The sequence below is a fragment of the Mustela putorius genome, unplaced genomic scaffold (genome assembly GCF_011764305.1).
Source record: "Mustela putorius furo isolate JIRA1106 unplaced genomic scaffold, ASM1176430v1.1 tig00537248_pilon_pilon_pilon, whole genome shotgun sequence".
Taxonomy (NCBI): domain Eukaryota; kingdom Metazoa; phylum Chordata; class Mammalia; order Carnivora; family Mustelidae; genus Mustela; species Mustela putorius.
In genome coordinates, this window is record NW_025422387.1 from 13,909,088 (window position 1) to 14,128,877 (window position 219,790).

At 46.0% G+C, this 219,790-nt stretch overlaps 10 protein-coding genes, 1 long non-coding RNA gene and 1 pseudogene across 19 annotated transcripts; 7 read left to right on the plus strand and 5 right to left on the minus strand.

Moving 5' to 3' along the window:
• The first annotated feature begins 3,191 nt into the window (after window positions 1–3,191).
• Window positions 3,192–5,262, plus strand: LOC101679257 (cytochrome c oxidase subunit 6A1, mitochondrial). The gene is made up of 3 exons (XM_045073672.1): window positions 3,192–3,350; window positions 3,500–3,642; window positions 4,988–5,262. Exons 1-3 carry the CDS (start codon window positions 3,242–3,244, stop codon window positions 5,069–5,071), a joined length of 336 nt encoding a protein of 111 aa, XP_044929607.1. The 5' UTR covers window positions 3,192–3,241; the 3' UTR covers window positions 5,072–5,262.
• Window positions 5,263–7,077: 1,815 nt separating this feature from the next.
• On the minus strand, window positions 7,078–9,187 carry TRIAP1 (TP53 regulated inhibitor of apoptosis 1). The gene is made up of 2 exons (XM_004753364.3): window positions 9,015–9,187; window positions 7,078–8,048 (listed from the first exon to the last, which is right to left on the minus strand). Exons 1-2 carry the CDS (start codon window positions 9,159–9,161, stop codon window positions 7,965–7,967), a joined length of 231 nt encoding a protein of 76 aa, XP_004753421.1. The 5' UTR covers window positions 9,162–9,187; the 3' UTR covers window positions 7,078–7,964.
• A 53-nt stretch (window positions 9,188–9,240) lies between these two features.
• On the plus strand, window positions 9,241–17,600 carry GATC (glutamyl-tRNA amidotransferase subunit C). Its single transcript, XM_004753369.3, has 4 exons — window positions 9,241–9,338; window positions 9,415–9,587; window positions 15,499–15,602; window positions 17,200–17,600. The coding sequence occupies exons 1-4, from the start codon at window positions 9,258–9,260 to the stop codon at window positions 17,250–17,252; spliced, it is 411 nt and encodes a 136-aa protein (XP_004753426.1). The 5' UTR covers window positions 9,241–9,257; the 3' UTR covers window positions 17,253–17,600.
• A 1,046-nt stretch (window positions 17,601–18,646) lies between these two features.
• On the minus strand, window positions 18,647–25,730 carry SRSF9 (serine and arginine rich splicing factor 9). Its single transcript, XM_004753368.3, has 4 exons — window positions 25,408–25,730; window positions 22,720–22,880; window positions 21,060–21,232; window positions 18,647–19,136 (listed from the first exon to the last, which is right to left on the minus strand). Exons 1-4 carry the CDS (start codon window positions 25,593–25,595, stop codon window positions 18,993–18,995), a joined length of 666 nt encoding a protein of 221 aa, XP_004753425.1. The 5' UTR covers window positions 25,596–25,730; the 3' UTR covers window positions 18,647–18,992.
• A 306-nt stretch (window positions 25,731–26,036) lies between these two features.
• DYNLL1 (dynein light chain LC8-type 1) lies at window positions 26,037–58,835 on the plus strand. Of its 2 annotated transcripts, XM_004753366.3 has the most exons (4): window positions 26,037–26,184; window positions 38,312–38,405; window positions 56,720–56,857; window positions 58,412–58,835. In XM_004753366.3, the coding sequence occupies exons 3-4, from the start codon at window positions 56,726–56,728 to the stop codon at window positions 58,547–58,549; spliced, it is 270 nt and encodes an 89-aa protein (XP_004753423.1). In that variant the 5' UTR covers window positions 26,037–26,184; window positions 38,312–38,405; window positions 56,720–56,725; the 3' UTR covers window positions 58,550–58,835. The 2 variants fall into 2 exon arrangements, with proteins under 2 accessions (XP_004753423.1, XP_004753422.1); XM_004753365.3 differs by lacking the exons at window positions 26,037–26,184; window positions 38,312–38,405 and adding an exon at window positions 56,362–56,519.
• A 2,946-nt stretch (window positions 58,836–61,781) lies between these two features.
• On the minus strand, window positions 61,782–78,505 carry COQ5 (coenzyme Q5, methyltransferase). Of its 2 annotated transcripts, XM_004753370.3 has the most exons (7): window positions 78,281–78,505; window positions 73,217–73,366; window positions 70,675–70,896; window positions 65,886–65,992; window positions 63,497–63,585; window positions 62,635–62,746; window positions 61,782–62,556 (listed from the first exon to the last, which is right to left on the minus strand). In XM_004753370.3, the coding sequence occupies exons 1-7, from the start codon at window positions 78,480–78,482 to the stop codon at window positions 62,455–62,457; spliced, it is 984 nt and encodes a 327-aa protein (XP_004753427.1). In that variant the 5' UTR covers window positions 78,483–78,505; the 3' UTR covers window positions 61,782–62,454. The 2 variants fall into 2 exon arrangements, with proteins under 2 accessions (XP_004753427.1, XP_044929584.1); XM_045073649.1 differs by lacking the exon at window positions 73,217–73,366.
• Window positions 78,506–81,280: 2,775 nt separating this feature from the next.
• Window positions 81,281–82,021, minus strand: LOC101671113 (annotated as a pseudogene).
• Window positions 82,022–83,709: 1,688 nt separating this feature from the next.
• RNF10 (ring finger protein 10) lies at window positions 83,710–124,871 on the plus strand. Of its 3 annotated transcripts, none has more exons than XR_006604798.1 (17): window positions 83,710–83,867; window positions 96,835–97,031; window positions 104,827–105,026; window positions 106,193–106,283; window positions 108,775–108,959; window positions 109,040–109,176; window positions 112,449–112,609; window positions 114,246–114,371; window positions 114,589–114,865; window positions 115,075–115,208; window positions 116,636–116,753; window positions 116,990–117,091; window positions 118,537–118,692; window positions 120,646–120,746; window positions 123,280–123,357; window positions 123,639–123,696; window positions 123,793–123,951. XR_006604798.1 is itself a non-coding variant. In XM_004753371.2 (17 exons), exons 1-17 carry the CDS (start codon window positions 83,711–83,713, stop codon window positions 124,660–124,662), a joined length of 2,436 nt encoding a protein of 811 aa, XP_004753428.1. In that variant the 5' UTR covers window position 83,710; the 3' UTR covers window positions 124,663–124,871. The 3 variants fall into 3 exon arrangements, 2 of the variants coding, with proteins under 2 accessions (XP_004753428.1, XP_004753429.1); XM_004753371.2 differs by lacking the exon at window positions 123,280–123,357 and adding an exon at window positions 124,586–124,871; XM_004753372.2 differs by lacking the exon at window positions 123,280–123,357 and adding an exon at window positions 124,586–124,871 and having other exon boundaries at window positions 114,604–114,865.
• A 1,880-nt stretch (window positions 124,872–126,751) lies between these two features.
• Window positions 126,752–129,470, minus strand: POP5 (POP5 homolog, ribonuclease P/MRP subunit). 3 transcript variants are annotated; one of them, XM_045073752.1, is made up of 6 exons: window positions 129,365–129,470; window positions 129,132–129,274; window positions 128,884–129,003; window positions 127,535–127,684; window positions 127,269–127,352; window positions 126,752–127,167 (listed from the first exon to the last, which is right to left on the minus strand). In XM_045073752.1, the coding sequence occupies exons 1-6, from the start codon at window positions 129,382–129,384 to the stop codon at window positions 127,055–127,057; spliced, it is 630 nt and encodes a 209-aa protein (XP_044929687.1). In that variant the 5' UTR covers window positions 129,385–129,470; the 3' UTR covers window positions 126,752–127,054. The 3 variants fall into 3 exon arrangements, with proteins under 3 accessions (XP_044929687.1, XP_004753430.1, XP_044929688.1); XM_004753373.3 differs by lacking the exon at window positions 128,884–129,003; XM_045073753.1 differs by lacking the exons at window positions 127,535–127,684; window positions 128,884–129,003.
• Window positions 129,471–167,765: 38,295 nt separating this feature from the next.
• On the plus strand, window positions 167,766–188,937 carry CABP1 (calcium binding protein 1). 2 transcript variants are annotated; one of them, XM_004753375.3, is made up of 7 exons: window positions 168,571–175,813; window positions 180,623–180,802; window positions 183,528–183,558; window positions 183,846–183,989; window positions 184,999–185,108; window positions 185,345–185,492; window positions 188,481–188,937. In XM_004753375.3, the coding sequence occupies exons 1-7, from the start codon at window positions 175,769–175,771 to the stop codon at window positions 188,504–188,506; spliced, it is 684 nt and encodes a 227-aa protein (XP_004753432.1). In that variant the 5' UTR covers window positions 168,571–175,768; the 3' UTR covers window positions 188,507–188,937. The 2 variants fall into 2 exon arrangements, with proteins under 2 accessions (XP_044929585.1, XP_004753432.1); XM_045073650.1 differs by lacking the exons at window positions 168,571–175,813; window positions 180,623–180,802 and adding an exon at window positions 167,766–168,528.
• Window positions 188,938–191,783: 2,846 nt separating this feature from the next.
• Window positions 191,784–195,004, plus strand: LOC123390153. Its single transcript, XR_006604778.1, has 4 exons — window positions 191,784–192,085; window positions 192,537–192,616; window positions 193,948–194,029; window positions 194,633–195,004. It is a non-coding gene; the product is annotated as an uncharacterized LOC123390153 (long non-coding RNA).
• Window positions 195,005–202,404: 7,400 nt separating this feature from the next.
• MLEC (malectin) lies at window positions 202,405–216,885 on the plus strand. Of its 2 annotated transcripts, XM_004753377.3 has the most exons (5): window positions 202,415–202,814; window positions 208,701–208,879; window positions 209,642–209,818; window positions 209,924–209,981; window positions 211,326–211,745. In XM_004753377.3, the coding sequence occupies exons 1-5, from the start codon at window positions 202,589–202,591 to the stop codon at window positions 211,553–211,555; spliced, it is 870 nt and encodes a 289-aa protein (XP_004753434.1). In that variant the 5' UTR covers window positions 202,415–202,588; the 3' UTR covers window positions 211,556–211,745. The 2 variants fall into 2 exon arrangements, with proteins under 2 accessions (XP_012912083.1, XP_004753434.1); XM_013056629.2 differs by lacking the exons at window positions 209,642–209,818; window positions 209,924–209,981 and having other exon boundaries at window positions 202,405–202,814; window positions 211,326–216,885.
• Window positions 216,886–219,790: the final 2,905 nt, after the last annotated feature.

Genomic DNA, 219,790 nt, shown 5'->3' on the forward strand with positions numbered 1-219,790 from the left:
TGGGGCCATCCGGAGAAAACTCTTCCAGGTAGAGAAATGAGCAAGTGCAACAGTCCTGAGGCAGGAACATGGGTGGAACGTCCAAGGAAAGTCAAGAAGGCCAATGTAGCTGGAGTGAAATGGGCAAGGGGGCAGGGAGAAAGGATGATGTGAGAGAGGTGACTGGGGGCACCTCCTAGGTAACTAGGGACTCTCCTAGGGTGACTAGGGACTGAGTGGACAACTCAGTACCCTACTCTAAGAACTTTGATATTTACTCTGAGTGAGATGGGAACCATAGGAGGATTTTGAGCCAAAATAGATGATCTGACAGATTTTATTTACTTAAGATTTACTTATTTATTTACTTGACACAGAGAGAGACAATGAGAGAGGGGATACAAGTAGGGGGAGTGGGAGAGGGAGAAGCAGGTTTCCTGTCAAGCAGGGATCCCGATGCGGGACTTGATCCCAGGACCCTGGGACCATGACCTGAGCTGAAGGCAGACACTCAATGACTGAGCCACCCAGGCGCCCCAATCTGACAGATTTTAAAGGATCCTTCTGACTGGCATGTAGAAAATGGACTGGAGGGGAACCAGGTAGCAGGAAGACCAGTCAGAAGGCTGTTATTGTTGTCCAGGAGAGAGATGAGAACACCTTTGATCAAAATGGTAGCACCAGGCAGTAGAAAATGGTCAGATTCTGGATGTGCCTGAAGGAAGAGCTGGCAGGATTTGGCTGATGGATTGGATATAAAGTGTATGTGTATGTGTGTTTGTGTGTGTGTGTGTACATGAGAGAGAGAGAGTGAGTGTTGAGTCAAAGATGACTCCAAAGTGTTTAACTTGAGGAATGAAATAGTCACTTAGTGAGGTGGGGAAGACAGTTTGTATGAAGTGCTCACCATGGATGTGGGCACAAAATAAATAAATGCCCAATAAATATTAGATATTCTTTGTGTTTTTGATTTTGGTGTCCCGAGCTATCCAAACTCAGTCACCTGAGGTTCTGGGAATGATGAACATACCCGAGAAAAACACCATAAGCATCATGCTTAATATGTTTGCTGTGAGCCAAGCACATGATAGAATGTTTACTTAGCAGTACCACCCTACAAAGTGTACGAAAGGCCTATGAGAAAATGAGTATCTGTAGAGTTTTTAATATATTTCAGACATTTTTCATTGATTCCTTTCCCCACCACTAGAATGTGAGTTACATGAGAGACATCTTACACCTACTGTGTACTACCACACATGCCTGGAACATAGCAGGCACCTTGGTTAATATTTATGGAATGAAATCTCATGATTATAGATGGAGGCTGAGTAACATCCGAAGGTGGAGCTGGGTTCTGATAAATATTTATTTGATAGAGGGATGAATAAATGGGTATTAGATTCTCATTTTGGAGAAGAGGAACTAGGTGGTGGCAGACCAAAGAACTGAACCCAGGATATCCTGATCCTGGAGTGTGGACCCTTTCCATGGCCACACTGTGGAGCTTCATAATGTGGCCCTTTGGCTGTGTTTGAGGACGCCTAGGAATTTGATGATCCTGATGATCCTGACAGCATACTATGTAAAAAAGCCCTGGCTATTAAGAGAAAGAGCGAGCTAATGCGAGATCAGATTGTGATGCTCTAGTAACATGATCCTAAATTTTTTTTTAAAGATTTTATTTATTTATTTGACAGAGAGAGATCACAGGTAGGTAGAGAGGCTGGCAGAGAGAGAGAGAGAGGGAAGCAGGCTCCCCGCTGAGCAGAGAGCCCGATGTGGGACTCGATCCCAGGACCCTGAGATCATGACCTGAGCCGAAGGCGGCGGCTTAACCCACTGAGCCACTCAGGCGCCCCCTCTCTTATGAATTTTTTGGGGGCTTCAAAAAACCCTCAAATTTATTCTCTCAGAGTTCTGGAGGCTAGAAGTCCAAAATCAAGGTGTTAGCAGGACCATGTTCCCTCTGAATGGCCTCTTGGGAAAACCCATACCGTGTCTCTTCTAGCTTGTCTTGTGGCCACATCACTCCAATCTCTACCTCAGTCATAACATTGCCTTCTCCTCTATTATTATTATTATTTTAATTTTAAAAATTTTTAAAGATTTTATTTATTTGAGAGACAGCACAAGCAAGGGGGAGGGGTTGAAGGAGAAGGAGAAGCAGACTCCCTGCTGAGCTGGGAGCCAGGTGCGGAACTCAATCCCAGGAAGCTGGGATCATGACCTGAGCCAGAGGCAGAGGCTTAAACGACTAAGCCACCCAAGCGCCCCCATATTTTATTATTAAAACTATTTTTAGATGAGAAGAAAGACAAAAGAACTGGGGGAAGAGGACTGAAGAGACAAAACATGCTAATTTTTGTTTCCAGAATTTCAAGAGAAGGCTAACGTGACGAAAAAAGCCGAAAGGTAAAGATGTTGAGGCAGGGGCGCCTGGGTGGCTCAGTGGGTTAAGCCTCTGCCTTCGGCTCAGGCCATGATCGAGCCCCGCGTCGGGCTCTCTGCTCAGCGGGGAGCTTGCTTCTCCTTTTCTGTCTGCTTCTCTGCCTAGTTGTGATCTCTGTTTGTCAAATAAAATCTTTAAAAAATAATAAAAAAAAAAGATGTTGAGGCAGGATTAATATCCAGATCTTCTGGTACCAATTCCAGGGCTCCTTCTGGTTCCCGTTGTTTTCATTCATTCATTCACTCACTCATTCATTTGTATCGAGTACCTGCTCCGTGCCAGGTACAATTCCAGACTCCGGGAATGGCGCTGTCGGAAACTCCAGCATCAAAGATTTTATATTCTAGTAGGGGAGGCAGACATAATAATGATGACGATTATTACGTCAAGTGCAAAGAAAAACAGCGTCACAGAACGGGGAGGAATGGCATTTTAGATGGGGTGTTCTGAGCTCAGAACTTCCAGTTAGTTGCTGTCCGCGGACTCCAACGGAGACAGCACTTCCGAAGGCCAGCTTGCCCCGCCCCAATAAACCTCTCTTTCGCGCTTAGCCTCGCCTAGCCGCACCGGGGTGGGGACTGTGCGGAGAGGGGCGTGCACACGGTGGGTGGAGAGAGCATGCTCCCTCGAGATGCGTGGCTCTGGGGATTTTAACTAGAACTCCGACCGTCTGGAGGAGAGTACGCACGCTCCTCGCCTTAAGGCGAGTGGGAAGGATCCGCCCAGTAGGAGTTTGCTTTTGAGGTTGTGGTCCCGCCCCCAGCCCAATTTCTACTTCCGCTTCCGGCGCTGAGGCTGTCCAGCTTGAAAATGGCGGCGGCGACATCTCCTCTGTTGCGGTTGTCTGGGCTGCTAGGTCGGTCCGGGGCACAGCTGGGGCGGCCCATGTCCAGTGGCGCCCACGGCGAGGAGGGCTCAGGTACTGGAGCTGCGGTTCGCGGGGCGGGCCTCAGTCCCACTCGAGCGAGGCGGGGCAGGACTGTGACCTTGGCTTGAGGTCTTGGGGGAGGCGGGGTGAGACCCGGACGGGGTCCCCATCAGGCCTGAGCGGTTGTGCCTCCTTTGCAGCACGCATGTGGAAGGCTCTCACCTACTTCGTAGCGCTCCCCGGCGTGGCTGTGAGCATGCTGAATGTCTTCCTGAAGTCGCAACATGGAGAGCATGAGAGACCCGAGTTCGTCGCCTACCCTCATCTCCGCATCAGGTCCAAGGTAGGCCTTTGTAGCCTCTTCCAGCATCAATTCCCGTTTTATTACAAATGCCTAGTCTAAGTTCTTCATTCTCTAAAATCGTGCGAAATTTTTCATTTAATTTTTACAAATTTTTATTTTCTCCGGTTTTATGGAAATGTAACAGACTTGGGGGGAGTCACATCTGTTTTCTTTTTCAAGGTCATACAGTAAGTGCCCTTCAGATTTCTTTTTTTATTTTTCCTGACCCATCCGCCCTCTGCCTTCTCCTACTCTTCTGAAAAGGTTGTCCCTTGTATGAGACTTAGGAGATTTGGGAATCTCCCTTAGAGCGGCAAAATCTGAAGGTGATTCACCCTTCTATGACCTGGGCATCTGACAGGTACTAGCTGCATGATGAAGAGACTAAAAGCTTCTCCTGTTCCTACTTCTGCTAGTTATTTTCACAACTGTTTTATCCTTTGCTATTGGTGTAGATGTAATCATTTGTTTTTCATTGCTTTTTGTAAGTATTCTTAACAAGATGCCCTGCTGGCTCTTTAATAACTATAACATCATTTAGCCAAGATAGGACTGGCCTTAACAGAAACTTAAGCTAGATTCTTAGATTCAGAAAGAATTTTTGAGTCTGAGCCCCACTCCCACCCTTGTACAAAGATGCAGAAGCCACTTAATCATAGTTTTTAACCTCAGTACTATTGACATTTGGGTCTGCATAATTCTTGTTGTGGCAAGGGGCTATCCTAGGAGTCCTAGGATATTTAACAGCATCCTTGACCTTTACCCACTGGATGCCCTCTCCCAGATGTCTCTAAATATTGCCCCATGTCCTTGGAGGGGCAAAATCATCCGGGTTTGGAAACCACTGCCCTAGAGCAATGTTTTTTCAAAGGCAGCATACAAAAAATTGAGGGTAGGTTGCAGTTTCCAATCCAGAGGTTTGTTTTAGATCTGGAACGAAGCCCAAATCTACATTTAAATAAGCATCTTCTCTTGTTTACCTCTACCATACAGATAGGATGATGTGAAGATTACACTTCCACAAACACTGCAGTGCCAGAGAGAGGCTTATGAATAATGAACTTGAGTTTGCCTTTCCTGTTGTCTACTTTAAAAGCTCTCCTGAAAGTTAAAAGAGCTCCCATAAATTATGGGAAGGCTGAAATACCCCACTAGTTAAAGGACTAATTATCATTTTTGTTTTTGACAGAGATCACAAGTAGGCAGAGAAGCAGGCAGAGAGAGAGGAGGAGTATCATTTTGTTTTTATGTATAGTCTGTCACTTACCGATATCTGAAGCAGTTCATGGCAGTGCTGTTCTGAATTCTTTTCTGGAATTGCCTAATTGACATCTTCACTCCACAGCCCTTTCCCTGGGGAGATGGTAATCATACTCTATTCCATAACTCTCACGTGAATCCACTTCCAACCGGCTATGAAGATGAATAGAACCTGGACCACCACCCAATGGGGACCACAGCACTGGTTTGGACCATGGCTCTCCACACGGACCAGAAAAGTCTATGGGACCATAAGCTCACCTTCCTTACTTGTATCAAATGATGACCAGTATACTGATCTTCCATCCCTTTGTTTGTGGCAGGAGATGGCTTAAATAAATAACTTAGATTGGTCAATGATCTGAGAGTTGCATTTTTTGGTGTTTTTCCTCCGAAATCAGCATTATTTTTGTTTCTGTAATGAAGGTTTAGGGCTCCTGTGTACAGGCCTCTGGATCACAGTGTTTGTAACAGTCTTGTCCTTGGTTTCTTATACCTGGGGTAGGTAAAGCAAAGCAACCGTAAGTGGAACTAATTTAAGTATCAAGATTGGGTCCTGACAGACTTTGGGTGGCAAAGATACTGAGTGGCCAGTAGAATGAGTGGCAGTTTACATCTCAAAGAGGTATCTTTTAATTCTCCAGAGGAAATGCTTAGTCTTTGTCCTGGCTTTCTCTTATTCCATTCCACCAGCATTTGCTGAAGAATATTCCCTGTAGTCAGATAATTGTCTCCACAAGTGTCAAGTTCTCATCTTGGGGTCATCTCTTAGCACCTTGAAGACTGGAAGGGTCAGAAACTTTTGGAGAAATAAAGGCAGTATGGGGAGTCCTGGGTGGTTCAGTCGATGAAAGGTCTGCTTTCGGCTCAGGTCATGATACCAGAGTCCAGCATCAGTCTCCCTGCTCAGCTGGGAGTGCTTCTCCCTCTGCCTGCTCTTCTCCCTGCTTGTGTGTTCTCTCTGACAAATAAACAAAATCTTGAAAAAAATAAAATAAAGGCAGTTTTACACATTTTTGCATATAGCATTAGCTTTATTTGTTTCTAGAATTAAAACCTCTCCATAGCATTAAGAATTAGGGAGAAATAATAATAACAGTAACAAAGTCACCCTTACAGAGCATTTAACTTCTCAAAATTGAAAGTCCTTGAAGTAGCTGAGATAGATGAAGTCACTATAAAGTCAAAATAGAATGAAGAACAATTGGGCGCCTGGGTGGCTTAGTTGGTTAAGTGTCTGACTTTTGATTGTGGCTGAGGTCATGATTGCAAGGTGGTGAGATTGAGACCTGCATCAGGCCCCATGCTGTGTGGAGCCTCCCTAGATTCTCTGTCTTCTCTCCCTCTTTATTATTCCCTCAGTAGCAGTTACAATGAAAGAACATGGTTGGCTTGGCTCAACCAGACAGTTTTTGTAATAAGATTCAAGAAGCTACCAGGTTTTGGCATTGCATAGTACTTAAAGTATACTGGTACTGCAAAGGTGAGGCATATGGAAACACAGGGTGTGAAAGCCTTTTATAGTAAGGGAGAAAAGGATCCCTGCTATCTTTTCCATTTTGTGATCTAACCACAGCCTGTGCTTGTGCTTCCAAGTCTCCATAGAACCGTTTTACTTTGCTGAGTCTGAGTTCAGGACTTGACTTTGGCTTGCTGCCTGGCCTCCCTCAGCTGGACTTCAAGTAACTTTTATAATTCTTGTATAATAGACCATAACCAGTCAAAACATAAATGCAGAATGTATTGAAATGACATTCAGGACTAGTCATGTTAAATATGAAGCAGTCACATAAACTGGAGCGAGGCTAATACAATTTCTACTTTCTGTAAGTTGTTTCATACTATATTGGGTATATATAATTGAACCAGATTACTCAAGACCGGCAATTTTGGTGACTACTTGACATTTCAAAGTGTGTTAAGTGCTCACCTGATCCTGACATTTTGTGTGCAGGTACAGAAGCATATTAAGTTGTGTAACTTACTGTGGAAATAAATTTTAGAAATCAGTGAGGTTTCTCATTGTTTTAGCACACTATTGACCTTAGATAAATTTTCACTTTTTCTTCACCTTTAAATTATAAAACAAAACTCTCCAGTGTACATATGGGATATGTGAGGTTGAAGTATAATACTTGTTCTGTAAAGTGCACTGAGTTCTCCAGGGGCAAATAATGAAACTAAGTATTACAATTTATTCCATCTTCATGATTACAGACATTATAGGGCAGGGTGGGTACACAAAGCAAATAGGACAAATTTCTCCCATTTAACGAGATGCAGCATTTTGGCAGTTTTATGATAATACAGGATGGCTTAATTAATTGACTTGGGCTAAAAGCTGGCAAAAGCAAATCTTGGCAATTTAAGATCTTCCTTCATTGTTATTCCAACAATCTTCATTCCTAAACTACACTAGGAGTTCCGAAATGGTGTGTACTGTAACATTCTTCAAGCTTTCACATCTTAATCAGAAATCTGACATCTCTTAAGGCAGGGAACTCTTAAAGCTGTCTTCCTTTTGGCTAACTCAGTCCATGAGCAATCTTAAAAGTTATTATAAAAGTAAAATCGTGCTCCCAAGCATTGATTAAAACCGTTGTGCTGGGATCCCTTTTCAGAGCCTTAGCTCCCTGAGAGGAAAGAGAGATCCTAACAAATTGCTTCCATGAATAATAACCCTAGTACAATGTACCTAATGTCCTTCCCAGCAAAACTCAAGAAGTCAGGCAACCCTGATCATCCTGACAAGTTTATCAGTATTTACATAAAAAAAGGATATTTAAAGCTGATCCCAGACCAAGTATCGCAACCATAGTCCTAAGCAATCATTCAGTTTAAGCACATGGAGTTCATGTACGATGCCAGAGCAAGTGAGAAATCTCAAAGCAAAGAGTGATGGTTCATCATCTTTTACAAGTGAGGAAATCAATGAGGAAAGAAGACTACTGCCTCCTAAACTCCTCATCAAATCCGTGGCTATTTTCACAACCTTAATTGACGAAATCCAGTGTCCTCAATTTCCTGATTGGAGGAGTCTATTTTCAAGGGGACTGTCAAGGTCAAGAAGAGCTTTCAGGCTTTTCTTTGCTATGGCCCATAAATTCCAGTCCTTCAATGGGAATCTCCTTCTCCTTTATTGCTTTCTGATGGAGGAGAAAACACATGACACAGGTCTGTAAGAAGCTTGAGGACCAAACTTTGTAAATATGATGGTGCAAAAGTAAATCACATGGGACCAAGAGAACACCCAACCATGATTAAAGACCTGTACTTTTTTTTTTAACCCGAGTGCGATTATGGAGAAATTAGATGTAAGACCAGAGAGCGACTGGAAAGGAGTTGTGAGGAACCATCAACGTTTCAGATGTGGAATTTAAAAAGTATCTCCACTCCGTTATGACAGACAACAAAATTCAAATCTGAGTTCCAGGACAGCGGCTATGTGACTTTGGGCAAGCCTCACTTTCCTGTCTATAAATGGGATAAAGATAGCAACTTGCAACTACCCTGAGGATCATTTAAGTTGACTAACTGGGAATGTTGTGCCCACTGAGGTTCTTAAAATCCAAAGCAGTTTCACATTCACTGAACTAGAATGAAAATTTCCTAGCGGGTTGAGAGATTTAACAGGCCAAAGAAGGAATTACAACAACAAAATGAGATCCTCATGTCTAACAGGCCAGATTCTAACACCCCTCTTCAACCCCCAACACTAATAGTGAAATAGCGCACCACCGCAAAAATCAAGGAAACGATTCTGGAGAACATGAACTAATAATCACTTCGTATTTGGGGAACATTCCATGTATAAAATACGAACAACTAAGCGCACTTTGCGAGTTTAGGACGAGCACCAAATGAACCAAAGAATATCCCTGTGCTCTGTAATGTAACACACATTGTAAAAATATTTAACTTTGTCATTCAGAGAGATACCGGGCGGCCTTGGTGGTGATAATGGGGAGAGAGCTCCTGCTACTGTTCTTACTGAAGCTTTTCTTCACCGTTCCCATCCCAACCTCCGCGAATTACTACCCGTGTGGCCGGGGACACCGCAGAGATAATCAGGGGGGTAGACACGAAAGGGCTCTGGCCACCTAAGGGCTCACCTGAACACACTGCTGATAGCGCTTGAAGAGGTCGGTGCACGGGTCTCCGGAGCCGTCCCCCTTGAGGAACTTCTCGGCAAACCAGCGATTGAAGCACTGGTCGTACTCGCGCTTCATGTCGGTGCAGGCCTCCCCTACGCTATTCATGGCGGCGGCGGCAGTAGCGGCGCGCTCTGATGTCGTCACTCTTGAGTGCGTCGCTCGGCTTTACGTGAAGACGCACTACGGCGGCTGAAGAGAGAAATGTGGCCCCTGGCGACGAGGCTGGGCCTTCGGTCCTGGTTGGGCTGGCGCCGGGGCTTCACCTCCAAGGCGGATCCTCAGGTAAAGGCCGGGGGCGTCAAGCGGGTGGCGGAGCAGGCCCCACCCGTGACCCCTGTTCTCCGCCTCATCCCTCCAGGGTAGTGGCCGGGTTACGGCCGAGGTGATCGAACACCTGGAGCGTCTAGCGCTTGTGGACTTCGGCAGCCAAGAGGCCGTGGCACGGTTGGAGAAAGCCATCGCCTTTGCCGACCGGCTCCGCGCGGTGGACACCGACGGGGTGGAGCCCATGGAATCAGTACTGGAGGACAGGTAAACACTCGCGGCTGCGCATCCTGAAGCCTTGCCTGTGGCGCCTTCGCAGACATTTGAGGTGGCGATCATTAGTGTGTCCTTTCACAGAAGGGAAAAGAGCTTTAGCGAGATGGAAGAACTTGTCCACGGTCACCCCGTGGTAAGTTTTATGGTTTCCTTTGTTCATTATGGGTCCTATCACTGGCGTTTAAAGTCCTCGAGGCCTCCCAGTGTAGCTCGGAACCATGACCGAACTGCTAATCATCGCCTTTGAGGCCCTACTTCTCAGACTCCTTGCCTGCGGTAGCTCGGGCGTACTGCTCTTTTTATTGCATCTGCATTAGCTTTCTTACTATTTCTCCAACATGGCAAATTTGTTTCTTGTCTAGAATCTTTGCATTTGCTATTCCCCTTTCCTTGGCAGGTCGTAAGGCCTCTCCAAATATCCTCTCCCTTAACAATCACCGAACCCCTGATCCTGTTGGATTTTCTCCAATTTATTGATTACCTTATTTTTGTTGATCTGTCTCTTGTTAATAGAATGTGAGCTCCTGTTTGACTTGCTTACTTGTTAGATTCCTGTCCCAAAATATGGCCTTGTACATATCCTCTGACCTAGTGGTTCCTGTGGAAACATCTGTAAAAATGCAGCAAGATGTGTATGCACCAGTGTTCAGGGCTTTCAGATCTGTTTATAGTACAAAACAAAAAACAACAAAAAGTTCCCAACAGGGGGCACCTGGCCAGCTCTGTCTGCAGAGCATGCTCTGATTTCCAGGTCATGAGTTTGAGCCCCAGTTGGGGGTAGAGTTTACTTAATTTAAAACATTTTTTGAACCCTGAGCAACAAACAACAGAAACAGCCTAAGTGCCTTCCCGGCTAAATACATCATCATGGAATGGAATATTGACAGTTGTTTAAAAATAATGCAACGGGGGGCGCCTGGGTGGCTCAGTGGGTTAAAGCCTCTGCCTTCGGCTCAGGTCATGATCCCAGGGTCCTGGGATCGAGCCCCACCTTGGGCTCTCTGCTCCGCGGGGAGCCTGCTTTTCCCTCTCTCTGCCTGCTTCTCTGCCTATTTGTGATCTCTGTCAAATAAATAAAATCTTTAAAAAAATAATGCAATAATGCAACTATACTGATATGAAAAGATATATTTAGTGAAAAAGGTAAAGTTCAGAACATTGTGTGTGGGATTATCAGTACTTTAATGTGTCCTTTATTTGACATATTCTGGTATATCCATTAACTTTTGTTTTGTTCTCTCAGAGCATGCAAGGAACTGTAATAATAGTTTTAAAGAAAGTGGAAATGCAGAGGAAAATTCTAACTTTTCATCTTATAGTGAGGTCCAAAACACAAATGCCTAAAGGAGCAGAGTAATAACACAAGAAGTGATATAGTATAGTGTAATAGGGAGGGACAGGTCTTTGACAAAGCATTTTGTGAATATTATACTAAAAGGATGCAGTCTCTCCACACTTCTACCAAATTTTGCTATATCTTAATACATTTTTAAAGAAAATGCTCTTTTCTGAAAAGCAGACTTGTTTGCTGGTTGGGACTGCAGTTTCTTGGGTGAATGGGTATGTAGCTCATAAAGACAGAGGCAGTCTACAACTCTGTCCTACCCTTTTCTTGATGGGATTTTTTAAAAAAGATTTATTTATTTTAGAGTGCAGTGTGGTGTGTGGGGGAAGGATCAGAGAGGGAGGGAAATCAGTAGGTTCCTCGCTGAGCAGGGAACCTGATTCTCTGCTCCATCCCAGGACCCTGAGATCATGATCTGAGCTGAAACCAAGAGCAGACACCCAACTGAGCCACCCAGGCTCCCCCTTGATGTTTTTTTGTTTTGTTTTGTTTTGTTTTTTTAAGATTTTATTTATTTATTTGACAGACAGAGATCACAAGTAGGCAGAGAGGCAGGCAGAGAGAAAGGAGGAAGCCAAAGGCAGAGGCTTTATCCCACTGAGCCACCCAGGCGCCCCTGTTGAATGTTCTTTAAAGATTTTGAGAGACAGAAGCAGTCCAGAGCAAGAGGGAGCAACTGTCTCAAGCAGACTCCGCACTGAGCATAGAGCCCAGTGGGGGCCTGTATCTCATGACACTCAGATTGCGACCTGAGCTGAAACCAAAAGTCAGAAAATTAGCCAACTGTGCCACCGAGGTCCCCGTTGTCTGTTCTTTATTAGTATCTTTGGGAAAGGAGGGCATAGAAGCACAAAGAGGAGACAGAATTTCCCAGACCATGTAGAGGGAAACTATAAAGAAATGCAACTATTACTCAAGGAAGAGTTTGTGAAAAAGATGAAGAGAGATTTGTATCTGGTAGCTGGAATAGTGACTTCATATTCAGTGATCTGCAGTCTTGCCATCAACCTGGAAACCAGTTTGAGTTAATTATTCCATTTTAGAGATGTAGCACTTATAGGACTTTTTTGTTTTTAAAGATTTTATTTTTATTTATTTGACAGAGACAGCAAGAGAGGGAACACAAGCAGGGGGAGTGGAGAGGGAGAAGCAGGCTTCTCGCTGAGCAGGGAGCCTGATGTGGGGCTCGATCCCAGGACCTGTTTTTTTGAACATATTGCCTAATGTTTGAAATGGAACCCAATGAAGACAAGTGTTCAACTGTTCTAGGCCACACTAGGTGTAAAAGCACTGACTGGCTATAAGAAATCTCTTGGCATATTAATACCTAACCTTTGGTTTTAGTTAAAAAGCATTTAGTGTCCTTACGTGCCAGGCGCTAAGATTTTATATGCATTGTCTCAATTATCACATACAACTCTGGAAGGTAAACCCTAGTATCTCCTTTATAGATGAAGAAACTGAGGCACAGAAAGCTAATGTAATATGCCCCAGGGTTTCGCAGTGTAGTAAGAGAATCCAGAACTTGAAATTCAGAGCTTCAGCTCTCAAATACTATTCTAGATATGCCATCTAAAAAGTCAACCCCTAGGTGCCTGGGTGGCTCAGTGGGTTAAGCCTCTGTCTTCAGCTCAGGTCATGATCTCAGGGTCCTGGGATGGAGTCCCACATTGGGCTGTCTGCTCAGCAGGGAGCCCACTTCCCCTCTCTCTGCCTGCCTCTCTGCCTACTGGTGATCTCTCTCTGTGTGTCAAATAAATAAATAAAAATCTTTTTTAAAAAATAAAAAGTCAACCCCTAGAACTTTTATTTTCTCCCATCTCGAGAGACTGACTCAGATGATGACATCTCTGACTGCAGCCAAATACTTCAGTGCTTCAGATGTCCCTCAGGATCTTATCTGAACCAAAAATTCTTAGCCAAATTGATTAACTCTCATTCCAGTCTAAATCAAACTAGAAATTAATTAGGAAGGAGGGAAAAGGATTGTAGGTGATGGAAACAGAATTGTGCCCAGAAAAAAATGACTCCTGGCAGCCTGACACCAGCAGCAGAGCACTCCTGTCTGGTCAGTCCATTGGCCAATAAAGGCATTTCTTCTCCAGTGCTGCTGTAGTGCTTTCCATTAAATTACTTTTTATTAGCATTTCCCACAGTTACTGGTTAAAGTGCTTTGTCTGTGAGCCTTTCTCAACCAGGATTTCATCTGAACCAGAACACGTAAGATTCAAGTAATTCTTTTTTAGTGCTTCCCAGGATAGTATATAATTAATTTTAGCCCACAGTTGATTTATTATCAAAATGGGTGTCCTATAGTATTTGGGCTACAGTTCTCTTATAGAACCCTGAGAAAGAGAAGTGAGATAGACATTTAGTCAATCAGTAATTGATAGGCACCTGGCCCTGTTTGGGAGTTTTATGCATGGTTATGAGATCAAGAAAAGTTAAGCAGGACATCTTTGTGGCTCAGTTGGTTAAATGTCTGCCTTTGGATCATGTCATGACCCCACGGTCCTGGGATCAAGTCCTGCATTGGGCTCTCTGCGCAGCTGGGACCCTGCTTCTCCCTCTCTTTCTGCCTGCCATTTCCCCTGCCTGTGCTCTTTCTCCGACAAATAGATAAATCTTTTAAAAAAAAAAAAAAAAAAGGGAAAGAAAAAGTTAAGCAGCTTGCCAAATGAACAATTGATGTGCCACCCTCAGAGACCCTGAGTTCAGCAGCCTATGATTATGAAAATAGGAAGGTGTTGATTTCTTCTGGAAACAACTCCATCATAAACAGTAATTAGATGAAAATGTGTGGTATTTTAAGGAGTGAATTTTTTCTGGAAACATTAAACAGGAAACCGACTGTCCAATGAGTGAATAAATCAATTGCTATTACATCTACTGTGGAGAAGCAATAGCTTCTAACCACCTATTGGTGGTAGTAGAGTCTCACTTCATCAAACTCCAAGTGCCCAGGAACAGTTAGCAGCCTCTGCTAGGGGCTAGGCAGGTAATGTGTGATCCCAGCAGGTTAAGGGCAGAGGTATACTCTGAATGAGGCCTGGGGACTGAGGTGTGCCCAGGTACGCTCACCCTGAGAGGAGGAGGGGCTGATCAGCACACCCACCTCTTACTGCATTGAGAACACAGGCCCCAATTATCAGATCTTTAACATTTTATCTTCCCAGCAGTTCTGTGAAGCATTCCACAAATAAGGGAACAGGTACATGGAGAGGATAAGTAGCTTGTACATGTGCTGTGTATGGTCCTAAGATTTGAATTTATCTGTGACTCAGGAGCCCAAGGTCTTAGCCATTCTGTTTTATCACCCAGCAGAAATGCAAACTCCAGAAGGTCCAATGTTCACCTTTACAAAGGATTTTTATTTTGTTCTCCCAAGTTTTCATAAGCCTCTATATGGTTAGGGGAAAAAAATTAAATGCAACCTTTGCTTTTTTGGCAAGAAAGTTAAGGTCTGGAAAGATCCATACTTGTCCAAGGCCACAGAGTCTATCCTGGAATAAACTGCAGCTCTCTACAGTCCGTATCATGAGTGCTTATTGTGTCTGGCCCTAGGGTGGGTGCCACAGAAGAAACAGAAAAATGTCCTTTCCTAAGAGAATCTTAACCATGACAACTTCACCCTCTACAGCCATTGCCTCGATGTTCATCCTTGCCCTTTTGTCCCATTAGGTTTAGCCCTCAGTCTATGTCTGGCTCAAAGCAGAAAGAGCTTGGCTACTCTATATCAGTGACTGAGGATACTGCTCATTTTTCAGCTCAAATATCTGAAAGCAGGCTCAGCCTTTTTTTTTTTTTTTTTTTTTTTTTTTTTTTTTTGCACCTTTAAGCCTTGAAACAGCAGTGAAGCCCCATTGATATGTTCAACTCCTGTTTGGTTTCACTGGTTTGCCATCTGGACACTTTAATGAAGCCAGTAGGCCCAGAGAACAGTGAAATATTCTTCAGCTGTGCAAGGGCAGGCACCTCCATGTCCACGAAGGTGGCTGCAGTGAAAAACAGCTCATCTTTGGGGTACAAGAACTGTGCTCATTCCAGTCCTGTCACTTGGGACCTAATATCTAAGTCACTTATAGCCACTCTTGAGCAAGTTTCTTCACCTGCCTGGAAGTCCACTTCCCATGCAGCAGTTTCTTACCCATCCTTTAGCAGTGACATCACCTATTCTGAGTACCTGTTCCTTATCCAGGCTGGTTTAGGTGCCCCCTTTCTACTCCCTTGGCAAGCTTTGCTTACCTATTAGACTTAAAACCTTGTAATTGCCTTACCAGTATCCACCAAATGCAGCTTACCCATAGTAATGATACAGGAATATTTATTGAATGTATCAGTCCTGAGGAATGATTACCACTTACCTCACTGAGTGGTTGAGAATCTATAAACTGCCGATAGTTATTTGGTCAACTACTAACCATGCGCTCCTCCATCTTTGAGTAGTGACCATACCTTAAGAATATGCTGCTGTTTCCTCCCATTCTCAACCCTCTTCAACCCATGCCATAGAAGCCTATTCTCTGAGAAGGTAACCTTGAGCTTCTGGTTTTGTAGATGTCTGTACTTGAGATCTGACAGTGTGGTAGAAGGTAACTGTGCCGAAGAATTACTACAAAATGCCCATCAAGTTGTGGAGGAGTATTTTGTGGCCCCCCCAGGTATGTGTTCCCCAAAGTGGGTTAACAGATTGTCCCTCAGTGAACTAAGAATATAGAGGGAGCTGTGAGGTCCAAATTTGCTACATGAAAGTACTTTAAGAAGTATAGAGTGGGAATTAGGTGAAGGTGGTCAAAAGGTACAAACTTCAACATACAGTGGAATGATTATACTTAATAATACTGTATTCTGTACTTGAAAGTTGCTAAGAGAGTAGATCTTAAAAGTTCTTATCACAAGCACAAAACTAATGTGAGATGATAGGTATTAAATACTCTTGTTCTGGTAATCATCTTGATATATATATAATATATATGTATTATATCTATATATAAAATCATTGTGTTGTAGAACTTAGATAATGTTGTGTGTCGATTCTATCCCAATAAAATGGAATGAAAAACCCCACATATATTAACAGTGGGGAAAAAAAGTTAGGTGGCAGTAGAGTGTAGGGGTCACATTCACCCCTAAGGGCCAGTCTGTAATAGGAATGAGCAAAATGGGAACTGGGGCGGGGAGGTGTGTATGTACATGGTATCAAATCTGAAGCTCAAGCTCTGCATAAAGGCGCAACTAGCACTCACTGCTTCTCATTCCGTGCCAGACAGTACCGGGAGCCCATTTTCCCTGAGAACCTGGACATACGGCATTTTCATGTGTGTATGTTAGTTCCCAAATTTTAAGTATGGGAACTAATTCCAAGATTTTTTAAAAAAATAAAATACCATGTAAATAAAACATACCTGCAAGCCATATGCATCCTGTGAGCCATCAGTTTGCAACCTTGTTGTTGAAATTTGCATCTTTAAAATTTACTGTGACTATTTTAAATGAAAACTTAAAAATGACTCTGGGCTAATACTAAAATCCAGAATCTTGGTTGGGTTGGACTTTTTAATCTGCTCAGCAGACAGATGGGTCTTCTGAACTGCCGCACCTTTCTGAACGTTTGGGAATGGGACGAACTTAAGTGCTCAGGTAGATGGTTTTCCAAGTGCGGGTTACAGGTTCAGGAGATCATCTCAGAGAACCATTCTAACTAGCCTCAGAGACAAACATCAGTCCCCCAGCTCAGGGGTTCTCTCTTTGATCAAGACCAGCCAATTAAAGGAAAGCTTTGCTTGAAGCAAGAATGAGAAAGCAAGCTTAGAAAATTGTGGACTCGGCTCTTAATCATACCTTTGATTCACTAAACCACCTCAAATTAACTGAAGAGAAAAAAAGATTTTATAATCTCAGAATCTGATAGTTGTCACTATTTTAGCAGACCTCTCCATTCATCATATATGCTGTTTCTCCAAAAAGAATTCTGTGTCAGACTTCTTGAGACAAAGTGAATTCACAATCACTAGTCTTTCCTTCCACTCCCATATGCATATAACTGGCAACTGTCTCTGCTCCTTACTGCAAAGCATGCACTTATTAGGCTTCAGTTACAACTGTTGTTCTTTCAGACACTCAGAAAAACAGAACAGAAACTACACTTATCTGCATTGCTTATTCTTCATGACAAACCAAGTGATAAGTTAGCTCAGTACAACCAGTTTGGAAGCAGATTCAGCTTTAACATTCTTTCTTGTTACTGTTTTCAAACAGGTAATATCTCTTTGCCAAAGCAGGATGAACAAGAGCCTTTTTCAGACAACTGAGTAGCAATTCTGGGAAGGGGTACCCTGTGAACACGTGGAAGCCCAAAGACAGTATTTTGTTATGAACACTAATGGCCCCACTTCAGTCACCTGAAAAAAAACTGATGGTTAAGTATTTTTTAATAACTAACTCTCTGAAGACAGAATTGGGAAATAACCTACCCAAAACAAGGCAATGAATTCCTGCTGCTACTGGAAGTAAGAGATATTGTTAGTTTCTGAGGAAATGGATCAAGTATTTATTCACAGGCTGTTCAGTATATAAAGATGTTATCCTCCTTTATCTCCTCCAGAAAGACTGTCTACCAAAGGGCACTTGAGTAAATTTTTCTATTGATGTAACTATTAGACCATGCATCTGGTCACTCTGTGATAACCTGTGTTGTACTTTTTAGTTGCTGTTTCTATCAGCCCAAGAAACCTCGTATCTTTACCAAACTCCATTTTGTTCCTGGGTACCCACTTCATTCCCAGCAGAAGGCTTTCTCCTAAGGTCTGAAGAGTACTCAAAGTAGACTCTACAGCTTGTGAACGCTTAACTTGCAGTCATACACTATCCCACAAAGTGATTACATGCAAAAGGGATGCTAGCCACAGCTAGTTTTTCTGAAAAGAATCTATGACAAAAATAGCTAACAGTGCTGTACTGTACACTAAAAATTTGCCAACAGGGTAGATCTTATATGAAATGCTCTTACCACAAGTAAATCTTAAAGAAGTAGAGAAGAGACTTTGGGAGGTGATGGATATGTTTACAGTCTCGATGGTGGTGACGCTTTCATGGATAAACACTTAACCCCTAATTCAGTGAGTTGTATACATTAAGTACAACTTTTTACATATCTATCTTACTTCAATAAAGTGGCTTTTTAAAAAACAGCCCCAGGCCTGAAACAAAGTAACTTACCCACCCCCACCATGATTACTGAATCCAAGATAGTGGAGGTTTTTGGTTTGTTTTGTGTTTTAAGAAAGCTCAGATACCAAGAATAAATGAAACAGATTTAGGGGCAAAAGTGACAGAACCAAAATTTAAAGATTTTTTTCCTTCCCCTCCAAACTGCCACAGTTGGTTTTGTTTAAGAATCTTCAGTCATCTTTATGCTGCTGCCAAGTTTAAAAAGTCTGTTTTATTCTTTTCATTCCTTTGCCCTATCTTAAACACTCAGCTTCTTTTATAAGTTTGGCCTTGAATTGTAAGGTAATCCTGAAGAAACTCTTGGAATTGAAATTCTCAAACCACCAACATAGCAACTACCTTTGTCCCCAAATAAAGTTACCCACTTCTCCTTACCAGTTGGGTACAAGCTGCTGCTACAACTCAATGACTTTCTTTTTAATCAGTGAGCCTGTTTGGTGAAATCTATTAACTTAATCAAGGACAACCACACATGTCAATTACTAAACGTTTAAAATATATTTCTAAACAGAATGGGCCGACTCAGTCACAGTAACTGCTGATCTCCATAGTAGAGCAACCCACAAAGACACAGCACTGATTTTTTCCCATAATCAGGGGTGAAAAATATACAACTTATTTCTGAACCAAAACCACAATTTCTGCAGTTTAAAATGCTTCACTGCCAATATGGCCCTGGTAGAAATTATGTATTTTATTTCCTTAAAAAAAAAATTAAAAAAATTTCCTAAGACACTAAATCATCAATCTGGAATGTAGATTCTGAGCACAAAGCAGCTCAGTTCACCTAAAAAATAAAGAAAAATTTCCCATCACCTGTCTCAGTAGGGCCTGAAAGGAGAGAAGTAGTGTGGGGAACCCCTGCTTTGGTATGGAGAGTCACGGCCCCTTGAGCCAGACCGAGACCGTGAGTAGCCATAGCTGGTGCTTCTCTCTGGATAAACTCGGATGTAGGAAGTTTCACCCTGAAATTTAAACAAAAAGAATACAGGAAAAAATAAGACCCAGAAGAATACAGCACACTAATACCTAACATGGCTGCCTAACAATAGTTAAGTATTGAACACTTACTGTTTGTCTGGCATGATGTTATCTCATTAAGCCCTCACAATAATGCTATGAGGTAGGTATGCTTAACAGCTCATTTCAAGAATGAGGAAAACAATGTTCTTATCTGTTCCAGGGTGACACAAATAATAAACAGCAGCTTCACATGTGGTAAATGCTCAAATACTAGCTACTACTGTTAATACAACTGAATTACTGCCACTGACCCCTAAATCTAAGAACTAGAAAGGATCTCAGAGGTCATACAATTCAGTCCCCTGCCACCTCATATATGCATCTTTGGATAGATGCCTATGGCAGAAGTTAACCTGTATTCAACACCTCTCACGTGCCAGGACCTGGGTTAGATGCAGTTATCCTCATAAGTTAGCTTCCTGGCAACTCTTATGAGAAAGTGCTATTATTGTTCCTGAAACCAGGGTTCCGAGCATAGCTCAGCTAAGAAATTACTAAGTGAGGGGTGCCTGAGTGGCTCAGTGGGTTAAGCCTCTGCCTTCAGCTCGGGTCTTGGTCTCAGGGTCCTGGGATTGAGCTCTGCACCGGGATTCTCTGCTCAGCAGGGAGCCTGCTTCCCCCTCTCTCTGCCTGCCTATCTGCCTACTTGTGATCTCTCTCTGTCAAATAAGTAAGTAAAATCTTAAACAAAAGCAAAAACCAAGAGAAATTATTAAGTGGCAGAGGAGTCATGTCCAGGCTAGCGTATGCCCTTTCCCCTCAGCCAACACTCTCAGAGAATCTAAAAATGCTAAGATGGAAGAAGCTGGATGCAGAATTCCCTAGGTAAAGTCAGTAATTGGATTTATCATTACTGAGGCCCTGTTTTGCAGTATAACTGAGGACCAGATACTGTTTTTTTTTTTAAATAAGATTTTATTTATTTATTTATTTATTTATTCGAGAGAGAGAGAGAGAGAGAATGAGTGTGCATGGGGGGTGGGGGTGGTCAGAGGAAGCAGACTCCCTGCTGTGCAAGGAGCCCTACGTGGGACTCCCTGAGCCACAGGCAGTCACTTAACTAACTGAGCCACCCAGGTGCCCCCAGGTCCTGTTTTGTTTCTGCTCCAAATTCAGTCTGAGCAAAAGCACTGTTAAGCCATGCATTTTCCAAGTCATAAAATCGGGGAACTATATGAATCCTTAGAAAAAGAAATGGACCCACAGTTAAGACAAGATAACTTAACTCCACAGTTAAGACAAGATAACCAGAAAAAGCAATGTCCACTTAGGTTTGCTGTTTTATCTCAGCGATATCAAAGGGATAGTCAACATATGAATCAAACTGAGAGATCCAAAGCAGCAGCAGCCTTCCTGTAAGACCAAGAACTAAGTCCTGAGAACTAAGGTTATTACAAGAAAATGCCAAGGTGACAATCTGCATGCATTACTCTTCAGAAGGGAAAAATAAGGTGAGAACCTTAGAAGAGCTGAGATGATGAAGTTGGCTTGCAGAGCACAGACTAGACCCAGAGGGACAACCATAATAATTAATTAGATTCACAGAGGTACACTGCAGATTAAGCCAGTTGTGAAAGGGATGGTATGACAGAATAGTTCACCACATGATGACAGACTGCACCAGTATTCTCTCCAGGTTAAAAATACTATGACTGCAAACTTCTTTGTTATGACCCCAAAGGGTTTGGGCATGATGAATTAATTCCCTGGCTTTAACCACTTTAGATCTTTAATGGTACTATGAGGTTATCAAATGGCAAGTGCATGGCCTGCTGCTACTTCTGCTAAGTCAGCTTCAGGTGGAGTGGCTTAGGAGCAAGCTCAAAGAAGTTGGGAACCAACAAAAAAAAAAGTTGAAAACCCACCTCATGAGAGCGGAATTTGGTGTCATCCAGTTTACGCAGGGCGTATTCCATATCTTCTTTTCTGAGATACTCAACCATCCCCATTCCATCCTTCTGCACATCTGCATAACAGACGTCCCCAGCTTCTCGCATATGATCCTTCAGGTCCTGCCAGCTACCTGATGGTGGAAGTCCTATGCGTGGACAACAGAAGAGAAAAGGCCATATCCTTCAGCCACATTAACTGACCTGTTAAGAGCCAGCAGTACCTAGGGTCCCTTTTTTGTCCATCGCTACTTTCAAATTCAAATTCAATGACAAGTCATAAAGGGCATAAAACCAGCAGTAAGTACTAAAGTATGTGTGGTAAATCACCATTAAAAGTTGGTTCTAGGCTAATCTTCCAGAGACCAAGCCCTTCCAACAGAGTAAGAACACCCCATACAGTTTAGTATCTCTGAGAATTCACAGCCTTTCTTTCTTTATCCTTCATATTTAAGAAAAATTCCCAAGACTTTGAGTTCTCATTTTCTCCATTATGAAACTTATCAGTACCAATTATCTCTTGCTTGACTTGGTTCTCAGGACATGGGAATTTTGAAAGTATCCAATGAAATAATAACCAAGGCATAGCTGAAGGTGACAACACAACAAAAATCTCAAGTTTGTTTTCCTGAAGGTGTGAATGACTAACAAACTAAACAAGGTACCTTTCAAAAGATCACCAACATTCTTCTATACAGGGGGGGAAAGGTAAGACTCAGACGCTATAACTAGTCGGGAATTATACAACCCTACCTGATATCATGAAAGGGAAATGTGCTCCTGCTCTCAAAGGCTGTGTTTACCGCTCACAGCTCAGGACTGCAGCCATTTCCTAATAGTTTTCTAAGCAGGATTTCAGAGCAGCATGGAGAGAAAAAAAAATATGTATGACATCCTGAAGGAGGGAATAGTTCTGGGGTTAAAAAATTACAAAGGGACACAAGATAGGCAGATACTGAGAGGATTGCTCTTAAGTCTGCTGTAACTGTGTGACATTTACATATAAGAAAAGTGCCAGGTTTCTCAATACATTCACTCCACCATGGTCCTAAAATGCCCCTGCAGTGTGCAGAAGGCCCAAGTCTTTACCAGGGCTTTAGTATTTTGAAAAGAATATGCCCCTGAACTTGGCATTTCATCACTTGTCAACACTAGACATTTCATTCTACGTTCTGCAATACGACCCCTAAAACTCCAAGTTCTTTTGTTTTCTTTTTTATATAATTCCAGAGCCACCACCAAAATCTGGCCTTTTTCAGCATCCAAAGCTGGGCAGTAGTTCAAATCTAGTTCCTGGAATGTCCAGCAAGTCTGATACCCAGTACATTACAAAAGAAAGCATCTCTACAGAATTCTAGCTCACAGGGTTTTGCTACTATCTTCCCTTTCAACACCAGAAAACTTCTTTATAAGAAGCAAGCTGATGTTCTACCAAGACTACACTACCAATGCAGTTTCATTTGCAAGGTACCTGCCTCAGCGGCAAGAGGCAGGGCTTCAGACTGTGCAAAGGCTATTGAAAAGAAAGCCCCATGTGTCCCATGCACTGAAGAGTAAAAGCTAACATTTCTTGGAGGCCAGACTGTGTGCTAAGAATTTTACATGCATCATCTCATTCAGTTTTAAAGGAACATACCTGAAACAAGAACTCGGAAATCAGATCTTCTTGTAGGAGGTCCATTCCTCCCACCACGGGGCCACCCACCCCGACTGCCGTAAGTCCTAGGGAACTCCACACGAAGCCGACACTGGCCATAATCATAACCATTCCTTCCATAAATTGCATCTTCAGCATCTCTGCAAAGAAAAGTTAGGAGTTAGTGCTGCTCAGGAGGCTGACTTACTTCCCAGTGAAGGGTTTGAGTAACAAGTATAAAAGGGAAATGAACCAGAAAAACCAAACGATCTTGATGTGATACTGCATTCGTGTGAAGACCTTTCATAATATTAAAATTAAACTTTACAACTGTCACGGGGTTTTCTAAGTATGGAATGATAATAATGGGACAAACAGGGGCACCTGGGTGGCTCAGTGGGTTAAGCCGCTGCCTTCGGCTCAGGTCATGATCTCAGGGTCCTGGGATCGAGTCCCGCATCGGGCTCTCTGCTTGGCAGGGAGCCTGCTTCCGCCTCTCTCTCTCTCTGCCTGCCTCTCTGCCTACTTGTGATCTCTCTCTGTCATATAAATAAATAAAATCTTTAAAAAAAAAAAAATAATGGGACAAACAGATGAATTATAAGAAGACTAATTCGGATCAGCTTGACAGATGATTTCAGTAGATTTCTCTAACCCTGTGAGCAGTTTCTCAGAATGCCCACCACACACTAGTCCTTTATTCTTCAACAAGGCCTAGTAAAATCAAGTCTATAGAAAGAAAAATTCATTTAAAAAGAAAGGAGGCTCAAATGACAGATGCTTTGTGTTTTGTAAGAAATATATAACTCTCATGTGTACCTTTTCAGTGTGGTTTGGAAAATTAAGTTGTAAAGACCAATGCTGGGTACAGCTTTGCCAAAAGAGGTAAATATTCAATGAAGTTACTTTCAGTCTTCCCTAGGTCTCTAGGGGAACCAAGTTGGTTCTCCAGTATTGGACTAGAGAAAGAATGGCCTCAGAGTTTGGATGGACAAGCAAAACCAAAGATACACTAATGAAGAAGTTATCATTCAGTTGTCACAGGCACGTAATTGCTCAAGATTCTAGTCACAAGGTTAAAAGCAATGATGACCATGACTAGTGCTGTATTTACAACAAAGTGAAGGAGAGGCAGAACTGCTAAGGTTGAAGAGCAGATTCTGAATACCGACTGACACGTTCAAATCATTCTTCTGCTACTTGCTAGTATCTCTCTTTGGATAAATGCCTATATCAAGTTTTCACGTCTCTTAAATGTAATATGCCTATCTCACAGGGTTATTGTAAGAATTAAATAAGATACTATGTGTGCAGTACTTTGCTAGAAACTTGGCATCTAGTGATATCAAAAGACAGCTTTTCTATTATGGAAGGAAGGAGAAAAGAGATGACAATGTAGCATATCATACAGTAAGTCTGTGTTTTAAAGAACAGCGTAACAGCATAGGGGGTTCAAATGCTACCCTGATCACTTACTAGCATTCTCTTTTATCAGCAACTCTAAATCCTCCGTGTTTTTTAACATTGTAAAATGTGCCTAACACTACCTCTTTTATAGGTTATTGAAAATGCTGAAGTGGTATTTGATACGTGGTAACTGTTCAAAAAACACACAAAGTGTTACAGAGGAGCAACCTTCTCCAGTTTAGGCGTAAAAATACCTACTTCCGTTTTCTGAGGCAAATGGCAAAGCGCTTAAGAATGAGCTCTGTCAGTCATCAAAACCTCAGGGTGCTTCCTACCTCCCTGTCCTCAGATAGCCTCCTTGCCCTATACCACCACACCAGGGATGCAAGACACCCTATGGACAGTCCTTGTAGTGAAGCCTGCCAGGTGCAGACTAGATGAAAGCACTGCCTGGGTCACTGCTGGGAAGCTGAGCGGGCTCTTGAGCGGGCTCTTATTTACCCCAAGTGCAGTGACCAGTCCATGCGGTGGCTCCTAAGAACCATCAGTTTTGAAAGTTCCCCGGTCTTTTTTGGCCAGGAGGCCGACAAAGTTTGCAAAATCACAAAGACCCCTTTGAGTCGGTTTAGGGATCAAGAACTTCCCAATGCTTGGGGTCCTAAGCATCCAGCAGTGCCTCCCTCATCAGAGAAGTGGAGTGAAATCAGAGTCCTCCTCTCTATTTTAGTTTTTCCCAAATCCCTGGAGCTTTTGTAAGGACTAGACCATGGCCCGCCGGGGCGCGCGAGGATGGAGATCTATTCTATCACAGACACCCCTTTACGACCTCCAAAGACGACCACATCCCCGCAGTCTGTTCCCCCGTAACGGCGAGTTCTGGCTGGGGGGAGGGGTGGACAGGGAGGGCGAGTGGCCACTTCTGTTCACGAAGTCCTCTCCCGGCTAGTTCCGGGCCGCTCCCCCTGAAGGGTGCCTCTCCAGCGGTGAGGGAGAGATTGGTCGTGTGTACCATCCCCGACGCCGGTCTGGGCGGGCCGGGGCCCTCCAAACGCCCAGCTTTTGTGTTTTTAAGTAAAGTTAAAAAAAAAAAATAATAATCCTAGAGGAAGTGACGACGAAGCAAAGGACGGCCGGAGCCTGCTGTGAGAGGAGGCCTCATCCTCCACCCGGGGGCGCCGTGAGGGGTCTGCGCGGAAGGGGGAGGGGAGGTCCCGGAGGGGAGGGGGAGGAAAGAAGGCAGGGGCCCGAGGCCTCAGGCGGGCGGGTGGAGCGGGGCCTCACCGGGGGTCCTCGAAGCGCACGAAGGCGAAGGGCACGAGGCCGTGCCGGTTCTTGAGCTCGATCTCGCGGATGCGGCCGTACTTGTAGAACAGGTCCTCCAGGTCCTTCTCGCGCACGTCGGTCGGAAGGTTCCCCACGTAGATGCGCCCGTCTCCCTCGCCGCCGCGCTCGTCCGCCCAGCCCGACATCCGCACCGCCCGACGCCGCGGGCCCGCCGCAGCCCACGTCGCCGCCGCCGCCGCCGCCGCCTCAGCCGGGGTTCCCCCGCAGCGTCCCCGCGGGCTCGGAGGCGCTCAGCCGCACTGCATTGTGGGAACGGCGGAGCGGAAGCGGAGGGGTCGGAGGAAGCAAAAGAAATCGTCTTAAAGGGGACGCGGCTGCGATAACTGCGCTTGCGCGCAGGCCGGCGCCCCCTGTAGGTGCTGGCGGGCCCGGGAGCAAAGTGAGGGAGATCTTGCAGTCTGGCGAATTGGGTTCGATTTTCCGAATTCTCTGAAGGCAACTCCCTCGCCGGATTCATGGACAAGTGGCCGGGACAGGGGCAAGTGCCTGGGCCTCAGTTTTCTGCCTCTGTAGCGCTACCTCACAGGCTTTTGTGAGAGCACTCCTTGAGGTGACGCGGGTAGCGGCCCGTGTGGGGCCCGCGCGCGGGCAGTCACTCTGTGTGCGGGGCGCCAGAGGGAGGGAGCCAGGCCCGGGCCGCAGGCTGACCCTGCTGCGGCCTGAAGGAGTCCCGGACGGTGGCCTGGGTGGGGCCTTCGCGGCCTTCAAACTCAGGTCAGTAGCCCGCTGGGCGAGCCTGCCCCCATTTTACAATCGCTTGGAACTGAGGGCCTCAAATGGACTAAAGATGAGTGTGAGGGGCTGGAGATGGACTCCAGAACTTGGCCTTGACATTCGGGGAGGCTAGCAGGGTGTGAAAGAGTCTCAGCTATCTCAGCTGTCGCTACAGAGTAACTCCCACTATTTGTGCTTTTAATCCTCCCCGAAGATGGTGGGATTCCGATGTTGACAGGTGAGAAAACTGAGGTCTCCTGGTAGAGCCGGGATTCGAACCCGAAGCCGAGCTCCCAGCCTGTGGGGCGAGACTCTCAGGAGCTCGGGTAGATTGCCATTTTGGCACTTTTTCACATTTACCACCCACTGTTCAGGGCACTGAACTTGGGGACGTTACAAAAATAGACATCTAAAAAGAACTTGTGTATTAAAAATGAAATCTCTGAACTGATGCATGGGCAGGTGCGCAAAAGCAAATGCAGCCGAATGATAACTGTAGAATCTAGACGGCGGGTGCGTTCAGTGTGTTCAGTGTGTTCAGTGTACCATTCTTTTCTTTTCTTTTAAGATTTTATTTATTTATTTGACAGCGAGAAATCACAAGTAGGCAGAGAGGCAGACAGAGAAAGAGAGAAAGGGAAGCAGACTCCCTGCTGAGCAGAGAGCCCGATGTGGAGCTCGATCCCAGGACCCTGAGACCATGACCCCAGCCGAAGGCGGAGGCTTTAACCCACTGAGCCACCCAGGCGCCCCTCACTGTGCCATTCTTTCAACCTTTTTTAATATCTGGAAATCTTTATAATAAATGTTGGGGGGCAGGTATGGAAGCTTTTTTTTTTTCTAAAATTTTATTTATTTTTAAAAAAATATTTACTTATTTATTTTTAAAGATTTTATTTATTTATTTGACAGAGAGAAATCACAAGTAGTCAGAGAGGCAGGCAGAGAGAAAGGGGGAAGCAGGCTCCCCACTGAGCAGAGAGTCCAATGTGGGGATCAATCCCAGGACCCTGAGATCATGACCTGAGCCTAAGGCAGAGGCTTTAACCCACTGAGCCACCCAGGCACTCCTGAAACTCTTTAAAAACATACTCTAGGGTCACCTGGCTGGCTCAGTCGTGGGTGACTCTTAGATCTCCCGGTTGTGAGTTTGGGCCCCACGTTGAGTGTTTAAAAAAAAAACAAGAACTCCATTAATACTAGCAATAGCAAGAGAATAAAACCACACATTTAATCTGAAGGTACAGTAGTTGATTTGCAGTTACACCACCTCTGAGGTTGTCGTTGTTTTCTTTTCTTTTCTTTTCTTTTTTTTTTTTTGAGTAGACTCAAGCCCAGCGTGGAATCCAAGGTGGGGCTTGAACTCAGGACCCTGGGGTCAAGACCTAAGCTGAGATCAAGTCTCAGACTCAACCGACTGAGCCACTCAGATGGCCCTGCCTCTGAGCCTTTTAAAATAAAAACAAAAATTAGGCACCCATGCATAACTACTGAGTGTATATCCTTTTTGGAAGGTAGAGCGATGGTATACATCAGATCCTGATAATATACATACATATAGCTTTTGGTCCAGTAATTTCAATTGTAGAATTTTATCATTAGGAAATAAGAAATCCTCACAATAAATTATGTATGTTCATTGCATTCTGTGCAATTATAAAAAAAAAATTGAACCCCTGATAAGAGTGGTTCAACATAATTTTGAATGTTACGATTATTAAATGATATTTTGGAGGATATTAAGGTCATGCTAATTTAGTTATAATTAAAATGATTTTTTAAAGATTTTTCTTTCAGGGGCACCTGGGTGGCTCAGTGGGTTAAGCTGCTGCCTTTGGCTCAGGTCATGATCTTGGGGTCCTGGGATCCAGTCCCACATCAGGCTCTGCTCAGCAGGGGGCCTGCTTCCTCCTCTCTCTCTGCCTGCCTCTCTGCCTACTTGTGATCTCGCTCTGTCAAATAAATAAATAAAATCTTTAAAAAATAAATAAATAAAGATTTTCTTTCTTTCTTTTTTTTTTTTTTAAGATTTTATTTATTTGTCAGAGAGAGAGGAGCAAGAGCGAGCACAGGCAGACAGAGTGGCAGGCAGAGGCAGAGGGAGAAGCAGGCTCCCCGCCAAGCAAGGAGCCTGATGTGAGACTCGATTCTAGGACGCTGCGATTATAAGCTGAGCTGAAGGCAGCTGTTTAACCAACTGAGCCACCCAGGCATCCCAGATTTTTCTTTCTTTATTCGACAGACAAAAGATCACAAGTAGGCCAAGAGGCAGGCAGAGAGAGGCGGGGAGGCAGCTCCCCGATGAGCAAAGAGCCCGATGCAGAGCTCGATGTGGGGTTTGACCCTGAGATCAGGCTTTAACCCACTGAACCACCCAGGCATCCCTAAAATGAATTTAAAATGTTATTTAAGGACCACCTGGATGGCTTCAGTTGGTTGAGCTGCTGACTCAATCTTGGCTCAGGTCTTGATCTCACAGTTGTGTTTGGGCCCATGTTGGATTCTGCGATGGGTGTGGAGTCTGCTTAAAAAGATATATTGTTTAATAAGTACATTATAGGGGCACCTGGGTGGCTCAGTGGGTTAAGCCTCTGCCTTCTCATGCTCAGGTCATGGTCTCAGGGTCCTGGGGTTGAGCCCCACATCGGGCCCTCTGCTCAGGGAGGCTGCTTCCCTTCCTCTCTCTCTGCCTGCCTCTCTGCCTACTTGTGATCTCTGTCTGTCAAATAAATAAATAAAATCTTTTAAAAAAATAAATACATTATACACATATAAGTATATGTTCTCAAGGAATCTATTAAATTGGTTGACACCAGTTGTCTCCAAAGAATGCAGTCGTGGGAACTTTCACTTTAGAACTCATATAGTTCTGTAAAGTTGAAAATAGTTACTGCAACTGTATGCAGTTTTTTTATATTCTGAAAAAAAAAAAATTTAAGCAGTACTATCCAGTTCTATTCAAGGGAACACACACACACATTGGAGGTTCCTTAAAAAAAAAATACACACACACACACACACATTCATTCCTTGTAACAGAGAAGCATAGAACAAAATACCTTTCCAAATGTTTGTGGAGATATCTCTTGTTGGAAGTGATTTCTATATTTTTATTTATGCTGTTCTGTATTTATCAAATTGTCTGTAGTTAGCATGTACTACTTTTATAATTGGAATAAAGCACAATAAATTATTTCTAAAATAAAACAGAACCATCTGTTGTATTCTGGATGATGTAAAGCTTCTATTTGTTCTTTGTTAGCCTTCAGAAATCAAGCAGGAAAGAGTCCTGGCCAAATATGATCTTGAATCAAAGTACAAAGACTTTTAGGAGCTTACGTATCCTAAAGGCATCCAGAAGCCCAGATGCCTCCCCATTTTGGGGGTGTGTTTAGGTGTGTTAATACCACTATCTGACTCCTACCACTTCTACATAATTGTTGCCTGGAAAGATCAGCCTCCCCACCCCCATAAAAAATGCTTGTTGGAGATAATTTGGTCATCTCCTAGTGTGAGAAGTAGTCAACCAAGTAGCCTACTAGGACTCAAGGTGGAAGATTGCTTATGAACAGTAACGATGCAGCTTATGTTGTGCTCTCACAGCATGCAATCACCAGAGGCGTTCATAGACATGAAAATGTGCCCCGATGTGGAGAGAGGGTCAAGTGTAGAATTGGAAGGAACACAGCTAACTTGCTAGGGGGCATTCATGGCCATCCATGGAACCCTAAAGGTGGATTTTTGTTTGTTTGTTTTCCTTTGAACCCAGGTACTAACCTTTGCAGGTCAGAACACAAATAAGGCCAGAATTATGGCTTAATGCTTTAGGGGCTCATGGGTTCCATTCGCTACTAAGACTCTAGGCAGGAACATGCTTTTGAGCTTTTGCTTATCTGTTCAGCATTATGGCTAAATTTTAGGCCATATAAGAGACCCATGGCATGTAGTAATACAATTTTGTTCTCAAAGTGTGTATTCAAGCTGCTATTCAAACAGCTATAGAGGGCACATTTATGATAAGGGTAAATCTCTAAGAGAACACCTAATACAATCTTAAGAGACTATAAGGAACGCTTCCAGGAGGAGATGTTGAGGTTGAGCCCTGAAAGACCAGTAGGAGTTAATCATAGAGAAAAAGAGGAGTATGACAGATCCCACATAGAAGAGAGCACACCAGACCAGGGACGATCCTTACTGCCCTACAGTATGGCTGGGGCAGAAGGTTCAAGTGGGGAAGATGGAGGAGGAGCTGGGTCTGGGGCTTGCAAAGCCTAGTAGACCACATTATGGAGTGTGGACTCCACTGAGAGCAGTGAGTAACCATGAAGGAAGGACTCTAAAGCGTTATGTTGGGATGAGATAGTTTCAGAAGGAAGTGGCAGCTGAAAGGATTAGAGATACGGAGTAAGAGATAGGGAGGAGGAGACCAAAAGCTAATTAGACTAGAGAGCCGCTGCTGAAGCAAGGAATGAGGGACGGGTGTGGCAATACCTGCCTTAATGAGGCGGGGGTGGTGGGTGGCAGGGGGAGACAAAGGGGTGGTGTAGGAATTGCTGTGTGCTGTGTATTGCCCTGTAAGCCCCTCCCTGGGACTTTGTAGAATCCTTTATTTAAAACTACATTATTCAGGGGCGCCTGGGTGGCTCAGTGGGTTGGGCCGCTGCCTTCGGCTCGGGTCATGATCTCAGGGTCCTGGGATCGAGTCCCACATCGGGTTCTCCGCTCAGTGGGGAGCCTGCTTCCCTCTCTCTCTCTCTCTACCTGCCTCTCTGCCTCCTTGTGATCTCTGCCTGTCAAATAAATAAATAAATAAAATCTTTAAAAAAAAAAAAAAACTACATTATTCAGGGCGCCTGGGTGGCTCAGTGCGTTAAGCCGCTGCCTTCGGCTCGGGTCATGATCTCAGGGTCCTGGGGTCGAGTCCCGCATCAGGCTCTCTGCTCAGCGGGGAGCCTGTTTCCCCCTCTCTCTCTGCCTGTCTCTCCATCTACTTGTGATTTCTCTCTGTCAAATAAATAAAAATCTTAAAAAAAAAAAAACTACATTATTCATTTGTGATTTTGCAATGGATTCTTACTGTTCTGGAAAGATATGATAGTGTAGTCAGATGGGCCTAAAAGTGCATATAGGTAAGAACAGGGGTTAGAGGTACCTGGAAGGCTCAGTTGGTTAAATGTCTGCCTTTGAATTGGGTCATGATCCTGGGTCCTGAAATCAAGTCCTATGTCGGGCTCTGTGCTCAGCGAGGAGTCTGCTTCTCCCTCTTCCTCTGCCTGCCACTCCCCCTGCTTGTGCACACGCTCTCTCTCTTTGTCAAATAAATAAATAAATAAATAAATAAATAGAACAGAGATAGCTCCAAATGGCCTGTTGACTAGTAGGTTACATGGGGAAGTAATATGGGGGCCAACGCAGGGAGACCCCAGCTGGTAGACACTGCACTCTTCCAATCAAGAGATGCCAGTGGCCTGACGTAAGGTAATAGAGATTGAAACTTAAGGAGGTGAGTTATCCCAAGGAGACGACATCATAGGACATGGGATAGACTGGGTGTGGGGGCTGAGTGAGGAGGAGCCCAGGTTGATTTCCAAGTTCTTGGCTTACGGAACTGGTTATGCATGGGTAGCATTCTGAGGTGGGGAGGAAAGCAGAAGAAAGTAATCTACAAGGAATGGACAATGATGATGAGTTCAGTTGTATGTGGAGAACATAAGGAAGGATAAGAAGTGTGAGCTGTCACATCTAGTGCCTTCACTAATTTCAGTTGCATGACTTGATGATGGTGGATGGGCATCAGAGTTCTCTGATACATGGGCTAGGACTGCCCTTTCTACAGGGATAAGCTTTCACCTAAAATACATGGGAGCTCCAGAACATTGATCATTTCTAATATGAAGATAAGAATGGCACTGTTGGGCTTATCTTCAGATTGAAAAGAAGCCTTTAACCTTGGCAGAGTGTTAAGAGTTAATGTATTTCCCATGGCAGGCAAGCCATTCACTAGGGAGTAGGGCAGTGCCCAATAAAAAGTAATAGTAAAACAATTAACACTGGGGATAAAACATTCTATGAACTGGCCCATCCGGTTTTCTCCCTTTCCCTATGACATCAGTTCCCTCTGGCATCCCAGCAAAATGTTCTCTTCTGGGTCAGGCTCAGTCATGAGTTTCTCCCAGACTCTGGTCCTTGGGAGCAGTGGACCGAAGAGGAAGTGATGTGGGAGGTAAACCACTGGTGGGAAAATGAGTCATCTCAAAGAAACTGGTCCAGGGTGCCAAGGAGAGATGTGGGGTTGGATCACTGGGGAGTGTGTGCCTGGTCACATCACCCTGGGAGCTTTCTCTTTGTAACTCTTTGCACTGTATTCGTGTGATGGAATAAAATAAAACATATTCTGCAGAGCTACATAACAGAGAACTTTGCTGTGCAGGGGAGGAAGGGGAGAAGCGGCAGCAGACTAGGTTTGGAGGGGGTTTGGATGCAGAGAGCTTTCAGGAAGCAAGTGCCATGTGTGGGAGGATGAGAAGAGGAAAAAGATAGGAGAGATAATTGAAGAAGATTTACAGTGTGTTGTGAATGTTAATCCTCTTTGGTGTCTCCTTCAGAGACTGCAGAAAATCCTTAACATTGTTTTTCAGTTATTTTTGGATAATCTGATATTGTTGTTGTTGCTATTGGGATGGGGTGTTGTTTTTTTTGTTTGTTTGTTTTTTAAAGATTTATTTATTTATTTGACAGACAGAGATCACAAGTAGGCAGAGAGGCAGGTAGAGAGAGAGGAGGAAGCAGGCTCCCTGCTGAGCAGAGAGCCCGATGTGGAGCTCCATCCCAGGACCCTGGGATCATGACCTGAGCCGAAAGCAGAGGCTTTAACCCACTGAGCCACCCAGGCGCCCCGGTTTTTGTTTTTTTAGATTTTATTTATTTATTTGACAGAGAGCACAAGCAGGGGGAGGAATACAGGGAGACAGTGAAGCAGGATCCCTGCTGAGGGAGGAGCCTGATGTGAGGACCCTGGGATCATGACCTGAGCAGAAGGCAGATGCTTAACCGACTGAGCCACCCAGGTGCCCCTGCCATTGTTGTTTTTAAGATTTTATTTATTTATTTGAGAGAGAGATAGAGTGGCAGAGAGAATGGGAGAAGTAGGCTCCCTTCTCAGCAGGAAGCACGGTGTGGGGCTGGATCCCTGGACCTTAGGATCATTATCTGAGCTGAAGGCAGACACTTAATGGCTGCCTCCCAGGGATCCCTAAGCTGATGTTTTTTTTTAATGTGGCCAGAAGGTAGGCACCTCCTCTTTTACGTGAGGAGGTAAAATTAAAGCAGTGACCTTACTGAATTTGTAGTAGCTTTGTTGCTTTATTTTTGTCAACTTGCTATATTCTTTTTTTTTAAAGATTTTATTTATTTAGGGGCATCTGTGGGTTATTTAGGTGGCTCAGTGGGTTAAGCCTCTGCCTTCGGCTCAGGTCATGGTCCCAGGGTCCTGGGATCAAGCCCTGCATCGGGCTCTCTGCTTGCCAGGGAGCCTGCTTCCCCTTCTCTCTCTGCCTGCCTCTGCCTACTTGTGGTATCTCTCTCTCTCTCTCTCTTTCTCTCTCTCTGTCAAATAAATAATAAATAAAATCTTTTTAAAAATTTAAAAAAATATATTTTACTTATTTAACAGAGATCACAAGTAGGCAGAGAGGCAGGCAGGGTGGGGGGGAGCAGGCTCCCCGCTGAGCAGAGAGCCCCATTCGGGGCTCAATCCCAGGACCCTGAGATCATGACCTGAGCCGAAGGCAGAGGCTTAACCCACTGAGCCACCCAGGCTCCCCAACTTGCTATATGCTGAGATGGAGTCCTCACATTGCTTGTCATATAAGGGCTTCTTTTTCTTGGATTCTGGGGCCTTAGGGACAAGTGAATAACCCCCACCCCAACCCTGCAAAATTGTGAAGGTTCTAAAGTTGGATGCAAAGTATTACATGTGAAGAGAAAAGTCTTTATTCTAGGGAGAATATATATGTAGTGCTGTCCAATAGAACTTCTTGTGATGCTGGAAACATTCTGTGGCTGAGTTCTATGTGATAGTCATTAGCACCATGTGAGTGTCGAGCTCTCAAAATGTGACTACTGCAACTGACTGCAACTGAGATACTGAACTTTTAATTGTATTTAATTGTAATTACTTCATATTACTTTATTACTTTATAAAGATTTAGTTCCTTAGAGAGAGAGAAGCACGAAGAGTTGGGGAAGGGGCAGAGGGAGAGAGAGAATCTCAAGCAGACTCCATGATGAGCATGGGGCCCCAAGACACGGGGCCACAACACAGGGCTTGATCTCACAGCCCATGAGATGATGACCTGAGCTGAAATCGAGAGTCAGATGCTTAACTGACTGAGCACCACACCCCCACCCCCTGCCCCACCGAGCCCGGTTAATATTATTTTAAATAGCGAGATGTGTGGGGCGCCTGGGTGGCTCAGTGAGTTAAGCCGCTGCCTTCGGCTCAGGTCATGATCTCAGGGTCCTGGGATCGAGTCCCGCGTCGGGCTCTCTGCTCAGCGGGGAACCTGCTTCCCTTCCTCTCTCTCTGCCTGCCTCTCTGCCTACTTGTGATCTCTCTCTGTCAAATAAATAAATAAAATCTTTTAAAAAAATAAATAGCCAGATGTGGCCAGTGGCTACCATATAGGGCAATGCTGTTCATCATTCACAATGATCTGTAAAACATCCCCCCCAGAAAAGATTAAGAAGCACTTCCCTTTACAGCCATGTTATGTTGGCACATAGTAGGTGCTATGAAATAAAAATAAAAAATTTAAATTTTAAAGATCTAATTGGCTTTTTTTTTTAAGTTTGTTTGTTTATTTATTTATTTATTTCTAGTAATCTCTACACCATTGTGGGTTGAACTCTCGACCCTGAGGTCAAGAGTCACATGCACCTCTGACTGAGCCAGTCAGTCAGACAATCTTTCTAATTGGCTTTATTAATTGATTTTTGAATCAGGAAGCATCCAGTCTAGCAAGCAAATAAGAGATCAAAAGGCTACAGAAAAGGAAAGGTTTTTAAAGGTAGAGAGGGAAGGATAAAAGCAAATGATTAGCAAAGAATCCATTGTTTTAGGCAAAGTCACCCTCCCGAGGGGAACTGAAGGGGCTTATCAGTAAATTTCCTAGTGTTAACCAGAAAATTCCCCTGTTGACTGGTTAAATATTACATTTCGGGGGGGGGGGGTTGTTGAAACTGCCGTTGGGTTAGAAGTCCTGCTTTACCGACTTGGGGTCTTAACCTCAGTGACACCATTTTGAGCCTGTGGGGTTTTTTTGTTCCTCCTTTCTTTTAAAAGATTTTATTTATTTATTTGACAGACAGAGATCACAAGTAGGCAGAGGCAGGCGGGGGTTGGGGGGGAGCAGGCTCCCTGTAGTTTTCTTTTTAACAGTGCTTAATGGGGCACCTGGGTGGCTCAGTGGGTTAAAGCCTCTGCCTTCAACTCAGGTCATGATCTCAGGGTCCTGGGATCGAGTCCCGCATCGGGCTCTCTGTTTGGTAGGGAGCCTGCATCCCCTCTCTCTCTGCCTGCCTCTCTGCCTACTTGTGATCTCTGTCTGTCAAATAAAAGTAAGAAAAAAAAAACTTAACAAACAAACAAAAAAACAGTGCTTAATCACCTGTTGACTTTATTAACTAGTACTTAAAAAAGAGTTATTCTAGCTCCAGAAAAGGTTAACTGAGGTACAAAATGGCAGATGGGCTCCTTGAGTTCACCATGTTTTATTTTCTCAGCCCCAAATTCCTTACCCTCAACCCAGAACTATTCCTTAAACATGTCCCCACCCTATCACATACCTTTGAAGCTCATTTTATGGCAGAGTAAACCAGAAACACAAGCAAAGGGTTGAAGCAGTGTGAATTGATTGATGACAGTGCTAATTATATATATATATATATATATACACACACACACACACACACATATATATACACACACACATATATATATATAGCTGCATAAAAAATATATATTTTATGCAGCAAGAAGATGCACTTATTTATTAGAATCCTAATGTTTTTGGATCAAATCAATTTTGTACTAAGCAGATATTTTTTTTTTTTAAAGATTTTATTTATTTATTTGACAGAGAGAGATCACAAGTAGGCAGAGAGGCAGGCAGAGAGAGAGAGAGGGAAGCAGGCTTCCTGCTGAGCAGAGAGACCCATGCGGGACTCGATCCCAGGACCCTGAGATCATGACCTGAGCCGAAGGCAGCGGCTTAACCCACTGAGCCACCCAGGTGCCCCAGCAGATATTTTTTTTAAAGATTTTATTTATTTATTTGACAGAGAGAGATCACAAGTAGGCAGAGAGGCAGGCGGAGAGAGAGAGAGAGGAGGAAGCAGGCTGAGCAGAGAGCCTGATGCGGGACTCGATCCCAGGACCCTGAGATCCTGACCTGAGCCGAAGGCAGCGGCTTAACCCACTGAGCCACCCAGGCACCCTGTACTAAGCAGATTTTTAATGAACTCTGTCAATATAATTTGGTAACAGCACCTGAAAAATAAAAACATTTCTTAAAGGCAAAAAAAATGTATATATAAATATTAAATATCTGGAGATTTTTTTAAGTTAAAAAAAGAAAATGAACGCAGAGCCAAGAAGTTTCTAAGCCACACGTTGCTCAGTGCTAACACATGCACAGTAGCTGAACTCCCTTCTGTCTGGCAGAGGCAGGCTCTCCCCCTCAGTCAGCCTAGTGCAGGGTTTCTGTGAATGTCACACTGACAAACATTCCCTGGAGCGAGGCAGCTGGAGACCAGTTTCTTTTGTTATTTCATCCTTTCCCTTGGGTTGCCAGTTGTCTTGTGACAGACTCCTCGAAGGTATCTGCAGGAAGCCAGGTTTTTGTTCCTTAGAGAATGCTTCTTCCCCAGCTGTAAGAGACCACGGTAGTGTATGTGGCATCTGGGACTCTAGTGGCTTCCCCCCTCCTTGTGCACTTCACATTTGTTCATTCATTCAACCGATATGTATTGAGCCACAGAACCGCCTGGCTCTGTGGTGGGCGCCAGGGACAAAACAGTGAACAAGACCCAAAGTCAGCCCTCACGCTATTCACAGAGAACTAAAAAAGAAGTGTATCAAAGTGGGATATGTGCTACAAGAAATAATGGGGTGCATCTGCGGCTCTTCACCCAGGCTGGAGTGGGTATTCAGGAAAGGCTTCCTGGAGGGGGTGGCTTGTGAGACCTGAAGAACCAGCTGGTGTTCACTAGGTCCTGAGGAGAGAAGGAAGACCTTATGCAAAGAAAGCTGGGAGGGCCAAAGAGAGCTTGGTGCTCTGGGGAAAGCTCGGTAGCTCAGCACAAGTTGGTCTGAGTTGGGGGTGAGGGATGTTCTTTCTCCCTCTAGAACCACAGGTGACTTATAGTGAGAAGCCCTAATGTAAATCAGAGCCCAGGTGGGTTAGGGTATATACACGTAAGACCTGAGTATTTCAGGGGCTCAGTAGAAATCAGCGTGAGTTGCCTTTACCATACAAATGTTTATTGTGTATCATCCCTGAGTAGGATGATTGTAAAGGGGAGTAGGCTGGGGGGAGGGGAAGGCCTGAGGGGATTATAGTCTCACAGTCTCTAAGGGGACTATGAATAGAAAAAGGGTGCTTGTTTGGGAACCAGGAGAGCAAAACTGGACCAAATAAAAATCCAAAGATCCCTCCTGGCCCTTGGGAAGAAGGGCCACAGAAGGAGCTGTATTGGAAAAGCTAGGATGTTTATTAATAATGACTGTGATTCCCTAATAATAACTGGAAGCAACCTCCAGGTCCATCTGGTGGGGACCTGTCACAGGGAAAATGTAGAGGCCTGAACACTACGCAGATGTGACAAAAACCAAGTCCATATTCACAGGTACGAAAAGATCTCCAAGATACAGAACATCTGTTGGGTGCTCTGGGCTAAAAACTAGGGACTCAGCAGTGGAGGAGAGACAAAGTGCCTCCTGGAGAGAGCCCCATCTCCACACCCTTATCTTGGCTCTTCATCATGTGCCTCCCCCAGATTCTCCTCATCTCTCACTACTCCTCAGCCAGCTTCTCTGTGTCTGAAAGCCTGTGCTTGATCCTCACAGGGGCTGCTCCTTCTTGGAACATTGATTTCTCCACCTCTGCCTCCCCAGTCTTTTGCTTGACGAAACTCTCCGTGGCCGCCAGATCCCTGACTTGGTGAGTTTTGGTATTCAGTGGTAGCAAGAACTGTATGAGCCCAGTCTAGAACTTTCCTCCTAATTTGTACCTCTGAAAGGCTTAGTTGTGTTGATTATTTGCAGACTTTTTTGTGGGGAGGGGGGCAGAGAGAGGGAAAGAAAGAGTATTAAACAGACTGCCCAATGAACGCAGAGCTCCATGCTGGGAGCCTGATGGTAACCTGAGCAAAAGTCATGAGTCAGATGCCTAACAAACTGAGCCACTTAGGCAACCCAGAAGAGAGAGAATCTTAAGCAGGCTCCATGCCCCACGCAAAGCCCGACCTGGGGCTCAGCCTCACAAACCTGAGATCATGACCTGAGCTGAAATCAAGAGTGGGATGCTTAGCCAACTGAGCCACCGAGGCACCCCATAATTTATCTAAGCATAATCTAACATCTTTCTGTCAAGTTCTGTACAATATCTTGTTAGTATCTTAATTAGAATGGTGTTAAATCTATAAATTTACATGTGGAAAATTTTTTCATTCTTGCTATATTTGGCTTTCCCATCCAGAACCTTGATGTTACTTTCCATTTATTCACATCTTTCCTTTTCTTCTGTTTGTGGCTTATAATTTTTATATCTATTGAAGTCTGTGTATCCAGCACTGTCCTAATACCCAGTGACTACCTCTGGTGTTTTTTGGTTTTTGTTTTTTGGACATTTAATGTGTCATTTTTCCATCTCAGTTCTCCAATTCTCCAACACCAACTCTGTGTTCAATAATTCAATTCCTTTTCTTTCTTTCTTTCTTTCTTTCTTTTTCTTTCTTTTTTAATATTTTATTTCTTGGAGTGCCTGGGTGGCTCAGTGGGTTAAAGCCTCTGCCTTCAGCTCAGGTCATGACCCCAGGGTCCTGGGATTGAGTCCCGCATGGAACTCTCTGCTTGGCAGGAAACCTGCTTCCCATCCTCTCTCTCTGCCTGCCTCTCTGCCTACTTGTGATCTCTGTCTGTCAAATAAATAAATAAAATCTTTTTTAAAAAAGTTTTTATTTCTTTATTTGAGAGGGAGAGAGAGAGCATGAGCCGGGTCAGGGGGACAATGAGAGGGGGAGAGGGACAAGCAGACTCCCTGCTGAGTGCAGAGCCCAATCCCAGGGCCCTGAGATAATGACCTGAGCCAAAGTCAGACACTTATGCAACTAACCCACCCAAACACCCCAATTCAATTTAATTCTGACACTACCCAGAGTTCATACTGAACCCCATGGGTTAAAGGCTCAGTCCTGCAAGACTCATCCCTACTTTAGCCAAGGGCCACAAATGGGATTCCCAGTATACCCAGTTTTTTCCTGGCTGACTACAAATTTGGGGCTTCCTGCAGACTGAATGTTTATGCACCCCCAAAATTCATATGTTGCAACATATGTGTGATAGGATGGGGAGGTAGGGCTTTGGGGAAGTATTCGGCCGTAAGGATAGAACTTTTAAGAATAGGACTAGGGCCCTTATAATAAAAGAGACCTCAGAAAGTCCCTTGCTCCTTCTAGCATGTGAGGACACAGGAAGAAGACAGCTGGCTGTAACGCAGGAAGAGGGCTCTCACCAGAACCCAACCAGGTCAGCACCCTGATCTTGGATTTCCAGCCTCCAAAACCATGGAAATGAATTTTGGTTGTTTCTAAGCCCCTCAGTCTATGGCATTCTGTTATAGCAGCCCCAGTGGACTAAAATAGGAGTCCTGGGCATAGAGGTGGTGTTTAGAGCCGTGAAAATAGAGACTATGAGAAGTGGCCCAAAGAGTGAGGCCTGGGACACTCCCTTTTTCAGAGGTCAGGGAGAAAATGTGGACACGCAGCTGAAGCCGAGAAGGAGCAACCAGGGAGAGAGGAGAGCTCTGAGAGTCTCAGGGATCCTGGAACCCAAGCAAAGAATGAGTTTCAGAAGAGAAGAAAGTGAATTGTGATGAGTTCATCCATGGAAGTGCTGAGAACTGGTCACTGGATTTAGCATGTGGCAGTCACTGGTCACCTTGATAAGCTGTTTTGGTGCAGTGAATGGAGGAGACAATTGGCAATGGGCTGTGTCTCAGTCTGTTCTGGCTGCTGTAACAAAATACCACTGACTGGGTGGATTTTTTTTTTTTTTTTAAGATTTTGTTTATTGGGGCGCCTGGGTGGCTCAGTGGGTTAAGCCGCTGCCTTCGGCTTGGGTCATGATCCTCAGGGTCCTGGGATCGAGTCCCACATCGGGCTCTCTGCTCAGCAGGGAGCCTGCTTCCCTTCCTCTCTCTCTCTGCCTGCCTCTCTGCCTACTTGTGATCTCTCTCTCTGTCAAATAAATAAATAAATCTTTAAAAAAAAAAAAGATTTTGTTTATTTATTCAACAGAGATCACAAGTAGGCAGAGAGAGAGGAAGGAAAGCAGGCTCCCCGCTGAGCAGAGACCCCCCCCCCCACCCCCCCACCCCCCACTCCCGCCCCATGCAGGACTCTATCCCAGGACCCTGAGATATGACCTGAGCGGAAGGTAGAGGCTTTAACCCACTGAGCCACCCTGGCGCCCCCTGGGCGGCTTTTAAACAACCAAAAATTCGTTTCTCATGGTTCTGAATCAGAGACATTGAGATAGTTCCCCTCCCCCCACCCCCACTCCCGCCCTTGTCCATGGTTTCACTTCCCCCGGTTCCAGCTTCAGTCTGGAAGCAGAGCATCCTCCTGACTATCCTCAGAAAGTCAAGAGTAGCCCTAATGCTATGTCACAATGCCTGCCATTCACCTTGCTTCGTCTCATCGTACAGGCATTTTATCATCTCAGAGCATCACAAGAAGGGGAAGGTCAGCACAATGAGATATTTTGGGAGAGAGAGATCATATTCACACAACTTCTCTGACAGTTCTATAATTGTTCTACACTTATACTTGTTCCATTTTATTGTTAGTTATTACTAATGGTTAATTATTAATTGTTAGTATAGCTATTGTTGTCCATTTCTTACTGTGCCTGATTCATAAATTAAATGTTATCACAGGTATGTCTGTACAGGAAAAACATGTATACGGAGAATTCTGTGTATCTGTGGGTTCAGGCATCCCCAGGGCGTCTTGGAACGTATGATGGGGGGGGCTATCTTTGGAGGAGAGCTGAATGGGTTGGTAACTAGAGGAGAATGTAGAGGTAAGGAAGGCATTTGTTGAAGGTGGAGAGTGTTGCAGGATGTTTGTACACTGATGGGAATAATCCAGGAGATGCGGGAAATTAATGATGCAGGATTTGACACACTGGCTATCAGAGAAGCAAGAGGAGATGGACTCAGGGCCAAGAAGATGGCCTTAGATAGGAGCACTTGTGGTTCATGCCTGGGACGTGGAGGGGAGGCAGTGTGTGCTTACAGATGTGTGTGGGCAGATAGCGAAGGTAGCGGGGATGTCAGGAAGATTATCAAAAGAATGAAGCAGATGTATATGTCGTGACATGGAAAACTCAGAATCATCCTGTTTTGGTAAAAAGAAAGAAGAAAGACTATTCTACGCATTTTTAAAAAATCTAATTTTAACAGTTGTTATCTTTGAGTTGTGAGATTACCGGGAACGTTCTTTTCCAGATTCTAAATTGCTGCAGTGTTTGACTTTTATACAATGAGTACCTATTACTTCTGAAAGTAGAATAAAACAAAGATTATTTTTAACTTTGAAGGATGTTCATCAGAACAAAGTGTTGTTACAATACTGAAAAACTGGAAACAACCCAAGTGTCCAATAATAAGGGATTGTTTCAAAAAGTGATGGATGGAAATAGTTATGGATGGACTATTAAGAAGCTATTGAAAGATTATGCTGGGGTACCTGGGTGTCTCAGTTGGTGAAGCATCTGCCTTCAGCTCAGGTCGTGATCCCCAGGTCCTGGAATCGAGCCCAGAGTTGGGCTCCCTGCTCAGCAGGGAGTCTGCTTCTCCCTCTGCCTCTGCCTCTCTCCCCGCCTATGCTCTCTCTCTCTCTTGATCTCTCTCTCAGATAAATAAATAGAATCTTTTTTTTTTTTTTAAGAAAAATAATGTTGTAGGGCGCCTGGGTGGCTCAGTGGTTTAAGCCGCTGCCTTCGGCTCAGGTCATGATCTCAGGGTCCTGGGATCGAGTCCCGCATCGGGCTCTCTGCTCAGCAGGGAGCCTGCTTCCCTCTCTCTCTGCCTGCCTCTCCATCTACTTGTGATTTCTCTCTGTCAAATAAATAAATAAAATCTTTAAAAAAAAAGAAAAAAGAAAAAGAAAAATAATGTTGTAGAAGGCTTTTAAGGATGTGGAAAAGCACATAACGAAAATGATATTTACAGGGGCACCTGGATGGCTCAGGCAGGTAAGTGTCTGTCTGCCTTTGGCTCAGGTCAAGATCCTGGGGTCCTGGGATCAAGCCCATATTGGGCTCCCTGCTCAGCAGGGAGTCTGCTTCTCACTCTCCTGCCACACCCTCTACCCTGCTCATGCTGTCCTTCTCTCTCTTAAATAAATAAATAAAATCTTTTTAAAAAAAAATGATATTTACAGTGTGGTAGGTATCCTACCTACCTACAATACATATGTATACATATATTGAAAAAATGATTTTTAAAAAAGATTTATTTATTTATTTGACAGACAGAGGTTACAAGTAGGCAGAGAGGCAGGCAGAGAGAGAGAGGAGGAAGCAGGCTCCCTGCTGAGCAGAGAGCCGGATGCAGGGCTGGATCCTAGGACCCTGGAATCATGACCTGAGCGGAAGGCAGAGGCTTTAACCCACTGAGCCACCCAGGTGCCCCTGAAAAAGTGATTTTTTTTTTTAAGATTTTATTTATTTATTTGACAGAGAGAGATCACAAGTAGGCATAGAGGCAGGCAGAGAGAGAGAGAGAGAGAGGAGGAAGCAGGCTCCCTGCTGAGCAGAGAGCCGGATGCGGGACTCGATCCCAGGACCCTGAGATCATGACCTGAGCCGAAGGCAGCGGCTTAACCCACTGAGCCACCCAGGCGCCCTGAAAAAGTGATTTTTAGGGCAAAATATTAAGAGTGTTCCTCTTTATACAGTTAATCATTACAATTTAATTATTTGTGTCCTGCATCTTTTACTTTGCACATTTATTATTTTTATAATCTTTAATAAAAAATGGATGTCAGGAAAGAAAACTGGTTCTCTAAATATTTCACACCTGTGATGGCTGTGACATCGAGACAGAACAGTTGCAATTGGCTGCACTAATTAATTATTTTACTTTATAGCCCAATGGTAAAGGGCCCATAAATCCAGGAATCTAATTTATGTGAGCTCAGATAGAAAATAATCATAGAGAAGAGAGTCACAGAGGCTCTGGCCAGAACAACCTGGCACTTGTGCTTAATGAAATACAGATCTCCAGCTTTCAATGGGTTTATTCCAATAAACCCATCATAAGTTGAAAATATCCTGTCGGAAATGCATTTAGTATACCTAACTTACTGAAAAGCATAGCTTAGCCTGGCCTACCTTAAAAGTACTCAGAACAGTTACATTAGCTTATAGATGATCAAAATCATCCAACACAAACCATATTTTATAATAAAATGTTGACTAGCTCATGTAATTTATTGAACACTGTACTGAAAGTGAGAAGCAGAATGGCTGTAAGTGTATCTGTCTTCTACCCTTGCGACTGCATGGCTGGCGGGAAGCTGTGGGCGAGAGCGTAGAGTACCGCACATCGCCAGCCTAGGAAAAGATCCAAAATAAAAATTCAAAGTATGGTTTGTGTATCACTTTTGCACCGTTGTAAAGTCAAAAAATCTTAAGTCTAACCATCCTAAGCCAGGGACTTTCTGTAGTATCTCTAGAGTGGCTCCTAGAAGAAGAAGAAGACTTTTATATGCGGCCTTAAACTCTGGCTTTGAGATCCCCAGATGCCAAGTTTGGGGGCACCAGGGGTTCTACTCCTCTGAGAGAGGACATCCCTCCTGCCCTGGAGAGAACTGGGGCTCTGCAAACAGATGCCTAAAATGGGTCAAGCAAGAGACTGAGGCAAAGGGGCAACAGTCAAATACTTCTTCTGTGATGACTTGGCTACCACATTGGCTCCCTCCCCTGATCTACCCTTCTTAGTGACCCTATGATCACATGAAATGCAACCTATAGCCTTTTGGGGCCAGTGATGTGGTCTTAGCTAGGCTCACAAGGCCCTGAAGGTCTGGCTGTTGCCCAATCCTGCACCCCCAGCTTCATCTCTCCAGTTCCCCCAGATCACTTCTATGTAGCCAAGTTGGCCTTCCTCAGTTGTCAGCCTCCTTCGAGCCTTCAGATCTTTGACCTGTGCTATTCCTTTCACCCGAGAAATTTCTGCATGTCCCCTTCTGCAAGTACAGCTTCCTTTAGATTGCTACTCAAATGTGACTTCGCAGGAGAGCCTTCCTGCCTCCCAGACTAGGGCACAGGCCTCATTAACAGCTCTCCTATTACCCTACATTCTCTGTCATTGCATTTGTCACAACTGTAATCACATCAACGTATGCATCTTTTCAATGCCCACCTCTTCCACATACAAAATGTAAATACCATTAGTATGAAGCCTTATCTGACTTATTTCCTTTCATGACCCCAGTGCCTAAACAGGGGCCTTGTACAAGTAGGTGCTCAGTAAGTATCTGTTGGAAAAAAATAAGTGACTAAGAGGCACGGCAGGAACTCCCGATGTTTATCCTCTAAGTAGCCAAAGCATTTAGACAGGAAAAATTAAATAAGTAATGGAGCGTCTCTTGGGCAGGTGCCTAAGGATATATATCTCTGTACCTAGCAGCTACCTTGGGGCCTGGCCCATGTTAAAAGCTCGGAGAATGTTGTTAGCTGAATGAGCATTACCTCTTCCATCTTCACGCACTCCTCCCTCTATGATGACCTCATTCAGTCTCATAGCTTTAAATGTCACTTATAAACTGATGACTCCCCAAATTATAGCACTGGTCTGGACCTCTTCCCAGAACTCATATATCCAACTACTTATTTGACACCTCCACTTGAAATAAGCATCTTTCTTTTTCTTTCTTTTTTTTTTTTTTAGATTTTTATTTATTTATTTGACAGACAGAGATCACAAGTAGGCAGAGAGGCAGGCAGAGAGAGAGAAGAGGAAGCAGGCTCCCCGCCGAGCAGAGAGCCCGATGCAGGGCTCGATCCCAGGACTCTGGGACCATGACCAGAGAGGCTTTAACCCACTGCCACCCAGGCGCCCTGGAATAAGCATCTTAAACTTAACGTGGCCAAAGCAACTTTTTGTTTCTGTTTTGGTCAGCCTTCCCCAACCCAATCTATTCTTCTCATTGTACAGGACGCAAGTTTCGGAGTCATGTTTGACTCTATACCCTCACACCTTGCATTCAATTAATCAAATCTGCCAGCTCTGCCCTCAGAATATATCTAAAATCCAGCCAGCTCTATTCCTAACTCTGCCTGGCCTCTCTGCCTCCACAGACTTCTCCACACTCCATCCTCCACCCGGTCATCAAATCTTGGCTCAAATGGCGCCTTCTTGAAGAGTCCTTCCCAGAAACCTCTATTAAAATCAAGACTCCTCATCCTATCACCTTTGGTTCTCTTGTTCTACTTTATTTTTACTCATTTCACTTATCAGGGCATGACATTTTTTTTAAAAGATTTTATTTATTTGACAGACAGAGATCACAAGGAGGCAGAGAGACAAGCAGAGAGAAAGGGGGATGCAGACTCCCTGCTGAGCAGAGAGCCCAATGTGGGGCTCGATCCCAGGACCCTGAGATCATGACCTGAGCTGAAGGCAGAGGCTTTAACCCACTGAGCCACCCAGGAGCCCCAGGGCATGACATATTTTTGCTTATTTGTCTTTATTCTCCTATTAGAATGTAGGTTCCGTGAAGATGGGACGTTGCCCATTTTGTTCTTTTGTACATTCCTTTAAAAGATTTTTTTTATTAGGGAGAGAGAGAAACCGTATGCATGTGTGTGAGTGAGGGGAGCAGCGGAGAGAGAGGGAGAATCCCAGCAGGCCCCACGCCCAGTGTGGAAGAGGATGCGGGGGCTCCATCTCATGACCCTGATATCATGACCTGAGCGAAATCAAGGGATGCTTAACCAACTGAGCCATCCAGGCAACCCTCTTAGACATTCCTAGTAGGGTTTTGGTCACCAATTACTCTATATGGGGCAGGGGGTTTCCCTCACACCAACAAGCATTGTCTGGACACCACCTGGGTTTCCTACAATTCACCTCAATTCTGACACTCTCTGCCTGGAGATAGTATTAGAATCCCACAGGTTAAGGGCCCAGTCCTGCAAGACTGCTCCACCCATTCCACTGCAGAAACTAGTCACAAGCCCAGGTTGTTGCCTGTACGACTGCTGCTGCTGCTGCTGCTGCTGCTGCTGTGTGTGTGTGTGTGTGTGTGTGTGTGTTACATATACTTCTGACCAACTGGCTATAAATCAGAGGTTTCCATGACCCTCTCCTTGGGTTTGATTAATTTGATAGAACTCACAGAACTCAGAGAAACACTTTATTTACTGGATCACCAGTTTATTATGAAGGGATAGAACTCAGGAAGATACGTGTAAGACAAAGTATGGAAAGAGAGCTCAGAGCTCCCGGCATGCCACTCTCCCTGCATCTCCACATGTTCACCAACCCAGAAGCTTTCCAAACCTTGTCCTTTTGGGTCTTTATGGAGGCCTCAAAACATAGGGATGACTGACTAAGTCATTGGCATTAGTTGTTAGTTATTGAACTCAACCTCCAGCCCCTCACCCCCCAACTTGGAGGTCAAGGGTGGGGCTGAATGTTCCAACCTTCTAATGGTTGGTTCCACTAGCAATCAGCTCCTTCCCTGGGTACTTTCCAAAAGTCACTTCATTAACATAAACCTTATTAACATTAACATAAACATAGTAGAGAAAGACTTGTTATGATAACAAGACCTCCAATTCACCCATTTCACCTGATTCAGGAACTGAAACTAGAGACCAAATATTATGACAAAAGATGCACCATAGAGACACAAACTATTTACAAATAAAATGATAATAGCTGAGATGTGTTTAAAAAGATGGGGGGGAAGGGCCGGAAGGCACCTTGGTGGCTCAGTTGGTTAAGCGGTTGCCTTTGGTTCAGGTCATGATCCCAGGGTCCTAGATCCAAGTCCTGCCTGGGGCTTCAGTGGGGAGCCTGCTTCTTCCTACTCCTCTGCCTGCTGCTCCCCCTGCTTGTGTGTGCGCGCGCTCTGTCAAATAAATAAATAAAATACTAAAATATAAGAAAAAAACATGCTGCCATTTCTCTTAACTGCTCAGAAAACTCCAAGGTTTTGGGAACTCTGAGCCAGGAACCTGAATGAAGATCAAATATATATTTCTCATTAAAGTCACAATATCACAATCCTCCGCACCCAGCACACTGACTGACACCTAGTTCTCTCTCAAAAATCTCCCAAAAGTCCCTAAAATCTTAAAAAAAAAAAAAAAATCAGGACACCTGGGTGGCTTAGTGGGTTAGGCCTCTGCCTTCAGCTCAGGTCACGATCTCAGGGTCCTGGGATAGAGCCCTGCATCGGGCTCTCTGCTTAGCAGGGAACCTGCTTCCTCCTCTCTCTCTCTCTCTCTCTCTGCCTGCCTCTCTGCCTACTTGTGATCTCTGTCAAATAAATAAAATCTTTCTTTTTTAAATCTCTCAGCAGTCATGAGTAAATTTCTGAATGAACTCTTGAGTTCTGGAGAGTCAAGTTTTCTCCCCGTCAGTGAAAAAGAATGCAGATGCCAGAAATCAGATACCCATGACTCGTCCCTTTGGGCCCTAGAATAATCAAGATTTAACTGGGGGCCATTTGTGCATATAATTAAAGAGTGACACTGAGATCACTAGTGAGTCAAACGGGGGCTGTTAGCTCCCAGAGCAAGTGCAAGTCCAGATTCTTAGCACACACTGGGGGGAACCTGTTCTATAATTGCAGGACGTCCCATCCCTTCATCTGTAGTACGCCTGCCTGCCTTGTGGTCGTTCACTGGGGCTGTGAGTTTGGGACTCATGACATTTGGACTCAAGTCTTGATTGTTTACAGCAGTCATTCTCAACTGGGGCCATTTCACCCTCCAGGGGACATTTGGTGCTGTCTGCAGACATTGTTGGTTGATACGTGGGCATGAAATGCGATTGGCGTCTAGTAGGTAGAGGGTGTGGATGCTGAGAACATCCTCCAAAGCACAGGATGGTTTCCCTCCTAGCAAAAAACTTTCTGGTCCAAAATGTTAGTGCCAAGGTGGAAAAATCCTGGTTTAGGGTAATATTAATAATAATTGGAAGCTGGCATCGTTGACTTTTGCCACGTGCCAAGTCTTGCACTATATACTTTACACGCACCATCTCAATCTCCAAATTGTCCCTGAGAAACAAGGACTACGGCAGTCCCCATTTTACAAATAAGAAAACTGAGGCTCAGAGAGGTGGACCCCACATCTTAGGTGGGGAAGAGTCAGGATGCATACCTGAGCCTCCATGGCCTCAGAGTCTGTGCTTTTAGCCTCTGCTCTGGGTGGCTCTGACCACTCATTGGAAGCTGTTGGGGGGCTGATTAGGCCTCTCTGGATGTGTCTGAATTCATCTGCTGCCCCCTATGGACAGGAGGCTGAGCAGTGAGGCTTCAGAGGGGTCTGTCCACTCGGGCAAGACTTGGCTATTGGCCAGAGAGGAGATTTTTCTTCCCTGAGTTGTCCCAGCCTATCTGTCCTCACTCTCCCTGCACTGCAGCACAGTGCTTGGCTCTAAACCTCAGTCGCCCTGCCAGCCCCAGGCAAGTGCCAGCCCTTCTCCATGAGGAAGCTTCTGGATTCAGACATAGGCATTATGCACTCTCCCATGGAGCCCATCCTTTCTGGGCAAGAGTCCTTGAATCAATTCTGGGAGCTGCAGGGTCACATCATCTCACATGTCCTTTCAGGTAAGGGAGGGCTAGGGCTGCTAGGTTGATGACAAAACTGGTCCAAGAAAGGGCTTGAGGTCCCAGAAAACCTTGAAAAGTGATTGCTGGACATGGCTGGGAACAGTATAATCCTGGACCAGTGGCGAGTGGAGATGGAGAAGGTGGTCTTCTCTAGCCTGTTTGTTGGAGGGTAGAGCTGTGAGCCCTCGAGCCTGCATATGGACATTCCCAAAGGGCTTTCTGAAGGCCCTGGGAAAGTGTGGTGGCTAAAATACAAGGTAGTTTCTCTAGGGAAGATCAAGAGAGTCAAGAGCCAGTCTAGGGTCAAGTGTGAGAGGAAGCAATGTTGAATTAGTTTGAAATATCCATCCTTCCATCCTTCCTTCCTTCTTTCCACCCACCCATCCATCCATCCATCCAACCTATATGTAGCAGGCTTCTGCCAGGAGCCAGGGATACCTACAGTCTCCAGGAACATGCATCATCTCTCTCTGTCTGGGGAGGTGGACAGCTCAGAGGTTCCGCCTATTGCATGTGACTGCAGAGTCAGACCCAGCTCTGTCATTTCTGAGCAGTGTGACTTTAGGCAAGGGACTTCACTTCATTGAACCTTATTTTCCTTTTCTGTGAAATGAAGAGATCGGCAGTTCTTGATATCCACCCCTTAGAGTTGTGAGAAGTCAATGAGACAGTGTGTCCCAAATGCCTGGCATATAGTAAGTTCTCAATACATAACAGCAATAGTCACCATTTTGGGGGTCCTTGGTTAGGTCTTTAGATGCATTATTTAATGTAACCCTTCCCACTTATAATGAAGGTATTATTTCCATTTAAAATCAGGAACTGGGCGCCTGAGTGGTTCAGTGGGTTAAAGCCTCTGCCTTCGGCTCAGGTCATGATCCCAGGATCCTGGGATTGAGCCCCACATTAGGCTCTCTGCTCTGCAGGGAGCCCGCTTCCTCCTCTCTCTCTCTCTGCCTGCCTCTCTGCCTACTTGTGATCTCTATCAAATAAATAAAATCTTTTAAAAACATATATTATATATATATATTTGTCTTTTTTAAAAAATTCATTTTTAAAAATATTTTATTTATTTATTTGAGAGAGAGAGATAAAGAGAGAAAGCATGAGAGAAGAGAGGACAGTGGGAGAAGCAGACTCCCTGCCGAGCAGGGAGAACGATGTGGGACTCCATCCTGGGACTCCAGGATCATGACCTGAGCTGAAGGCAGTCTCTTAACCAACTGAGCTACCCAGGCACCCTATTTTTTTATTTTTTAGGATTTTTATTTATTTATTTGATAGAGAGAGAGGGAACACAAACAGGGGGAGTGGGAGAAGGAGAAGCAGGCTTCCTGGTGAACAGAGAGCCCGATGCAGGGCTCTATCCCAGGACTCTGGGATCATGACGTGAGCCACTCAGGGGCCCCTACATTTGCCTTTTAAAAATACACTTATTTTCGGGGCCCCTGGGTGGCTCAGTCAGTTAAGCATCTGCCTTTAGCTCAGGTCATGATCCCAGGATTCTGGGATGGAGCCCTGCATCCACTGGGCTCCTTTCTCTGCAGGGAGCCTGCTTCTCCCTCTCCCTCTGCCTGCACTCCCCCTGCTTGTGCACTCTCTCTCTCTCTGTGTCAAATAAATAAGTAAATAAATAAATAAATAGCATTTTTAAAATTTTAAAAATAAAACAAAAAATAAAGGGACTTTAATTAAAGAAAAATATTGAATAAATAGTAGTAGGAGGTAGGATGCAGGTATGGCAAAAATTATGAAGATGATTTGGGAAACTTCTCTGGAGTTTCTACTTGGTGGAGTCATAGTGGGTTTACTTTAGTGCCATCTGAACTCCCAGAAGACCTTGGAAATGAGCTATTCTTGGGCTTTGTAAATCTGATCAGATGGTTCTCATCAACAAAGAATGAGGTTGAGTCTCTACTTTCTCCCTTTCCCAGAGAATCCCGTAGTACCTATGATGAGTTGTCCCCCCTCTGCTGCCAGTCAGAACTACACCAGGTATTGTCTGTGTGCCGCTCTAAGTCTAGGCATTTTGGTGCTATATCCATTCATTTATTCTGCATTCATTCCACAAACATTATGTGCCAATTAGTGAGCATAGAACACACTCCATTCACTCCTAGAAAGTATAAAATCCGAGCACCCAAGGATGAGCCAGTCTGTCTGATGTGACAGAGTACCAGATGTGGAGTCAGACCAGGTTTTATAACTAACTCTGTGTAACCACATGCAGGTCCTTTTCCTTCTGTAGCGTCTTTTTTCTGACACTACTTCCATCACTGTTTGTTTGTTTGTTTGTTTGTTTGTTTTTCCTCTATCTCCCCCCAACACCAAGCACTTATTTTTCCATACAGATTTTTCAATTCTCCAACATCAACTGGGTATCCAACAATTCAATTCAATTCTGACACTGACTCTCAGGGTTAGCACAAGCTCCACTGGCTAAGGCTCAGTCCCATAAGACTGTCTCCACTTCGGGGATGCCATGGCACAGTTAGTTGAGCGGCTGACTCTTGGTTTTGGCTCATGTCATGAACTCAGGGTCCTGAGTTCAAACCCCACATCTGGCTCCGTACCCAGTGGGGAGTCTGCTTGGAACACTCTTGCCCTCTGCTCCTCCCCCCAGCCTCTGTCAAAATAAGTAAATAAATAAATCCTTTTAAAAAAAGAAGACTGCCCCCACTTTGTCCCTGCAAATGGGGTTCCCAGGCTGCCTTCACTTTGCCCAGCAGACTAAAAATTTGGGGGGTTCCCATGAGGACCTCCTCAGCTTTGATAATTCTGTAGAACAACTCACAGAACTCAAGAACATACTCTACTTACTATTACAGATTTATTATAAAGGACAACTGAGGAACAGCCAAATGGGAGAGATGCATATTGGGAGAGGTTGCAGAGTTTACATGCCCTCTCCAGGGGTGCCATGGTTCATGGTTCATGGCTGGGGAGTTTTTATGGAGATCTCATTACACAGGCACTGTCACTGGAGGTTGGATTTCTTCTCCAACCCCTCTCTGCTCACTAAAGGTGAGGAGATAGAGAGGGTCAGGGTCGGGGATGTGGCTGAGGAAGAGGGTTGGAAAGTTTTAAACCTCTAATCACAAGGTCGGTTTCTTTGGGGACTAGCTTTCTAGATATCTCAAGCTATCCAGCCCCATTCCCACAAAAAGTCACCTCACTGGCATAAACTCAGGTACCAGTAGTTAATGGAGGCTCATTATGAATAACAAAAGCAGATTCCAGAAAACACTCCAAGGATATTTAGAGCTCTGTGTCAAGAATTCTAGACAATGACCAAATATATATATATATATTATTATATTAAACCTTCTCTGAATCTGTCTTCTGGTTGCAAAAAGAGAGTATTCAGCTGAATGAGAGGACCATATGCTGTATCTAGACTGCACCATATTTTTTTTTGATTGCACTGTATTTCAAAAAATCAATTTATGACCAGCATTTAACAATTATATTTCTCTCAAAAATAACCCAGATCTCCCATCCTCTTGAAAAATTAGATTCAGGGGCCCCTGGGTGGTTCGGTTGGTTAAGTGCCTGCCTTTGGCTCTGTCACAATCCAGGATCCTGAGATCTAGCCCTGTGTTGGGCTCCCTGCTGAGTCTGATTCTCCCTCTCCCTCTGGCCCCACCTACTGCTGGTGCTCTCCCGTTCTCTCTCTCTTTCTCTCTCTCAAATCAATTAAAAAGAAAGAGAGATGGGGCGCCTGGGTGGCTCAGTGGGTTAAGCCTCTGCCTTCAGCTCAGGTCGTGATCTCAGGTTGCTGGGATCAAGCCCCCACATCAGGCTCTCTCTACTCAGCAGGGAGCCTGCTTCCCCCTCTCTCTCTGCCTGCCTCTCTGCCTACTTGTGATCTTCCTCTGTCAAATAAATAAATAAAATCTTAAGATTTTATTTGACAGAGAGAGATCACAGTAGGAGAGAGGAAGGGAAGAGATCACAGAAAGAGAGGAAGGGAAGCAGGCCCCCTGCTGAGCAGAGAGCCCGATGTGGGACTCGATCCCAGGACCCTGAGATCATGACCTGAGCCGAAGGCAGCGGCTTAACCCACTGAGCCACCCAGGCGCCCCAGTAAATAAAATCTTAAGAAAAAGAAAAGAAAAGAGAGAGAAAGAGAATAGATTTTTAGGATTATCCAGACCTGGAACTTATTCATTTATTAACAATGTAAACTTGAGGGGCACCTGGGTGGCTCAGTCGGTTAAGGGTCTGTCCTCGGCTCAGGTCATGATCCCAGGGTCCTGGGATCAAGCCCTGCATCAGGCTCCCTGCTCAGCAGGGATCTTGCTTCTGTCTCTCCCTCTGCCAATCCCTCTGCTGCTCCCTCTGCCACCCCCTCTGTTACCCCCCTCCACTGCTGCCACTTGTGCTCTCTCACTCTCTCTCTTAAATAAATAAAAAATAAATAAAATCTTAAAGAAAAAACAATGTGACCTTGAGAAAGTCAACGTCCTAACCCAAGAAATAATGGCGATTACTATTACTATGTCAAATGGCGATAGAAGACCTGGTAATTTTTTTTTTTTTTTAAAGATTTATTTATTTATTTGACACAGAGAGATTACAAGTAGGCAGAGAGGCAGGCAGAGAGAGAGGAGGAAGCAGACTTCCCTGCTGAGCAGAGAGCCCGATGCGGGACTCAATCCCAGGACCCTGAGATCATGACCTGAGCCGAAGGCAGCGGCTTAACCCACTGAGCCACCCAGGCGCCCCAAGACCTGGTAATTTTAATTCAATGCATATTTAATGCAATACATAGAGTCAATGCAGACACTGAATTAGATGCTGAAGGTGCAAGACAAGGACAGAGAGACAATAACCAAGCAAATAAATACAATTCTTCTGAAGGACTAAATGAAGCAGGTACAATGGAGGAAATATAAGTGTTGTAGAAAGTCACTAATGGGTGATGGTTAGTGGCAAGTAGAGATAGGAGCTCAGGGAAGGTGGCGTTTGAGCTGAAATCTAAATGAGCAGACAGCTAGGCCAAAAGGGAAACCAGAGGAAAGGGATCCTAGGCCCAGCTGTTGTGAGGAATAACTGAGTGAAAGCACTTGGTGCTAAACAACCACTCAGTAAACAGCTGCTGTTCTTATTATGGCACATGATTTACTCTCAGGTCCTTCTATTCAAATGAGGAGAAGCTGGACAAGCCATAGACCAGAAGGATAAATACATATGAAAAAAAAACATGAAAAATAAATATAGGGGCATCTGAGTGGCACAGTCAGTTGTGTGCCCGACTCTTGGTTTTGGCTCAGGTCATGTCTCAGGGTTGCGAGACTGAGATTCCCTCTCCCTCTTCCTCTCCCTTCCCACCCCCACCCCTCCTGCTCCTGAGCCTCTCTTTCTCTCTCATTCTTTTTTTCAAAAAGTAAATGTAAACATATTCATAAAAAGGCCCCCAAGAAAAATTCAGGCTCTGACCTCATAAGAATCTTCATAAGAAGATTCCACAGCTCTGAATCATAACCCAAGTCAGGTAGAAGCACTAACCCAGCCTCACCCCTGTTGCCAACCCAACTTCTTCCTCCATACAGAACTATTTTAACTCCTGTAACCCATAATCCCTCCAGGGGAAACCTGGAACTGGGAAAAGCCTCTTAATTTTATTTAACTGATATGCATATGTTGTACCTAAACCTCTTCTCATTATTCCCATCTGTTTCTCTTTGGAATTGTGTGCCTGTCTTGTCCAGTTGCTATAAGGGGTTCTGGGATAACAAGTGTAATGGTCAAGAAGGAAAAGGCAGAAATGTAAATGGAAAGCTTCTGTTTGCATGATGAATCTGAACTTGTTTATGGAAGTACAAAAACACATCATAGGCATGTAAGGATTGGTCAAAATCTTGCTGTGACTCTTGGGACAGTTCCATAAGCTGATAGTTTTTGATAAGATGCATTGAGCCCTTACTACAATCCTACACCTTGTGCTGAAGAACGTCAAGAGCATCAGTGCTTTTAGTATTTTCAATATGCCAAGAAGTGGTTTTCTTTTATATTTAGTTCTCCTTCGTGGATAAGAAAACTGAGATTCAAACAGCTAGTAAATGACAGTGCTGGGATTTAAATCCTGATCTGACCCTGCTCCCCAAACTCCGAAGACCTAGCTTTTTTTTAACCATTTAGTGGTTAGTCCCCCAAAGCCAGAGGAAAATACCTCTGAGGGACACCCTAGAAGGGTACTTCCGCCCGAGAGTTAAATCCCTAACCCAGAAACTCCCACACAGGAAAGACTGCCTCATTGAGCAAGAAGCCCCACCCTGGACACACACACCTTGGGATCAGCACTCCCAAATCCACCCAGATGTAATCCTCGCCCCTTAGAGAAGTCTTCGCTGCCCAGCCAGGATAAGGAAACCTCTCCCATTCCTGAAGACCTTTCCCCCACCCCCCAAATTTCAGAGAGGACCAGGTTCATAATTTGCGGGGCCCAATGCAAAATGAAAATGTGGGTTCCCGTGCTTTAAAAAAAAAAAAAAAGAAAGAAAGAAAAAAAAGAATTTCAAGAATGGGAGATTAGAGCATTAAACCCAGCCATGGGACCCGTCTTCTGAGACTGCCCTGCTTACTCGCCCATAAAGCCAGCGCTGCTTCAGAGATGCCGTTTAAGTTAAAGGACTGGCTACCTCAGCCAGAATCCTTAAAATCTTTGGACATGGGGTGGATATGGCAGGTACGTAGCACACACAACTTTCCGAGATATTCGAGAACACACCCTGGGGCAGACAACCTTCGGAAATCTGAAGCCACTTCTCTTGGCTTGGGCACAAAGTCCCCTCGCACCCCTCTAGTCTTCTGGGTGGTCCTCGCAACCCTGCCCCAGCTCCACCTTCGGGGTGTGTGGGCCTCACCGCGTGCGGCCCATTGCCGGGGCAACCGACGCCGCGACAGATGCATTGTGGTCTGCAACAAAATGCTGGAGAAAGATCCTGAGGGAACCATTGACTGCATGGACCAATGGGAGAGTCCCGGGGGCTGCGTCAAGCCAATGGGGACGATCCTTGGGGGCGGGGCCGGCGGGAGCAGGGCGGGGCCTAGGCACTAGGCGGCGGCGGCTGGTGTGGGGCTCCTTAGATGCGCCACGGCTTCGGTAGCGACCGTAGCTCCTGCCGGGTGTGAGTGTCGCCAGCCCCTCCCCCAGGAGACCGTTGCAGTTGGTCGCCCCCTGCTTCTCGGTGAGAGACTGCGGGGACTCCGGGGGGCTTCGCTGCCTAGTTACATCTCCCGCCGGACTTCTCCCGCTGTTCGGTCCGCGCGGCCCGCGCTTTCTGAGAAGTGGGGTGGGGGGCGGGAGGAGCGGGCTGGGGGAGTTGGCACCTCGCAGGCGCAGCCTACAACCCAACTCCTCACCCCTTGCCCGGGCCTCGCCCTCCAGGTAACCATGTGTGACCGAAAGGCCGTGATCAAAAACGCCGACATGTCGGAGGAGATGCAACAGGACTCGGTGGAGTGTGCAACTCAGGCGTTGGAGAAATATAACATAGAGAAGGACATTGCGGCCCATATTAAAAAGGTGAGGACGGGGCCTACGGGCGGGGGGCTCGGGCCGCTTGCGCGCAGCTGGGGCGAGTCACAACTTAGTCCTTCTTCCCGATCCCGCACTCCCAGAACGCGTGGCAGACATCGTTGGAGGTACGCAGGGCACCTCGGGTGTAGAGGTTTCCAGAAAGGACGCAGATGAATTTTGCGCTCCTGATGAGAAGACCAGACCCTCCGCGCCCGAAGTTTTTTTATTACCCAGCTCCGCAGGGGGAAAGCGCCACCTAGCAACGGTTTCTAGGATCAGGGAGCAGCGGTTCCCCCTCTTCTGCTTGATTCCTGTGCGGAGGATCCATCTGGGTGTTCTGAGGGGGGAGGGGGAGCTGCGTGGGTGTTTCCAGCCCGGCCGGAGGGAGCTCTTGCCAGCCTTCAGTGGGGAGTTAGTCGGCAGTTGAAGGAAAGTGGGTGGTAGTGGTGGTTAGGGGGCTGGGGTGAGGGCTTGGTAAATGGCAGTCTGTAGAAAGCTGGCAGGACTGCCAATTTCTCCGAGCTGTGTTTTCTGCAAGGGAAGGAAGCTGGCAGCCTAATCCGTGGGAGGGTTCCCAGTTGAGAATGGGGAGATGAAAGACTTAAGATGGAACAGAAATACCTTTTTTGACAAACGCAGCAGTGGGTTCCTCTAGCTTGTAAGAATGTTATTCCAGTAGATGTAGATGTAAAAGATGTTCATGCTGCATAGGGTGAGAGGCGAATTTTGTGTAACTCCTCACCAAGACTTGTAAGAATTCTACAGAGAAAGATTGGCCTTGGCCCCTGCCCTACAGTCACCTACTGAGGATGTTCTAGTTCTCAGAGCCCCTTTGGCTGAGGAAAATAGGGAAAGCTGTTCCTGCATTTTGCTATCTTTGTATACCAGGTGATAGATTAGCACCATCACGGTAGATGTGGAAGAGAGCGGTATTGAAATTAAGGATAAAATCTGACTAAGTGACTGTCAGATTCTGCTTCTAGCGTTCTTTTCGTAGGACCAGTGGATTGCAGAGTATCTTGTGCCCTTCCACAGTGGTTGAGATGCGAATTGAGACTTTGCCCTTCGGACATCTTTTGTTTTCAGTGATACTGGAGTGCAGTTAGGGAATGGGGTATTTGGGGCTAAATATTTACCATTTTGGATGTTGTGGTGCATGACTTAACAGGAGAATAATTTCGTTTGTTTTGTTTACACGTAACATGATAAACTAGAACTGTTATAACCTGCTCTCTATTAAGGAGTCTATCCTAGGAGCTATGAAGGTGAAATTACCATGATAACAAAGTGCCCCTGTCTTTGAGGCTGCCCTTTCTGCCTTTTAGTTCCCCAGCCCCCATTCTCAGCTTAGCTCAGACTGCAAGTATGTATGCATTAATGCACTATGTAGGCGACTTGGAGCTGGGGAACATTCTTTCATGTTAAGAATTTGCAGATGCTAACGTTCCTCCTTTTTGCCCCTACAGGCTCTGCTTATCTAGGAGGCAAATTCTGACCTCTGGTTTAGCACTGAAATTCTAGTGTTCTTTTTCTTTCCCCCTCTCCCCCCACCCCCACCAGGAGTTTGACAAGAAGTACAACCCCACCTGGCACTGCATCGTGGGGAGGAACTTCGGTAGTTACGTGACACATGAAACCAAACACTTCATCTACTTCTACCTGGGCCAAGTGGCCATTCTTCTGTTCAAATCTGGTTAAACGCATGGACTGTGTCACACACCCAGTGATCCATCCAAAACCAAGGACTGCAGCCTAAATTCCAAATACCAGAGACTGAAATCTTCAGCCTTGCCTAGGGGAACACCTCGATCTTTGAACCTTTATTGTGTTGTTTTGTGCAGGGTATTCTCTGTACAAATTTGTTGTGGTTATAAAACAATTAGCAAAACAGCTTACATTTGTATTTATTTTCTATTCCATACCTCTGCCCCATGTTTTTTCTCCTCAAAATCCATTCCTTTCAAATAAATCTGTTGGAGAAGTGTGTGTTAGTTACGATTTGTTCAAATCTAGGGTTGAAAATGGCCTATTACTTGATAGGTTATTGGGGGTCAGGCCTTAAAGTGAGTTTCTGTGGGATGTAATAGACTAGCCTATTCATAGTGCTCTTGAGTCTTTGATCTGTCCCATCCTGCAGCTGTCGTGCATGGAAGACTACTGCTCAGAATTGCATGTTGAGAAATGCATGGCAGAGAAACTTTTCAGTTAAATCTCGGTACTAATCTGAAAAATAACTATCCTTAAGTGCTCATTTTGTTAAAAGATGCTGTTCTGGACTTGGGGCCTCAGGTGGTGTTGATGAATGTGTAGAACTTTATCAAAGTTCTCTTTGGTTGTAAAATAGGCCAATAACAAAGTTGCACTAATGAGAAATTGCTGGGCTAGTCTAGGCCATCTGCCCCTGCCCCCTTTTCCTGCCCTGTCCCAAAAGGACACTCAAAGATTAAAAGTGGTTTTAAAAGGGAAAATGTGAAAGTTTTTGAGCAGCAGCCCTCCATGTGATTCCAATAAAGTCTTTGCAGGAATTTAAACGTGTAAGCCTGCTGTGCTTTGCTTTAACTAGCTGTGCTTAGAAACCCCATTAACAATTACATGTGAATTGAAGCTTTCATTAAAAGACCCAATTTAAAGCTGTGGACAAGTAACCTTCATTAAAGGTTTCCTGCTATCAATTTTAAGAAGACTTAAAGGCTTTTCTATGACGAAAAGCAAATACAGCAGACTTGGCTTTTGTAGGCATAAAGGAAATAACGCCAGAGGCTGGAACAACCCACGCTCCTCTTGGGAAGATGCAAGGAAGGTCCTGGCATTCTAACCATGTTTTGAGTGTTCACAGGAGGTAACGCTTTTCGTTTTAAACTTTGGATCTCTGAGATGCAATTAGGATTTCTGAGCAGCCAAACTGCTGCTACATAAGGGGAGGATAGTAGTTGAAATGACTCCATCTTAAGGACAGCATTAGGTTGTAACATTTTGGGGAGATTATTACTACTAGAACTTGGGGTTTTAGGAATCGTAGTGAAGTTGAGCTAGGTTAGGAGTGGGAGCGTTTCAGAGTAGAGAGGCAAAAAAATGTTTATTGGCGGCAATTAAAATGGGAGAAAAATTTTCCCCCTGCTTTTTGTAGGAAAGAAGGATGAGGTTCTGTGGAACGGGAGTATAACTGAGGTGATTTAGGTTTCTATTTATATGAACATACTGAAGATGTTCCCACAATTCATCTTTTTTCTAGCTCCTTTCCCTTTTTAGTGACTTAGCTATAGTTCTATTTGAAGCCCCCCAAAGCTGGATCTTTCTTGTTCCATTAGCCCTACTTCCAGATAGTCTTCTGGCAGTAAACCCTAGAATTGACGTTAAGTCCACAGTGGCTGGGCCTTGGGGGTATTAATTTGATCAGACCTGTATCTACTGCCTGGAAGTGGCAGCTTTTAACTATTTAATTTTTTAAAATTCAGATACGAAAAAAAACCCACTTTGCCAGGGAGATAGAATTGGGTTGATGGTTTATGAAATTCCCTGAGCGTCTGCTCCTTGTTAATTCTAATTTCAAAGACCAGTAGGCTCCAGCTGGCTGAAAAAAAGTAAGCTAATTTTTTTTTAAGGTTTAGCACTTTGTCAAATGCTCTTTTCTCTTCTTTGAGATGGTTGTATATAGATAACTGTCTGAAAGCTTTTCAATGACAAGAGCAAGGAAGATCTTGTGAGTGAAGGTACATAAATGACCCCTACTCTGCTGGCCCTAGAGGCAGCATGTCTAAAGGCTTTTGAAATAGACTTGAACTAAGTTACCCACAATTACCAAATGGCCAGCCAAGTCACAAGTTGCTTTCTGCAATGTCTTAGCAAAGTCCCTTAAAAACCATGGACTTGGGCGCCTGGGTGGCTCAGTGGGTTAAGCCGCTGCCTTCGGCTCAGGTCATGATCTCAGAGTCCTGAGATCGAGTCCCACATCGGGCTCCCTGCTCAGTGGGGAGCCTGCTTCCCTCTCTCTCTCTCTCTGCCTGCCTCTCCATCTACTTGTGATTTCTCTCTGTCAAATAAATAAATAAAATCTTAAAAAAAAAAAAAAAAAAAAAAAAAAAAAAAAAAACCATGGGCTTAATCCACATTCAGAACATTTGGGGCCTCATTTTATTTATTTTTATTTAAAGGTTTTATTTATTTACTTAAGAGAGCACAGTAGGCAGAGCAGCAGGCAGAGGGAGAGGGAGAAGCAGGCTGTCTGCCAAGCAAGTAGCTGAATGTAGGGCTTGATCCCAGGACCCTGGGATCAGGACCTGAACTGAAACGAGCCATTTAACCAACTGAGCTTCCCAGGCACACCTGTTTTTTTTTTGTATTTTAAAGATTTTATTTGACAGAGACGGCGAGAGAGGGAACACAAGCAGGGGGAGTGGGAGAAGGAGAAGCGGACTTCCAGCTAAGCAGGTAGCCCAATGCAGGGCTCCATCCCAGGACACTGGGATCTTGACCTGAGCTGAAGGCAGACGCTTAAATACTGAGCCGCCCAGGTGCCCGCTTAGGCCTCATTTTAGCATCAAACGTTGGACTGTATTAAGGAGACGAGCTCTGCCCAGCTCTACCACTTAGTACCAAGGGAAAAAAAAGGGTTAGGCTAGATCATTTTCAAACTTTTTTTTGGGGGGGATGCTACAAAACCCTCCAAATGTATTCTGATAAAGGAGTTCTGCATATAAAACACGAAAGCAGGGGGTGCCTGGGTGGCTCAGTCGTTAAGCATCTGCCTTTGGCTCAGGTCATGATCCCAGAATCTTGGGATCGAGCCCCACATCGGGCTCCCTGCTCGGCAGGAAGCCTGCTTCTCCCTCTTCGCTCCCCCTGCTTGTGTTCCCTCTCTGTCTCTCTCTCTGTCAAATAAATAAATAAAATCTTTAAAAAACAACAACAACAAAAAAAACAAAACACCAAATCAGGAGTTTCCTGGAACATTTATTTATTCTTTCACCAAAGGTTTGTTTTCTTCGTGACAGGCACTGAGGATCCAATAGTAGTTTTCGGTAGAAGAGGACTGAGTGATGACAAAAATGTATTTCCCTCACACTCCCCCTGTCCCAAGAAGAAATAACAAATACACAAATTGTAAACTCATTCAGTGGTTCAGTTCATAATTCTAATTGTGATTGTTAGCACTCCGACTTGGGCCTTCGTTTTTGGCCCCAGACTTAGTCCTGAGAGGCTGACTCAGGTACAGCTAGGACACGTTTTGGTTCAAATCATCATTGGGTTCAAATGAGTCATCATCCCTGTGGAAGGCAGCACCAGCAGAGAAGCTACAAACACTTCCAAAAAGGAGAAGTACTGCTGGTTTTTACCTTAACCACACATCGCGCAGTCAATAAAAATTAGGAGCTGAGCAAAAAATACAGAGCAAATACCTCTGGGAGAAGCCCTGAAGCAGCTTCTAGTGAAATGTGCAGTAGAATCTGTTTCTTCCACGTTGGGACTGGTCACGTCAGAGCATGAGCCTAAGGCACACGTCCTTAAGAGGGGATGTTCTGCTGCCAGTCTCACTAGCCAGATTATTCTCCAGTTCCAGGCTTTTGACAGGATGTGACTGTTCACACTCCAGAATGGTAAAGGAGTTACAGTTTGAAGCCAGAATGAATAGCCACGATGCCTGATGTGAGACTTTCATAAGTCACTTTTTCAAAACCTGCATCTTGTATCATCTCTTTGAACTCCTCCTAAAACGCAAAGATACAGCAAGGATCACCTGGATTTAAACTCTAGGGCCTTTGTTGTAAAATATCAAGGTTTTGTACCTGAGATGGGAACTGTCGGATACTTTCTACAAGATATTGGTAGGACTTCCAATCTCCTGCAATGACCTCTCCCAGGACAGGAATGACCTGGAAGCTATATAGATCATAAAGCCTAAACACAAAGGCAAAAGAGTAAGATTAGAACATGCCCCCTGATAAGAAGCAAGAAGGTTTAAGCCTGAAGTTATAAATTCAAATGCCTATAGGGGTCAAGTACCTGAAAGTAATGTGGGCCAAGTGCAAGACCAGTAGGGACTAGTGAGGAGGTGGTGACAGGTACAGTTAGAAAATAGCATAAAAGTGGAGAAGGGGCAGGTACTACTCAGCTCCGACTACTGCCATGTGGGAATAAGTGCTCAGCGTTGCCCTATGTGATTCCTCAAGTGAAGCTATGTGAAACTTCCTCATTTTTAAATATGAACATCTAAGTCAATCTTTTTTTAAAGGGTTTTTTGTTTTGCTTTTTTATTCAACACAGAGAGAGAGAGATCACGAGCAGGCAGGCCGAGAGAGGGAGGCAGGCTCCGGCTCTATCCCAGGACCCCAAGACCGCAACCCAAGCTGAAAGCAGAGGCTCAACCCACTAAGCTACCCAGGTGCCCCTAAGTCAATTTCTTAAAATACAAAATACATCCGTGGGCCAACTTGAGCTTCTGGTTGCTGGTTTGAAACTTTTTTGGCTTAGGTATTCAGAACTGGCTGACTTCTGAGGTGGCACTGGCCATAGATAGGGCTATTGTGTGCCTTAGAGACTCTGAACTGTGAGCTTCATGGTTATCACTTACTGGCTGTTTCTGTCCAGTTTGGGGATGGAAAGCCCTTGGCTAGACAATGAGAATAAAGCCCTGTTAACAGTACCAACCTGGATACGAGGGGATTGTTCACTTGACTAAACTCCAGACAGAGAAATCGTCCTCCTGGTTTCAGGACTCGATGGGCTTCCTGGAGTGCCTGAGCAAGACAAGAACAAGAGAACATACTCCTCAGCAGAACTCAATTCCATGAGGCCAAAACAGCTTTAACTTTGATGGGCATTATAAAAGTTAGCATTTCCTATAGCATGCACATAGATCCCTTGTGCATTCTCAGTGGGTAAGCTGTAGCAGCAGAGATAACCCGACAATATCCTAAATTTTACGTAAAGGCATTCTGCTGCCCGTGAAGAGAATGTTACTTGGAGTACTTAGATTGGGACCACATGACGGCCAATTGGAGTACTCAGATTGGGACCATATGACGGCCAATTTCACAAACTGTCATTTATTAAAATCTTATTTCAGGATTTTCTTTTTTTTCTTTCTTTATTTTTTTAAGTAAACTCTTTACCCAACATGGGATTTGAACTTAAAACCCGGAAATCAAGAGTTGCACCCTTTACTGGTCGAGTCAGCCAGGTGCCCCTACAATTACTTATGTAAATCACCATGGATATCCTCTTTGATCTAGGAATTTTACTTCAAGGAACCTCTCTCACAGAAATGCATCTGTTGTAGGGGCACCTGGGTGGCTCAGTCCATTAAGCATCTGACTTGATTTTGGCTCAGCTCAGATCATAAGATTGGTCTCTGTGCTGGGCGTGGAACCTGCTTAAGATTCCTCCTCTGCTCCTTCCCACCATCCAAAGAAGAAAAAAGGAAAAAGAAATGCATCTATTGTAGAGATGACATGCACACACGTTATTACCTGCAGCGCTGTTGGAACAGCACATGATTAGAAGCATCTTAATTATTGAGAGACTAAATTATGGAATGTCTATATAAATGGAATCTATGCAGCTATTTAGAAAAAGGAAAAGCCAGGGCTCTTTATGTACTGACATGGAAAAATCCCCCAAGATATATTTTTAAGGGGAAAAAAAAAAGCAATGGGCAAAATGTATCATATGCTAATATTTATACAAAAGAAGAAGAAAAAGAAAAACGTTTATTATTCACAAAACTCCTTTGCAAAGGTATATAAGAAACTGGTGATTGGAGGAGGGAGAAGAGGCACTGCATGGTTGGTACACATGGGTGGGAGGCATACTTTCACTGACATGTCCTTTTTTTAAAAAAAGATTTTATTTATTTGACAGACAGAGATCACAAGTAGGCAGAGAGGCAGACAGAGAGGGGGAAGCAGGCTCCCCGCTGAGCAGAGCGCCCGACGATCCCAGGGACCCTGAGGTCAAGGCCTGAGGTGAAGGCAGAGGCTTTAACCCACTGAGCCACCCAGGTGTCCCTGACATGCCCTTTTGTACTTTGAACCTATTCAAAATTTTTTTTTAATTAGAAGAAATAATAAACTGGCTGCATACAAGGGGCAAGTCACAAAAACCAAGCTCAAGTGCATAAAGATGTCTCACTGAAAGCAGAGGAACCAGGTAACTGGAGCCCGTGATTACAAAAACAAAACGTGGTGCCTTGCACATGGTCTTCAAATGCTCTGGGATAGAACACTGAAGGAGAAATGAAGAGCTGCATCAGGGAGTGTCTGGCCGGATCAGTCGGTAGATACATTTGATCTCAGGGTTGTGAGTTGGAATCCCACGTTGTGTGCAGAGATTACTTAAAGATAAAATCTTTGGGACGCCTGGGTGGCTCAGTTGGTTAAGCAGCTGCCTTCGGCTCAGGTCATGATCCCAGCGTCCTGGGATCGAGTCCCACATCAGGCTCCTTGCTCAGCAGGGAGCCTGCTTCTCCCTCTGCCTCTGCCTGCCATTCTGTCTGCCTGTGCTTGCTCTCTCCCCCCCCCCCTCTCTGATGAATAAATAAAATTTAAAAAAAAAAAAAGATAAAATCTTTAAAAAAAAAGAACAGCTGCATCAGATTAAGAGCTAAATGTTCCCTTCTCCCTGTAGAGGAACCCATGACTCTAGATATCTTCTGCCAAAATAAGTGTTCGAGTGCCTTCTGTGTTGGCCTTGGAAATGCCTCTGATCTGCAAACTCACTGGGTCAGACAACTTCACAAGTGAGCGGAAACAGATGGAAAGTCAGAGCATGACTGACAGCTCAAAGATGTGAATACCAACCCAAGCAACAAATGCTTCTATGGGGATCTGCTCTGTGGTTTGTTTTTTTTTCCCCTTCATTTTTGTGACAAGGAAAATTGGCAACTTCAAGGAATGAGGCCTCCAAGCCTGAAAAAGTCATTCCATTCAAAAGCTGGTGGAGAGAAGAGTCTCTCCCTCTTTTCTCATTTTCTGTGGGGCTGCTCTAAGAGATCGAATAGCACAAGAGTTACACAAGCTAAAGACGCAGCCATATATACCTGATTAATGTGTGTGACATTCCGGATCCCAAAGGCGATAGTGTAAACATCGAACTTGTCATCATCAAAGGGCAGTTCTTCAGCATCTCCCAATACCCAAGCAAGTCCTGAAAGAGAAAATCATTTCTGGGCTCAGCATGGGCTGCTCAATTGCACCCAGTGAACTGTCAAACCTGAGGAGGGCATTGTGGGAATCCCCCGATTTGGAGTCAGCCAGGCAGAAGTGTGGGCAGCCTGCACACTCCACTCATGGCTGACTTCTCAAGTGGGGGCCGTCTGTGCAACCTGTGACTGATTCTGGGAGTCAGTGTCAGAATTGAACTGAATTGTTGGACACCTACTTGGTGTGGGAGAACTGGAGAGCAGTCTGGCACTGGGCAAATACCATATGTGTGGTATTGGAAACCATCACATGCCTGCTTTCATCCCTGGGTTCCTGGCCGCTGTCTTTGAGGTGCTGTCTTGGCCTGAGAATCTGAATTTCTTCAAGTTTAGCAGGAAGCTCTTTCCCCAGGGGTCTCAGGGTAGAACCCAATGAATATTTAGTTATGCCCACCCTGAAGCAATTTTTACCCAACTAACTGTTTTGTGTAAAGTACCATGGTTAGGATCCCAGGTCTGGGGTTTAGACTGCCAGAGCTTTAATTCTAGCATCACCATTTATTAGCTGTATCATCTCGAATAAACTACTTTGCCTTGGTTTCCTCATCTGTAAGATGGAGTTAATAATAGTACTAACTTCAGAGGGCGATTGGAAGTATTTTTTTTTAAGATTTTATTTATTTATTTGACAGACAGAGATCATAAGTAGGCAGAGAGGCAGGCAGAGAGAGAGGGGGAAGCAGGCTCCCTGCTGAGCAGAGAGCCCAATGTGGGGCTGGATCCCAGGACCCTGAAACCATGACCTGAGCCGAAGGCAGAGGCTTTTAGCCCACTGAGCCACTTTCAGTTGCCCCTCTCTCTCTTTTTTTTTTTTTTTTTAATTTTATTTATTCATTTGAGAGAGAGACAGAGCACAAGCAGGGGGAGAGGCAGAGGGAGAAGCAGGCTCCCAGCTGAGCAGGGAGCCAACATGGAACTCGATTCCAGGACTCTGAGATCATGACCTGAGCTGAAGGCAGATGCTTAACCGACTGAGCCACCCAGGTGCCTTGACTGGAGTATTCTAAGTATGGAATTTAGCCTAGTTATGCTGGTTCTACTGAAGAATCAAAGTGTCTAGACAATTTTTGTCTGGTCACAAATTCAGAAAACACCCAAGGGAACCCTATAACAGGGTAGCTATGTCCACTAAAGGATCCTGATTCAGCTTTAAGATTAGTCAGCTTGCAGCAAATTAGACATAAAATGCAATATAGAAGGAAGGCTCTAGAGAAGAAAGTAAATGAAAACCTCCCTGGAAAAGCAAAGTGGCAGTATTTAACAAAACCCTTAAAAATAACCATACACTGGGGTGCCTGGATGGCTCACCAGTTGGTTAAGCGTTGGACTCTTAGTTTTGGCTTAGGTCGTGATCTGGAGATCGTGAAGGTCTAGAGATCCAGCCCTGCGTGGGACTCCGTGTTCCATCTCTCTCCCTTTCCCTTTGCCCCTGCCCTAGCTCAAAACACACACACTCTCTCTCTCAAATAAATAAATGAATCTTAAAAAAAAAAAAAAAAAAAACACCATATCCTTTGAACCAGCTCTTTGATTTTTAGGAGGATGACCCTGATATCATCCTCAGGGCAACTGTCTGATGGCAGGGTCTGTACTATCTCTTCACATACATTATCTTATCACATTCTCATACTACCGCCATGGAATAGCTCTTATTATCATCATCATGTTTTAGGAGAGCCAAGTTGAGTATTAGGCAGCTTGTCCAAGGTCACCCAGATGGATTGGAACTCAGGTTGTTTTATCCCAGAGCCTGTGTTTCCTTCTTATCTATTTATTTTTTATTATCTATCTATTTATTTATTTGACACACAAAATTGCAAGTAGGCAGAGAGGCAGGCAGAGAGAGAGGAGGGGAAGCAAGCTCCCTGCTGAGCAGACAGCCTGATGCGGGGCTCCTTCCCAGGACCCTGAGATTGTGACCTGAGCCAATGGCAGAGGCTTAACCCACTGAGCCACCTAGGCACCCCGAGCCTGTGTTTTCAATAGCTGTGGTATATTACCTCCTAATATGGTTTTTATTCTCCCATTTTATAGATAAGGGAATTGAGATCTGGAGAGTTTAAACACTTGTCTGAGGTTATGTAAAAGGGAAAAATGAACAAATGCATGCAAAAATTTACAAATAAAGATGTCACAACGCTGTGCTTTTTTTTTTTTTTTTTAAAGATTTTATTTATTTATTTGACAGAGAGAGAGATCACAAGTAGGCAGAGAAGCAGGCAGAGAGGGGGGGGGGAAGCAGGCTCCCTGCTGAGCAGAGAGCCCGATGGGATGCGGGGCTGGATCCCAGGACTTCTGGAATCATGACCTGAGCTGAAGGCAGAGGCTTTAACCCATTAAGCCACCCAGGCGCCCCAATGCTGTGCTTTTTAAGCAAGAGCTTTAGAAAAAAGTGAAGGATCAATTGGGGTTGCTGGTTATGTAAACTGGTGATGTGAATCTTTGTCATTCACATCCGTACAAGAGAAAATCATAAAGGATTTTAAGGAATTTTTAATGACATGGAAAGATCTCATGATACGATACTGAGTTAGGGCAGGATACTAAATTGTATATACAGGAAGTCTTCAATTTTATAAAAAGGAAATTATTAGGAAAAGCTAGAAAGGATATACATTAAAATACTAGGAGCATTACTTGATATTGGAATTATAGATAACATTTACTTTTCTCTTAATACCTTTGCAAAATCCAAAATTTCTCTCAAATCTATCACTTTTATAACCTATCAAATAATTTAAAAAATGTATTTATTTTCTTATTAGAGAGAGAGTGTGTGCATACATGAGAGCACAAGCAGGGGGGTGGCAGAGGGAGAGGGAGAAGCAGGCTCCCCACTGAGCAGGAAGCCGGAGGCAGGGCTGAGGCTGGAAGTCGATCCAGGACCCCAGGATCATGACCTGAGCTGAAGGTAGACGCTTAACCAACTGAGCCCAGGCGTCCCTCAGATAACTTTTTTTAAAGCTCCTGCCCTCAGAACTTCCATTTGGGGAGGAAGTGCTCCACAGAAGATGTAAATCAAACACACAAGAGTGCTACACATAAATATGTCTTTCTCGTTAACTTACTCTCCCAAATTAATTTCTAGGATTCTTCTTAGTATCAACTCTTTTCATGGTATAATTTTTACAAAGACATCATTGTTGGACACTGATAAAGCAAGGAGGAAAGATAAGGAAAATGGGCCTATGCAGCACTTAATAATTCATTCGCCAGTGGTTTTGTCTTGGCAGTGAGGAGAGGCTGAAGGGCAAGCTACGCTATGGAAGGGATGATTCCAGAAATGGAACACTGCCTATCACTTCGATCTTTGTTCTCCATTCTTTATGGCTGAGCACCAGAGGGAAGGGAAACACGTTTTTCAGCAGGAGTAAGGAAACATAGTGCCTTTGTCTAAAAACACTAGGGGCTGTCTGCTTTTGGATCAGCACTAATGGTTAACAAAAGAGCCCTTCATCTTGGAGGCCAAGTGGGTGGTGGTCCGTCTAGGCAGTTCGTTCTAGGAGTGGGGGGTGGAGGAGGAAGAATTGAACTAAAATAACCATAGTCACTTCTGGTGGGGGAGGGGGGAGCACAGGAACGCCGATGTTGACCCGAGGGACTCTTATTTTCTTTGCCCCGGACCACTGCCTCATGGTAGCTGCCTGCAGTGCTTGGCCAGCTGGGAAGAGGGCAGTGCAGCGGCTTTGGAAAGCTGGTGCAGCTGCCACATCCTGACTTCTACTTGAGAAAGTTGGGGGGAAAATATTTTAAAGGGTGAAAACAGGGGCGCCTGCATGGCTCAGTGGGTTAAAGCCTCTGCCTTCAGCTCAGGTTGTGATCCCAGGGTCCTGGGATCGAGCCCCGAATCAGGCTCTCTGCTCAGCCTCTCTGCCTGCCTCTCTGCCTACTTGTGTGATCTCTGTCAGTCAAATAAATAAATAAATAAATAAATAAAAAAGGGTGAAAACAAACAGCAAAATGTGAAATCTACATCTTTAAGCTAGGGCACAAATTGTTCATTTTCAGGCTATAAATTGTTCGTTTACAGGACACTGGGGTCAGCAGGGAGTTGCTGGGAACTGAAGGCAAAACTTCCATCTCAGGGTCAAAGAGCTAAGATCCCAAGACTCAACTCCAATTTGGGATCTGCCACTTAAGAGTTGTGTTACTTGGACAAAGGCACTTTACTCAAGCAGCACTTGGGGCTTTGGTTATCAGCCCTGTCACATGGGGCTGGTAATCAAGCTACCACCCCAGGTTGGCAAAATAATGTACATAACAGAGGTGTCTGGGTGGCTCAGTGGGTTAAACCTCTGCCTTCGGCTCAGGTCATGGTCTCGGGATCCTGGGATCAAACCCCCACATCGGGCTCTCTGCTCAGCAAAGAGTCTGCTTCCTGGGCCCCCACTCTCTCTCTGCCTGCCCCTTGCCTGCTGTCTGTCAAATAAATAAATAAAATCGTAAAACAACAACAACAACAACAACGTACATAACACCCTGCAAACTGGATTCAGGCACACAAATTATCTTCGACTCCGGCCTAGCTACATGTTTTTGAAAATAAAGCCCTTCAACATTTATATATCCCATCTTATTTCATAAACACACAAACATTTCCACTGTGTCTACTTCTCACAAAACTTACCAGCTTTGTGTCCTTGAGCACGGGCTTTCTGCTTTCCAACCTTTAGCATCTCCTTGTTGATGTCACAGACCACTACCCGGGAACCGCCCAAGGGGTCCTCTTCATTTTGGTACTTTCTAGCAATTTCTTCCCAGGATAAATTTTGCTGGGCCCGTAACTGCCGCTTCAGCTTTCCCTTGTGCTGTGCCTCGACATAATTAAGGAAACGGAATGCAATGTCACCTGTGGGAAGCCAACAGGAGGAGAGATGCAAACACAAACACAAACAAAGCAAAACCCCAACATTTCCAAAACGCAAACAGAGCAACAAAGGTACAGGACTTGACAGTGTACAAAAATTGAAGTTTCTCTTCATTTCTCTGGTAAATTAAAAGGGAAAAAAAAACAGCAATTTTTTTTAACTTCTCTTTTTTTAAAAAAGATTTTATTTTTAAGTAATCTCTCTACCCAATGTGGGACTCAAACTCATGACCTCAAGATCAAGAGTCCCATGTTACACTGATTGAGCCAGGCAGGTGCCCTGTTAACTTAAAATATTCTTTAAAATCCTTTAAAAAATTGTGTAATGCATGGACACATTCTTGCCATAAAAGACAAACCCAAATATTTAAACTAAAACAGAAACGTTGGCTTCTCTCTCCATACCCTCTCCAGAGCTAAGCAGTGTTAAGTGCTAGTGCTCAGCCCTTCTAGTCTTTGTCTAAGAATTGTTGCGAAAGCAACACGAGGGTACAGTTACCAGCAAGGATCCCCTCCCCCACCATTTCCCATGCCTAGTTCAGTTCTCCAGACACTGTCTTTCTCAACCCTCTCAGCTGTGTCTTATGTTGGTTCCAGCTCGTTCTTTATTTACCAAATTTATGATATCTTGCCCATCCTGTCTGCTTGGCTCTATCTTCCTAATATGTTTAGATCACATTTCATAGTCCCTCATAGATTCCTTTGTAAACTAGAGTAACAGACTCTTATTTCTATTTCGCCAATTACAAATGGTACCTCTTGACTCGTTTCAACCTTCTACTGTGAGCACTTTTATACCGTCAAGACCAACTGATAACACACTGTTTGTTCTGAGGCTATAATTACTTCTGTGCTTTGTTGGTTGGAGTCTAAAAGCTGAAAAGTGTGTATGTTACTGTAATCAGGTAAATACTATTTGGGCCTAGACAGTGCTTTCTAGGAGCACACTGCCTTTCTTATAATGTTGTTTGTCTTTGTTTCTCTTAGACTACTTGTAAGAAATATACCCTTAAGTTCTTCTACTCTCTCCAACCAATTAGGTATTCTCCAGTCCCTTTCCTATATGTTTAAATACTTTATATGAAATGACTTAAAAACATATACAAGGATCATATTAGACACATAGTTGTACAACTTTTCTTTCTCTTCCCACTGAATATGTCTTTGAAAACTTTCCATCAGTATTTATAGGTTTTCCACATTCTTTTAAATAGCTACAGGATAGTTCATAGAATGGATGTATCTTAATTTAAAACAATTTCTTTACTGAGGCAGAAATAGGTTATTTCCCAGTTTTCACTACTACTAAAAATGATGCAGTGAGCATATCTGTAGCTATATATTTTTAAAATGTCTTTTTAAATATATGGGATTACCTTCCAAGTAGATTTTCTAAACGGGCAGTTGGCAGCATGCAGTAATCATGTAGGTGAAGGCACAGATGTAGGCAGGTCTGACCAAACCCTTTCTGAAGCTATATCTTGGTGCAAGGTTTTTCTTTTTCTTTTTCTAAAGACTAGATATGGAGAATTGGAATTGTGGGATCCTAGACTATAAAGATTTTAGATTTTAACAGATTCTGTTAAATGGTCCTTCACTGAGCAAGGTGTCTTACCACCTTCCCAGTTTCCACCAGGGAGAGGACCACATCAACAAAGTCACACATAAACATGTTTCACACATGCAGATGGTTCTACTGTCATTTCTTATTCTATATTATCCTATTGGTATAGATTATCACGTAATTACATGACCCATTTTTCTAATGTAATTTAACATGTACATGTACATTAGCCATGTACATCACCAAGATGCGTGAGTGAAACCCATGATGTTTTTCTCCCCAGATACCTAGTGTGCACCAAGTAACAAAGGACCGTGGATAAACAACTAAGCTTTGGATTTCTGATATGATTGTGGATTAGGCAGAAAATTTTGCCTAGAAAGCTTATGGAATATGAGAATGGGCATATTCTCCCCCTACCCAAAGAAAGGGGGAAAGTGGATTAAAGGTTAAACAGAAAAATAAATTCATTCACACAGCGAAATGTCCCTGGAGTAAAAGAGTGAACTCTTTACTTTGTAGCCCTGTGCATTTTAGAAAAATGATGGGCATAAAGCTGATATGTTATGCTTTTTGAGTGACATTTGGTTAGAAAGAGTAAACCTTTCCTAGAAGTATACTGACTTTCAATTACCATCTTCAGCCTAATGGTAGATAAACTAGCTCATTCCAACAAGAGACACTTGATTTCTACAAAAGGTGCTCAGTGATATTCAAGGATACTCGACTGGACATTACCTGTGCCTCCAGCAACATCGAGCAGCTGGGTCCCAGGAAATGGGTGCATCTTCCAGACCAGCATATCCTTCCAAATACGATGGATACCAAGACTCATCATATCATTCATTACGTCATACTTCTTGGCCACACTTTCAAACACATGATAGACTGACACAGGAGAAATACAACACAATTGTGCTATTAACAAGATTAACTTAGGAAGTCCTAAATGAAAGGGGATGAAACTTTTCTCCCCTGAAGTTGCTGGTCTTTGTCAGGTGTAGTTAAGCTAGACTGCTTGATGCCCAAATCTACCCCTTAATTTCTTTTTAATAAAGGCTTAAGTTACTTCATCTAAGAAACCAACCTCTTTTCTGCTGTCTTAGTTACCTTTATCTAGGACCACTACCCCATAATAATGCCATGCACCTGCTTGGCACTAAGTTAGGTTTCCATTTCTTAGAGGATGGGGGAGGTATGGAATTTTTATTTTATTTTGCTGTTATTATAATAGAAAACAATAAATCATTAGAAATACATGACTAATGGATGGGAAGGCGTCAACTCATCCCTCCCTGGATCACAGAGAAAAACCTCAGGTACAATTTGGTGGGCAGATGAGTGGTAAGATGTGAGTGAGGGCCAAGCCACACTGCAGAGGGCCCTTGTAAATCTCAGAGGATCAAGAGAGAATGTGGAATCTGGCCTAGTGGGAGAAGGAATTTACTATATAAGGCATTTTAAAGCACAGGCTACATTTAACTTCTTTACACCTGCTTCTCCGCCCATAAGATGAAAAGCTCAGTGCCAGCTCCCGATCACCCTGCCATAAGGCTGAATTACGTAATGAAGGGGAGATGCCTTGAGTTTCTCAGATGTAATCTGCTGCATAGATCTAAAACATCATTATCCTCTGCTGATTTAGCACTACAGAGCTCTTCCTGAACTCAATCTTGAATGCCTGTCTCAAGCCCGGGATCTCCAAGCTTGCTTTTTTGTTTTGTTTTTGGGGTATTCATGGACACTATAGCTCAACCTACTGAGTATAAGGAATCTTTGCTTTGCATGGTTCTGATATACATGAATTTCAGGGACTGTGGTTTAGTTAGGTAACACCAATCCCCCAACAACATCATTCATGTGCAATGGTGTATTAACTGTGAAGTAAGTGCATAAAGCACAAACTTCTCTGGTAGTTCTTCAGCCCATAAATCACTCCGTAAATAATTGACATGCATCATGGTCAGTAACCAATCATATCACTTCTTTCGGTTAGCACTTGGTAGGTCACTACACATCAGTCATTCAGTTCACACACAGACAGCAAAGCATGTAGTTGTGTTACCTCCTTATCTCTCAGTTGTGAATACGTGATATTTTACAAAACTAGATAACTGAAAGAGGGAACTGGCCAACAAAAATGAAAGCACTGCAAAGCAATGAAAAGTGGTAATTCTGTAAGTGAAACGTCCATGGGGTTATAGGGGAAACAGCTGACTGTGGCAACGTGATGCTGGAGAGACTCTAGATATGCAGCTGGAAGAACTATGTGAAGATGAACTTACGGACAACAATGAGGATGTGGGGGCGCCTGGGTGGCTCAATGGGTTAAAGCCTCTGCCTTTGGCTTGGGTCAGGATCCCAGGGTCCTGGGATTGAGCCCCGCATCGGGCTCTCTGCTCAGCAGAGAGCTGCTTCCCTTCCTCTCTCTCTCTTCCTGCATCTCTGCCTACTTGAGATCTCTGTCTGTCAAATAAATAAATAAAATCTTTTAAAAAAAAAGAGGATGTGGTAGTGATGAAAAGGTTGAATATATCCCAGAGGAAATGATGCCAGCAAAAAAAATGTCACGCTAGAGGAATTCTTAGAGATATTTCATGACAGTGAACGCATAAAATGTTACAAGCAGATTGAAATTTAGAAAGGAGTACGGCAATTTGCCAAGACACAGATAAGATGCTTGCTCCCTATTGTAAATTATATGACCAGAAGGTAGCAAACACTGTTCAAACTACTTTTGGTACATTTTTTTAGGAAGGAATAAAACAACTTAATGTTTCTAGTTTTTTATTCGAATTTTAATTTAATTAAAAAAACAAACTTAAGGGGCATCTCCTGGGTGGCTCAGTCGTTAAGCATCTGCCTTTGGCTCAGGTCATAATCCCAGGGTCCTGGGATCGAGCCCCACATTAGGCTCCCTGCTCAGCAGGAAGCCTGCTCCTTCCTCTCCCTCTCCCACTCCCCCTGCTTGCATTCCTTCTCTCTCTGTCTCTGTCAAATAAATAAATAAAATCTTTAAGAAAAAAAAACCTTAAAATTTAAAAATTCTAATTACATTAAGTTAAAATTAAATCTTAATTTTATAGTTTGTTAAATATTAACTTTACTACTTATTTCATTTCTCTATACATTTATAACTAAGAGTAAGAAAGTTTTTGATGTTCAATAATTTTTAAATTTTTTTAAAGTAAACTCTCTGCCCAAAGCAGGGCTTAAACTCATGACCCTGAGATCAAGAGTCACATGCTCCACTGACTGAGCCACCCAGCCACCCACTATGTTCAATAATTTTTAGAGGTCATAGAACAGTTGTAATTTTTCCCATTGATTATTAATATCACTGTGCATGATTTCAGTGCACATGGCCATTTTTACAGTCCTGCACTACTGAGCAGAGGAAAGAATGCCTGTACTTCAATGTTGGGTCCCATCTGGGAGATACATATTTAGTTCATGGTGGGTACCTCTTCCTTGCTTATGTGTGTGAAATGTCATTATATTCTGTAAAGTACAACACAGAAGTTAAGCATTATTATCATTTTGGAAGCAACCCACCTGGACTCAAATCCCCAGCTCTACCACTTACTAGTAGAATCTTCAGCAAGTGACTTACCATCTCTGTTTCAACAGTTTCTTCATCTATGATATCAGGCTACTAGTCTCTACCTTATAAGGTTGTATTTTTTTTTTTTAAAGATTTATCTATTTATTTGACAGAGAGAGACCACAAGTAGGCAGAGAGAGAGGAAGGGAAGCAGGCTCCCTGCCTAGCAGAGAGCCCGATGTGGGGCTAGATCCCAGGACCCTGGGATCATGATCTGAGCCGAAGGCAGAGGCTTTAACCCGCTGAGCCACCCAGGCGCCCCATAAGGTTGTATTTAAAAGAATTAATGAAAAGTATTCCAAAAAGTTTCAAGTCCTTGGGGCGCCTGGGTGGCTCAGTGGGTTAAAGCCTCTGCCTTCGGCTCAGGTCATGATCCCAGGGTCCTGAGATCTAGCCCTACATCGGGCTCTCCTCACCGGGGAGCCTGCTTCCCCCTCTCTGCCTGCCTCTCTGCCTACTTGTGATCTCTGTCAAATAAATAAATATAATCTAAAAAAAAAAAAGTTTCAAGTCCTTTTTTTTTTTTTTTAAGATTTTATTTATTTATTTGACAGAGAGAAATCACAAGTAGACAGAGAGGCAGGCAGAGAGAGAGAGGAGGAAGCAGGCTCCCTGCCAAGCAGAGAGCTCCATGCGGGACTCGATCCCAGGATCCTGAGATCATGACCTGAGCCGAAGGCAGCGGCTTAACCCACTGAGCCACCCAGGCGCCCCAAAAAGTTTCAAGTCCTTAATAAAAGTTTACTATCATTTTACTTGGATTTTCTTATTTCACAAGCAGTTTTTAAGCTTTTAATGTGCATCAGGCGCTGAAGATCTAGACATCAATAAGCCACCGTTCTAGCATTCCGGGGATTCACAGCCCAGTGAAATAGATGTTATTTTATTTTTTTAAAAGATTTTATTCATTTATTTGAGAGAGAATGAGTGAGAGAGAACATGAGAGAGGAGAAGGTCAGAGGGAGAAGCAGACTCCCGAAGGAGCTGGGAGCCCGATGTGAGACTCAATCCTGGAAGTCCAGGATCATGACCTGAGCCGAAGGCAGTAGCTCAACCAACTGAGCCACCCAGACGCCCCTAGATGTTATTTTAAAATCAATATTCGAAGAGTTCCAGTAGAGCTATGTATTTAGTAAGGCTGAGGTAAGACATAAGACAACGTGAGTAGCCTTTAAGAGGGTGGGATATTCCACTGTAAATTCTTTCTCTTTATTTCCTGGGTGACCACAGGCCAAGTGAAGGAAACTCTCAGAGCCTCACCATATCCACTTGTTAAATGGGCTTAAAACCTACCCCATTATGAATGGTACAATTGGAATTTTAAAACAGTCCTTTCCTTTCCCATGCCTATAGCACAATGCTGGGCACAAAGCAACTGCTCAACAATATCTAACCTTTACTGGGCAATTACGAAGTGCCAGGCATTGTTTAAAATATTTTAATATATTAAGTAATCTAATCCTCATTATATCTAAGAAAGATTACTATTATTCCTACTTAAACAATTTGGAGGCTGAGGCACAGCAAAGGTTTCCTCCTTCCTTTCTATTAAAAAATGGTCCTACCCTTGGGACGCCTGGGCATCTCAGTGGGTTAAGCCTCTGCTTTCGGCTCAGGTCATGATCTCAGGGTCCTGGGATTGAGCCCTGCATTGGGCTCTCTGCTCAGCAGGGACCCTGCTTCCCCCTCTCTCTCTGCCTACCTGTGATCTTTCTCTCTGTCAAATAAATAAATAAAATCTTTAAAAAGAAAATGGTCCTACCCCTTGGCAAGAGGTGAAGAACACGAGCTCTGCAGTCACAGTTTTGGAATACCGGTTCCGCCACTTATTATATTATATTAAATCGGGCAACTTCTCGTTTAATCTCGAAGTCTCAATTCCCTCCTGTGTAGCTTGGAGATAACAATACCATTGTTTGGAGGCTGAAATGAGAATTGGGAATAATATCTGCATGGTGCCTGGCACATCATAAACACCCAATTTTTGGAATTTAGTGATAATTACTGTGTTTAACCATAAGTGGCATCTAAGCTCTGCGGGGTCAGGCTGGGAGGGGGGGTGGCGGGGGTGCTCTCTGGAGGTCAGGACTGCACAGCTTACGTCATCCGAGTCAACAGGACGTTAATTCAACTCCTAGCTGAGCAGAAGAAACTAGATCGCAGACAGATCCCTCCATCCGCCCTCTCGCCCCTTTCACCTTTGTCCCCCTTCTCCTCCTCCGACACAGTCTCAAACCCGAAATGTGTTTCCGTTGCCTGCTTCTCTTGGGACAAGTGCCGCACACCCAGCGGGCCCCTAGGCCAGGAGCTACGAAACCCGGGGAGCGGGCTGCACCGCATCACCCGCGACCATCTAAGACCGCAGTAGCTCCACAGAGCGTAGCTCCTGTGGGTCGCCATCTTGGCAGTAGGGTGACAGCGCCCGGACAGTACGTAGGGTTGCATCACTAGAGGGCCAACGGCGGCCGGTAGGAGACATTATTAGCCGAACGCGTCCTGAAACCCTTTCTTAAGGAGCTGTGTGTGTGACCTCTGGGATCTGGAGGCTGCTTAGTTTTTGAGTACTGGAAATCCCTTCTTCTCCCTCTTCCCGCTTTGAATCTAGAATCCGCCAGAATGAAGGGTCCTTATGATAAGGCCACAATCACTTCCCAGCGGCCATATCCCTGAATATTTTCAACCAGCCGTATGAAAGCTAACTCGCAAGATATCCTGTAACTCTTGCTTTCTGGTGCAGAAGTAGGAAACTGAAGTATATGGTGTGGTTACAAGGCAGAAATAACAAGGTCGATTCTCTTAAACTTTGATGGGCCTAAGAATCACTGGTTTGAGCTTTAAAATGCAGATTCGGTGGCCGCCAGGTTGGCTCAGTGGATTAAATCTTTGACTTTTGATTTCGCTCAAGTCATGATATTAGGGTCGGAGGATCAAGCCCCCATAGGGCTCCATGCTGGACATAGAGTCTGCTTGGGATTTTGTCTCTCTCTCTTCTCTCGAAAAGAAAAGAAAAAAAGCAGGTTTCTGGGCCAAATATCAAGAGATTTTTGAATCCATACATTAGAGATGGGCATTGGGAATCTTCATTGAACAAACTTCTGTGGTGATTCATTCATTCATTCTTTCTTTTCTTCCTCCCCCCCCCCCCAAGATTTATATCTTGGGGGATAGGCACAGGGAGAGGGAGAGAAAGAATCCAAAGCAGGCTCCACACCCAGGGCAGAGTCCCATACAGGGGTGAATCTCAGGACCATGAGATCATGACCTGAGCCAAAACCAGGAGTGGAATGCTCAACCCACTGAGCCACCCAGGAGATCCACAGACTTAATGTGGTGATCCTGATGCAAGGAATTTGCAGACCATTCTTGAGAAACATGTGCTAGATGACTCTGAAAAATAAATGTTCAGGGTGCCTGGGTGGCTCAGTGGGTTGAGCCGCTGCCTTCGGCTCAGGTCATGATCTCAGGGTCTTGGGATCCAGTCCCGCATTGGGCTCTCTGCTCAGCAGGGGGCCTGCTTCCCTTCCTCTCTCTCTGCCTGCCTCTTGCCTACTTGTGATCTCTCTCTCTAACAAATAAATAAATAAAATCTTAAAAAAAATAAATGTACAAAAGGCTGTTCTTTGGTCTTTATATTTTATGTACCTAAGAAGTTTATAAATGGAAAGGAAAGCTCTAGTGTCTATTTAGTGAGTCAGACCCAATCACCACTCACCCTCCCTCTTCTGCTGTCACAAAGCTACACTTCTAGTGCCAACTGGCATAGCATGTATATTTACTTCAACCCCAGATTTTCATGGTTTTTTTTTTTTTTTTAATGGAAAGGGTAATGTAGACCATCTTGCGCAAAAGAGGATGGAGGTGGTAAGTTTTGCTTGGATTTCTATATGTTTCTGCTTTGATTCTCCTTTTAAATATATGTTGCCTGTAAATATTTCACAAGGAGAAAGCGCCAAGGACCCTAAGAAACTATTTTAAAAATGAAAAATCTCTTCCTGGTTTAATGTGTAGTCTGACAGATGGACACCTACTGCTTTCTTTTTGGAAGAGCTACATGGGTTTTTCTTCTTTCCCTCTCTTTTATTTTTAAAAGTGATAGAAAGAAGGAATGATTCATTCACGTAATTAGAGTTCTCACATCATTGTTAAGGGAAATAAAAATTCATCAAGGAGGGGTGCCTGGGTGGCTCAGTGGGTTAAGCTGCTGCCTTTGGCTTGGGTCATGATCTCAGGGTCCTGGGATCGAGTCCCGCATCGGGCTCTCTGCTCGGCAGGGAGCCTGCTTCCCTCTCTTTCTCTCTGCCTGCCTCTCCATCTACTTGTGATTTCTCTCTGTCAAATAGATAAATAAAATCTTTTAAAAAAAATTCATCAAGGGGCGCCTGGGTGGCTCAGTGGGTTAAGCCGCTGCCTTTGGCTCAGGTCATGATCTCAGGGTCCTGGGATCGAGTCCCACATCGGGCTCTCTGCTCAGCAGGGAGCCTGCTTCCCTCTCTCTCTCTCTGGCTGCCTCTCTGTCTACTTGTGATTTCTCTCTGTCAAATAAATAAATTTAAAAAAAAATTATAAAAAAAAATTCATCAAGGAAACTTAGTATGTCTTCCATATCTAGTCATACATAAGAATGGACCTCAGGCTTTGGGGCTGTTCCTTCTAGACATCAAAGTTAGGTTCCAAACCAACATTATGTATTTGTTCTCATTTCAATATGACTTGCGGAGGAAAAACCTACAAGAGGTGAAGCAGGGCAAGGAATGATGAAGGCCATTTTAAGGAAATTTAAAAATGTGAAATTAGTATCTAATTTTCCTTATTCCAGTTAAAACTGTTAATTTCAAGAAACTGACTTTACATACATTACTTATTAATGTTTTGTATTGCATGCAATGATGGATACGGAGCTGAAAAGGACTCAATTAGGGGAATTCTAGGATTTTGTCTATTTATTTTTTCATATAGGACTGCTGAAATTCCACTCATCCTTCTTCTATGCTCAGTTCAAGCGACACCTCTCTGGGAAGCCCTCCTCTACCCTCTCACCCCCAGCTGTTTGTATACCTCTCCTTGGAGCTTTTGCTATAGTCAGCATTTTGTGTTAATTTTATTATAGCTCCTGTTACCATCTTCCCTTGTAGTTTTCTTCCCTACTCTCTCCCTCCCTCTCTCCTTTCCTTTCTTTTGGGTGAATGATATGTTTTTGTTTACAAGTGAAACTCTGGGAATTCAAAATTAACATCCTTGCTAGTGAGCTTGTTACAGACAGCAGGAAAAGTTTTACCCTTGTGTTCCACATTGTTCCGCTATGTTTTATCCAAATGAACTTTTGTGAGTTGGCTGCCATCCAGTTTCACATGGATTCTCTTGCCCATAGTTTTACTTGGGAAGACTAAGCCCTCCAGGATTGTTTGTTTGTTCATTTATTTATCAAAAAAGATTTTTAAATTTATTTGACAGAGATCACAAGTAGGCAGAGAGGCAGGCAGAGAGAGAGGGGGAAGCAGGATCCCCGCTGAGCAGAGAGCCTGATGCAGGGCTGGATCCCAGGACCCTGGGATCATGACCCAAGCTGAAGGCAGAGGCCCCAACACACTGAGTCACCCAGGCGCCCCAGCCCTCCAGGATTGTATCATGCACAGCTGTCAGAGTTGAACACTTGCTTTTTTTTTTTCCACAGCTTTTTTGAGTTGGCTCAGGCAACTCTGGGCGATAAAGACATCGCACTTCCCACTGAACTTTTTCTCCAGTTTATGAAATATCTGGACTTGGATTTTCTGGAAAGATTTCAATTGAGGAATGGGAACAAAAATTATAGTAGCTTTCTGATCACCAACTTAAGTTTCCTTGTCTGTTGTTATATTCAACTCCCTTAGCTGGGCCTTGAGTTTTGAGTTCATTTGCAGCTGAAGGAGAGCTTAGGAGATGCTAGACTCTTCTGTAGCCATTGGTTTCGTGATATTTTGGCTTAAATGGAACATGGCCTCTCTCTTTGGTGAGCACTGCCTAACCACTGTAGTTTCTTATTTGCTTAATTCACTTAGGAAACAATGAGTTTATTAAAGGCCTCAATCTGAATATATTTTGGGGTTTCCTTGTGCTCAGCGCAGTGCCTGGCATATAATAGGTTTCTAACGAGCTGTGGTTAGTCTGAAAAATTACTTGTTCCTCTCTTTAACAATGTGTGTATGTGATCCTACAAATCTCAAACTGCTATGGTTGAAAGGAATCATTAATAATTTTCTAAAGTACAGATGGCTGTGGTGAGATTTCCTAAGTTTCAATGTCCGTATTTGTAAAATGAAGAACTGCTTATCTCATAGGTTGTTGAGATCACCTCATATTCACTATGTGATGGTGGGTAACTGATTTAAGCTTTTGGAACCAGTTTCCTTGTCTTTAAATTTGAGTTAATGTGAGGGTTAAGTGTGGTAATCCATATAACCCACACAGCAATGCCTGCTAATGATAAGCATTCAATGATAATCCTATTAACGATGAAATATTAACAATGACATATATATTTTTTCTTGAGAGAGAGAGAAAGCACGTGCAAGTGGGGGAGGGGAGGGGCAGAGTGACAAGGAGACAGAATCTTAAGGAGGCTCTGCAAGCCTGGAGGAGACTGAGGTGGGGCTCCATCTCACAACCCTGAAATCATGATGTGCGGGGAAACCAAGAGTCAGTTGCTAAACCCACTGAGCCACCCAGGTGCACTGACAATGGCTTATATTAATAAATGACTTATTAACAATGAAATCAAGTGCTGTATGAAGAAGTGCTGTAAAGTTAAATTAAATGTAGGGTTTTGTCATTATTTTTACCCTTATTCTTATTGGGAGATAAAATAAGAGCCATAAATACCTTGATATTGATACTAGAATAAGAACTATAAATGAACCAAATAAAAAAATTCCACAGGCATTCCAATGTTTGGATTCGTTATTAGTACTGGTGCATGTTATATTATTATGACTGGTGCATATTTTATTATTATGCACATTAGCATACTCGTTATAAAACCTGAACTACAAGTCCCATCATTCTTTCAAAGGCGGGGCGGGGGGAACCCGGCCCCAGAATAACTGGGTCCGGATGTAGATAGAAAACTACGTTTCCCAGAGGGCGTCACTCCCACATCGCCACTATATATATAGTCCATCCGGGTTCTTCGAGATGCTGTTTGGCGACTCGTCGCCATTCCCGGAGCACCTCGGCCTCGGCCTAGAGGCGAGTGTCGGTCGCTGTGTCGGAGACACACGTCCCCGACACCAAGACAGCCAGCCCTCTCCCCTGCCCCGCGGCGGGAGAGCGTGTCCGGCCGGCCGGCGGGGCTCGCGCACCCTCCCTCGCCTCCCCTTCCCCCGCAGCCTCCGCCCCGCCAGGCCCGGCCCGGACCTCCGAGCCCCGGCCTCCTCCTCCTTCTCTGTTACCACCGCCGCCGCTGGGCTCGACAGCCCCGCCCGCCGCTTCTCTTTACAGTTTGAGAAGCCGAGGAAGGAAACAGGGAAAAAATGTCGCCATGAAGGCCGAGAACCGCTGCCGCCGCCGACCCCCGCCGGCCCCGAACGCCATGAGCCTGGGTCCCCGCCGCGCCCGCTCCGCTCCGACCGCCGCCGCCGCCGAGGCCCCCGTTGATGCCGCAGAGCTCCCCCAACGCCGCCGCCACCGCTTCCGACATGGACAAGAACAGCGGCTCCAGCAGCTCCTCCGCCTCTTCGGGCAGCAGCAAAGGGCAACAGCCGCCCCGCTCCGCCTCGGCGGGGCCGGCCGGCGAGTCTAAACCCAAGAGCGGTAAGGGCGGTGGGAGGGAGGGGGGCGACTGCCCCTGCGGCTGGGGAGGATCCTCGCTCTGGTGTCTGCTGGGTCACCCAGGGACAGCCCACTTTCTATTATCGTTTCCTACCTTTCTCCCCTTTTCCGTGGCTCCAATTATTTGAAAATTAAAACTTAATGGGCACTGTACAGCGTCGTTTACGTGAATCCTTGCATTAACCTTGCATTAACACACGAAACAGATGGGTGAAGTAGGTGCTACTCTTATCCCCATTTTGCGGATGAGGAAACTGAGGTTCAGAAAAGGTAAGGTCACTCAGCCAGTATGTGCCTCACGGCGGGCCTTAAGACCTGGTTGTCTGACTCACCAGTCCAAGCTCCTAAACCACCAACTTGTTCTACCCTTTAATGTTGAATTAGCATTGGATGGCATTCAAGTTTAAACAGTGGAGGGTGGGGCCCAAGGACTTTTCAAACTCAAATTTCATATTTAATAACCTGGTTTCAGATCCATCTCTCTGTTGAACAGTATTCGTCCTCAGATGGCTTTGTTCCCTGTGGAGTAGTGGTTAAGAGCATGGGCTCTGTTTCAGTCTTTTTAGATCTGCCAGACCTTGAGCTTCCAAGTTTCCTTTTCTGTAAATGTGGAGATGATTAGAATTAAATAAATTAACTTAGGGAGCAAATGAACTAAGAGCTTAGAAGAATACCTGACACCTATTATCCACCAAATACACATCATGCCTATTTCGCTATGTAGGTTAGAGGCCTTTTACAGGGAAGATTTTGTCATTTTTGTAGTTATGTTTCTCAGTATTATGACCATCATGGTGATGATAGCTACCATTTATTGAGGGCTTACCATGTGCCAGCGAGTGGCGTAGGTTTATGCCTCTGTTATTTATACTACAGTTATTAACCTGTCCAGTATGGTGGAATTGTTCTTTTTTTCTTAATTTAATTTTATTTATTTGAGAGAGAGAGATCACAAGTAGAGAGGCAGGCAGAGAGGGGAAAGCAGGCTCCCTGCTGAGCAGAGAGCCTGATGGGGGGCTTGATCATGACCTGAGCTGAAGGCAGAGGCTTAACACACTGAGTCACCCAGGCACCCCGGAATTGTTCATTTCTAAAGAAGGAAAAAGCCAAGAGGCCAGGAGTTTAGGTGTTCGCAGTCTGGAATCGAATGTTCTCCATCTTACTTCAAAGCCTGTGTACAAATCTCTGCTATTTTGTGCTGTGATTATATCAGCAGGAGTAGGAAGATGTTTTCAGTGGAAGTGGAGATATGTGGCAGACAGGTGAAGATTTGAAGTCTCCAAATGTGGAGGTCCAGTTTAAAACTTTTTAAGATTTAAAAACTATAAGGCTTAAATGCAAAGAGGAAAAACACCTGTAAGGCTGACTTGAGTTCAGAATTGATCTGTTGGATATAGCAAACTTTTTTACGTGGTACGCTGAGTGCTTCTAGAAACTAATTGTGGAATTCCAGGTGGAGTCCAGTTGTCTTATCGTAAGAGAATGCTTTAAATATCTAAGCAGGGATTAGTGTGGACTTTCAGGCAGTATTATGTAGATTAATTTGGGGGTTTTGTACTTGTGTAGCTTTATCACAGATCCCTCTAGAGATAGAGGGTAGCCGGCCCTCTTGGCCAAAACTGCTGGTTTTGTGTGGTCTGAGTATTTCTCAGTGTGGTTGATAAATAACTGCTTTTGCACTCTATTCCCAGATGTAAAGATAAAGATGGTGATTTTCTAGCTATCTAGATTGTCAACTAATTTTTCTGGGCTTGCAGTAAATGCCTTGAGTTTATTCTCAAGTGAGGCAGTAGTGAAAGTTTGTGACAATCCAAACAAGAAAATTGAAGTATTTTAAAGCATTTTACTTTGTCCCTGACTTTGTATATGTTGATTAGAACTAACTGATTACCCAAGAGGTTGATAGACACTTCTGTTATAGTTTGACCAGAAAATACTTGTCAGGGTTAATGTTTCAGATAAACTTGATAGAATACTTATTGTTGGATTCATTCTGACTAAAGTGATTTTTTTTATGACAAATACTGTAGAATGCTCTTAAAACACTTGTTCACCTTCTTAATTTAAAGCTTCTGAGGAAGGAAGTAAAAACTCCTGTAAAGGATTTTTTGCTAAGTTTTATAAAATATAGTGTGCCCTCTGGTAGCATTAGGTTTTGTTTAGTATGTTAGAAAACTTGTGCATGTTTGCCATTGCCAGTGCCTACTTTCCTGGCTACTGCTGTGTACCTTTAGCAAATAGGTAGGATAGGTTTGTAGTTGATCAGCCATAATCCACTGCATGCATTTAGGAACAGATCAAAGGCAGAATAAGTAGATATTAAAAATGGCTTAGGAAACGCTGGATATTAGCTAACTTTTAAGGTTGAATTGAAGAATAGCATAAGCTCCATTAAGAACATTATAGCTAAGACCATGGCAGCAGACATCATTTAGGACCTCTTAACACAGTGATTCTAGGGAGTTGCTCTAACAAAACGGTAGGCCCAAATTCAGCATAATTCCATAAGAGGTTTCTGTAGTATTTCAGAAGTTGACCCAACACTTCATGTACTCGATTCTGCTGGAAACTGTTGAAAGGACCTCTTGAGTTTCAGAGTACTGAGTTGAAGAAAGAAAGGGGAAGTAAGGTGAAAATACATAACTTGCCTTCTTTTGTCAAAGTAACAAGAATAAGGATTGTTCAGATTTTAAATATTTAATTCCCATTTCCTCTCTCCTTTCCCTACTTCAGGTGAAAAAACCCCTGTCTGTTCTATTTTCTAAACTGCATGACAGAAATGGTCATTTGCTTCCTAGTTACATGTTTAATACACTTGAGTCTTTGTTCCTGCAGTTGGCTTAAGTTCATGCACGCCGGAAATAGGTAAATTTGGCTCCTGGGATTTACTTGATCTTTTCTGCCAGAGTGGCATACCACAGTTTCTTTGCTTTGGCTAATTGCTTCAAACATTCACATAACACTCCTTTTCTTAGGTATATTCCTACAGCTTTGTTCCAATAGTTCTAAGATACAATTCTAAGAACACTTAACAGTGAATAGCCTAGGAATATGGCCCAGAGGAGAAAGGTGGTTTAGGGTTTGGGGAAAGTCATTTAGAAGGAGCAAAGAAAGTAAAAAGAGGCAGGAGAGGTTACACAGTTTATGGACAAACAGTGGACCCTGGCCCAGAACCAGGCTCTTGCCCCATTCCCCTGGGTGGGGGATATACTACCATGGAGGTTAAGGGAAGGTCAGGTATTATGAAGCAGTTATTTTGAGGTTGGTGATACGAAGCACTATCCTGACACACTTCCTCTTATTCCGGTACCAGGAGCCAGATTACTAGTGGTAATCTGCCTTGAAGAATGCTTCGGGGCTGTAAATGGACCTGGAGATTTTTGATGGCTTTGAAAATTGAGGTGACTTAAGCCTTTAATAAAAACCACTTAGAGAAGTCATAAGAATTTCCGGGCCTTTTGGCTGAAGTCCTTGGTTTATATGGCTTTGTTGGAAGTCTAGGGGGTGCTTTTGACAAGAATGATTTAGATATATTAATAATAGTAGTCTTCCAAATAATAATGGTAACTTTGTGCTAACCATTGTGGTAGGCATTTTACAGAAGTTTTCCCTTAATCTTCATGACATTATGAGGAGGTGGGGTAGAGGACAAGCCTCAGATCATGGACAAGAAAACTGAGGCTTTAGAGGGGGGTGAGAGTGATTTGTTCAAGTGTTTTTTGTTTTTTTTTAAGAGAGGGAGAGATGGGGAGGGCTGGGGGGAGAGCAGAGGGAGAGAGTTTTTTTTTTAAGATTTTATTTATTTATTTGAGAGAGAGAGAGTGAGAGAGAGCATGAGAGAGAGAGGGAGAGAGAAAAGGTCAGAGGGAGAAGCAGACTCTCCATGGATCTGGGAGCCTAATGTGAGACTTGATCCCAGGACTCTGGGATCATGACCTGAGCTGAAGGCAGTTGCTTAACCAACTGAGCCACCCAGGCGCCCGAGGGTTTTTTCTTTTTCTTTCTTTCTTTTCTTTTCTTCTTCTTCTTTTTTTTTTTTAATCCATTCATACTTCCTTCTTTCCTTCTTTTTAAAAAGAATTTCTTTATTTGGCAGACAAAGCGAGAGAGGGAACAGGCACCCTGAGAGAGAGAATCTTTAGCAGGCTCTGTGCCCAGTGTGGAGCTCTACATGGGGCTCGATCACACCCCTGAGATCATGACCTGAGCTGAAATCAGGAGTCAGATGTTTCACCTACTGACCCACGCAGGTGTCTCTCAAGTGAATTCTTAGGAGGTCTGAGGCAGGGGCACCCGGGTAGCTCAGTTGTGTTAAGTGTCTGCCTATGGCTCAGGTCATAATCTCAGGGTCCTGAGCAGGGAGCCAGGTTTTCCCTCGCCCTTTGCTGCTCCCCCTGCTTATGCTCTGTCTCTGTCAGATAAATAAATAAAATCTTAAAAAAAAAAAGTTCTAGGCAGTATTTATAAATTGCCCTTTGTATGCAGGTAACTTGGCACTTGCCATTCTTTTTTAACATAAGATATGGTTTATTATATATTTTTTAAATTTTTTAATTTTATTAACATATAATGTATTATTTGCTTCAGGGTTACAGGTCTGTGAATCATCAGTCTTACACAATTCACAGCACTCACCATAACACACATCCTCCCCAATGTTCATCACTCAACACCCTGTCCCTTCTCTCCCCTCCCACCCCCAGCAACCCTCAGTTTGTTGGCATGTGTCATTTTTTTTTTTTAAGGTTTTATTTATTTATTTGACAGAGATCACAAGCAGGCAGAGAGAGAGGGGGAAGCAGGCTCCCTGCTGAGCAGAGATTCCCGATTCGGGGCTCAATCCGAGGACCCTGAGACCATGACCTGAGCCGAAGGCAGAGGTTTAACCCACTGAGCCGCCCAGGTGCCCTGGCACGTGTCATTTTTTATACCACTTCTCTCTTTCTTTCATTAAGAATTACTAATTTCAGCTGGATTTAATTCGTTGTCAGTTGTTTCTATAGTAAGGCCATATGTTGCCCCTCCAGGGGTGCTTGTCAACTACTCCGAGTGATGGGTAAGCAACTTGCTTGTGATTACAGCATGAATCAGCAGCAGAAACTTCCTGGCTGGTTTTCTGACCTCTAGGTTGTGCCACCTGTTAGAACTAGAGCTAGAAATGTTGATGATGCCAAGTTATTTAACTGTGGAAAGATTTTGGCCTTTAATTTGGCAATGGAGGGAAAGACTGAGATGTGTTATTTGGTAGAGACCTTTCTGTTAGGGAGATATGGAAGAACTGAGACACGGATTAAGGTTTCAAGTCTCTTGTTGACTCTGTGATCCTGAGTTCTGGATGAGTCATTTAACCAACGGTCTTGTCCCTTTTAGAATGTGTCTTGATAGTCGTCCTCTGTAGTTCTCAGCTCTGGCTTGTGCATCAGAATTTCTTGAGGCTCTTTTTTATTTTATTTATTTATTTATTTAATAGGGATGTGTGGAACTCTTCCCTAGGGATTCTTTCTGATTTTTTAAAAAATATTTTATTTATTTATATGACAGAGAGAGGCACAGCAAGAGAGGGAACAGAAGCAGGGGGAATGGGAGAAGGAGAAGCAGGCTTCCCTGCTCCCAGGACCCTGGGATCACAACCTGAGCCAAAAGCAGACACTCAACAACTGAACCACCCAAGCGCCCCTCTTTCTGATTTTTTAGGTCTAGATTGGGTCCTTGGGCCCTGGCATCCGGTTTTAAAAGTCTCGCAAGTGAGTCTTCTGTGCAGCCAGGACTGAGAACCACCACCTGGAAATTTAAAACTTATAGTGGAGAATATGTTTCTGCCAGGACCTTGACTTTTTCCAAAATCTGAAGCAGATCATCTTTATTGCTGTCTGCTTTCAGAGAAAAGAGGACAGATTCTACCCCCCATGTTATTCATATGTGTGTCCTGACAAGTTGTCTATGAGATATACCAAAAACCGTACTCCGAATTTTATCTCTGGGTCACAGGCCTGACTGTACCTTCAGTCTTTAGCTGCCTGTTGCCTGGGTCTGGAGATAAAGCCAGACTCTAACTTCAGTTATATAACTTCATACTTTTAGGCGACTGGAAGACAAGATGATGGAGTTTGTTTGAGCAGCTGAAATCGTGATACATATGTGGTCATTTTGTAATCTGTTTTAGAAATGAGCAGTTCCCTGTCCATCAGAGAGCAGTTCTGTAAATGTGATGAAACTTTCCTTGCCTGTGTGGTAATAAGTGAAGAAATAAAAATAGAACTTTCTTGTTCAAATGTAGAATCTGGCTTTACCTAAATCTATGTAACTATTAGGTGCTTGTATTGAAAGTATTAGGGTCAAATGCAGTATCATCTGAAACAGTCTTCGGTAATGAGGTTTGGAAAATCCATGTTTTCTGTACCTGCCTTGTTTTCATAAGCCCTCATTTGTTCTCATGCTGAAGTTAGCTTGGACCCCCTATTCCTCTGAATTTTCTACTTATTTGAAATCTTATTATCAACTCCACAAGTAAGAACATTTGCGAGAGAACTAAAGCTTCACTTTCTGTTACCAGTGATGCTGTGTTGGTCAGTAACTGTGGCTGACTGAAATAGTAGGTAAAAGTGTAGTTCTTAAGTTCTAACTTCAGGTTAAACTCTGGTCAGTTTCCCTACCTGGGATTGAAAGGTGATTGGTAGGAGTAAACCTAGCCTGGCAGAGTTTCTGTGACCATCTGCTCTCTGCATTGCTGCCATCACCTGTGACTGTTAACTCAACTCCCAGGTTGTGATTTGGTCAGGTTTGGAGAGGATGGCATACCTCTCATTTAAGCCATGCTGGTGACAGGGAAGTTTGAAGTGGTTGATTTCAAAATTCAGACTTTGATTTTATCAGCTTGTGCTTCCTTTTCTTTCTTTCTTCTTCTTTTTCTTTTCTTTCTTTCTTTTTTTTTTAAGATTTTCTTTTTTTTGACGGGGGAAGAGAGAGAGAGAGCGAGCGAGCGCACAGGTAGAGCAGCAGGCTGGTGGGGGCCAGGAAGCAGCCTCCCTGATGAGCAGGGAGCCTGATGCGGGGCTCAATCCCAGGACCCCGAGATCATGACCTGAGCTGAAGGCAGCGGCTTAACCCACTGAGCCACCCAGGTGCCCCTCCTTTTCTTTTTTTGAGGGTATCTTTACTTAGGATTTATTAGTCTGCTATAAAATAAGTTGGTCATCTTACCTAGAAATAATTTTTTCTAGGGACTTAGTAGTTTTCAAAATTACCCAAACGGTAAGTATACAGAACTTTTTGTATACTTAAGTCAGAATCTTAGAGGGTGAGACCTGAGCATAGGGATCCCCTAAAAGCTTATCTGGGTGATTCCTTCAAACTGGCAGGATTGGAAACCACTTGATTAGGTAAAAGTGAAGCTGTATTTTCCGAAGTTAACTGTCTTAACAGCCTGCGCATTGCCTTTCCAGATCTGTTTCTTTCTTTCTTTCTTTCTTTTTTTTTTTTAAAGATTTTATTTATTTATTTGACAGAGATCATAAGTAGGCAGAGAGGCAGGCAGAGAGAGAGAGAGAGAGGAGGAAGCAGGCTCCCTGTGGAGGAGAGAGCCCGATCTGGGGCTTGATCCCAGGACCCTGGGATCATGACCTGAGCTGAAGGCAAAGGCTTTAACTCACTGAGCCACCCAGGTGCCCCTCCAGCTCTTTTTCTTTTTAAAAAATATTTTATTTATTTATATGACAGAGAGAGGCCTCACAGGTAGGCAGAGAGGCAGGCGGAGAGGAGGGCGGGAAGCAGGTTCCCCGCCAGGCAGAGAGCCTGATGCGGGGCGCGATCCCAGGACCCTGAGATCATGACCCAAGCCAGAGAAGCAGAGGCTCAACCCACTGAGCCACCCAGGCACCCCTCTTTTTTCTTTTTTTAAGATTTTATTTATTTATTTGACAGAAAGAGAGAGAGCACTCAAGCATGGTGAGCGGCAGAGAGAGGGAGAAGCAGGCTCCCTGCTGAGTAGGGAGCCCAATGAAGGATTTGATCTCAGGACCCCAAGATCATGACCTGAGGCAAGGGCAGCCGCTTAACTAACTGAGCCACCCAGGTGCCCCTCCAGACCTGTTTCTATATATATATTTATATATATACAAACACACACAGATATATATGTGCCCCTAGAAAAAATTTTTTAAATTAAGATTTTACTTTTAATTCCAGTATAGTTAACATATATTAGTTTCAGGTGTACAATATAGTGGTTCAGTAGTTGTATCTATTACTCAGTGCTTATCATGATAAGTGTACTCTTTAATCCCCTTCACCTATTTCACCCCCGCCCCCACTTCCCCTCTGGTAACCATCAGTTTGTTCACCTTAGTTAAGAGTCTATTTCTTGGTGTGTATGTCTCCCTCTATTTTTCTACGTGTGTGTGTATATATCTGTATATACACACACGTATATATATATACAGACACACATACACACTTCTTTTTTTTTTTAAGATTTTGTTTATTTATTTGACAGACAGAGGTCATAAGTAGGAAGAGAGGCAGGCAGAGAGAGGGGGAAGCAGGCTCTCTGCTGAACAGAGAGCCCAATTTGGGGCTTGATCCCAGGACCCTGGGATCATGACCTGAGCCTAAGGCAGAGGCTTTAACCCACTGAGCCACCCAGGCACCCCAATATATTCTTTTCTTTTTTTAAAGATTTTTTTATTTGACACAGAGAGAGAACACAAGCAGGGGAGCAGCAAAGAGAGAGGGAGAAGTGCCCTTGAATTACATATTTTTAATATAACAGGATTAAGCTATATTTGGGGGGAGAAACTTTGTAGTTTCTGAGGCTCATGGTGGAATCCTCTTGATTTTTAAAGCACCACCTCCTTAAAGTTTGAGCGTAAGCCTAATGATTTCTTCATTAAGAGTCCCCCAACTTCCATTCTAAGTTTCTGCTGAAATGAAAGCCATTAAATTAGTATGCAGCCTTGATTTGGTCAGATTTCCATGTTGAAATAAGATATGTAGTGAATATAGACAAATCTAAGATAGGATGGAAATCTTTTTTTTAAATTTAATTAAAAAAAATTTTTTTGTAAACATATAATGTATTTTTATCCCCAGATCTGTGAATCGCCAGGTTTACACACTTCACAGCACTCACCATAGCACATACCCTCCCCAATGTCCATAACCCCACCCCCTTCTCCCAACCCCCTTCCCCCTAGCAATCCTCAGTTTGTTTTGTGATATTAAGAGTCACTTATGGTTTGTCTCCCTCCCAATCCCATCTTGTTTCATTTATTCTTTTCCTACCCCCTAAACCCCCCATGTTGCATCTCCACTTTCTCATATCAGGGAGATCATATGATAGTTGTCTTTCTCCGATTGACTTATTTCACTAAGCATGATACCCTCTAGTTCCATCCACGTCACAGGACAGAAATTTTTTTTTTTTTTTTAAAGATTTTATTTATTTATTTGACAGAGAAATCACAAGTAGATGGAGAGGCAGGCAGAGAAAGAGAGAGGGAAGCAGGCTCCCTGCTGAGCAGAGAGCCTGATGTGGGACTCGATCCCAGGACCCTGAGATCATGACCTGAGCCGAAGGCAGCGGCTTAACCCACTGAGCCACCCAGGCGCCCGACAGAAATCTTTTTAAAATAAAAGAAATTTTATTCTGAAGGCGCCTGGATGGCTTAGTCAGCCAAGCGTCTCCCTTCAGCGCAGGTCATGATCCCAGGGTCCTGGGATCGAGTGCCACATCCCCACATCGGGCTCCCTACTCAGTGGGGAGTCTGCTTCTCCCTCTCCCTCTGCGCGCCCCCTCATTTGTTGTCTCTCAAATAAATAAAACCTTTAACAAATACATTTTATTCCGAGATTTAAAAAAAAGACAACATGGAATGGGCAGAGGGAGAAGAAAGATAAAGTAGTCTTTTTTTGCCCAAAGACTAATTTGGGGACCTTTTCTACATTTAGTTATTTAGGTTTATATTGTCTTCAGATAGGTTTCATTTTCCCTTTTTTTTTGCTGATAAACTTTGGCACATGTTAAATGTGTCTTGTCAGGATTCTTTCAATTGCGGACCAAACAATCTATGCAGTTCGACTCCCAAGTAGAAAATATCGGGCAAAGAATAAAAACAAGTATTCTTTCCTTTTTGGTTAAGATTTTATTTATTTGAGGGCGCCTGGGTGGCTCAGTGGGTTAAGCCACTGCCTTCGGCTCAGGTCATGATCTCAGGGTCCTGGGATCGAGTCCCGCATCGGGCTCTCTGCTCAGCAGGGAACCTGCTTCCTCCTCCTCTCTCTCTCTGCCTGCCTCTCTGCCTACTTGTAATCTCTCTCTGTCAAATAAATAAATAAAATCTTAAAAAAAAAATTAAAAAAAAAGATTTTATTTATTTGACACAGAGAGAGAGAGAGAGATCACAAGTAGGCAGAGGCAGAGCAGCAGACAGAGAGGGGGAAGCAGGCTCCCTGCTGAGCAGAAAGCCCAATGGGATGTGATGTGGGGCTTGAACCCAGGACCCTGAGATCATGACCTGAGCTGAAGTCAGGGGCTTAACCCACTGAGCCACCCAGGTGCCCCCAAAACAAGTGTTCTTTATACAAAATACAAATGGTCAACAGATTGAAAAAGTATTTGTTGCTACTCGTCAGAGAAAATAAAATTTAAAACAAGAATTTAGACCCTTCAGTTTGGCAAAGTTTATTCGACTTGGCATTGTCAATAATGTAGTGACCTAGACTTTTCTCTGTTACAATGTTGTTAAAATGTAAATAAATAGGTACAATGGTTTTACTTTTTTTTTTTTTAAAGATTTTATTTATTTATTTGATAGAGATCACAAGTAGCCAGAGAGGCAGGCAGAGAGAGAGGAGGAAGCAGGCTCCCTGCTGAGCAGAGAGCCCGATGTGGGAACTTCATCCCAGGACCCTGAGATCATGACCTGAGCCGAAGGCAGAGGCTTGACCCACTGAGCCACCCAGGCGCCTGGTACAATGGTTTTAGAAAGAAACTTGAGAATGCATAAAAGACTTTAGTGATCATACTTAATCTGCTGATTTCATTTTGAGAATTTGACGTGATCGTACGCACAGTCCTCTATATAAAGACGCTCCCAATGCTAACTAGTTAACTAGAAACCACCTAAATATATAGCAGTAGGAGATTGGTTATATTCTATTGTAAGTATATGTAGACTGTGCAGCCGTTAATTATTCTTTGAAGACTAGAGATGCATGAAAATGCTCATGGAGTAATAGAAGACAGTATATTTTGTAAGTCTGTCATTTTGTGAGAGATGTGGCAAGTGGATGAAATGGAGAGTGAAAGGAAATTATGCACTGTGTCTAAGTTGGTATTCTGTGGATAGGGGCAAATTTAAATTATTCTTCCAGATTTCAAAATTGAACATGTGTTCTTATGACTGGAGGAAAAAAGCAAGAAATATATTTAAAAATTTTTTTTCTCAGATTTTACTTGAGAGGGGGAAGAGAGAGTGAGCCGGGGGAGGGCAAAGAGAGAAGGAGAGAGAATCTTAAGCACACTCCATACTGAGCTGCAGGGATCAGTCTGACAACCCTGAGATTATGACCTGAGTGGAAACCGAGAGTCGGATGCTTGACTGAACCACCCAGGCGCTCCTAGAAATGTTTTTTAAAAGAATATGACTCATGCTGATCTAATATGTTTTTAGAACTCAACTTATTTTGTTTTGTCAATTTAATGGCTTCTCAGTTTGATATCTAGTGTATATGTAAATATTATTTTGTTTTTATGCCTTTCGAATGTACCTGCTAGAGCCTAGCCCAAGCCTTTGCACTATAGAATCTCACTAAGTTGTAGTAATTTAAGGAGAATAATGTCTTCTATCCTGCTTCCAGGTAAAATACTTTTCCCTAACAGATATAGGATGACTCCTTTTTCTTTTTCTTTTTTAATTAAAAAAATTTTTCTAAAAGTAGGGTGTATGGCCAATGTGGTGCTCCCAAACTTAGGACCCTGAGATCAAGAGTTGCATGCCCTGTGGACTGAGCCAGCCTGAGTGCCCCAGGCACTTTTTAATCACTTCATCTAAGTGGACTTTTGTAAGGGCAGTTGTTAAACCCTTGTCAATAATGTAGTGAAGAGAGATATTGTGAACTAAAAAGAGAGATATTGTGAACTAAAAATCTTTGTGGTTTCATTTGCATTTGTATCCCTCTTGAAGGAGGGACCCTTCAGGCTTTGGCATTTAAAAAAAAAAAGTTGGGGGGCACCTGGGTGGCTCAGTGGGTTAAAGCCTCTACCTTCAGCTCTGGTCATGATCCCAGGGTCCTGGGATTGGGTCCCACATCGGGCTCTCTGCCTGCCTCTCTGACTACATGTGATCTCTGTAATAAATAAATTAAAAAAAAAAGTTGGGACACCTGGGTGGCTCAGTGGGTTGAGCATCTGCCTTCTGCTGGGGTTGTGATCCTGGGGTTCTGGGATGGAGCCCCCCGCATTGGGCTTCTTGCTCAGTGGGCAGTCCGCCTCTGCTTCTCCCTATTCCCCGCTCATGCTTCCTCATGCCTTTTCTCTCTCTCTCTCACTTGATCACTCTCTCAAATAAATAAGTAAATACAATCTGTAACAAAAATAAAGAGCCAAAGTAAAAACCACCTTACTGTGAGTTGTCTTGCCCAAAGCTCTGGTCCAAACCGAGGTTTCTTATTAGAGATTGTGGAAGGGTCTACTTACCTTTATTTTTATTTTTATTTTTAAAGATTTTATTTTCCTAAAACCCTAAGATCAAGAGTTCCAGGCTCTTCTGACTGAGCCAGCCGGGTATCCCTGTTAGTTTATTTTAAAAGATTTTTTTTTTAGGTAGTGTCTACCTGATGGGGATGCTTGAACCTACAACCCCAAGATAAAGCATCACATGCTCTTCCAACTGATCCTCCAGGAGCCCTGTGTATCATTTCTTAACTAATTCTTTGCATTTCTTGCTTTCAGATGGAAAGAACTCAAGTGGATCCAAGCGTTTTAATCGCAAACGTGAACCTTCCTATCCCAAAAATGAAAATTTTAGCAACCAGTCCCGTCGCTCCAATTCACAGAAAAGCAAAACTTTTAACAAGATGCCTCCACAGAGGGGCGGCGGCAGCAGCAAAGTCTTTAGCTCTTCTTTTAATGGTGGAAGACGAGATGAGGTATGGAATTTAAGAATGGTCTTTCTAAAATAAGATGCACGAGTTCTGATTCCACCCCCCTCCTCCAGGTCTTTCAGCAGTTGGTGAGGAGAGAAACATGACAAAGTAAATAACCAAAGCAGTCTTGAATAGTTGAGGATTAACTAGGTTTGGAACTTTGCCTCTTTTTTTCCCTTGAAAGTTACGGAGATTTCCTTGGTGGAAGAAGACATCATTATCCTGGATTGTGAGAAATTACAGCAAATTTGGGGTACCTTACATTGTATAATCCTTCTGTCATCACTCCTGAATTAGAGGTACCTCTTAAATATTTAAGTAATAAAGTGACTTCAGTTAATTTTTTTTTTTTTTAAAGATTTTATTTATCTGATAGAGATCACAAGTAGGCAGACAGGCAGGCAGAGAGAGAGGGGGAAGCAGGCTCCCTGCTAAGCAGAGAGCCCGATGCAGGACTCAATCCTATGACCCTGAGATCATGACCTGAGCCGAAGGCAGCAGTTTAACCGACTGAGCCACCCAGGCGCCTGTGACTTCAGTTAATTAATGACATTTGCCCTGTTTCTAGCAGAATGCACAATGCTATATCCTTAGTCCCAGGTACTCTGATTTTAGGAGTTTCTTAGGTATCCTTTTGTAAGTCCATAAAGACTTCCTTACAAGGAAGTTAATTGTAGCATTGTTGGTAGTTAGAAGATCTAGGAAACAACTTTAATTAGCAAGGGACTGGTTAAATTGTCTTCCTGTTTGAATGTTCCATATTATGTAACCATTATAGAATAAGACACATTTAATGTATTTATAGAAGAATTCATTCATTCACCAAGAATTTAGTTCTCCTCTGCTGTGTATCAGATACTGTTCAGTTTGGAATACAATACTGAGTGGAATATTGTCCCTCAGGAGCTTATATTCTAGTTCAGGGAGATAATAAATGATTATACACTTGAACCTTGAAAAACACAGGTTTGGACTGCATGGGTCCACTTATGTGGATTTTTTTTTTTTTTTAATATAATACAGTACTGTAAATGTGATTTGATTTTCTCTACCTTTTTAAGATTTTGTTTACTGAGAGAATGTGTGATTAGGGAGAGGGGCAGAGGGAGAATCTCATGCAGACTCCATGCTGAGCATGGAGCATGACGTGGGGCTTGATCCTATAACCCTGAGATCATGAGCTGATGATCCAAATCAAGAGTTGGACGCTTAACCGACTGAGCCACCCAGGTGTCTTTTTGATTTTCTTTCTTTCTTTCTTTCTTTTTTTAAGTACATTTTATTTATTTATTTTAAATTTTTAAAAAAAGATTTTATTTATTTATTTGTCAGAGAGAGAGAGAGAGAGCACAAGGAGGCAGAGGCAGAGAGAGAAGCAGGTTCCCCGCTGAGCAAGGAGCCCGATGTGGGACTCTATCCCAGGACCCTGGGATCATGACCTGAGCCGAGGGCAGTGGCTTAACCCACTGAGTCACCCAGGTGTCCTTCTTTTTTTTTTTTTTTTTAAGATTTTATTTATTTATTTGACAGAAATCACAAGTAGGCAGAGAGGCAGCCAGAGAGAGAGAGGAGAAAGCAGGCTCCCTGCCGAGCAGAGAGCCCGATGTGGGGCTCGATCCCAGGACCCTGAGATCATGACCTGAGCCGAAGGCAGAGGCTTTAACCCACTGTTCCACCCAGGCGCCCCCCCCTTTTTTTTTAAAGATTTTATTTATTTGACAAACAGAGATCACAAGTAGGCAGAGAGGTTGGCGGGGTGGGGGGAAGCAGGCTTCCTGCCAAGCAGAGCGTGTGATGCGGGGCTCGATCCCAGGAAACAAGGATCATGACCTGAGCTGAAGGCAGAGGGTTTAACTCATTGAGCCACCCAGGCTCCCCTTGTTTTGATTTTCTTAATGACATTTCCTTTTCTCTGCTTTATTTTAAAAATACAACATATAATGCCTATGATATATAAAACATGCGTTGAGTGTTTGTTATTGGTAAGGCTTCCAGTCAACAGTATGTTATTAGCAGTTAAGGTTTTGGGGGAGTCAACAGTCATACATGGGTTTTTGATTGTGCAGGCAGTCGGTGCTCCTAATGCCTGCATTGTTGAGGGGTCCTCTGTATAGTAAATCTGAAGGTATGTGCTTATTGAATTGACGAAAAGTAGACTGAGAGAGTTAGGATAGAGAATAACAAAGAATACAGTTTTATTTTTTATTTTTTTAAAGAGTTTACTTATTTGAGGGCGCCTCGGTGGCTCAGTTGTTGGGCCTCTGTCTTTGGTTCAAGTCAAGATCCCGGGGTGTTGGGATTAAGCCCCACATTGGGCTCCCTGCTCAGCAGGGAGCCTGCTTCTCTCTCTCCTTCTCCCCCTGCTTGTGTTCCCTTTCTCGTTGTGTCTCTCTCTGTCAAATAAATAGAATCTTGGAAAAAAAAAAAAAAAGATTTTACTTACTTGAGAGAGCATGCATGAGTGTGTGTGGGTTTGGGAGAGGGAGAGGCAGACTCCGCCCACTGAGCGGGGAGCATGATGTGGGGCTCTATCTCAGGACCCTGGGATCATGACCTGAGCTGAAGGCACACGGTTAACTAACTGAGACATCCAGGCTCCCCAAGGGTACGGTTTTAGAAGGTGCTTAAGGAAAGCTGCTCTTGAGGAGGTGAAGTTTGAGTAGAGTCCTGAAAGAGCATGGGAGCACATCATACAGTTTTGATGAAGAGTGTCTTAGCCAGAAGGAATAACAAGTGCACAAGCAGTAAGGGATTAGAGGTGGTAATGTTTTTGGCTTGTTTGAGGTAAAACAAGTAGGCTTCCCTGGGAGGAGGAGGAGTAGGGAATGAAGCTAAAGAATGGGAAGGAGGGGTCGGATCATGTGGGGCCTTGCAGGACTTTGCCTTTTGTTCAGAGAGATGGGAAGCCATCAGGGGTTTAGGAAGAGAAGTGCTGTAATCTGACTTGGAATTTTAAAGGGGAGTGTGGAACCAAGGAGGTTAGTTAGGAGGCTGTTAAGATGTTTCTGGTGAGAGTGATGGAAACTTTGAAACAGCGGTAGTTGGTGAGAGGTGTGCCCTTTGGGCTAATGTTTGAAGGTAGAGCCAACATGACTTTTTTATTATGTTAGATATGGGGTCTGAGCAGAGTAAAAAAATGAAAGTTTTTGGCAGGAGTTCAATTCAGATACCATATGCTGAAGTGTGGAAGATTTCCAGAGAAGTACAGGGTTTGGGGGTTGTGGGGTGGGAAGGGGAGTTGAGATAAAGAACTTTGTTTTGGAAATACATTTATGTGAAGAGGTTTACTGGATTTCTTTTTTCCTTTTTTTTTTTTTTTTAAGATTTTATTTATTTATTTGACAGTGATCACAAGTAGGCAGAGGTAGGCAGGGGTGGGGGGAAGCAGGCTCCCTGCTGAGCAGAAAGCCAGATGCAGGGCTCGACCCCAGGACCCAGAGATCATGGCCTGACTGAAGGCAGAGGCTTAACCCATTGAGCCACCCAGGCGCCCCAGTTTACTGGATTTCTAAGTAGAGATAGGCAGTTAATGGGATTTGGACTTGAAGGAAGAGACCCAGGCTAGAGCTAGGTGTCTGTGTGCATTTGGTGTTTGCATCTGTGGAACTAAGTGGGGTCATTAAGGAGTGAGTGCTGCAGAAAGGGAAGAGATTTAAGGACTGAGGCTTGAGTCAGGATCATGAGGGATCAGCAAAAAGGGAGGAGGAAGAGAACTGAAAGCCATTTGGAGAAAGTAGTTAGTTTTGCCCTGTGCGGATAGGCAGAAAATGAGGACTGAAAGTGGACCAGTAGATTTCATAAATAGGAAGGTAAGTTGGTTGACTAGTAGATTTGATAATAGGAAGGTAGGTTGTTGGCCTTGAGCTGCTTTGGTGGAGTGGTAAGGATAAAAACCTGATTGGCATAGATTTAGAGAAAATGAAAGACAGGGAGGAAGGAATAGCAAGTTTAGACAGTACTTTCTGGTGGCTTTGCTCTAAAGGGGAGCAGAGGTGAGGCAGTAGCTTGAGGGAGTGTGAAGTCCAGAGGTTTTAAAGTTAGAGAAATTACATCATATCTCTGGTAATGGGATTGTTCTGTGAGGGGGGAACATGATGCAGAGAACAGGGGGAGAATTGCTTTAACAGTGTCCTTGAGTCCTTGAGGAGTTGGGATCTTGTGTACAAGTGGCTTAGATAGGAGCTTTGCCTGTTCATCCTCAGTACACAGGAGGAGGACAGAGTACCTGGTAGGAGGATTTAGGAATTCTTTTTTGATTGTTCTTACTGTCTTGGTGAAATATGGAAGCCTTGGTGAGCTGAGAGAGGAGCCTTGGAAGCCTTGAGGAATGGATTGTCTGGGTGACTAGGGAATTAAGTGGGTACGGAATTGTCATTTGGTTGTGGTAATATTGCCAGGCAGCCTAAGAGCCTACTTCAGTGAGACTGGTTGGTGTGGTGTGGTTGTGTTCTTGTGTATAACTCTCTGGTGCTTGTATGGAAATACATAAGCAGAGTTGGATTAATCGGGAAGGTTTTGCCAGGTAAGTACAGATGACAAAGAGAAGGGGGTAAATGGACCATAGGATCTACTCCAAGTAAGGAAACAAAATTGTAGGGGTGGGTTGGATCACTGTTTTGGAGATCCTAGTGGGGCTGAAGAGTTGTGGATTCAGGCCTGAAGGGAACAAGCTAGGAAAGGAGGGAGTTGCTGCTTGGATGTTGGTAGAGATGTGATTGTTATCCTTAATGGTCTAGATGTAGAGCAGTGCTGTCCAGTAGAAATGCAGGCCACATAAATAATTGAAACTTTTCTAGTTGCCACATTAAAAAAGTAAAGAAATGGTAAAATTAATTTTTATGTTTTTACCCAGTATAGCTAAAATGGTATTTCATGTGTGGCACTGGCAAGTAGTGGTTGCTGTATAGGATGGCACAGATCTAGATGGTGTGTCTTGGGAACTGAGTGCCTGAGGTGGAGTGGAGGGCAAGCTAATTGGAGGAGTTGAGGACCAAAGAACTGAGCAGTCAGTGTTTTGGAAGGATAAATTTTTTTTTTTTTTTAAAGATTTTATTGATTTATTTGACAGAGATCACAAGTAGGCAGAGAGGCAGGCAGAGAGAGAGGACCGCTGAGCAGAGAGCCCGATGTGGGGCTCGATCCCAGGATCATGACCTGAGCCGAAGGCAGAGGCATTAAACCACTGAGCCACCCAGGTGCCCCTGTAAGGATAATTTATCAGGCATTTTGATGGGCAATATTGGAGAGCGTGGCAGTGGGCCAACTAGGATAACAAGGTGATGATTGAAGGTTGAAGGTGCAGAGGATTTTGCTGAATGAGCACAAACTCTTATGTAGGGTTGGGGCATTGAGGGTAGAAGACTGATGATGGGGATAGAAGAGCCACATGGAAATGAGCATCCAGGGGATGAGAGACAACAGATGACTGGAAGTCCTGAGCTTCCTGTGGTGAGTTACATAAACAGTGGGAGGTGTGGTCTCCTGGGATCTTTTGTTGAGATGAAAGGAAATTGTTTATGGTTTGCCACTTAATTACAAGGGTCCTGTACTATGGTTTATACGCATTGGATATGTCAGGCCATATTGGTTGCCTCTGCGGTGTAAGGTATTTTTCACCATATCCCTTTCTGTACTCTTAAGATTTTCTTTTTTAATGATTTTATTTATTTAGAGAGCGAGCATGAGCCAGGGGGAGGAGAAGAGGGAGAGGGAGAGAGACTTTCAAGCAGACTGTGTGCCGAATGTGGAGCCTGAGTGGGGCTCTATCTCACAACCCTGAGATAATAACCTGAGCCAAAATCAGGAATTGGATGCTTAACTGACTGAGCCACCTGGGCACGCCTGTATTTTTCATGAAGTGTAGGTGCTGTTTACTAATCTCTAAATTAGATTAAGTAACAAACGCCTTAAATTTGCTTTTCCTTTGACCTAGTAATTCCTACTATACATTCAGAAGAAATAATTGTATGTGGACAAATATTTGTGCACAAAGATCTATCCAAAAACAGGTTTATCATAACATTATTTTGTTACAGAGGAGAAACTATGAACAGTGTGTCCTTCATGGGGCATTATAGTATACTTCTATGATGTAGTGCTATATAGTCATTTAAAGTGACTATATGCTAATATGACTGACGTGGCAAAGTGTTTTTAACATCAAATAAGATACTGGATTAGGAAATGGACTAGCTGGGGCATCAGGGTGGCTCTGTTGTTAAGTGTCTGTCTGCCTTTGGCTCAGGTCATGATCCCAAGGGTCCTGGGATCGAGCCCCACATCGGGCTCCCTGCTCTGTGGGAAGCCTGCTTCTCCCTCTCCCACTCCCCTTGCTTGTGTTCCATCTCTTGCTGTGTCTCTGTCAGATAAATAAGTAAAATCTTTAAAAAAAAAAAAAAAAAGGAATGCACTAGCTGACTTATATAAACAGGTATCTTTCCATTTCAGTTTGGTAATGTTAAGAGAACCAAAAAAGGGGGGCACTTGGATGGCTCAGTTGGCTAAGCGTCTTTCTGCAGCTCAGGTCATGATCCCAGGGTCCTGGGATTGAGCCCCACATCAGGCTCCTTGCTCGGTGGGGACCTTATGTTTCCCTCTCCCTTTGCCTACTGCTTCCCCTGCTGTTCTTGCTTGCTCTCGGTTAAAAAAATAAACCTTTTTAAAAAATTTATTTATCTTGTTTTTTAAATTTATCTTCTTTAAAAAAAGAAAAGATTTTATTTATTTATTTGAGAGAGAGAGAGCACAAGTAGATAGAGCAGCAGGCAGAGGGAGAGGGAGAAGCAGGCTCTGCTGAGCAGGGAGCCTGATAGGGGACTCGATCCCAGAACCCTGGGATCATGACCTGAGCCGAAGGCAGAGGCTTTAACCCACTGAGCCACCCAGGTGACCCTGTTTTTGTTTTTTAAGATTTTCTTTATTGGGCACCTGGGTGGCTCAGTGGGTTAAAGCCTCTGCCTTCGGCTCAGGTCATGATCCCAGGGTCCTGGGATCGAGCCCCGCATCAGGCTCTCTGCTCAGCGGGGAGGCTGCTTCCTCCTCTCTGCCTGCCTCTCTGCCTACTTGTGATCTCTGTCTGTCAAATAAATAAATAAAATCTTTAAAAACAAAAAAAACGAAAACAAAAACAAACTGAAAAAGCCCAACATGATTTCTTCCATCTTTGTGTGCAGTGGTATTTCTCCCATGTGGTTTCTTGCCACTTTCTAAACTTCTTCTGAATCTGCCGATTGGGTTTATTTCTGGACACAGAGGTAGTCTGCCTACATGTTCTAATTCTGTCAGTTTTAATTAACAACGAATAGCAGGGTGTGTCTTAGACAGGAGGGCTCTGGCAGGATCCTGAAGCCCATGGCAGTTAGCAGCTGCCTGCGAGCCGCCTCCAGAGTATAGTTCCACAGACTCGCTTTTGCCAGAAACAAACCAAAGAACAGGTAGCTAATAAGAGTGAAGGTGTTGGAGTCCTATGGGACTGTCAAAAAACTAATCCAGTAAATAAATCTTTGTGCTTCAAGAGAGCTAGAGGAGTTCCGTTGGGTTTTGTCACTTAATGGTTAATTGCCTTTTCACAGGGCAGGCTGAGCAGTTTAAGTCATTGTATGTTAAAGGCTCTGTTCCCCCTCTTCACTCCCACCCACATTTTGGTGGACTTTCTGTATTACCCTCTCCTAGGAAGATTGTTTACTTTAAGCCTGTGTTTCATTTAGTTAGCATTTTAAGCTATGTAGAAGGAGGGATTGTACTAGTTTCTGCTATAAGTCAGTAATAATCTGAAATGCTTGATTCTTTTTTGTTCTAGGTAGCAGAGGCTCAAAGGGCAGAGTTTAGCCCTGCCCAGTTCTCTGGTCCGAAGAAGATCAATTTGAACCACTTGTTGAATTTCACTTTTGAACCCCGTGGCCAGGCGGGTCACTTTGAAGGCGGTGGACATGGCAGCTGGGGAAAAAGGAACAAGTGGGGGCATAAGCCTTTTAACAAGGAACTCTTTTTACAGGCCAAGTAAGTATGTCAGCTCTTAGGAGGAAAGTGCAGTTGAGCCTCTGGGCAATTGCTGGAGCTGAGAAGCAGCTTTTATTTCTTTAGAAGCAGCTTCTTTTATATTATTTCATGTAAAAATTTATTTATTTATTTGAGATTGAGAGAGCAGGGTGAGGGACAGAAGGAGAAGCAGACCTCCCCTCTGAGCAGGGAGTCTGACACAGGGCTCCATCCCAGAACCCTGGGATCATGACCTGAGTGAGCCAAAGGCGGACGCTCAGCTGATTGAGCTGCCCAGGTGCCCCAGCAGAAGCTTCTTTTAAATTGCTGTGGGAGAGTGGTAGAAAAGGATTTGATTTGGTTCTTTTTCTCCTCTCTCTCTCTTTGTGAGGGGGGTGGCAAGTGTTGAAAAACAACTTTTCAAGCGGATGTTATTGGTGCTTAGAAGAATATATTACTTAAATATATTAATAAATGCTAAAATTAAATAATGCTTTCGTGTCATGATGTAGTAAAAGTTTTCTTTTGAATTGGACCCAGATTTAAATTTTATTTTGGTAATTTGTACAAAATTTTATTTTGGTAATTAGGTAATTTGTTTAGCCACTTTTGAGACTCCGCTTCCTTCTATAAAGGAGGAAAATGAATGACAGGTTGGAGTGTTTGGCATATATTTGCTCAAATACTGATTGCCTTTTGTTTCTTTTGTGTGTCATTAGTTATAATGTAAGATTTGACCTTGGATCTAGACTCAAGTAACTGGTTAGTACTTTATGTAAATTGGTAATCAAATGATTGAGTGCGAATAGGCTTTCTACTGCATTGAAGATTAGCTGTTCGCCGGGGTTTCTCACAGGGCCAAAGGAAATCTGGCTTCCTCCTGATTGATGGAGCCATAGTCTGGGTTAATTTTAGCCCAAGGGAGGCCTAGAGCAGCTTGGCCGGGCTTGGGAGCAGAAGAAACAGAGTTCATGGATTTAGACTCCTTTCTTTTTGCCAAGCTCTGGATTCCCTCCAGAGCCAGGGCTAAAAACTGAGGCTGAACTCCTAGTTCTGTGCTTCACAAACCATGGCTGCTAATGGCCTGTATTTGATTACTAAGTGAAGGAAGTAAATGACTTTTTGGTGATGGCAGGTCGGTGGATTCTGACAGTCTGCCTTTTCCTTGTCTTTTTCCCTGTTTCCAGCTGCCAATTTGTAGTGTCTGAAGACCAAGACTACACAGTTCATTTTGCTGATCCTGATACCTTAGTCAACTGGGACTTTGTGGAACAAGTGGTGAGTAGTTCAGCTATGTGGGGGAGAGAACTAAAGAAATGGACCATGTGACACAGCAGCTGTTGGCTGGTTTCACTGTTGATACGTTTTTCTGCATGGCCGCACTGTAGACATTCCCCAGAGATCAGTGCTGGTTTCTCCTGGAGTTCGTTTTGTGCACTCCTATTGGCTGGCCTGCAGGATTGGGAAATTAGAGGACTCTCATCTAAAAGGTATATAAAAGCAGTGCTATCTACAACCTCTCCTGGGAAGAAGTAACTAGGGAAATAGATGAAGAACTCTGGTTACCCTCCTGACCTAGAATGGGCTCATGGATATGGCTTCATTGGTAGCCATTTGTAGTAATCTGTTAGGCCTCAGTCTTGTGACAGGTGAATGAGCCACTAGCTGCGCTGCTGTCTAAGCCACTGCTGCATTTTGTTTTCTGTTGAAATTGGGAGCTTTAGGTATTCTCTTGCTGCTCTTAGCTTATAGAGATGTAGAATACTTTTCAAAACTAAAGGCCTTGGGGCGCCTGTGTGGCGCAGTGGGTTAAAGCCTCTGCCTTTGGCTTAGGTCATGATCCCAGGGTTCTGGGATCGAGCCCCGCATGGGGCTCTCTGCTCAGCTGGGAGCCTGCTTCCCTTCCTCTCTCTCTGCCTGCTTCTCTGCGTACTTGTGATCTCTGTCTGTCAAATAAATAAAATTTTTAAAAAAACAAAAAACAAAAAAATCTAAAGGCCTCAAAGCCTGGCTTCCCATTAAGTATGAAAATTCATAAAATCATCAGAAAATGATGAGTCCAGGGGCACCTGGGTGGCTCAGTCGTTGGGCATCTGCTTTCGGCTGGGGTCATGATCCTGGCGTTCTGGGATCGAGCCCCATGTTGGGCTCCCTGCTTGGCGGGGAGCCTGCTTCTCCCTCTCCAGCTCCTCCTGCTTGTGTTCCCTCTCTCCCTATATCTTTGTCAAATAAATAAATAAAAATGTTAAAAAAAAAAAGAAAAGAAAAGAAAAGAAAACGACGAGTCCTGTGAAGCCTAAGTTTTATATACATTGGTTAAAAAAAAAAAAGAGAGAGGCATAGAAAGTGAAAATCTCATTGACTTCTCTGTTGGAAAATTACTGGTACCTTACTTCTTGATCTTCTGTATGCCTTTGTGTATGTGTGTATATCTTTTTTTATAAATGGGATCATAGGGGTGCCTGGGTGCCTCAGTTAAGGGTTTGCCTTCAGCTCAGGTCACGATCCCAGGATCCTGGGACTGAGTCTGACATCGGGCTCCCTGCTCAGTGGGGAGCCTGCCTCTTCCTCTTCCCCCTGCTTGTGTTCTCTCTCTCTCTAATAAATAAGTAAATAAAATCTTTTAAAGAAAGTGGGATCTTATATTGATTTCTGTCACTTTTTCCCTTTGTGGAACCCTTAAAATACTTGTGTACTTATTATATATGTTTGTGTGTGTGTGTGTGTGTGTGTGTGTGTGTCTACATACATATATTTTTTAAGATTTACTTACTGGGGCGCCTGGGTGGCTCAGTGGGTTAAAGACTCTGCAATCGGCTCAGATCATAGTCCCAGGATTCTGGGATCAAGTCCCGCATCAGGTTCTCTGCTCATTGGGGAGCCTGCTTCCTCCTCTCTCTTTCTCTCTTCCTGCCCCTCCACCTACTTGAGATCTTTGTCAAATAAATAAATCTTAAAAAAATAAGATTTACTTACTGAGAGAAAGCATGCACACATGTGTGCACATGGCATGGAGCGGTTAGGGAGAAGGAGACAAGCAGACTCAATGCTGAGTGGGGAGCTTGATTAAATAGGACTTGATCCCAGAATACTGAAATCATAACCTGAGTTGAAATCAAGAGTGGGGTGCTTATGGGGTGGCTCAGTTGGTTAAGTGACTGCTTTGGATTGGGTCGTGATCCTGGAGTCCTGGGATCGAGTTCTGCATCAGGCTGCCTGCTCAGTGGGGAGTCTGCTCTTGCTTCTGACCCCTCCCCTGCTATGTGCTTTCTCTTTCTCATTCTCTCTTTCAAATAAATAAATATAGTCTTTAAAAAAAAAAAAAAAAAAAAGGATGCGTAACTGACTGAACCACCCAGGTGCCCCTTGTTATTATATTAAACCATTATTGTGGGTTCCTTAATGATATAAAGTTATTATATATCTACTTTTTTATATTTATGTTTATATTTATATTTATATTCATATACATGTATGTGCATTTTTAGAAAAAGATTTTATTTACTTATTTGACAGAGAGAGAGATCACAAGTAGGCAGAGAGGCAGGCAGAGAGCGGGAGGGGGGGGAAGCAGGCTCCCCACTGAGCAGAGAGCCTGATGCGGGGCTCGATCCCAGGACCCTGAGATCATGACCTGAGCCGAAGGCAGTGGCTTAAACCACTGAGCCACCCAGGCTCCAGCCACTGAGCCCTGGAGAGAAAGATTTTAACTTTGACAGCCCCATGTCAGTTTGAAAGCAGTGTAACTTGTGGCGTTATTTTGTTTCAGCGTATTTGTAGCCATGAAGTGCCATCTTGCCCAATATGCCTATATCCACCTACTGCAGCCAAGATAACCCGTTGTGGACACATCTTCTGCTGGGCATGCATTCTGCACTACCTTTCCCTGAGTGAGAAGACCTGGAGTAAATGTCCCATCTGTTACAGTTCTGTGCATAAGAAGGATCTCAAGAGGTGAGATGGAGACATTTAATAGATTAGATCCCCCTTCTGCTGACTCCTTGCTCTTTTCCATCTAAATGTCCATGTTACAGTGTTGTTGCCACAGAGTCACGGCAGTATGTTGTTGGTGATACCATTACAATGCAGCTGATGAAGAGGGAGAAAGGGGTGTTGTTGGCTTTGCCCAAATCCAAATGGATGAATGTAGACCATCCTATTCATCTAGGAGGTGAGTTCTGTTAATTTAGGGGGCAAATAATTTTGGGTACATCCTTCAAGGCTATTGTGAGTATATCTTTCCATTAGAAATTGAGCCTTTGAGCAGGCCATTTCTAGCATTTCCACATCAGTTTTAGGATTCTGGTAGGTTAGAGGGGAGTTTGCAGAGTGGCTTAACTCTCTGCAAGTTTCAACAGAGTGGCTTAACTCTCTGCAAGTTTCAAGTATGGCTCAGTTATATATTTTAATTTTTTTAAAGATTTATTCATTTATTTGAGAGAGCAGGAGAGAGCATGAGGAGAAGCAGGCTGTCCACTGAGCAGAGAGCCCAGTGCAGGGCTCAGTCCTGAGACTCCAGGATCATGACCTGACCTGAAGGCAGCTGCTTAACTGACTGAGCCAACCAAAGGCCCTCAGTTTTTCATTTTGTTGAAATAGTGGCTGGTCCTGAGGATTCCACAGTCAGCAGTCTGCGCACCTGTTGTCCAGGAACTCAGTAGTCTAGTAGAAGAGACATATGGTGGCCAAGCAATTAGAATAGAATGTGAGAAGTACTCACAGTGGGGAATGTGCACAGGGTTTTATGTCCTGCATTCCATGCAGAAATTAGTTTTTTTTTTTTAAGATTTTATTTATTTATTTGACAGAGAGAGAGATCACAGTAGGCAGAGAGGCAGGCAGAGAGAGAGGGGGAAGCAGGCTCCCTGCCGAGCAGAGAGCCAGATCGGAGACTCGATCCCAGGACCATGACCTGAGCCGAAGGCAGAGGCTTAACCCACTGAGCCACCCAGGTGCCCCTAGAAATGAGTATTGATTAAAGTGGCATTTCAGTATCTGGGCTAAAGATACTTCTCAATAAATAGTATTCAAACAGTAAAAAAAAAAATAGATCCCTGTCTTATACCATTCATAAAAATCAACTTCTCATGGATTAAGTAATCGAATTTTTAAAAATTAAAAAAAATTTTTTTTAAAGATTTTATTTATTTATTTGTCAGAGAGAGAGAGGGAGAGTGAGTGAGCACAGGCAGACAGAATGGTAGGCAGAGGCAGAGGGAGAAGCAGGCTTCCCACTGAGCAAGGAGCCCGATGTGGGACTCGATCCCAGGACGCTGGGATCATGACCTGAGCTGAAGGCAGCTGCTTAACCAACTTAGCCACCCAGGCATCCCAAAAATTTAAAATTTTTAAGAAAAAATATAGGACAGTATCTTTATAAATCCTCAGGTATGGATGAATTTTGAACCAGGATAAAACTGTATAGATGTTATAAAAGAAAAGCTAAATAAATGTGATTTTATAAGAATGAAATCTGACAATATTCCTTAAAGTCAACTGATGAAAAACTAAGGGAAGATTTACACATTTTTAAATTAACTAATTAGTTTAAAGATTTTACTTGTCAGTGAGGGAGAGCAAGTATTCTATGAATTCTATTAACAAGCTAGGCTAAGCATGTACAAAGCATTTTCCAGAAAGGGATATTGGAATCCTTCCCAAGAATTACAAGAGATTTAATTTTGCTAAGAGTTATGCAAATCAAAATGGCTATCAGATTGACACACATGAAAAAGAGAAAAAAACATTGGGAACACCAGGTTTCGCGGGGTGGGTTGGGTGGGGAAGGCAAATGAGTTCTTGGTGGTCTTTTGATGGGAGAAGTTTGATAGTATTTAAAATTTGATAGTATTTAAAGTATTTAAAGTGATAGTATTTAAAGTTTGATAGTATTTAAAGTATTTAAAGTGCACAGGGGCACTTGGCTGACTCAGCTGGAGGAACGTGGCTACAATTGTGAATTTGGGGGTGTAGAGATTACTTAAATTAAAAAAAAACAAACAAAAACAGGGGCGCCTGGTGGTTCAGTGGGTTAAGCCGCTGCCTTCGGCTCAGGTCATGATCTCAGAGTCCTGGGATCGAGTCCCGCATCGGGCTCTCTGCTCAGCGGAGAGCCTGCTTCCCTCTCTCTCTGCCTGCCTCTCCATCTACTTGTGATTTCTCTCTGTCAAATAAATAAATAAAATATTAAAAAAAAACAAAAACAAAAACAAACAGAAAACCCACAACCTTTGATCCAGCATTTATACTTAAATATCATAAGGAAATTATTCGCACCAAGGAGCATGTATAAGGATTTTTTTGTTCCAATGTAATATAAGTTGATAATAAGCTAAATATTCCATGAGGAATTTACTCAAAGTAGAGTGTATTATTCTGTGGAACACAATACAGAAGGCAAAAATTAGGTCTCTGTGGGGCACCTGGGTGGCTCAGTGGGTTAAAGCCTCTGCCTTCGGCTCAGGTCATGATCCCAGGGTCCTGGGATCGAGTCTCCCATCGGGCTCTCTGCTCAGCAGGGAGCCTGCTCCCCCCCCCCAACGTCTGCCTCTCTGCCTACGTGTGATCTCTGTCAAATAAATAAATAAAATCTTAAAAAAAAATAAATGAACATGGGTACAAATGTATAGAAAAAGATTTGATGACTACATATTGAAATTTGCAAATGGTTATCTCTGGGTGGGTACTAGGATGGGAGGGTGGGGAAATGGTATTTCAAGGGTTTCTCAAAAGATAATATCTTAAACTTTTGAAAAAGTACAGAAAATATGGGAGAGGGAAGTTAAGGAAGTAAATCCTCCATGATCCTTTTATGCAGAGGTACCCCAAAATTCTAGATTTTTTTTTCTGTGCATGTATACTTCTGCAAGATTAGGATTAAATTTTCTAGTTTGGTGTCTGCATTTTATTCATGTAATGTGAGTATTTCTGCATGTTAATAAATGTCCTCAGAAAACCATTTTTATTTAAAAAAATTTTTTTAAAGCTTATTTTTAAGTAATCTCTGTATCCAACATGGGGCTCGAAAGCACGACCGGGAGATTGAGTCGTGTGCTCTCCCAATTGAGCCAGCCAGATGCTCCCAGAAAACCATTTTTAATGTCTGCAAAATTCCCTTTAGTGAATATGCCATCATGTCATTAACTATTTCTGTATTATTGGACATACTGGTTGGTTGTATTTTTGGTATTATAGATGATGTAATTATTGAATATTGTTTGGCTAGATTTTTTTTTAACTGCATATTTTGTTTTCTTAGATTACTTATAAAATGGGGTCAGAGTTAGAAACCTTGTATTAAGGTCATTATTAAATTGTTTTTAGAAAATTATGCTAAATTACTTCCATCTTTACAACAAAGGTATGTGTAAAAGTTGCTGTGTAGCCAGGTGGTTGCAAAGCTTTGAATGTTGCATTTTTGTGATCTCGCTGGTTTTCCTGTAGATGAACAGCACAGCCAGTACTCCAAGTTACTGCTGGCCTCTAAGGAGCAGGTGCTGCACCGGGTGGTTCAGGAAGAGAAGGTAGCTCTAGAGCAGCAGCTGGCAGAGGAGAAGCACACTCCCGAGTCCTGCTTTATTGAGGCAGCTATCCAGGAGCTCAAGGTAAGCCAATGCCCTGGAAACAAGGTAGGGTGGTGGGGATAGGTTACTTCAGCCCCACATTTATGATAATGAACAGGGAAAGGCTAAAAAAGACAGTTTGCTCTGGGATTTGGTAATGGGAGGGAAGGGCTGACGTAGTGGGTATTTTTTTGTGTGTTTTTTTGGGGTGGTACCTAGTATTTTTTTTTTTTTTAAAGATTTTATTTATTAGGGGGAGAGAGAGTATGAGAGGCGAGAGGGTTAGAGGAAGAAGCAGATTCCCCACTGAGCAGGGAGACCATTGTGGGACTTATCCTGGGATTCCAGGGTCATGACCTGAACTGAAAGCAGTTGCTTAACCAACTGAGCCGCCCAGGTACCCGGTACCTAGTGGTTTGTAAAATGCTTTCTGGAGCTGAAAGAAAGAAGTTAAAATGATCTTGGAGTTAATTGAGCCACTGAAGTCTCTTTGATTAACTACCTTCTGAGTTAAGCAAGGTAGGCTTTTTTTTTCCCCTAAAAAAACACTTGGATTTATTTTTAGAGATGTTTTATTTGAGGGACATTTTGCAGAAAGTAGGATGGCCTATGTAGCAGGGCTTAGGAGTGCCTGCTGAGGATTTGGAGCAACAGGAATTCCCCAGAAACAGAATTTCCTAAGCTCTGTACCCTTTAATCGGCATCAGAATCCCTGGTTGTTGGGCTCCACCCTGAGAGGTGGAGTCTGTCAAGTCTGGGCTAAGTAGGCTTAATAATTTGCATTATCATGAGTTCCAGGGTGTTTTTGATTTTATTCATCCTCAGACCATATTTTGAGAATTACAGATCTTAATTAGACCAGTGAAAGCCCTTGTTTACTGAGTGATTGGCATGTGACAGGCCCTATGCAGTGGTACTGTATTTACATTTATCTCACTTAAGTGTCATTTCCTGGTGTGATAGATATGGCTGTCCCCTTTCATATATGAGGAAATGGAGTCATGGGTTAAGCAAGGTAATTTACTTGAGGACATATAACTAAAAAGAGGTGAAGCTGGAATTCCTGTCTTTCCTGAGTCCTCCTTTAGCAGGGTACTCTGTATTTCATTTGGGTTTTTTCCCCCTATAATGCAGAGTATTTGTTCCAATGCATTTCAGAGAAGAAAAGCTATATAGAAGTAGAGCAGTCCAGGTTTAGGTGGGAGTTGGCCATACCCCTGCCTTTAGCACTGGGGCTTTTGAAGCGTATCTTGTAAACACAAGAAGACTAGTTCTCTGTTCTTGGATTTTTGTTCTGGAAGCTTTTGTGTTGTGTTGTCAGTGTGACTGCCACAGATTCTAAGCAGAATACCATCCCATTTGGGTACCAAGTGCTTTTTGCTAACTGTTTCCTTTGAAGAATGAGGATTTTAAGTACTAGAAAACCAGACACCCTGGCAATTATGTTTTACGACCAAGATTGAAAATAGTCAAAATAATCAAAATATATAGGACTAGATGAAAGGAATGGTGTGGAGAAAAAGCCACAGCGGGGATGGGAGCAATGGGAGCACAATTCCCATTGGGTCTTGTTGCCTTTTAACTTACGCTCCTGTTGGGAGAGTCCGTTGTAAGCCCTTGCTAAACTCAGTGTTTCTGGAAACTTTGCTTTCTCTGGTCTTCTCTCTGGTGGTCTAAGACTCGGGAAGAAGCTCTGTCAGGATTGACCGAAAGCGGAAGGGAGGTCCCTGGTGTTGTGCCTGCTCTGGAACAACTGGTGCTGATGGCTCCCTTGGTGAAGGAGTCCGTTTTTCAACCCAGGAAGGTTAGTGTGTCCTTCTTAGAGGCTAAATGGCTGCTGTTCTTCAATGTTGCTGTTTAGGTGGCAGGTGCTGGACTTTGTGGGGGGGCGGGCTGTGAGTATTTTCTGTGTGCTTATTAGTTCTTTACCCAGGGATGTTCAGTCAGTGACAGCTAAGGAAGACATCCGGAGAACTTGGTTCCCATGCCTACCTTGCCACATAAACTTTCTTTTGATATAGAATTTGTCCCAACAGGGTGTGCTAGAGTATCTGTCTGCTTTTGATGAAGAGACCACCGAAGTTTGTTCTCTGGGCTCTCCTCATCCTCTTGCTCTCCCTCTGGTGGAGGAAGAGGAAGCAGTGTCTGAACCAGAGCCCGAGGCCTGTGATGACTCAGAGTTAGTAGATGACAGTCTGGGAGAGGGGACCATTTGTACTGAGTCCAGCCAGCAGGAACCCATCACCAAGCCAGGCTTTACACATCTGAGCAGCTCTCCTTGTTACTACTTTTATCAAGGTGAGTGTCCCTGAGAGGAGGGCTGGGTTGCCATGGAGAGGTTTCAGCGAGGTGACCTGTCCTCTTAGCAGAAGGAGGTATTGCTGCTAGATGGGGTTGGGTCTGTTGTGCCTTTGGCTTTAGGGAGGGAGAGGCAGGCCTAGCTGTGTGTGGGGCCCTCGCTTGAGGACCCGCCAAGATTGCTGTGTGAGAGAGTCGCTTGTCTTCAGCGGAGGACGGGCAGCACATGTTCCTGCATCCTGTGAATGTGCGCTGCCTTGTGAGGGAGTACGGCAGCCTGGAGCAGAGCCCGGAGAAGATCTCGGCGGTAGTGGTGGAGATTGCCGGCTACTCCATGTCCGAGGTAAGGTCCTACCTGCCCCGAGGGTTACGGTTCTGGGGTGCCATCAGAATGATCTCTTTGACATGGGCCTAGCCAGCCCATGCACCCAATCCTTCAAGGATCGTAGCTTTTGTATTTGTCTATTTTTGTCACTGATAATTGTCTCCGCAAAGTTCTAAGAGATTAAACAGTGCTCCCTTACCATGTTGGGTTTCTGGTAATCACTACTGCTCTCTGCTCAACAGGTTCATTTATTGTGGTTTGGGAGTACAGATGTCTCTCACTTTCATTCAAAATGAGTGTTTTTATCTTTTTCCTTATGGCTTGGGAAAAATGTCCAAGGAATCGAAAAGTTCTTGGAAGCTCTACACTAGGTTATACAAGCTTGAAACACATTTCTTTTTTAAGATATTTAAAAAATTTTTATTTATTTGACAGAGATCATAAGTAGGCAGAGAGGCAGGCAGAGAGAGAAAGAGAGAGGAGGAAGCAGGCTCCCCTGCTGAGCAGAGAGCTCGATGCGGGGCTCGATCCCAGGACCCTGGGATCATGACCTGAGCTGAAGGCAGAGGCTTTAACCCACTGAGCCACCTAGGCGCCCCTTGAAACACATTTTTGGCTTGGCAGACAGCTGTTAATTATTGTCTGATAATTTACATACATGTTTTTACCCTTTGAGAGTTACCCCTGTGTTGATCACAAAATTTGTTACAAGCCTCAAAATAAGAGATTCATTGAGTACCATAAACTTTACATCAAACATGCAGAAAATGGGGGTGCCTGGGTGGCTCAGTGGGTTAAGCCTCTGCCTTCGGCTTAGGTCATGATCCCAGGGTCCTGGGATTGAGCCCCGCATTGGGCTCTCTGCTCAGCAGGAAGCCTGCTTCCTCCTCTCTCTCTCTGCCTGCCTCTCTGCCTACTTGTGATCTCTGTCAAATAAGTAAATAAAAATCTTAAAATAAAAATAAACATGCAGAAAATGAAAAGAAAAATTAATGGCCTTCAATTTTTTACTATTTCAGGCCAACCTTTATTAGTAGGGAAATCTGCTTTATTTGCCTTCCCAGTTACCATTAATTCTGTCCATGGATTCTAGGTTTTTTGCCATCCAATACTCTTTAACTCCCCTTGTTCTCCCCACCCCCCCTGCTTAATTGTAGGCCCCAGAAAATCAGAAATAGCTGATCAGCTTTAGATTATTTATTACCAGGCTCAGTTTATTCATTTGCAGCACAAACCTAAACACTGCTTTTGGTTGCTCATTCTACCTCACTTGAATGTTGACTGACAGTTTCTGTTTGGCTTTGTCAAATGGTGATAACTTGAGTACTGCTCTTTGAACCCCAGTGCTGTGTGTGAGTGTGCGTACTGTTGGCTGTCTGGGGTGGGAACCTCTGCTCTGAGTCTGGCTCGCTGTCAGTTGAGTTTTGGTCCCTTTTGCATGGTAGGATGTTCGACAGCGCCATAGATACCTTTCTCACCTGCCGCTCACCTGTGAGTTCAGTATCTGTGAATTGGCTCTGCAGCCTCCTGTGGTCTCCAAGGAAACCCTAGAGATATTTTCAGGTAAGAATGCACCCACTCTGCTTCTTTTCAGAGTGGAGTTCAGGGGTTCTTCTGACTGGAAACCCGGGGTGGGAGGAATTAAGGAGCTCCATCATGAGCCTCTGTACCTCCAGAAACACTCCATCCATTCATCCAGTTGGCTGTCTCTTTATGTGGCCTTATCTACTAGTCACCTGGGAGGAGTTAATGGCCAGGTTTTCTTCGTTCTACCTCCTCACCATCTGACCAACCCACAGATGACATTGAGAAGAGGAAGCGTCAGCGCCAGAAGAAGGCTCGGGAGGAACGCCGCCGGGAGCGCAGGATTGAGATGGAGGAGAACAAGAAACAGGGCAAGTGTAAGTTCAGGAGCGCCCATGGTTGACTAGTACAGCTGTGCATCATCGGAGAGAGACTCAGTGCTTGGGCCCAGGACCCAGACTGCTTGGTTCACATCTTAGTCCTGCCACATGTTTTCAGCTCTTAAATCTGAATCATGAGGGTACCCCCTTCATAGGCTTATTTGAGAATTAAGTGGGTTAATTCTAGTCAAAGCTCATAGCTCTTAATAAGGGATGAGATTAAATTCATCCTTGGCATAGTGGGTGAAAAAATATGTTCTGGGAAGAGAATTGGAATCTGCATTTGGTGGATAATCATCTCCTGTGCACTCTAGATGGAACATTAATCCCACCTTTGTATTAAAGGGACATCTATACCTAGTTTAGCATGTCTCCCAAGGGGTCTGACAGAGTAGAAACCTTGACAAACTAGGAAATACATGCAGGAAGTTAGATTTTCACACTAGTAAGTGCAGAGCCTTTTGATCTGCCACTCCAACGTAAGCTTCATTGGACCCAGGAGAGTAGTGTGACATGAGGGCCTGCTTATCCTCCAGGAAGCAAAGAACTGAGTCCTCAGCTCAGGAAAGGACTTCACTGTTTTTGACTACATTCAGTATGGTAAACACACATTTTACTTCTTTGAGGCACCTGGGTGGCTCGGTTAAGTGTCTGCCTTCAGCTTAGTTCATGATCTTGGGGTCCTGGGATTGAGTCTCACTTCGGGCTCCCTGCTTGGTGGGGAGTCCGCTTCTCCCTCTCCCTCTCTCCCCTGCTCATGTTCTCTCTGTCTCAAATGAATAAATTAAGAAAAATCTTTAAAATTTTTTTACTTTCACTTTTTTTACTTCTTAAACTTGGATAACTAGGATAACACTGGGGTTCCAGTGTTATATAGCTGTTTGGCACATTTCCCAAATGTTTGAAAAACTGGTGTTTCAGGAATGAGCTTTTTTTGGTTTGCTTTTTTTTAAATTATGGAAATATTCAGAGACAAGTATATAGAGTAATGTGGTTAAGCTGTATGTCTATCACCTGGCTTCAGATAGGAATAGTTAGAACAAAGATTTTATTTATTTTTATTTACAAATTTTTAAAAAAGATTTACGTATTTCAGTGAGAGAGGAGTACATGCACAGGAAAGTGGGGCAGGGGAGAGGAAGGGGGAGATAGAGGGGGTGGGGCAGAGGGAGAGAATCCCCAAGCAGACTCTCCCCTATGAGGGGAGAGCCCACAGGGGGTCTTGATCTCAGGACCCACATGATTAAGACCTGAGCTAAAATCAAGAGTCAGATGGTTAAGCCTCTGAACCACCTAGGTGTCCCAAAATTTTGGTTTTAAAGCTGTTTACATCCCTTTTTTTTAAAAGACTCTTGGGGGATTCATTCTGACTGTCCTCAACTGTTGGAAAAGATTTGAGGAATATTCTAAATGGGTCTACCATTCTCCTCTTTTCTTTGCAGACCCAGAAGTCCACATTCCCCTAGAGAATCTACAGCAGTTTCCTGCCTTCAATTCCTATACCTGCACCTCTGATTCTGCTTTGGGTCCCACCAGCACCGAGGGCCATGGTGCCCTCTCCCTTTCTCCTCTTAGCAGAAGTCCAGGTTCCCAAGCAGGTAAATGAGTTGGGGTTTAAAGAATAAAGTTGGCCATCAGCCACAGACCTTAAAGCAAAGTCCTGGTATCTGAATGTACAACTCTGACCTACTCAGCATGGTGGGATCTTTAGGTGACTAACATTACTTTAGGTAGTTAATATATTTCTGAGATATGTCAGATTTTACTATTTGATCCACGTTTTGTGTTTGCTGTACTGACTGCTTTTTACCCTGCTGTCTTCTGAAAATGTCAAAACCTCAAGGTAGTTCATAGGGCGGGACAGTTAAACTTAGATTCTTCCCTGTGACCCATTTGTTTTATTTCTAGTTTGTACCTGTATGTACAAGCATACCTTGTATGCTTAAGCATCTTTGTACATGTCTCTGTTGTAGCATTGCTTATAACGGGGCAGGGGGGGAAGCCTATGAAATCTGCTGTTAAGGTAATGGCTGAATTGTAGAGCATTTATACTCTACTGTGAAATACTTTATACCTATTGAAGAGGGGAGTAGCCGTCTTCATGAACTAATGCGTGGACCTTTAAGATGAAAGGACATCGTCAAATAAGACGAAATATGATACCACTTGTGGGTTTTACTTTTTTTTTCCTTATTTTTTTTAAGTAGCCTCCATGCCTGATGTGGGGTTTGAACTCATGACCCTGAGATATAGTTGTATACTCTTCCAACTGAGCTAGCCAGGCACCCCACATTTGTGGATTTTAAAAAAAAGAACATAAAAACAGCATTTCGTTATGGGTTCATATATCTGAATGTGTAGAAAAATACTCAGATGATTACCTAATCAAACAGGTAATGGTGTTTTACTCTAGGGAGTGAGGTCAGTATTTAGAGGTTGTTCAGAGGCTTTTGCCTTTTAAAAATACTTTTTTAAAGAGAGAATGTATTAATGTATTATCAAGCTAAACATTTAAGAGTTAATCATAATTTTGTTTCAAAGAGCTATCTTTTCTGATCGTCCTCCTGGATGGTAGTTTTTGATAATTAAAATACATTTCTTGCCAGCCATTTTAATAAAATGTCCAAAGCAGAATATTTAAAGCTCTTGGTGATTCTCTTGTGATCATTTGCCTGTCATCACTTTGCAGATGAGAAGCGTGAGGCTAAGGCAGGGGCTTAGTGACAGGAATGTGACAGAAACCTGCATTGTGACCATTATGCTCTTTAGTTTGAGAGCTGCTATACAGAGCACTATGGCAGAACATTGACCACATCATCTGTGATACAAAAATTGTGTTTGTGTATGTGCTTTCATCATACGAGCCTTTCTGAGGAACGGACTTTAATGTCCTGAGGAAGAGCAGTTGGATGGTGCTAGGAATGAGCGTACTGAATAGCCCTGGCTGACTGCGGGACGGCCTGCCACCTGGAGAGTGACTAGGCCCTTCCCTCCCAGCAATGATCAGGACAGTGGGTAGACCTGTGGGAATTGCTCACCTTGAGGTCAATAAGGATGGAGAAGACTATTATCTAGGGCTTATCAAGGAAAAGCTTGGATCTTCATACTGGATTTTGTTCGTGTATGTGTATTTTGGATTCTAACTGAATATTCCCAGGTCAGAGACATCTGGCTGGACCATAAAGGCTGACCTGATTACATTTTATCTTTTCCTTGGAACTTTTTCATTCACATAAAACTAGTCCACTAGGCCTGGAGAGTCAGCTGCTTTGGAAAGGGTTTTTCTTAGTGTGGGAACAGATGCTGCCATGCTTTCTAGTATTACTGTGAGTACTCCGCTTTTTTCTCCGTGGATCACTAGTGTGAATAGTGGGGCCATGTTCTTGACTTTATAAGAAGACGGCAGAGTGGTAATTGGATCAGGTTCGCTTTTAGAGGTGGGGCTGGTAATTATCCAGACCCGATTCAGGGTTCATCTTTTCTCTCTTGTTAAGCTCCAAAGAGCTAGTCTATTCTTAACTTACATAATCAGGTCTCTGGTTTCCTTTCAGACTTTTTGCTGACCCCTCTGTCACCTACTGCCAGTCAGGGCAGTCCTTCATTCTGCGTTGGGAGTCTGGAAGAAGACTCTCCTTTCCCTTCCTTTGCCCAGGTAAATCTTTTGCTTGTATTGTAAAACAGCCCAAGGATATCTAACATGAACTCTGCTTGTTCTTTCTGGAAATCCTTTCCGTTGGAGGAGGAGACTTACAGGTTAATGTTGCATGAATGGTAATAGTCATGGAAAACTTTTTTAAGAGGAAATCTATTGGATTTAGTCTCAGATGTTACTGTATAGACTTACCAAGGAAAGAGACCAAGAGTAGCTAGGGAGAATCAGAGCTTCAGTTATTTAACAAATCATTAGGTACTTGGGTAATGAGCACTGTTGTAGGGGCTGGGGAGACATCAATCAATTTTAGCTGGTCCCTAGTTCTAGGACCTTGGATTTAGGTAGTGTGTATCTATTACATATAGTAAACCATTCCTCTTCACTTTGGGAAAGGAGAGGTTGTGGTTATCCTATAACTAGCCAGACCAGCTTTCTTAGGCAGGTGGGTTAGAGGAACACTAGGCTAGTGACACTTGTTGTCAGATCTTTTTTTCTCCCCCCAGTAATTGAAGTATTTTTATTTTATGTACAATGAGTTAACATCAAGATAGGTCTTTTGAAGGACCCATTCAAGAAAGTTCACTGAATCCAATTTACTGAAGCCTGTATCCTTCCCATACTGATGGAAACACTGGTGGCACATACATGAGACCCTACTTCCGGATCTCAGACCAAGTGGGTTTGAGCAGACACAGCTTGCTCTCTCAGATGCAATGAGACAAAATGAGTCAGATGACGTTTTTAATCTTTAAAACACAAACCAACACTCAGCATTCCTGCATTGAGATAACTAAGTTCAGATGGATGGATTGCTTGCCAAGCACCCCCATTAGAAGTTAGTATTAACTTTTTTGGGGCTAGTTTGGAATCATTAGCTTAACAGTTCTTTAGAGCAGGTGATAATGGATGTTTCTCACAACAAATGGCAGTGCGTGTTGAGAAATAAGCAGGAATTGGACTTTGGTAAGGAGAGTCCTGAAGTCAAGGAGAAAGAAATAATTGAAAGCAATCCTGAACATTAACTGGTAGGCTTCAGAAGTGATAATTATGCAAGTGGCTCCCAGGAGTTATGTCAAATGCTTAAGTTTGTTGTTGTTTTTAGTTTTTTTTTAACTAGGTTTTATTGCTTTTGCTTTTTTTCAGAATTAAATGGTGAACAACTTCAAACTTCAATGTGTTGAAGGAATAGCATAATGAACGCTTTTACCTTTCATCTGTGTTCACCAGTTGTTAGCATTTTGCTGTGTTTGCTTTCTCTTTTTATGTTGAAAATCAGTTACAGACCTCATGAATGACAGTTTACTACCAAATATAAGTGGCCCCACAAATGACATTCTTCTTTATAAGCACAGTTGTCATGACCACGTCAAAGAAATTCAGCTAACTGAATATCTCATTGCGTATGTCTCAAGGGTCCTATATTGTTTTCAGTCACGTCCAAAGATTGCTCATGGCATGTATTTGTCAAGTCTCTTTAGTGTCCTTTGATCTATAACAGTTTCTCTAGCCTCTCTCTTTTGTTTTGTTTGATTTTTTTCCTATGACATGGATGTTTTTGAAGCATCCAGGCCAGCTGTTGTATATAGAGTCTAGAGTTTGCATTTGTTGGTTTCTTTTTTCGTAAGTGGGTTCAGGTTAAACATTTAAACATTTCTGGCAAGAATAAAACATAGGTGGTAGGTATTTTAATGACCTTTTAAGAGTAAGGTGGTTCAGATGTCTTACTATTTGGACTCTGAACTCCCAGGGAAAAGATCATCGAAGTGGTACATGATAAAGAAATGTTATTCAGGGAAATCAACCTCTGCAAGTCCAACTCCGTTTGAATAATACTGTACCTCACTTTGGGACACACACTTTAGGACAAGACATTCCTATTTGAATCTTGTGGGGCTTGTCTCCTGGTATTTTTCCAGGAATAAAATTCCCCTTGCTTTGGGTGCCTGGGTGGCTCAGCGGGTTAAGCCTCTGTCTTCTGCTCAGGTCATGATCTCAGGGTTCTGGGATTGAGGCCCGCATTATGCTCTTGTGACCTCTGTCAAATAAATAAATAAAAGCTTAAAAAAAAAACCCAAATTCCCCCTGCTTTGAGCATAGCATGTGTTGCAGATGGGGCTTACACTGGCCCTTGATAATTAAGAAACTGGCCTTGGCCAGACCAGATGAAAGAGTTCCTCATTCAGGGGCAGGAGGGATTGTTCTGATTTTACTGTACATGGAGGCTGTAAATTTTATAATTATTTTATATTTTTTATAAATTTTATAAAAATTTTAAAATTTTATAATTAAGGAGCTGTTGGAAGAGCAAAGACTGAAGGGTAATTAAGGCTGTTGTGGCAGTTGCAGGATAAAGTTAAAATTTATTGAACTGGTTTTCTTGGCCTTTAGTAACTGGAATTCGATAGCCAGGTGGTTCATTTTGAGATCAGACGAGATCGGGCACGTTCAGGGTGGTATGGCCGTAGACCAGGTGGTTCATTTTGAAATTGGAGGGTACTGCACACTGCTTATTCCAGGAGGTTTATGTTTTTAGGAGTCCCAAGAAGAGCGGGAAAACTTACCAGAACAAGAGAATCACACAAAAGTCAGGATTGTCAACTTGAGAGTCTGAGTAAGAACCTATTGTGCTGTCATGCACTATTCTTCAACCTTTTTCAAAGGAATAAAACAGGCTTTGGTCTTCCACCTTGGGAATTTCACTGCTATCTGCTGGTCAGGTTATAGAGAACATGACCAAAATAGTGCATTGAGGAAAGAAGTATCTGGAAAATCCTTTTTTCCCAAAGGTGATAGTTCTTTGACCTTCTAGCTAGTTAGTGTCGAGACACAAGTCTAGAAGAGAAATTGGACTGGTTACTTAAATTCTTGTCTCTCTTCTTTCCCTCTTGGCAGATGCTGAGGGTTGGAAAAGCAAAAGCAGATGTGTGGCCCAAAACTACTCCCAAAAAAGGTGAGAATGACCTTCTGGTGGAGGGGAATTTGGTCCCTTTCAGAAAGTTAAAGTCTCTAGAATCCTCTCTAAAATTCTAACACTGGTATTTTATAGATGAAAACAGCTTAGTTCCTCCTGCTCCTGTGGACAGTGATGGGGAGAGTGATAACTCAGACCGTGTTCCTGTGCCCAGTTTCCAAAACTCCTTCAGCCAAGCTATTGAAGCCGCCTTCATGAAACTGGACACACCAGCTTCTTCAGATCCCCTGTCTGGTAAAGGCAAAGAAATGTGTGCTCAGTACAGGGCTGTCATTCCCGCCTGCATCTAGTGGTGGACATCACTGATTAGGCTCTTTCCTCTGAGCCTGTAGGGTCACATGCTAGTGTCAGCTAACAGTCCCTTCCTATGTCAGGTAGGACCTTTTCGCCACCCCACATAAATTCTTGAGGCCTGGATGTGAAATTCTGAGAAGGTCTTTATTTTTTCCCTTCTAAGACATAGTGGAGGAGATTTTAGAATCCTGTTTGGTAGAGGGTGGCTAATAGTTGGAGAAGTCAGGCTTGAAGGCCACACCACTCTGGCTATTCAGTGAGACAAGAACATTAGCATTTAGGGTGTGTCTTCTCTGTGCTTGGCATTGTGCTCATTTTATTCTCCCGACAACTATATTAAATGGGTAGAACTGTCACAGGTAGAGCAGATGAAGAAATGGGTCTAGGGACGTAAAGGGACTTGCCCAGACAAATAGTGCTGCATGCAGACTGGTGTCCGGATCCAGGCAGTCCTCACCCTAGAACCTTCGCTGCCGCTCTGGACTCTCAGGAGTGAAAACTGGCTGTAATTGTCACTAAAGCTGGAGGCTGGGGGATAACGTTCAAAGCTAAGCTCTTTCTTGTTTCCATTTAGAAGACAAAGGAGGAAAGAAAAGAAAAAAACAGAAACAAAAGCTCCTGTTCAGCACCTCAGTTGTCCACACCAAGTGACACTACCGGCCCGGTTACCTTCTCCATCTGGTTTTCTTTCTTCTGTGCTTCTGTTTTGCTGCTGTAATTTTTAAGTATTTGAGTTTGAACAGATTAGCTCTTGGGGGGAGGGGGTTTCCACAGCATGAGGGGGAACCAAGAAAATTTTAAATACAGTGTATTTTCCAGCTTCCCGTCTTTACACCAAAATAAAGTATTGACACTCTCAAGAGATCTCTTCCTGCCTAGATTTTTAGTTTGTTACCAGGGTTATTGTTTTGGACCTATGTATAATTGGTTTTTCTCAACCCAAGTAAGTTTGAGACCCTTCACCACCCCTTGGAGCAGCCCACAGCCCACTGCTCTGCTGACATGTCAGGGCGTCACGGTTTCAACATACCACTCAGCACGTCTTTTAAAAATAGAGCCTTTCCTGTCTAGTTTTCCTCTTGTTAAAGAAACAGAGGATGGGAATAAAATGGATTTAGGACACCCAGCTTGAACTGCAGTTTTTCTTCTGAGAAATGGCCAGGATGCGGCTGCTTACCTAGGTGCTAGAAGGTTTTACAACTTGTATGTGGCTCATTTGGCAGGGAAAGCTGGAATTGTCACTAAAGCAGCCCTGGAACCTGCCAACTGTTAGATGCTTTATTTTGAGTGACAGTGGCCTGAGTTGTAGGAGCAGAGGAATCTGGCACAGCTGGAGGCAGAGCTGAACAGGTTTGAAAGCAGTGGTGGTGCGCACTGCCTCCCTGTTGTCTAGAGCAGTCTGTGCCTTGGTTGGAGTGGAATTTGAGTGATGTGAATTTTGCTGCTTAATAAAGTGACCTCTAGGTATAATAGCATGTGAAGGCAAATAGTTGCAATAAATCACCTGCACAAGCAATGTGAGCTTTCTGGGTTTTTAAAGTTCATTACAGGTTAGCTAGACATACTTCTTAAATAGGGTAAAGTAACAGCTACTGTGAGCTTGAGCACTCTGGTGTCACAGGGTCTCGGTGTCTTTCCTAGTGTCAGGACTAAGGGGCTCTTGAGTTGGGCTTAGCTTTACCTGTCATTCTTAAAGAGGTTCATAAATCCTGGGACAGGAACCGCCCTGGGTGCATGAGTGTGTTTCAGCCCTGAAGATAAGGGGACATGTTGAAGCAAACATTACAGATCTTTCTGTTAAATGTGTAAGGGACTTTGAATAACATCTGTTTTATTATACAAGATAACAGATCCTAGAAATGTCATTGGTAAGTAGTGGATCCAAACCCTCCTAACCTCTGTGAGTGAGGAAGTGTTACTTGGTTTCAGGTGGCCCAGCAGGGGTGAGACAACAGGGAAGGGCGAACTGCAGAAAACTACTCGAAGTTGGCAGCTGCTGCTTGGCTTTGTAATGTCAGGCAAGGCCAGGTTTTGTCACACACCTCCCCTCTACCCCCACCACCCCCTCTGGTAAGAAAAATGCAAGAACCATGTTTGTTATCCTGTTACCTGATTAAGGATTGGTAAGGAATCTGGTATTTTTAAGGTCAGTATGGAAACCAGCTATAGATTGGTGCCAGTTTAGCTGCCATGTCTCACTAATACTTTTACTCTAAATAACCTGGACTGCTTAGGGTTCATCTACAAGACCTCAAGTGGGAGGCTATACATCTAGCATCACAGGGAGCCAGTCTTCCCACTGAGGCCAGGGATAGCGGGGGAAGGAGACCTCCCAGCCAAAGTGGGAGCCAAAGATTTTTTTTTTTAAGATTTTATTTATTTATTTGACAGAGATCACAAGTAGGCAGAGAGGCAGGCAGAGAGGAGGAAGCGGGCTCCCTGCTGAGCAGAGAACAATCCCAGGACCCTGGGATCATGACCTAAGCTGAACGCAGATGCTTTAACCCACTGAGCCATCCAGGTGCCCCCAAAATGAAACTTCTTAAGTATACTAAAAGGCTGCTATAGAAGTGAGTGTATTTATTTTTTAAATTTTATTTGAAATAGAGCAGGAGATGGGGAGAGGGAGAGAGGGAAGAGAGAGAATCTGAAGGACTCCATGCTGAGCACAAAGCCCAACTTGGGGCTCAGGCCCACAATCGTGAGATCATGACCTGAGCCAAAACCAAGAGTCGGATGCTTAACTGACTGGGCCCTGGTGCCCTGCCAAGTACATTTATTAAACCTACTCAGCCAGGCAATTAGACACAGATATGTCTGTAACTGCTGGGGGTTCACCACCTGCAGGACCACTTAACCCGGCAGCGCTAGGTAAATGTGACTTCAGTTTAAGTGAACAAGTCCTCTACTTTGAGCTGATACCTTGGCCTCTGGTGAGCAGTCATCCACTTTGCCAAAATTGTAGCAGATGCTGCTGCCTCCCAGAATGTTCTGTTCCAACAACTGGGCCCTGAATCTCGGGCCCACCACAGCGTGCAGAGGTTCACTCCACTGCTTCAGCAGCCTCCTCCTCACCACTCTCCGAAAACTCCTCATCTGACCTCTCCTCTAGTAAACAGCTTCTGGTGACAGACTTCTGGATAGCTTGTCGTTCTCCTGGAAAGGCAGGCAGAGCAGGGATGAAAGAGGTCTTTGGGAGTCCCCTCTTTTCAGCCAGGCTAGTTACTGCTCAGTGGGCACTGGCTAACGTTGCTTACCTTCGTCGGTGCAGTTCTGCAATAAGATCAACAGCTGTCTCCTGTTGTAATGAATCAGGAACTTCTGGCATGTTCTAATTGTACCTGGCACATGGAAGAACTCTGTGGTCAACAGCTCATGAAAGGTGTCTGTCTCAAAGACTTTCTGAGCTGGGTGAAAGCCTCCTGTTCTTGGCAGGAGAGCAGGAAGACCTACCTGCCTGTCAAGACTGAACCCTGGACCTGTTACTATTGAAAATCAGCGGCCATACCACATGCACCCCTACCTCCCACGTGTAAGGTGTTGAGAAAACACGGGTAACGGTGTCCTTTGTTCTCCAAGTATGTGATGAAAGGAAGAGCTGAGCACACGAGGTGGTAGAATTCCTTCCGGCATCGAAGTAACACTACTCCAGTATAGGCATTGAGGTATCGCACTACAGCAGGGGGAAAAAAAAATATTTTGGGAAACTCTGGATTCATTTAAAAATCTTAGAGTAACTGAGCTTCTACTATGTGCCAGGCAGTAGCACTTGGGATGCATCAGTGAGTAAAAAATTTCTGAAGGAAAAAAACCCTTAGGACACATATTTATTTATGAAAAAGGGATAAACCACACCAGGGCTTTGCACACCAATCAGAATGAATTTGGAATTTTAAATGCTCTTCTAATTCACTGATAAGCTGATAAGTGGGGCTGGGACTGGCAGAGATCCATCTTCCTCAGGGGAAATCTTGGCTAAAAAGAGTTATTTTTTTAAGATTTTGTTTGACAGCACAAGCAGGGGGAATGGCAGGGAGAGGGAGAAGCAGGTTCCCCTTGAGCAGGGAACCTGATGGGGGCTTGATCCCAGGACTGTGGGATCAAGATGCGAGCCAAAGGCAGATGCTTAGGTGACTGAGCCAGGTGCCCCCTGAAAAACAGGGTTCTGTAGGTCTTTTTTTTTTTTTTTTTTTTTAAAGATTTTATTTATTTGACAGAGATCACAAGTAGACAGAGAGAGGGAAGCAGGCTCCCTGCTGAGCAGAGAGCCCGATGCGGGCCTCCATCCCAGGACCCTGAGATCATGACCTGAGCGGAAGGCAGAGGCTTAACCCACTGAGCCACCCAGGCGCCCTGGATTCTGTAGGTCTTGAAGAGGTTGCGAATGACCCAATGTAAATGAACTGGGCCTATGTGCATGAATTCTCCGGTATTCAGTTTTAAGCAAAGGTTAAAACATGTAATGAATTTAAACATTAAATAGCATGGCTGGGGAGTTTGGGTGGCACAGTCCGTTAAACCTCTGCCTTCAGCTCAGGTCTTTATACCAGGATCTTGGAATGGAGCCTGCTCCTCCCACTCCTCCCTGCTGCTGCGCTCTCGCTATTTGTCTCCAATAAATATCTTTATAATCGTTAAAATAAAACACTTAAAACTGCGTCCTTGTCAGAAGAATCCCCTCTCTCATCTACATACGATGGTAGGTTCTGTATTTCATCTGCTGTATTAAGGGTTTTTTTTTTTTTAAAAGGTAATTTTGACAATTTTCCCCCCATGGGATGTCAGTGTAACCAAGTAACTTAACTCGGAACTATACCCGTCCTCCCCCATTTAATTCATTATCTTGCTCAATCACAATCCTAGTATACACACGTGAAATTGATAAAGCCGATTCCTTCCCAAAGTGCCACCGCCTTCTGCTTTTAGCTCTCCGCCTAACCTCGAACTCACGCAGACTCGGGCTCAGACTCCGATTGGCCTCAAGAGGACATACTGTACAGTGAGGACTGTGTATCGGGTTTGGAAGCTCCTGCCGTGTCCCGTACTCTTTCTTTCTCCCTCTTCCGGCCTCCGTTCCCTCCCAATCCCGCCGTTCGCCTAGTTCCGCAGCACTCACGTACCCGCGAAGCCGATGGAGCAGGAGGCTGCGCCGAAAGTCCCGTGCACGCGGGCGATCGTGTCCCGTATGAGGCCGCCCAGCACTCGGTCCTCCAGACTCAGGCGGCAACGGGGGTCATCAGAAACCACCTCGCACAGTAGGTACCTGCGGCGGGCAGCAGAAAAGTGAGCGCGCGGCCAAGGCCGCGGGGGACCCGGTAGGGGAGCAGATGTTGGGCAGGCAGGGGACCCTTACCTGTGCTTAAACCGCACCATGGCGGCCTCCGCGCGCCGCGGCCCAGCTCCCAAACCGGATATCTGTGGTTTTGCTGGTGGCCAATGGGAAATTACCCTCCGCAGTCTTGCAACCAGTCAGAGAGGAAGCAGGGTAAGAAGGCGGGGCTAGAGGGTTGGGAGGCAGATCCCCGTGCCAGTCTCCCTTAAGCCCTACCTCCCTCTACGTTTGTAGAGCGCATGCGTCCTTGCTGACCGCCTTGCTGAGTTAGGTGTTTGGGAGTGGCGTTCCGCGATCTAAGGGCGTGTGGTTGCGATGGGTGTTTCTGCAGCAGGCCGAAGTTTGCAGTTCTTTGCAGGTGCATCCGCTGCATTTGGGGCTCTCGGGATATGTACTCTCTATTACCTTGCAATCAAGTAGTGTATGCGCTTATATTTGCTCCCTAAGCTAGACGGCGGGACTTTTGAGGGCGAGACCCTGCATTTACACGCCCGGGATTGACACGGGAAATCGGGCCCTTAGTTTCAGGTTGGAGATCGGTTTAATTTTTTCGTACAGCCAAATATATTATTACTATTTGGGTCTTTCAACAATCTTATGGTAACCGGAGTATTGCCTCGGCTTTTGTTGGCAAAAACAATCCGTGATTGTTATATTTTACTTTTTTTTTTTAATAGAAAAGTACAAAGAAGGAAATAAAAATAATCTCAACACCGAGAGAAACTAATTTATCATGTAGTGTATTTACTTCCTTTTCTTTCCCCTTGTGCCATAGGGCCTCAAAGTGAAGTCCAGGGACCGCTGGGTTTTCTGAGATTCTTTCCAGGTTTCCCTAATGTCAAATAACTTCCATTGTAATACTAAGATGTTAATTGCCTTTTTCATTTTCTCAGAGTGGACAGTTTTCCGGAGACTATGTGACATGTGCTGATATTATCACTGATGGCTGATGGGATTTTGCATTGTGTCCTAAACACTTAGTTTTGTTATATTTACTTGGAATCTTTGCATTTCTCAGTTTTAATATCCATGATAAGTATCAATATATCCTATAAAAACAAAAGCTCTTTGGGATCCTCAATAATTTAAGCACATACAGGGGTCCTGAGATAAAAATCTTAGAACTGCTGCCCCGTGTTAAATTACATCTTTCTTTTTTTTTTTTTTCCTTATTAAGAATAGGATCAAACTGCTTAGCACTTTCTTTTGCTTGAGTATCCTTTTTTTTAAACAACTGAATTATTGAGGTGTACTATGCATAAAGTACATATTAAGTGTAAGGCTTAGTGAATTTTTACATATATGTAGACTCTTGTAACTACCACCCAGATTAAGAGGGAGCATTTCCACACTCAAGAAGGTTCCTTGCTTTCTTCCCAGTCAAAACCTTCCTAGAAGTGGCCTCTGTTTGACCTTTATCAAGATAAGATCAGGTTTGCCTGTTCTTGAACTTTATTTATTTTAAAATATATTTTAAAAAATATTTTATTTATTTGACAGAGAAACATCAAGAGAGGGAACACAAGCAGGGGGTGTGGGAGAGGGAGAAGCAGGCTTCCAAGCAGAGCCAGGAGCCTTATGCGGGTCACGATCCCAGGACCCTCGAATCGTGACCTGAGCCCAAGGCAGACGTTTAATGGCTGAGCCACACAGGTACCCCTTAAAGATTTTATTTTAAGATATTATTTTTAAAAATGTATTTGAGAAAGAGTGGGAGAGAGCACAAGCAGGGAGGAGGGGCAGAGGGAGAGGAAGAAGCAGACTCCTCACTGAGCAGGGAGCCCTGTTTGGGGCTGGGCTCCATCCTAGAACCCTGGAATCATGACCTGAGCTGAAGGCAGCCCCTTAACTAACTGAGCTACCCAGGCACTCCTGTTTTTGAACTTTTTATAAAAATCCAACAATATGTTTCTGTCTTGTGTGTATGTGTATGTCTCCTTTTACTCATGATAACGCTGTAAGATTCATTCTTGTTTGATTGTGTTTTCATGCCAACCATTCTGCAATGTTATTTTTCAGCTGCACAGTATCGAACTGTTTGGATATAACACTGCTAAATTAGTCAATGTTCCCATGATAGACATTCAGATTAGTTACAAATTTTTTGTTATACCCAGCAGGCAGGTGCACAGGTTTGTAACTTGATCTATTTTTTTTCTTCAAGATTTTATCCATTTATTTGACAGAGAGATCACAAGTAGGCAGAGGCAGGCAGAGAGGGGGAAGCAGTCTCCCCAATGAGCATAGAGCCCGATGGTGCAGATCCCAAGACCCTGAGGCCATGACCTGAGCGCAAGGCAGAGGCCTAACCCACTGAGCCACCCAGGCGCCCCTGTAACTTGATCTTTATATCCATCCCTACTTGTGGAAGTGTGTAATTGGCTGGCCCTGTGAGGTCCATGAAGGGAGGCCAAGTATTTGCAAAATCTGGAATGAATCCTCAATTTTCCCATCTCTCAGCTCTTTGCCACCTTAAAGAAGGGATGCTGAGGAAGGAAGGGGTGAGGGGGAGGCGGGGTGGCGGGGTGGCGGGAGGGCAGTAGACCTGTGCTGAGAGACCTGTGTCTACACTGTTTCTCCTTAACCTAAAACCACCTGTTTAACCAAAACGGTCTCGCCAGTGTCCCCCCGTTGGCCAGAAGGGGGCGTCAGAGGCCCGTTGTGCGCGGAGAAGAGCCCGAGCCTCAGAGCACCCCTTCCTCCGCCTCCCGTCCCTAAAATAACTCCAACATTTCCTAGCTTTCAAGTCATTTAATCCCAACACCGCGTCCATTTTACTGATGTAGTTGGGGCTCCGACCAAAGTCACATCCAGAAAGGAGCTGGATTAGAATTCGAACCCAGGGCCCTCCGGCTCGGGTCCTTACTGTCGCCAACGCGGCTGCGGCCTTGTGCACGGTTTTGCCTGTCCCTTCTCTGTTTCCCAGCCACTTGCCGCCGAGGAGGTTAATTCACGCCCCCAGACCTGAGTTTCCTCAGCTGTGCAACAGGATGACGGTGGCTCCGCGCTCACGAGTGAATAGGGGATAAACGAGATAGCGGGGACGCAACGCCTGGCTCGGGGAGTGCAGAGTACACGCCGTTTGTGTGAATGATCTGCTCCTCCCTCCCGCCCCGCTCCCCGCCCCGGGCGTAGCCCCGGGAGCAAACACTCGGGGCCCGGCTCCCCCGCGGGCCACACGGGGGGTCCAGACACCCGCGGTGGCCCGGCGGCCCGAGCGGCGGCGTGGGCGGCGCAGCCCGCTCCCCGCGGTAATTAGCCGGTGCAGGCTCCGGCTCCGCCAGCCGCTAATTACACGTCTCCTAATGAGGCCGGCGGCTGTTTGCAATCACCCGGGTCCCCGCCGCGCGGCGCGGGAGGCCGCGGGGGGACCCGCCCGTGGAGGCGTGGACGCGCTGGGGGGCGACGCGCCTGTGCCTCTGCGGTGCGGGTCCCCGGGATGCGGGCGCGGGGCAGGACGCTGCCCGGCAGTCGCTCCTCCAACCTCTCCCACTGCGCCCGCCCGTGTTGTCCCCACCTTGCAGTGAGCAAGGCAGCTGAGGCTCGGACTCAAAGGCACAAAACTCAGGCGGGGATAGGCTAATCGTGATCTGACTCCGAAGCTGGGCACGTCCCTGATTCAGCTTCTTCCTGGATGGGTGGGGGTACTTGCTGCTGTTACTCCTGGGACTTCTCTGAAAGGGTAGATCCCAGATCAGATCAAGGACGGGAAGGTGGGGGTGCTTGGGAAACTTCCTTCCAGTGCCTCTCTCTCACCCGGGAGTTCCCATTTGCCCTTTGGGATCAGACACAAAATGGAATACTAGCTTGGGCAAGGCCTTTAAAACTTACTTGGCAACCTAAGTCACACATCCCGTTTTCCAGACTGGGACATTTGGAACGTTCCCTAGGACGTGGTTGGGGCAACTGCTAAATCGTTCTCTTCAGATGGGGCTGGGGAGCTACCACCGCGTACCTTGTCCCCAGGCCTTTCTCGGGTGGTGCCCCCAGTAGCTGCCTTTTTTCTTCATCTGTATCTTCAGGGCTTCCATGTATTAGGCTGTCTGTGCTGGGCACTGTGTAAGCACTTCGTGTTTGACTTCATTCAGGACGACCCCTGGAGAGTAGGTCCCATTCTTCTGAGAGGCCAGGGAGCAAATGACTTGCCCAAGGTCACATAGTAATTTTAGCAGACAAAAGGCCTTTTCTGTCTCCCCCCACACACCTGTGCTCTTAACCCCTTGCTCTCTACCTAGGTCGGGGATCCTAGATGGATGTTGGGAGAAGGCGAACCCGACTATTGGGGTGTCATTCTGAGTTGACCTGGGCATTCGCGGGTCCCTACCAGGGTGTGGATGCTGGTAAAGGATAATTGTATCGCTTCAACATTTTGTTAAGCAGCTGCTGTCATTAGGGGCTCCTGCCGCTCTAATCCAATCAACCAATTCCCTGTAAAACCTTTATGGGAACAATCTGCATAAAATTCAACTCTCCATCTGCTTGGCCTGGAGCTTAGGGAGCTGCTGCGTCCTTCAGGTTTGGGCGGGGGGGGGGGGGGGGGGGGGTGGCGGGCAGACATGGCCCTCTCTGGGCCTCAGAGACAGAACACTGCATCGCACTCCTTCCTCGTCCGTACTCACTGCCTTGTGGACCTCCTTCCCCCTGCCCTGCCTGCTGCGAGGGTTCACTCATCCAAAAATTAATTGAAATTACAAGGGCACTACGGTTTGACCCAGCAATTTCTCCGCCAGGAATTTATCCCACGGAGATTCTTGCACTTGTGCCAAATGACAGGTGAGTGAGGATGTGTCTTGCAGTATTGTCTCTCATAGCACAAGGCCATTTTGATGTCTGTCGGAAAGGATCCGCTGTATGTGAGTCTTTATCGGACAGCTGTGGGCCAGAGAATGTTCTAAGCACTTTACATGGATTGACTCATTTAACTCTCACAGCTACCTTTACATGAGATATTTTAATTTCAGTAACTCATTGACAGGTGAGGACACAGAGGTCCAGAGGGAACCAGTAACTGGACCAAGCTTCACATAGAGAGTAAGCAGCCGTACCTGGCAGCCCAGATTCTAAATCCCTATGCGAATATAACTTCTCTGTCTTCGTGTGCATGGAGAATTTCCAAAAAGTGACCCCAAAGCAACTGATGGAAGGTGCCTCTGGGGAGAAGAATTGAAGGTGTGCAGAAGGAGGGGAACTCCCTTTTTCTGGGTTCCCTTTTGTCCCGTACTGTTTTACCAGGTGCCAGTGTTGGTTTCATGATTTAGAGGAGTCTCCGAGTCGCCAAAGCGTGGTATTGCTAACCCTTACCTCAACCCTGGGAGTGGGTAGTATCATCCGCATTTGGTAGGCGAGGAAGTCGAACTCGCTGCATGCGCTGGCCAGCTGCATGACTGGGAATGACAAGGGGGCTTGACTCTCAAGCCAGTGCTCATTCCCCTAATTTATATTAGTCCCCCCGGGCTTGCAAGTTTCAGAGGGAAGAAAAGCAAGGTTCAGAGCATTAAAAGCATGGACGCTGGGGCCAGCTTGCCTGTGCTCAAGTTCCCACTCAGCCACTCACCATCTGTGTGACCTTGAGCGAGTCATTCACCCTCTCTGAACCTCAGAGAAGTTTTCCTCTCTGTGAGGATTAAATGACTTACCTCCATGTCAAGTGCTTGGAACAGGGCCTGTCTCCTCACAAGCTCTCAAGAAATGTGAGGTATTTTTATATCATTGCCCCGAACACTGTCTCCCACGGTTTCAAGCTCAGAGCCGTCCTCATTGCAGCTGGTGTGTCCAGCTGTGGCTGCTCTGGTCCTTTCTGGAAAGGGCCAGGCCCAGCTGCCCTGTGCTCCAGCCTCTAGCGGAAGTCCTTGGGAATTGGTTCTCCTGGATTATCCCCTCGTGGTGGCCGTGATCAGAACTGATCACTTGTCGCCAAGAGCTGGAAGAAGGGGCAGAGCCGCAGGGCTGGTGTGGCCCAGATCCAGGGTGAGGCGGCGACGGGCGGCCTCCTAGTTCGGGATGTTCCCAGCGCCTTCCCACCACTTATGCTTGGAGGGAGAAAGGCCTCGAAATAGCTGTTGCTTCCCCAGCACGGCGCTAGGCCAGGGACAGGAATAGACATCTGGGGGTGGCCGCCTCAGCTTTCCTCAGGGGCCCTGGGGAGGGGGACAGGAATAAGCAGAGGCCAGACGCCTCCCCATGTGGAGAGATAACCCAGTGGTCAGTATCCCAGAGACCTCCTGTGACAGTCCAGCCCATGGAAAGTATGGCGTTGGCCAGGGCGGGCTGGTCAGCAGGCCCCCAGCCTCGGCCAGACAGTGGCTGGAGCCTGGATCCTAAGGCCAAAAGGAAGTGGCCTTCCCCACTGGCTCCTACAGTTCTTTCTTGGCAGGTGGGGAAACTGAGGCCCAGAGAGAGACTCACGTGTTTGAGACCACAAAGCTGCTTAGAAGCCAAGCTGACAGGAGAAGCAGGCCTTGAGAGGTGTTGGGAGGCAGTCTGGGTGGTGGCTGGAGGATGAAACGGCTCAGACTTTGTGGGTCCAAATCGAGCCTCCATTCCTGAAGCCCTGCGTGCCCTTGGGCCTCAATCTCATTACATGTAAAATTCACGTCATGATAGTGCCCCCTCCTTTAGTGGTCGCGAAGACTGGACAAGTTCATACTTGTGTACTGTTGTGATGATTATTGTTTTGTCTCCAGATCCCTTCCTCATTCATTCCTAAGGCATTGGTTGAATGCCTGCCGTGTGCAGGCACAGTGCTGGGCCCCGATCCTGCAGCTCAGCATGTGGAAGAAGAGACCAGCTGCCGTTTCAGGGAGCCTCCCGTGTGCCAGTTACTGTGCTGAGCGTTTTTACCCATATCGTCTTGTCGATACCTCTCTGTGAGGAGCCATTACCGTGCTATATGTCATGGATGAGGGGAATGTGCTCAGAGAGGTGAAGTCACTTCTTCAGGGCCACACAGCCAGGAGGTAGCCATCAGGATTTGAAACCCGAGCTGCCTGCCTGTGTAGCTCATTCAGAGAGCCACTGCATATCACTGTCTCTTTACTGGGGAGACAGACGAGTCAGACAAGTCGTTCCCATTGGCACAGTCAGGCGTTGGGCGCACGCGGGAGGGCTCTGCTCTCTCAGCCTTGATGGTCGTTACCCAGGCCCCAAGACAGTCCTGTATGAGACGTGCGGTGGTCCCCAGCCTGCACTTCCTAATTCCCCTGGGTTTCCCTGGGTACTTGCTATGTGCCAGGCCTGTACTAGGCTCTGAGAACACAAAGACAACTTTGTCCTTGCCCTGAAATTGCTCACGTGCAGCAAAAGACAGGTTGTTAAAATGTCACCAGCAATTCGGAGGCAGCTACTCCCATGAGGGTTAGAAAGGGGGCAAGGTACGCTGAGGAGGTATCTAACTCAGTCTGGGAGATCAGGGAAGGCTTCCTGGAGGTGGTGATGTTTGAGCTGAGGCCCAGAGGCAAAAGAGAGCCCAGAGAAGAGAAGGGGAGTAGGAAAGAGTGTTCTAGATAGAGACAGCTGTGGTAGTGCTGGGTTATAGGAAATCTGAGTGGTAGGGGCTGAAGGTGTGGCTGAAGGGCTCCAGGACTGCACAGATGGATGGCTCGGGGCATCTGGGGCCTTGCAGCCCACACTAACGGGCTTGGCTGCTATCTGGAAGGCTAGAAGTTTCCCTCCGGCTTTGGAGGAGGGTGAACCTCAAGAGACTGAACTGAAGGAGGGGAGCCAGCGAGGAGGCGGCAGCTGCCTGGAGAGAGACGAGAGAGTTGGCCTAGGGTGCTGGGGGTGGGCGTGGAGAGCCATGGGTAGCTTTGTGAAGTTTTTAGACAGAATTGGTTATATATCGCTGTGTAATAAATCACCCCCAAACTTGGTGGCTTAAAGCAAAGACTTGTTTTTTTAGGATTCTCTGGGGGTGATGGGGCTGTTCTGTTTCATGTGGTGTCAGCTGGGGGCACTGGGGTGACTGGAGGGCTTGCTGGCTGCCAGCTGGGAGTTCAGCGGGGGCTGTTGGCTGGGGGGGGGCCCTCAGTTCACCTCCACGCAGCCTCTCCAGGGGGCTCATGCTTCTCACAGAGTAGCAGGTGGCTTCTGAGCCAGGCTTCTTAAGGCCTGGGCTCAAAAGTCTCAGAAACATTACTTCTGCTGCGTCCGATGGGTGAAACCCAGCCCTAAGACCAGCCTGATTTCAGGGTTAGGGGAGCATCACTCCTTCCTCTCCTCCTCCTCTTCCCCCGCCTTCCTCCTTCCTCCTCCTTTTCCTGCTCCTGCTTCTCCTTTTCCTTCTCCTCCTTCTGTACAGTTTAATGGGATTTAGGGCATTCACGACGTTTTGCAACCAACATCTCTCCCTAATTTCCACTGGCTAATCACCTCCTAAGAACACTCGATCCCCGTTACGCCATTACTCCCCATCTCCTGTTCACAGGTCTCTGGCAACCTGCTTTCTGTCCCTCTGGATTTGCCTTTTCCAGACATTTCCTGCAAAAGAAATCCTATAAATGAGACCTTTGTGTTTGGCTTCTTTGACCCAGCATCATGTTTCCAAGGTTCATCCAAATTGCACCCATGGGTGCTCATTCCTGTTTATGGCCAAATAATTTCCTGTTGTATGCATAGACCGTAATTCATTTATTCATTCATCTGTTGATAGACGTTTGGGTTGTTTCTACCATAATGTGAATCATGCAGCTGCGAACGTCAGTAAATAAATATCTTTCAGGTATATGCCTAGAAATGGAATTGCTGGGTCATGCAGTCGCTCTATGTTTAACTTTTCGAGGAACTACCAAGCTGTTTTCCACGGTGGCTGAACATTTCACATTTCCACTGGCATGTATAAGGGTTCCTATGTCCCCACATCCTTGCTCACACTTACTGTTTTCTCTTTATTTTATTTATTTAATTATTTCTAATTATTTTTATTAACATATAATGTATTATTTGCCCCAGGGCTACAGGTCCGTGAATCATCAGGCTTACACATTTAGCACGTACCCTCCCCAATGCCCATAACCTAACTTTATTTTTATTTTTATTGAAGCCATTCTAGTAGATGTGAGGTAGTAATCTCTTTATGGTTTCGATTTGCATTTGCTTAATTACCCATGATGTGCAACATTTTTTTTCATGTGCTTTTTTGGCCTTTTGTATATCTTCTTTGTCATTCTCTTACTTGGGTTGTTTGTCTTTGGTTGTTATCTTTTTATGTATTCTGGATACTAAACCCTTCTCAGATACATGATTTGCAAACATTCCCTTCCATTCTGTAGGCTGTCTTTTCATTGTTTTTTTGTTTTTGTTTTTTTTTTTTAAAGATTTTATTTATAGGGCGCCTGGGTGGCTCAGTGGGTTAAGCTGCTGCCTTTGGCTCAGGTCATGATCTCAGGGTCCTGGGATTGAGTCCCACATTGGGCTCTCTGCTCAGCAGGGAGCCTGCTTCCCTCTCTCGCTCTCTGCCTGCCTCTCTGTCTACTTGTGATCTCTGTCTGTCAAATAAACAAATAAAATCTTTTTTTTTTTTTTTTTAGATTTTTTCTTTATTTATCTGACAGAGATCACAAGTAGGCAGAGAGGCAAGCAGAGAGAGAAGAGGAAGCAGGCTCCCTGCAGAGCAGAGAGCCCGATGTGGGGCTCCATCCCAGGACCCCGGGATCATGACCTGAGCCGAAGGCAGAGGCTTAACCCACTGAGCCACCCAGGTGCCCCTAAACAAATAAAATCTTAAAAAAAAAAAAAAGACTTTATTTATTTGAGAGAGAGAGAGAGAGAGAAAACATGAACTAGGAGGCAGGAGGGGCAGAGGGAGAGGGAGAAGCTGACTCCCTGCTGAGCAAGGAGTCTGATGTGGGACTCGAAACCAGGACCCCAAAATCATGACCTGAGCTGAAGGCAGTTGCTTAATTGACTGAGCCACCCAGGTACCCTTGTTTTTTTAAGTAGGCTGCCACCCGGCATGGAGCTAGGCTCTGGGGCTGAACTCACGACCCTGAGATCAAGACCTGAGCTGATATCAAGGGTCAGACACTTAACTCACTGAGCCATCCAGGTGCCACTCACTTTTTCTTTTAAAGTTTAAGGAAGTTTTAAAATTTAAGTAAGCTTCATGCTCAATGGGGGGCTTGAACTCATGACCCTAAGATTGAGAGTCACATTCTCTGCCATCTGAGTCAGCCAGGAGCCCCCTTTGACTTTCTTGATAATGTCTTTTGATGCACACAAATTTTTGCTTTTCATCCCATTTATCTATTTTTCTTTTGTTGCTTGTGCTTTTGGTGTCAAATCTAAGAACCCATGGCCAAATCTGAGGTCATGAATATTTACCCTTATGTTTTCTTCTGTTTTGTCATTTTAGCTCTTATATTTAGGTCATTGATCCATTGAGTCAACTTTTGTCTATGGAGTGAGCTAAGTAAGGGTCCAACTTCCTTCTTTTGCATGTGGTTAAGCTCTGTGTCTTGGCTGGAGGTCAGCATGACCTTTCAGAGAGGGGAAGGAATTGTTGGGGTTTCTCCTTGGAGACAGTTCTGGGGATGGGTTGGCTGTGAGGGGTTGTGGAAGGAGGGAAGAGAAGAAGGCATGCGGAATGACATCCACGTTTCTGATCTGAGCAGATGAGGAAGACTTAGGTGAAGGGAAGAACTCAGTCCTGGACATGTCGAGCGTGAGCTCCTTAGCATCTAAGCACTGAGAGCACTGGAGATCGCATACATGATAAATGAAATATGGAAGGACACTAAAGTTTTCATCCATCCAACAGATAGTTACGGGACACCTAGTACTGACATTGGTAGCATTCATGTCGTGCTAACCATGGGCCAGACACTTAACACTTATTAAAAAAAACTGAGCTCTAATGGTCATAGTATAAAATGAACAAACCCAAAGTACACAGTTCATCAAATTATATATATACCACCTCCCAGGTAAGACTATAGAACATTTCCAGTCCCCAGAAAGCTCCCTCTTGGGCCCATTATATTTAATTCTCACAGTGACCCTGTGAAGCATTATTCCCATTTTTTGGATGAGGATACTGAGGCTTATAGAGAGAGGAGAAGCCACTTGCCCAAGACCACAATGTGGATTCTAACTCTGGCCTATAGGACTAGGCCAGGCCGAGGAATAGTCCACACTCTCACTTGGCTTGGACTAGACTCAGGCCTAGGGGATCCCTGAGGGCAAGGGCAAGGCAGTCTAGCCTCTGCTGGAGGACAGGAGGCCCTCAAGGGTGGATCTGTGGGGAGCCCAAGGCCAGGGGCATTGGGGAGGGTGTGGATTTAGGAAGGGTGGTGAGAAATGAGAGGAGTCCTTCTGGTCCCCATCGGTCTTGGAGGTGGCCGCTTAGGGGAGGTGCCGCAACAGATGAACAGCAGGCAGGCAGCCCAGCTGAAATTCTTTCCCAGCAAGAGACCCTGGGGGAAAGCTCAGCTCTGCCTCGACCAAATTGGCCTGAAGCGAGGAAAGGACGGAGCCCGTCAGAACCTCTTTAGACTGTGCTTCTCTCCCGGGGCATCTCCTGTGTCTCCTCCCTCCCTCCACGTGTCGGCCCACACCGCTCTGACCTGTTCTGTCCCTCCGCTCCCTCTGAAACTGACCTCCTTCCTCCTCTTCCAACCTGTTAAGCTCCTAGCTGCCTCAGGGCCTTTGCAGTCAGTGTTGCCTCCATCTGGAACCTTCTGCCGCCTGGACTCCCATGGCTGGTGTCTTATCAGGTGTCTCAGCTCAAATTTTACCTCTTTAGCGTGCTTCTCCCTGAATGAGTTGCCCTATTTAACTCTGTCCCCCGCGAGCCAGCACACGGGAGCCAGATGGCCTAGGTTTAAATCTCAGTTCTGCGCCTCCTAGCGGTGGGGCACTGGGCAAGTTAAGCGCCAGCTTCCTTAGCTGTAAAATGGGGACAGAGACAGTCACACACACCTCATAGGACTATAGTAAAGATGACATTATTTAACACCTGCTCACAGTGCTTGGCCCCTATTAGGTGCTTTACAGATATTTTCTATCATGCATAGAGCACTTGTCCCATCCTGAAATTATCCTGGTTGGGGGTGTTTACTTGGTTTTTCCCATTTCCCCCAATTGAGCTCCCTAAAGACGGTTTCATCGTGTTGTTCGCTGCCTTGTCTCCAGTACTTGGAACAAAGTCTGCCTCACAGTAATGAAATTGGTTGAATCGCTAAGTGGATGATTTAATGGGGCTCCTAGATTATCCTGCTTGCAGACCTCCAGACATGCCATGACTGCTCTCAACTCCGGCCCTTTGCATCTGCTGTTCTCTGTGCCTAGACCCATTCCCCAGATGAAGGGAAGGGAACATGAAGGAAACACTGCTTTGTGGCTGCCTGGGTCTCTTTTCTTTCTTTCTTTTTCTTTTTTTTAAGATTTTATTTATTTATTTGAGAGAGAGAGCATGCATGTGTGCATATGAGCGAGCAGGGGAGGAGGCAGAGGGAGAGAGAGAGAGAGAATCTCAAACAGACTCGCAGCTGAGCAGGGAGCCCAACGAGGGGCTCGATCTCACAACTCTGAGATTATGACCTGAGCCGAAAAATCAAGAGTTGGATGGTTAATCGACTGAGCCACCCAGGCACTCCTGCCCAAGTCTCTTTCTTACTCTCCTCTTCACTGCCTCTTGCACCAGGCACTGGGAGAGAACAGCAAACGAGAACCTAGCCTCTCCAGGTCTACAACCACCTGCTTCCAGCCCCTTGTTCAGCAGCTGAGGAGTCAGAGGCCCAGAGAAGGGAAAGGACTCAGCCAAGGTCATATAGTGAGTTGAAGGCTATGTTCTCCCCACTGGACCCTGCATGTCTCACCTGGAGGTTGTTTCCAGCACCCACGCTGGATCTGCCTTCCTCGAGGGGGCCTGGAGAGAAGTAGTGGGTGGGGGCTGGGCCCTGTCTGTGGACTAGCGGACTAGGTGGGAGCAGGGAAGCTGGGCCCAGTGAACCAACACGCTTCTGACTTACCTGAATCAGGCTCTTGACACTTGTACTTATTAGCCATGCAGCTTTGGGCTCTCTGAGCCTCGGTTTACCCCCTGGTAAGATGAGGAGATGGAAGCCTACCACCCTGCCTCCTCAGGGTTGCTGGAAAGATTCCTATTAAACATTCTCATCCATCCATCCAACGTTCTCCTACATCCTGATTCTCACCTACCCTATAGGGCAGGCATGAATTTTGTCCCCATTTAGCAGGTAAGGAGGAGGACTCAGAATGGGGAAGAAGTGACTTGCCCAACATTCCACAGCCAGCAAGAACTAGAGCAGGGATTCATACCTGGGCAGGCTGATTTTGGGGCTCCCATCCTTAGCCAGATGTTACAGCGCTGGGCACGCAGTAGGCACTGCACAGATGGGGACCCTGGGAAGACCTTGCTTTCCCGTCAGCGCCGTCTTCTAGGACAACGGCTCCTCACGGCAAACCACATCTTTTTTCTTTATTTCCCTCGCCCTCCAATCCCTGCTTGGAGACACAAGCCCTCTCGGCACCCTCTGTCTGATGGATTTTCGGATTATCCCCATCTTGATTAGTTCCAGAGCCTCCCAGCGGAAGCAGGAGTTATTTTGGGGTCTTGATGGCTCCCTCTGGCTGCCTCTGACCTCCCACCTCCCCCCACTCCCCCAGTGCAGACACCTCTCCCGTCGACTGCAGGGTTCATTAGCTACTGTTCGGGCTGCTTGCTCTCGGCCCCCTGCAGCTCTCAGCTTAGACTCCAGCCGCAACACCTGCTCTCCGCTCCTCTCCTCCCCTGACCCACAGCCGTTTTGTCGGGGTGAAGGATGCCGACTCTTTCCTACTCCTTGGCCCCTGACTCTGCCTCGTCGCGGTGACCCTCCCTTCAGTTTTAGGATTTTTCCAGACTTGAGCAAAATCTCACACACCATTTGGACACAAATATTTTTGGCTGGTGATCTGACTCCCTGTTCCTGTTGGAATGCATTCCCTTGTGTCATTCAGCCTGGGTGGGAGTGGCTCGAAAATTCCCAAGGAAACATTTTATGGGATGCAGGACTTGTCACAGCTAATAAGAAAAATTTCCAAGGGGATGCAGGACACCCCCTTGCTGCTGCCGCCATGTTATGTCACAGGGCGTGGGGCTGACATCACAGGGACGGGGCGTGGGCTCCGCTGTATCTGTCTGTTCTCTCTGCTTCTGGCTTTCTCTTCCAGCTCTGTGCTCTGCCAGGGCCGCCCGCAGGCCTTGCTTGCTTTTCAAAAATAACTCTTGAGTCTCACTGAGGTGGGGGGCTGCTTCCTTGGTGTCCCAGGCTGTGTGTTAATCCTTCCAACGCAAGACTTCCTGAAGCCAACTCTGGGCTGGGCTGGGGAGCTTATCAGTTGCTTGGCTGAAGATTCAGCTGCTGACATCCTGTTTTAGTACTGATGGCCTTCAAGGAAGTGGGACGAGTGAGACCCTCCTGGTGCCCCCCAAGTCATTTCATTTATTCACTCATTCATTCATTCATTCAACAAGCATCTTCTGTGACCATTGCCTACAGAGCACACATCTGAGTGGCCTCTGTTGCTTTTCCATGTGTTTCTGAGTTATCTCCTTGGTCCTCTTCGAATTTCTACTTTGTTCTCTAAAGTAAGGGGATTTTAACTACAGTGGCCAGTCAGTCCCAGAAGGAAACAGATGGCACGTTCAAATTGGATAATTGAGGGAGGCTGAATCAAGGGACTAGTTAGGCGTCAGCGGGGTGTCGGGGATTCACAAGGGATCGTGTGTTCCGGGGCTAGTTACAGTGAGAGAGCTCCTGCCTGCTGAAGCCTGGCTGCCAAGGGAGCAGTTCCCCAGCTCAGAGGGGTTGTATGGAAAGAACCACCTTGAGGGAGAAGCTGTGATCTTTTGCTGAGGACCAGAGCCAGCCTGAGGTGGCCTGCAGTGAGGGAGCCCAGGAAGAACTATTCTGACCTCACTCTTCCCTTGCCCTTGCATATCTCCCTGGGGCTCCCTATCGGCCAAACCTGATGAAAAGCCAAAGGACAGAGGAGACTGTTGAGTCTGAACAGGTCAGTCTCCACAGGCACAGAGCCGGGTGGAAGAGGGTGAAGAGTGGTTCTAGACAGGTGCATGGAAGATACTCTGTTTCTTCCCTCCTAGTAGGCATCGTAGGTCACATGGATAAGTGCTCAAAAATGTCAGCTCTTACCATTAGTGCTTATATTAGTTGTTCACTGGTGCGTGACAAGTCACCCCCGGACTCAGCGGTTTTAAAAGCTTATGAATATTTCTTACCTCACCCAGTTTCTGGGGTTCAAGAATCGGGAACAGCTGAGCTGTGTGGTTGTGACTCATGGTCCCTCCTGAGGCTGCAGTCAAGCTGGTGGCCAGCCATCTGAAGGCTGGACTGGGAGTGCAGGATCCAGCTGGCTCCCTTCCATGGCTGGTGAGCTGGCACTGGCTGTTGGCAGAAGCCCTCAGTTCCTTGCCATCCAGACCTCTCTGCAGGGCTGCTTGAAAATCCTCATGACTTGGCGGCTGGCTTCCTCCAGAAAGAGTGAGCCAGGAGCAGAAGTCTCAATGGGTTTTCTGACCTAGTCTCCAAAACCACAGACCATCATTTTGAAAACATCCTAGGGGTTACACAGGTTGGTCTATTCAATGTGGAGGAGGCTCCATGGGGGCAGGAGCCCTCGGAGTCCTTCTTAGAGGTTGGCGCCCACAGTTCATAATACAGTTGCTCATTTAATCCTTTCAACAATCCTATGAGCTTATCTAATGAAACAAAATGAAACAAAACAAAAACCTAACAAACATGGGGCAACTGGAGGGCTCAGATGGTGGAGCCTCTGACTCTTGTTCTCAAGGTCATGAGTTTGGGGGACATGGAGCCTACTTAAAAAACAATAAACAAACAAAAAAACAAAACAAATCCTATGAGATAAGTATTATTGTTACTACTATTGTCACTTTTCTTTTGGGAAAATAGAGGCACAGAAAAATGAAATAACGTGCCCAAGATTATGCAGCTAGTTAGTAGCAAAGCCGGGAACTCAACCCAGGTGGTCTTTAAAAAAAAATTTTTTTTTAAGATTTATTTATTTTAGAGAGGGGGAAAGAGAGAGAGCACAGTGGGGAGGGCCAGAGGTAGAGGGAGAGTCTGAGGCTGACTCTGTGCTGAGTGTGGAGCCCGAGCCAGGGCTCGATCTCACGACCTGGAGATCACAACCTGAGCCAAAACCAAGAGTTGGATACTTAACCAACAGGTGGTCTTTTTTAGAAAAATCAATTTTATTGGGGTATAATTCACATACAGTAAAAAATGCTAATGGAGTTATAGAACATTTTTCTACCCACCCCCCAAATTTTTCCTCATGCCCCTTTGTGGCCATTCCTCCTGGGCTCTGCTGCAGTCAATCACTGATTTGCTTTCTGTCTCTATAGATGGTCTTGTCTGTTTCGAACTTCATATAAATGAAACCACACAGTATATTCCCATTTGTAACTGGCTGCTTTTGTTGAACAAAAATGTTTGCAAGGTTCCGGTATATTGTTACATGCATTGGTAATTTTTTCTTTTTTTATTGCTGAGTAATATTCTGCATTGATATAAGAGAAGTCCCTGACTAGTTTCCTGTTCAATGTCACTTGGGTTGTTTCCAGTTTGGGGCTATTCTGAATAAAGCTGATATGGACTTCATGTTCTTCTTCTTCTTTTTAAAGATTTTGTTTATTTATTTGACAGAGAAAGAGATCACAAGGAGGCAGAGAGGCAGGCAGAGAGAGAGGGGGAAGAAGGCTCCCTGCTGAGCAGAGAGCCCGATGCAGGGCTCCATTCCAGAACCCTGAGATCATGACTTGAGCGGAAGGCAGCGGCTTAACCCACTGAGCCAACCAGGCGCCCCAGACTTCATGTTCTTTGTATGGACTTGTGTTTCATTTATCTCAAGTAAAGAGCTAGTGGAACTGCTAGATCAAATGGTCAGTGTATATTTACCTTCATAAGAAACTGCCAAACTTTCCTAGTGTAATTGTGCCAGTTTATACTCCCACCAGCAGAGTATGTGGGTTCCGGTTGTTTCATATCCTCACCAATATTTTGTATCATCGGTCCTGTTAATTTTAGCCATTCTAATCTATTTATATCTTTCTAATTTATTTTAATTTAATTTATTCGAGAGACAGAGAGAGGGTGCGTCAGAGAAAGCATGAGTGGTGGAGGGAGAGGGAGAAGCAGGCTCCCCATTGAGCTGGGACCCCAATGTGGGGCTCGATCCTAGGACCCTGAGATCATGACCTGAGCTAAACGTGCACACTTAACCGACTGAGCCACCCAGGCACCCCTAAGCTGTGTATATCTTATTGTAATTTTAATTTGTACTTCCCTGTCAACTAAAGATATTGAGCATATTTTCATGCACATACTGGCCATTTGTATGTTCTTTTTTGGGAAGTATATGTTTGATTCTTTTGCCTCTGTTTTACTGGGTTATTTGTTTTCTCATTATATAGTTTTGAGAGCTCTTTATTGTGGACATAATTTCTTTGCGAGATATACACACACAACACACATACACACACATAAAATGAACATTTTCTGTAAGCTTGTGGCTTACAGTTTCATTTTTTAATAGTATATTTTGAAGAACAGCAGTATAAAATTTTGATGAAGTTCTATTTATCAATTAATCACTTTTGTTATTTGTGCTTTTGTGTGTCCTAAGAAATTTTTGTCTACCCCTAGGCCACAAAGATTTTCTTTTATGCTTTTCTCTAGAAGTTTTATGGTTTGGGTTTTTGCATTTAGGTCTCTGATCCATTCAGAGTGAGTTTTTTATATGGTGTGAAGTAGGGGTCACAGTTCATTTCTGCTTTGGCACAGGTTTATTCTAGTGCTAGCTTCTTTTCCCCACTGAATCATCTTGGCACCTTTGGCAAAATCAGTTGATTGGATGTGTATGGATTTTTGGACTTCATTCTGTTTCACTGATCTATATGTCTGTCTTTAGGCTAATACCACATTGTCTTGATTACTGCAGACTTATAGCAATTTTTGAAATCAAGTAGCCTCAGGTGTTGTAACTTTGTTCCTATTTTTCAAAATTGTTTTGGCTCTTCTAGTTTGTCTGCATTTCCACATACATTTTAGAATCTACTTGATCATTTCTACCACCACAACAAAAAAAGCTGCTGAAATTTTGATCAGGATTGTACTGAATCTATAGACTCACTATGGGATGAAGTGAAATTTTATAGGTGAATGTGGTATATCTCCATTTATTTAGATCTTTTATTTCTCTCAGATTTTATAGTTTTCAGTGTACAGATCTTGCATATTTTATTAACTGTATCCCTAAATATTTTATATTTTTTTGATGCTAATGGAGATGTTTTCATGCATTTAACTTCCCAATTATTCATTGCTGGTATAGAGAAATGCATTTTTTAAAAAAAAGATTTTATTTATTTATCTGAGAGAGAGACAGTGAGAGAGAGCATGAGAGGTGAGAAGGTCAGAGGGAGAAGCAGACTCCCCATGGAGCTGGGAGCCTGATGTGGGACTTGATCCTGGGACTCCGGGATCCTGACCTGAGCCGAAGACAGTTGCTTAACCAACTGAGCCACCCAGGCTCCTGAGAAGTGCATTTTTATATATTATCTTGTACCCTTTCATTTTGTTAAACAAAGTTCTTATAGTTTTGTTTCGTAAATTCCTAGGATGTTCTATGTGTGTAACTATGCCATCTGCAAATAAACACAATTTTTTAAAAGATTTTATTTATTTATTTGACAGACAGAGATCACAAGTAGAAGACATGCAGGCAGAGAGAGAGAGAGAGAGGAGGAAGCAGGCTCTCCTGCAGAGAACCGGATGCGGGGCTCGAGCCCAAGACCCCGGGATCATGACCCAAGCTGAAAGCAGAGGCTTTAACCCACTGAGCCACCCAGGCACCCCATGCAAATAAACACAATTTAACTTCATCCTTTCCCCATTTTTTTTCTTCCCTTATTGTCCTGGGTAGGACCTTCAGTCCACTGTTGCATAGAAATAGAGCATATAGGGGTCCCTGGGTGGCTCAGTGGGTTAAGCCTCGGCCTTAGGCTTGGGTCATGGTCTCAGGGTCCTGTGACTGAGCCCCGCATTGGGCTCTCTGCTCAGCAAGGAGCCTGCTTCCTACCGCCCCCCACCTACTTGTGATCTCTGTCTGTCAAATAAATCAATAAATCAATAAATAAATCTCAAGAAAAAGAAAGAAAGAAATAGAGCAGATATTCTTGCCTTGTTCCCAGTCATGGGGTAAAAGTGTTTAGACTTTCAGCATATGCTGGCTTACAGGTATTTTGTTTTAAAGATTGAAAATTTTAAGAAAAATTCTTATTTCCTTATTTATTTCAGATCTTATTTGTTTGTCAGAGAGAGAGGGCACAAGCAGGAGGAGAAGCAGGCAGAGGGAGAAGAATGCTTCCTGCTGAGCAGGGAGCCCTCTGTAGGACTTGATCCCAGACTCCTGGGATCATGACCTGAGCTGAAGGCAGATGCTTAACTGACAGAGCCACCCAGGTGTCCCTCTTTTTTATTAATTTTAAAAAGATTTTATTTATCTGTTTGAAAGAGAAAGAGAGAGTGAGTGAAGGGAGGGGCAGAGGGGGAGAATCTTTAAGCTGAATTCTCGCTGAGCATGTCACGGGGCTTGATCCCATGATCCATGAGATCATGAACCCAGCTGAAACCAAGAGTCGGACACCGAACCAACTGAGTCACTTAGGTGCCCCTAAAAAAATTTATTTTAAGTAATCTCTTCGTGGGGCTTGAACTCATGAACCAGAGATCAGGAGTTGCCTGATCTACTGATGGAGCCAGCGAAGTGCCCCATCTGTAGGTATTCTGAAGCTGCCCTTCAGCTGGTTAAAGAAATTCTCTTTATTTTGGCCCTGCTCAAGTTTGTTTTTGTTTTTAAATCATGAATGGGTGTTGATTTTATCAAATGTTTTCTCACATCAATTGGCATGATCATGAAGTGGCCCCAGATACATCCTTTAAAAAAAAAAAATTGCGGTGAGATTCACCTAACATATAATTAGCCGTTTTTAAAGTGAGTGGTTCCGTGGCATTGCCTAACCACTGCCTCTACCCAGTTCCCAAACACTTTTCTCACCCCACAAGGAAACCCTGTCCCCATTAAGAAGTTACCCCCCATTCTCCCTCCTCACAGCTCCTGGCAACCATCAATTTGCGTTCCATCTCTATGGATTTACCTATTCTGGACACTTTGTATAAATGGGGTTGTGCAATATGTGACCTCTCATGTCTGGCTTCTTTGACTTAGCATAACATTTTTGAGATTGGTTGACACTGTGGCATGTGGAAGTATGTGATTCCTTTTTTATGGCTGAATAGTATCTCATTATATGGAAACACCACAATTTCTTAACCCAGCTGTATTCTTTTTTTTTTTTTTTAAGATTTTACTTATTTGACAGACAGAGATCACAAGTAGGCAGAGAGGCAGGCAGAGAGAGAGAGAGAGGGAAACAGGCTCCCTGATGAACAGAGACCCTCCATGTGGGGCTCGATCCCAGGACCCTGAGACCATGACCTGAACCTAAGGCAGATGCTTAACCCACTGAGCCACCCAGGTGCTCCTACCCCTCTGTATTCTTAACCATTATTCTATGATGTCTTTCCATGTGCCTGGTGTTGTCATTAGCTCTCCAGGGACAACAGAAAACGAAGAATTAGCCCTGCCCAAGTGGAGCCGAAGTCTCTTCTGGAACTTAGTATGCTTTCTGGCGATCGTGTGTTTCCATTCCTGGTCACTCTGAAGGCCCTGTACATTCCTGCTCATAGCGCACCAGTGTTTAGCTCACTGTTCAGATAGGTGTTAATCTGGGTAGGCTTCATGGAGGAAGCAACTTTTTTTTTTTTTTTTTTTTAAAGATTTTATTCATTTATTTGACAGAGAGAGATCACAAGTAGGCAGAGAGGCAGGCAGAGAGAGAGAGAGGAGGAAACAGGCTCCCTGCTGAGCAGAGAGCCCGATGCGGGGCTCGATCCCAGGACCCTGAGAACATGACCTGAGCTGAAGGCAGCGGCTTAACCCACTGAGCCACCCAGGCGCCCCGAGGAAGCAACTTTTGAGTGGAGCCTTGAGGTTCGAGGAGGTGAGCATTCTCCTTGAGCCCACAGTGATTAATAACCATTGTTTATCAGACTCATGCCATGTGCCACATATTGTAATGCATGTGTTAACTTTCCAGGGTCAGCCAGCTACTGAGGGGCAGAGGAAAGTTTGGATTTGAACCAGGACCCACTCCTGGAAGGACCGCCTTGTACTGACTGCCTTTCTAAGCCTCACTCCAGACTGGGGTTGGGGTTTTTTCTTTTCTGTATTCTATCTCCCCTGTCTTTCTGCTTCTGGGGACATCTGGATGGGACTAGAGGGTGACAGAACGAAGGGCAAAGCCTGGATTGGGGCACCCCGCGTCTTGGGAAGGACTCTTCAGCTCCTACCCTGCCAGGTCCTTTGGGCTTAGCTGAGACCTGGGCCTCTGGGGCATCCTCTGTCCTTCGCAGCACCCTTTCCTCCCCCAGCCTCCCTACTCCTCCTTCCTTAGCCCCTCTAGCTCATCGGGCTGTGCTGGAGTCTGTGGGGAAAGGAGCAGGATTTTGGCTAAATATAAACCAGGCTGTTCCAGTTTCCAAATAGAACAAAGGAGCAGGGTGTTAAGTTGATTTTTATAAATAAAGAGAGAGGGAGTGAGAGAATATTTTTTCGAGATGTTTAATAAAATCGCCTGTGAGAGGCAGGAAAATCACTGGGCTGCAGTGGGAGGGTTTGGAGGAGGAAGGGGGTGAGTGAGAGGGTGGGAAGTGCTTCCTCCTTCCTGCTGTGATCCTTGCCAGTGTCCTTGTCCTTTTCCTGGGACCAGAGAGAGACGGTGGGGCAGAAGGGGCCCGAGAGGCAGGGGAGGGACATGAGGGTCCCCCGGAGGAGGAGGAAGAGAAGGACAAGGAAGGCTCATAATCATAACAGCCACTGCGTATCGAGCAGCCGCTGTACGCCAGGTCCGGGGCTAGATGTACGCATCATCTCAGCAAGTGCGCACAAACGCAGAGAAGCTGGGATGCTCGTCATTGGGTGCTCTGCGATCTAGCCCCTGCCTACCTCTCTGACCTCATCTCCTCACTCTCTCCCCCTGGCTCACTTCACTCCCCCCATGCCAGCTCCAACACCAAACTCATTCCCCTCTCAAGGCCCACGTGCCTGCACTTCCCTCTGCCTCAAGGTCTCATGGCCGGCTCCTTCCCAAGGTTCAGAAGAAGGGACGCCACATTTTCCTGACCACCTTGTCTGACACCTGCCCTCACACCTACCCCAGTTAGGAGCACGCTGCCTTGGTTCATTTTCTTCATTCACATAACACTTCTTCTTCTTCTTTTTTTTTTTTCTTAAGATTTTATTATTTATTTGGGGCGCCTGGGTGGCTCAGTGGTTTAAGCCTCTGCCTTCAGCTCAGGTCATGATCCCAGGGTCCTGGGATCGAGCCCCACATCGGGCTCCCTGCTCAGCAGGGAGCCTGCTTCCCTCTCTCTCTGTCTGCCTCTCTGCCTACTTGTGATCTCTGTCTGTGAAATAAATAAATAAAATCTTAAAAAAAGAGATTTTATTATTTATTTGAAAGAGAAAGAGAGCTTGAGAGAGTGAGATCACAAGCGTGGGGTAAAGGGAGAAGCAGACTCCCTACTCAGTAGGGAGCCTGATGCGGGACCTCGATCCCAAGACTCCGGGATCATAATCTGACCCGAAGGCAGATGTTTAACTGACTGAGACACCCAGGCGCCCTCACATATCACTTCTGAAATTATTTGCTTATGTCTCTCTTCTGCGTCCACCAAAAGGAAAGCCCCACGAAGGCAGAGGTTCTGTCTCCCTAATCCACTGCTATGGGACCAGGGTCTACAGCAGAGCCTGGCACATGATAGATGTTGCTGAATATGCATTCACTAGAATGAATGGATAAGTGAATGAGGCTCAGAGAGGTAAAGTGACTTGCTCAAGGTCACACAGCTAGGAATGACAAAGCCAGAAGGGAGCCCAGATTTGTCTGACTCCCAACCACATGCCCTTTCTACTATTTTAAAGATATATTTTTGAAGATTTTATTTATTTATTTATCAGAGAGAGAGAAAGGTCAAGCAGGGGGGAAAGCAAGCAGAGGGAGAAGCAGGCTCCTCGCTGAGCAGGGGCTGGGATCATGACCTGAGCAGAAGGCAGATGCTTAACTGATGGAGCCACCCAGGCGCCCCTCTACTATTTTATGTCTTGAGCATGGTGGAAGAGGGGACTTGAGGGGGTGTCTCTGGAACCTGGGGACCTAGGTCTGGGCGATGACCAGACACAACCCTGGAGGATCAAAGTAGGGGTGCCAATGAAGCCAAATTGTCCCCATCACCTTCATCTTTAAACGATGTGTGTGACACAGAAAAATTATTATGCAGATCTTTTTGGGAGCCGTTAGGCAGAGAGTTTTACTCAATAGCACCCAAAGGAGAGCTGATCTGTGCTTTGGGGAGTGGCAGAAAACTTCTCATCTCAGGAAGTGGAAGGGATGCCAGGGGAAGCAGAGATATTTTGCACTCCCACCCACCTGCTCCCCTTCTCCCCACCGCTCTACTCCCAGTGCTTTGTCACGTGGGGGTGGGCTAGGAACAAGCAGTTGCACATGCCCCCGGGGCCTGAGGGGAGGTGGCTGTGCCTTTTCTGCTGACGTCAGGTTCTGCCTCACAGGTACTGTGTGGCTTGGACAAGTCATGGCTCTCTCCGAATCTCATTTCTTCCCCTGTAAGATGGAGATGGTGATGTTTGCTTGGTTATGAAGTTTAGGGATGCAGCATTACATGCCAGGAACCTGAACTTCAAACCCGTGGTAGATGCTCAGCAGAACAGGTGAAAACTGCCATTTTCTTATTTATTATTACCTTTCTCTGAGTTCTAATCTAATTACTCATAGGGACCATCCCTCCGTTAACTGAATAACTACTATATCCCAGGTTCTGGGCCAAACACTCTAGGTGGGGTATCGTGTTGCATCCCCATACCATTTCCAGGAAGTAGACTATTATCATTGTCTTCATAATACTATCATAATAGCATATTATTATCATCTTACTATTATTATTATGGGTGAGGAAAAGGTGGCGTGCAAGGGGGAAGTGACTTGCCCAAGGTCACACAGCCCAGAAGGAGCAGCCCTGGGTCTGAAATCCAGGTAGACTCACATCAAGATCTTGGGCTTTTCAACAGTATGCCATTCTGCCTCTGAGGACTAGGGAATCAGTGGGCTTTTCTGGAGCTATGAGAGGTAGAGCCTGGGACAAGTGGGGAGTGACAGGGTGAGAAGCAGAGGCCTGACCTTCATGAAGAGGTCTGTGAGGGAGTGGGGGGGGGGGGGTGGGGGTTAGGGAGTGATGCTGCAGGTTGAGGGGCTGTGGCTCTGAGCCTCTGACTCACTCAGAGCAGCTTGATTCCCAGCCACAGGGGATGCTATTTATAACCTGCAGGTTCTAGCAGCCTCTGGAGCATGGAGCCTTGCAGGTACCTGGGGCCCTTCTCCCAGGGCTGTGTGGCAAGGAGGGGAAGGCATATGGAGGGAAGGCCACCCGCTGAGCCTCCTTTCTCCTTGGTCTGGATGCTCCGATCAGCACAAAAGGCACATCCCAGTGAGTGAGTGACCCGTGGCTCACTTGTCATCAGCAGAGTGCCGGGCACCTAAGACGCTTGAATGACTGAATGAATGAAGAGCAGCAGCTCCAGGCTTCTTGTTGTTGTTTTTTAATTATTCAACTAATTAGAGAGAGAGAGAGAGACAGCAGAACGAGAGAGCAAGAGAGCACATGCAGAGGAGGAGCAGAGGGAGAAGAGGGGAGAAGCAGGAGAAACAGACTGCCCCGCTGAACAGGGAGCCTGATGCGGGACTCGATCCCAGGACCCGGGGATCATGACCTGAGTTGAAGGAAGAGGCTTAGCTGACTGAGCCACTCAGGCACCCCTGCAGGGTGGTTTTTTTTTTTTTTTTTTAATTGGGTCAGATCACATCATTTCTCTGCCCCAAACTCTCCAGTACTTTTTCATCTCATTTGGAGTAAAAGCCAAAGCCCTCATTAGTGGCCTAAGAAACTCATACACAATCTGGATCCTGCATCTTCTGACTTCCTCGCCTCCCTCCTGCCTACTTCACTCTAGAGGCCTCTTTGCTGCTCTTGGGAACATACTAGTGTGTTCCTGCCTTGGGGCCGCTGCTCTGTTTCCTCCTCTTGGGACGCTCTTCCCCCAGATACTGGCATGTTTTCCTCTCTTACCTCCTTCGGGTCTCTTCACAAATGCCCCCTTCTCATGAGGCCTTCCCTGACCATTCTGCTTCAAACTGCGCCCACGCAGGGATGCCTAGATGACAAAGTCGGTTAGTGTCCAACTCTTGATTTTGGCTTAGGTCATGAACTCAGGTTCATGAGCCCTGCATTGGACTCCCTGCTCGGTGCGGAGCCTGCTTAAGATTCTTTCTCTCCCTCGGCCTCGGCCTCTCCACCCCACCCCAGCATGTGCATGCGCACCCGCATGTATACTCGCTCGCTCTCTCTCTCTCAAAACAAGAACAGCAACAACAAAAAAAACCCTGTTTCTATGCAATACACTCCTTATTCTGTTTCCCTACTCAGTTTTTTTTCCCATGACAGTTGCCATTATCTATTATAGTACATATATTACTAATATCTCCTTTTTATTGTCTGTCTCCTTCTATTAGAATGTCGGTTCCAGGGAACAGGAGTTGCTGTCTCTTTTGCCCACTGCTGTATCCCTAGTGCCAAGCACAGTGCCTGGCGGTTATACAGAGCTCAGAACATTTGTAGACTGCATGAGTTCACAGAGATTTTCATAGACTTGCTGTGTAAGCTTGGACAGCTCACTTCACCTCTCTGGGCCTCAGTCTGTTATGGACTCTGTGGCCTTTCAGTCTGGACAATCCGAGGGCTCTCTCCCTTCAGCCCAGCTCCTGAGTTGTTGTTGTTGTTGTTGTTTTTTCAGAATGAATACTTGCTAGAAGGGGAACTGGCCAAGGCCCGGCTTGATATTTTTCTCCCAGACTAGACTGCTCTGTGCAAAGTGTTCAAGCCTGTGAGCGGGCATGTGCCAGCACTCTCGTATCTGTGAGGGGCTTTGAGCAGATGCATTTGTGTGAAGCAAGCCTCAACATGTTGGGAACCTGGTAGAGATAGGGCATTCCAGCAAAATGTCAACACAGGTCCTAATTCTGTCTTCCTGCTTTTTTTTGTTTCCAATGAAGCAAAAAGTAGGAATTTCCAAGGGCATGGCAGACCCTTCTCAAATGAACTAAAGGAAACACTCACTTCTCTGGAGATGCAAGGAAAGAGCTTGTTGGCTGTGAATCCCCATACCTGTAACAGGCTGTTTCCGCTTCCTCAGGACCAGCTGTGAGGAACCCACACTAGAGCTGCCCACCTTCCAATAAGGGAAGCCCGCAGAACTGCGAGCTTCAATGGGGATGCCAGGCCCATTTTTAGATCTCATCTGTTCTTAATGGGAGATGGGTCCAAACTTCCCCAGGTTTCTAGAATAATCCCTGGCAGGTCTTCCTCCTTCATCTCCTCAGGTCTCTGCTCAAATGCCAACTTTTCATGAGGCCTTCCCTGACCATTCTGCCTAAAACTGCACCCGTGCAATACGTTCCTTACTCCCTACCCTGCTCAATTTTTCTTCATGACACTTGCCATTAACTAACACACTGTATAGATTATTGGTGGGCATTAGGGTATATTCACACACTATCCCATAATTACACGATCTCTTCTGCTTTGGCACACCCCAGGCCTACCTAGCACAGTACCTGTCATCTGGTAGGTACTGCTACATTTTTGTTGGAAAGTTAATCTTCATAAGTAATGGGCAGAAGGCAATATTGTCATTTTACAGATGAAACAGAGGCTAAGCAGTGACATGACTTGCCCAAAGTCACACAGCCAGGACATGAATCCTGGCAGACAGCTGGCTCAGGTTTAACAGGGAAGGAGAGAGAGTACTCCTGCCCAGGGGCCACCACACTTTGGGAAAATTTGGCTTTCAAAGGATGAGCCAGGGTGTCAGAGGGTTTGGATATTTGGGAGACAGAGAAAATTGAGTTCAAATCCTAGGAGGGCCATTAACTGTGCTTTCAGACAAGTTCCTGGTTTTTACTACACAAGTCTCAGTTTCTCCATCTGTAAAACGGTCACATCAACCCTTAAGACTACACAGAGCCACTGGCAGTGTTCACTGCGATATTCAGCCCAATGCCTGGTGCCGGTCTAGGTTCAGTACATCCCATGCCCACCCTGACCTCCCAAGTAACCTCGCAACCCCCTCTCCCAGTTCCTTCATCCCTCCAGCAGACCAGGTTGAAATACCCCAACATCCGGGCTAGGGCAAAGAGATCACATGACGAACAGTTCCCCCGCGCACGCGCACCTTCCACATCACGTGGCTGGGTGCCCACACAAGTGCGCAGGTGCGAGGCAGGAGGGAAGCCATGCTCCCGCTGGGCGACATGGGACTATTATGTTCTCGTCTCGGCTGGAACTCCAGGTCTTGGAGCCCGTGGATGTGCGCTTGGTTGAGAGAAAGCAAAGACTTTCTAGAACTTCAGGTGAAGTTCTTTTGGCCTTTCTATTTTTGAGGGAGACTTTGCCCTGTTCCTGGGGCCAAGGCAAACCCCTGCTAGGGGAGTTGGAGATAGGGCCGCCGTGAAGCCCGCCAGCCCTGCTGGGCGACCCTTCCTCGTTCGGAGGAAGAGGCACCCGTGAGTGTTCAGCCTTTGTCTGTTTTTCAGCACTAGGGATACAGTGACATAAGCCCAGCTGGGGAGACAGACATTCCCTGGGAAGTGTAAACTGAGCCGAAAGCAGAGGGAAGAGTCTGAGTTAGTCTGAGGAAAGAAGGGAGAAGTGGTTGCAGACAGTCCTAGGGACAGAAAGGCCAAAGGCCTTCAAGTGGGAAGAAGCCTGGCTGGTCGAGAGTCCTGAGGCAGGGATGGTGGCCACGTGAAGAATTTTGGACTTGATCCTAACCAGTGGGAAGTCATTGAAGCTGCGGAATAATGTGATCTTTATAGTCCTGCGTTGAATACTTTGCCTTTCCTTCTCATTCCAAAAAAAAAAAAAAGGATTTTTGAATTCCACACCTGCTATTCTAATTTTTTTTTTTTGAGAAGTAGAGAACAAGAGAACAATGGACTACATATATACCTCCAGAATTAAATGTGCTAACAGATGCAAACTGCTTAGCATTCTATATGTGCTCTATAAATGGTAGTTCCCTTATCTTTCCTCTAAATTCCATTCCACAACTTCTCCTATTCCAGGAGCACGGAAGGAGACCGATCCTCCCTGCAGACCGACGATAAATTTCATTTGAAGTATCCCAGGTGGATGAAAAATCTGGATTAGTTCAAAAGATCAAAAGGTGATTATTTTTCCAAATGATTATTCAAATATTAAGCATGCCCCAATTGTACAACCTGTGTTTTGATTTATGGAAATAAAATTCATATTGAACTTCTTTAGGAGCAGATTTATCCCGTAAAATGAGATCTAATTGCACAAAGTGAGAACCCACCTCTTTGTTGTTTCTTACTAAGATCACCGCTTTTCTGGCCACATCATAGGCTTTTGAATATTTGTGTGATAGGTTTAAATACTGGAATATGTTTTCTGCTAAATCTCAAGTTGGGGGCCTCAGTTCTGCGGTTCTTGCTTTATAGTTGTTAACATGAATTTTGATGACATGAGAAAGCTTGTTCTCTGAATTATATTTAGCTCATACAAACTCTACTGCACAATTATGTTGTAAAGAGGAATTAGGTTTTATCTTTAAGTTGTTATTATAGCCTTGTGAGAAGGTGAACGTTGAGAATAAGTATAAAGTAGTAGCATATCGTATTATTAATTTCGCTCCTTTTAAAAACACTGCATGCAGGGCCTAGGACAGACTGACACCAATGGTAGGTTTATCAGTCAGGGTCTGTAAGAAACAGATGGCACTCTCAAATTAGATAATTAGGGGAGGATTTAATAGACTATGTACAAAGGTCAGTAGGGTGTCAGGAAACCGTAAGGATAATGCAGTAACCAGGAGGCTCGCCATAGCGTTGGTCTTTATCACTTCTCGATCTGAATATTGAAAGGGGGGAGAAATGATGGAACCCAGAAAGAGGACCCCCTTGAGGAGGAGCGGTGATGTGTTGTTGATAGATACAAACAATCTTTTTTTTTTTTTTTAAAGATTTTATTTATTTATTTGACAGAGAGAAATCACAAGTAGTCGGAGAGGCAGGCAGAGAGAGAGAGAGAGGGAAGCAGGCTCCCTGCTGAGCAGAGAGCCCGATGCGGGACTCGATCCCAGGACCCTGAGATCATGACCTGAGCTGAAGGCAGCGGCTTAACCCACTGAGCCACCCAGGCGCCCCATAGATACAAACAATCTTATCTGATCCCGAGGTGATCTGGTATGGGGGAACTGCAGCGGGTGGGGTGGGAGGACCCTTTGACCTTACCTTCCTTCTGCCCTCCAGTCTTCTGCTGTGCCCAAATGGAAGCTAAGAGGACAAAGGAGTGAGTTGATGTAGATTTTCAAAACATATTTATTTATTTATTTGAGAGAAAAAGCACAGAGGGAGAGGGAACAGCAGACTCCCCACTGAGCAAGGAGCCTGATCCTGAACTTGATCCCAGGACCCTGGGATCATGACCTGAGCCAAAGGCAGATACTTAACCCACTGAGCCACCCAGGTACCTTGCACCTTGCACTGATGTAGTTTAGAAAGCTGAGCACCACAGGGCAAACAGCAGGATGGGTAGAAAAGTGGATCTGAAGGGGCAAATGGAAAATATCCGGTAGAGAAGACTTCATTTCCTTCTTGAGTAAAGACTTGACATTTAAATCTTGGTATTTTAGTAAGAAAAAAACCTTTAGGAACAGCATTATAGTAGTGGGTTCAAGGTTATCATTCACTTGTTCATTCTTCTACCATAAAAATACCATAATAAGCATTGTGCTGGGCATTTTGCGAGAAATCCAGCAATGGCAGAAGAATCCCAGGCATGCAGTGCATTTTCCTTCTTGATGCATGTTTGTAAAAAAAAAAAACTTATTATCAAAGTATAGTTGATATACAATATTCTATTAGCTTCAGGTGCACAGCACAGTGATTCAACAATTCCGTACATTACTCAGCTCTCACCAGGATGAGTGTAGTCACCATCTGTCACCATACAGTGTCACTGATGCATGTATTTTTAAGAACACATCCCCACTCTATCAAAGCACCTGTTCAGAGCTCTGAATAGTAAACATGACCCCACTGGTCTCAAAATTAGATACTGCTCCCCCAGAAGCAAATGAGGTCAGTTCAGGCAAAGCGGGCAGGTTCTGAATCTCTGGGGAGGCTCCTGGCTATTGTGTTCCTTGCCATGTTGGTAGCTACTAGGTCATAGTGAACAGTCATTTTCAGGCAAGGGGAGCAGAGTAGGAGTTATATCAGTGCTGCTCTGGAAGCTGGACTTGCTCTTATGAATGGAGTTGATTGTGGTCTCACATGTTCTGAATCTGTGAAATCATGCCCCTCTTTAATGAGGTCCTCTTGGAGGAGGAGGGAGCGGTCTCCTTTCCTGACAGGGCTCTGACAAGCAAATCAATTCGTTCCATTTGTTTCCTCTTTGAAAACAGCAATCCTCCAGCATTACATAATCTAATCTTCATGCCTCGCTGGTTTGTTCTGTCCTCCTGAGGAATTGGCAGATGGTGCCAATGCGGAGACCCGCGCGCGCACGCCTCGCAAGCCTCATGGTAACAGGAGAGTTGCTCACAGAGGCTGTCTCTTTGCTGTGGGGTCCCTCGCTGGCATTTGTTTCCCTGGATCAGTTTGCTCTTTAGCATTCCTCAGGCACCACTGGCTTCTTGCCCTGGGCTCTCATTCCAAGATTAATTGGAAATGCCGAAAGCAGATAAAAAGAGAACAGAAAGTGAAGTTGAAAGGGCAGAGAATTTGCCAGATCTTTTCTAAAAGCCCTCCTCCATTAATGGCTGAGTGTCTTCGGGGTTTTAGCTCCAGACCTTCAACTTCCTCATCCAAGCCCAGTCCCTGTCCCCGTCTTTGTTGCTGGGTTACACATAGCCCAGGGACAGGGCTGGCTGGCTGTCAGTGCTGGGGGAGCAGAGTTGTGCTTCAGAAGGTCTCTGAATTTCTTTTTCTCTCACGGTGACTCATACACCAGCAGGAATGATTATTCTCCAGATAGGGCAGTTGCCTAGAATCCACCTTCAGGCCAATGATGTCAGCCTTGCCAAAGGAAAATTATCTCGGACTCTGTAAGGTGAGGAGCCTTCCCTCAAGGTCCTGTCAGCCAGTGCCGTAGTGTTTACATGTCCAGGCAGAGACACTGCATATCCATCTCCTCTGAACACCAGGAGCTTGCAGCTTCCGAGTTAGGAGGGGCTTCTCAGACACCCCGTGCTGGGGGATGTATCTGCCAATACTGGGGACTGAAAGTCAGCAGATATGTGCTTGGTATGGCCTTTTGATCGTGAAATACCGACATACTTCCACATGAGTTGGCAAATAGTTCTATCTTTGAGCTCCCGAGGCCTCCCATCCCTCTGCTACTACTTAAGTGTACAGACCACAGGGTCTCACTTTGGGCGAAGTCATGAGTGGGGCTGCCACTTCCTGCGGCGGTGTTGCGCTTCCTTTGCTGAACCCACCTTGTTTCCAACCCCACGGTACCAGGAGGTCTCCTTGCCGTAGGGCCAGGCACAATTCCAAGTGCCACAGATGTAACCGCCCTGCTCACAGTCTGCACTGTTGGCTGACTCTGGTTTTGGATGAAACCTCTAGGCAATTAGAGCATAGAACCCTTCTGCCTGTGGCAAAAACAGACCTGGTCCCCAAAGGTCACGTGGACTTTCCTGCTGGCTGGTCACTCGGGATCCAGGTTGTAGACACAGACCACAGAAACAATCTCTCTGAAGGGAAAAACCAGACCAAACCGTGTCGAATCATCTTTCAGTTCCATCGCTCCCACCCCCACCCACGGCCGAGTCCAAGCACAGGGGACTCATCTCTGTACAAACAGTAATGTTTTGCTGCTTTTGATTTGTTACTCATGCACTAAATATTAGGTGAACATCTACCATGTGTCAGTCACTACGTTGGGTACTAAATAACCGTTAGTGACTGAAACAGGCCTGTCTCTGCTTTCATGGAGCACATAGTCTGGTGGGGGAGATGGGTAATATAGGAGGCCACCATGCTCGGAGCACTGTCAGGCCACCCGAACATGGGTTGCATTTCAGCTCATGGAAACTGCACGGTTGTAATGGTGACTTCCGGTGTGTTGTATGTGGACGGTCCGTGTGGTACCGTGTTAGAAGAGTAAGGCATGGGGGTGGGGGGGGTCATGACTCCTGCCTCCCTCCACTCAAGAGCTCAGAGAGACTGAGAAATGCTCTAGATAAAGGAAGGAAAGGGAGGACTATTCTGCATGAAACCGATGGTCCTGATGTGTTCTAACATTTGGAGATCAGATATACTATTCTTAGAGGATGGTAACCAGTCCTGGAATGAATTCAGTCACAGGGATGAAAGGTACAGCATACAGAATATAGTCAGTGGCACTGCAGTGGCCTTGTCTGGGGTAGCAGGTAGCTACCTACATGAGTGGTGAGCACAGCATGACCCAAATCACTCTGTTGTACGCTGGAAACTCACATAGCATTGGGGGTCAACTATACTTCAACAACAACAACAACATAGATGGTAACTTATGACCAGTCCTGTGAAGCAGACAGAACTTCCTTCATCTGTACTTTCTCTCTCTCCTTTGTCCTTGAAACCAGGAAACAGAATTTGCTAGATAGGATGAGTGGTACAAATTGCACCCACAAAACCGTGGAGAGCTAATGGCCTACATAGGAATCAGCTCATGACAACCTTGACCTCGCTGTCAGAGGCTCTTAACCAACGGAGTTCAGTTGCTACGATTTTGAATATCGTAATTGACATCCCTCCAACAGTCCAGTAGTTGGTTCTACTTGGCAGTATTAGTGATTTTTGCTCTATTCTTGCTTGTTTGATTGAACTTTTTATTGATTTGTTATTGATTTTTTATTTATTTTTAAGATTTTATTTATTTATGTGACAGAGAGAGACACAGCAAGAGCAGGAACACAAGCAGGGGGAGTGGGAGAAGTAGGCTTCCTGCTGAACAGGGAGCCTGATGTGGGGCTCGATCCCAGGACCCTGAGATCATGACCTGAGCTGAAGGCAGACACTCAACGACTGAGCCACCCAGGCGCCCCTTATCTTTTTATTGAGTTTGATTTATACATGGTGAGATGTACAGTCTTACTTGTATAGTTCAGTTTTGACATATGCATATATTCCTGTAACCCACATCCCTTTTCATTTTATTTTAAAAGTCTTGGAATCCTCTTAAGTGATGAACATTTGGGTCCAAAGCAGATTTCTGGAAAGGAATCCCCTATTCAGTCCACCGGCTGCCCCTTCTCTGTGAAAAACAACAACAAAAAATTCTCATCCAATCCTTTCCTGAGTTCCCCAATCACCACAGAGGACTTAAAGCCATAAGAACATTTTGTAATCCCAGCTTTCTGAAACCTAACAGCGATTTTGTCATCTGAAAACAAGGGAGAGATTAAGTGCGGAATTTGATTCTGACAACAGCCAAAAGGAACGAGCTAGACAAGAAACGTCACGGAGAATTAATTCAGACACCACTGTGCAAACGCTCCACAACCTTTTCTGGACTCTGAATATGACACACAGTCCTGGTCAGGGAAGCACAGTTTTTTTGAGAGGAGTTTGCTACAGGGACGTGACATTATCAGGGCGGGACGTATTAAAGCAGAGACCCATGTACATTTTTCAGAATTTTGCCTTTACCCTGCCTTACTCCTTCTGAATGGCCTCTTTTAGAAATAAGACATGCAGACAGCTAAACACACTGTGCCCTCTACACGGCTGCCACAGTCTCAGACCCATCTTCTCGAATTAACCGCCCTCGTATGCCAGGATGTCTTTCTAGTGTTCCAAACACAGCTTTTCTTTTGCATCGCTTTGACCAAGGTTTATGCAGTCAAATAATATTACAACATATAATTATTTAATCATTACCATTTGTATAACACTTAAGGGCAAGTGAAACGTTTTATGTGAAAAGGTTCTTGAAGCACTAAAGGTGTATATAACCCATATGGGTTATTTAAAAATTATTTCTCTGAGACAGGATACTTTGCCGTAATTGTATTCCCATTGTATCTCACAATCAGAAAGGCAGGCTGTTCTCCTTTTCCACATCCAGAACTTTCCCTGTCTTTTTTTTTTTTTTTTTTAAATATTTTATTTATTTATTTAACAGAGAGAGAGACAGAGAGATCACAAGTAGGCAGAAAGGCAGGCAGAGAGAGGGGGAAGCAGGCTCCCAGCTGAGCAGAGAGCCCGATGTGGGCTCCATCCCAGGACCCTGAGATCATGACCTGAGCTGAAGGCAGAGGTCCAACCCACTGAGCCACCCAGGCGCCCCCAGAACTTTCCCTGTCTTTTCTAAAGACAGGGAAATATTTTCTAAAACATTTCCTGAATCTGACCCTGCCGCTACATTTAGTCCTTATTACCTCCCCAGCCAGACTTAAAATGCATAAAGAAAGGCACAATGGCCATTTATCTACGGCTCTCTTCCTGATGCTCACAGGGCACGTGGCGGTGGGGGCACTCACTCATTTTTGTGAAGACAATGCTAATTCGCTCAGGTCCTTCTAGTCCACTCCACGATGCATCAGAACACAGTTCTGCCTGTGTCCTGTATATACTTGCAAAACCTTCAAAGACTCTATTTTTGATAGAATAAAGGACACACACCTGAATGTCACATTCAAATTCCTTCGCGGTTTAGTTCCAAGCACCTTTCCAGGCTAGTCTTCCAGCCCTTGTCCACTGCCCTCAACACCCCCCCCCCACCCTCAGTCCCCAAATGATTCGCAAACACACCGTGGAGGCCCATGTTCCCAGACCTTCACTGAAGCTGTTCCCTCTGCCTGGAATGACCTTCCTTTTACCTTCCTTACTCACCTGGTGGAATTTCACTTCTCCAGACACAGCTCAAATGTCACCCTCTCCAACGCCTTCCCCAGCTCCCCTAAAGGTTCTGTTTTGGTGCTCTCATACCCAGCTTGGCATTCCCTTATTGCCTGTCTCCCATTACATTACAGTGGCTTTCATCCTTTTTTGATTTTTCTGTGAATTCCTTGAGAGCAGGGACTGAATCTCACTGTCATTCTTTAAAAATCTCCCGAATCTGACCACTTCCTACCACCTCCCCTACCAGTCGTTCTAGTTAAGCCTCCATCCTGTCCCACCTGTTCCATGTGACAGCACCTGACCGGATCCACGTTGCCACACTGCTGTCCAACAGAGGACACGCTGCAAAACAGCCAGTGATCTCTTAACAAGGTAAACAACCATATGCCCCTCCTCTACCACAAACCTGCTAGCAGCTTTCCTTCACACTTAGAAAAAACCCAAAGCTGCCGGCTCTCTGGCCTCTGCTTCCCCTCTGATTTCATCTGTACCACTCGCCCCCTTGCTCACTCCAGCCCCATTTGTCTCTTTGCTTCTCCTTGACGATGCCAAGCTGTTTTCTCCTTGGGGCTTAGGAACCATCTCCCCTCTGCCAGGAAAGCGCTTCCCCTGGATGCATGCATGGCTTGTTGATTACCCCGCTGTTGTCCCTGCTCAGATGTCCCGTCCCCAGGGAAATCCTCCTTAATCACCCTGCATTACACCCTCCTATCTTACCTGCTTTATTTCTCTTTATGGCACTAAATGCCACCAGTTTGTCACCATTGATTTCCCACGCATTTATGTAGTTGTTCATTTGTCAATGAGGAGAGAGACTCTCTGACCATGTCTGTGGTACCTAGAACAGTGCCTGGCAAATGACAGGCACTCAAGTGTTCGTTGAATGAATGGATGAATCTTTCTGTCCCAGGTGACTAACGTGGTGCCTGGTTCTAGAAATCCTTAAGTGAATGAACAAATTAGCCCATTTTACAAATGAAATGGAATCTTGGCATATATCCAGGATGATCCAGGATCTGAGTGCAAGTGTTTCATCCATTTGTTCTACGAGCATTAGCTTGATTGCTTTTATTTAATATCATAGGTGATGCAACTGGGTTTATCACATTTTCAAAAATTGCTTGGTGACAGAGATCAAGAATACTTGAGGGGGCGGTGCCTGGGTGGCTCAATGGGTTAAAGCCTCTGCCTTCGGCTCAGGTCATGATCCCAGGATCCTGGGATCGAGTCCCGCATCGGGCTCTCTGCTTAGTGGGGAGCCTGCTTCCACCTCTCTCTCTGCCTGCCTCTCTGCCTTCTTGTGATCTATCAAATAAATAAAATCTTTTTTTTTTTTTTTAAAAAGAATACTTGAGTGGGGGGCGCCTGAGTGGCTCAGTCATTAAGCATCTGCCTTGTGCTTAGGTTGAGATCCCAGGGTCCTGGGATCAAGCCCCACACTGGGCTCTGGGCTCAGCGGGGTACCTGCTTCTCCCTCTCTCACTCCCCCTGTCTAAGTTCCGTCCCCCATTGTGTCTCTCTCTGTCAAATAAATAATTAATAAAATCTTAAAAAAAAAAAAAAGAAGAGGGGCGCCTGGGTGGCTCAAAGGGTTAAAGCCTCTGCCTTCGGCTCAGGTCATGATCCCAGGGTCCTAGGATCAAGCCCCACATCGGGCTCTCTGCTTGGCAGGGAGTCTGCTTCCTCCTCTCTCTCTGCCTGCTTCTCTGCCTACTTGTAATCGCTGTCTGTCAAATAAATAAATAATATCTTTAAAAAAAAAAAGAATACTGAGGGAATTTCTAAAGACAACCAAGAGTTGTTATTCCAAAGACTTGGCCTCCCGTCAGCTCCTGAGGGAATCTGATAAGGTATTTTCTTTCCTGTGATTTATACAGAATGTACACTTGCTGACTGAACCCAGATTATTATTCTGAGGGCTGGAACAGGTAAGACATTGACCCCAAACTCTGAGAGGGTGGGCCCTCTACAGCCTTCATACTGCAGCGGATGTTGCAGTGGGGTTTCTCGGCTGCTGCACCCCAGCCTGCCTTAGTGTGTGCCTCAGAAACCCAGGTGGCTTTGATTCTGCAGTTCCGTCCGTTCTGGGTGAGCTGGGAAAGATTTGCCACACTTCTCTTGTTCACTTTGGTCTCTGGCAGTTGCTTTTCTGGCCCATTTTGTTTGTTGTTCTTAATTCCTTGCATATGGAGATATAAAAGAAACAAGCAGTGGCCACCCTTGGCACGGTCAAAGTGTAGCATATTGGCAATCTGTCCATCAGTCCTTTTGAGGCCAAGCGGTGACCACATTTGCCCGATTCTCATGCATGGATGGCATCAGGACCAGAGACCAGAACAGGGAGAGCCTGGGAGGTTCACACCCCATTCAACACCCCCCCCCCCCCCGTCAAATCTCAAGTATCCCATTACTAGACAAGAGTGGCAGATGGGGCCTCAGGAGGTGCAGAGGGAAGGGAACTAACCAGCTCCCTGTGTACTCTGTTTCAAGTCCTTATCCAGGGCCCTTTACATGCATGGTGTCATTGGATGTTACCAAGGAGTTAGTTAGGGTTGTTACCTGCATCTAAGAGAAGAGAAAAACAAGGTTCAGAGAGGTTGATGACACTGACCAAGATGGTAAGTGGCAGAGCTAGGATCTGAGGCCTGTGTGGCTCCCGGGCTACTCAGTGAGAGCAGGGATTTTTCTAACATCTAGAAGGAGGAGGAGGTGGGGTGCGCAGGGGTGGGGGGACAACAGCTGGAGGGGCAGCAAATGGGTCCTACCTGAAACTCGGTGATCACCAGGCCCTGCAAAGTCCAGGTTATACAGATGCCACCTGGCTTCTCTTCTGTTTTGAAAACAGAATTCTCTGGCTGTTGTACCAGGGTCATCCTGGTCGCACTCCACGGTGTGGAGTGGGTGAAGTACTCCCTAGACACTCCTTCCAGCAGTGTCCTTCCACGCCATCCTGGCTCCTGTGTCTGCACGTAGTGCGGTCATAGAGTGCCTTCCTCCTCCTTAGGTCGCCAGTTTACCGCACCTCCTCCTTGCCAACTTGTACCCCCTGGGGAGTGCACCCCGCCCGCATTTCTGGAGATTCCGGCGGCACCGGGTCACTGTGGGAGTCTCTCTGGCGTGTTAAGGGGCACTGCCGGCCACCAAGGTCCGGGCATCTTTGGGGCCATTTGCCAAGCCCCTTCCCTAGCGCTCCCGGCGCGGCGCCGCAGTGCCCCCTCCGCCGCCAGGGGCCGCCCGGAAGCGGGGCTCCTCGAGCAAGGGGCGGGGCGCAGCGGTACCTGGGCCGCCGAGGAGCCGGGGGTGGGCTCTCCGGGGACAGCCGGCGGCCCCCCCAGATCCGCACCGCCAGCCGCCGGGAAGCTCGGGGCTCCGGGCGTAGAGGCTGCGCTGTCACATGGGCGGTGGCGACGGGGCCGCATTTAAGCGGCCGGGGGACGGCGCCCGCCTCCAGCGCGTCCTCGGGCTTGGCTCCCGCCGGGCGCCCCGCTCTCTGCCCGCGGGGGGCCCCGCGCCGCGCCGCACCGCGCCGCCCCCGCCGGGCCATGCGAGCGCGGGCCCCGCCGCGATGAGCTCGCACATCGCCAAAAGCGAGTCCAAGACGTCGCTGCTGAAGGCGGCGAGCGGGGGCAGCCGGGTTCCCCGCCACGGCCCTGCCCGAGAGCCAGGGCTGCCTGGCCGCCGGCTGCCCGGCACGGGCCCGGGCACGCCGCCGCCGTCCGGGGACCCCAGTTCGCGGAGGCCCCTGTGCCGGCCCGCACCGCGAGAGGAGGGCGCGCGGGAGAGCAGGCGCGGGCTCCCCCAGGCGCACTGCAGGCCCCGGGAGGCGCTGCCGGCCGCGGCGTCCCGACCTTCGCCGCCGTCGCCGCTGCCGCCGGCCCGCGGGCGGGATGGGGAGGAACGGGGGCTGTCCCCGGCGCTTGGCCTCCGGGGCTCGCTGCGAGCCCCGGGTCGCGGAGACTCCGCTCCAGCTGCCGCGTCCGAGGCAGACCCGTTCCTCCACCAGCTGCGCCCCATGCTCAGCTCCGCCTTCGGCCAGGTAAGGGCCGCGCCTCCCGCCCGCGCTCCCGGGAAAGGCGCTCGGGACCCTGGCACGGCTGCGCGCCCACAGCCCTCCTCCCGCTGCCCGCGGCTCCCGGTCACGCTCCCTGTAGTCGTTCCGCAGCCCTGCGCCCTGGCCGGCACTCCTCCTCCCCCGTGCCTGATTCAGCACCCTGTGCGCTGTCCACGCTCCCGGCCTCTTCTGGGCGAGGCACCAGCGTCTCGCCGCCCTCCATCCGTCAGAACAGGCCAGTCTTGGAAGGGAACGACCGCCGCAAACCGTCCGGAGACTTGCAGGGGTCAGCAGGAGCGCTCGGAGCAGGTGGCGCCAAATCCACTTATTTGGGCTCCTGTCAAGACTGCCAGTGAGCGACCCAAAGGAGCAAGGGATTTGGAGTCTGGGGCATAAGAATGACTACCTCAGGGCACGCAGCCTTGCTTGGGGATGGGGGACACTAGTCATGGGCTGTGGTGGTCCCAGAGATCTGGGAAAAGTTAGGAGAGCTAGATGGAGACTCAAAAATATGAGAAATGAGAGAGGTCTGGGTAGGCAAGGAAGGGCTACACAGAGCTGTGGCTCAAAGCGGTACTTCGGGGGTGTTTTAAGGAGGTTGTCACTCCCAGGATGTCACTAGGATGGCGGTTGGGCAGGTGTCAGGTCGCAGGACGTGGAATAATAACAGCCTCGCCTTAGTCGATATGCATTCTAGGGTCAGAAAAGTCATTAAGGGGTCACCAGTGGCTACTCTCTTTCCTCTAGGCCTTTCTCTCAAGGGTCCTGGAAAGCTGAGCTTCTGTCCTCTCATCCAGGTCTAATCCACTTTGGGGTGTGCTGCTGGCGAGGGAGGTTTGTAAAAAGGAACCTGTGAACTCCTGAGCAAAACCAGGGTTGCCTCTAGTTCTGAGCCCATAATTAATTCAGACTCATTGGCACAGCATTGAGGCCGTTCTGCGGCAGCCGAGAACGCAGTAATGCAGAGGTCTGATGGCAGAGTTTGCATGGTGTGTGGAGGAAGAGGGGACCCTGAGCATTTCTGTGCTAGGATGTAGTGTAGGGTAGCCGTTTGAGGCTCCTGGCTCGCCATGCAGGGTCAGGATTCCAAGGAGGCCATGTGTGTTCTGCTTCAGATCTGCACATCCCTTTTCAAAATACTACTCCATGGTGGCAGAGGCCGGTTGAGGTCTGACATGAAGGAGCTGCACATGGATTTCGGTTGCGTGGGGCTGCTGTGCGGTGTGACAGGGCAGTGGTGTGCGGCTTTGTTCCTGTGGGGAGCCCTCGTTAGCAGAGTTAGCTGGAAGCCGTTCTCCAGAGTAGAGATGTGGAGGTAGAGCTTTGGGCGTTAGCGCAATGATGTGTCGTGCTGGAAGTTCACGGAGGTGGCTTATGTATGAGGTAGGAGGCATCAGGTATCTGGGCGGGGGTCTGTGGAGCAGGTCTGGGTTGTGGAATTGGTAACATCTGGTCAAACGTGTATCAGATATTTGGGGGCATCTACTTTGCCCAGGCATTTGCGGGACATGAGGGAGACACCAGTGAAAAAGACAGATGGGCTTCTGGCTATTGGGAGCTTATAGTCTAGCAGTTTGTGAGGGGGGAGTCACTCGCACAGAATCACTCACTTTCTGGTTATTCACTTTGTTGCTGACATGACTGCGTTCCTAGAGAAAGAACTCTTCTTTTTCCAGTCTTAACAGAATTTGCCTGCCTGGGCTCTTTGTGAGCTCAGAGCATTTCAGCTACCTGGTTTTCTTCCTCCTTCTGCTTTCTTAGTCATTAATGAAGACTGTCCTCCAGTCCAGTGTTCTGAAATGTCACCAGGGTCACCTGAGTCAGGAAGAGCTGGAAGGTCCCATCAAATATTTACCACCTCCCTCTGGAAGCTCTGGTCTCTGGAGCTGCAGACTTTTTCTGTAAAGCTCAGCACGTTGGGTTTGGGCTTCCTGCTGACAGCTCTAAGGCATCTGGTTGAACAGCAATGACAACAGAACCGAGCCTGAGACTTTTGGGTCAGAGTCTCTGGTCTCCTGAGACAGAGAGGAATTTGTCTTTCCTTCCCTCCTCTGCGCTGAGATTTCTGTTCTTAGAGACTGGGCCAGGACCAAGAGAAGGGACATGGGATCAGGAATACGGAAAACATCAGATAGAAATCTGTTTAAGGCAAAATGTAGTCCTGGAGAGGTCTATTTCTCATGTCTCCCAAGGTCTTTTTTTTTTTTTAAATCTTAAGTGAATTGCTTAACCTCATTAAGCTTCTGTTTCTTTATTTGCAAAATAGGGAAAATCATAGTACCTCACTGGGTTTTGGGGGAATTAAATGGGAAATGGAGGTATATACAGATTTTGGCCAGTGCATGGTCCAGAGCAAGGGCTCCATCGATATTCGTTATTATTATTGTTGTTGTTGTCATCAATGTTATTGTTGATTAACTACCAAGTGCTGTCCAGGACCTCCTTCTTTCCATTTGTAATGTGGTCAGGGAGAGTTAGTACTCAAAGTGACACTGAAGGGACCAAGATAGACTCCCATATTAGGGGGAACAGGAATTAAGATCCTTTCAGTGACCTTCCAGAGCACCCTTACTGCCTGCAGGCAGATGGTGTGGTGTTGAGTTGAAGTCGTAACATGGTAGCTTGGGAGAAAGTAGAGTTGTAGGTTCCAATCCCAGTGCTGTCATTTCCCATTGCTGTGACCTTGGGCCTCTTCCCTCTCTCTCTCTTTCTGGTCTGGGTTTGTTCATCCAGAATTGAGATCGACAAAAACTACCTTGCAGAGCTATTGATGAGGGCCACACAAGATTAACTATGTCAAATGGTCTGGGTCCAGTAGGTTCTGGAAAAAAGGGCAGCCTTCATTCACATTATTAATAGAGTGACTGAATATGGACCTGTGTAAGTTACTTTGAAAGCTGTCTCTGAGCCAGGCGAGAAAGGCCATTAAGGGAAGGAGCTGAATGACGAGGGACCTTCCCTAGTACCCTCTGCATGACCAGCTAAGGACATGTCACCTAGCAGCCTAGAGAGATGTGGTATCAGACATTAACTCAGAATAAGCATGATTTGGGGCAACTCTTGGCGTTGGGACTTGTAAAACTATTTTAAGAGCAGTTTTTCTGCTCCTTACTCTAAACTAGAGAAGAAACAGCCCCTGTAGAAGAGGCATATGTGTATAAAACCCACATCTCTGTCCCATCCTTCACCTTTTTCTAGCTCTAGAGATATCTCTCCCAACTTGAATAGACTAGCCCAATTTCCAAGCTGCTTTGCACATAACACGATCGCAGTATCTAATAGGTGAATGAATGACAAGTGTCTCTAACCTCTGGTCTGCAGAGGTGTATTAATTCCTACAGCTTAGATGAGGGAGAAAGACCATGAGTTTGGTCCTAATAGATTCTATCATACTAAGCCTTTGTTCCTAGGATGAGGGCTGTGTATATTATTCACTCTTTCCTTGCCAAGTCTCTCCCTACTTGGGTGAGAAGCACCTACTGTCTTTCCCCTGGGGCCTGGGGAAGGGGAAAGAGGTCAGCTTGGGGTTGATATCAATCTTGCAGAGTCCTCCAGGACAGCTGCGTTCGCCTCTGGCTGTGTGGGGGAAGCAAAAAGGGTGCTTGAGACCTCAGATGAGACCTCATTGAACAATTGCCCTAGTATCTTCTTAGTCATCTGTGAAGGTTGGCATTCTCACCCTCCACGTCAGAGATGAGGAGACAGTATCAAGAGGGGGGAAGTGGCTTGTCTAAAGGCCACACAGTAAGTAAATGACACGACTGTGATCTCTAAAGAACCAGTTGGGTGGGAAGTCACCTGAGAGTGTTTCCTATTTGTCAGAAGCATCCACAAAGCACCTCTCAGGTTACGACCCAGCTTTCCCTGAGTGTGTTCACCCTGGGCGTCATCTAAGTTTGAAGACTGGTGATAGAACTGATCAGGGCTGGAGGCCAGCCTCCCTCCTAATCAGGAATAATCAGCACCGGGTTTATCCTTCTCATCCCTCTGATCCTATTATTCCATTCCAGAACTCGAAGTGTAGGCTTCCGGAGGCCCAGGGGCTGCTGCCACATTGATGAGTGCCAGGAAGGTGGGGCTATGTGATGTGCTTTGCTCCTTAGAGAAGCCACTACCATTCAGCCCTTTTTAAAAATGCCTGCTAAAGGTCAAGCCACCTGTTTCTTCCAGATCGCAGTTATCCCTGTCACTCAGGACCACCTCGGCCTGACCTGCCCAGTTTAAGGGAAGCTCTGAGTTTGAACCCTTGAGTCCCTTGCTGCCTTCAGCCTCAAGCTGGGGTCAGCATCCTTCCCTGAAAAGAAGGGTGGGATTTATTCAAAGTGCATGACTTTTCCCTGGGGTTCTGTTTTTGCTGTTTCCTGTCTTCTGCTTCCAAGGACAGGCATATTCCAAGGTCGGCAAGCGGGTGCTGTGATCGGGACTGGCCTGCAGGGGGCAGGAGTCACCAGGTCTGAGAGTGGGTGTTCAGCTGAGTATGGAGAGGTGGGAGCAGCTGGCCCTGTAAGATCAATGCTGGGCCGAAAGGGGCACCTTCTAGGTGGCTGGCAGTGTGCCCAAGCCTTTTGTGTGTATTATCTCATTAACTCCTCACAACATCCCTAGGAGGGAAGGGTTATTAATGTACCCATTTAATAAAGAAACTGAGGCACAGAGAGATTCACAAGTCCTCAAGGTCATAGAGCTTGCTAGACAACAGGGCAAGATTTGAACCCAGGTCTGTCTACCCCTGCATTGCAGGCTCTTAGCATCCGTGTCTGTGGTCCTCAACACTGGCTGCAGATTAGAATAACCCAGAGCACTAACCACCACCCCTGTCCAGAGTTCACCTGCAGCTATTATATCAGAGTCACTTGCCCCTGGCACTGAGACTCTCTGCTTGACACTGTGCTGCTTTTACATATGTCTGCCCAGGTAGTTAATATGAATTGGGTTTGTACCTGGAACCTAACCTGACTTCCCTCTGGGGTCCCTGGTGAGTCCCAGCTTGTCAAGAGTCTGCAGATGGCTGGTTTCCTGGGCTTGACCTCCAAGTCTTTTCCGATCCCCTACAGACTAAGTCACATTCTTCTGTCTCACGTTCTTGGAAGTTTTGTGTTTCCTTCCGCCTTCATAGCATTTACCTGAAACGTGATTCAGTAAGTGCATTCATAACTCTTTAACAGCTCTTGCCTGCCTGCTGGAGTGTAAGCCCCCTGAAAGCCGGGGCCATGCCTATCTTGCTCCCCACAGCATTCCCAGAGCCAGGCACAGTGCCTGGCCCATATATAACTGGACAAATGATAGTTCTATTTTCCATTTTAAGAATTACTCATGAGTATTTATCGTGCGCCAGGTACATGCCCACATTTGCTTTATAAGCAAGATAAGGGGAAACCCCCTTTTCCAGGCAAGGAAACAGAGGCTCTGGAATGTGAGAAGTCAGAAGCTGGTGACAGAGCCAGGATTCAACCCCAGGCCTGCTGTCCCTTCTCACGCACCTGAGTCTAATGACTCTGACCCCCGGGTCCCGCAGAGAGTCTGGTTCATGCTCCCTTGTGGAGCAACACATCTTTGGAGAAGGCACTTATGTTAGCTGCTCACTCTTCAGTTTCAGCTCCCCAGTGTCTTTCCTGCCCTTTGGGCGTCAACACCACCCCAGGCTCCTCCCTCTGTCCTCAGGGGCTGCCCCTCCTTCTCGCACCTCCTCTGGAGGTTTGGTCCAAACAAGGCTGCTGAGTAACTCCCCTGATGAAACCGTTCCATCGTCAGCAACAGCACAGACGTCAAGAGCTATCCAGGGACTTCCTCCCACGGCTCTCTGGGAGCGGGGAGCCTGTGGCACCTTCTGGGCAGCGCCCACCCACTCCCCTAATGGGGCTTCTGACCAGGCACCGAAGCTGGACAAAAAGTCCGTGGAAAAGCAGCCTCTCCGTAGTGAAAACACTTTCAGCGCTGCGTGCAGGGACTGTTTGTTTCATCAAGGGCAGGGAGAGTTCGGCTTCCCATGTCCTCTCTGGTGCCCCCTGCTGGGAGAAGCTGGCTGCCGGGAAACAGGGACACCTCCGCTCTTGGGTCATCTGGCTCTGGCTGTAGGTCTTGGGTGTGACACCTGAGGCTGAAGATGAGTTCTCATGAGACCTGGAACCAAGAGGGACGAAGAAGAGCCACTCACCTAAAAAGTTCCAGTCGTAGGACCTTGAAGACCACTTTGCAAAGGGCGGCCTCTCAGCTTTGCGGCCCAAGGAAGCCTTGAAAGATCCTCGCTCAGGATTAGGCAGAGGATTGTTTGAAGGTTGGCAGCCCTCTGTCACACCAGCACTACCTCCATCAGGCTCCCTCATCTCCATCTTTTGGTTTCTCTTGGGTTGGAGAGACCCCGAGTAGCAAAGGGAGCAGAAGGATCTGCTCGCCGCTGTTGGCTCCGCTTGTGCTTCTTCCAGCCCCGGAGCCTCATCCCATTTCAGTGATGAAGCAAGTGTGAAAAATGGAGCGTGATGGGGATGTCACAAGATCTTCCAGGCCCTCAACTGGAACTGCCTGCTCTCAATCCAGCTGCAATTGCCAGGGGGCAGTTAGGATGTGTGTTTGTCCCTGAGTGCTTGCTTATGCATATTTGTGTGCAAATGTGTGTGTGTTTGTGTGTGTGTGTGTGTATGTGTGTATGCATGCACACACAAGGCTGGGAGCTGGAAGGCAACCTGGCTTTGGTGGCCCAAACTAGCCTGCTTCCCCTTCTGGGTCTGCTGGCCTCATTCCCAGCTGCAGCTGCCATTCTGGGCCCCCCTCCCTGAACCAATCTCTCTGCAGATTTGGCAGCAGGAGAGGAGGGGCTGAGGGAAGGGAAATGAACCAGAGAGAGGACTGAGCTCTAATCTGATGTAGATGATCCGGCAGCCTTCCCCCAGCTTGCTGCCCTCTGCCATCAGCTCCCCAGGCGATTTTCTCTGTGCCCTGCACTCTTCCCCTCCTGCCTTCATCTCCTTAAGAAAGTGTCCAGAAAGTTAAACCCAGACACACAAACACACACACAATCCACAAAAAAAAAAAAAAAATCAGAGAGCAGGAGCAGGCAGACGAGTAAGAGAGCACGCGCGCAAGAGAGAGGGCTCAGAACGGGCCAGGAGGAAGAGCTGCGCAGGCAGAAAGAGGCTGGGGTTGGCCGTGACAGGGACTAAGGTCTCTTAGTCCCCAGGAGCCTCCTTCATGGACCGGGGGATCCTGAGAGGGGCTGCCTCAGCTTAGGATGGGCAACTGTGTCAAGTCTCCACTGAGAAATCTCTCAAGGAAGGTATGTTTCTGGAGTTCCCAAGACAGGGGCAGGGGAAGGGGGCATCTTGCCATCTGTCCCAGAGTTGGGGATGGAGGGGATGGGCATCTGAAGCTTGCTATCCTTTTTACGGGTTTTGTTGAGAGCTGTGTCCCTGTTCCCACCTCCAGATTCCCTCCAATCCCCCCGGTTTTCTGTGTCTCAGGCTCTGAGCTTAAGTTGGGACTTAAAGCTACATGGGGGCTGTGTTTGGAAATTAGCACACGATTTAGGAAAGAAACCAGGTAGTTCCTGGGCCATAAGATGACCAGCACAGGTCCATAGAATGTGAGTGGGTGGACCCCCTCGGGGCTGCGGGAAAGGAAGACCGTTGATCTGGGCTTTTGACCCTGCCGCTCCTTCCCAACTGTAGGGTAGCAGCGGGCAGGGGGCAGGGGCGGGTGTCATTCATCTCTTTGAAAGTCTCTGGTCTTCTCTGTGGTGGTCTCTAAGCCTTCTGATTTGTGGGTCTTGAAGTAGATCCCATTGCTACTGGGATATGTCCTGCTACCTTCAGTAATTCCTGAATCCGGTCAGAGAATCTCAACTAGGATCAGGCTGGTTCAGAACCCCGGATTGTTTTCACTGAGAAATAGGATGTTGAGCAAAGGTGTCTGTAAGTCGCTTTTTGATGTGGAATTATTGCTTATACACCAGGATAATATGCTTTTGCAAGAATTCCTCTTGGAAAGCAAATTACCACCTCAAAACATTTTTTATGCAAAGCTCGGCTTACATCTATCCGGTTTTGCTTCAAGTAGGCTCTGCCTGTGTTTCTAGCCCTCTGTAGTCAAGCTGGAGAAGAAACTCATGGATATTATTTAAAGGAAGAAGGAAAGATAGCAATGTTTTCCTCTAGTTCTGTTGTTTTCCAGTCAAGGAATTTGATTACCACTGGAGTAAAGTGACTTACCCAAGGTATCAGGTTAACTAATGGCATCTCTGCCCCTAACCCTGTACCACCTCCTGAGTCGGTTCGATAGTCTTTTTAATTTAGGACATTCCGGGCTTTTCTGCTCATCGTCTTCCTCGTTTAGCTAAGCCGCTCACATCAAATTCTCTTTCATCTTCACGGGTCCCTTGGATCCTTCGGAGGGTTGACTGCTTCTTCTGTGCATACAACCCACATCATCTGTCATCTTAGGGGAGACTTTAGCACCACAGGTAGCCTCCATGCTGTTGCAGAGAAGCAGGAGCTGACCTGAATTAGTCTAGAGGACCAGGGGGAAAGCGTTTCCCCGGAGTTCTGTCCGGAGCTTAAAGAGGTGAACTTCGAACAGGCAGCGTCCCTTTGCCCCACCCCGCGCCCATCTCTCCCGTACCCCACAGAGTGCTTAAGAACCGCACTTTTCAGATCCTTCCTTTCCAGCTGTGTGGCCTTGGGCAAGTTACTTGACCTCTCTGGGCCTCAGTTCCCCCAACCACCAGGTGGAAATACTATTATTTACCTCTTGGGGGAGGGTGGAAGCAAATAAAGTGCTGTGCACAGTGCCAGGAACAGAGTCCTCAGTAAATGGAGCTAGTGTTACCGACATCATGATCCTAATTTTTCCACTCTGGGTGTTCGGAGAAGGGGTGGAGGGAAAAAGGCAAATAGGAGAGGTTTTGTTTAAGTCGGTGGAATAAGGTAGAAGACAATAAAGCACATTGCACTCAATGTTGTGTTTGTTTGTGACAGTAATAATTGCTTTCTTCCAGGCAGCTCCTACACACCCAGCATCTCTGATCTCATTTGCTCTTTTCCACCAAGTAGTTCTCTTGGCTATTTCATACAGAAAGGAGCTTTCCTAAGGCCACACAGTCCAGTGGACGTGGAGTTGAGAGTTTTGAAATGCTAGTCTGTGTGAATCCATAGCTGGTATTTGATTTGTATTTTAACCTCCCTAAGGGGCTGTCTCTCTCTTTCCTGCTGTCAGAAGTGTTTTTCATAGATTCCAGCATCTGACCTTACAAGTCGTCTGGATTCCCACTCACTGCAGTGATTTCCTCTCCCACTTTGCCAAGCCCTTATTCATTTAACCCGTCCTTGAATACCTTTGGGGAGCGAGAGCTCTGACCTCCCTTCTCCTGGCCGGCTTGCATTGTTAGAAAGCTGTTGGGTCATGAGGCCAGCTGACCCCTCTTGTTGCCATGCTACACTCGGGAGATGTCCCCTTGGTGCCAGGAGACACTGTCAGCCTGTGGGCTGCTGCCCACTTGGCTTCTGAGTGTGGTAACCGGGGAGCCAGGAACGGGGAGAGGTGGCCTGCTGTGGGCTTTGTACAGTGCAGGACCAGGCTGTCGGGTGCCATCACTGGCCGGGGAAGAACAGCAGCCTCCCCGGGCAACTTGGTGCCAGGCGGTATTATGATCAAGAGACGCAGTGGAAATTCCCCAGCCACCACTGGTGCCTCCTTCGTGGGAACACGTTCTTCTCCATCCCTTTTCAGTTCTTCTCTGATTGGCAAATATTCTCCCACTTCCTCTGGAGCCAGCAGTAAATGCCTTCTGGCTCCCAGCATCTTTCATGTTGCATCTCCACCATCGTCATCACCGTCATTGTCATTCCCATGGCAACTCCATGTGTTCAGCTCTAACCAGGCTCCAGGCACTATGCAGTAGCTCACTTATTTCTCACAAGAATCCCGCAAGTGGCCACATTGTTCCCCGCTGGGCAGAGAAGGAAACTAGAACACAGAGAGGTGAAGTTACCTGTCCAAGGTCACATAGCAAGGAAGCGGCAGAGCCAGAATTTGTCCCCAAGACTGTTGGAGACCAAACCAGTGTACTAAGTGGCCTTTCAGAGTTCTTTGCTGCCTGCTGCCTCCTCCCTCCTGCCTTGTGTTCGCTCTGAGCCAAGTGTGCGAGACTCAGCCAGAAGCAAAAAGGCTGATTCTCTACACACATCTTGGGAGATTGCCTCTTGGGGTCCAGCCGCTCTACTCCCGGGCTTCCTCCTAGCCAGCCTCCCAGGTGGGAAAGTCTCTCTGGTTCTGCCCTCACTCTAGCCTGGGTCCTGGAAGCCTGTGCGAGTGTCAGCGAGGTTCTGAACTCTTTTAGACGTCAAACCAGAATGGCCCTTGGTCTCTCTGACCTCTCTCAGGTTCTGAGACCACTGAAGACCCACCCTTATTGCATTCATCGAACTCGGGCTTTGCACTGAGGACCTTCGCCTAGGGTCTGAACCAGGATACTACTCCTCCCTCTCTAGGCCTAAAAGAGGCTTGGGAAACTGGAAGGGAGTCTAGTCTGTAGCCCCAGAGTGTGGGTCTTTGAGGAGGAGAGGGACGAGAGGAGGGGGAGGACGAGGTAAGCTGGCAGGGAGCTGGTTCTTCTTCTCAGCCTTGGAGGACAGGGTACCCCCTCGGTCACAGGATCTTCTCCTGGGCATGACCTTCTGTGAGCTGGAGGATCCTGGCAGCAGGATGGAAGGGTAGGGTCTGCAGCCCTGGGGTTCAAGGACAAAGACAGCCCTCCAAGATTTAGCTGCTCTGTTTCTTCTTGGGAAGTTTTGCCTCCAAGTCTTCACACTGAAGGGAGGTATCCGAGCTCAGGACTGAAGGCAAAGTGCCCTGTCCTAGATGCTGGGGGGCCTTGGGCATCCTAGGGAGGCCAGCGTGGAATAGAATGTTGTGTCTGGTTGCTGCAGTTGTCCTAAGGGGACGGTCTGTGGGCAGTGCTGACTTTTTATAGCTGCATGGGAACCATCACAGAGGAGGGGAGGACCAGGGCCTGGGAGCACAGCTATATTCGGTAAGCAGAGAGGGCCCCTGCCTCAGCCTCTAGAGGTCGGGCAGGCTGGGCGGAGAGCCAGAGACAGACGGGAGGGGGAAGAAGGAGAGCTGCTGGGGGCAGGCAGTGTCTAGTCTTGAGGCTGCAGACTGGGAAGAATGTGACCCACAGATGGGCTTTGCCTGGCCCAGCCAGTGCTTTAAATCAGAAGGAAACACTGGACTGAGTTAAATAGCGCTGCCCCTTCAGAGGGGACTGACAGCCTCCATTTTGCCCCAGGCTTCCCTCTTCCCCTGCCTGCTTGGTTCCATCAGCGAGGCCCCTGTGGTGGCGCCTTTCAGTCCAGCAGCCTGCGTGAGTCTGCTCTGCGTGGTCCCAGCTCGGACTGTCCTCACTGTCTTCCAGTAGGGTCCAGCGGGGGCAGGGCAGCAAATCTGTTTAAGAGCATCTTGGCCGGGGGCGCCTGGGTGGCTCAGTGGGTTAAGCCGCTGCCTTCGGCTCAGGTCATGATCTCCGGGTCCTGGGATCGAGTCCCGCATCGGGCTCTCTGCGCAGCAGGGAGCCTGCTTCCCTCTCTCTCTCTCTGTCTGCCTCTCCATCTACTTGTGATTTCTCTCTGTCAAATAAATAAATAAAATCTTTAAAGAAAAAAAAAAAAAAGAGCATCTTGGCCAAGGCGGTACTCATTAGTCTCTGAGTGAGCACTTCCCATTGGCTGGAGCAGAAGCCCCCCTGCACCTCCTTCTCTCTGTAAGCTTCCACGTGCATGTGAGTGTGTGATCCTGTGCGTGTGTGTGTCCTGAGCATGTGTGTGCCCATGTGCCACACAGCGGGTGTCCCCCCCCCCCCAGCTCTCCCCGGAGCGTCTGTGGCAGTCAAGGATGAGACTCCATCTGTTGAACCGATTTGACTCCTGCCGTGTATCCTGAGAGCTCTCTGAACCCCACTGTTTGACTCTCAAGGGTCTCTTCCTGAGGAGAGCACCTTCTAGGACCCAGAGCCACGCTGAGGCCAGGAGGGCCAGTGAGACAGGGTGATGACCCCTGCCTCTCTTTTGTATTTGCTGGGTGCTGGCTGAAGATGCGCCAGGAGGAGAAGAGCAGCTACGAGGTGGTGCAGACGAGTGAGGAGGGGCTTGCAGCCAGCAGTGAGCTCCCAGGACCGCTCCTGATGCTGGCCCAGAACTGCGCCGTTATGCACAACCTGCTGGGCCCTGCCTGCATTTTCCTGCGCAAGGGCTTCGCTGAGAACAGACAGCCTGTACGTAAGTTGGCCCCCATGGAGCCGCAGCGAGCTTGGCTTCAGAGGGCATGAGGAGGTGCTGGGAAGAAGAGGGGCTCTGTCCGCAACAAAGCGTGTGCCCTCATGGATAGTTCCTAAGCCCTCAACTTGCGAACCTGACCCCCCCCGCCCAAAATCTCCCACCCATGGTTGCAAAGCAGTGGTGAGTCCACGTCCACTGGCAAGAAGTAATGAACAGGTGACATTCTGTTTTCTTGCTTGCTTGTTTTTTTGAGCACATACACTTTGCGAGGCTCTGTGCTAAGAGCTTTGCGTCGCCTCTTGTAAGATTCAGAGCAACTCCGAGAGGTAAGTCCTATTATCATCCCCATTTTACAGATGAGGAAAATGAGTTGGAGAGGCAAACATGATCAAGATAACAATTAGTGGGTGGTCTGACTCTGGGGAGTCTGACTCCAAGGCTTCCTGTTCTCTTAACAGCAGTACTGAGTACACAGGCCTGCCCATCCTACAGTGGGGGAAACAGTCTATGATCTGTGTTGCCCAATACAGTAGCCACCAGGTACACATGGCTATTGAGCACTTGAAATGTGGCTATTGCAATTTGAGTGAATTGTTCATTTCATTGCTTTCTGGTTCTAATCTCAATAGCCACACGTGGCTACTATGTCCATGCAGCCTCTTCTAGATGTCTGAACAGTCACAGGGAGGAGGGTAATAATGATGTTGTTACAGACACAAATATTTGCAGGTTCTACTTACTGAATGCCACATGTGAAACGCTTTACATATCTTGTCTCAGGGGATGAGATGCTCTCAAAGGCCCTGTGACATGGGTACTGGCATTAACCTATTTTACAGATGAGGAGACTGTGGCTCACAGAGGTCAAGTGACCTGCTCAAGGCCCCACAGCTAGGAAGTATCAGATCTGGACTTTGAGCTTGTGTTTGACTCTAGAGGTCAACCTCTTCTCCCAGACTACAGATGTTGGGGAGAAAGAAGTGTGCGTGTGCTCTCTTCCCATCTGACCCCTGGGAATGGTGCTCATGGTTTCCCTGTCACACTGATGGGCATCCCCAGCTCTACTGCACATACCCCCACTGCTCCACGAGGGGAGTGGGCGATCCAAGGGCCAGCCGCCTGGGCTCCACCGGAGCAGCTCTGCCAGAGGCACATGGAGCAATGCTTTCCTGCTCCCTGGCTCCGGCTCTGCAAGAAGGGGAGGGGGCTGCAGTGGGGGTCAGCAGCACCTGTTCTTCTCCAGTCCTGCAGAACCAGGTCTTAGAGAAGTGGGAGGTGGCTTGAGGCTTGAAGGGTGGGAAAGGACTCAGGTCTGATGACCTGTCCTAGGGTGTATGCGCACATACACTGGTCTACGTGCTCACTTCCCTTGCTGGGAGTATGGGGCATTGCAAAAACCATCCTTTCTGGCCACCCAAGATGTTGCTCATCAGCACCCCCTGCCTTTAAAAAATTTTTTATTTACTTGTCAGAGAGGGAGAGCACAAGCAGGGGGAGCAGCTGGCAGAGGGAGAAGCAGGCTCCCTACTGAGCAAGGAGCCTCATGTAGGACTTGATCCCAGGACCCTGGGATCATGACTGGAGCCAAAGGCAGACGCTTAACTGACCTAGCCACCCAGGCGTCCCTCAGTGGCCCCTTTCTAGAAGATCTGAGAGTTTCTGGAGCTGGCATCTCTTGCTCTGGGGCCAGTTTACAATGGGTGGGCAGAAGTTGTCTCTTGCCTGCCTTGACCCTGTTGGGTCAGGGTCTGCCTGTGTGCACAGCTGAGATGCCTCAGGCACAGCTGAGATGCTGGGGCCCGCCTGCGTGTCTGTGTTCACGATAGGTGTGCCCCCAGCTGGCATGTGCTTCCTCAGCCGGGCACACCCTGCCCCACGTTCCTCCCACCCAAAGTCATAGAGCTGTGATACATGGGACGGATGAGCCCTGGGCACCAGTTTTGGAGCCTATGGAACAGGTCCTGCTGGTAGGCATGCAGTTCGTGCTAGTCTGCCTGCCTCCTGGGAAGGCCTGGGGTAGCTGGCCCCTCACCAGCCAGAGCCTACCCCGGGGGCATCCTCCGGGCTGCTCTTTGGAGACTTTTCTGCCATCTGTTCGGATGCCTAGACCCAGGGCTTCCTGGAGTCCCCAAGGAGACCTAGGCACGGCTCAAAGCTGGAGATGTGTGCTTTGGACCCCCGGCGGCAGCCACCAGCCCTGGCAGCCCCCAGGGTCCTATGCTGTGTCCCAGTACGGGGCAAGGTATAGGATGGGGGTCAGGTTGGAGAAGGTGGGCCATGCCCAAGAAGCAGGGCACAGCCCTAATTCTGCCTCCACACCCGTGGCTCCTCCTCCTCTTCTTCCCTCTTGGGCATCCTGTCTGGTCCCAGCTTTCTGTCCCTCCAGCCCTTCTCCCGTTATCTTGCAGACTTTTTCCTCTTTTGTGACCACAACAACCCGCCCACCCTGCTTTATTTACAGGTTTTTGCCTCCAGACCAACTCTGTTCCCTGACAACATTCTTGTGTCTGGAATGGGGACACAACACAGATGGGGCTCTGGGGTCCCTGGTTATCTCCTGTGTCTGTGGGAGATGTGGGGCTGTACCTTTCTCCCTCAAAGACATGGTCCAGGCACTCTCCCCACCCGGTGGTTGGTGTCGCTTGGATGGTCCCCAGGTTGGGCATTTTGTGATGTCCAGGCACCTCACAGCTGCTAACAGAACATGTTCTTTTGTTTCAGGACAGATCACTGCGGCCAGAGGAGATTGAAGGTAAGACCCAGCCCCTAAGGCGAAAGGGTTGCTCAGCAGTCCAGAAAGGTGAGGGAAGGGAGATTGCTGGGAAGAGAGGCAGAGACATCTTGGCCTCCTGGGGACATGGCCTGATCCAGGGCTGGGCGTTCTCTACGGGGCCAGGGGTCAGAGCAGGGCAGTCCCAGCGGCTCCAGGGTCTGGCTGTCCTGGCCGGTGGGCACTCAGGCCACCTCTGCCCGTAGGCTCTGTGGGATCCCACCTTTCTTCTTTCATTCAACCATGCCCATTTTTATTCTTTTCCTCAGAGCTCCGAGAGGCCTTCCGAGAATTTGACAAGGACAAGGACGGCTACATCAACTGTCGGGACCTGGGCAACTGCATGCGGACCATGGGCTACATGCCCACCGAGATGGAGCTCATCGAGCTGTCCCAGCAGATCAACATGAACCGTGAGTCCTTCCCCGGTGCACCTCCTTCCCTTCCCGTCCCCGCCACCCCCATCCTCTGCAGTCACACGGCCCCTTAGCTCGGTTCTGGGCCCATCTCTTCTGGGCTCTGTGAGCTGGGGCAAACCACTTAGCCTCTCTGAGCCTCTTTTCTCTGGTGTAAACTGTAAAATGAGAGGAGCACAGGAAGTCTGTGAGGGAATATCTGCCAAACAGTCCCACACGTGGGCGGCACATGGGGATTGTTAAGCAGAAGGCATATTATTCCTCTATTATTCTCCTATATTGCTCTCTGTCTCAGTGTGGGTTCTCCCAGAAGCAAGGGTTTGAGTGTGAGCAGTTTATGTGAAGGTGAAGGGAAGCGTCAGGAGGGAGCAGGGAGGTGAGACCATGAAGAGATGGAGGCCACAGGGAGTGGTCTTTCAAGCCAGCTAGCACGGAGAGTGCCGAGTCTCATTTACTAGGCAGCTCCCGGAGTCCGTGCAGCGTGTGCGCCCTGAACTTGGGGCCCTCACCTCCCCAGCCAGGTATTAAGTCATTGGCTGAAAGATGTTTTGGGTGGGGGAGGAGGGGAGTCAGTTCTCCAGCACTCCTACCTGCTGGGGGGTCTTGGAGTTGACTTTCCATTGGCACAACAAGAGTAAAGCTTGGGACAAGTGAGCCAGGTGCTCCTAACTTCTTTCTCTGCCTTTCTGTTTGTGTGTCTTTGGCTTTCTGTCTCTGAAATTCTTTGCCCATCTCTCTACCCCAAACAAACAAAAGTGTTTGTTTCTTTCATCTGTATCTACTTCTGTCCACCTCCTGGCTGGTTTCCTTGGCCTAACCCTGGCCACTCCCCTGAGCCATTCTTTGACAGACCACCTGTCCATCGTCACCTCTCTGTCCTCATTTGGCCTTTGGTTGTACCCTGGACTTGGCACTAGATAGGTCAAGGAGGGGTTCACAGTGCCTTCCATTGCCTAGACATGGGGAGTGGTTGGATGGATAACCTAGCCCTTTCCTCTGTCTCTAGTGGGTGGCCATGTGGATTTTGATGACTTCGTAGAATTAATGGGACCTAAACTCCTGGCAGAAACAGCAGATATGATTGGAGTGAAGGAACTGCGAGATGCTTTCCGAGAGGTGAGTAATGGACACTGGACAGGCAGGGGTGCAGGGGTTGTTAGAATTCCGACCCCAGCATGGTTACTTCAAGGGAAATCCAAGCCCTGGATCGCATTCTAGGGGAAGGAGCTTGGACAGAGAAGGGTCTTTGGGGGAAGGGGGGACAACGAGGCTGGAAAAGGAGCCCAACATTGGGATCCGATGCTACATTCCCCACGTTGTAGCTCTTCCTCTCTCCTCTCTGCCCTCTCTAGTTTGATACCAATGGTGATGGAGAGATAAGCACCAGTGAGTTGCGAGAGGCCATGAGGAAACTCCTGGGTCATCAGGTGGGACACCGAGACATAGAGGAAATTATCCGAGACGTGGACCTCAATGGGGATGGACGAGTAGACTTTGAAGGTAGGTGGGGCTTGAATGTGGAAGAGAAGCCAAAGCAGTAGTGATGATCCATGGAGACTCCCAGCTGTGTATCCATCATGATTCCAACTGTCCATGCTCCTACCCTTCCATTCTCTTACTCCTCCATCCACGAATCCCTGTAATCCACCTTCCCATTCATTCCTACCCCCATCCATTTGTCCATCTTGCCAAATCTCTCTCTCCATATGTTCATTCATCCATCTCTTTGTGTGTCTAGGTGTCTATCCACTCATCTGTCTCTAAACAGTTATCCATACTACTGTTTATTCATGCATTTATAGATCTATCTATGCATCTGTTCATTCTTCTGCACATTGTTCTGGGTATCCAGTCACCCATGTACTGTCTGTCCATACATCTATACTTCTGCGTCTCTGTTCATACGTTCGTGTATCTCCATCCATCTATGCCTCTACCCACACTTCTGTTGATTTGTCTGTAGTCATTTCCCCATCTACATCCATCTTCTCATCGATCAAGCAATCGATCGATCCATCCATCCATCCTGTGTCTACTGACCCCATCCATCTCTACGCATTATCTGTCCACTTACTCCTCCCTCCATCCACGCTACTTTCCGAACACCCCTTTCCTTAGTCTGACACTCAGGCCCCCTGAGATTGGCCACAGCTCACCTCCCCAGTCGCAGATCCTGCTGTTTCTTCACTCACTCTCCACCTTAAAGCCAAACCCCAGTACTTGTGGTCCATGATCCTGCCAAGCTCTCGTTTGGATGCTCTATCCTTTTGGTCAGGATGTTTTTATTCTGTTCTTCGCCTGGACTAAATTCTCTTAACCCCTCAAGACTCAGCAGTGGGTCTTCCTCTGGAACTTCATCACTGGTTCTAGGCTGAATTCCTCTTTCCTGGGCTTTTATAACACCTCAGGCTCTCTCTCGTTCTTCACACTGTCCCTCAAGTGCTAGCTCCTCTTGACAGAACTTCTGGAGAAGAACATTTTATCTCTGATCTCTGTATTTCCTCATAATTCAGTACCTGGCCGTAGTTAATGCTCAGTAAAAGTGGTTTTTTTTTTTTAAATAAGTCAGTAATAACCCCAATAGCTATCATTTATTGTATACATGTTATGTACCAGTCACTGTACTAAGTACACTTCCATATATTATCCTGTTTTATTCTCACAACAACTCTCTGGATTGCACTCTTATTGCCTCATGATGCAGAGGAGGACTCTAAGGCTCAGAGAAGTCATACGACTTGCTTGAGATTGCCTCACTATTAAGACGCAGAGCTGGATCTTATGCCAGGCCTGGAATCTCAACCACCACCTATGTCACACTGCGTGACGCCATTCAGGACAACTATGGGATGCAGGGCAAAAATATGGTAAAACATTGACTCTCTACTCCAGGAACTGGCATTCTGAGCAGAAAGTCAAGATAAGCATGCACTGGAGTGTGAGTGTATCCAGAACACAAAAGTTGGGCTGTCTTTCTTGAGGAGCAGGTAGATTCCAAGTTCGAAGACAGTGTGGCTACATGGAAAGGAGGCTTTGCTGCCACCAGATCTGAAAATTCCAGGTCACCCTGTGTCATGGTAGTGCCCCCCCCCAGACAATGGCCCTTCCGTACAAGCCCAGCATCCCCCGTTTATTCTTCTAGCTTGTATCGTATACCTACCATATGCCGAGATCCGCCTTGAGGAGCCCAAGACCAGCAAGGAAAACAGAAGCCAACAGTATAGTGCATGCTGTTTTGGGGGAAATACAGCAAGCTGTGGGGCACAGAGGTGGCATCTGTGCTAAACTGGTGGGGGAATTAAGGAAGGCTTCCTGGAGGGGGCTATAAATCAGTAGAACCCTAAGGGATGAGTAGGACCAACCAGGTGAAAAAGAAGGAAGGGATATTCACCCAAATGAACTGAAACTTATGTCCACACGGAAACCTGCACATGGATGTTTATAGCAGCTTTATTTACAGTTGCCAAAACCTGGAAGTAACCAAGGTGTCCTTCAGCTGGTGAGTGGATAATAAACTGTGACAATGGAGTATTATCCACACTAAAAAGAAATGAGCTATCAAACCACGAAAAGACACAGAGAAATCTTAAGTGCATATCACTAAGTGAAAGAAGCCAATCTGAAAGGGCTACATCGTGCGTGATTCCAACTGTATGACATTCTCGAAAAGACAAAACTATAGACGATGAAAAGATCAGTGGTTGCCAGGGGTTTAGGGGGAGGGAGGGCTGAGCTGGTGGAGCACAGAGGAGTTTTAGGGCTGTGAGGCCGTTCTGTAGGACCCTGTAGTGGTGGATATGCATCCTTAGGCATTTGCCCCAGACCACAGAATGGACAGCATTGAGGGGGAAGCTGAGTGTTACTGTGGTCTCTGGGTAATGACACATCCGTGTCAGTTCATTGATTGTAACACATGTCCCTCTCTGGTGCGGGGTGGTGATGGTAGGGGAGGCTGTGCATGGGTGGGGCATGCCCCCTGTGAATGGGAACTCTGTACTTTCTGCATCATTTTGCCGGGAACCTAAAACTGTTCCAAATAATCAAGTCTAGTTAAAAGGAAAAGGAGAGAGAAGAGACAGGTTGTAGGCAAGCTGAGAGGCAGAGGGAGAGTGAGTGTGCCAGCTGCCCTGACAGGGAGATCAGCGTGGTTGGAGCGCGGGGCAGGGGTGGGGGGTTGGGGGGGAGAATGAACTGTGAGAGAGAGACATCAGCTGGGGCCACAGCATGGAGGCCCTTGAGGCCAGCAACAGGATATTGGACATTTTCCCACAGGGAGCCCTGAGAGGTTTCAGAGGGGCCAGGTAGATAAGACAGGCCCCCGCCAGCTGCTGTGCACAAGATGGATTGGAAGAAGCCGAATGGCTGGAGGGGCCCAGCGGGGCAGTGGTGATGGTTGGGGGGCTCAGATCCCGAGAAGACTTGGAAGGGGCAGCCTGAGCTGGGCCTGACTCTGCTATTTTCTCCCCACCTGGTCCTGTGCCTTCGCAGAGTTTGTCCGGATGATGTCCCGCTGAGGCCGCAAGGGCCCCTCCAGGACTGCCAAGCTCCCCCGTGGGAGAAGAGGAGCCGGAGCGCGCCTCACTCCGCCGCAGCCGCCGAGAGCCCAGGATGGACTGGCGGACGGGGCCTGCCTGCACCCCGGGGAGGTGCCCACCCCGGACCCCCACCCCTCCGCACTGTGAAAGACTCACAATTCCTGCAACTGGAAACGGGGGGCGCCCGCCGCCGAGGAGGCCACTGTGCCAAGCCAGCAGAGGTGACGCCGGGTGCCAAGTGCCATGGACCCAGCCGCTGCTGGCGGGGCGGGCCACGGAGCCCGCCAGCAGCCCCCACACAGCATGTCCGCCCCGGGGCAAAGCCTTTCGCCGCCCTCCTTCGCTCTGTGCCCGTCCCAGCTCGCCACAGCCCTGTTCTCTCAGAACCAATAAAAGTATTTCCAAGGCAAGGGCAGCTGTGGGGGTCTTTTGCTTCTTGGGTCTGGTCAGACGATGCGTATTTCCTGAGTGCCAACTCTGAGCCCAGAGCCGGCCTGTAGTCCTGCATTCAATGTGCATTTACTGAGCACTGTTAGGGACCCACTGTCATCTCCGAAGCCAGAGCCTCCGTACCTCTCTAACTGGAGGGGAGCCTGGGTACCCAGCTGCCCCAAGCAAAGTCAGGCTCTCTAAGAAAAGGAGAATAGATCCCGGGTGAGCATCCAGCAGGGTCTGCCCACTTCCTGTCTTCCTGGCGGGAAGACAGACACGAAGTACTTCAATACGTGGGTCAAATTGTGATGCTTTTCTGAGGGAAAAATGCAGGGACCTGTGGTTGGCTCTAAAAAGGAGGCCTGGCATCCTCTGGGGTGGTCAGCAGAGGAAGCCATGACACCATGACAAAGTGTTTGCCACAGAGGAAATCCCGGGTGTGTGTGAAACAGATGTCCTAACAGCTCCCCCTGGCTTGGCAGAGTGGGGCGCAGGAGAGCAGAGTGGTTAGTCCCTGGGTTTATTTGCTGTGTAACTTTGGGCCAGTCATGTCCCCTCTCTGAGCCCCACGTGTAGTAGGGGAATAATAAAGGCTAATAAAATCCCCGGGAAGGACATCGCATTGCTCCTCTCCAAGGGCGGCCATTCACAGAACAGCCCGGCAAGGCAGTCTCAAAGAGGACCCGTTTGTCATCACTGTCACTAATTCCCGTCAGTGAAGGGTTGAAGGAGTCTAAGGGAGATGTTAGTGGGTAGAAGTTGCCCAGAATTGTTGACAGGGTTAAGGTGAAAGCAGACAGGTGTGTAGGACGGATCTGTGTACTCCAAGCCTGTGGCTCTCAAATTTCAGCGTGTGACAGTCACCTGGAGATTTTTGTTCAACCTTGGATCTGGGCCCCACCCTAGTGATTCTGATTCTGATTCAGGGCCCGAGAACTTGCATCTCTAACAGGATCCTAGGGGGTGTTCTTGCTGCCAGCCGAGGACCACACTTTGGTTTTTAAAAGCCTCAACAAATCAAGAGTGCCCATGACATAAGCATAATGAATAGTTTTGTCAGAGAACAGAGAATATGAATTTCACCAAAGCATTGAATTCCCCAGCCGTGGCTCTAGAGGCAGGCGGTACATTCTCGTGGAACAAAAGCCTTATCCCTAGGAAAGGGCACTGAAGTGAGTCCTTCTAACTGCTGGGCTACGATTTAAATACCACAAATCATCCCAGACACGTGGGAGGCAGGTGTGCTCCCAGAGCAGGGTGGGGGTTGGGGGAGGCTGTGGGCTAAAGGCTGGAAGTGGGTGGTGGGCAGACAACTCCCTGTGCAGAGGCAGGATTCTTGTTCTCAGACTTGGCAGGGAATGTGGGAAGGACTGAGGACCGCTGGCCAGAGGCCTGGGTAATCCCTGTGTCCTGAGGCCAGGCGGGGCGGAAGGGGGCCTGGGAGTTCCAAATTCACTCTCATAATCCAATTCCGAGACTAAGCCCTTGGCTCTGCGCCCCGAAAGGCAGGCCTGCAGCTCTGCCTGCTCCTCTCTTGGCTTGGCTTGGCCCAGAGCCCTCCGATCTACATGGTTTCAGAAATGCAATGGTCTTGGAGGGCCAGAGGAGAACTTACTTCATAGAAAGAGGGCTTCCGTGTGCACCCCGTCAGCTGATGGGATGAACCCCTGTGGTGGAGTTAGGCCGTCAGCTGGGATGCGTCTTTCCCCAGTGTGGTAACCTCCTAATCGCAGACACAGTGGCTACGGTAAAGCGACTTGAAAATAAACCCAGGCCACTGTTCAGAGAAACCCTAGTGCTCAGGACAAGGGAAAGCCCAGGGGCTGGGCCTCTGCCTCCTCCAGTGCTGAAATGCAGACTCCTCCTCTTGAACTTGTCTTTTATTTAGTGGTTCCTAGTAAGATTGTTTGAAGAGGAGATTCTTCTGTGTTCCAAGAACCAAGACTCATTTTTCTGGATGGACTCTATCTCAGGTGGGAATTCTTTTTTCTTTTTTTTAAAAAGATTTTATTAATTTGAGAGAGAGCTGGAGCTAGGAATGGGAAAGAGAAACAGACTCCCCCCCCCCAAACAGGGAGGCCAACATGGGGCTCAATCTCAGAACCCTGGGATCAGGACCTGAGCTGAAGTCAGTTGTTTAACTGACTGAGCCACCCAGGTGAGAGTTCTTTCTGTGATCTGCACAGCTGCTTAATTACCCACCCTGGGCAGGGGGTGGGTGGAGGGGGATACTAGGTGGGTGTCATCTTAGAAGGGCTCTCAGGGTCTGAAGGCTTCTTTGGTCGGAGCCTAGATTTGCCTCCATGTGATTCATCGGTGCAAGCATGCATTGGGCAGACATTCACTGTGCCCCCTACTCTATGCCAGGTCCTGTGATGTTAGAGGGTCCCTGCCTCTAGCAGGGAAAACGGTTAAGAAAACAAGCAGGTATAGTGTAATGTTACTGTTGCCGCTTACTAGGCTACTTACCAGGTTAGCCGGGGAGAAGAGGGGCTGTGTAAAAGGTAATCTGGCAGGGTGGGGATAGAGTGGGAAGGACAGATGTGCTAGGACCAGAAGGATCAGCCGTGCTCAGTCAGAGGAGGGCAGGGGAAGGGTGTTTCTGGTTGAGGCAACAGCATCAGCAAAGGCCCAGCGGTCAGGGAGAACGTGGGTCTCTTGGAAGTAGAATTCCATCTGCCTGGTGAACGGGGCTGGAGGGAGGAGCAGACAGAGATGACGCTCATCTGGGAGGCAGGGACCCATCCAGCACAGCCCCTGGAGTGTGGAGAAGCTCAGGTGGGACCTCTGAAGGGCTGCTTTCAAGTGTCAGCCAGCCCCATGGCAGCAGAATCAGTGGTGCCTATAAAAGGCTCGCTTTTGGAGACAGATATGTCCAGGGGGTGGAGTAAATCACGGAGCAGCTGAGGACACCCGGGAAGCATCTCTATAGCAATGCGGTTAATAGCATGGGCTCTGATCAAAGACGGAGGAAAAGAGACATTCCATGCCCCTGATGGAAGAATACGTGCCCTGCCCCGCCTCCCCCCTTGCCAGAAAGGATAGAACCTGAGTCTGGCATGCCTCTAGATCCAGCGGGCAGTTGGCAGAAAACTCAGAGGACAGAGTAACATGCTGAGTTGTACCGTGAGTATTCCACCAGCAAAATCCAGGCTGGGAAACTCCACAGCCATAAATAAATTACAAGAAAAAGAGAGGGATGCAGGGAGAACATGTAGATTGAAAGAGACTTAAAAGGTACCAAATTAAAAGATGGGGCTGACTAACCACCAGTGGCTAGGGATATACACTCAGGCGAGAAAACTGTAGAGAAACACAGGGAATTCTTCCTTAAAAAACCCAAACAACAAAAGAACAACAAACCTTCCTATAAAGATCCCAATTACGGTTGACTTTAGAGAGGGGCCGGGAGGGACTGTGCCTGGGAGGGGAGCACAGATGGGCTTCCGGGCTTTCTGGCAAAGTTCTAGTTCTCGATCCGTGTTGCTGCTTACAAGGGTGTTTGCCTTATAAGAATTCACAAGGTTATTCATTTGTTCTGTGTGTTTTTCTGTTTGTCTTCTTTTGTAATAAAAAGGCTAAAGGAAGTGTGAGTTCCAGAGTCAGCCGCCTGGGTTCAAATCCCTGCGCTGCCGTTTATCAGCTGTGTCATCTTAGGTAAGTGGTAAGACCCTCTGGGCCTCAGTTTCCTTACCTGTAAAATGGTGTTAGAGGTTCGTTTCTAAGATTAAGCAAGTTAGCATAAAGGAAGCGCTTGGGACAGTACCTAGCACCAGGAGCATTATAAAAGTTTTTGCTATTATTGTGTTGTTATTCCCCATTTCCCTACCCATCTCTCCCATATGTCCTCATGCTTCCATGATTCTCTCTCAAGGAAAGGGGGAAAGAGAGCCAGCTATGGTATTTTGTAACTGCTGTGGCAGAGCCTCTTTGTGGACAGTGACGAGATAATCAGCTTAAACTGGGGATCTGGCTCTATGACCAGGGAGTGACTGTCCGCACAGTGTGGTCCTGCCAAGTGGCCTTGATGGTGTTGGCTGTGCCTGTGGCTGAGGCTGCAGAACCAGAATATCTCTTCACCCCCTCTGGAGCTGCTTGCCACCTGCTCCCATGCTCCTCTAATGCCCGTCTTTCTTAGAGAGAGTTCAGAGGAGCTGAGTCTCATGACGGAGGCATGGGCTTCAGTGGTAACGTGAACCTGGGTTTGCAACCCAGCTTTACCATGTAAGGGAGTTAAGAGTTGTATGTTTTCAGGATGCCTGGGTGGCTCAGTGGGTTAAGCCTTTGCTTTTAGCTCAGGTCATGATCTCACGGTCTTGGGCTCAGGCTCTCTGCTCAGTGGGCTTCCCCTCCTTCTCTCCCTGCCTGCCTCTCTGCCTGCTTGTGCTGTCAAATAAATAAATAAAAATCTTAAAAAAAAAAAGAGTTGTATGTTTTCAAGTAGTCTGTCTTCCTCTCTGAGCCTCATTATCTATTATTAACAATAATAATTGCATGTGCCTGGTGGGGTGGTGGTAAAGAGACAATCCCTGTACAATGTTCAGTGGTGGGCCTGGCTCAAGACCCTCACACATGCTGTTCTTTCTGCCTAGAATGCTTTTCCCTGCACTTCTTCCAATAGCTGGGTCCTTCTCGTTTGGGTGAAGGGAGAACTGTGCTTCAATATCTCCTTGACTTCCCTATTGAAGGAAGGTAGGAAGCCATGGCTATATCCCATTTATACTATTTAGAGAGAGATGAAATTCATGGCCTGACATATTATGTTTATTTTATTACAACACATTTTTTGTTTTCTGCTTATTGTGTGACACCCCCTTACCCTTCATGAGAAAGGATGCTGTGTCCTGGCAGAGACCACTTGTGCCTTGTTCACTGCAGTACCTCCAGTCAAGGAGATATTTAAGCAATTATTTATTGAATAAATGGACAAAATCCATGAATATATAAATAAATATATTTGTTTGCTCCTCTATCACCTGTTTTCCCAGACTGGTGTGTGAGGGACGAATGTGCCCGATCTTATCTGACCCATTCTTCACTGGGTCTCCTGAACCCCTTACGCTTGGCCAGGTGCGTACTGCATGCCCAGTAAATACTTGTCAGATGGATGTAAGCGTGGGGTCCAGAGGGCGGCATTTGTCACTGTTGCCCTCAGATGCAGGAAGGGCTCCAGACCCCATCCTCGGTGATTCTCCCGACCTCAGGTCTTGATCTACTCCAGTGTCGGGTCTTTTGGGGTCATTTTCTGTGCTGTGGGGGGCAGTGAAGTTATGAAGGCATGTGTTGTGGAATGGGAAGCAGACCAAGGATTGGGAGCTGGACAGACCTAGATTCTTGTCCTTGACCTATCTTGTACAATCTCTGGGACCTGGAGCTAGTTGGTGAGGCTTCCATTTTCTCATCTGTTCCAAATAATAACCATAGCAACAATAACAACATGTTTGCCTGGAAGGGTTTTAGTGGTCAGATCAGGTAGCAGGCATGAAAGCCCAATGTGGGTCGAAGAGTCCCATACACATGTACATTAGTAGCTACAGAGGCTTCTGAAAACAGCCATTGAAAACCAAATCCTAGGGTGAAACTCAAATTCTGGGGGGATGCTGCTGGGTGTCCATCAACATTGTTCTCTACATCTTCCTTAGTAATAAAACTCTCAATTTTTGTGATGTTCAGGATCAAGACTACATTTCCCAGCCTTCTTTGCAGCTTGTTGTGGCCTGTGCCCACATTCTGGTTGATGGGATAGAAGTGTGTGCAGTTTCCAGGAAGTGTCCTTAAAAGGAAGACGTGGGTTCCTTTGCCTTTCTTCCTCCAAGGTAGCTGGAATGTGGCCTCGAAGCTTGGAGCCTGAGCAGCCATCTTGGACCATGAGGAAGAAGCCAATACTGAGGTGGAGTCAGTGCAACACCAATATAGAAGGAGGCTGAGTCCCTGACAACTTTTAGGAGACCCCCTCCAGAGCCCTTTACCAGAGGAAAAAAAAGGTGTCTTTTAAGCCATTATCCCTTGGAAAGTTTCTTTCATTTGCGACCACATTTAAATATAATGGATACATTCTGTAAAAGACAAATTCACTTGGGCTAGATTTTTTTTTTTAAGATTTATTTATTTGAGAGAGGGAGAGAGAGAACATGAGCTGGGATGGGGGGAGGGGTGTGGAGGGCAGAGGCAGAGGATGAAGGAGAGCAGACTACCCGCTGAGCATGAAGCTGGGACTCCGGGCTTGCTCAATTTCACTACCCTGACATCAGGACCTGAGCCGAAATCAAGAGTCGGAGGCTTAACGGACTGAGCCCACTCAGGCACCCCTAGATGGGTTTATTTATTTATTTATTTATTTGACAGAGGGAAATCACAAGTAGGCAGAGAGGCAGGCAGAGAGAGAGGAAGGGAAGCAGGCCCCCTGCTGAGCAGAGAGCCCGATGTGGGACTCGATCCCAGGACCCTGGAATCATGACCTGAGCCGAAGGCAGCGGCTTAACCCACTGAGCCACCCAGGCGTCCCTGGGTTTTATTTTAATTAACAAACACTTGTACAACACCAGCTCTGTTGCTGACGTTCTAGCAAGCCCTTTACAAATATTAACTTGTGAATTCTCATTATAACTCTAGGAGAGAGAAACTCCTATTATCCCCATTTTACAGGTAAGTCTTGGAAACCGCAGAAAGAAGGAAACAAATCTTGGAATGTTTTTTGGTCAGTTCCTGCTTCTGGTAATTTTTTTTTAAATTAATTAACATATAATGTATTTTTTCAAGGGCACAGGGCTGTGATTCATCCGTCTTACACAATTCACAGCACTCACCATAGCACATAGCCTAACCCCATGTCCATCACCCAGCCACCCCATCCCTCCCACCCTTCTCCTCTCCAGCAACCCTCAGTCTATTCCCTGAGATTAAGAGACTCTTATGGTTTGTCTCCCTCTCTGGTCTTATCTTGTTTCAATTTTCTCTCCCTTCCCCTATGATCCTCTGTCTTGTTTCTCAAATTCCTCATATCAGTGAGATCATATGATAATTGTCTTTCTCTAATTGACTTATTTCATTTAGCATAATATCTTCTAGTTTTATCCATGTCACTGCAAATGGCAAGATTTGAGGGTTTTTTGATGGCTGCATAATATTCCATTGTGTGTGTGTGTGTGTGTGTGTGTGTGCATTTCTGGTAATTCTTTCAGTCAGCAAATATACACTGAACGTATACTATGTGCCAGGTCCTCTGTTGGGTGTTTGGGATAGAAAGACAAAAAGACAGATTTAGTGACTGGTTTCATGGAGCTTACAATCCAAACTGTACTGTCCAGCATGGTAGTCACTAGCTACATGTGGCTATTTAAATTTAAATTAATTAGGGGCACCTGGATGGCTCAGTGGGTTAAAGCCTCTGCCTTCAGCTCAGGTCATGATCCCCAAGGTCCTGGGATCGCATCAGGCTCTCTGCTCAGCAGGGAGTCTGCTCCCCCCCCGCCCCCCGCCACCTGCCTCTCTTGTGCCTACTTGTGATCTCTGTCTGTCAAATAAATAAATACAATCTTTAAAAAAAAAATTCCCTTAGGGACGCCTGGGTGGCTCAGTTGGTTAAGCAGCTGCCTTCGGCTCGGGTCATGGTCCCAGTGTCCTGGGATCGAGTCCCACATCGGGCTCCTTGCTCAGCAGGGAGCCTGCTTCTCCCTCTGCCTCTGCCTGCCATTCTGTCTGCCTGTGCTCGCTCTCTCTCCCTCTCTCTCTCTGATAAATAAATAAAATCCTTAAAAAAAAATTCCCTTAAAAAAAATTTAGTACTGCACATAAACCAACCACTTTTCAGATGTTCCGTAGCCATAGGTTGCTAGTGGCTACTGTTCTAGATGGGGCAAATGTAGTACATTTCCATCATCATAGAAAGTTCTGATATAAAGGGATTGCTGACAATTAAACTAGCTGCTTACAAGCCAATGTGTGAGCACTGGCTATCATATTTCTTATCGCCTCCCTAATTTGCCCAGCTCTGGGGGAGAGAACAGAAAGGAAAAAGCAGGGCTTTATTTATTTATGTGGTATTGCTGGATATAGGTTAAGTTTTTTTTTAAATTCATCAATTCACTCCATCTTTACAATCACCTCGTTTTACAGATGAGGGGACTAAGGTTCAAGGAGGGGATGTGACTTGCCAAGCTCACACCTAGAGTAGACAGGAAATACTCCCTGATGTTCCTGGCTCCATAAATTGTGTCCTCAACACAATAAAAAGAATTTGGGAGATAATAACATTTAGGTTATGTGGAGCACTTCCGATGTCCATGGAAGTCACTCTCTCGAATTTTACTTTCTATAATGCTCATTCCAACCTTAGGAGGCTGAAGGTTGTTATCACCTCATTTACAGGTGAGGGAACCCAGATGCAGGAGGGAAGTGACTTGCCCAAGGCCACCCAGATGGGAAGGTGCTTGCTTTTTCTGTCCACATCCTAGGCAACTCCAGTCCTGCCTGGCTTCTTCCCCATGACTCATATCCTCCTGGGGGAAGTCCATTCTCCCTCCCCTGAAGTTCAATTCTAGTTGCTTGCTGGGAGCCAGGGCCAGGAGACACCAGGGATTGGTTCCCAGGCTCTCTGGGTAGATCTGGTTCCCCTGCTGTCTGATGGCTAGAGGCCCTGGGTAAGGAAACTTGGCTTTGGGACCAGACCACCCACTTCTGAATCCAAGGGTTGGCAGTGGGTGCTGAGCAGAAGGCACGACTAGCCTCCACCCCCTTTCTGTGTTTACCTTTTGAACTTTAATTGTGAGCTTATCTTGAAGGGAAAGAATATTCCATAAACTTAAAATAGGCAAGACTTAATTAATAGCATGCTTTGTTCTTCTGATCCTTATCTGTTCAGGAAGACACACCTCTTTTCGGTTTTGTGGGTCAAGGTGAAACTGCCTCTGGGGGCTTACCAGCAGCTGCTCCATTTTCCACTTTGAACTCTGGTTCCCTTTGGTTTTTCCCCTCTCCTGTGTGTGGGAGGGGTTTTCCCAACTTTTTAGCCAAGACCTTTTCTATTTATTCAGTTGCCAGTATTATATGTTATAATTATTTCTTCTAATGTAATTAATAGCTACTGTGCACTGAGGACCTACTATGGGCCAGGCATTCTGTTAAGAGGTCCTATCACCCTAGTATGGTGCTTCTTCTAATTATTTCCATTGTACAGATGAGGCAACCAATGCCCGAGAGGAGAAATGACTTTCCTGAGGCCACATAGCTTTAAAACAGTAGAGCTAGGCTTCAAATCCAGGGCTATATGCCCCCAAACACCCATGACTAATATTTATTGAGCATTTAACTATGGACTTCCGGGGCCCACCAAGCTAGCTTGTAAAGCATGTCCCTTTTGTTTTTCTTGTTTAAAACATGTCTTCTTAGTTTTCATAATTATACAAGCTATGTACAATTATTCTATCCATTTCACAGATGAGGAAACTGAGGCTCAAAGAGGTGAATTAATTTACCCGAAGTCACACAGTATTTAATGGCAGAGCTGTGATTTGCACCAAGTGGTATCTGAGAGGTAGCCTGGTTCAGAGGCTTAGTACTAGATGAGAAACAACAACAACAACAACAACAACAACAAAAAAATAGATTTTGGCCCTCACTTTGTGGGCAAGTCACCTAATCCTTCTGAAATTTAGCTTTGCATCTGCAAAATGCTGGACATTATTTTCCCAACTTCTTTTGGTGGTTGTGAGAATAAGTGGGTGGGAACTAATGGTTATACAGAAAATGTCTATCAGGGCCCGGGTTCACAGGCTTTACCCCATTTTTGGTGAATTATAATGAATTTTATCTTTTTAAAATTCCCTTCCGAGTTGTCTAAATTTTCCACAAAAAGTGTGTTTTTCTTCCACAAATTAAAAAAGTCTACAAAAATTTTTTGTATTTTTCTTTTTTCTTTTTTTTTAAAGATTTTATTTATTCATTTGACAGACAGAGATCACAAGGAGGCAGAGAGGCAGGCAGAGAGAGAGGAGGAAGCAGGTTCCCCGCTGAGCAGAGAGCCCGATGTGGGGCTCGATCCCAGGACCCTGGCTGGGATCATGACCTGAGCCGAAGGCAGAGGCCTCAACCCACTGAGCCACCCAGGCACCCCCAAAATTTTTTGTATTTTTCCAATTTTAGTGGGAATTGATTGATGGACACCAATTTTTTTTTTTTCAATGACTATAGCTTTATAGGATAGCTTGAAATCAGGAATTGTGATGCTTCCTGTTTTATTCTTCTTTCTCAAGATTTCTTTGGCTATTTGGGATCTTTTGTGATTTTAGGAGTGCTTTTTCTACTTCTGTACAAAAATGCCGTTGGAATTTTCACAGGGATTGAACTGGTTGAAAAAGATGGCTTTGGTAGTATTGACATTTTAACAATGTTAGTTCTTCCAATCCATGAACATGGAATATCTTTCCATTTATTTGTGTCTTCTTCAATTTCTTTCACTGATGTCTTATTAGTTTTCAGAGATCTTTCACTTAGTTAAGTTTATCCCCAAGTATTTCATCCCCCCCCCCAAGATTGATTTATTTGAGAGAGAAAGAGAGAATGTGTGTGCACAAGGGGGAGGAGCAGAGGGAGACGGAGGGAAAGAATCCTAAGCAGACTTCCCCTGAGCATAGGACCAGAGGCAGGGCTGTATCTCAGAACCCTGAGATTATGACCTGAGCTGAAACTAAGAGTCGGATGCTTAACTGACTGAGCCACCCAGGTGCTCCATTATTGTTTTTGATGCTGTTGCAAATAGAATTGATTTCTTTATTTCTTTTTCAGATAATTCAGAGTTAAAATATTGTTAATCCTTACAACAACTGTTAGGTAGATTATCTTATAAGCATTTTAGAAGAGAGGTGATTACAGAGAAAAGGAGTAACAGATTTAGTTGGGAAGCCACTGAGAAAGGAACTGAACTCAGTTCTGTCTGACTCCAAAATCTCAGTTCCTGTCCCTCCATGGAGGGCAAGTTCTCCATCCTGAGAGGGTACTTCAAGTAAATTATTAAAATAACTTTAGGTAAATTCTGTCTCTATAGATCTACCTATTCTGAACATTTTATATAAGTTCAGTAATACATAAAAATGTTTAGCTTCTTTCATTCAGTGTAATGTTTTCAAGGTTCACCCATGTTGTAAGTATATTAGTATTTCATTACTTTTTCTGGTTCAACAATAATTTATTGTATAGGTAGACCACATTTTGTTTATCCATTCATCAGTTGATGGGCTCTTGGGTTGCTTCCACTTTTGCTGCTATGAACATTCGTATACAAGTTTTTCTGTGGACACATGTTTTCATTTTTTGGGTGAAATGGAGTGAACTTGCTTGGTCAAAGGGTTTCATTACCTTCTATAAGCCTCAGATTGACCTTCAAAGTAAGAACTAACTACTTTTGCCTTGAGCAAACTAAAACTCAGGTGTATTTCACTTGCCCAAGGCTACACAGTGAGTAAATGGTGGAGCAGGGCTTGGAACCCAGGCCATCTAACTCAGATTCCATGCTTATCATGCCTCTGGGTCTCTGGACTTGTGTTTTACTAAAGAGGTAGTATAATCCATCAGCTACTGAGTCTCAAAAAACTGGTCCAGGCTCCTCTGTCCACAGGTAACCCAGCCAGGAATGGAATCTGAGGAGCCCAACCGAGGATTAGCTAAGTATCTTATTCATCTTGTGGGGTGACCAAGGATCTGGGGAACAAAGAGGAGGCCCAAGGTTAGGTCTTTTGAAGCATCCCCAAAGATTTAATCCATTTTTGTGATAGTTTCTCCTGGACGAGGCTGGCTTAAGAATAAAATAAACATGAGCTCCTGGAGGTAGTATGTGGCTAGAACATGGGCTCTGCAGGTCAACTGCCTGGGAGGGAGGAAGCCCCCATCACCTCTTTGTACCTGTGATCCCCATTAATGCCATACCCTGCTCTGAGGGCTAGTCAAGTACTGACTTATCAGGTTCCCCCAAAGAGTTTTGAGAATGGGGAGTAGGATAAGACATCCTAGTACAGGACTCCAGAGGTGCCTTGAGGAGTGAAACATGTCTGTGCCAGGAACCCAGTCCAGATCCTTGCTGGATACAGGGGGGAAGTGGAACCAAGAAGGGATACTCCAAAAGTTACTCCTGTAGGATCTGACCCTAGGGGCTGGGGAAGGAATTATGGGGCACTTAAATCCCTCACTGATACTCTCCATTTTGATATCGCATTTTGTTCCTTTTTGTTCTAACTAAATAATTGAGCAGTGGGTGGTTCAAAGTCTGCAATTCTCACTCAGGACCATGGGTGTGTTTTGTGCGCTGCCGCACAAAACTCATTGCCTGGCACGTAGTAGGTAAGGCTGTCCCAGAAAATGCAAAAATCCCAGTTAAATTTGGATTTTAAACAAAATACGAATTATTTTATTTATGTCCTGCTTGTTCATCTAAAATTCAAACTGAACTGCACTTCCTGTATTTTATCTGTTAAATCTGCCAAGCATAGTAGTAGGATCGCGAAAAGTGTTTGCACAATTTGCCCTGGCTGTGCCCTAAACTTGTGGTGTGACCGTTTGGCCAGCGCTGCGACCCTCTCTGGGCCTCGCTTTCTCTGTCTGAAAAGGGGGGAGTTCGGACAGCGACCACAGTGCAGGGATCGCCAATGCAGCAAAGTGCTGGGTGAACTGCCAAAGAGCAGAGAAGGAGCTCCGGTGGAGCATACATCTCCGGACTGGGCACCGCGCAAGACTCCCAACAGCAAGGCGGGGGAAGCCCCGATCCCGCCCCTGAGTCGCTGGGGCGGGCACGAGGCTGTCGCCATGGATACACTGGTAGCCTGGAGAGCCCCTCCCCCACAAGGCCACGCATTTCCGCTGCGTTGGAGCCTTCTGATTGGACGGCCTCCTGGACGCTACCACCGGCCCTGAGCCCGCTAAGGGGTGGGGGCAGGGTGTTGTCCTCGTGGGACCTGTGCCCTGAAGACCTGTGCTTGTGGCCTCTCTCTCTAGGGAGGATGGGTTTTCTGCCTCAGGTCGGAAGAGTGTCCACTGCTACTCCTACTAGAGCTTATGTTCATTCCTCTCCCTGAAAAAGGAAGAGGGGGCGGAAAAGTCGGCAACGCCCCCTCCGGAGCCCATTCGGTCCCAAGATCTGGAGCACCGGAAGTGTTGGCGACGTGTCAGTGCGCCCTACTCTAAACCTTCCCTCCTAGGCCACCTTTCCTATTCAGCTGCGGGATTCCGGGGCCGCCTGGGCGCTGCACCCCGCCACTTCCGCATTGAACCGCCGCTTCAACCGAACTCCCAACCTCTGCGCGCGCTCTCTCTCGAGCCTGATGGTTGGGCCGGCGCCTGGGAGTAGCCACGCCCTTCCCCTCGCCTGGCAGCCAATGGACGGGCGTTTCCCGGCGGGGTGATGGGTAATTAATGAGGGTCGGGCGCTGATTGGCTGCAGGATCGTGGCCGGGGGCTGGGCGACGGGGTAGGTTGTTCCTGAGGTGGGAGGCGGCACCCGTGGCTGAGAAGGAGGCCTGAGAGCGACATGTCCCCGGCGGCTGAGGCAGAGCGGCTCGTGGCGCTGTCTTTCTGAGTCGGGGCGGTCTGGCGGCCGGCTGAGGACGAGGGTCGGCGGAGGCTGCCCTCGCTGTGGTGGCCGCCATGCTGGGGGCCCGGGCGGTTGAAGGAGCCGCCGTGGCGCTCCTGCGACTGCTACTGCTGCTGCTGCTGCCGGCGCTCCCGGGGCCGGGGCTCGGTGTGGTCGGCTCGGCAGGGGCCGGGCTCCCCGAGAGCGTCATTTGGGCCGTCAACGCGGGCGGCGAGGCGCATGTGGACGTGCACGGGATCCACTTCCGCAAGGACCCTTTGGAAGGCCGGGTGGGCCGAGGTGAGAGCCCCTCAGCCGAGCCGTGGGATCAGGGCCTGCCGTGCTGGGCGCAGCCGGCTGAGGGCTGCGGGCCCTGAGCTCCTTCCTCGACCCTGGGGCCACGTCTCTGGAGCCAAGTCTCTCTGCAGTTTGCTCAGGGACCCGGTCTGAGCTCAGAGCCTGGCGCTGACTCGAAGCTGCGAAGAACGATTGAGGCAGAGTTGGCGAGAAGTTATATTTGGACCTCACATCCTGCATTTTCTTAACCCCTCACTTCCACCCTATCTGGGAAAGTAAAGTCGAGGGCGGCCTCCTGCTACCTCGAGGCCTCACGGGTTGTCGGTTATCGGAGTCCCAGGCTGGGATGGTTTTGCTCTCCTATCAAGACGGTTCCTGGTAGATTCCTGCTATCCCAGAAACCAGCCACTTTCCTTACCCCTTCTGCAGGAGCGGGGCTTGATCCTTAGCCTAGAAAGGAATCTTCGAAGAGGATGGGCCAGGAGAGTTTGATTGTAGTCTCCTCCGCGCCCCCCTCCCCTTTAGAGCTGGGAATCTGTGTGCTTAAAGGTGGAAGTTGAGGCCCCTCAGAGGGTGGTTTATATTGAAGCCATCCTGCACGTGAGGCTGATTAAGTGTGTCAACCAGTCCGCCAGTGTAAGATCTTGAGTATTGTGTCCCACAGTGTGTAGATCCTGTCCTGAGCGGCTTTGAAAGGTAGGATTTCAGTATATGGGAAAAATGATTTTGACTCAACTGAGGAGCAACAGCAGTTTTTAGAGAGCTGCGCAGTTCTCAAAGCTAGTGTAATAATAGCCGGCGGAGCTGGTTAAAAATGCAAATTCTGGGCCTGATAGATTAAACCCACGTTTCTGCACCAGGAGCTTTTGATGTTGGTCATCCCCAGACCAGACTTTGGGAAAAAATCTGCCCTAGACTCTGTATCTTCTGTAAATGGGATTGGACAACAGTTTAAGAGGGAAGCTCCTTGCTTCGTGTGTTGGAAGGAGATTTATGTTGTATGCTGGGTTCAGAGGCTGCCAGATTGGCAGTACGCCATCTCCAGAAAACCAAGAGACAGACTTTCTCTCATTCTTTCCACGATGCCCAGATTTGGCTCTTGCTTTTAGGAAAGGGTTTAACTTCGTTCTTCCAAGATAATTGGAGTGTCCTGGAGTTTGTTCTATTAGTGAGTTTATTGCTTCCATACATGTGAGAGTGTTGGGACACAGGGCTGTTTTCTGAAGTTCTATGTTTGTCTTGGAATTTAGTTAGCCCTGGCATGTAGGTCTCAGTAGCCTGGGTTCAGCTGAGTCAGGGCTCCAATCTTTAGCAAGCTGTAACAGCAGCCAAAGCCAGACTTCACAGAAGCAGGAGGTCATTACTATCTCCATCCTGGACCCTTCCTCTTTCTTCATGGGTGTGGGCAGGGAGGAAGGAGCCCTTGAGGAAACTCGAGACCGTTTGTGGACTTTGCCTCTTGAGATAGCAGTGGTGAGGACAGCGTGCAGATGGTTTCTTTCACTTAACAGATACCAGGCTTCACGTAGGTTACATTATCCTGTTAGGTTTATTGTGTGGAGGAAAAAGCTGAGAATACAGGTTTAGTTCCCAGCTTCTCTTATTCGGAAATCCTGGTTTTAATTTGCTGGTGTAGGTGATTTTGGGGGTGGGAAGGGGGATGTGCTGTTGCTGGTCAGCATTCAGTGAGGCTAGGTCTACATTCTTTTTTTTTTTTTTTTTTTTTAAAGATTTTATTTATTTATTTGACAGAGAGAGATCACAAGCAGGCAGAGAGGCAGGCAGAGAGAGAGGAGGAAGCAGGCTCCCTGCTGAGCAGAGAGCCCCATGCGGGGCTCGATCCCAGGACTCTGAGATCATGACCTGAGCCGAAGGCAGCGGCTTAACCCACTGAGCCACCCAGGCGCCACCTAGGCTCTACATTCTTGAGGTTATTGGTTCATGGTTGCAGTCTTTGGAGTTTATTGTAGCAGGTAAAATTACACGAGACCTATCCAAGCCCATGTGTACCGGAGCCCTATCTTGGACCCCGGCCTTTGGGGCACTCTATAAACAGAGAGGTCCCTTGCTCCACTCCATCAGAGTATGGCAAACGTGGACTGTGAATTGTAGCAGTAGGAAAGGATAGACAAGGAGTAGAGGCTCGTCGTCAGCTGCAGCTTGGACCAGCCTATTGCAAGGTTGTGCTTACTGGGTTCCTGAGAGTAATTTTTGGTGGCCTTAGATCTGGGCCTGAAATGTGATTCAGCTTTCACTCTCAGGAGGCAGCTCTCTAATTTGTTTCTGTGCTAAGGAGTTGGCACCACCAAGGAAGGGTAGCTGTTCACTCTGCCTTCCCTTCTCTGGCACTGGTTAGGAGGGGTGTGCCACGTTCTTGGAGACCCTTGCTTCATGCGGCTTTTTACACTGGTTGCAGGAGGAACTGCTGTTTTATTTCCTTTACCACATGCCTGTGGTATTGCTTCTAGTGTGCTGAAGAAAGTTCATTTTATGTTGACTGAATTCAGGTATTTGTTGCCAAGTTAATCCAGATAAGGGTTTGGCCTGCTTTTGAACTTGGTGTTTCTCTGTAGTGTCTTTGTAGTTCAGCATTCTTGTAACTGTGAGTGGCCTAGGGCACCTAGTGGCTTTTGCTTTCATAGACACTCCATAATATTTATTCAATTTCATTCTGCCTTGAGGATAGCTAGTGCTCATCGGAGATACTTATAGCCTGGGAAAGGCTTTTTCAACTTGTGTGCTTCACCAGATGGGAGTACCACTATGCTTCGGCAGTGCTCAACTTGGGTTTTTTGGCATGCTGAACGTTCTAGGTTCTTTTCAACTTGCTCATTCTGGGTTCCTCCTGAGTGAGGAGGAAAAGACTTCATTATTTGGCCTGAGAGCATAGAACTTGGCTTGGTTTTAGGAGAGGCTGTTTCCTCTTCATAGAAAGATACCTGCTGGTCATTTGTATGACCTTGAAAAACATGATTTACCTCTGTGGGCTTTGTTTTCTTTTTTTAGTATAACTTACCATTGTTTTAGAAGTCAGTGGCCCCCATCTGAAAACTGTCCTTTGGGTTAAAGTGTCTCCTTTCTGTGCTTGATGACCTTTTACATGAAGTTACAGCTAGGGGACATCATAGTTCCAGAGGAGTAAAAGGGTGGCTTAGAGCATGAGCCCAACAGATTACTAATTCAGCAAGCCTAAGGAAGACCCTTTGCTGGGCAACCTTCCTTTTGGCTGGGGAGGGATCTGGCTTTGGGGAGAATGGAACTTAAAAGTGGATGAGAGAGTCACTGCTCCTTCTGATTTGCTCAAGGCTTGGGATTTGTTTAGAATTCTCTCCCTATACTGTCACCTAAGAGGCAGGCTTCATCTGCAGTGCCCTCCAAGTAGCAGAATTTCATAGGTAGAGAATTCAGATCGGTGGTATGCCCCATTTTACAGGTGATAAAAGACCTGGAGAAAATAATTCTGTTCCAGATCACATCATAGGCGGCAGAGCCAGAATTCAGATCCAGGCCTGTCTTACAGGAAAACAGGCTGAATTTTTCAAGCAGCCTGGCTCCTCCATTGTCCTGAACTAAGCAGGAGCAGACAAAATGTAGGCCCTTTGGCCTCCTTCCTTTCTGGTTAACTGGCTGAATTCTATTGGGCCAGTTTCAGCAGTATGGTGATTATGTACACTTCACTGTATTTTAGAGAAATCTGTTTAGCTGTGAATACATAAAGTCTAAGGAAGAAAGAAAAATGTCCTTTTTGCCGCTGTGTCTCTTGGGACTTAGGCAAATGCAACTTTACATGTGGCAGATCTCCTGGGAAAGCGACTTGGGTTTTAAAGGGAAAATATTTAAAGCTAATTCCATGATTGTTAAGTAGTTTTTACTCACATGGCTGAGTTTTCTTAGTTGTGAGACTAAGGCTGTTACAGATTACATTACTGTCAGTTTTTCACTTTTTCCACTCGGCAGGAAAAAAAAAAGATTCCCCACACATGCACAACATTTTGTGTGTATCTAAAAAACAAATCTGGTTAATGTTCAAATTTGTAGAAATCATGGTTCTCATGGAAGAAGGAAATTCTTAGAACTCAAGTGGAAGAGAAATAGCAGTTTTTTAATCTTTATGGGTTTGTGCCCTTGTGGTTTGAGCCTGGGAAAGAGCTGAGGCATGTTGGCAGTGCATCCTTTGTAGTGCTTCTTAGCACCCTTCTTTGATTTCTTGAGAAGAAGTAAGAAGGAAAAAGTCTGAAGACAAAAGTGCAAGGAGTTTCCTGTTGCATTGTCTCATCAGGTCCATCTGATGTCATGGCTAACTGTTCACTTACAGGAACTAACAGTTATGTTTATTTTTTTGAGGGCTTGACCTTAGTCACTGGCTCTTTTAGTTACTCTTTTACCTCCCTTGGAGATAAAAGATCCCCTTGGAGTTTTGGTGGTTCAGAAAATAAAGCTCCAGGGATGACTGCTCATGGACATCTCCCAAAGGATCTAGGTGCCAAATGTCTTCAGAGTCCCTGTGTGAGACTGGAAGGTGGTCTTGAAATCTTAATTCCAGGCTGGAGGAGAGACTGAGCCTGTACCAAAATCACTGCAAAGTCTGTAGTTAGAAAGTAGATTTATGGAGCACTGGAAAGCCTCATTGTGCTTACATGATAAAGGAATCAGAGAAGCTACTTTTGGAAGGAGGAAGCATAACTGTTCATCTCTGGGGCTAGAGTATGGTTGGTGTCTTATGTTTGAGGAAAGACCCCAGTCTACTTTGTTACGGGGCAGGAGACTGACCCAGGGTATGTAACTTTTTACCTTTTTTTTTTTTTTTTTTTTTAGTGTAAACTCTATCCCCAAAATGGGGCTTGAATATTCATGACTCTGAGATCTAGAGCTGCATGCTCTACCAGCTGCGCCACCCAGGCGTTTTTTTTTACTTTTACCCTGCAATAAGCCTTGTCAGTCTGTGAAATGGGAAAGGTGGCTCCCCAAGGACTTCGGCATCTTAGGCCAAAGGTGCCATTGGAACTTGGCAGATTTTTTTCTTGCTAGGCTGGCTCTAGCCCTGTGCTGAGAATAGCGTGGCTTCACTGGTCCGCAGGTACCTCCTTTGTTGTTGTTTGTTCGTTCAGCAAATCATACTGGTTCCTGCTTATGTGCCAGCCACCTTGTTAGGTGCTGGGGACACAATAGGAACTTTTTTCCTTCAAAACTTTTAACTTAAACCAAAGGTTTAACTGGAGGAATGTGCAAGAGAGAATAGGTGACATTGAGTATTTTTGAGTTTGTGAGAAGTTAGGTACTTACACGTAAAGGAAATTAACATCACACCCTTCTTTTTATGAGCATGTTTTTCTTTACCAGCTTTGGAACTCTGTGAATGAAAATTATAAAAAGCGGCTAACCTTTTACTTACAGTAAAAACAATGCAGAAATGACTTTCCTAACATAAACTGTTTTAGACTCTTGCGCTTCTCTGAATTGAAAAAAAAAAACAAAACATTTTTTGAACTTAATCGTCTTGCAGAGTTCTTGGCCATCCCCCCTGTTTTATGAGGTTTCTCTGAAGCTCCTGTTTTCAGGGAGTCAGGAGCTGTAGCTATCGCCTGTAGTTTTCCTGTCACTCTGTGCAGTTGAGGAAAGTCATTTTAATAGGTTTTTTAAAAGTTCTGCTCTGAGGGTTAGGGAGCTTTTGGGATTATTAGTGTTTGGTTTCTTTCACTTTATTCTTCCTTGGTAGTGGCTCTCTGATTCTTGCCTTTGTGTCCGGTCTCTTTAGAGCTAGGCAGAGAAGGGGTAGTCCTTTACCCTGGGAGGATTACTAGCATTGCCCTGGGAATGGCAGTTCTGGGGTCTCTGCTCTTTTTGTGTGCCTTGCCTCTGATGTGGTCTCTCTTTGTTTTTTGTCCCCAGCCTCTGACTATGGTATGAAACTGCCAATCCTGCGTTCCAACCCAGAGGACCAGATCCTGTATCAAACAGAGCGGTACAATGAGGAGACTTTTGGCTATGAAGTGCCCGTTAAAGAAGAGGGGGACTACGTGCTGGTGTTGAAATTTGCTGAGGTCTACTTTGCACAGTCCCAGCAGAAGGTGAGGCCTGGTCAGTGGGACATTGCCACTCTTGGATAGTCCCCTGCTATGGGCCAGAGAATGTAAGAGCCTCCCCAGAAGGGAGGAACAGGTGAGCTTTGAGGAAAAGCTGGATTCCTTCTGCCCCTAGAGAAGCAATGTCCCATAGCTCACAAGGCTGCATCTGCCCTGGGGGTTGGTGACAGAGGCAATGCCAGAATCTTACTATTTTTGGCAATTTTTTTTTTTTTTAAGATTTTATTTATTTATTTGACAGACAGAGATCACAAGTAGGCAGAGAGGCAGGCAGAGAGAGAGGGGGAAGCAGGCTCCCTGCTGAGCAGAGAGCCCGATGCAGGGCTCGATCCCAGGACCCTGGGATCATGACCTGAGCTGAAAGCAGAGGCTTTAACCCACTGAGCCACCCAGGCGCCCCCTATTTTTGGCAATTAACCGATCCCGATTGTCCTTCTCGATTGTTAGCGCCTTCTTGATTTTAGCCTAATTTTTTTCCTGTCTCTTCTTGTGAATTTCCTTCTGTTCATGTCGAGCTTTTTTTTATATTCTTCGTTCCCTAAGGCCAGTATGAGATCTGGACAGTGAAAGAACATGGCTTTGATTTAGCTCATGTAAAGAAATCTGTACCCTTGACTGTGTCCAGCCCTGTCATTTAAAAAATTATTTCTGAACTTGAAGCCCGGGCAGGTATATGATGTCCAGCTGCTAAAGGGGTATGAAGCTAATGGTTTTGACATTGTCTCTCTTTTTTTTTAATCATGGGAGGTATTTGATGTGCGATTGAATGGCCATGTCGTGGTGAAGGACTTGGATATCTTTGATCGTGTTGGGCACAGCACAGCTCATGATGAAATCATCCCTATGAGCATCAGAAAGGGGAAGCTGAGTGTCCAAGGGGAGGTGTCCACCTTCACAGGGAAACTTTACATCGAGTTTGTTAAGGTAATGTCTTCCCTCTGCCCTCCAGCGGAGTAAATGTTTAAAAGGAATGGGTGCAGGGGAATGTTTATTGCCGTGTGGTGCTGACCATAGTTTCCCGTTTCCTAGGGGTACTATGATAATCCGAAAGTTTGTGCACTCTACATCATGGCTGGGACAGTGGATGGTAAGTGGCATTTTAACCTTTAACCTTCTTTTTCCCTTGGGGTGAAGGATATAGTTGAGGAAACCCTTGGGGAAATAATTTAGCTGATCACTCTTTTTTTTTTTTTTTTTTAAAGATTTAATTTATTTATTTGTCAGAGAGAGAGCGAGAGCGAGCACAGGCAGACAGAGTGGAAGGCAGAGTCAGAGGGAGAGGGAGAAGCAGGCTCCCTGCGGAGCAAGGAGCCTGATGTGGGACTCGATCCAGGACGCTGGGATCATGACCTGAGCGGCAGGCAGCTGCTTAACCAACTGAGCCACCCAGGCGTCCCTAGCTGATCACTCTTGAGAGAACACTTAAAGCCAAACTGTGGGGAGTTTGGATGGGGATGAAGTGCAGTGTGGTGCTGGCCATAAGCTTTGGAGTAAGCTCTGTTGTTTAAATTTTGCTGTTCCCACTTAATCAGGTCTTTGGTTTTGGACAAATTCCTTTAACTTCACTGTAAATTTGGCCTAATAATGGTACCTATTAGTGTGCACTGACCCTTGTAGTCTTTTGGAATTGCCTAAATTGTCCTTTTGCGTCTTGGTATGCTCTGAGAGTCCAGAATTGCTGGGCTGCACTAGACAGGAGTTCAATTACCAATGTCTCCTGGTCCTTGGGACCAAGCCTTAGGGTGTATCGCTTTCTCAGCGTTGTGATGATCCTGCCCGCCAGCTTCTCAGGCTGGTTTTTTGCAGGGAAAGCTTGTGTCTTAGTGACTTTTCTCCTCCATTCCGCCTCTGTACGTTTTCCCAGCTCTTCCTGAATGCACCAGGGAGCTCATCCTGTTGTCTTGATGTGTCCCCAGATGCGGCATTCTGACATCTAGGCAGATGTCCTGCCACAAAGACAGATTTGTAGCTTGAGTCCCTGAGGAGGAGGCAGAGCAGAGGGGTAGTGTGTGCTGACAACCCAAGGCTTTGTGGCTCAGCCTTTCCTCAGTTGCTGGGTGGATCAGAAAGGGAGTGTGGGATTGTGGAGGCTGCAGGAGGGATTTGAAAAGGTTAAGTTTTGGGTGTCGGGTCATTGTCTCTGTTCAGTCTGATTCTCCCGTGGTTCTGAAAATATAGGACAGGAAGGGGAGATAGCGAGCCTCCCCGGGCATAGGGCTTTTACTGTGCTTTAGTTAAATCTAAAGAAGAGTACTGTTTGCAGCAATCTGCTATTCTCTCTAGGCCAGCAGCTATTTCTGCTACTTCTCTTTTTTCCTGTGGACCCCGCTTAGGTCACATCATCTCTTTATTGTGGCTCATTTATGGCTCTTAAGGGTCTCACTTAAATGCTGTGGGTCTTACCTAACAGGTGTCTGTTTTCTTGTGTCAGATGTACCAAAGCTGCAGCCTCATCCAGGACTGGAGAAGAAAGAGGAGGAAGAGGAAGAAGAAGAATACGATGAAGGGTCTAATCTCAAAAGACAGACCAATAAGAACCGGGTGCAGTCAGGCCCCCGCACGCCCAACCCCTATGCCTCAGACAACAGCAGCCTCATGTTTCCCATCCTGGTGGCCTTCGGAGTCTTCATTCCAACCCTTTTCTGCCTCTGCCGGTTGTGAGAACAAATACCATCCTGAACTGGGTGGAGGGGTGAGGGAAAGAAACCAAACATACTGGTTTTGGTTTCTGTATTTTTTCACAGTGATTAACAAAACAAACAAAAAACACATACAAAAATTAAAGGAGAAAAAAAGAGGCAGAGTGGGTAGAGAGCAGCCCTCATCCACCACTGGTCCCAGCCCTGCTTCAGTCCTTGTGCTCTCTTTGTGGCTGGCCCCAGCCGTCTCTTTCCTCTCCAGGGTACTTAGGGTAAAGTGGATCCTACACGTTCAAGGATCCTAGTCTGCACACCTAGTGGAAAGGACTCTGAACCCAGAGCAAACACGGTTCCTTTTTTTTTTTTAGATTAGAAATTAACAGCAGGGAAATGTCATCTTATTACCTGAGAAGACCAGCACTGGGAGTTGGGTATGTTCTGAAGTGATGTCTAGATAAGTTTTCAGATGTCCTGGGATTGAAAGTGTGTGTGCTTTGTGTACGTGTGAAGGTGTATAATTTGTATGATAAAGACGAAAACAGAGGGGGATTAAAGAAAACAAGAAAGAAAAGTAGATACTCCCTTACTTGGAAGCCTTTCTGGTTTCAGCCCAATGATGGTTCCACCTTCAGTGTTTGCGCTTTGTCATTGCCTGTCTCCCTGACATGTGCCAGTTAGAGGACTGTCTGGTATCCAAGACGATTAGTTTATGTCAGGTCCTCAAGTTGCCTCTGACTTGTTACCACAACAAATCATTTTGATTTCAGTGCCTGTTGGGGACTTGATTTCCTCTCATTTTTCACCCCCTTAATCTGGCTCATTTGAAATCTCTCTCAGTCATCCCGCTAAGTTAATGCCAAGAAGGGAAGGAGACATGGGGATCTGAGGTTCCCTTTGCTTGAATGTCTTATCCTCTACCGTCTCACCTTGTTGGTACCTCCCTCCCTGGATCTCTGAGCCAGCAGCCAGGAGGACCTGACCCAGCAGTTCTTTTACTGGCCCCTCTGTAGGGTCTTGCTGCCAGGGGACAGGGATGCTTTCCAGCCTGCAGCAACAGAACACTTGACCTTAAAAGTCTTTTCTGGCCTCTGGATTAGAAAAGGCTTACGTTAGCATAACTTAAGAGCCACCTCAGAGACTTGAACCCTACTAAGTGACTGACCACTGTTTAGAGTGTCTAGTACCTGATGTACATTTATTCCCATCTTGTGTCTCTGGCACAAGTCAACCAGTTTTGATTCATGCCCAGGGCTGTCCCACAGAACTAGACCGATTGTCTGTATATGGCCCAGGGGCGCCTCTCACTGATCTTAATAGTATACCCCTGTGCCCTTTCATCTCCCTATCCAAGTTACATTTGGGTTCTTGGTGTGACGGGGCTGAAGTTCTGCCCATAGTCCACCATAGTCCTGGCAGCTTTGAAGCCAACCTTAGCATCTAAGCATCTGTCTTAAATTCCCTGGAAAAACTTCTGCAGGAAATGAAGCTTCCCTGTTCCCTTCCTTTCTGGTCGCTGTTACCCTTTTCCCAGTTAGGCAGCAATGAGGGAGCACCCAGCCAAGCTACAAGGAATTCTGTGAATGGAAGGCAGCAGGATTAGCTTCTGCTTGGGCTCGAGCAGCATAGAATCTCAAGACAAGGCTCATCGCTTTAGAATGTGTTTAATTTTGTCTTTCTTGTTTTCTTCAGTGTTTTTAAAGAGCTCCATATATTTGAACTATTCGTCATGTGACAAATTAAGTAGCCTTTGGGCTCATGTTCTGGGTTTTGACTCTTGATGAGTTACTCTGGGCCAGCATTTAGTCCTTAGAGTTGGAGCCCTTTATTTTAGCTGTGACTTAGGCCTCAGCAGTAGGGTATTGAGTCAGGCATCTGGATGGCTATGGCCTGAGGCTGTGCTAAGGGAACGCTCCTGGAGTGCTTCACAAAGCTCCCTGCTTTAAAGGATGACGTCTGTGGCCTTGGTCCTGGGGACACCCTGCCTGGGGCAGTGGACATCCTGACGATTAATTGGGCTCCCGACAGTGGCATCAGTTTCTCTTCCATCAGAACTCCCCACAGCTGTAGGCCACTGCCAGTGGAGTAGACGAGCTGGGGAAGGAGGGCGGGCTGCCTCCATTTTGCCTTGTTTGTTAGTTTGCCTGGGTCTCTGAGGAAGGAGGGGTCCCGCCTCCTCACCTCATCCCATTCCTTCAGTGACTCAGAGTCTCAGAAGGAAACTCTGGCTCCTGGGGCCATTTCCTAATGGTACTGTAAGCCAAGCAGCTTTGCTTCCAAGCCCACCCCTGTTTCCAAGCCCACTCCTTTCCCCTGAGCTCAGGGACAGGGATGGGCATTTTCCTCTACTTGTGTCCGAAAGGAAGGAACATCTCTCTATGGCTCACAAAAACGAAAGGAGAAGTGAGGAAACAGGAAGAAGTATGGTGGGGGCTGGGGTAGAGTCCCCTGGAGCCAAGCCCACCCAGCTAACAGAGCTGCCCAGGGCCAGTCACAACTGGCCCATGATGCTGAACTTGAAAGCTTTTTTTTTGTTTTTGTTTTTGTTTTTGTTTTTGGCTCCTCCAAGATGATATAGGTACATGAAGTTTAGGTTAAAGGGGTGGGGTGGGGCACTCTTTATTTTTATTTTTGTATTGTGTGTGTCACGAATTACTCTGTTCATCATTTGCTTTTTGCACTGTTTGTTCCCCTGCCTATATTTTGAGCTAGTGCTAGGACCAGGCGGCTATGCTGTAGGGAGTCTATCTAGGGTCGGGGAGGTGATGAGGGATGCCACTTAAGCCTGGAGAAAGGGAGATCTGGGCTATTCTCCTGGATCCATGCTCTCCTAGGTTTTTAGATTTCCCGGACCCCAGCTGGCCAAAGCCAAGAGCAGATGGCCAAGATGAAGCTCCTTTTTCGGTTCAGTTTCTGGGTGGACTACACAAAGATGTCTTCTGGGGATGGGCTGAGAGTGTGAGCCTAGTTCTGATTTGGGTCAGGGGCCAGCTGGCCATTTTGGGTTTTACTCATGCTGGCTGAAACGTTGTGCCAGGAAATAATCTGTGGGACACATGTCCTCTAAACCAGATCCATTTTCCCATAAAGTCTCCGCTATGGAGGAGAAGCTGCTCAGTGGATATCTTGAATTCTGGTGACTTGAAAGATGGTTATCTTCAAGTGTCAGCGGTGTCAGACTCCCAGGGGGGCCATAGGGCCTGCAGGGCCACTGGCTGGTTTTGAGAGTGTGACCTTGTTCTCTTTTTCCCCGCTGTTTGCGTAAGAGATACTGGCCTGAAATTGGGGGATCGCATTAGAGGTCAATTAAGCTTTGAAGAGATAAGGTGAAGTTTAAGTTTACCTCCCCCTTTCTGTGCCTGGAAACTGTTTAATCCAGTTTCAGAATTGTGTTTTGACTTCTTTATCTTTTTGGAGAAGCTTCTGTTTTAAGGAATTTCTCTTCCTTCTTATCCTGCCTCTGCTTTCTCCTGAGAAGGCCTGGCCATGGCTTCTAGAATCTCAGTTGAACTCCAGAAAACAACAGCAGTATTTTCCCTTTCCTAGCAGATAGACTCCTTTGTCTAGAAATTGGCTCACCTTGGGAAGTCCAGGGAAAGAGTCCACAAGTTCTCTACCCTCCCTGGAGATTGGGGCAGGACCCACCCCGGTCAGCACAGTGCCTTTTCCTCTCCTGCTCTGAGCCAGGGTGGGCATTCCCTCTAGATTCAGGTCTGGGCAGGGGTCTTACAGTCCCTGCTGTGGGGCTGCTTCCCCATCCCTCCCCCCTTACCCTTTGCTGGCTGGCTCTGACCTAATTCAAGTGTCTTCTTGCCTCGAGGAGCCTTAATGGCATCAAGTGGCAACATGTAATATTGTCCTCCATGTCTCTCCAAAGGACCTAGGAGAGCAGGTGAGCTTTCCAAAGTGAGAGACTAACAGATGCTCCTGTTCAAAAAGAGGGAAGGAGGAGATGCTTTGGGCCTCCTCCTGCTGTGGCCCTAGGGAAGGAGCCTGGGGTAAGGCTAAGTGGTAGTGCAGAAGCAGAATCAAACACCTGGGATGTGTTCAGAACTCTTAGAAGAAGTCTGCTTCTCTTCTATGGAAAGATCTAATTAGGGTTCAGAGAGCTCTAAGAAAATTGCAAAGAAGCCTTAATGTTCATGCTTCAGAGAGATCAGAGTAATTTTTCCCTATCCGTCCGAGCTCGGACTCTTTCTGTATTTAGACCTCTCCTGGGGCAAGAGGGCTAGATTTCCTCATTTTATTAGGAGACCAGATTGGCATCAGTGGGTCAGCTGCCCAGCTAGGGCGGGTTTCTTTGTACATGGGTGGCTTGCTGCCGATCTAGTTTGTCCTTCCCCAGCTGCCTTTTGGCTCGCCTGCCTTTGGTTGCCAAATCATTTTGATAAGAGCAGATGATTTGGGGACTGGCTGGGTTGGCAGGAAAAGAGCAGAATGGATCTCTTGGGACAGTCCACCCCCCCTCACCCCCCTGCCCCCCAGGAGTATAAAAACAAGGAGCCAGGATTGTGCTGGTAGCCGGGGAAACAGTAGTCCTGTTCTAGTTGGCAGGGAGGGCCCTGGCACCTCAAACATCCAGGCAGGCTTGTGAGATGGGGGCACATAGCACCAGGAGAAGCCGAACTTCATTCTCACCTCTATTTTGAGCTTCAGTGCGTTATTTCAGTATGAGGGAAAACAACAACAAACTGAAGTGTGCTTTCCGTCCTTTTAAAGGACAACTGTCGGGAAAGGAGAGCTGAGTTGCCAGGTGGGAGGGGAGAATTGGCAGGGAGATCTTCACGGCAAACCAGGAATGAGGCATTTTTGACTCTTCTCTTCCCTGGTGTGTCATGATCCAGGGAATGAAAAGAAATTTGACCCTGGATTAGTCCCCTCCTTGGATTTTCCTTCTACTATGTTCTCACGCACTAGGACCAGCTGCCCATTCTGAGCTCAGAGCAGCCTCTTCAACGATTACTGACCTAACCTGACTTGTCAGGAAACCCATCCCGCCCCTCCAGATCGGGCCTGGCTGCTCTATTCTGTACCAAGTACTGGAGAATAGTGTCAAGTTCTTAGTAGCCCTGGTAGCTCCTAGATTCCCATCTTCTCCCTGCAGAGGTCAAACCAACCCTTCATCTGTAGCCACAACATGCATTTGCAGCAGCACAGTGAGATGTGACTGAGGGGCTTTGAACCTGGCTGGCCCGGGAAAGCAGTAGGGGTGGATAGAGCTGTCTTTCCTTCTGGGCTTTCTCCAATGTCCCTACCCTTTACATGCCCCACCCTACTCCCACCAAAAAGTAAAAAAAATCAGGATGTTTTTCACTGTCCATTGCTTTGTGTTTTAATAAACAATTTGCAGTGACACTGTTGAGATTGAATTTGAACTTGATTGCAGAGAGATGAAGTGATGGGGTGGGAAAGGGGAAACCAAGGGGGCTCACTTGGCTGCAAAGGGCTCTCCTGTGACAAGTCTAAGGGCTTTTGCCCATTTCAGCCGGGATGTTTGGTTAAGGGAATGAAGTTCTGTAAAACTGCCTGGCCATTTCAGCCAGCAGTGCATTCAGGGAAAAATAAACAGTTGTTTTGTTTTCCACTTCACCACTACACCAGGACATGACTGTCTCCCTCCCAGTGCACATTTTTCCCTCAGCTTCCGTGACAGCCTGTGGACAGATCAAGCCCTGGGACAGGTTTCTCTCAGTCTCTCTCTCTCTCTTTTTTTTTTTTTTTTGAGGGAGTGAGAGCGTATGCTTTGGGGTTGGAGTGGGGAGTGAACAGGGGGAGAGGGAGAGAATCTTGAGCAGGCTTGGCGTGGGCTCAACACAGGGTTCAGTCTCACAACCTTGAGATCATATCCTGAGCCAACATCAAGAGTCAGATACTTAACCAACTGAGCCAGCCACGTACCCTAACTGCATGCTCTTTTTCTAGTGTGTTGTCAGTGTTGAGTGTTGAGTATACATTGGGAAGGGGCAGAAGGACCAAAGGATGTTTTTCCTGTAATTTACCCACCTCGTTTTACAGCTGAGGAACATGAAACTTAAAAAATTAGGTAATTTTCCACAGGCTAGTTAGTAAACAGTCAAGGCAGGCTTCAAACTCTGCCTCTGTTCTTTCTAAGGCTGTAAGGATAATTGTAGATATCCCTTATGGGATATGAAATGGACGGGGCACAATGTCTAGCACTTACACAGATGTTAACGCCTGTTTAATCTTCAACACACCAGTTGGTATGAGCCTTTCATGGGTGAAGTGACTTGCCCAAGGCCATACAGCTAGCAAAAGACAGAGCTGGGATTTTACACCCAGACTCTGGCTCCTGATCATTACTCACTACTCTCATTACCTCTGCTTACCCCACAACGCTATGCAACTGGCTCCAGGCTCTAGAATGTACCTGCTAAATTTCCCCAGCAGCTGTGGAGGCTGCTGCTATGAAGAGAGGGCGGGAAAGTTTGGCCTTAAAGGGCAGAATTCAAGAATTCTGAGGCTAGTGTTGGTGGAGTCTGTTCTCAGGGCCCAAATAAACCAGGAGGCCCATGGAACTTCTTTCTTAGCTCAAGCCCACCCATAACTAGAGTTCTTTACTAATTCAGACCTAGCTGTTACTATTTCAGGCAGTTTTCCATGAGCTGCCAAAATGGGGGAAGAGACCTGAAGAAGCCTTGCTCTAGGGAGTTCCAGGAGGAAAACTGACAAGATCTTGGGCCAAGTGCTGGGGGGTTGGGTTAAACCACTCCTTGGGTCCAGATCTTAATCTCGCTAAGGAAATCAGGCTCCCGGTTGGCTGGAGTTGGTGTGGTGGACCTTTCTCCATTTTTAGTACCCCGCCCCCCTCCACCTTTTACAGAGGAAGAGAGATGAGTTTTCCCCACATTTACTGGAAATCTTGTTGCTTTTAGTGGTGAGGGGTCAAGGCGGAGAGGAGGTGGAGCAGGGAGGTTCTGGAGCAGGATTGCCTCTGCTCTCTAGCAACCCGAGATGCGAGGCACCTCACTGCAGGAATCGGGGCCCAAGAGCCATAGTTTTGTGTGTTGCTGCCCACGCGTATGTTAGTAAAAAAAATAACCCCACTTGATTTTCCGCTTGGCCTTGTGCTCAGACTTGCTCTTCTCGGATTCTTGCTGTTGCCTCTGGAGTCCATGTGTCACTTTCTCAAACCCGGTCCCCAGCTTGTTTTTCCCCAGCTCTTTCCAGTCAGCATGCTCTCCCGTCCAGCTCCGTGTCTTCATGCCCTCCACAGAGGGGTCCTGCAGAAGGGCTGCTGAAATAGGTTGGCAGAGTGACCGTTCATGAGACATACTTCCTGACACCAGCGTCGTGCTTTTCGTTGCGGTTTCTTGTCTCTTCACTACAGCCCTCGGGGAGATGTGTGACTGGCTCCACTTGCAAAGGAGGGGAAAGGAAGGCTCAGAGGGGATGGATGACCCAGGCGAAGTCCCACAGCTGGTCAGTGGCCGAGTGAGGACTGACTGGGACTGTTGAACTTCTCGCCGCCACGGGCTGTCCTTTAAGAATTGTTTGAAGGAAGGTAACTAATGATGCTGGGTGATGGTTACATGGAGGTTTATCATATCATTCCTTCTCTGGAAAAGAAAGTAACCCTTTAAGACTTACTGATACAGGAAATTCATAAACATATATTTTTTAAAGTTTCATGGGGTGCAAAATGTGAAAACTCCCTCATTCTCATATCTACCCGTCTAATCCCTAGAGGATAATACAGGTGACAGTCCAATGTGTATATTTCCTTTTATATGTATTTTTTCTATATGTCCATATGCACATATTTTCACATATTATGCACACTTACAAGTGTTTCTTCAGACTCCATTAGGGAACTACTGGGTTTAAACAGTACATGCATTTACAGATTTGAAAGTACTACCCTTCACGAGGCTCCATGAATTTTTACTCACCAATCTTGCACTGTATGACTTGGGAATAGGCCAGATATCCTTTTTGGAAACAGGTGGGTTATAAATAATAAATTAATGCTTTGTAAAAACAACCCTTAGCTAGGGAGAGTGGTGACTAGGATACTAGGAAAATACCAGCTCTCAGTCCCAGACCACAAGGCCAGCCTGCAGCCGCAGCCTAACCCACTGACTCGAGGCATGGCACCTTTAGGAGGCAGTAGGAAGGAGGACTGAATTTCCCTGTCTTGCCAGAAAAAAGCCCTTTGATGTCTTGCTTACCTTGGCTGCACCAGCTCCAGGCCGCACCTGCCTGGTCTGATCTGAGGCAGACTGCCTGGTTACCCTGGGGC

Excerpts from the sequence above, each read along its gene's own strand:
- POP5 (XM_045073752.1), bottom strand. The coding sequence starts at position 129,384 with ATGGTGCGGTTTAAGCACAG. Across the intron at positions 127,353-127,534 it reads CAACACCTTACACGTGGGAG|GTACAATTAGAACATGCCAG; the intron begins GTAGGGGTGCAT and ends TCCATGTGCCAG. Across the intron at positions 127,168-127,268 it reads GCAGAACTGCACCGACGAAG|GAGAACGACAAGCTATCCAG; the intron begins GTAAGCAACGTT and ends CTGCCTTTCCAG.
- MLEC (XM_013056629.2), top strand. The coding sequence starts at position 202,589 with ATGCTGGGGGCCCGGGCGGTTGAAGGAGCCGCCGTGGCGCTCCTGCGA. Across the intron at positions 202,815-208,700 it reads GGAAGGCCGGGTGGGCCGAG|CCTCTGACTATGGTATGAAA; the intron begins GTGAGAGCCCCT and ends TTTTGTCCCCAG. Across the intron at positions 208,880-211,325 it reads TTGCACAGTCCCAGCAGAAG|ATGTACCAAAGCTGCAGCCT; the intron begins GTGAGGCCTGGT and ends TTCTTGTGTCAG.
- RNF10 (XM_004753371.2), top strand. The coding sequence starts at position 83,711 with ATGCCGCAGAGCTCCCCCAACGCCGCCGCCACCGCTTCCGACATGGAC. Across the intron at positions 108,960-109,039 it reads CATAAGAAGGATCTCAAGAG|TGTTGTTGCCACAGAGTCAC; the intron begins GTGAGATGGAGA and ends TCCATGTTACAG. Across the intron at positions 115,209-116,635 it reads CCGGCTACTCCATGTCCGAG|GATGTTCGACAGCGCCATAG; the intron begins GTAAGGTCCTAC and ends TTTGCATGGTAG.
- CABP1 (XM_045073650.1), top strand. The coding sequence starts at position 167,887 with ATGGGCGGTGGCGACGGGGCCGCATTTAAGCGGCCGGGGGACGGCGCC. Across the intron at positions 185,109-185,344 it reads TGCGAGATGCTTTCCGAGAG|TTTGATACCAATGGTGATGG; the intron begins GTGAGTAATGGA and ends TGCCCTCTCTAG. Across the intron at positions 185,493-188,480 it reads TGGACGAGTAGACTTTGAAG|AGTTTGTCCGGATGATGTCC; the intron begins GTAGGTGGGGCT and ends GTGCCTTCGCAG.
- COQ5 (XM_004753370.3), bottom strand. The coding sequence starts at position 78,482 with ATGGCGACCCACAGGAGCTACGCTCTGTGGAGCTACTGCGGTCTTAGA. Across the intron at positions 73,367-78,280 it reads GGAGGAGAAGGGGGACAAAG|TCTATCATGTGTTTGAAAGT; the intron begins GTGAAAGGGGCG and ends CTCCTGTGTCAG. Across the intron at positions 62,747-63,496 it reads AACAATCCCCTCGTATCCAG|GCTTTATGATCTATATAGCT; the intron begins GTTGGTACTGTT and ends CTTTGTGTTTAG.
- SRSF9 (XM_004753368.3), bottom strand. The coding sequence starts at position 25,595 with ATGTCGGGCTGGGCGGACGAGCGCGGCGGCGAGGGAGACGGGCGCATC. Across the intron at positions 21,233-22,719 it reads TTTCCGAGTTCTTGTTTCAG|GACTTCCACCATCAGGTAGC; the intron begins GTATGTTCCTTT and ends GTCCACGCATAG. Across the intron at positions 19,137-21,059 it reads CCAAATTCCGCTCTCATGAG|GGTGAAACTTCCTACATCCG; the intron begins GTGGGTTTTCAA and ends TTTAAATTTCAG.
- DYNLL1 (XM_004753366.3), top strand. The coding sequence starts at position 56,726 with ATGTGTGACCGAAAGGCCGTGATCAAAAACGCCGACATGTCGGAGGAG. Across the intron at positions 56,858-58,411 it reads TTGCGGCCCATATTAAAAAG|GAGTTTGACAAGAAGTACAA; the intron begins GTGAGGACGGGG and ends CACCCCCACCAG.
- TRIAP1 (XM_004753364.3), bottom strand. The coding sequence starts at position 9,161 with ATGAATAGCGTAGGGGAGGCCTGCACCGACATGAAGCGCGAGTACGAC. Across the intron at positions 8,049-9,014 it reads GCTATCAGCAGTGTGTTCAG|AAAGCAATAAAGGAGAAGGA; the intron begins GTGAGCCCTTAG and ends CTCCTCCATCAG.
- GATC (XM_004753369.3), top strand. The coding sequence starts at position 9,258 with ATGTGGCCCCTGGCGACGAGGCTGGGCCTTCGGTCCTGGTTGGGCTGG. Across the intron at positions 9,339-9,414 it reads CCTCCAAGGCGGATCCTCAG|GGTAGTGGCCGGGTTACGGC; the intron begins GTAAAGGCCGGG and ends TCATCCCTCCAG. Across the intron at positions 9,588-15,498 it reads GAATCAGTACTGGAGGACAG|ATGTCTGTACTTGAGATCTG; the intron begins GTAAACACTCGC and ends CTGGTTTTGTAG.
- LOC101679257 (XM_045073672.1), top strand. The coding sequence starts at position 3,242 with ATGGCGGCGGCGACATCTCCTCTGTTGCGGTTGTCTGGGCTGCTAGGT. Across the intron at positions 3,351-3,499 it reads CCACGGCGAGGAGGGCTCAG|CACGCATGTGGAAGGCTCTC; the intron begins GTACTGGAGCTG and ends CCTCCTTTGCAG. Across the intron at positions 3,643-4,987 it reads ATCTCCGCATCAGGTCCAAG|CCCTTTCCCTGGGGAGATGG; the intron begins GTAGGCCTTTGT and ends TTCACTCCACAG.